Source organism: Scomber japonicus, chromosome 13, assembly GCF_027409825.1.
Source record: "Scomber japonicus isolate fScoJap1 chromosome 13, fScoJap1.pri, whole genome shotgun sequence".
Taxonomy (NCBI): domain Eukaryota; kingdom Metazoa; phylum Chordata; class Actinopteri; order Scombriformes; family Scombridae; genus Scomber; species Scomber japonicus.
Window position 1 is genome coordinate 16,213,975 of NC_070590.1, and position 206,440 is coordinate 16,420,414.

Consider the following 206,440-nt stretch of genomic DNA (forward strand, 5'->3'; position numbering starts at 1 on the left):
CTGCTCCAGTCCCCTTAGATAAGATGCCCACTGCTCCCACATCAACTCCAGCTCCTACCACTCAAGCTGTTGTTTCTACAGCTCCCCCAAAAGCCCCAGCTCCAGGTCAGGTACCAGTCTCTCAAACTAAAGCCCCCCCTGCTCCTCAAATCCCAATGTCTGTTCCTAAAGAACCTCCTGTTCCTGTTCAAATGCAAGTTTCTCAATCTAAAGCTCCTCCTGCCCTTGCGCAAATCCCAGTTTCTGTATCTACTGACCCTCCTGCCCCTGCTCGTACCCCGGTTTCTGTATCTACTGACCCTCCTGCCCCTGCTCGTATCCCAGTTTCTGTATCTACTGACCCTCCTGCCCATGTTCGCATTCCAGTTTCTGTATGTACTGACCCTCCTGCCCCTGCTCGTATCCCGGTTTCTGTATCTACTGTCCCTCCTGCCCCTGCTCGTATCCCAGTTTCTGTATCCCCACACCCTCCTGCTCCTACTTGTATTCCAGTATCTGTATCCAGGGATCCTCCTGCCCCTGCTCCTATCCCAGTTTCTGTATCTACAGATCCTTCTGCCCCTGCTCGTATCCCAGTTTCTGTATCCCAACACCCTCCTGCCCCTACTAGTATTCCAGTATCTGTATCCAGGGATCCTCCTGCCCCTGTAGTTTCTGTATCTACAAACCCTCCTGTACCTGGTCGTACCCCGGTTTCTGTATCTACAGACCCTCCTGCTCCTGCGCGTATCCCAATTTCTGTATCTACAGACCCTAATGCCTCTGGTCGTATCACAGTTTCTGTATCTACAGACCCTCCTGCCCCTGCTCGTATCCCAGTTTCAGTATCTAAAGATTCTCCTGCTCCTGCACAGATCCCAGTTTCTCAATCCAAAGCCCCCCCTGCCCCCTACACTGTCACTGCTCTTCCTTCTACCCCTGCAACTTTGCCAAGTGAAACCCCAGCCTCTGCTAAGATGAGAGGAAGTGGACAGGCATCAGTGGATGGGCAATTGGCTTGTCTGAGTAGCACAGATGCTCCAGGGGCTCAGACAGTGGCCTCCAAAACAGAGGAACTGCAAAATGAGTCACGAACAAGCCTCCAGGGTGCCTCCAGAGAAAGGAGGACACCACAAGTAAAGGCATCAGGAGTTAGTAAAATACCTGTAGTTGGAGGAGGCAGAGCAGGAAAGCTACCTGTCCGGGAAAGCCAACATGTTGATGATGAAGCAAGCAGGGACCCACCTACTCCTGTGCTAGAAGAAGAAAGGCACCACTTCAACTCACATGATGCGATGAGCAGAGATAAAATCAGTCATGTTGAGGCTAATGTGCCCACCTCAAAACACACCCAGGAGGAGAGTCAGCCGCCTCACCAGCCGAAAGCCCTCACCAGTTTACCGCGTGACTCAAAGATTCCTGTGAAGCATGGTGCACAGTCTCACACTGCCTCCCACATCCCCCAAGCTAAAGAACCCCCTCGCACCAAGATACCCGTGTCCAAGGTCCCTGTCCGCAGGGTTGGTAATAAACCTGCAGCTACTGGTAGCAACACCCAGATAAGAAAATAAAGCAATGGACTGGTCCAATCAACAATACAGATTATGGCTTTGACTGCAACTTTTTTCCAACTACATGACTACCGTTTTTTAATTCATACTTCTATACTGTAATTCTTGGCTCGTCTCTCTGCCATCTCTTGGCCTCACAACACTACAAACGACAGTAACAGAGACAAGGAGGCTTACAGCACTCAAGCACAAAACATCTCCACAGGGAGCCAAAGCAACAAGTTTGGCTCTTTGGTGCTGAGCCAACTGGACAATGGACATGCACTCAGGAAGGTTCGGGGTCACACCTGAACATACAGCAGCATCGGTAACTAAGGATAAGCAAGATAAAAGGTCTTCTAGGAACACAGTCACACACACAACATGGGCGAGTGCCTTTTAAGGGTGCTTTTCCTACAAACTCAGAATCTATTCAATGTTTTCTACAGTACTTTTAAATTTTGTTACTCCCACTTTTTGTAGGAACCGTCAAAACTTCTTGTCTTTCTTTCCAGCAAATCTCTTTGATAATAACTAGTCCCTTTACCTTTTGTTTATGTCAGGAAAAGCACGGCAGGAGCTCTATAAATAAATGCAACAACCAAATTTACATTCCACACCTATCTCTGGATGTATGTAGCAGAAAATGTGCCATTAATTTTTGCACAAAATGTTGAACTGTACAGCGCCTGTTTGTCCACCTGCTCATATGTAACATTATCAGATCTCACTGTGAACTACTGTAGGGGAGAGACTATGGTTTTGAAGAAGGAACGGAAATAACTCCTTCCTGTGAAATGGACATTGGACAGCAGCCATTATGAATGGCCCTGCAGACGTTTGAGCAAGACAGAGAGAATGCTGAGATGAGATCTCCAGCTCATACACTGGCACATCCTTATCCCACTTATACTCAGATGAGAAAACTATATCTGTGTATAGTCTCATCTATGTTGTTCTGTTTCCTATTTAATCAATAAAATCATATGAATACTTAGCAAGATGAAATCTGTTTTAGTGGTGGACTGTATCCTGTTTTCCATATTTGTGTTAATGCAGCCAGTTTAAAGCAGTTTAAAGATAAGAAGTGTTGGCACACATAAGAGGATTTACTGGCCCGAAAATAGGTAGAAATATAAAATCTTGTTATGTGACGTAGAAGGAAATTGCATAATACTGTCATAATAAAGGTAAAGAAACTATCAAATACTTTCACTGACAGATCCTCAAGACCCCCACAGTAGCTCAACATCTTACCACAGCATGGGCTCAGAGTGTCCTCATAGGAGCATCATTCCAGCATCATCCACACTAGAAGCTCACTGACCTGAATAGGGAGCACATTAATGTCAGCCAATCGGGTGCAAGGGAAAACGCTTGACATGCATACCTTATTATCAGGAAAACGGGTTTGGGAATGTGTGTCATTGCTATTCTTAGTTTGAAATGTACCCGATGCATCTGCTGAATAATTCCCCCCAGACTGAGTGAATCCTTTGATGTGGACATTTAATTTGTGTTCAGTTTGATATCACTGCAGAGAAGATAGCCATTTGAACAGAAAAGGCATGAGTGAACTATAAAGGCTGCAAAATTAAATGTAGAAAAAATGTTTTACACTGCTGTGCTGAAAAGCATCTCTAATAGCTAGTGGTTAAGGATGGGAAGCTGATCTGAGTCATGGGGTAGGGTAAAGAGAAGGCTGGTGTAAGGAATGAGGAGTAAAGGACAAAGGATAAATCTTTTACAAAAAAAAGCATTGTGGAGGTGACACAAAAAGACCTCTGTTTACTTTAAGAAGCCAGAGGCTGCAAGCTTAGAAGAGAGGACCATGATTTTCCAGAGAAAAACACGAGGATTTCAACACATCAGGTGCTAATACAGACAGCAGGGGATAAAACCATCTCCCTGAGAAAAGGCACTATCCCCTTGAGGCTCTAACACACAACACAAGGTTATTTCTCATTAGCACCTGCAATCTGGGATTAGGACACTGTCTTAAAATTGGTTTAAACAGAGATCAGGCTGGTTATGAAGGCTCACATTAAGTTACAGTAGGATAAATTACATTACACTCTCCATCACAGGAACTGTTATGTATATGACTTTAAAGAGGAAAGTGAAACTTAAAAATATTCAGTGAATGCTGCCTTTTGTCCATGTCCATTCGCATAATTTACCAGGAAGCTGACTTCCATGCTTATATATATATATATATATATATATATATATAAAATGGTAACAGCCTTGAGTGAAGTACTACCATAGAACATGTTGGAATAAACTTCCCAGCCATGTTGCATAAGCTGTATCAGCATATTATACACACAAACAAACTGTTTATACGTTGCATGTTTCCCAGCAAACAGATGCACTGTGTTTATGGCCAGCCCCTTGCCCCAAATATATTACACACATTACAGCACCCATGATGCACTGAGGCCACCCTAGCTTTCTATGGTTTGAGAGACTATGTGTTTGTGTCATGGTTTGTGTCTGCTTCTGCCTCTAGAGAGACTACGTGCCTCTTTAGAACCTAATTTAGCATGCTTCATTCTGTGTTTCCATGACTACCCTTCTAGGTCAGCCAATGAAAGGCTGCATGTGTCAGGGGGAGGAGTTTAAAAACATGAGTGCCTTAATGAGTACACTCATATTAGCATGTATAGGTCTACTGTGAGAGCCAGTTATTACTTTATGCACATTCCAAAAGAAATTATTGGACTACAGTGATTTACTATATCATAATAATTCTTCACTGTAATTTTGAGACATATTTACATGCATTATTAATTTGTTTCAAAAGTCCTCAGCTGAACCAGTCATGTAGAAAACAAACTGCTGACATTTCTCTCTGTGGATACTGACCTCAAAACCCCTACATTAATAAGAGCTCATTTTGCAATAGACACATGAATATAATGTCAAAATGCTCTAAAATGTGAAAAAAGAAAGACTTGAGTTCTTTGATACGTTTCATATGCATTAGGAGCTGATGAATTGACACAAAATGCCATAGTAATCCTGTTATTGGCTAAATGAAAGTCACACTGCTCTAAAGAGACATTGTTGAGCACAAAGCAATAAAGCTGCCCATTCTCATACTGATAGATTGCGTAACAGTGTAAAACAAATGTTTTGGTACTCAATATCAGTGAGAAAACACACCATCTTGTCATGCTGGGATTTGTAAAGCCTCCTTTTAGTCCTCCAACATCAGCAAAGAAAAGCCCACTCATCCTCCACTGTATAACACAATCAGGTTTTTACAGTCTTTTAAATAAATGTTCATTTTCACCAGACAAGTAATTATAACATTTCACAAAAACAGGGTGATTCATAAGCAAAATGATTTATTATTTATATTGAAACATGTCACATATCAATTATAAATTTTTTTAGCATAGTGTTGACTAAAATGACCACAGTTCATACACAAAATATAGAATACTAAATGTATTAATATATATATAAAAATGTAGTAATTTGTTTTGTTTAAAGGCTTGTATCTCACACAGTGGGTGACAATTTGGGGATGAGATATTACCCTGACAGATATGTATGTTTACTGAGAAGCATCCGTAATAACTTATCTGCAACACTGTCATCTCAACACTGAACCAACACAAGACCAACAGCGAACCCTGCAATCTTTGAACCAACAGCTGGTCACTTGATGTTTCAACATCAAACACTGTTATAAACTGACAAAGAATATAAAGATCAAATATATACTAACACATTTCAACCAAAATGATCAGATCATTTTGAGTGCAATATCCTGAAACACAATTTCGGTTTTGCTTCCAATAGGCAAATTATATACTTGTGCTTATAAAAGGTACACATTTGATGGTAAGTATTATAAACATGGATAATGGAGGCTCCATTCTGCTCACTTACAAAGTGAGTACGAACCAACCAGCCAGAACATTACATCATTTCAGTACAATCATTCTTGCACTGAGGGCCTCTGCTGGTGAAAAACCATAATGACAAAATGCAAGTGATGCAAGACATACAGGATCCCTGCTGCACAACATGGCCTCATCATACAGTGCCTGCAGCCTCTACTATAGATTTTGCTGCACTGTGGTAAGCATGAAACACAGTACCATTGCAAATTAGACAAATTCTCTACTTCAATTAGTAGAAAATTTGTCAACCATTACAAATAATTCACAATGATGAAATGTAAAAAAGTGCCTATAATCATCTCTCCGTCATGAAAACAGATTGCATGTTTGACGAAACGTCCAAATTGATGCAAAAAGAGGTGCATGTAGTCTGAAGGAATACAGATGGTGGACATTTAGCCCTGCTTTAAATAAGCAGACAGGACCAGCTTATGCTGGTAGTCTGACAGCAGCAATCAAAATGCTCTAGGATAAAATGGAAAATAATATTCAAACTAATTATATTTGTGACATATATGGAAATCATGAAACTTAGTTAATATAAAAATTTACATTCTTGCAAACACAAATATGGCATGGGTAATCTTATTTGATCAAAGATCAGCAGTACGCTGGGATCAACTGATACAACCTGATGTTTAAAGGAAATAAACTAAGATAAAGCTACATTAAAACATGGAGTCCAATAGAAAGTAAAGAGGAGGGAAGAAGATGGCAAAGAAAAAGGTGGAGATATATAACTTCACTTTTGGTTTAAAATGTGCAATAAGCACATTATATCTGCATATACATCTGTTAGAGAAGCAGTGTGTGCTGCAGTTTGAAAGTGTAGCAGATGTTCAATTACTGATCATTTAAAAGCCCTCCTGATCAAGTTTTGACTGAAGCCAAACATAACAGAAGCAGTATTAGACAAACAAATGTATGTCTGCTGAGATGGAACGAGAATGGAGAATTGTTGCTACATAGATTTAGAGATGTTTTAGCCACATGTGGTACATGAACAAATAAAATACTAACTAAATAGCTTAATTATAAAACTAGTGTATCAATTCTTTGGATCTTCTATACTTGATTACATTATAAAATGTGCTTTTGAGCATCAGTTGTCCTTCTGGACTACATACATTATACTACAAGTGTAAACAGAAGTTAATTTCATGTTGACCTGATGAACATCCATCTCCGCTCAATACAACACATTTGCGGTCACACTGATACAAGCTGGATGCTGTAAATCTTGTCATGTGACACTCAAAACTATTTAGTGGTGTTAACCCCCGATCTGTTGGGATCAGTTACACCATGAAATGCATGTGTCCCTCAGCACCTGTAACAATAACATCCATCCATATACGCATGGCCTCAGGCGACGGAGCCACCATGTAGTACACCCGATCATGGGTCTTCACACTGAAGGTCAGCGAGGGATTGGGGCTCTTTGGTGCAGGAGTGAATTTTTTTTTTTGGGAAAGAGTAGAATAATGGAGTATGGAGGGGAAAGAGATGAGGTGGTGCATATGTGGGAGGGAGAAAGACAAATGGGAGGGAGAAAAGCAGACAAACAAATGTCAACAACATCAAAAAATGGTGAGTGTGTAGACATGCCTAAAATGAGACACACACACACACACACACACACACACACACACACACACACACACACACACACACACAACACATACATGCACATAAACCGACTTACTTTGTGTGCATTCTTTAAATGGTCATAGTACACCTCCTCTATGGCTTGGAAGTAAATGACTCCTTTCATCTTGGTCTCATGTTTGTCTGTAGTGGAGTACATAAACATGACTGTGATCAAAGCTTGCTCCCTGCCTCCAAAGTCTCCCAGCATAGATTAAAAGTGACATCATGGTTACAGTAACTTGATCTCACATTTGAATCTGTATATTTTGAAGAGACTGAGAGGAAGAGTCACTCACCTGCATAGTAGGTAAGCGTCCTGCGATTCTGGTCAAAGACAAACCAACGTTTCTTCCATGTCTTAATCTTGCCGCCCATTTTGACGAGAAAGCCTCGACACGTTTTATCAGTGATGGCCAGATGGAAACAGGCATCTGGGTTATGTCCAGCTGCCTCAATATGGCCGTGAAGATCAAAATCATCTTTCCTTACAGGGAGGTAGCGTGTCAACAGCCGGGACTGTGGAAAAATGATCAAGATGAGATTACAGATGTTTTTGCAAGAAGCTAAAAGTGAAAAACATTATAGATTTCAACCTCTCTGGATACCTGTGATCTTTGTTTCTCCCTGAGTTTCACCTCTCTCTCTACAAGTTTCTGTCGCCTGCTCGTCTCCTCCTGCAGACGTTTCTCCAGGTCCTCCCTTCTTCTGCGCTCCTCCTCCAGAGCATGCCTGCGCATCTCCATCTCACGCTCCTATATGTGCAACATATAGTCAATCAGATCCATCATCTAACTCAAACGTCCATAAATAGTTCATTTTAGTTAGGTTTGACACATTACCCGATGCTCGAGGAGTCTCTGCTTCTCAACCTGGGCCTCTCGGAGTAAACGCTCCATCTCCTCGAGCTTCGCCATATTAGACGTACTGGCACTGATAGAAAACGGAAAACACAAGTATAGGATATATCATAAGCTAGATTTAAAACCAAAAGTAGGTAATTAATTGAAAAAAATATATAAATAAATAAAAATAAATAAAACAGGCTCAAACTACATTTTTCATTAACTAGTGCAACTCAACACCTCAACAACAGTAGTAAGACAATTTGCATAATGTGTACGTGGATACACACGTAGCTATTCTTGTTTCTTCTCTGATGACATAAATACAGAGCATCCCACAATAGCTTTTCATACATTCTGGCTGGCAACCTTTGAAATTGCTAATTCTACACTGCAGTTGTTTCCAGTAAATACATCTGTTCCTCTTCTGACTAAAATCTTACTTCAATCCTTCTCTAACCGATCTCTTTCATCAGTACATCATTGCGGTTTCCAACCTGGAAATGTTGTCTGGCGAACAGGCGGAGAAGCTGGTCTCCAGACTGTCTGAGCTGTCCACGCTGACGGTGTCTGAGGCCTGGCTGTTGTCTGGGTAAGAGAAGGAGTCCAGGAACACGTTGGGCTCGGAGACCATTCTGCTGCAAAAATCGCTTCTTCTCTGTCTGTCTTCATTCATGTGCGCATGGCTGTTGCCTGCTAACAGGAGAGAATAGTACAGAAGTAATGTGGAAATACCCTCAGCATGCATGATGTAATGTTACAGTGCCAAATCACAGCACAGAGTTGCAATCCGCTGACTACAGCTGACCAGGCAGGATAACTTGTGATTGTAATTTCATAAAATCTATCTGCAGCAGTCAGGTCATGTATCACTCATTAAACAGTGATCCATCAAGCTAGAGAAAGATAACAGCTGTTCATTAGAGTCAACCTGTAAAGCTGTACAACCAAAATTCTGAAAGCACACTCTTAGTATCTCAAGAAATCTGTATGAGTTCATCCATGTGAGGCTACTATTCAAACAGTCAAACACCACAGTATTTAACATCCATTTTTTTTTTGGAGTGATAAATTCTGATCTTTAATCTTCTAAAAGGAAATGACTATACAGTAAATATAGAAATTAACAATAATGAGATTTTGCATGGGGTTACTTGTTTTGAGCAAGTTATGCTATCTAGTACATTGTGCAGGGTCACTGTGTGTCCTTGTAAACTAGCACAGATTATTGGACCACTATAACATTTTATGTCCTAGTTTATGTATATAGCCTGAGGTACAATGCCGACCACACTACTATATGTTTGATGCAGATAAGATGCGACAGTGTGGTACTCTGACTCACTCTTAGGCAGGCGGCGAGTGTTCAGGTCCCGGGGGGAAAAGCTGAAGCCTTGTGGGATGACGCTGCCACAGCTGGAGCTTTGGGACAGAGGCAAGTGGCCCTGGGAAGTAAACAACAGCACACATGCTGGTCAAGATCAGATCTACAGCATTTACATAACTCCAAACTTCTCTCATTTGCAAAGAACTTCATGAGCTGGATGGGTGTTGCAAGCTAAACTAAAACTGAGAACTCCAGTTTGGGTGGAGCTCTCCAGAGATATTAAGATCTTTCTGGATAAATATAATGAGGGCAATGAAATCCCCTCTTCTGCAGTCCAGAACTAACACCATTATTATGAAACTGTATTTCAAATCTTTACAAATTTAGACACATTTTATGCAAATATACAAAACCCTGATTTCAAAATCTAGGTTACTGTCTCTCTAAAGCATCTACCATGTGAACACATTTTGATCCTTCTGTATTGGTCCTTTTTTGTCTGCTAAGTATACATTTTAAAACACAAGTAATGACCTTGGGTGGAAGAGTGCGTCCCAGGGATCTGCCATAGGGAGTGAGGAGTTGCTGGCTCCTCTTGTGAGGTAGGCTGTCACTTAGGTGGGAGTTTTCTTTACTACTTCTTCTCCTTTCCTTCAGAGCATGCAAGTGCTGCGATCACAGAAATCAGAGGAATTACAAAGTGGAATAAAATAACAGGACTTCTCATCAGTGTTACTGAAACTTTGGTCTCTCTGTGTACTTTGTTGAAAGACACAGGGAGCGCTTTGAGGGTGGAAATATAAAGTATTACTGTAACTGTAACTGACTCCTACCTCTTTGATGGCTGCAGGGTTGTTTGTGAAGTTCTGCCCCTCAGACAACTCTGCATACTTTCCTTCCAACGACGCCAGTTTCTCTCTCTCCTGCAGGCATCAGGATAGGATTCTCAAGTAAATAAAATGAAATATTTTAAGATCAGCCTACAAAGAGTTTTTTTTTTTTTTTTACCTTCTGAAGCATTACAAGCAAATTGTTTTTCTCTTTCTGGAAATGTTCTCTTTCTTGCTGAGACTGTAAGGTGATCTGTGAGGCCTGTTTCTTCAGCGTCATCAGTCTTTCCTGTGAGAAAGAAAGCAGCACAGTATCACCACTACACAAAATCTGCTAACTTTCACAGAATATGCTTATATAGCAAAATAACACTGTCATCACATTAGCAGATGCTGAATAGGTGTTTTATGTTGAAGCAGCAGCACAGTGAACAAAAACAAATTCATATTTCAGGATGGGAAAATTCCATATTTGTGAGATTTTTGATTTGCTACACGTTGATCTAATTTACTATTTTATCTGTAGAAAATGATTCAAAAGAGTTTCATTTGAGATTTAAGTGTCCTCCTTTAGGTCTTCATTAAATACTATTTCATGCTTACCATTGCTGGTATTGTTATTTCTTGTAATTAGTTCATGCTTTGTGCTGCAAATTTCACAATTTTGCAGCTTTATTTTCATGCACAACCTGTAGTAAGATTAATGACAACAAACTACGATGCAGTAACCTAAAAAAGCCAGAAAAAAGACACACAGTACAATAATATAATAATTATAGTCACCACAAAAACATTGTTTGGTCAACATTGCTGCATTTCTGTTTTATTTCATATGACTAAACAAATTAAGGTCAGATTAAAAGATGAATAAATGCACTTTAACTAGACTTTAAAAGGACAATATTAATATTTCTGAGGGCCCATTGCTAAGGCCTGAGAAAAAAACCCCCAAGATGCAGTGTGTTGGCTAATATTGTTCATTTGTTATATCTTGACTCATCTCGGTGTGATTGCGTGCATTATATCATCCTTTTTCTACTCCTGTTCCTTTAATTTTATTGTATTGTTTTCTGTCTTTACAATCATACAATACGATGGTTTGATATTCAAAACTTATCAAATCATATAACTTGTAACAGACCTTTTCATAGCAATGCTGTGCTCTTTTTGCCTGTCACTGAACATGCATTGAAAACGCCATAGAAATGCTAAATATCTACTCTCGCTAAACTATACAACAGCATCAATCTGTTAACTCACACTGTTATGTTGCATTTTGTTATCATGCTCTCAAAACATTCACTGGACTATTCATACTGTAAATATTTCTTGTTGACAATGAGACATTTAAGAGTGAAGCAGTATCAGCACTGACGGCGGTGTTGCACATGCACTACATACTACATGCACACTCACAAAACCTCACTGGCTGTACCTTGTGTGTGACAGTAAGACGCTGGCATTCAGCGATCTCTCGCAGCAGCTCTTGGCTCTTATTTTCTTTTTCCTCGTCCTGATGAATCTCTCTCTCCAGCTTCTGAAACTCCAAGTCCTCCAAACTTTTCCTCTGCTGCTCAGCTTCCTAAGAAACAAACATAATACTCCAAATTATAAAGTAAAAGTACACAACAGACAAATCTGTTTCAGGGAAATATCATAAAACTTTGTTTTAGATCTTGTAAAACACATTTAAAGCTTCAGCTTTTTGTTAAATTCAAATGATGAGAGGTTTCAGCTGACTTTAGTGTTCCTTGACACAAACTTTTACAGATGGTAACTATTTGGGCCCCTTCTTAAATTTTGGTCTAAGGTATGCCAGTGTTGAAGCAGAAGTTTTTAATGTGAAACAGGAAGCAAAGGAAAAGATCCTGCTTTACAGAGAACAAGGTCAAGAAGGATAGTAGAGGCGTGAAAAGAAAATTGTGAAGAAGAAAAAAAACAGCCAGTGCAGTTAAAAAATGTGAACAGAAGGGTTTGGTTTTGCTGTGCGTGTTGGCGATCACTGCAAACATGAGCTCATTCAGAAGAATACAGAATAAACTGCTCTCTATTGTCAAGGAGAGTTGGTTTATCAGATTTATCAGGTTGATCAGAAGAGTGCTGCTGCAGTCAGTTTGCAGATGTAAATGCAGACATACATTACTTTGGTTATTAATACTTTTATGTTTTAGTTCTTCTTAGAAGCTGATGCAGGTCCGACTTTTGATGAACCGTCTTGGTCTGCTGTACGTTTTCTCTTGGAAACATAATTAGTTTGTTTGGTTTTAAAGAAAATGTAAGTGAACCCATTATAGAGGAAGTTGTGGTGAAGCTACACTGATCTCTGTGTTTTTCAGCTTGAGCTGTGGCTTTAGTGTTTCAGGGCTCTGGTCCATACAGTAAATCGTGACAAAGCATTCCCCTTACTCACGTTTGACCACTGTTTGGTGAATTCATAATGAACTGGCTTTGTTTGCCAAAAAAAACTATGCTAAGAAACATATATTTACATATTTTCACCTGCGACTTCTCAGTGGGGTTCGTCGTCTTGTTACCGTGAAGCTTTTCCTTGAGTTGATCCAGAAGCTCTTTTACCCTTTGCAGCTGGGTCATCTCCGACTCCTGTTCCCCTTCCAGCAGAGCACACTCCACCTCCATCTGTAGGATCATCAACACATAGTGAGAAACTACCTTCACAGTCTGATGTCTTTAAATTAATTGATACATGTTATCAGACAGAATAATACAAGCAAAAGCACAGTAGTGCTATAGCAGAAACATAAAAAATATATGCACATCTCATGAGTAGTAGTTATGATATTTTTTTGTATTTACAAAATGCACGATATCTGCTCACCTTAGCTTTCTGTCATGAGTTTGAGTCATACACTCTTGTGCATGATGCTCTTATTAAAAAGTTATCAATTTATCTGACACTGGATAAGAACAAACATTATCAAACTGTTCAGGTGCCAGTTGTGTTTATATGCAGTCCTGTGCTGTCTACCTCTCGGACAGACTCCTCCATCTGGTTGTCCAGGTCTTTGATCTTCTGCTCCAGCTCCTCGATATTGTTCAGAACTTGAATCCTCTCCTCCTCTATATGCGATACTTCTTGCTTCAGCTGCACACTCTCCAAAGCCTGTAGTGACATCAGGAATGCATATAAATGATTGGCTCTATAGGAGAACAACTAAATACTTATTCATACATTTATGAAAAGCACAGACATGCTGCATAATCAACATAATCATAAAGTTTAATGGCAAGAGCACCTTTGTTAATTGCACATTAAAATTTACAGCATGTTTTTATAAGTTGGGAAACTACTGTTTCCCTGTGTAAAATATGTTGTTAAACCCATTTGCCAGCCAGCAGTTTTCTGAATAAGACAACTGCAGCTGCTGTTTTAACTCCACCAAAGCTGGATCACTGACAACAGGGACGGGATTCTTTTCTACTTGGTGTAATGGAAAGCTCTATCAGTGCACTCCACTGCCAGTCATGCCAAAATACTCCCACATATTTCATTGTCTACCAACACCCTGCAAACATTAATTCACACTCCACTATTTGGGTACATTGAACACATCTTGTATGATGAGGTATTCTTCCTTGAAGGAGCCATGGAGGTATTATTTTTGTGGTCAAAGAATCATGTGGCTAGCAGCTCAACAATTTATAGTTTCCCAGGCGGGCTGTGAGTGCTCTTTCTTCCTGTACACACTGCTCTGAGGAATGCAAGAGATGGAAGAGGGGGCATTTGGAGTCTGTAAACTTCTGTCACAACTAACAAAGTGCAGAAATAATGATCTCAACTTGGAAATCACTATTTAGAAATTGTAGGTGTGTATAAAAGTTGTATTTTTCACAGGTTCATTGCCTGTGTCAGTATGTAAACAACAGTTTCATTTTCACAAGATCTGCTGTCAAATTAGCCTCAGTATAAAGTTCAAAACATCTGGAAAAACGCAAGTCCTTGCCATGCATATACACCAACATTCTTCTGCTCACACACACATGCACACACTAATTCTCCATGGGATAGTCATTTCCTGCCCCCTCCCTCCTTGAAGAGTTTGAATGTGCTGGAGCAAAACTAGGTCTTCTTCATTAAAACCAGACACACCATTAGGTTGTTGGAGTGGAAAAAATCTTCATTTTATATGGACAGTAAGTCGGCGACACGGACTGAGAGAGTAGAGGAGCAGTCTGGCTGGAAGCTGAAATCACAGTATTTGATGTACTTACATTTGTAACCTGTATTTCTCAGAATGTGCATTGAGGTTACCCACTGTAACATCTCCAACACTATGAGGTTTCCCACTGTAACATCTTCAACACTATACTATTTTACTGAGGTGAAACTGTAATAACATCAAAGTTGTCGGGGAGCCTTGTGCAACCTCATTTCTTCATGTATCTGAGCCACCCACACAAACAGAAAATTTACACTGTGCCTCTGACAAAAAGCCAGATGATTTTTAGGAATACCTCAACTCTAAAGATGTTTATATGCTCAGTAAGACTGTGGAAGCCACACACTCACTCCAACCACTAAGCCATGGATATGTTGTCAGTATATGACTCAGAGTCTGTTCAAGAGCTTCTCGCTACAAATGGTTTCACTTCAAAATCCAGTTTGAACCAAATAAATACATGATTATTAACCCCTTCAACCCTGCTGGTTTTCTCTTTAACACACATTTTGTATCTCTGGAAATGTTGTAATCACTACATGACATTGAATTGCAGTTCTGTGGAAATGTGGAAAAAGGAAATCCAAAGTAACCTAGTAAAGGGAAGCAATTAAGATGACAAACAAACACAGATAAACAAGCTATCAGCAGTCCGATAAACTGCATTCCACATGAGGGGTGTGTCCCATTAGACTTCAACACAGCTTGGTCCTCTCTTCACTCACATCAACACTCAATAACAACACTGTAGCAGCAAGTTAATGAACATCAAATAAGAAAAAGTCAATATGAGGATAGAGCTGATGCAGAGGTTTCATTTAAAAAAAAAATCAGACATGTTGCCGAATCTGAAACTTTACACTCTACAGCCAGACACAGAGGACACGCCACAGATTTTACACATGAAGTTCAATTTATTCGTCACAGAGAGCATAACGCTGCCTTTGAAGACGGTTGTGTAATGTCTGTAATCCTGTAATTTTTTTGTGGGGAAGGACAGCTGAGTGTGCAGCTCAGTTTAGTTGACATTAAAATGCAGAATGACTTGTAGGTGTTTTCTTTGTGGTTCTTTGTTCTGTTCTTTAACTGATATTTTTCTAGGAAAAACCTTTCAGTGACAAAAGACTGGAACACTTGAACATGTATTAGTTGAGACAACTGTCTAGGATTTTATTCTTTTCTTTGTTATTTTACTTTTACTCTGTAAACCTGCTGAGTTTGGGGGAACTTACTTTAGCTCTGTGGTGAGTGGAGGGTGAGGGGGCACTGCTGTTCAGGCTGACAGCAGGAGAGTGGGACCTGGCCTCTCTATAGTTGGTATGCTGACGCTGGCTGACCTGCTGCTCCTCGGTGAGTTGCAATTCTCTGGTTTTGGCCCCGAAGCAGCTCTCTGGAGCATTGCTGCTGGGAGAGTCGGAGAACACAGACTCATCATCTGACACCTGCAGCTTCTCCAACTCCTTATTGATCTTCTGCAGGTCAGAAACAGCCGAGCCCGCTGGTTCTCTCTCCACCTGGCCCAGCTCAGTGCACATGTTCAAGATGGTCTCTAGACGCTGGCACTCCTGCAGAGAGAAGATCCACACTTCATTATTTTTTTTTTTTTTTTTATCATTTCACTAAAATATTTTCTTAATCAAACAAGGTGTGGAGAAGCTGTGAAAGTGGCATTTGTTTTATAAATGTGCACAAATCAGGTTCAAAAGGAAACTCACCAATCTCTGCACTTTCTGCTCCCTGAGTCTCTCATCCCTCTGGTGCTGGTGGTAGTCTCTCAGCTCCTCTTTCCCATTTAAAGAGGTGATGCTGCCCACCCTCTGTCCTGGGGTCAGCCCGCCCTTCCCAAAAGATAACCTCCTGTCTCCAAAGCCTAGATCTAAACCGGTCCCATCCATATCCACACCCAGAGAGCTCAGAGAGGCCAAGCTGGCCCTCCTGGGAGTGCTGGGCATGCTGGCTGGTACTGTCACATCTGGTGGCTGCTCAAGGGAGGAGAGACTGCGCCGCTGCCCTGCTGAGCCAACCCCTCTGTGGTGACTCGAGGAGTGGCATGATGGTAGCGACAGAACAGGGGGATCTGCTGCATTGTGAAGCCGTGGCAGAGAACGGCTGTGCATGCCTAGGCTGGAAAGGGAGCCAGTGGAATACTTTCTCTGTCTGGAGTCACCTCCTACTTTGGTCTGAGAGTAGGGTCTGCGGCCCATGCGAGGGCTGGATGGCACACTGGCTGCTCCGCTTTTCACCCTGGGAGAACGAGGTAGAGGCTCGCCATACGAGGAGAGCAGAGAGTTTCCATCTGCTGTGCTAGAGAGGAGAAGGCTGTCTTGTGATTGATGGCGAGAGTGGGAATGACGGAGCAAGCCATTGGTGCTCAGTTGGCGCTCACCCTGGCGAGGTGATGGGGGTACGCTGCTGCTGCTCATGTAAGAGAAGTTTCTAGAGGCAGATGGAGGGCGCTCCATGTTGCTGAGGATTGACAGTGGCCTGGCGGACTGGGGTCCAACAGGTGAAGGCACGCTTAGATACTTGCGACTGCACTCAGCTGCCCTCAGACTGGCCTCGAGAGCACTCTTCCTGCGCTGCAGCGTCTCCATCAGCTCCTGTAGCTCTGCCTTAGAGCGGGATCCCCTGAGCAATGTCCCACCCACTGAGCCACCGCTGCTGTGCTCAATCTTCACACAGTCTGTAAAAAAAAGCAAGTTGACAGAGCATGTAATCCTTTCTCTTTTTGGATTATGTCATGGAGTCAGGTTTAATGTAGCTCCTTTAAAGGCGATGAGTAAGATTTAAGGGACTCTAGTAGCAGAAATATTGGTAGGTACAGAATGAGCCCTTAGATACAGAATGAGTGTGTACTCTTTCACGAAGCCAGCCATGTTGCAAACAAACCAAACACTGGCTCTAAACGTTTTTTTGCGAATTTTGCCACCAGTTTCTCCATAGATATTCAGCTGGTTGCAATTTGCGACCCCACCTGTAGATGCCACTAAATCTTACGGCTCCTTTAATAAGCAGCAGCTCAGCTAAGAGGAGAGCGATCATTTAATCATGTGCTGAGTAAGAGGGGGGAAAACCAGTGAAGAATGTATGCTCATACAGTTCTGAGCCCAATACAAACATTGGCTCAATCAGTGGTTCAGCTTCTTCTAAAAATGGAAGAATGCTGGTGGACCAAGACAAGCCAGAATGCATAACATTCTTGACTGCATGAGAAAACCTGAGGACACCAGTGCCACTACAGGGCAAATATAATAGCACGGAGCAGTGAGGACATTAGCCTGAGTCACTCCTTTGTCACAGAAACTCATTCACAAATGTGGGTTTGATACATTTATTCTGAGCCCCCAAAATCTCAAATTGCAACTTGTATTATTAACTTACAAAACAGTTCTAGCATGAGAATGGGCTTCAGTTTGAACTAATATTAATAATGTTTAGTTAGTTAGTTAGTTTGATCATTATTGATGGGCAAAGGCAAGTTTACGGAGTTATCTGGATAGCTTCCAGGTAAAGAAAAGTTAACCATACAACACAGTAAACCTGCTTCATGGAGCAGTCCAGACTTAGATGGTGTACTGTTAACCAGCTAAAAGGATCTTGTTAGTTGTTATTCAGCTGACTCTGTTCTTTGAGTGCAGGTGGAGGATTGATTATATGTGATTTGTTTTCAATCCTGGAAAATGAAAGCCCTGATTTATGTGGTATATGGATTAATCTAAATATCATATAAAAATCATATAAAAACAAGTAATTGCCTTGATTGTTGTCTTACCTGAGCCGTAGCCCAGCGTGGCCACAGCACTTCTTTGAGGAAACATGCTGTTCATCAGTCCGACCTCTGTTCTCTGATCCAGTCTGCAGATGCGGGATTCAGCTGGGCCCTATGTGCTTTGCTGCCTGAGAAGAAAAGATCATTCATTTAATCCTAAGTAAACATACAGTATGTGTAACTTGCAGTCAGAGCAGGACAGTGTGAAAAAGAAAAGCTTTGATGTTGAATGTCACGTGTGTGAGTGTTTTATTAGTTATTGGGAGTTTTTTCTTCAAGTCTTCCCTGTACTATTCCTGCATATGTCCAATGATCACATATTCTTTCAATTTTGCAACAAAAGAAACATCACAGGAAGTTGAAGACATGCCTTGTGGTCTCTCAACTTAATGTGCAACAGTACCCCAATTCAAGCAGATCTACAGATCATCTACATACTTCAATGGAAAAAAAAAAAAAAAAACGTTCCAAAAAACTAAGTAGGAAAACAGATCCAGAGGAAAGATTTTATTTCTGGCTCAGTGTCCCCAACAAAAACCAAGTCTGAAGAGAAGCAATTTGTGCTTTAGTCGATCTTTTAGCCCCAGACGCATGACCAGTCCTTGAAAGTATAACCTCACAGCCCCAGACTCAGTGAGGGCAGCAGCCAAAGTTAAAGGTTCAGGCTGGGTAAACTGGACTGGGACTGCTTGAGGAACTGAAGAGCACAGACTGAAATAATTAATCTACTAACACAAGATTAAGTGATTGTTACTTCCCTTTCACTGTTTTATATCATGATAAATTACATACCTGAGGCTGTTGGCTGCTTAAGTAAGCAATTCTGATACATTATTTAGGGCTTTAGGTAACTTTAGATTTTTGACATGTAATTGAGTAAACAAATCTATTACTTATCTCATTAATCAGAGATAAGAAATAGAATGACTGATTATGAAAATGGTGTTAACACAGACTTCCCAGCAGCCAAAAGCAGAAAAGAAACTCTTATCCTCTCTAGAGCGAAACAAAAGAACGCTAAAAGAACTACAGCTAAATAAATAAAACTGAAACACGATGTCAGATCGTTGTACTCAGTGTTATAAGATCTGATTCATTTAGGGTATGTTAGTTCCAGTGATACAAAAGAGGGATTTCAAAAGTCAAATGTTACGGTTTCCTGAAAACACAGACACAGACAGCACACACATACACACACACACACACACACACACTGCAGAGAATAAGAGTGAGGTGGCTGATCCAAGATTTTCTGGTACTGCTGTCTGGTGAGAGGGCCTACAGGAAGTAGGGTATCCTTTTACACAGTCACACAATCAATCAGCATGAGTTCATTCTCCAGACCTCCTCCAAAAACCCAGCCCCATGTCAGGAGCGAGAGATTTTACAGCATCACCCAGACTACAGGCCAGCGGGACAGAGCAGATCATAAACACACAGGGCGATGTAAACAGTCCGAGGAATGAGCGCTGATAACAGACAGCTTTTATTGAAGGTGTGGTAATACTGTAGAGATAACCTCCTGTTGTCTTAGAAGACTCTGTCTAGACAAACGCTATATTTATTTCTGTGACGAGAAAAATAATAATGTGGTTTAAATCAGTTGTTTTGCAAAGGAAATTAGTTTTAAAATCAAATAGGACTGTCTGAAACTAATGATTACTTTAATTCTCTATTAATGTGCTGACTATTTCCTCAATTATTTGGTCAATAAACATCTAAAAAAGTGAAAAATGCCTCTCCCAATTTCCCAGAACCGACCAACATACCAAAACCTAATACACTGATATACTCTTTTGCTTGAAAAAATACTTAATTATTCGATTATCCAAAAAGTGTGTGAGGGGAGGTGGGTTTAATTTTCAATTTAATGGATTTAGTGCTGCAACTAATGATTTTATTTTATATAAGCTATTATATATTTTCATTAGCTCGCATGACCGTACAAATCTTGCATGGTTAGAGAGGAGGGTTTAACTGCAGTCTTGCAGAGCTACGAGATACACCCCCTACTACATGACCCATTTCGTGACGGGACATCCCCACAACCCCCTAACCCTAACCCTATCCATGTCCATTTCCCTGCTCATGTCTACACCTAACCAAGTGGGCATATCATGAAGTAAAGTGGGTGTGTCATGTATATACTACAAGTCAGCAGACAGATCTACTTGAGGTAAGATGGTGATAGACAGATGGTCCATCTGAACATCTGCCAAGTATTTTTTGAAAGCAGCTGCCCTTTTCTAAACAGTTTCCCAATTACATTTCTTAGATGGTTATGTATAACAAACAGACCAGCAGTCCACAACCCAATATTCAGGTTTATCACCAGAAAATGGAACAAAATAATTTGGACTTGGATTTGCTCTTTTTTAAAAAAAATAATAATAATAACTCGAAATCAATAATAAATCATCAAAATAGCTGGTGATTCATGTAAAAGTTGGCAACTAATCAATTAATAGACTAAATACTGCAGCTCTAAATGTATAATTTCAGCTCTAAAATCACTGTCATACTTTTGCAACATCCAGATTCATCATTACAGCCCATATTCATGCACACATATTGCACACACAAAAGCTTAGGGATGCAGTCAATAGTTTAAAGACCTACTGATAAACACTGTATGCTGTCATCCACTTTTTTTTTAGAGGTTATGTCATTTCCCATTAACGTGGAACCCATGAAGATAAACACCTTGTGTGGAAAATCACCATTTTTTAAAGCCTGACAACAAAGTAGTGAAGTAGTAGTGAACTTTTGAAAGCTTTCTGGACTTTTTTTTTTTTTTGTTCAACAGTTTGACAAAATGTTATATCTGCCAGAATTACAAAACATAACATTTAAATTCATTACAGATGTTTTTTCTTGCATTTTGATATTTTGATGAATATTCTAATACCGGACCTACGCCTGGCAACATCTGTGCGTTAATTAGGCCTAATTAATCAAGCAAGCATAATAGGTGAGCCACCCGCAGCATCACATTATCAACCGGTTAACCAAAGCAGTCACTGGATCAACTTTTTTTTAAAGAAAAGCGCGACTCATGCCATATAACACTTACCTTCGTTTTCTGTCTCTTTCACATAGTTGAGCCTTGAGTTTGTCGGTAGGCCTGTGTGGCTGCAGATGTTGAAGTCCCCTGTCTGTGTGTGTATGTGAGTCTGAAACAACAGAGTAAACCTAGAGTCAAAGGATCACAAGAGACCCTTCCCACATCAGCTCTCGGCTCGTACTCTCCTCCTCCCCGGGAAAAAGAGAGGAGGGGAGACAAAAGTGTGTGTTTACTTTTCAGCATCAGGCACTGCTGCTGCCCCCTCTGGTTTAGTCGAGAATTGCACTGATAGAGACAAAGAGGAAGGATTGAGGAAGGTTAAGAAGGAAGAATGCATCATCAGCTTTAATTATGGGTGTCTTACAAGGAATCAGGATGCTAATTCTGACCTTTGACCTTAAAGCAATGATCAATAAGCTACAATATCATGTTATCATTTGGCTATGTCATAGTCCAACATGGAGGCACTGGGTTTGAGTGAAATTACTGCAAATGCTATCTGACTCCATCTTTAAAGCTTCATTGACTTAATCATTTGCATTCCACATTTTATTTACAGTGGCAACACTTTTTCTGGCTGTCTGGCCAATTTGTTCATAAAATAACTAAACTCTTTCCAGTTTTCTCACAAATGAGTGTTCACACAATGCCCACTTTCCATAATAAGAAAAAGCCAGAGTATGCATTAGTTCTCAAAGTTGTGAAAAAAAGTAAACTCTTAGATTGTTGTTTCAGCAGTATGTGGAGGCGGGAGGAGGCCCCATCGCTGTGTTTGAAACAGAGCCAACTTCACTCCCCCTCTTGTAATACAGGCAAAGAGTAAAAACCCTAAAATCAGAGACCTTACCCATGGAGCAAATCTAATACTCTGATTAGTCTTTGATCTAACAGATTGTTTATTAAAAAATGAACATACCACATAGAGTGAGGGAGTATAGCAAACAGATAAAGTAAAAACAGAAGTGGCAAGTTTAGAGAGTACAATGAATGAAAAGTTTCTTTGGAAAAATCCCCTGAATCCCAAAACCTGGACCATCATGCAAAAAACTCCAATTACATCATAGGGAGGGGGCTGCGGAGTGCAGACTGGATGAGATGATTACTTCCAGACACAGTACTGGGGTCTTTGTCATAAAAACACACACACACGCCTGCCTGCTTCTTTCTCTCGTTCTTTTACGATTCCAGGGAAATAAAATGACACTTATAAATCTCAGGAGGGTCTCATTTGAAAAGTGGGACACTTTAAAAATGGATTGGACTGTCGTTGAACACCGGAATGTTCCACTTCCGGTCCACAGAACGTAAAAGAAAAAAAAAACTTTTAAAATGCCCACACCAACACAATGGTGAGTGTGTATGCATTAATCTAAAACTATAGACTGAAACCATGTGTGCAGTGGCTCAGTTTCTGGTAGAGGCTTGTGGAAAAGTGGGTGATGAGAGAGGGGAAAAAGATTGGGAAGAAAAGCTGGTGTCAGATTGTGGGAATGGGTGTATGGTCAACTCTGGTAATCATCGGAAGGTCTGAGTCACAGCAAGAGAAATCTGAAGGCAGCGGGCGTTTCACCCAATCAGAGGAGGGTTTTTTTGCTAGATGTGAATCAATTATGTTTGTTTTCTTTTAAAGTGGACTTCTGCCTTCTCAGCATGCAATACTTAGCCCTCATCAGAGCAATTCCATGAATACCTCACCATGTTACTGTCTGTTTCTCACATGGTCCTGCACTTGAATATCCGTCTTGCAGGAGCAGCGGTTCCTGTGACCACTAATGACAAATGAGCCAGTCCAAAAGACAATATGAACAGCAGCCTTGCAATTAAGAAACTTTGTTTGCAGCCCTAATATAACCCACAACCATAGACTGTAAAAAGAAGCCCACAACACAGTTTATCTAGTTGTGCAAATTCTGTTTAATTTGAAAATTGGCTTAAGGTCCACTTGAAACCATGAAACAAGATGTTTGTGTCTTCATTATATTTATATGTCTGTGGGATAATGTTGTTAAGATATCATGGACTGTGTTATGTCTGCACAGGATACATATCAGAGATGTCCATATCATAAGATAGTCCCACATGTTGTGATAACATTAATGCTGCAAATTGCACAACTTTTCCTCATAGTGGACATATTGACTCAACTCATGTGGATTTATTAGCTATTGTGCAGAAAATTCAATATCTCTGTAACTCATGGAGCATAGAAATATGTCATTAATAAGGCTAAAAGGGGACAGTGTATTTTAAATTTTGCTCTAGTCAAAAGTGGCATGAAGTTATGTTAATATACATATGTCTTTTTAAGGATTTTTGAGTTTATTTAATGTGTCAAGATAACTAACCTTGTGTTGCCTTTTAGGTAATTAAAGGTTCCCTGTGGAGTACTACTCTGTTCAGCTCTAAGTTGGTTTAATGAAATGAGAGGAAGACAAATAAACAGCAGCAGACCAGTCAAGGCATTCCTTTATTTAGCTGGGATGCTACACTGAATGTACTGTGCTGCACACTGATGATGATGACATGGTGATGTGCTCTTCATGAAGTTTATAGAATCTGATCTCTTTGATCTGGATGGGTCTCTTGGTTGGAGGTAGTTTTTAAGTTTCTGTACGTTATCCTCCACCGCTTTTCACTCATTTATGACCTAATGCCTGAAGTTTGGAGCAAAGTTCATGGTATATGAAGCATGGGCTCAATGTTTCCAAATCCATCCTTGTCTAGACTGCTGGATTGCAGCCCATCATTTCCCTCTGCAGGTGGTTCTACTGGTTTTTCTTCTTCTATTTTAGTGCCTGCTGGTACATCGACTGTACAGTCTTCTGCTGTTTTTGGCACACTGCCTGACAGTTCATCCTGTGCTTCAAACTGTAGTTGTAGTGTGTTGCACTCAACTCCATGTTGTCTATTAATGTATGAAGCTGTGGTGTTTGGATCTTTGAGAACAAGTCCTGCTCCATTGTATCTATGTGAAGCCTCCATTGCCGTACCTGTAAGAAAAAGTTATGAATTGTTCAACAGGAGGACACTGACATATTTCATGTGAAATCGGGCTGCATCATTTTAATTTTTCAATACTGAATCAAGTTAGCTTGATCCACATTTTCCTGGATCCCTTGGTTCAACATTTATTTGTCCATAAAGCGGTGTCCATTTTCAACAACAAAAATTGTTAGATTTTTTGCTAAATGCTTACACAACTCCATCAAACTCTTGTAAAATCAGCCTTTTTCACATAATATTATGTGCAACCTGTTGTATAAAATTGAAATATTTTGCCAATAGATGCTGCTACAACAACAAATTCAATCCAAATGGTCTTGGGTTTGTCATAAGATTTGGCACAATTCAAGTTTGTTTAATGTGCTAATATCCTCCATAAATCAGCATAATTGTAAGTACTGTATGTGTAGTTTGATGGGTTAGGATTCAAACAGAGATCCATATGTAGACATTTTTCCTTAGAAGCATTAATCACAAATGTTGCTGATTGTGCAGTATTGTAGTTGGGTTTGCGGCTTTCAGAGGGAATGCTGAATTCAAATCATTATTTTATTACTTTGAACCTAATATGTTTAATCACTTTTCAGAGGCCTATCTTACAGATGAAATGTCTCACATACCTCTTTGTCTTACACACTGAGGAAGAGCCACAATGATGGTGAACAAGACGAATGCTGCAGAAGCTGCAGTGCTCCACCATGACCTCTGTACACTTTGCTCATCCACACCTGCAGAGCAAAGATGCCACATCTTTAAAATAATTGTTTCTATTTCCCTTCTTGAATTACCAGAGATTATTTACTAGTACTCACTTATTGATGCAACACTAATATTAACTTTGGTTAGAACAATGTGTCTGGTCTGCAGGCCTGACAAAGTGCAGGTATACGTCCCAGAGTGTTCCTCGCTATCCGGCTTGTGAAGCAGAAGAGATCCATCTCCCAGTAGAAGCAGGTCCTGATCCAGTTCAGCTTGGCCCTCCCACAGGATAAAGGTGTGTCTGGTTCTGCTGTCGTACCGCAGGATGACTGTGGACTCACTGGAAGATGTGAAGGTCCAGCTGAGGGAGAAATTCTGAAGACGTTGTGGGGCGATGCACGGGATAGACAGTGCATGACCTTCCTCCTGTGTTATAGACTCTGAAGGAAACATATTTGTTGCTTTTTATTTGTCATAAATCATCCTGAAAATTGTATCATAAAATAACCAAAACAGACCTTGGTTTTTCCGAGAGACTGTCCACACCTGAGTCTTGTCAGCTGATATGAAAGAGCAGAAAAAAGTATAGTTGGAGAGGTTACTCAGAATGCTCAGCGTGCTCTCCACAGTGAAAAGACCCTTATGATCTGTGATTTTGATGGTGGCATTTTCCAGAGCATCCTGGGCAGAGGGGGGGTCTGTGGCCCATGTCACCTGAGGGACAGGGTAGATGTTTTGTGAGGAGCATGTGACCATTTCATCTCTCATCTCCATGATCACTGACTGGATGAGAGCTAGAATAAAGGAGAAAAGATGACAGTATGAGACTTCTGATGCCAAATTTGTAGCACTGACAACCAGAAATAAACGTTTCCTTCCACATGCTAATGTGACTCTCACATTAGCATGTGGTGTGCACACTGCCAAAAACAGGTCAGGTGGAGTGAGATTTGACAATGATGTGTATCCTCAATCCATCTATAGCCCTGCTGACTCTCTGCAGAAGTGGAATAAATCTCCTGCAGATGGTGCTTTTCTGCTGTACTTCAATGAACTGCCCCTGTGGTTGTACTGTAGGTTAGTAGGGCAGAGAGTTAAAATAAGCTAAGCTAGAACAGACTGCATCCAGAGACCTGGTGTAAGCACAAAATCCAAGAAATAAGCTTTCATATTTGAATCTGAATTGCTGCATTTTTGCCATCAAAGTGTCCTGCTCACCAGCCAAACTCTCTTTTTTACACACCCTTTTCATACAGATGTTTTTTCTGTTCATTCTCTTGTTTAGTGCACCAATGCTCTTGAGATTCTGTTTCTCTTTGCCATGCCAGAATTTAAATTTTAAATTTTAATTGCAATATCATATTAAGAACAGATTGCAAGAAAAGATCTTTGTTGTCATCAGAGAACATGAAAACATTACAATCTTCTGTGTCTCTGACAGATATGGTTACCATTAACAACTCTCCATGTGGCCTGCAATTAAGTCACTAGCAGTCAACAAGGCAGTAGTGGAAAAGTGCAATGTTCCACGTTGTTGTCACGACCCTAAGGGTAATTTATGAATGGAGACACATTAACACTTAAAGCTTCAGCAAGCCTGCATTCAGACACAAATCCTCACTTTTAGTGAAACACAGGCAGACTGAAAAAATGTCTGCACAAAGACAACATACGTTTTAAACAAATAAAGAAAGTCAGAAAACAACAACAGAGAGATAATGAAATCTACAAAACATTTGATATATTTAACAATGCAAAGTTGTACTGACCCTTCACCTCCAGGTTTACAAAGATTTCCTGGTTGCCTTTTCGTGTGCTTGTGTAACATTTGTACCTGCCCTTGTCTTGAACTTTGACCCTCCTGAGGAGGAGGGATGCATTGCCATGAGGGATGTGGGAGTTGAACAAGTACGTTCTTCCACTGAAGTGTTTGTTCTGTAATCCAAACTGATCCTTGTTATAGTAGTAGCTGTGAACAGGGATTTGCTGCTTGTACCAGTGGATCACCACAGTGCCAGTGGGTCTGAAGCTGCAGGGCAGGATGCAGTCATCATGGATGATACAGGTGACATTGGCCTCCGGAAATAAACCTTGATCATGGTTAAGCAATGGTTAGAAGAGCACTGCACTGACATTTGTTTAATGCTTAACATTTTAAGGTTCTATTGATCTACTGCCCCAGTTTAATCCTTTAACCCAATTAAATTGTCTTTTACTGTAAAACTCAATTTTAGATTGAATTCCAAAATTTCTTGTTGTTTTCTATCTTTTCATTTTGTTCATGCTGCAGTTCAGCAATACATTATTTAAAGAATGATTTTACTTAATCTCAAGGACAAATCTGCTGCTGTGACAACACCACAGTGTCTTAATCACTTTTACACCGTTTCACAGAATATGGCTTAAACTCATATTAAATAACAGCATCCAACATCACTGAAAATAGGTGCAACACTGAAAAAATGAACTGTACACTGTGTTTTATTGTCTAATAAAAATATTTAAGCTGTCTGTTAAAAATATCTTAACTCTAGTAAAACTGAGTCACACTTCACCCCTAATAAGTGCACATAGTTTTCCTCAGATGTGTGCAGCTGTCACAGCTGGGTAACCCCCACAGTGTGCAGCTGTGTTTACTGTTCAATGAAGGCAAACTAATGTTAATGTAAAGAATACATCTTTCTGAAGCTCTCTGTCATTGCTCTGCACATTTTGCCCTTCAAAGGCAACACTATTGATACAACATTAATAAATGAGCTGTAAAACTAATTGTGACATATTATGAAGAATGGTTGATGACAGATACAGTAGCCTGCAATGCTTTCACACATGAGCAAAAAACTTGATATTGTTAGTTTGTTTATGGATTTGTACCTTCTACAGCGAAACATACTCTCATAAGTCACTGTATGCACTTTAGCATGTATGCATTAGTTACTGCAAATTTCCTTTTTCAATAAAAGAAAAACGAATCTACTGTCAGAAGGTTGCCAAGATTAATAATGTTTGCCAGAGTTGTGAAGAAAAGTTTTATATTCTCATTATCGCCACACTTTGATCATTTTTCTATTAAATCCGTTTGATTTTGTAAAGTTAAAAATGAGCTATGATATTCAAATAAATCACAACTGTTTGCTCTTTTCTTCCATACTGCTTGTAGATATTACAGAGTTGAAACCCTCTACAGCATCACATCTATTTAATAAATATCTATGAATTGTAGGAACAGAAGAACCTGTGTTACGATACCTTTTGAGTCTGCCATGAACAGTTTTCCCGAGAAAATAAGCAGAATGATGGGGATGCTGTGTGTCTCTGCCATGTCAGAAGGCCTCATGGAGTTGTTGATCCTATAACAGTATTTGGGGAGCATGTGTGTGAATGAACACCAGTATGCAGTGAACTGTGTCTGTGTGATTCCAATTTACATCCTTCCTAACACTAATGAAACACTGACTAATTAACCAGGCAGGTAAAAGTTTAACCAGCCTCATTGTGAATGCTCTGCCGCACAACACCTCCAAAAACACATGTGACACCAAATCTAAACTCAAAAAGCAGAGTCTGTACAAAGTATAAATGATCACTGCACAGAAAAGAAAGCTAAAATGAATGCTACTCCACAAAATGATCTACTATCTGGGAGCATGTGTTTTGTTTGGAAGATTGAAGAGGTAACACTGAAAGAAAGCTGTGTTGGGTAATACAAGGGCTAGTGGTCAGTCCATAATGTGTTTATTTAATGCTAGCAGTAAGAGACTTTAACTCAACATGATCCTGACCTGGCATTACAGGGTCTAGAAAATGAATGGATGTGATGGCATTAACTGATTAAATCCAGCTCACAAACATTTAATAAGACCAGAAAACATAGCTGTTGCTCAGAAGTTACATAAAATTTGGAATACATCTCTTAAGGATGATCCCATAATTCTGATATCCACTATGTATGCAGCATAAAAGAGGTTCTGTTCATGAATCCCTAAAAAAAAAAGCACAATATACAGTATGTTAACATATTTTGGAAGATGGTGACCTCTAGAGGGCACAGATGAGACATCACTCCTACATGTGAAATGGCTGACTGTCATCCAGAAGCTGTGGGATCACATGTACAAGTGAACCAAGGTCCACGTGCGTGATTCTTTAAGATGGCATTGCTCATGTTTGCCTGCAATCAACTTTAATCCTAGATTAAACGGACCATGCCACTAGAGTGGAGTCATGCTGTCCATGTTTTGATTTTATCGTTGATTCTGCACAAGTTTCTCTTCCTCTGCACCAGATTTTCATTCTTTGCTTGATTAAATACAATATCATGTGCTTGATTCTATATATAACCCTCAGCATTTCATGTTTAACTGCCCTCTGAATGATTAGAATGTCACTGACCTCAGTAGTTTATTTTTGTCATCATTCTCATTCATGATTTAGGATAATTTACTGTATGACTACTGCATGTTAACTGCTTGCTGGTGATATACTGTATCATAGTAGAGCATGTAAATGCAGTAGTGTCTAGCAAAAAAGCATGTTTTTGTGTTTGTTGTTTACATGTTCTCAATAGCTAAAAGTGAGTAAAAAAAATGTACATATGTGGTCATATTATTAAAAAATTCACTGATATAAAATAATACATGCTGCAAAAAATATACTGGAAATGACCATGAGGTGAAGAAATGACATATGCAATTTATTTGAGCAGATGTATAACAGCATACTACAGATACAAGGGTTTCACAAAATAATAAGAAATCTGCTTTTAAGAAGCACTTAAGTAAAAAGAATCAGTGTCCATAATTTGGTTCAGAAAGGAGTTGATTCTATGATACTTTTTGGTGTATTTTGTTGCACTGAATTGCATTTTACAATAAAGTCTACTATTTTGTTCACCCTCTATCTTTTTTATAATGCAGTTCATTGTGTTGTCATCACAAAGAGTGTGAAGGTCCATCTTTTGACAAAAAAAACAAACAAAACAAAACAAAAAAAACATCAGAAATGTTTCATGTTAAGCTCATGAATTGAACACTAACCCCAACCCTAACCTAAAACCTAACCTTAACCCAACATTGTGATATTGTTTTGGATTGGACCCTTCTTGTTACTCACACAGTAATGTTGACTGTATTCTGATCCTTTTTTCCGACTATCTGATGTACAAAATGGCTAAAAGCCTCAGGTCAGGAATCACATCGAATCACATGTGCTTCAAATGCTAACCACCCGAGAGCTATATAAGTGCAATGTTTACAGATGTGGAACAAACATATGCTTGCATCTGTCTGCTTGCAATGAGATCATTCATGTCCACCCACCAAAGCAGTGTGCAATTGTAGGGGAAATCCTGTAAAAAATCCTGCAATGTGTAAAAGTAGGCTACAGGCTTTTTATTTTTATCTGGTCAGAATGATGATGAAACTGCTGGTTGTATTATCCTCTGTCCCCGCCCTCTACTGCCTCCAGTTTGTAGGTTACTGAAAGATTTCACCAACCACACATAAGAAGATTAGGGAGGAATTAATGGTATTCCTTTGTCATTATAGGAAAAAATTGATATTTGGTTTTAAATCAGAGGGTGGGGACAGTGGTGAGCGGGACAACATGTTGTGTCAGGGGACGTAAGCAGAGGGATGGCACAGTGACAAACAAACTCAGTCAGGGGAATGCCTGCGTAGTGGAGCTAAGCACTGGATATCTTAACTGATGTTCACCATGTCACAGGAGATGAGAGTGCAGGATAACGCAGAGGTTGCTGGGTGTGTGCGCGGCGGGGCAGAATGAGTGTCGCAGGGGTATGGACGTGCCAGTAGAGGACGAGGACAGCTGTGGCATTCCCGGGGTGAGACGCTGACACAGTGGGAGGAACGTTTGTGTTCCTCTTGTCTTTCCAGCACCAGCTTCACCATGAGAGTGGCCCTCCTGGCCTTAAGACTGATGTGCTTGGCCTGGCTGTGGCCTGTCACCCAGCTCAACAGCAGCAGCTTCCCAAATAAGAGGAGACACAAGGAGCTGTACCTTGGAGAGAACACCAAGCAAAAGCATGCAGGGTAAGCCAAAGTGGGATTTCTAGTGTGACCCCTTGCTTTGTTGTAATTGTGGAGCTGCTTCTGCTGCTCTACTTTTTGTTTCATTGAAGGAGGATTTTTTTTTCTCTCTGTGGTGGTTCACAATGTCCTCACGAATATGGTTGCGTAATTAATCATGATGCTTTCCATTAATGTCATGATGGATCAAGGTAAGAGCAGGTCATTGGTTAGGATCATGTGAGGTGAGAGGTGACATTCAGAGACAAGCTTCAGATGCTACAGTCCGTGTAATTACTGAATTCTTCATTTGTGTTAGACTGAATCTCTCTGCTGTAGGTGCACAAGGAAAATGATATGGAGAATTTGCAGTACTATGAGGATAACAAACATAATGCTTAGTAATCTGTACTGATTGTTGCTTAATGAAAATGGATTATTTCATAACATAAAATAACCCATTGTGTGAGACAATGACAGCTCATTTTTTGTTCACAATAATCACTTCATGAGGATTTTTATGGAGGTGGGCCTCTTTATGAACTGAAACATATACAAGAGAACACCCACAAAATTTGAGGAGTTACAAGTGCATTAGATCAGTGTCAATACACTGTAAGTAAAAAAACAACTCTCATTTCCTGTTCAAACCAAAGCCTTTGCTTTAAATCAGGGTGTTAAAGTCCAGTTAACAATCACTAATTCTCTCGACCAGATGTCAGTTGTGTGTCTGTATTAGAAAGAGAATGATCAAGACAGAAAGAGTTTTTGCGTCAGCTGTTATTTGTCCTCTTTGGTTCTCAGACGAGTGGATCTTAAGTTGAAAAAGCTGGACAGCACCAAGTCCCTGCTAATCAAATCGGAGCAGCTGCTTCGGATTGAGGACCATGACTTTGCAATGCGACCAGGCTTCGGAGGTAAGACACACACCTCATCGATCTATCTATTTATGTATCTGTCTATTTGTCTTCTTTTTTCTTTTTCTTTTTAATAACCATGTGCTTGCCTGGCAGCTTGCTAAAATTAATGTAGGTTACTGTGCTGTCTTTGGTATTACGCCTCCCAAAAAAACCCTGAATGACCTAGATTGTCTGTCTGTGTGAGACAATGACTACAGACACTAGTACAGAGAGAATAATCTGAACTGTGAATCTAAATCTGTGGGGGGAAAAAGATAAAACAAAAAGCCTGACGTTACATGATATTAAAAAAAAACTGTTAAGAGACCTACATGTGTTTTGTGATAATCTGCATCTGTAGAATGTTTAATATAAATGGCAGTATCTGATACAGGAATACATATAGCAAATCTGTGTGTGACAAGTGCTGTATTGTATACATTTGGTTTTAGTTTTTGCTATTATACAAAGTGAGTGGTGTGCAAGAACATTTGGGTAAATAGGCCATTCAGAGGACATCAACTTGCACTCATTTCATCATTTTATATTTATAAATTTTGAACCTGGAAAGCATTGTGTAAGGTTTTAACACTCTTGAGAGGTAAATTGTGAACACAGTGGATGCACAAAATAACATTCTTTTCTGATTGCAAACATCAAAGGAGTCATGACTTCAACCTGTAAGAATCATTATATGACTAGTTTCTCAGAAACACCTCAAACATAAAATTGTACAAAAACTCTACATCAAAACAAAACAATATACAAAAAAATCATATGCACAATAAACCAATTCATTTTTAAAAACACAAAATCCCATCAGTCCAACTATGGAAACTTGTTGGTGCTCCAATAACAAAAAATACCAGAAGAACCTCTACAGAAAGTGAAACATATTGTGTATGAAGAGCATAGGCTGATAAGTCATAGGTCAAAGATACAATTTACTTTTCAAATGTCGTGTTTAGTTTGAAATAATACTGTCAGTGGAGTTGAAGAGTTGACTCCATCAATGTTAGACATTCTGAAGACTCTTAGTCAATGAAACAACAAGAGACATTTCTGATTTCTAAACAAAGTCAATGACATGATTCTGTTCTGCTGTTACTGAATCATGAATGTAACTGTGGCTCAGCAAACAATTGATCAGACTGTCTTGTACTGTTTTACTTCTTGCAAGTTGTAGTTGACCTCTCTCCTGAAGATTGCATGTACATTCTTGTACTTTTGACCTTTTATTTAATGCATCAGATTTTTTTTAATGGCTTCTTTTGGAGAGTTTTATGTCCAACAAGGAGATGAAAGGTGTTCTGATATTATCTGTAAAAAATGAACAGAACTTCACTTTCAGAGCCCTATCTGCCTGATATAATCCCTCCCACTTCACTACTCTATTGTAATCGTAGACTGATGGTTTTGAGTGCTTACATTCATTAGATAATGGTACCGAGAGAACGGGATGTTTATAGTGCGTATCATACGTTTCCAGCATTCTGCTTCTTCACGATGACATAAGGACCATACTATACAGTATGAAATATTTATGTAATAGTACCAAGGTTATTATAGTTTTGAAATTGTCTCTAGTTTTTATTTTTATTTAATTTTCAGTTTGCTTTTTTATTTCAGTTTAGTTTTAGTTAGTTCAACGAGTGATTTAGTAGTTTTAGTTTAGTTTTTATTTTGAGGAATTGACTAGTTCCAGTTTAGTTTTTATTTAGCTTTAGTCTTAGTCTTAGTTTTTCAGGTATTAAGAGAAAGCCTTGACTTGTAGAAGCTGAAAAGGATGACAGAATGAGTGTCACCACATATGGTTTATCATATCATATATAAGTCCTTTTTAATTTCATTCTTTGACCACGGCTGCTGCAGGACAGGAAGTAATCGAGGGAGAAAACGAAACAACAACGAAAATGAAGCTGAATTTATCTGCAATTCAGTTAGTTTTAGTTAGTTTTACATTGTTCATTGTAGTTTTTATTTAGTTTTCGTTTTTTTTTAAATTGTAGTTTTTATTTTACTTTCAGTTAACTAAATTCTTTTTTCATTGCTAATTTTAGTTTTAGTCTTAGTTTTTGTTAACTATAATAAACCTGAATAGTAAAATATGGTATTTTGTAACATAACATTAAGATTATAGCATTTCAATTTCTAAAGTTAACATTTCAGTTTATGCACTTGCATAAACTGTACTTGCAATCCAGGCTGAGCGTCTTTGCTGGTAGTTGTGAAAAAGTCAACTCTGCTATACATAGCATTATGTCACCCGGTTGTTGTTTTTATAGCATGTTCTGGTTTGTATGCAGAATTTACATATTTTTACAGTATGTGTAAGGCTTTACACAAAGTTGAGACTGAAGCCAGAGGAAGATTTGTGAAACTGATGAGATTTGTAACCCTATCCCTAAACTTGATCCTAACCGTAACTGTAACTTTAACCTGACTGCACTCGAAAGAGTCCAGCTGATCCAACCTAGCAGTTCCCGTTACACCAGATCATGTGCACTAAAATTTCCATTTCCAATCATCTTTCATAACTGTCATGTATTGGGTTAAATACGTCACATTTCTAGTTGTTTGGACAATAAAGCAAGTAAAAGCAGATGCTCCTTGTCATGATTCAATTCTGAATGCAGCAATTAAATATTAAGATGTACACACAACAATGGTGATGAGGATGTCAGACATTTGAAAGAAAGAAGGTGTAGCTGATTTAGAACTTTTAAATCATTTTTATCAACGTTTTTGGGTTGTTTTTTATCTTTTAGAGTGTAAAGTCTAAACCACCAAAGTTAGGGGATACATTGCATTTTAACCGCAGTATGAAAAAGTCCATACTATCACAGCCCTAGCACCAGTTCAACATGGTCTTCTGTCACAGAAAGGTATCTGAACCAGTGAATGCTACAGATGTGAGAAGCAAGGATCTTGTCAATTATGGTAGTAGATTCATGTCACAGTTTGCAAAAACGTCAGCGTGGCTATGAAGTCTGACCCAGAAAGACACACCATTTAACCTCAGACCAGAAAAGAAATGAGCTTTCCAAGCTTTTAGGATGAGCTAGCCAGAGCTGTTACCTTAGTCTACTTTGTGTAAGGTAGGAAGTTTGATCTTGTCATAGACCATAAGCCATCGGAAGTTATATACAGATCTAAACCATGTGCACACATAAAGTGATGGGTCCTCAAACTGCGGCCATAAAACTTCAGAACACTTGGGAATAGTGGGAACCAAACAACACCTCAGAACCAAGTATTGATAGCCTGGCATGAATAAAGCATCTGAGGAATATTGTAATGCATGTCATGGATGTCAAATTATAGCCAGACCCAACCCACCAGAACCACTGAGAACCACACCCCGACCGGTTCCCGGGCAGAGTGTTGCCATAGATCTACTAGGACCAGTGCCAACCAATAATTCCATTCTGTAGATTTCAACAGTCGCTATTATTAGTATGATGTTCTGACCTCTACAACTGCAGACAAATTCATCAAAAGTCTTGAGTCCAGCCCTCAGCAAACATGGATTACCTGTCATCTGCAAACCAGACAATGGACCATAGTTCAAATCTGACTTATTCAAATTCATGAGGACAACATCAAAATGGGCTCAGGTACCAGACATCTGTGAATCATACATACAGTACTGGAGGTACGTGATAGAGTTGCAGAGCAAAAAGGAAAGGCAACATTTTTCAACTCAGTACCACACAAAGCTGTGAGTAAAACAGGAAATCAAGTTCAAATCTCCAACTGGAGTACACTATTAGAGGAACACTGCACATGTGAAAAGACATGAGACCGACAGGCCTAAGGAAACAGGAGGAAACACTGGAAGCCAAGGGCAGTGTACTTTGCATGGATGCACACATAAACAGGCCCCTCAAATGTCAGAAATGCCAATAGAGACCTCAGAGAGTTAAGAGGGCACCTGAAAGACTTTGTGATTTTGCATTGAAGTGAAATGTATATATTGTGTGGATGTGAAATAGTTGTCGATTGTTGAAAAGACACAAATTGTAAGGTGGTTGTTAAGCTATGAAAAACAGCTAATATAGAAAGTAAAAATGTAAAAGTTTATTTTCAAGAAAAGAAGAAATGCCATGTATGGGTTTTAGATAGGTCACATGTCTAGTAGACAGGAAGGGGCAGGGGAGAACAGAAAGATTTAGCTAGGAGGCATGTAGTTGAATTGTTGTTTGGATAATAAAGCAAGTAAAAGCATAAGCTCCACATGATGATTGAATTCAAATGCCCTATCTGATTAAGTATTAAGATAGGCACACAACATTAACCTCTATGGTGGACTTCTAACCTCTGTGGTGTTTCCCTGTTCAGTGCATGCTGGGATGTAGGCTGTTGAAAGTGAGCCAGAGTTATTCCCTCTGGCCAGATTTTACAAATACTATAAAATCAGCTTTGGATCTGTTGCCTGTCTGAAACAGTTCAAATTTAAAAGGATTTGTTGTGTTCTAATGTTTCTATTTCCACAAATGTTGGAGATCAAATGGTCTCATCAGGAGATCTGGTTGTAGTTTTCAACAGATATGTCACCCATTATCTTCTTAAAACATACATTTTGTGTTGTTTTCTCTGTCTTGTATTTTTCAGAGTGCTCAGCCAAGTATTTTATAACTCTGTTGAGGATCTCAAAGACATCAAATGGATCTCAAAGTTCAGAGATCCATTGAGATTTTCTAAGTTTGAGATTCCAAAACCCTTCCAAGAATTTAGTTGTCTGTGCTTCTTCAGTGAACAGCAGCCTTCATGAGAATGTCATGACCTGTGATGTTGTAGCTATGGAAAGGCAATACGGGCAAAATGCTGAATTAATGAGTCATGCTTAAGAACCAGCACGATGCCAGGGTCAGTACTTTAATCTAACCTTTTATCTCTGTTGTCTCTAAAATGTGGCTTATGTCTTAATTAATAGCTCAGCAGTGGGATTTACACATAATCTCTGGCAGATGTAGAGACAGATGATTCATAGAGGATGCAATCCAACTGTTGCTTAAAGCTGATTCATTACAACGTTTGTCCTTTTTGCAGGTGCAGCTCTTCCTGTCGGCATTGATGTCCAGGTAGAGAGCATTGACAGCATAAGTGAAGTAAACATGGTACGTACCTCTAGGATTACTATTCATGCCATTATGCACTGTCTCATTTTCTTTATGGGCTTCAACATTGCTGTTTATTTCTGGTATGTGTGTTGTTTTTCAGGACTTCACCATGACTTTGTACTTGAGGCATTACTGGCAGGATGATCGCCTGGCCTTCCCGTCAAGCAGTAACAAGAGTCGCACCTTCGATGCACGTCTAGTGAAGAAAATTTGGGTCCCTGACGTGTTCTTCGTCCACTCTAAGCGCTCCTTTATCCATGACACAACCATGGAAAACATTATGCTAAGGGTTTATCCTGACGGCAATATCCTCTACAGTGTGAGGTAAAAAAAAAGTTTTCATCAAAATAGAAACCATTACATAAAGTGATGTAAAGTGATGTAAAGTCAGTATATTTACTCAATAATGATAGTTAAACATCATCTGGACAAAATTTGCTGACATTTGCTACTGGTCATACCAGATCATGTAAGGCTGACTCTTGAGTGTATTGAAATTAGCAACTGTGTGTTTATTGCATAAAAATTCTTTTATATATTTGTGTTATTTTTTTCTTTCAAGTGTGCATACAAATCTAGTTCAATGAATCATGAAGTAATATTATTATTATTAGAATATATTATTTATATATATATATATTAATCATCAGTCAAGTTATAAAACAATAGGATATTGGACAATAGGACAACAGTAGGATTTAACGAGCAGATCCTGAGATCACTGCAGGAATACAATAAATGAAGGTGGCACATAAGCTTTCAGACTACATTCATCATATCCATTTCAGTCACAGATGTCAACAATATGGCATCATCAGCTAGCAAAGCTTGCTGTAGCCACAGGAGATTCAGATTCTATACAGAAGCATTTAGTGAATGCACAACTTCTGTTCTTGTCACCACCAACATTTTAACTGTGAAAAAGCAGTCCAGTAGTTTTGTTTTATACCCTACTTGACATTTTAATTGCTTGTTGACTGTGGTTAATCTTTACAGCCTTGCTCTGAAAATAAACCATTAAAGCAAATAACATTTACATTGAACATAGTTGCTGGATGATTGCTTGATTTATGTGGGTGTTTCTTTAACTATATGCTGTTTTTTAGGATCACTGTGACAGCACTTTGCTCGATGGACTTCAGTAGTTTCCCTCTGGACACACAGAATTGCTCTCTGGAACTGGAGAGCTGTGAGTACCAAACTACATTTTGGAAATTGTTGCTTGTGGCAGATCATAATTTACATCATGTCCTTGCTAGACATGTTTTCCTGAAAAAACATTAGGCAGTCTTTGATACACTGATTTGTAATTTAAAGGCACAGAAATGCACGCTATACTTCAACGCATTACCATATGAGTAAATAAGTCATAATCCTAAATCAGGTCAATCTCTGTCCATTATACATGTCTGTCTTCCTGATTCAGGATTTACTGGGGATTAGTTGTTCATTATATTCTGCTCTGAACTTGAAGTTGGTCATACTTTATCAAACTGACAGAGTCTGGATTACTTCCTGTGCAGAGTGTGGGGATTGTTTTGTCTTTATGGCCTGCTTCTCTCTCTATCCTCTCTTTATTTATTTCTCATATTATTACATGAATAAAGCATGGATCCTGATCTCAGAGGACAAGCAGGAGTCCCATTTCTGTGCACTCTTTCCTGTCCTCTGAGAAAATCATCTGACTCTTCTAAGAGAGGTGTCACCCTGCTCCCCCTCTTTTTTCCTCTCTTTAAAGATGCTTACAATGAGAATGACCTCATGCTCTACTGGAAGAACGGGAACGATTCATTAAGGACTGATGAGATTGTGCTCTCTCAGTTTTTTATTGAAGACTTTCAGCCTTCCTTTGGGCTCGCCTTCTACAGCAGTACTGGTATGTGAGGATGGAAACTTGGGGCCCTCTGAGCTGTACCCGCTTTGAGAACAACCAGAGAGCTCCTGCTTTTATCTAAACACTTAAAAATAAATAATAATAATAATAACAATAAATAAACTACAGCATTTCTGAAGGGCAAAGTTTGAGATTCTTATACCTATATATAGTATTATGTTTCCCTCACAGTGACACCTGCTAGAAATACTGTGATTGTGCTGATGACTAGTTAAAGGGGATGTATCATGCATATTTCCAGGTCTATATTTATACTCGGGGCCTTTATTATTATATCTTTGTATTATTCACAATTCAAAAGCTTCTTATTTCCAATGGCTCCTTATGCAACCCCTCAGTTTAGCCGGTGTCTGAAACGATGTTGCCACTGGGATTAACGACTAATATTTTGGAGGTTCCAGTTTAGCCAGAAGATATCCAGATCATGGATATACAGACTGAGACTTCCTCTTCCATGCATTGGTTATTGTTTATCATTCAATTAGCAACTTGAGACGCAAGAATTGAGAGTTGGAGTTGAGAAATGTTGTCTACAATCAGATTGTTTTAAAAGTAGCAAGTTTACACTCAGTTAACAACCATCATATTGCTTTTGTAGCTGTTTAGGTCTACACAACATTTCGTCCTGTTTAGCTGCATGTAACCAAAGCATGTTCCTGTAGAAATCACTGGAACAGAAACCAGTAAACTTTCAATCCCAAAATCTTGTCTCTTGTCCTTCTGCATTCATATGCAGATATATGTCAGGGATTCATCTGAAATCGGCCATTTAAGAACATGTCTCTTTATGACCCCCCTCCTGATGAGCCCACTCTCTTGTGATTGGCCAGTTCTCAGATGCTGCCCCTCAGCAGACAGCAGACATCTGGCGGCTCCAGAGGCTATGTAAACAAACAGCAGCAGTAGGAATTCACTTATTTTTTCTCATTCTTCAAAGTGGAAACTTCTCATATATATCAAACAACCCGAATCCTATCCAAAATATGCAAGTGGACAACACCAACAACCCATGGAAGAAACTTAGCAACAAAGGCTATGGATTGCTGTTTGTGTGCCTGAATAAACAATCTGACATCATCATGAGAATGAAGTAGAGGAATAAAGCATTCATGATTTGAAAAAAAAGCATGATATGTCCCTTTTAATGCTATCTCAGATTCATGTGCAACAAAGGACCTGTACATTTCTATAGGTACTGGTGAGTGTTGAGCGAAAAGTTCAACACTTTACCTCAACATGCAGTGGATCAGTATGTATGTGGTGATATCATATAGATGATATAGGTTTAAGAATCCTGAACTTTTCCATTGAATAATTGAAAAAAAGTGAGTTCAAAACAAAGCTGGGACAGACTGTTTGTCACTGTATTCTATATTATAAAATAATAAAGTACATAAAATTCAAATAAATTATATTTCAGTTTATTTACTAGATTTAATTTTTTGTAAATATTATTTTTTTTAAACATTTTTATGAGAAACTAAAATAAGACAATAAGACACTTTCAAAATCCTACTTGTTTGTACTATCATAGACAAAATAGGGGCCAGAGAGATTTGCCAATCAATGAGAAATACTCCTGTGGGCACCTACAGTACCTCTCTGAGGTTGTTATATCACTTCAGCTGTGGACAGATTTTCCCCAGAAAATAGTTACTCAACTAAGTTCTGAGTTCCCCCTACAGTGGAGGTTTACCCTATATTTTCTTCGACTCACAACTGTGACAATCTAAAGTGTTTTTATTTCCCAGTGAGATTGTGTTGTTTTCTGCTATCACTCCCTGTTATTATAACCTGCTTGCTCTGCCTCCACTTTCTGTCTGTTCATCTCTATTCCAGGTTGGTACAATCGACTCTACATAAATTTCATTCTCAGGAGGCATATCTTCTTCTTCATGCTTCAGACGTACTTTCCTACAATGCTGATGGTGATGCTGTCCTGGGTGTCCTTTTGGATAGACAGGAGGGCCGTACCTGCACGTGTCTCTCTGGGTACTGAGATCACATGTCAACATGGCCATTGAAACATACTTTAAATTTGTAATTTGACATAAACTGGTACAATTTATAATTACTGCACCTAGTTTTATGGTTGTATTTAAGCTTTTTGAAATTAGAAGGATTAAGAGTTGTTTCAACTATTATAGTGTTATGTTCTTTGTTAAGCAACATTTTTTAATATTGATGTTGTGTTGTGCTTCTCTTTGACCAGGCATCACCACTGTCCTGACAATGTCCACCATTATCACTGGTGTCTCAGCCTCTATGCCTCAGGTGTCATACGTCAAAGCTGTAGATATCTACTTGTGGGCAAGCTTCCTGTTTGTCTTCCTGTCTGTCATTGAGTACGCTGCAGTTAACTATTTCACCACAGTGGAGGAAATGAAGAGGCTCAAGAATGCAAAGGTCATTTATTTTCAGTGTTTTTTTTGTAGCTTTTAATTTCTTCTTAAATCTCATCTGACACATTTGACCCACAGAAAATGATTTCCTTCCATCTGGTGCTTGCTGCCTAACATCTTCTCGTCTCCTCCCTCTGCCGCTACAGATCCCCACCTTCAATGCCACCCAGGCTATGGCGTTTGATGGCTGTTTCCATGACAATGACATTGACCTGACTTCTTTTCCAGAGGATCCTAGTACACCAAATACAGAGAGGAACACCCAGTCACGAAATTCTACTAACTCTGCACCCACAGAGGGCACCAGGCTACGCCGCAAGCACCCTTTAAAAGAAAACCTTAGCTTCATAATGAGCAACAGTTATATGATCGACTCCTACTCCAGAGTCATATTTCCCCTGGCTTACCTGCTCTTTAACATCATTTACTGGAGTATGTATGCATAGTAAACTCACTATGCAGCAAATGAACACTATCTTTTTGACTATTTTCACCACCATACAGTGTAACACCAACAGGCTGCAATAAACTTCCAACACTCTGTTCTTCTATGGGATATGACCTTAAGTTTGCACGACGTCTACTCAAGACGTGTTCACTTGTCAGAAAAATGTGATATCAGCTGTTGAATTTATTGGCTGTTATTTTAGTGTATGTTTATGAGTGTTTTTGCATGCCTGTTTTATAAGAGAAAGAGTTTTAATCAAAACAAATGCATTTACAGTACCAATCAAATATTTGGACACACTTTCCCATTCAATGAGGAAGTGCGACCAAATGTTTGACTGGTACCGTAAGTTTTTTCAGGATTTTATTTTATTGCTTGATTAGACACATTATATACATGAAATTGTGTAATTATTGTACAGCGTCTTGAAAAATAAATATACCCTCTTAAACAAGTGTGTTGAGTTCTTTCTTAACCAAGCAGGAGAAAGCAGTCTATTAAGTAGTCATTCCAGAGCTTTCTATCATCATCAGCAGATATTTATTAATTTTTTATTTTATTTTATTTACAAAATTAAATTTATACAGGTTTACCAATCCAACAACAGTAAGGCTCAAGGTACCGTACAAATAATATTACATCAATAAAGAACTAAAAGGGTAAAACAAAATAAATGAATAAATTACAGATTGAATTTATTCCATAAATTCTCTAGTTCTCACAGCAGTGCGTGCAGTATATTTCAGTCTAGGTACACTTTTTACCCTGACACATTGTGTAATTTGACCATTAACAGTATCCCTTCATATAGAGTTTATACAATCTTTGTAACCACATATCTATTTTGCATTCATGAATATCTTATCAAGCTTTAATAAATGACCTAAAACAGGTGACAGCATAATGATTTTAAGTCATTTTATTTTAAACATTTTCTGAATAAATTTGGAACAGATTTGATACAGAAAATATCCTTTATGTACACAAATGTATACCTGCTGCACAAAAAAAAGTTTTTTTTAAAACTATTGTTCAGGGTGTTTTAGCATGTCAATCTGTCAAAACTAATTATCTTCCCCTTCTAATTCCTTTTCAAAAAATATCAAGGTAATATGAAAACTTTTGACTAAAGATGCATAATACAGCTTTCACAAAATTGTTTAGGTTTCAATTTTTTTCTAAACACCTGCAACAATAGGCCACTTGGGGGCAGCAGAAACAAGCTGTGAACACAAGAATGTCATATCACCTTTAAGATGATGGGACAAACTTGTGAGCAAACGGTTTACACATCCAGTAGATACAGAGTACCTTTAGCATCTACATTAGAATTACTCTGAAGTCTTGCTTCTGGTTATCTGGTGAGTGCAAATGCAGTGTACAGACGTGTTTTGAAGCTTTTTCACAGAAAACTGCCACTGCTGCATCTTAAAATCGACACACACAAATGCATACAACAAACATAACTGTACAGTAGACAAGACTGAACAGTACCAATAACCATAAAAATATATAGTATTATATACAAAATACATTACATTCAGGATCATTGCTCACGTGTTGGTGTTAAAAAGCTTTTAATCCTACATTTAGGGTGTGATGCACAACATTTTACTTCATTGATATTTAGCATTACTAGTTCTATAAGTCCAGTAGAGCTCTGAGATCTATTGACTCAGGTCAGATAGTGGAGCCCAGAGTTCACACAAATGGAACAAACTACCAGCAGAACTGAAATCAGCCCCAACTGTGAACATGGTTAAAAACATTTCTCTTCTCCTGTGCTTATGATTGAGCTCTTTTAAAGCACTTTACATTTTAATCTTTCATGTGCACTCTATGTCCTTTTAATGATTTTAAAGCAAATCATTATTTTATGCTGCAATCTTATATTTAATGCTCTATTCTAGCATTTTATTTCTCTCTTTCTATTTTTATGTGTATGGGGGGGAGGGGGGGGGGGTTAATTGTATGTTTTAATGTTTCTCAAATTGCATGTTTTTCTGTTTTATGTACAGCACATTGAGTTGCCATTGTGTATGAAATGCGCTATATAAATAAAACTGCCTTGCCTTGCCTTGCCTATAAATATCTCAGCTGGGCTGTGGCGATTATTTTAATATCCCTAATAATGCAAAATAATATGATTAAGAAATATTACAGACAATATACTTAAAACCTTGCCCACCCAATAACATCACATACATCACAAGAAAAAAAACACATTTAAATCAGTTTATGTAATAGGTATGAGGACTGGAGGAGAGGAGGAGAAAATATGCAAGGAAGAGGATTATGTCATATAGTCATTATATGTGACCTGCTCTATTTTTGAGTCACTTTGACCCAGAAACACATTTTGAGTTTTCTACATGTCTGTAAAGACTCAGCTTTGTGGCAATACCAACTGGTTTCATCTGTAGACTGGGTCGTGTTATCAGCTGTGTATTGCACATTAAGACAGCAGATCATGTTGTTTACGAAGATCATGTGATTTTTTATTTTATTGACTGTTTTGTTAATGAGCTGGAGAAAATAATACAATTTCATTCCAGGATTTATCTGATTGCATAACATTTCATGAGATACGTGAAGCCGACAGGATGCTAGATTCATCAGAGGTAATTGATGGATAATGTGATGAATGACTACAATGGAACCAATATTCAAATGAATAAGTAAACATGACAATCTGGTTTAGCTCTGATCCAGGCACAATACACAAAATTGTATGTGCCATAAAATGTTGTTTTAAATGTAACATATTTCAAAGGAAAGACATTTTGGGAAAAAAACATTTGATACATCTCTGATGTCTGTGCCCTTAATATGAATTACAGCCAGGAGACAGTTACCGTAGTTTAGCATAAGGATGGACATCAGAGGGAAGACAACAGTTCATAATTTTAAAAATAAAATGACAATTTGTGGTTTAACTGGTTTTGATGCCAGAACAGATTCTCTCTGTCTGCATTAACTTTGTGTATTCTCTGCTGGTTTCCTTGTAACCTCATTGTGGCAACAAAACTTCATGAAAACACTCCTCTTGGGCAAGAAATCGTCTGGCACAGAACCCCTAGAAAAACTGAAATTGGTGTTTTTAACCTTTGGTATTTGTACAGATTAATCAAACAAAAAATAATGTGTTAATTATTGAGTTTTAGAGAGGCTTGATGGCAGTTTATTTTTATCTTTGGCAAACTATTTTCTTGTGCTTCCAGACTTTATTCTATGCTAATCATCTACTGGCTGTAGCTTCAACTTTAATGTGCAAATATGAGAGTGGCATTGATCTTCTGAAAAGAGAGAGAATCAGTATATTTCACAAAATGTCAAACTACTCCTTTACTGTAAGAAAGGAGTAGAAAGATAGAAATGAACAAGTATTATTCTGCTCGCACAGATGATCAGATCTTTAGGCCTCTGTTACTGAAATTGCACAAAGACAGAAAACTACCTTTTTATATGTTACGTTACTTCCACTATGCAGTTCCAGAGCGCCACTAATATTAATATCACTCTACTTGACTCCCCACTTATCTTGATCAGCCTTTTTATTTTTACCAGATTATATTCATTGAGGTCATCCTGGCACCACTATAACAATGTCTCTGAATTCCTGGACTGTTTTAGATCAGTACAAATAATGGTGTAGGGTGTGACTGCACGTCACTATCTGTTGTGCTGAAGCGACTGTAAATCCTACAATACCTGACAACCAAAACAAAAGTCTCAGCAGCAGACATTAAACAGATAAAGACTGCCACACTTTTTTACCTTTCACACAGAATGGAGATGCTAAATTAAGAATGTTAATGCTGAAATTAACTATTTAGATCTGTTCTACCAACACTTTGTCTCCCAGCCCTCTGCTGGAATGAATGATAAAATATCAATACCTCACCTGTGGTTATCTCTATCCCCCCTGTATAACTCCCCCTGGTCTTCAGTTACAGAACTACACCTTTGATTTGTTTTATACTTTTTACATGTATACTAATTTATTGATGTTAATAAGTAATTTATAAATTATTATATTGTTTATTTGCCGAGGACAATGCATATTAATGGACAATTTGTGCAATGACGTCTTGTAAATATACCGGGTTTAGCTCAAGGCTAATTTCCACCCGTAGTCCTCACATTAAAAGACAGACAGACATACCATAAAAACAAACAACTTAAAATATAAAAAAATATAATATTATTCATTAATATTATTATAATGATGTGAAATAATTGCTACAAAATTATCAACAAATCTTTGGTCAATCAGGTTGTGAAGGATCAAATTTAACCAGCTCAGATTGTTTGACCCCTGACCTCCTGGCAACAGGTCCTAGTGTTTTCCATTAATGATACAAATCTACTTTTTATGTCACCTAAAACAGATTGAACATGTACCTTTTATATTTTCACAATTGATTATTATGTCCTTAATGTCTTTTAAATTCTAAAACACACAAACCCAGATGTGTGTGTGCACCCTTTTGGGAGTAACTGTCATTAATACTCATATGTTTGCTCAGGTTAACACAGTCAAAGAGGCACAGCAATGGAGGAAATTAATGTGTGTGCATTAATGAGCATAGTGGCAGTGATAGATAAGCAGTTCTTAAAAGCCAGTACATAACCCAACAGTCATACTTGTATAATGCAGGTGGTGTGTGACTTATGACGTAAATGGTAAATGTTTCAAAGCCAGGGCTCTTTTAGCTCCTGGAAACAATTGTTTACATACCCTTAGAAACACCTTTCTTGTCAAACAAGTTACATAAAATTTTATGTCTTTTAAGTCATTTTTTTAGGACAGGTGTTGAGTGAGCCTTTCCTGAGGTAAAGTGACTGTTCCACTTGACGTTTCAAGGGCGTGCCATGTAGGTGAACTATTGATCTTACTAAGAAAGTCACAAAGTCACAGTGAACATACACAGCAATGTGCTGACAATAAAGGCTTGCCTCATTTGAGAGATAAAAATGCTAATGTTCATGGTTTAGCTTAGTTTTTCAGTTTGGATTTTGGGCTCCTTTCCCATTTCATTAAACCCTAGTGTCCAACATTACAAGGGTTTCCTGTGTTAAACCACTAAAATCCAGTCTAATGTGTCTGCTGTAGTCATGCTGCACAATGTAATACAGGTTTCAGTTGAATGTTTTGTGTCTAAAAGTTTTGTTGTTCTTTTTGAGAATTGTGATTGTGGGTAGATCAGGTATGCATCATTGGTTGCACTCAGTAGTCAGTTACAAGGCTCTGTCAAATTGAGGGAGGAAGGACAAAACTGTTCTTTACTAAATTCTATTCTGTATATTTTGTTGAACTCTTAGCTCTGTGTGTGTTTGTGTGTTTGTGTAATCAAGGGATATTGCGATTGTCAGCAGTAACAGAAACTCTACATCTACTTTATTTTTATGTTTTGAAAGTGTGATATCAGGCTAGCTCACCCTATAGTAACCATAGTTGGTATGTTCCATTTAGGTGAGGCTGAGAAGGTGAAGACCTGTCACTGGTCTATTGAAGGGAGAACAGAGGAGACTAGGTGGCAGCTCACTATCAGGCAGCAGATGTTATTTGTTTGTTACTATGACTTAAGATATTTTGGTTGAATTTCCCGGCATTCATTTTCTCCTCTGTGTCATTAATATTTTTTGTTGATAAATCAAATTTTTGTTTACATTCTTTGGCCTGCCCACCTGCTTTTTTGCAACTTTACTTTAAGGGTTTCCAGTGCCCAAATACCATTTGCCCTTTATATGGGACGGCAAAACCATAGGAACGTTATGTTTTGTCAAAATGGGGATATTAAAGTCATGACAGCTTCAGGCAGTTGTTCTGGTGGATTTTCCTGTTTGCACATGTTTGGCTCCTCTGTCAGGTAATGTATTGGTGTTTTGTGGTGTCTTTCCTCAACCAGATCTGATTTGTTTAATCTTTTTATTGAGATATATCCACCTTTCTACAATATTTGACCATCAGCCTAGTTCAGTATGTTTTTATATGGTTGGTTAAATCTATGCTTTTTGTCAGTTTGATGTCACTTTTTTGTAGTGTTTGAGTATGTTGTGTTTTAAAAGTTATGTTAATGTTAATATTTCTATGACTATGAAGACATAAGAGGATGCAGCTGATGCACCAGTAACATTGTGGTGGTACTGTGATGTCCTTAAGAGGCTGAAGATGTGTCCATGGTTTTGTGCCAACTTCTGACTTTATTTCTTTATATCTCAAAACTGGGTACATTGTTTCTTCCCTAAATTGCTATTTTGGATATCACACAGAACTTTGGTTATATCTTAATTATAGTTTTAGCTGATGAAGACCTTGCAGGTAGAAATGTTATGATTGAAAACTTTCAAATTTCAGTTTGTGGACAGCTTCACTTTTATTTTGCTGTGGCTTTTTGTCCTACACAGTACCCTATAGAGCAGGATGTGCACCATCCACCCTCATAGCTTTACTCAGATTTCTGAGAGTGTATATGTATGTTATATTTATTATAAGCAGATAATAATATGTGTTAGAGATGTAATCTCCATATCTCCATATGTTCACTGCTTGATAACAGCACAGTTTCATAAAGCTTTGGCCCAAAAGAACATTCACCATTTGTTCATGGAAAGCGTGTGTCTATACAGTACACTGTGTACTACTGTATAAATAAGTATGTGCTGTTTTGCTAAGTGGTGATAAAGGTTCTGTGTTTGTTCTGTTGTATTCTCTCTCAAAGATGTTTCTCAGCATGAATGCATTCAAGTGTTTGATTTAGCTTCATTCATTTCTTCCGGATATTGTGTTTGATTGACTGAACAATCAGAACCAAAGAAAAAATCTTGAATACACAAAATTACAGCCTTTAGCATTCATCAGCATGGGTGTGATTGAAAGAGTTGCGATTAGCCTGGGAAGTTTTCTGTATGACTCACTCTTCTACCCTTTTCTCCAACTGTTGTGCAACAATAGGTTTCAGTGTGCCATGGCATGACAATGACGTTTAAATCAGAAATGTTTATATATTATTCATTTTTTGTGTTTAAATGATTATTTGCTGTATTCCAGGGTGAAGAGGCCAGGCTCACATGTCAGACAGGCACACCGGTTGCAGATACACTTTCTCATCATCCTGTTGGCAGGTGAGATATAACATGAGCAATGATAGGTTTGAGTTAAATAATAAAGTAAATGGAAAAGAGGTGTCTGTCACCTTATCTTGACTGAAATCTCCATACCTCTATTTATAAACTCTGTTTGACATGCCAGACATACCAGCCGCTCAGCTTTTGTCATACACGCAGACACAATGTATTATGGTTCTCCCTAATCTATACCATAACCTGTTATTCTAGTCTGATTACTCTGTTTCCAAATAATGTAAAACATCACAATGTTGTAACCTCTTTGTAGAGGAAGGTGGAAAATATGAACAGAGGTACAAAGTTGTTTGTATAATTCAAGAACTAGGAACTTACCACACACAGTAGCCTACAGTAAACATGAGCTTGATAAACACTTTTGAGGAAGTATGAGTACAGTATCAGTTTGTAGTTTATGTACAAGATAATAGATGGAGAAATTCTGTTTTCCAATTACATGGAACTGTGTCCTATATTTCAGGATCATTTGATACATGTTATGAAACATTTTATATTTCTGATTCCTTTATTTATTTATGTTGTTATCATGGTAATAAACACACTGATACTATTTATTTACATTTTCATTATTAATATGTTAAAATCTTCAAATGAAATTAATTTCAATTTGTAAAACGTTTTGTGACTTATTCCTTTGTGAGGTGCATACACAGTTTTTCCAAGTTGTGTTTGATTAGAGATCAAATGTCCTCTGTCCTCTGACCTGGACAGTTGAGCTATATAGATTAATACAGTTTAATGCAACTCCCTTCTGTCAACTAAATAAGGACCACCCTTTTCATACAAGACACAATGGAAGGATTACTGGATAAAGTGAAAGATTTAACTGTGTTACACTGAGGCAACAGTATCACCATAATTAAGTGCAGACAAAGTGAACAGACTATCTGAAGAAAAACAAGATTTATTATTGTGCATAAATGCAATTTTTGATCTTCAATTTATTAGTCAAATGTTCTACGTTCCACATTGTTGTTCCATGTTGGAGTATGTCTTGTGGTTTCGAGTGCTGTTTATACATGCAATTAGCAATGTCACCAATGTCTTAAACAAAGACAGCACAGACCGGATAATAAGTTGGTTTATTAGTTGATATCAGATCAGTCAACTGAGGTAAGTTAAGTACTATCAGTTTTTAGAAAGCCATTTCGAATTAATTCAAGTCACCCAAAAGAATTAATTCAGAGAACACAGAACACATGATTTCTTCCAGGTCTACACTAGTTGTGCAGTTATGTTTGAATGACCTATTGTCATTCATTGTGTACAGACTGATGATACCTGTTCTGTTTCCCCATCAGGTTACGCTTTTAATCAAACTTCTGCTACTCATTCAACTCATTCACCTGTAACATCTACAACACCTGCAACTGCAACACCTACAACAGCTGCAACACCTACAACTGCAACACCTACAAGACCTGCAACACCTGTAACACCTACAAGACCTGCAACACCTACAACTGCAACACCTACAAGACCTGCAACACCTACAAGACCTGCAACACCTACAACTGCAACACCTACAAGACCTGCAACAACTGCAACACCTACAACACCTACAAGACCTGCAACACCTACAAGACCTACAACAGCTGCAACACCTACAAGACCTACAACAGCTGCAACACCTACAACAGCTGCAACACCTGCAACAGCTGCAACACCTACAACTGCAACAACTGCAACACCTACAACTGCAACAACTGCAACACCTACAAGACCTGCAACACCTGCAACAACTGCAAGAACTACAACACTGATAACGACTACAACACATACAGAAACTGCAACAACCACAAGAACTACAACACCTATAACAACTGCAACACCTACAACAACTGCAAGAACTACAACACTGATAACAACTACAACACATACAGAAACTGCAACACCTACAGAACCTACAACTGCAAACACTACAACACCTTCAACAAATGCAACAAATGCAACACCTGCAATAACTGCACAGACCTCAGGTAAACTTGCAAAAGCTGACAGAGTCATCTCATTAACTGCCACATCAATAGAAACATCTGTAATCAGAAAAGGACACACATTAATTTCAGGCTCTGACAAACTGCAGGTTTTATCATCTGGGTTTTCTCATTCTGAGATGAGATACTACAGTTTTTGATTAACAAACACATACAGAACACAGAAGGTCTGCATTGCTAGTTGGAGTTTTAAAGAAGAGGTGTTTACCAATTTTTTTACCTATCGGTTGCATTATGGGGAATCTAGGAGTTATACCATTACTATGGACTTAAATTCAGGATATTTTGGTTTCTGAGGCATCACTTTTAACTGTGTTCTTTCTTTCCTCTTCTCAGCAGTCCTCTACTTTGTTCATGTCACTGTGAATTTGACTGCACAGATGAAGAATGAATCAGAAATTACATCCTGGGTATGAAGGGAGAGTTACAGTACCAAAATACATGATGTTTATATCCTTTAATTCAAAAAAATGACCAGCATGTTCCTTTTCTCAGCTTCACCAGGTGTTCCAAAACAAACTGGAGGGCTGTGTTTCTTCAACCACTGAAGCAACTACTTCCATGCCTATCTCTCTCCAAACTACTGCAAACACTTTATATGAGACAACACATGTGACAACAACACCAACACCATTAGAAAGTTATACCACGACCACAGCTTCATCATCAACAATGTTAAAGATTAACACCACAACTACAAACACAACAATGTTACAAAGATACTTCCCACACACAGCTACAGAAAATCACATTACTACAGATAATAGAACAGAGAGCAACAGCTGGACAAAGTCTTCATCTTACCACAGCAGGTCCAACAGTGGAGGAAACAACAAAACAAAAAAGTAATTATGCTCTTGTAATAATTCTCTCTTCTCATAATTGAAAAAAGCACAGCAGGAACAGCTACCTTTAATGTGATTTATTACTTGAATGCCTTAAATGAATACTCAAATGAAATTGGCCATATAGAATCAGACCATTAGCGATGCCTATGTCAGTATGTCTAGACTGAGATATCTTAAAAACGTTTGTATTAATTGCCTTAAAAAACTTACATTCACATTTCCCAGAGGATGAATCCTAATGACTTTGTTCATCCATAGATTTTTTTCTCTAGTACCACTATGTTGAGGTTGAGGACATTTTGGTTTTGAGTGATATCTTCACAGCTGTTTTCTGGATTGCTGTAAAATGTTCTGCAGAATATTCAAAGTCTATTGAGGATCATTTTGAATGATTTTATAGATGCTTTAAGTTTTCATCTTGCTTTATCATCAAGTCCAATACTTTGGTGTATGACCAAGTACCTGCAAAACCAATGATATTCCTATCAGCTTCAGCTGTACTTTAACTAAGTGCCGATTAGCAAATGTAGCATTCTAAAACACTGAACCAAGATGGAAATATGACACACATTATACCTGCAAAACATCAGTATGTTAGCCTTGCAACTGTGAGTGAGTAGCCTCACAGATCCACTAGATTGATTGATAGATGATTATAGATTCTTATTAATTAATTAATGGTGTACACTTTCTTTTTCAGTGAGATCAATAACAACAACATGACTGGCCTATTTCAAGTAAGCAGCATTACAATCTGTCTATAAGGTATACAGTATGTGAATAGAATGATCATATTAATCACAATTAATTTATGTTTTAATAGGGAATTGAAGTTTCATGTGTCAAGAAGACTGCAATAAAGTAAGTGAAATAGAGCTGCAACTAAAGTTTATTTTCATTATCAATTAATATTGTTTTCTTGATGAATCAGTTTATTGTTTGAATTGTGAATTGTTAGAAAATAGAGAAAAACACCTTCAAGTTTTGTTTGACCAACACTCCAAACCGTAAAGACATTCAGTTACTTGGAGATTAATAATTGTCATCAATTAATCAACTAAGATCTTTCCTAAAATATAAGAGCGATTGATACTAACAAATAAAAGTAGCCCCCCAAAACAGGCCAAGGAACAAACAAAGGCGGATAAACTTTAATAAATTCAGCCATATTAGCATACTATTTTAAACACTTTGATGTTCTGGATTACTCATCTAAGGTCCTGTTTCGGTCACTGTGGGTGTGGATGTGTTTTGTCTCGGCCTACAGTTTGTATTAATGTACAAGTGCCACAAGATGGCAGTAGCTACATTTGAAGTACCACATGGGACCCCTGCAAGTGACTAAAACGTCCACAGCACAGTAGAGTTTAGAAAACAAGGAGGCTGTGCACTAAATTGTGAGAAATTATACAAATAGATGGAATTAAATATAAAGTCCTCTCTCTAATAAAAGCCTGCTTCCAATAAATGCCTGGTACCCTCTGTAGTTGAGGTAAATAAAGGCCCCGGCCACTTTTAGAGGAAATACAATTTCAGCTATGAAATGATAAAAGTTTTAAAGGATAATTTCACACTTTTTCAAGTCTGTCTTAAAACAACATTCAGGTGCCCAAATGAACACTGAAAGAGGTTTTCCTCACTGTAATTGTTCCTCCTGTTGATATTAGCTATTTAAAGATCTCTTTCAAATGTGCTTTCAATGTAAGTGATGGGTAACAAAATCCACAGTGTGTCCACACAGTCATTTTCTGCAAAATTGTATATCAAGTGGATATCTGACACATTTACAGTCTTTTTAGTATCAAATTCCTCTTTGTGTTGCCTTGGACAGTGTTTCCCTGTTGAGCTGCGTTGGAAGTAGGCTATAGTAACATAAAGAAATACTTTGATATTAAAAACACTTTGATGATAATGTTGTACATTTGGGCACCTGACTTTTTTTTTTGAGACAGACTTAAGAAATTGTGAACCTGTCCTTTAATAACAGTTGTGAAATGAGTGAAAAAAGTAAAGAACTACTTGTTGTTAACACTGACCTTATTCCTCAGAAACACCAGCTGCACTGTGATACTGAAGCTGAGGCAGAGCGTACCATCATGTTGTATCCTTCGTACTCTCTGTGCAGCCAGTCAAAAATCCCCTGACATCTCTGTGGTGGGAAAAAAAGCAAATAGAATTTGTGAGTGTTGCATACTCCAAAATATAAAGTTACAATACATAACATACCTACAGTAATAATGACACCCTTTATGACATTGAACAGATTCTCTAAAAAGTGAATGTGACAGCAGTCCCCCAGAGGAAGACATTTGCAAGTATACTGGAAAACACCATGCATCATGGTAAGCTGTTTGGTATTTACAATGCTTCCCCTTTTTAATCCCTAATGTATGAATTAAGTGATCATTAAAAGCAAGATCACTGACATTTTTCCATAATTTGAAAAGCAGTATTTTCTAAACTGGTATTTATGAATTGATGCATTGCCTTGGTATTTTTGTAATTTTTTTTGGGGGTGTTTTGTGTGGTTATCTTTCAACAGTAAAGACTGTGAGGCTGCATATGTGGCATATAAATACAACACAACCAACTGTGGTGCAGGTGAGCTCTAACATTTACCTTAAATGTCTTCAAACCACAGAGAGTAAAGTTACCACATATTGATGTGTCACAGGCTGATTTTAAAATGGATCAAATGTGGGTGTATGCCACTGATCTACACGCAATAACCCACAATGTCAATGTGTTTAATTTTCATTTCATTTAGTATAATTTACTACATGGATTTATGATACACCAGTTGTGAAGCTGCGGGAGCAATATAAGATTAAAGACATTTTTAATTATATTCATTTGCTTTTTTGGATAGCATTGGATGAGAAGATTCATATGTTACCTCCCTTATATTTGTCTGTTTCATATAAGGCTACCACTAAAGCTCACTAATGAACACATTGTATATTGTTTTTTAAAGTTTATTTCTAGTCCAGGAGCAGTGACTTCTCAGCACTGTGAGGTTGCCAAGCAATCAGCAGAGACTCCTGGAAGTTATTGCTCTCGGGAAGTGATAGTCCTGTTCTGCACTTATACCCCTCTGTAAAACTGCAACTTGTCACTTTTACAGTTTGGTTTTGTCTGGATCAAACAAATTAGATATAACGTCTTAATTTGTAAGCTTTAGATGTGGTGGTGGGCAGATTTCGCGTCAGCTGCAGATTCAGTGTGCCGAAAATAGAAAAAGACACTTTTGAAAAATACTTTTGAAAAATGTGAAAATTATACTGATGAATTCATTTCTCAAAGCTGTCCTAATTTCTCTTATGTCATATTTAAAATTATGGGTCAGTGCAACAAACTGTGTTGAAGTAAGACAGGTTGAAGACCTTGAAATCGTTGTGGTCCACACCGGCAATTAAATACATTAAACCAACATTTTTTGACTGTTTCAGAAATGGAGAAAAAAAACTGCAACTGCTCAGCTTACTGCAATGGGACCGGTTAGTGTGTTGTTAACAAACAGAACCAACACATTATTATCTAATTAGACATCACGTTTTATAAGAAGCATTCATTTTGTTTGTGTTTTTTTTTAGATGCGTACTACACTGTTAGCTTTAAAATACAAAATACCAGGATGAACATTTCTGATCTTACTAATCTCTTTGTCAAGGTAAGTTTATATACAGGTATATGTGCACACACACAACATGCATACTTGTGAAAATATCTTTTAGCATTTATCTTTAATTGTCCACTTTACATAGATTAAATTTTGCAGCATTAAACAATAATTTCTTAATCTTTTGATTTTTTTCAGTTGAATCAGTCACCAAAGTGCTCTTCAGGTGGAAAGTACGTTTTTGCCATTCTCTAAGTGCTTACATATACAATTTTATATTGATAAATACACATTTTTAATCTTTGAAATGTTCCTTTGCAGTGTTTCATGTCCTTTGCCCAGTATTGCACATGTATACAAGGTAATCAGCAGCCAAAGCACATTAATATTTCCTAAGCTTTCACATTTTCTTCTGTGACTCTTGAGCAAAAGTAATTGAAGAATGTTGTTTATAACTAACATAATTCTATAAATGGAAATTTCCACTCAGGATTTCCGTTTGGACTGTGGAGATACATCAGTAAGGTGAGTCTAATGTCATCTCAGCACCTTTGTAAAGAAAGGTACTTTCTACTGTAAGCATTGATACATCCGATACATTGAACATTGACTGAAATCTGCACTCTGCTGCACTTTTTTTTTTAAAATCAGAGTGCAAAGTTGCAAAGTGATTTTAGCCTTTGCTCATGAGGTTCCCATCTGCAACGTGTCTGCAGCCATGATTACTTTGCTACGGTCTGAGGAAAATATTATTTATGATGGACGAGTGACACGAGCAGGTATGTATTATAACAAGTCAATTCAGTGTAATTTCATACCATCAAGAAAACAACCTCTCAATTGTGTTTTATCTCATGTGTCACACAGCAATTTGTGGAAATCCAGTCCGCTATCCACTGAATGGCCAGCTCATATGGACTTGCATTTCCCTTAAACCTTCAGACTTTTGCACAATGATAAAAGATACCCACATTCTCCCCTGGTTTGTATGATCCTATCTTCTGCACAAACTTAACTTAAACTTTACAAACTGAGTGAACATAATTTATCTCAGGGCTGTTTGTAGTGTAGTTGTACCATATGATGTCAGACTTTTACAAATATTTTCAACTAATATTTCCATCTCTTTACAGTAATGGAGGAAATGTGGTCGTGCAGCTGGAAGAGCATTGTGTTCCGAAGCAATTTACTACACCTTTTCCACAAGTGATAACCACGCAACCAAACACTACCACCTCGTCTGTACATGTAACTTCACCCCCGCTGAACATGACAACTGGAGCCCTGAATGCCTCCACTACTGCTTCTAATGTCACAGTGACAGCAACACCCAACACAACCACTGGAAATAAAACTGTGACAGCAACACCCGACACAACCACTGGAAATAAAACTGTGACAGCAACACCCAACACAACCACTGGAAATAAAACTGTGACAGCAACACCTGACACAACCACTGGAAATAAAACTGTGACAGCAACACCTGACACAACCACTGGAAATAAATCTGTTTCTGTCCCTCCTTCAGTGACACCAACAACTAATCAAACAGGTTTGTTCTTCCACTTCTGCACTTCTGTGTATAACTGTCTGACATTTACATAATTATAGCAGCTTTGTATCTTCTTTTGTTGCAGCTGAAAGCAGTGAGAGCCGAGCAAATGGGTTGCTTGAGCAGACCAGTGATGTGTCCAAACTGAACTCCAGTCAGGTGGATCAGTTAGTATCTCAGTTGCAGGATCTTTTGTCTGGCCCCAATGTCAGCCTGGCTCTGGGAAACACCTCTGTGCATATCATCAGCAATCTGCTGGGTGCTTCACCTGAAACGCTGGCTGCCTCCTCAAACAGGTTACAGACATTCTCTAACATGTTGTGTACTGCTAAAAATAGATGCTACAACGTGTTGTTTTTTGTAATTAAATTTTTTAGCTTTTGTTCATTAAGCATGTGCGGTTTGGTTTAAGCATAATTTGTTTCTATGTATCTTCCCAACATACAAATAGAATTAGTGATACAAATTGATAAAATCCCTTGAAATTGAGAGAGACTGTAGTTACTTCACACACACACACACACACACACACACACACACACACACACACACACACACACACACAATTATTGTCATTTTGCACACTATACCAATGAATTTCTTTTTTTTGTCAGGATCATAGGGATTGTTGATACAGTGGGACTAAAGCTGCTCCTTAAAGAATCGACTGAGACTCTCTTGTCGCCAGCTGTGGCTCTTTCTGTGAAACCAGCAGATGGCAGTAATTTTCAGGAAACATTTTTTTCCATCTCAGACCCCACTAACGTACAGGTATGATATAGAACAGTTTTACGAGCAATACATCAAAAAAGTGTTTGGAGAAGTGCTAGCTGTGAGATACTGTCTGTTAACAGCTATTTCACAGCAGATGTAGAGTTTAATGTACATGGTATGCAAGGCTGAGACCTAATGCTTTATACTAAATGCACCTACAGCCATTAAAAAGTAAAATATTCTGGATCAACTAATTTAGATTGAAGTATTTTTTGCAAGCCAAAGGGCAACAAAGAGCTTGGGCAGAAACTTTGACTTGTCATAGCATGAAAAGCACATATGTAATTGATGGTAACATGATGTCAATGTGCTGTTTTCAGTACTTTCCATTGTTACAGTAGTTGTTCAACTAATCCTAAACTGTTAAATTAAATCTGTTATACTAGAAGTCTATTCATCAAATGTTTCAAACTAATTCACTGCATCTCTTGCCAATCCCTAGAAATTGTACTCACAATTTATAAGAAATCATTAAAAACGATGAATTCAGAAATCATCTCAAAACTGAAATAAACCTCAACAAATAATCTGAATGTCACCTACATTCAGTATATTTTACAAATGTGGAGAGGCTGTTGCTGTTGAAGAATGAACTGTCGCAGCTTAACTATTGCAGACAGATTGATGTCAGTTGCCCCAAATAAAAACATTGTTTAAAAAAAAAACAATCCTATATTAGTCTATGATGATAAAATGTTGCTAAGCTTGTGTCTCTCTGTCTATGCCCTTATGCACTTCAGGTCCGTGGGGATCCCAGGCTCAGGAGGAGTGTGGGAAAAGACTCTTCGATCCCGCAGGGCTCCATCAAGCTGCCCCCCTCTCTCACACAGGATCTAACCTCTGGGGAGCAGCAGCTGGCCTCCAGGGTCCAGTTCAGTTTCTACCAGAAAAGCACCGTGTTCCAGGTCTACACATTCAAAAAGCATCCTATCCAAAACTAAATACGCCTTGCAGTATCATTAACTGAGGAGCAATTGAAATATTTCTCTTTTGATTACAATATACACATTTGGTACTCTTCTGTTATTTTAAATTTATATTCATGAATTAGTGTTTTAAAGGAAATTGATGGACTACATTTTAAATTAGATATTGAAACTGTTGCTGTGTCCCAGTATGTAGTGTATATAGTATTATTTAATATACTGAAGTGGGTATACAGTCCAAAATTACTTCAGCTTCTACATTTCCTTTAAGCATTGCATTGTGGGAGATTAGTGTTGATCAGGGTTTTTTTTTATTTTGGAAGCACACTTACTGATTTGAGTGTGTTTTGTAGTACTCAGTATGTAGCATGGATTTGGGACACAATGATTGTTTTTGACAGTTTTTTGGCAAATTTACAACTTGTGTTTCCGGTGTTGTCTCTTCTAAATGGTCGTGCAGGACAGATCTCTGGGAAGTCGCAAACTTAATAGTGGTATCCTGGGAGCGAGTGTGGCCAACCTGTCAATCTCAGGACTGCAGGATGATGTAATAATTCACCTGAGGAACAAAGAGCCTGTTCCAGTGAGTATAAAGAAAATAGTATGTTCTATATAGATTTATTGACTTTTTATTTAAAAGGTAGAATATGTAGAATGAGCAGAACAACGCCATCTAATGTTTCGAGATCGTATTCGCAACTACCAAAAAGTAATTCCAGCAGTCGGGTTGCCATGTCCGGTGCCGGATTTTATTTTAGCTCTAACTCTGTAAATATACCACTTTATCCACATGTCTAACCTTTTTAGGAGAGAAAGTAGCCCTTTAGATGCACAATGTGACGCTAATTTGTCCAAATAACATCTGCTTAAAGTTTTGTTCCTGCGAATTCAGAGCCACTCAAGTTAGCTGTAGCGAGTAACGCACTTCCGGTAATTTTCACAAAATAAAACACCCGTTGCCTTTCATTATTAAGAAAACCATAACGATAGAGTTGGTGCTTTTATTTTGAAAACAGGAAGCGAACATACCCTCGCTGTAACTGACTTGAAACCACCGAGGTACATTACATTGTAACGCTAGTGGGAGTAGCAGTTAAACCTGGGGAGCGTACCTATATTCCCCGGGTCCTATGTTCCCCGATCGCGGCTAACTCGGTTGCTAGCTCGGCGGCTAACTCGGCTGCTAACTCTGCGGCTAACTCATCTGCTAACTCATCTGCTAACTCGGCGAATAACTCAGCTAACTGGTTAACTGTAGACGGGATCATCCCCATGTTCCCCGGTCACATACAAAGCGGGGAACATAGGGATGATCCCCTAATTATGTAGCAATACAGTCATACTGCACATCAAATTAAATAGGAGAAACTCCGCTACAAGCACGTCATTTTTACACACACCAAACACAACTCAAACACCAAGCATATTAATGATCAAATATCAAAATCCGAATAGCGTCAGAAAGTCAACCCACTCTCCACATTTCCAAAAAAGTTGTACTTGAGAGCAAAAAACGCTGGTTTTAGTAAGTCCAACACGGCTCTTCTTGTTTACAACTCCATTTCACCCAATGCCAGCCTACAGTAGCTGCACCGGAACAAAAGACAACCCTGGCAACCCGCAATTCCGGCCGCTAAATGGCTGGCACAATGTACACAGAACGTGTCAGAACGTCATTGTCGAACCTGTCAAAACATTTTAAAATGATTAATTCAGACAATTTTTTTTTTTATGGAAAAGCAATACTTTCATTCTGTACCCCTCAAAACGCCCTGTGGCTGTATTATTTTAAAAAATATATAGCTTTTAATAAATATTCTACATATTCAACCTTTAACTATAAACTAAATAAGAGCTCCACAAAGGGAAACCAACATTTGTGTACAGAAGACTTGAATGTTTTATCAGAAGAACCCCTTTCTTCAAATTAGAGGAGAAAATGGGATAAAGTAAAGAATGCACAACTGAAGTTTTATACATCATAGTAGCTGCAATTCATATACAAATAGTCATTACATTGGTAGAACTGTGAGGCACAGCTTCAAAATAGATGCACTAGCTAATTATTCCGAGTGCTGTCACTCAACACAAGAAAAAGAAAATTATGCTGTTCAATTAGTGATTGGAATGTGATTCAAGCTTGTTTTCTTTTTTTCCAAACTGCAGGCTGATTTTAAAGCTACGTGTGTTTTCTGGGACTTTACATTTAATAGTAAGTTCTCTTAAAATGTCTGTCAAAATTAATTGAATTTAAATGAACAAAGATGAGAACACGGTTGACCTGTATTTTTCGGTAGATGGATCAGGTGGTTGGAATGGAAATGGCTGTTCTGTCCAAAACCACACAGATAATGAGACCATTTGTGGCTGCAACCATCTTACCAGTTTTGCTATCCTGCTGGTAAGAAATGTGCTTTGTCACTGTCTTTTTTGTCATGCATCCTTTGATTTTGGTGGTAATTGAAGAGTTCGCCACTCACTGTTGCCCCTTTATTCAGCGATGATTTTCTTGACAGGGACTTACACCTGGAGCCTCACATTTTTAAGGACTTCTCCACAATTTTTCCTCCTACAGGATCTCTCCGGACAGCCCCCGACCAGTCGTCTCCAGGCCACCATCCTTAGTTTCATCACATACATCGGCTGTGGAATTTCTGCTATCTTCCTGTCTATCACCCTCCTCACTTACTTGGCCTTCGGGTGAGTATTGAGAGCCACAAAATAAAGAACACATATTAACATTTACTGTAATACTTAACATTGAAGTAGCATGCATTTCATTCTGCCATTGTCTTCTGAGCATGTTCATTTAAAGTTACAGTATTATTTTAAACCAATTTAGGTTTAAAGTGCTAAAGATACTTATCTCTTAGTTATTCAAATTCAATGTTTTAAAATGATAATGCTATTAATGCTGATAATTGATAGCCAGATTAATGAAGCTGATTTTATTAGTAACTGTCACATACTCATTCAGAGTGAGGGACAAAAAAGGTAATCACACCTGTCTAAAGTTTAAACAAATTACCTTTTTAACTTAACAGCTATTTAACATAAAACCTTAACCAACCTTGTTGGTGAAGACCTGGGAGGAAGAGGAGAGATACAGGTTAAAATTAAGCCATTTAAATAATAAATATACTGCTAACTTAACAAAATAAGTTGTTTTTTTTTCCATTCAAATGCTGTTGCTGATCATCTTCCAGTTGAGACACATTTTTGCTTGCTTGAATGTCATGTCATGTCATGTCATTTTCAAATGTGAAAGTTGTGAACAAATTTAATAATATGTAAAAAAAAAAATTTTTTACCATTAAAATTCACAAATGGGCTTGTAATGAAGTAATAAGAAAAAACAAGAAAACTGGTAGGGGCAGATATGTTTTCACAGCATTTTTCACAGAGTCTGCTGAGAGGTTTTCATGTTGTCTAAACATGTGAACACCACAGGAAGTTGCGTAAGGACATTCCATCCAAAATCCTGATCCAGTTGTGCCTGGCTCTGCTGATGCTGAACCTGGTCTTCCTGGTAGACGCGTGGCTGGCACTCTATCCTGAAGCTGTGGGCCTCTGCATTTCCACTGCCTGGTTCCTTCACTACTTCCTTCTGGTTTCCTTCACCTGGATGGGACTTGAGGCCGTCCACATGTACCTGGCCCTCGTGAGGGTCTTCAACAGCTATATATCACGCTACATGCTGAAGTTCTCGCTGGTTGGCTGGGGCATCCCAATGATCGTGGTCATTATCGTCATAGCGATCGACAAGAATAACTATGGCCTTGTCTCCTATGGAAAGTTTGAAGATGGCACTTCTGATACTTTGTAAGTCTGTGTCCAATGCCGTATTCGAAAATCATACATGTACATGTCTTTAATTTTCTCCCATCTTCTCCCACAGCTGCTGGCTGAAAAATGAGATTGCCTTCTATGTAGCAGTGGTGGCATATTTCTGTGTCATTTTTCTGTTCAACTTCATCATGTTCATTGTGGTGTTGGTCCAGCTGTGTCGGCTAAAAAGGCAGAACCCTCACAATGTGCAGCACCGCAGCACCCTGCAGGATGCGCGCAGCGTGGCGGGGATAACTATCCTCCTGGGCCTCACCTGGGGTTTCGCCTTTTTTGCCTGGGGGCCCCTTAACCTGCCATTCATGTACCTCTTCTCCATCTTTAACTCCTTGCAAGGTGAGATGATACCTGGGTAGCCTATGGTTATTTTTTTATTAATAGGAGAAACTAAAACTTGGATCTTCTATGAGCAGTTTTGGCCATCATTACAATTGGTTACAATAATAAGTGTATTTACCAAAGAGACAAGCTAACATCTTAGAACATTACAGCATAATTACAATGAAGTCAGACAAGAAACACCATCAGACCGATTGCAAACATGCCAACATTTTAACAAGATTGTCAAAACCTCTTTATTTGGAGATAAATCTGATAGAAAGGGGACCTGACATGTCAGTAATCCCTCATTGCATAAGAAAATGTGTGTGTGCACAACTATGGCAAGACCAGTCGATCAAATTAGACATGTTTTGAGTTCATTTTTACATGACAATGAATTAGTTTTTACACTTGTTTTGTCATTTCAATCCCTGATCTCAGCATTAAACTTGATGAGTAGTGTCATAGTTATGGATAAAATAATAATAGGGATCCAAGTTGTAATAAACTGGAATGAACATTCTCATAAGGTTTCAGTCTTGTAGTGATCAAAAATGTAAAGACATTTACTCTCCTCACCACCACCATCATCATCTATGGGTTCCTCACTCTCCCCACCACCACCACCACCATCATCTCCGTGGTTCTCCTCCCCGCCCACCTCCCCTTCCCCTCCTCTCTTCACACCAACAGTGGATCAGGTGAGAATGCAGCTAAGGAAGATCGAGGCTTGGAAAGCCATGGGTCCTGATGGCATCAGCTCCAGACTCCTCAGGGACTGTGCAGACCAGCTCTGCCAGGTGGTCTGCTACATCTCTAACCTGAGCCTGAGTCTGGAAAGGGATCCCATCAAGTGGAAGACTTCTTGTTTAGTTCCAGTCCCAAAGACCTCGTGCCCCAAGCCCTTACATGGATCCCCTGCAGTTTGCATATCAGCCTGGCATTGGGGTGCATGATGCTGTCATGCTACATGATACTGCAGAGATCCCTGTCTCACCTGGAGGACACCAGAAATACTGTGAGGATCACTTTTTTTGATTTCTCCAGTGCTTTCAATACAATTCAACCTACACTGCTCAGGAGGAAGCTGGGGAGAGTGGGGGTCAGTGACCAGATGGCTGCATGGACCCTTGACTACCTCACAGACAGACCCCAGTATGTGAGGTTGCAGGACTGCGTGTCTGATGTGGTGGTCTGCAGCACAGGGGCCCCTGAGGGTACAGTACTCTCACCTTTCCTCTTCACCCTGTATACAGCAGACTTCTGTTACTCCACGGACAGTTGTCACCTCCAGAAGTTCTCTGATGACACTGCCATTGTGGGATACGTGTCAGAGGGGAACGACTGTGAGTACAGGAAGGTCATCATGGACTTTGTCGACTGGTGTGAGCAGAACCACCTACAAGTCAACACCAGCAAGACCAGGGAGATGGTGGTTGACTTCCACCGAAAACCCTCAAACATTGCACCGGTGAACATCCAGGGCCACTGCTGAGATCCTTCTTTGACTCTGTGGTGGCATCAGTGGTCTCATATGCAGTGGTGTGTTGGGTAGGGGGATGTTCTGAGTGGGACAAGAACAGACTCAAGAAAGACTGATTAAAAGAGCCAGCTCAGTCTGTGGCTGCCCCCTGGACCCTATAGAGGTGGTGGGAGAGAGGAGGGTTTTAGCCAAACTGTCCTCCATCATGGACAACACTTCTCACCCTCTGCATCTGACACTGAGGGCCTTAAGCAGCTCCTTCAGTGACAGACTCATACACCCCAAGTGTAAGAAGGAGCGCTTCCGCAGGTCCTTCATTCCAACTGCAGTCGGACTGTACAATGCTGCACTATAGTTGCATGTCACTATTTTTTGAGGTTCTGATGAATGGGATCAATAAATGTATCCTTATCCTTATGCAACAGGCGCCACAATCAAGCACTCGTAAGGCACCATTCTAAAGTTAGGTGGTAATTACTTGTAATAAAAGAGGTATTGCCTTCAGTCCTCAAATTGTTTTCAGTAAAAAAGGAAATGCCTGACATCCCCTAAAGCAACAATGTCTCCTCCAAATTTGCTAGTTCAGACAACTGTAAAATGATTATGAATGTGTATACAGAGTAATCACTGACAGGAAAAAATATATTATTTTCATACTGTAGGCCTTCAAGAGTTTGTTACTTGTATGATAACATTTGGCTTTAACAAGTATAAATGTTGTTTCTGTTCCGCAGGTTTCTTCATATTCCTGTTACACTGTGCGGTGAAGGAAAATGTGCGGAAGCAGTGGAGGACCTATCTGTGCTGTGGCAGAATGAGACTAGCAGAGAACTCAGGTTCACTTTTCATTTCACAATTCTTTCAACACATTTACACATTTCACACTAATGTTACTCTGTACCTGGATTCCGATGCATTTGAATATAGAGAACAGGCTTGAGAGCATTAGCTGCAAGATGATTGTAATGAATCACACATCAAAGTCTGGACGATTAAGACAGATTTCAGGTTGTCTCATTTCACTGTTATTCTGTAAAATGTATTTTCACAGAGTGGAGTCGCACTGCAACACAAAAGACAACGAAGAAGTTATCAGCGACCAGACTAACATCGCTTCATTCGTCAAAGTCCTCCCAGTCCAACAACTCAACCAGCTCTACTTCCTACCTTGTCAGTGACTCTTCAGAGCAGTCAAATGGTGTTGGTAAGTAAAGACAGTTCACCATTGTGATTGTTTTGTCAAGTCACTATAGGACCCCGAGCTGCCATGGTTACCATAGCGTGCTGCCTAACTCCTTATCAAAGTGTTTTGTCTGAGGTGGGAGTCAAAGCCACTTGACTGTCAGATGTTTTGTTTTTTCATACACTTAATATTGGCTTGTCAACTCATTTAGAAATAGATATTGAGTTCTTGGAATTTTTTTTTTTTACCAATGCAAAATTAAATTTGTGATGTGATGTGTGATATGTTTGCTTTGATGTATGATGAGAGCTCACTGGCCTGAAATTGTACACAAGTCAGTCAGTGTACTACAGAATTATTATACTATTACTGGCTTAAACTGAACACTTTTAGTTGTAATCACATGTACAAACAAAAACATTTTGAAAAGTACTGATTTTAATTGATTTTGTTTGTAACAATGCTTTTGGAGAAAAATAAACTTTTCCCAAACATGTTATCTATTAGAAATAATGAGAGGAATGCTGTGTTACAGGTAGCCCATTTGACGAAAGAGCCATCACTGCTGATGAAAACCATAATAGAGACGTGATCCTCAACGAGATCAACAGGCAGCACAGAAACCAACAAGTGCCCTGATCTAAACAACAGACTATTTTATGGCTGTTACTTTGAATTTCTTGTATATAATGTAAATAAATAGAGTAATTTATGCACTGTTGAATGATGTCAACACATTTTTTGTGCTACTGATTTAGCACAACAAACTTTATTTACAAAAAAAACATAAGGATGAAATAAAAATTGAGTCTGCATGCTGACCATTGCATACATCTTCAGCTGGTTTGTTTGTGTTTTATTTTTCAACTTGCAATTATAGGGGCCTGATTGGCCGACATAATTGACAGTGAAAAAGAAAAAAAAATCATCCCTGTCTCTTCATCTATCTCTCTCTATTTCTCTCTCTCTCCCCCTGCCTTGGCCCACATGCGCCCTCCCTCTGCCAGAGTCCTGCCCCTCCCGCCGTCCACCAAGCTCCACCTCCAATGAATAGAAAAGGGCAGAAGCCCTGAGCTATTCCTCCAGGCTCAAGATAAAGTATAGTATCTGAAGCAACAACAACAAATGGCAGACTAGCTTTTGTACAGCTGTTGCTCCTGGCTCGCATCCAAACACGACAGATACAACGTATTTGTGCTGCTCGACAGGATTGAGATGGTTGTTAGCCGGCAGAGCACAGCTAACTCACAACGCATAAATTTCACCATCGGTCAAATCTTCAAGGGATAATTTACTCCTCATCTATTCACCACGCTGTCATGTTTGTTGTGGTTGGTGTCAATAACCCTGCCCCCTAACGTAACCGGTTGCTTCTTCTAGTCCAGCCACTCTGGAACCAGTTTTTCTGACCCGGAGCCAATTCTTAGTCTGTGTGAACAGGAAAACTGGTTCCAAATTAAGCACTGGAACTGCTTTGGTGTGAATAGGATATGAGTGTGTGCGTAGGGCGTGACCTCCCTGGTTCCTCCTTTGCCTGTTTGTCTCTGCACCTGGCTTCAATCACCTCATCCACTCAACAAGCTGCTTCAAGATTTAAGACTTTCACCCCATTCATCGCCAGATCATCCATTCACCCATGTGGTACACAACTTGGCTGAACCTAAATATACTGTACTTGCCTTAGTATTACTGTTGTTTTGGAAGACCTCTGTTTAACTCCTCTGCCTCTGCTTCAGATCCACCTTACCTGCCCAGTCGCTCCACTGCTACACCCAGCAACCCAATACTCAACCTCCGGAGCACCTGTTCAAGTTTCCTGGTCCCGTTCTCCAACATCCACTCCAGCCACTCTATATATATATATATATATATATATATATATAGATATATAGATATAGATCTTTCCTGCTCATTGTATTTATAGACATTACAAAGATGTCTTTAATTCACCAATTCCATTTCTTTTGGTGAAAAAAAAAAAGTCAAAACATTTCCCCCCAAGAACACTTTAATTGTAGATGGTCACAAAATGATCTCTAGTGGGACACAACAGCATTTGGTGAAATTATATTGAATAAATAAATGTAACTGAGTCCCACAGGGTTGCTCACGTGTAAACGTGCTGTGTACTGTATATGCAAGCAAGCTACATTCACCGTCCTTTACATGCACCTAATATAGTCTTAAAAAACTTAAAATATATCAGGAGAAACCAAAGTTGCTAATAAAACATAAGAACAGCACAAGCACAGAGGTGGCATTAAAGTGGTGGAATTGTTTCCCTTTTAAAACACATTTGGACATTTGGACATATCAGTCTCACTGGGCATGGTCACATGTGCATGGTAGTAACAAAAATAGAGCTTAAAAACAACTCAATGCAGAGCATAGAAATTGGTGTATCACACAATGTGAGTTCTAACTCAGCATTTTAAGAGCAAAGAAAAAAAAACAACTGAAAGAAAAAGAGAACAAACGCCTGTCGCCTGTTGGAAGATGAGTTACACCACATTATCAGTGTATCAAATCAGTGTTTTAACATCTAACAGTTTCTTCAGAGTGCATGCAAATGGACATTCCAAAGTAACACAAACAAAATACAACCCGATAAGTTGCAGCAAATAATAATAAAACACAACAGGGAGAACGAAAGATTTGGGTAGAATGGGGTTGACAGAAGGGATAATAAACTATCATTATGCCCCTTTAGGTGTGTTCAGACTGAACTTAAGAGATATTTCTTGTCTTGAATTATTCACATTAACTGGAGTGTTTTTGCACCATATGCTAATTATTCACAAACACCTAATTACAGTACAGATGTTAGCTGTAGCTAGCCAGCTCACTTATAATAGACATCGACTGCCGTGTGCGTGTGTATGTGTGTGTGGAGTGTGCCTGTGTATGTTTGAACTACTCAGGCATAGAATCAGGCTGATTTTACGTTGTAGGAACGTGTTATTTTTGCAGCAGACCCACTCTTTATTACATTTCTGTACGAAAAAATAACCTGATGCAATTTTAAGGCCAACATAAAAATGCTCTCTGTGTTGCCTCTAATGATCATGTCATGCTCAGTCTGAACACACCTTTAAGGCTACAGCAGTAATGGAAGGACTGTTCACATTCCAGCAGCTGGGGATTCAAGCAGAGAAAACTGGAGGTCTTCACTTCTTCCACACGGTGTAGAAAACCCACCTGATTCAGCTAATTAAGGACTGTAGACATCAAAGTATGACAGCATGCAAACATGCACAATATGGAATGTATAAACAATTGATCTCAAATTAATACAAATTGATTACAACCTGGGTCTCATTTCTGTAGTTGTTTCTTTCAGAGGACAACTGTTTCATCTATCTATGGGCCTGTGGGTCTCTGGGCATTTCAAGACACCCAGAAATATTTCAAAATACCTGCACCTCATTATTTATTTATCAGCTGACACACTCTACACTCTACATGTACTGCCGGGTTTACAACTTACTGCTAACCCTTTCCTCTGCTCTGCTCGCAGTTACTGACACTGCCCTCTTCATGAAAAGGAGCCACACTGCCAACAGTTTCCCAGGCAATGACACAGAGGGAGCTTCACCTTTTGGGACAGTGCTGCATAGAGAGGCCTTCAAACACTATTGATTTCTGAATGAATAGATATTTGTTGTTATTTTTGGAATGGTTTTTTTCTGCCTGGCAGCCTGCCAGGCATTTATAGGAGAAGCACTGGAACATACATCTATACACACATCCAGTTGCAAACCAGATGTTTTTAACAGAGGTCTTATTTCTAGATTTTTCTAGTCTTATTTTGGTTAATGCATTAATTCATTATCTTTAAGATGACCAAATGAACAAATCTACAACAGTAAGATCCAAATTGTAATAAATAATAACAAGACAGTAAAATATTTTCAGGGTTGTTACAAAATAGTAAATAGTTTGGTAACTTATTTTAGTGACTGTGGTTTGTTTTTTTAACCTGCATTACAACACTACCAGATCAAAAAGGTCAAAGGTAATTAAAGGATACAGCTCCATGTAGGAGGGTACACACACCACCTCTTTGGAGAAGTCCACCGGACATGAGAGCTTGCCCAGCTGTTCCTCATACAGACTCAGTGCCTCTGTCAGATTCACGCTGTTACCCTGATGACCAGCCACACAGAGAAGGAGAGAGAAATGTCACGAGACACATATACTGTAGCAAATACTTTTTACAACCATTACTGGGAGGTTATAACTAGAAGTGCTGTGCTCCACTGATTGGCCACAGTAAAATAAATAGTGAAAAAGCTCCCTGTGTTAGCAGATATCCTATGCCATATACTGTACTGTATATGCCTATGTGACATTTAAAAACTTAATTCTACCAAATAGATATATTCAGCAGACAAAGGAGGGACAAGACTCACCTGTGTGAAATATTTCCCAGAGGGGTGCAGGATTTTTATTGACAGATCTAAGATGAGACGCAGGAACTCCCATGTCGAGTCTGCAACAGCAAGTCAGACAGGGTTCACACATATTCTGATTATCAAACATCTCTGTAATATACTTCTTTGCCCATTTGTAATTTATACAAACCTTCTTCTGGTTCTGTGGATATTGGGACTGCAGTGAGGTCATTAATTATGTAATCAAATGTCTTTCCCTCTTGGACGTACTTCTTCAGCACGGGGACGCAGTCTTCAACAAGAATCTGTAAGATGTGAGACATGAATCCATTCAACTTTCCTTTCCAGCTGCTTTCACTCAGGAAATATAGCTAACTACATTTGCTGTGAAAATATGTGCAAGAATATTCAACATGTGCACTTATGTTGTTCTTGTTTCAAAAGTCAGTAAAATCTCAAATTGAAAACTTAAATTTTGCTGTGTATGTGTATTTTCATTCATGTGTGAAAATGTAGTGTGAAACACACAATCACACATGAAAACACACAACTACCACTTCCTTCTGAAGAGTAGAAAAGGCATCTTTTCACAGTGGTCCAAAATGTTCTCTGACATTTGTTCAATCTTAAGGTATAATTTTGTTAATACTCACTTGGTAACAGTCTCCCTTCAGGTTGTCGAGGACATTGCCACAGGTCTTTCTCATGTGTGTTTTGCACCCGTCTATCACCTTCTGGTCAATGTACATATTTTGTTAAGGAATGATCAATCAGGTACAAATTTAAATTAACAATAACATAATCACTGAATACAGCAGAGCAGAACCCATGAAAGGATATCTCCACCATGGTGATCATCTTTGGCTTTTGTTTGACCGCCTCAGCAAGTATGCCTCCATCACCACCTCCTAATATCAGCACCTCCTTCCCTGCATAATCCTCTTTCCCGCTGCCCATGATAGCTTCAGTGTAGGGCAAATCACTCTCTGCCAGGTCTGCAAGTAAAACAATGAAGTCTTATACATAGTAATACAAACTGTAATATAATGTTTTATGTAGAAACGCTACACAATAATCACCAGTTAATTTAAATAGATAGACAATCTTATATATTATATCACAGTTACTCTAAGATTAATATACAAATTATGGAGGCATGTCTGGGTGTATCTTGTGTGTGCTGTGTTGTGTACACTTACTAACATCTCCATTGAGGACTAGCATATTTCCAAATTGCTGTGAGCGCAATATTTTTATGTTTTGGTATGCGGAATCTTCCTCGTACAACACCTGGTCTATGTCATACTCCATTAGTCTGCCGTCAGCTGTTGGCCAGTATCGGTCCACTTTTGCTCCTCGTATGAGGGCTGGGAGTCTTGAAACAAAACAACAAATTGATATCACTGCAACAATATCACCTTCCTACAACATTAGCAAAGCTTTTTTTTTTCTTTTCTCATTTGCACTATACAACAAACAAATACAATTAACAACATCCAGAAGAAGCAGATTGTGCAGGTGAGATCAGAAAACCTGGTGGGGTTTATAGGATGAATCTCACCTCCTTACTTCAATACAACATTAATAAAAAAATAATAATAAAGAAGCTGTGCATCTCCAGATACTTACCTTTTGATCCTTGTAATATTGCCATTTAAGAGAGCTGTAAGCTTCTTCTCCAGTGCATTTAAAAGCTGTGGAGAAACAATTCACTGTGAAACACCACAAAAGTTCAAGTGCACATCAATTTTCATTTACAGCGTTACATGGTCAGCGCTCTAATGCCAAAACACACAGGTGGCAAACAATGCAGCCAAATCATTTCACTGCCCTGTGTCTGTATCTACTTGACGCTCCACAGCAGTTAGGAGACAAGTGTTTTTCTAGTGGACAGCCAAATGTATGGCATATGGGAAATTGCATGTTTGGATACCTGAGGCAAGTACATAACATGTGTAGGCAACAATGTTGGACACTGGTCCTCCACTGAGGTGACAAAAACACAAGCTGAGGACCATTTAACGGGGAAACGTTGTATTGTTGCTTCCTGCCAGTATTTTTTGGCACAGATAGTTATTAAGCTGAATGTTATGAGTGAAAAAACAGCTAAAACATTAACATCACATGACACATGGTACTGTGGTGCCTCCTTTATGTTCTGGCATTCAAAATCACCTACATTGTCTAGTTGTGCAATGTTATCCTCTTCATAGCACTGCAGATCAATGGTGATCAACCCGTGGGAGTGCACACGCAGGATAACAAACCTGAGACGTTAAGGGGTAAAAATAAAAAGATGAGAAAAGTGAGAAGGGCATTTTACCTACCTAAATTGATACTCCTCCCAAAGTCTATATAATCAATAACTCACATCCTGTCACCATGAAATGTGGCTGTATAACAATGTATGCTTTAGCTAGCTTGTCATTATTAACACCAACTTTGTAATGGATACAGCTATGTCCGCTACTTTAACTGTGTGATCAGGGCATGGTAGTTTGTTGCTACAATATGAAAAAAAAAACACTGCAGCCTACCAACAATTTTTGGCAAACCTTAAGGTCTGAGCTTAAACATCTCACTGTCTTATCTGTACTTTTTCTTTTCCTTCACTTGAGCTACTTTCTGTGGTGTTTGAAAGCCAAAAAACAAGAACAACAATTCTGGAAATTCTTATCTGCACAACAGGCTAAACAAGCTCTGCTTAAGTCACTTAAAATGACATGCAAAAAATGGTGTCCATACCGGCCATTCTTGCCTACAAAAGTAGCAAGGTATCCATGTCCTTCTGTGTCATGGACAGTCTCTGTCATTTCCTGCTCATGAAATATGGACAGGAGACCGGAAACTGTCGAAGCAGAGTCAGCTGGGAAAAAACAGAGAATGCAAAAACAGGACGGAAAAAAAGAAATTATTAGCATTTCTTTATATATATATATATATATATATATATATATATGTTCTCTGCATCAATGGCAAAAGATTTATTCAGATTCTTCCACGTAAGAGTTGTAATACACAATGTTAAAATTAAAGAAGTATCATTAACAAAATAATAAAATACTTTAGTAAAACTTATTATGCAGGCAGAGATGCTCCTGTCTGTTACACTGTTATTCTATATTACTGGAAAATTAAGCAGGTCCCTCACGAGCCCAATACAGTGGGTTGTTTAAAAAAAAGAAGAAGCATGAATTAAAACTCACTGGTTGTTTTCTATATGCACATGTATACAGATATACACACAAACATGCATATACAGATACATGCATATATTTCTTAATATTACGATATTGTCAACATTAACTCTTTGTAAATACTGTATTTCGTTCAGGTCAATACCAATACGTGTGTGAATTATTTCTTATCATCTGTGAAAACTAACACTTACAATATTTTGGTAATTTCGACACATTAAAACTACAAAAATGGCAGAAAATGCGCCACTTCCTGTGCGACAGCCTTGGATTAAACATAATAGCCAAAGAGGTGAATAGTGAATAGACAACAAGTTCAATCACTATGTCACGTCTAACAACACTACATCATGCAAATGACATTAAGGTGGAAAACATCTACCTGACGCTGCAATCACTGTCAGTTTTGGGCGTCAGCTTGTCATAGTATATACATGCATACACATTTATAAACCAGGGCTCACACAAATCGATATAATGACACTGTTTTGAAGGGCAGTGACAGACTCGCGGGTTAACATTAGCAAGCTAGCCGGCTAGCTAGCATGCTGCCCAAACTGTAGTGGCAGTAACCTGGATGCGCTGCCTGTCTTCACCGGCTCCTCAGCTCCTCTTACCTGCCGCGGAGAGGCTGAAGTCGAGGGTATAATGTCGCAGTGCCATGTCTGAGTGCAACCGTCATCCATGCCTGGAATAGGCAGGCTGCGAGTATTTATCTGCAGAGACAGAGGGGAGGGCCCTGCTACCACTGCTGAGACCGCTGCTGCCACTCGCTCCTGTCTCACTGCCTCACTGCGCTCCGAGAGGCAACCCGCAGAAGAGAGTGCAGGACGAGGCGAGAGAGAAATCTTCCGCTGCCTCCCCCGTCGTCTGTTACCACCGAGTGTTCAGACCATAACTGCAGACCATAGACTGTATACAAGGAAGTGGTTCAGACACACTGACAGAACACGGGGTTTTGTTTTTGTTGTTGTATTGGTTTTTAAAAAAAATGAGAATACGAGAATAAAGTTACTTGGGAAAAAAAGTCATAATATTACAAGAATAAGTCAAGGGTGCTTTTATACAATCCAGATTGAAATGGATTGAAGAGGGTGAGAAAAATGACAAGTAATTTTATTGTATTGAAAAAAGAAACATAAAAAATCACTATCTAACTTAACCCTCATCCTACTACTAGTAAAACCTATTTCCTCTCACGGGCCCAATACAGAGGTATTTTTGAAATGCATTAATTAAAACAGAAACAGAAAACATGATATGAAGTCATTAGGAACTGTAATGGTATAGGACAGTGGCTCTCAACCGGCGGGCCCGCCCCCCTGGTGGGGCGCGGACACTCTCCCGGGGGGGCGCGGACTCACTGACAGAGCGAGAGATGCAGCAGATTTTCCCCCATGTCGAAATGCAAGCGGTTGGACTAACACACAAACATCTACCAATTAAAACAGGGGGTAGTATTTTGAACCTGTGACGCAACGTCAGTATAAGCGTCCACACACACGTAGTGTTGCCAACTCTTAGCGACTTTGTTTTCTCAAAAGCGACTAGCGGCAGATCTAGCGACTTTTTCTGGTGTTATTGGAGAGTTTTCTGACGTTTTTGGAGACTGACATGAAAGCACGTATCACACTGCAGTTACTGTCCTCAATGAGCAGCGGGTGCTACCATGAGCCCCTCCCCCGTCCCAAAGCCCTCACAGGCGGCCAGGTTCACAGTAGCCTCGCGCAGCAGTCCCAGCTGCAGTCAGAGCAGAGGGGAGACCCACCACTCCGCGTCAAGACTCAAGCACTCAAAACGAAATACCGCAATCGTGCACAAATCGAGGATGATTTGAGGCTATGTTTATCAAACATTGCGCCAAGAATACTGGATCTTTGCAAGCAAAGCAGGCTCGAAATAATACTACTACTAATAATAACAATAACAAAACATACATTAATATCAGAGGTCTGGTGCCAATTCCCAATTATAGCAATAGCCTAGTAATGATAATAGGCCTACTGATAATAATAATATAATAATAATAACAATTACGCATGTAACTTCATATAATTATATCAATAGCCTAGTAATGATAATAGGCCTACCACTACTCATAATAATAATAATAATAATGATTATAATAATAATAATAATAATAATGCCTGCAAGCTCACATTAGAAGTCTGGTGCTACTGCAAATTGTAACAATAGCCTAGTATTGATAATAGGCCTACCTACCACTACTGATGATAATAATAATACAAATAATAATAATAGTGTGGGCCTAACAATGATAGCCTAGCCTAGGGTCCCGGGAGGAGGGGGGGCCCCAACTGCATTGAACCCCTGGTATAGGAGGATAGCTCTGGTTCTGGGGTCCAATGTGTCCAATTCTTTATGCAGACCTACATAAAAATGATACTCAGTTCCAGTATATTCAGTTCTTCAAAATGTACATAACCCCAATTCCAAAACCAAATCACAACCTTTTAAACATTGATAATTGGTGTGGTATTACATTACTGAATAATGATTGTGAATGTCTTTCTTTCTGTTCTGGCTACACAGAAAAGTTGGATGAATGACATTATTTATGAATCTCAAAGCAGATCCATGCCTAGAATACATATTTCTAATATTAGGTTAGTCTCAGACTTGGTTAATTATAATCTCCGGTGACCCTGTAATTCCTTGTTCTAGACTTGCAGACAACTTTTGATACTGTCAGTCATTATTTTTTACCTTTATTTTTGATATTTGTCTTTATTCAACTTTGGGATTTGGGGACTGTACAATATCTAAACGGATGTCCCCTCACTATCAATAGTTCTCTATATTATTATTATCTCTATATACTTTTAATAGAAATCCTCTTATGCATTTTACTACTCCCATATGTAAATACTGGTGATTATATTTAAATAGAAAACAACTGAACACTATTTTTATGTTGCCTCATGAATATATAGGCCCAAATCAAGGAGTTACTGTTCAACATTGTACACAGGTACTGTACTACCCTGTTAAAGCTCAAATCTATTATTTTTTCCCAACTGAAAACAACAGATACACTTTTTGTGATCGTGAGAAAGAAACTATTGAACATGTATTTTTAGATTGTTTTCATGCTGCTTCTTTTGACAAAACATTCTTACAAAGTTCTCTAATAGGAAAATGTAGCTAAAAAGATTGGCTTACAAAACTTTGACTTGAAATTAAGTATTGCTATAAGTTTAAATACTTTTCTCACCTCTGGACAATGTGTATTATATCTTATTCTTTTAAACTCTTTTAAAAGTTTCTATTTTAATACTGAAATCTCTCTGAATCAGTAGCTAGACATGTCACATGACCATTCTGTTAATGCGGTGGAGCGTCCCGCCAACTGATATGACTGTTTTGTTTGACTAAAAATAAACCTCCAGCAATCTTCAGTATATTGTTATGTCTTATGTGTTATCTTAGCTCTTTGCAGTGAACCAGACAAGTTCTTTTAAAAAATGTTTTATTTAGGATAAAACAAAATCATATTTTAACATACATAAATATGATGAACACAGTGATAATTAAAGATCCAACAGGACAAATCAATTTAAAAAATGAACAAAAAAATAATTTTGACATGCATTTTTGGATTTCCAATATTTTAGTGGTAGGATATGATGCTGTTGGACGGACTTATTTATGTTTTCTGTATGAGTTCATGAGCCTAGCACAAGCAAACAGCTAAAATTGTGTGATCTCGGTAAACGATTATTGGTCTTTTAAGCAGACTGGAGCTCAAGATAATGCCCATGTCTCACATTACAAGCCTGCTTCTCCCTTACAGCCACTAACATGGAGTACTGCAGTAATCATGAGCAGAGGGTAAGTGAGGTCATTCCCAACTAAATATTCAGTTACTATTCATTGCATAGTCACTGATAGTGCTGATAAGTTCACCATGCCAAACCGCACATGCACAGGGTGTGTTCAGAGTGTCTGCTCATTGTGTTTGTGTTTCAGTACAGTAAATCTGACTTAATTTTTTTACTGACAGGGCAGATTTGCATGCCAATAATGTGAACACACCTGTGCAGTGATAAAGTATTCAGGTGGATATCAAGACTGAACATGCGTATCATATGTTGTGTCCCAACATGCTGCAAAACAAAACAACAGCTAGTGCCTATAGACCCAGGTTAAAGCAGGCACAAAGTACAAATATGAACCTAATTAAATTGAATTTGTAAATCATTCAGCTTACCTTGCAGTGTTGGTGTTGCAGCTGTTACCTTCTACAAATGATTAACTTTGTGATATACAACGGTTTAACGAGTCATTACGGCCACATTCACAACCTTAACTCACTATGCAGGCCTGCAAAAATCCATCACTTGTGTTTTTAGTGAACAACAAAACATGATGTAAGAAAATAAAGTGATTCATTTCCATGTATCAGTTTTATTAACACAAGTGAAATGTGCTCAATATGTGCTTTTAACCTAGAACATAAAACATAACTGAGTATTTGAATAAGATCTATGCACCATAATGCTGAGGGAAGAGCCCTATAGCAGGTTTATTTACCCACACCCACCCATTTAGAAGTAGGTTAACTCTAACTGATTGACTATGACTAACAGGGATATGAATGCATTTGTGGCTTTAAAACAAACATGTCTCATACTATAGCAGATTATGTATTCAACAAACTATCACATTCACGATCACTGATAGTGCTTATAATCTCATACCAAATATGACGCATACAAGGGGTGTTCAATATGCACACAATACATGTTGCAAGAATTACCACAGTGTCTGCTAAAGACTTCAAAATGACATGGTGAAATATACTGTAGTGTCAAATGTAGCAAAAAGTTAACATTTTCAAAAAAATACAAGTTCTCAAGTAGAATAATACAGTAGTTAATACAGTACAACACAATATTTTAAAGAATCGAAACGTTCAGGGATTCGATTAATAGGTCAGTTATTTACCAATAATTCAAAGTAACATTAAACGTTTTTTATGATCTGTGTTTTTAAAGTATTGACTGCATTTCAGGAAGCAGCTTTTTTCTTCATCTTGAATTGAAAGCTTTGATATTCGGTTTTGATATTTGAACAATCCAGCCTCCTCCTCACCCCATGACCCTATTTAAGGATAAGTGGGCACAGATAATGGATGGATGGGTTGATGATGAAATATCCAATAACACGTTTTCAGCATGATCAATGCCACCATGCAGCACATTACTAGAAAGTAAATCCCCCACAGTCAAAAGCATCAAAGTCGGAGTCTGCCACCTCAAAGTCAAAGCTGTTAAAGTGAGTGGGGTCGATGGCAGAGCCGCCGGTGTGGTACACTCCTGCTCCTGCTGGTCCCATGCCAGAGAAATCCGTGTTGAGTGGCAGGTCAGGAGCTTTGACCTCCAGATTAGTGGTTGAGCATGTGCCCAGGTAACCCATAGCAGAGGAAGCAGCCGCCCCTCCCATCAGCATATAAACTGCCCTCATTGCTTGGGCATTATTGATAGTGCCATGACGCAGACACCCTACTGAATGTGCACCTCCTTGGTAATACTTTGTACGTGGAGAATTCCTACCTGCTGTTTGAAAAGAACACAGAAGTGTTAAATAACAAACAAAAAATGGATGAAAATTGATTAAAACACAATGGTTTGACCAGATAATCAACAAGCACACACCACAAACTCACTTTTCTCCCTTGGTGAACCACAAGTCATAGGCCCCGGTGACGGCGCCTCCACATTGCTGGCTGGTGGAGACGGTGGATCTTTTTCCTGTTCGGGCACCAAATCGTTGAGAGTAATACTTTGTGGTGGCACATGATGTCGCTTACAAGGACTGAGAGGTGATGGCACACTCTGCAGGAAAAATAAACATATTGTTGAGGAACAATGTTAATTATAATTCAGATATAGGTTGATGAAATTATTAACAGATCTATAAATAATGAATATATATATATAGATATTAGGACATGATAGTTATCTCATAACACAATTAATCACTACAGTTTTTAGACATATCAGCCTGTTAGTTGGTCAACCACTTTGACTTCACACTGAAATATCTCAACCACTGGATGAACTGCCATGACATTTAATACAGATATTCATGGTCTCCAGAGGATGAATCTTAATGACTTTGACTGGTGAATCCTTGACTTTCCTCTAATGCGACCATGAGGTTGGCATTTACAGTCTTTTACAACACAATTACCCTAATAAATATTTATTATATACTCACCTTTTTTACTTTTTTCAGCACATTCAGCCACTGACTGAAAAGTAAGAAAATACTGTTATTACCTTCGTTTAAATCCATAAAGCCATACATTTGGGTGCATACTGTCTTTTCTCTAGATGTCAACCATGTCTTACACAGAACACAGGACATGTCATATGCCGTAAATAGATTTGAGAAGTAAGCACAGGAGGAGATGCTGAGTAGACTAACACACACAAGTACAAGTAAAAATAGCTCAACATTTTGGGATTTTTTTTGTTTTCCAATTTTAGCTTTCATGCAGAGTCAGAAAATCGTATTTGTTAGTTAAAGCTACAGCCAGGTTCGCTTTGCTTAGAAAAACAAGCAGGGGGAAACAGCAAGCCCAGCTCTGTCTGAAGTTAAAACAAATCCACAGGCCTTCCTTTAAAGTATGTTAATGCACATGTTATACCTATGTTTCTTTTTCTATATCAAAACTGAAGTGTAAAAAAAACAACTGAGGGTTTTATGATTATGGTTATGGTTGTGTGCCCCTAAAAACTATAGTTGATAGTTGATGTGGACAACTACAGTTGTGGACAGTATATCATTCTCATGGAACAAGGCAAAGTTATCTTTAGAGAAAGCACAGTGACCACCAGACCTGCAGTCTGCAGCGGTGTCAGCCAACAGCAGCAGGAATTTATTCTGGGTCAGGATCAACGCAAAGCAGCAATCCCTAAATCCACCAGAGGGTAACTTTGGCAGATCTAGGATGTCCTTGCCTTCCACAATGGTTTCACAATGGCTCTGCAACAGTACCAGTTTGTCAGGGGGAGATGCTGCATCATGGCACACAAGGAGGCTGCCTTCAGCTGTCAGGAGCAGAAACCTCCTCTTCCACTGTTTGAAAATAAATCCACCTGGATACAAGAAGGTGGATTGGAAATGAAGGGAAAAGAAGAGAAAATAAGAATGAGAACAAAAATAAGAGGAGAAAGGAGGGATTGTCGGAGATATGACACTGCAGTAAACATCCAATGCTTATTGACAGTATTAAGCATTGTAACAGTGATCATGGTAGCAGTGGGTGCAGTATAAAGCTGGATTAAAGCATGAACATTTCTATCATCCCCACAGATTAGAGGCAGTCAGATGGTCGGAGGATCAAGAGGCAGCGGAAGTGGTGCTAAACAGATGATGTTGACCAGTGTGCGCATGATCGAGCATAATCATACCTCACACATCTGGATTTACTCATCCTAAATGTACAGCACATAGAGTAAAAAAACACATGTACACATTATATTAAAGCACATACAGCAACTGAATTAAAACACCAAGAGCTGGTGAGAATCCCACTACAGTCACTGATGTCTAGTCAGGTCTACTAATCTTTTCAGCAACAGTTTGAGATTATGTTCTATCAGTTGTGGCCGTTGAGTGGAAATCACTACATTCATGTTGAAAAAAAAACATATCTAATATTTAAAAGTCCTGATAGTTGCTTTAAAATGTATGATATAAAGGACAAAATCATTTAATTGTTTTCAAACTCATTTTAGGAAGGAAGCTCTAATGCGTTTGGCTAAACACTGAGACTTAAAATAAATTTACCACAATTATTCAGCATCATCACACTTTACCATAATTCAGAAAAAAATCTACATAAATTCATAAATACATAATAAATTGCAAATAAAAATAAAATTCTACATTGTTCTTATACTGACAGGAAATGTTTATCTAAAAATATATAATATGAACAAGATCAGCATCAAGTTTGATAGTGAACAGATATCAAATTCATAAATGACCATCAAATCATCACATCAACACATCACTGCTGAGAAGAGAGGCGAACATTTTTACTCACAAATGTCGCTGCATTGAAGAAGAGCATCAACTCACCATACACCCTGAGCATCCCCTGATGGATTCCAGAGATATTCATGGTAACAGTCGGCGTATCCTGAGAGGCTCTGAGAGAAATGTTTGAGGACAGGACGAATGAAAAGCACGAGGCTTTTAATTCTCAGCCCTAATCCCCATTCAGCCGGGATGTTCCGTAGGGCCACAGGTCAACAGCTTGGTATGAAAATGGGCTGTGATAAGATGTCACACACACACAAACCGCTGCAGTGTTTGCAGCCGTCTGTTGTTCTGCAGTAAAACTATAAATGTCTGTGACTCTGAGTCTGAGGACAGAAACATCAGTTCAGGCCTTTTTATTTTAGCCAGAATCTGTTACTTCACCGCTTTTTCCTGATGCACTTCATTTCACAGGATTACAGCTATTAAGATGATAATGGTGAAAGTAGTTCTGGTAATGAAAATCATTGTTGCTGTTGGTACATAATATATTTATTATTACAGTTTAACTAGACGTTTTTGAAATGTATATTCTTTTATCTTTACCTTTTTAGTATTTGTGGAGTAAAATTAAGATAAGTAGTTACTGATAATGATTGTTGTATTTGCTAAATGATAATCAAATGTGAAGGGATCATGACAAGTGGTATGTTATTCCACACCAGCTGAGCGAATGTGTACTTATAAATTGAATTTACTGTATTGTATACCCTATGGATGTGAAATGTAACCAAACACAAGAATGTAATCATGTAACCAAACAACACTTTTATTATTCTTTTTAAAAAATGCAGTAAGAAGAGAAACTGAACATAATGGGATATACCAAGAAGGCTAGAGTTACTGAAGATAATGGTGTATTCTGAAGAAAAAAGAGATAAGGATATATTGGTGTCAGGAACAGTCTTGATTCCAGAGAAAGAAGGAGGCGGGTAATACTCAGGAAAAATACCTGTGTCAGCAAAATCCATTGGAAGAATAAGAAGGAGTTGGGTATTTTCCACTCCTAGTTTTAGGGTATAAAAGGAGACACCTAATGCTCAATGTTAGATCATTTCTCATAGATTTTGTCTGTGTATGTGGGCTTTGAAGACTCCTGATGCATTTTAATATTTTAACTTTGTTTTAAGTGATTTGTTTGTTGTTTTAATTCTCTGTAAGGTGACCTTGGGTGACTTGAAAGTTTATTATTATTTGCTCTTTTTTTATTTGTTTATCATTTTTGAGCTGTGTTTTGTGTATAAAAGCTATAATAGGTCAAGTTTATGATTATAATTACTATAAAAAAGAAAAACAGCATGATTCAACTATTTTAATATCAACTCGGTTTTACATTTACAGAATAAAAAGATTAAATCAGTTTCACTAAAAAAATGGTAAAGTTATCAATCCATCACCAACTAAGTCAACACTAGCAGGAAAACCACTATGGCCCCAAAAAACTTGAATTAAACTTAAATGTATAGTTCTTATTTATCTTTGACATTTATCTTAGTTATTAAATGGTATGTCTACCCAACATTGTGAACTATTGAATTGAATGAAAACAATTATTATAACTTACCTAACTCGAAGGGAAAATACAAAGATTTTTGAATGTAATTAGATAACCTTCAGTGACTTTGCAAAGGTGTCAGCTGACAATCTAAATGGAAAGACCTGTTAATCACCACTTATATAATTCAACAAAATATATTTATTGAACAATAATTTAATGAATAATGTAAATGTTGCAGATTAGGACCCATACTGTGGCTGTCACTCCTGATCACATCCATACATTATACATTCAGTATGACGCTAATTAGCACAAGATCAAATTGACGTTACATTACAATGAAGAATTTATTTTCCATCAAAGACTTAACGTTGTCTTGAAAAACATGAAATAGAATAATTTAATGTCAAACATTTAAGCTCCACTAGCAGAGAAAGAAAAATCTATTTAGACAAATAAATATAATAGAGCAAAAGTGACATAATCACAAAGAAAATATATGATGAATTTGAGTCAAACTGCAAGCTAACACGTCACTTCCTAGCAGCTACAGCTTCTGTTACTGTACTGTATGTGCTAGTTGATGCAACTTGTATTGCTCCTCAGGCACTTATCAAATTCTCACATAAAAAGAGGTTTATTATCTCAAAAAACACATTTATGGAAGTAATTCATGGAAACCCATAATGTTTCTTATTGACATATATTTTTGAAAAGGCAATACTTCTATGCACTTTGATATGTGATTAGATAAATGACTTCACTTAAATAACTTGTGAATTCCCTTTTCATATAAAAATGATCTTTCTTCACTGGCACCGGCATTTTCCTATAATAAGATAAACATTTCCACATGACAATAAACATTTCTTGCCACATTTCTGAAAATTACTTGGAAGTTCCAGAATTTGTAGTATTTCCAATGTTCACGCTCTTAATCTTTATTTTGCATTTTTCATGACAAAATCCATTTCCATGTTTTTTTGTGTGTTTTTTTTCTAGTTTTGTAGCAATACAAAAAGTTCAATAGTTGTCATTTCCCCTCCGTGAAATACTTGTTGGCTAAGAAAGCTGATCCTCATATTGCTTTCTGAAACAGTCTCCAGCAGGGAAGAAGTCCCAGCAACGCTCCTGGTACATCTTCCAGACGTATGACTCCTAAAACAGAAGATGTAAGCACAACATTTCAGAGGATGCAGCATGAGACAAGAAACTGAAAGGAGCAGACCCTGTCCTGTGCCTTCAGTCAATGGAAACCTTAATAAAAAGAATAAGACTGACCTGTCCAGTGTGCTCTGTCTCGTCTTTGTTGATAAGGTACATTAAGAAGAACCTGAAGAAGAAGACTTGCGTGTTAATGTTTTCTAATGTGCACACATACATGCACACACTGTAACACAGAGGAGGGACACTCACATGTAATTGGCCAGGTTGTGCTCGTCGAAAGTGTGTGTCTCAAAGCCGTGTGGTGTAGTATCAAAGTAGTCACTTCCAATGCCACATATGAAGCATTTTGTCTGCACAAAAAACAGTGATGAGAATTAAGATCACATTGCATATTCAGTAGGTTAAAAAAAGTGTGACAATAGACTCAGTTTATATTATACCTCCATGTCTTCCTTGACCTGCTCCTGTTGGTCTCTGAGTTCTCCAAAGGCATCAATGATCAGACCTGCAGTATATGTGCAGAAACATTATCGTCAAAGGCAGTTATAAAATCTAGTGCGTGTAAAGCATACCTGGAAATCCCTTGGGCTCCCCGTGGGTCTCCAAAAACTTCTCACGTTGTTACTTCACTCATATATATTTTCCAATAAAAATGAAAATTGAAAAGTGTCTTGCAGACCAGCATTGTCTTTACCCTGAATAATGGCCAGCAAGATGACAATGACAAAGAAGAAGAAAGTTATATCAAAGACCACTCGATATAACTCGTATTCATCTCCAGCAGGATCCTCGATCTCGTCTCCAATGCCTCCACCAGCACGCACACCCACGTACATGTGGAACAGGTAACACTGCAAAGTCAAGTGAACACACATAATATGGGAAGGGGAGCAGATACGGATGTGACAAGTGCACTTTTCTTTTTTTTTTTAGATCAACAATAACAATAACTTACAGTCATCATGTCATCACATTTCATATCAGGTTCATCTTCATCCTCACTCTTGTTGTAAAACTTGCGGAAGAAATTGAAGGCAACTACAGTGTACAGGTACACCACTACTGCCAACAAGCCCACTGTCATCATAAGCTGTCATAAAGAAGGGAACAGAGTTAATCTAGTCATACAAAATAAAAATAAATGAATATAAATTCTGTTGAGGTCTTTTTCTACACTTGCCTGTTTCCCATTGTGTGTGACTGAAGACAGAATAGTGCGCAGTGTCTTGACACCCATGGCGATATCCAGCAAGTGACAGGCGAAGAAGAAGTTGTTATAATGTCCGAAGAAAGACATGATCAGGTACCAACACAGATAAAGGAAGGTCTGAAAGAGATAAAAAAGGGAAAAACAGATCAGTGGGATACAAAACCTAAAAGAAGACATACATGAACAGCGATCAATAATGTCAAACAGTGTCGGGTAAAAAAGTGCTCAGTCATAAGTATCATAACTTTTGCAAGCAATCCTGAGCAATTCATTACTCTATTATGTGCTCTTGTTGACGCAGTATAGTCTAGTATACTATAGTATTGTGTCTTTCATAGTACATGTATGTAATATTCAACTTTTTCTTTTGGATTTTCTTTAAAATTCTGTTTTTGCTTACACCATCTGTGAACACAACACCAAATTTCCAGATCTGGTACTTGATGTCAATGGAAGTCGCCCTGAAAAGACACAGCATTAGATTACAGCATTACATTTATAATGTTATTAGTATTTAGATCAAAATGTCTTATGCATGTGTTTGTTGGTTAAACTGGCACTATACCATGCAAACACAGAGTTGTCTGGTTCTTCCTGTTTCTTCTCATGCTGTTGACTCACATCCAGGGAGGCTAAATCGACTCCCAGGAGTTCAGCAATTCTTTCTCTGCCATAAATGTCTCCATATTTATCCAGAACCTGGACACAAACGTTTTATTTCACATAAATGTTCTCTACAAAAGCCATTTCAAACCCACTAAAATGCAAATCAAACTAACCTTTCGTTTGACAAATTTATCCCAATAGTTGTTTGGGAAAGAACTGTGAAAAAGGGGAAATTATTTAGTAATGATATTAAAAAAGAAAACCTTTTGGTATATAACAGTTTTCCTTAATCTTGACTCTACTCAGAAGCATCTGACAGGAGAAAAATGATTATATTTGTCCACATACGGTGTATTCAGGACCAGTCTGTCCCACTGGCCCTTAATATCGTCATCTTCAGGCTGTTCAGTGATGTAGAGACCATCAAATTCCAACTTTCTTGCAAGTTCTTTCTCCCTTTTAAAGATTACCAGAGGAATCTGACAAATTGCAAACAGTGTTTATTAAGTATTCAAGTTTTTGGACATAATTTCTCATGTAGCACTTCAAGAATGATTACGTCTGTATGTTTGAGGCAAAAGGATCTATTATTACATGCAGTACTGTTTTGCCCTGCATCTTACCTTGAGGCAATTGTATCCAATAATACAGATGAATGAGATGACTGTGTGCAGTAAGGCAAGGAAGGACAGTGTGGGCTGCATGTAGCCAGTACTCTCCTCTAAATAGAAATAAATTGGCATGTCTTCCTCATCTTCATCTCCTTCACTCATTCCAGATCCTTCAGCCTCTTCCCCTGAGCCTTCAAACAACCCAGAGCCTTCGAACATCCCGCTTCCTTCTGACAGCCCAGATCCTTCCATCTCGTCACCCTCAGGAGGGGTGTCAGACACCTACACAGAACAGACCAATTTAGAGATAACACAGGTTGGTACAGCAGAACTTCAGACTGTAATGAGTAGTTTATGAGATGTATTCCTCCTACTTTTTAAAATACACTTCAATGTGTTTTATTTTAATTATTTTATAATATTGTTGATGTAATCTACAATGATCTCTTCACCTTGTAAAACAGCAGAATGAAGTTGAGGGCAAATGCGAGGAACAGAGCCAAAAACCGCAGGTTGTAGAAGTTTCTGGAGAGGTAGTTCTACAAAAGAGATGAATATTTTTCAGTGAGTTTGTAAATAAAGAGTGAAATTCAAATAATGTCAGAAAAACCACTTGTGAAATAAACACTATTGACTGTCACCATGAATTTCATTCTTTGGGTTTCCAGCTCAGTCCATATTTGGAAACCTTCTGCCCCTCTTGGCTTCTTTTCTTTTTTCGTTGCTTTTTTCTTTGGTGCTTCTGGCTTTTCTGGTTCTTTGGTCTCAGGTTCTTTCTCTGCTTTTTCTCCAGTTTCTACACTGAAAACCAAACACAACAGGGTTGCTTTTTCATTTCTGTGATCCATCAACATTAAAACATCTATCCTGTATAGTATTACTAAAATTGTACACAATATACTGGTAGTAATGCTGATCGTGAAGTATTTTGGAATTTTGCACAAGAAATTGCTGCATGGAAATAATTTGTGCCAAAGCTGCAACGTCAGAACACAAACATCAAACTATCACAAACTGTCTAAGTGAAATATTCTCTTCTTAATAATCTGAAAATGAATGTAGACACAAGAAAACAACTGGAGACTCGTACTCGGCCTTTTCAGGCTCTGGAACAGGTTCTTCTACAGGGACAGGTTCAGGAGGTTTCTGGCTTGCATCAGGCTCTTCTGGTGGCTGTAATGGAACGAAAACAAGTCAACAGCCAAAAAAAATTTAAACAGCCAGTAGATATACTGTCTAATTTTTTTGGGAGAAAAGTGTAAATTGAAAAGTGAATTGCTCGCCACCCTATAAATGAGTTAATATTTATAAACATAAATTATTCACAAGAAGTGCATAAAACTCACCATTTTTCTCTTTGTTATGGGTGTTCCTTCAGGAGTTGGAGGTTCAACAGTTGCCTCAACCCCCATATCTCCAAGTCCACCTGGAGCATCAACACCTGGTACCCTCCCACCCTCTTTCTCCTGGGTATCCTCCTCCTCCTCCTCTCCACTTCCAGTCTCTCCAGTGTCCATCACTCCTCCAGTGTCTTGTTCCTCCCCTGTCCTCGGCTCCCCTGGCCCATCACCATGTACGTCATCCTGGGTGGGATCTGGCATGCTTGCCAGAATTTCAGTCACAGTGATATTTTTAGCTCCCTCCACTAAGCCACCTCCAAACAGCGTTTGCCAGATTATCATAAAGAAGCCTTTGCACACATTGTAAATGAAGTGTAGTATACTCATAAGGATGGTCCAGAAAAAAGTGGACAAAGCCACCACAATCTCCTTTAAGGTCATCTTTCTCACCCTGCGATATTGTCTGCGAAGATTACGGAAGGTGAAGATGCTGAAGAAGCTTAACACGCTGTTTATGAAGTCTGCAAAAGCAGAACTTGATTCAGGTTGCACTTCCTCTCCATTAGTGTCCTCATCACCTCCTCCACTTGCTGCCCCTACTGGACTTCCCTCACCTCCACCTTCATCTACTTCATCATCTTCTTCCCCCTTTTCCTCTTCTTCCTGCTCTGATATTTGTGAAGCTATATTCATCTCAAAGATGGTGTCCTCGCAGAAGTTGACAAACATCTCCATCTTCTCTGATTCACCGCCCTCATTGACAACATCAAAGATAAACTGACGTTTGGACTCTCTGACCTGGGGCATCTCCCACTGTCTGCGGTTGACTTCACTGATTTCAAAGTAGATACGCTCAATCTTTCTGCTGGCACCCATAATTTCGATTCGGCCCAGGAAGGGACGGAAGTAGTTCAGCACACTTTCTGCTTGTCCTAGGAAGTTTTGGAGCCTTGTGTCATGGGGGACATGTTCAGACAAGTTGGTGAGCAGTACTGCAATGTTGAAGCCGATGTCCTTGGCTGGTTCTTGGAAGCGATTGGCAAACTCCTCATAATTGATCATGTCATTTTCATCTGCTTCGGAGCAAGACAAGAGAAACTGGATCTCGGAAGGGGAGTACTGTTTCTGACTGTCCATGGCCTTCTGGAAGTCCTTCTTGGAGATGAGACCTCGAGGGTCTGTGACGTAATCACGGAAAGCATCTGAAGCCACAATGTCTTTCAATTTGAGAAACATGTCAAAGAACTTGAGGATCATCTCTACATTGCTGGAGGACTCCACCAACATGTCCACCATCTGGCGGGCAATTGTACCATTCACCACATTTCCTGAATAATACAAAGTCACACTTAAACAGAAGTTTAAAAAGGACAAGAGATAAAAATGGTTGAAAACTAAGAGGAAAAAACTCTTTTACCCTCTAACAGTGAGAGCAACATAACAACCATGTCTTTCTGTAGGTCAAGCAGCTCCTTCAGCAGACCAATCTGGCTGGAGTCCTATGACCATAAAAAGATGCACAAAACCTTACAGTGATGACAACAGATTAATATCATTTTTAAATATTAGGGGTTCACATATATTTATAGAGATGCTGTGATCATTGGTGAAGTGGAAAACACAGGTGAAAAGTGTCAACAGTCCACAGTTATCACACAGAATTATTTTAACATTTCGTAATACAAGTACTGGTTATATGAGGTGTATGTTGAAGATATTGTGTGTTCAATACACTCACATTCAAAACAAAAAAGGGGCTGCAAAAAAAAGTTAAGTAACCAACCCCTCATGCTCAGAGAGTTTGTCAAAAAGTGAGATTAAAACAATGGTCCAGGAAAAATGTAAATTTGACCAATATCCTCCAGCTGTAAATTCTGGTTTCAACATGTCTGTTGTGAAATGCAAACATAAGTTTAATGTCAGCTGTTCGTGTGAATACTGATTAAAACAATGTCAGTGAGCATTAGATTTAATAGTTGAATTTTGTGACACAGCATCATGTGTTAACAATCTGTCAATGAATGTTCAATTTAGACCACTGATTTCTACACCTGTACAATGAATAACTCTACAGCTTTTCATTGTTAATAAACACTACACCACATATTATTTCAGTATTCACTTTCATTTCATCCAGAGAAACAAAAAATAATTTGTAAAATCAGATTTATTATGTGGATGGGATTAGAATTACTGTCTGCAAAACCATAGGTGTCTATTAGTAGTGACTGTACCTATTCATGTTGAATGAAGAATAAATTAAGTCTGGCCACAAATATATTTATTCCCACTTGTTAAAGTTTGGCCTCAAATGCTTGCCACTGCTGATATGTAAATGCATTTGTGGATTGTTCTGTGAAGCTGCTGTTTCATAATTTATGTGACATTAGATCCATTGTTGCAGATTTAAAAAGAAAAATAAATATTATAAAATACATTGAAAACTTTGTATCTCCAGCAACATTTTTTGTTGAATACTTTTAATCAAATGTCCACAATGAAAAGATCAAAAATCGAGGCTGGACTGACCTTATTTTCCCAGTGCAGTTTGTGTTTGGACATATCACATAATGAATTGAAATCATGAATTGCAGTCACGATAATATAATTTATAATAAGGTAATTCTATGAAATAAAATTCAAAATATCATATATGCTAAAGGTTATGTTGATATTCAAATAGTGTTATAGCCAAAGCAACACAGGAGACACAAAGACACACCACAAATGAAAAGCATTTTCCTTTCAGGTTAATTATTAGTGAATGAAAATGGCAAAAGAACTGTAACCCCAGTTAACCCCAGCACACAGAGTGGATGTCACATTAAAATGTATATTCCAACACAAAATAATTTCATATTAAAGTGTATACTCCCAACAGTGGGGGTTAAATGTCAATCCCTTTTTTCAGGAAGTTTTAAAGTCACCTGCGTCTTTATTATAAATTCATTCATTCAGAAAAGTCTGTATAAAAATATGTTTTGTTCTTAACTGTGATAATCTTGATGTTATGTTTTAACAAAAAGTGAAACTGATCTGATACTGATCTATTTTTGCCACAGTGTGATCATACCTTCATCCAAACAGTCACTTAGGATCTGTCTTGTGTGTGTTTTTGAGTAACAATATCTCATTATTATGAACTGACTAAGTGCACTTAAAATATACACTTATTAGGTGTGCCTTGTAGTTTAATGTATAACCATAGCTACAAAGGAACATTATTTTCCTATTTTTGTGTTAATTTCTGAAACACAAATGAATGTTTATCTGCTTAAAAAAAACTAGTTTGAGGAGGAAAAAAATTGTATTTGATCAAAATACTTGGAAAAGCTTTGTGTTTGTTGAAAAAGACATAAGGTATAAGACAAGTGTTGTAGCTTCACGATAAGTCAAGGTGCTGAAGTATATTAAGTATCGACCATTGAAAGGTATACTATGCAGGATTTGTCGGTTGGTGTTTGTAAAATTGTCTCTCCCTTCCTGGCTCAACGAGCGAGTGAGAGTGAGAGTGTGTGAGAGAGAGAGAGAGAGAGAGAGAGAGAGAGAGAGAGAGAGAGAGAGAGAGAGAGAGAGAGAGAGAGAGCGAGAGAGAGAGAGATGAGAAAGGAAGGTGCTGTGTTGCTGGATTTTGCCTGAATGCAGAGCTTCATCCTGTTCTATGGGTCTTCTCTGCTCTGCGTGTGTGTAACTCAGCTCTACTCTCAGTCAGGCAGAGACACACAGACCTGCAGCTCTTCATTTATCCATGACACAAAGACAGAGAGCAGAGCTGAGCAGAGGAGGGAAACATAGACTCGTAACTACACCGTCTGGGGGCTACACACCCACTGCCCAAATGTTGATGCCCAGAAGCATCCCAAACAAACAGACAAAAGATTTCTAGTGCATCATAACTAATGATTGAGAGGGATTACTTTTGTGTGAATTCATGCATTGTTTTTAGGAAAATCCTGCATAGTATACTTTTAAAGCAAAACTCACATTCTACCCTGTGCTAATTTTTGTTTGCAAAGACATTAGTCTCAGCATAAACAAGTAACAAGCACTCACTGAGTATTGCAAACATTTCCCCAAGTCAAGCGATTTCAAATCAAGTACTGATACTTCCTTTTAAAAAGCAGGTGAGAATAAAACAACCTTTATAAGGGAAATCAACCATTGAATAAATTCCAAACTAGTAAACACAATATCACATCAATAGATAAATAAAATGAATACATACTTTACCCTGCATTGACCATGTGGAAGACAGTTTAGATAGTCAATAAATTATTCAGTTTTGAACAGTTGAAAACATTTTCAAAAACTCTTGTGCATGACAAATACTTTCTTTCCTTTGACAGTAAAACATTAATGTTTGGGCAAATATATTCTTTCACTATAACAATAATTTGATTTCCACACCAGTTCATAACATACTATGATTACAGTTTTCACTTTGGAATTACACATTTAAAACATCTGTTTACTGGTGTACTATAATATCTCAAATATTATGATTGTGAAACTGATAACTGTGGGAATATCAGGCTAAGAAGCACAGAGTAAAATACTGTTAGGTGCATCTTATGTGTTAATCATATATGTTTTGAGGTTATGACTTAGCTGGGGACTTATGACTTAAGATATATGGCTCATCTCTAAACTATGATGAATGTATGATTGAAGTATGATTAAAAGGTTATGCATGCAAAATACAAGTATGTGCTAATAATGAAGGTGTGCGATTAGCTTCTGTCATCTACAGAGTATGACTGCACTGAATAGACTGAAAAAGTCACAAGATTTCCTTCAAAGTATTTTGACCTTTCATTTGTAGCACTAAATCAATTACTGTGATTCCTCACTTTTATGGATATTTTACACTTTCATATTAAATCACATTTTCATAAAATTCAGTAAACAATCTAGAATTATATGGAAAGATGTATATGGTATTACATTAAATGAAATGCATGTTATTGGAATTTTTGACAGTAGACATTTTGACTATTCATAGCAGGAAAAGCCAAGGTAGGTTAACAATGGCTCTCCATATTGAAGCGCAAGCATGCACAATAACCAGGACCCTGAAACTGAAGCCGATACATAACCTTTTTTCATGTGTGCTTTTCCTACTGTGACATGTCAAACTGTCTTGTCTAAACGGCCTTTATTCAGAATGAATGTGAATGTGTGGAATCACTTTAAAACCAGTCATACTGGACATACAAATAAATGGTAGAAATACTTTTAGAATCAAGAGATCCATAGTGACTTTAGTCACTTTGGATTATTTTTTTTTATTTTCAGGCAGTAAGGTAATGTATGCAGTGTATACTGGCCACATATTAAACAAAGGTCTGCAAGCACGTCTATTAGGCTTGTGAAAACATAGATTTCTTCCATGCGTATGTTAAGAGCTGTTGTGTGATCTATACTGATGGTTGTTAAATGTTGATTTTGTGACCTTCCACTAACAGAATGCATGATGAGTGTGATGTTGACCTTAATTCTTGATGACAGTTACTGAAAGCCAAAATGGAAAATGCTGTTTCAAAACATTCCACATTAGGGGTAAAACTTGGCTCTAAAGACCATCATCATTTCTATAACTCCCTGAAAATAATATATGTCTTGAGATGAAAGTTTGAATGATTTACTCTGTCCAAACTGATCATTAGGTCAGGGAGCTCAACTCAAGAATACATGCAGTATGTGCGTACCTGTGCCAGCTTCATCATCATGTGGGCAAAGACATGAAGGAACCCAACAATAGCGTCCCACAGCCTGCTGTGGGCCAGAGACTGCTGGTTGCCGGTGCAGGGTCCCTGAAGAGAGAGGCTGTCAGTAACACACATTGACAAAACATCTGATCATGGCCTGATTTTCTTCATTTGTTTGTTTACCTGGATGTATTCAGTTAGACTGTTGAAAATCTGTTTTGCCACTGTCATGGCTTTGGAAAAATTCTTTTTGCCTGGTTCATCGATGATGTCCTTGCCGGAGTAATACCAGTAGAAATCACTGATAGACTCCTTGAGAGAAAAAAATTAAACATAAGTAAGTATAAGTATTTTATAACAAAAAATATGTCTATATGTAAAAAACGTTTTTTGTTTTTTTTATCAGGGCAAAGGGAAGTTTTCCAGCATACAAATTCCTTCTTATTCATTTTAATTCAAGATGCTACAGACAAAGTACTTACTGTGTCCTCATCATATGACTTTCTTGATTATCTGAGCTACAAAATGACTAAAATCCATGATTGAAGGCAAGGTTGTTGAGCAAACCAACCAGACACATGTTCAATAGCACTCATATAGTTTTGTGGCAATATTACTCACATTATGGACTTTCAAACTTTAGTCTCTTTACCTGCAGTCGGAGTAGGTAATCTACCGTACAGATGATGATGTTGATGGTAGTTGTGCTTCCTGTCTGCGTCCGCAAGTAGTTTTGAAAGTCTGCAGTCAAGTTTTAGTAACATTTTAGTAACATTTGCAATATACAATATACTTTAATGGAAGTGTACAATTTGGTTTGAATTAAAATAGACTCTCATCGGAACTATGACTCATTCTCACCGTTATTGTGACCCTCGCAAAGCAGCTGCAAGAAACGGAAGAGGTCACAGGTAAACTCGTCGTCTGACATGACTTTTTCATCTAAAAAAAAAAAATAGAACAAATGAAATGTTTAAATTACATCCTAAACTCAGGCTGACATCATACACACAACAGTAAAAAGCCATTGGTTTAACAGTAAAATAAAGATTCATTTCTTAACTTACCATCTTCCTCAATGGTTTTTATTATCAGACACTGCAATGACCACCTCTGACCAAGTGTTTTGATTTTGTTTTTTTTAAATAAAAACTAAAAAGTGGGTCACACTAAAGAGTATAAATAAAACTTGATAAATGAAATAGTAATGACTGTGTAATGGTCTGACATACAATCAAATGTCAAACAACATACAGGAGGAATCACATGCTTTCAGTAAACATAAAAACAAGTTGCAGTGAAAAATGAACACAGTAACATATAAGACATACATTCATATGAACAACATGTAAATAAATAGATGATTACGATGCATTGTTATAGAGACAGTATTAAAGTTAAAACATTGCAGTACTCAGGGGTGAACTGGTCATCTAGAGTTTAACTGGCCTGCTGATTTGACATTTTCTACTTATTTACAAATTATGTACAAAAAATGTGTCAATAAAAGGAAAAGCCGGATTATCAAGCACATTTCATATCATATAAAGAGTAAACTCACAGAAGCATTTTAAATATTCTATAAAAAACAGGCTACTGTATATGTCCAATATTACTTCATTTTTTTGTTGCAGTTTTAAATCCCAGTCCACCACTGAAGACACAAACACACACACACACAGACACAGAATCATGCAGTGCACATCAACTTTGCTCTAATACAGCAGAGTTAAATGTCAGAGAGATTGGGGCATTGTCCATCCAATTTCTGAAGGGAATCCAGTGCATGATATAATACGCTCGAGAGATGGATTGCACATTCTTTAGTCATACATTAAAATGACAGTTTGAGTAGAATTCAGTTAATGACTTCCAACAGAATTGCACTTGGATGTGCCATGAGACTATTTCATTATTGAAATTTAAGACATGAAGTAAAACAATGCAGGCGGGTCTCCATGACACTGTCTCAGATGAAGTGTGGATTGGTACATTAATGGAAGTGTATCAGTTTTGTGACAAAGCACTTTCTATGTGAATAAGCCATGGCCTCTCTCTCGCTCCAGTTCGCCAGCCCTCCCCCAATATTCAGCAGGTGCTAGAGATGGGAGACCTCACACAGACAGCTGCTCTGATGACTTCTCCCAGTCCTGTGCACAAGCATGAACACCCCCTGCTGCTGATTGGCTAGAGTAGTGTTGTGTGGCTTGCTCCGAGCCACTGTGTTTACACGCCCGCTTACAGAGCCAGTGCTGTGTATGAATGCCAGATTCTTTTTCTAGTACACACAGAACAGACAGCTAGCGGACTGTGAGAAGATATTCACTGAATTTGACTAAAAGAGTATGGGATAAGAATTGCTGACTCTATCTTTAAGATCATCTACCTTTAAGCACAATCTTTGTAACCATATTTTTAAACAAGAACAGCCTCACTACAAATGATATGACTGAAAATGTGCAAGAAGTTATTAAAGTTGTCAAATGATAAAGTCCATCACTATTCATGACAATTTTTATTAAGGTTTCACCCACAGTTTTAGTAAGCAGAGGAGACCAGATTCCATCAGTTGCCTTTTGAAATGAATAGGAAATATGAGGAGGGGTGTGAGCTATGAACATGAAAGATGGACAGAGGCATCCAATCCTCTCTTGGTGGAATTTTAGTGTTAGGAATAGAAGAGATGGAGCGAAAGGGGCAGGGGGAGAGAGCGAGGAATCAGAGAGCAGAGAGGCAGATGGACAGAAACATGATTTACCCCGATCTAGGTTCAAGTCTGAGGACCATGAAAGGAGGGACAAGGGAGAGGTGGCAGTGATCGTGGGGAAGGGAGAGAGGATCAGTGTGTTGACAACAGTAGAGGACTAAGAGATGAGGAGGGGGAGATTAACAACATTCCATGGCAAATTCATTCAGCTAGAATTTCCAATGAACTACCAGAATTAGATGAAAGAAGTTGGCAAAACAGTAGGTGAAGACCGACAACAAGTCAAACTACCAGACATACTGAGAAAAAAATACTTTAACACTTAAATTTAATCCTTTAGCAGTTATCCTAGTGTTAATAATATTTCAGGTTAGGAAACTAATCATTCAATTAAATTCAATTTTGTACAGTAAATGCCACAGATGGAAAACATTTAGAGGAAGATGAATTAATAGATGCTCAGAATGTCTATGTGGACTGATTCACTGAATCTCTACTGTATGTTAATAATGATGAGACAAATATATGGAATGTAATACATGATGTTGCTCAGTACAGTATATACTGTATATACTGTTGTTTCAGGTAAATTGTTCTAAATCTACTACCAAAAGAATGTACTTATGGTATTAGGGGTATTTGGACACATACAATACTGAAGTCAAATGAAGACACACAGATTTATTGAACTTATTTTTCAAAAAGCATTATTTTGATGTGCTTATGCTGGCAATCTTAAGTTAAATATTGTACTGCTAAGTGAAATTAATCATAACTGCTTAAAATTGTTTTTACAGGTCATTATTACAGATGCAAAACGGGTTGCACAAGTCTACTTAGGCTTAGCAGTGTTGTGTCCTGGAGTGGCCATTATATGCTGTCGATAAACAATGAAGGACTATAAATTGGAGTAATTGATTTTCTTTCTGCAAATTATTTCTAAAGACGTTTAAGATGTGTTGCAAATATGACATACAGTACTAGGAACAGTAAAAACAGTGTTTGATTCCTCACTCAGACAAAATGTGTAGTATCTGCGCAGTAACTGTAATGAGATGGGTGTAGTAAACTCACCGTTGTAATCTGCATCTTCTAACAATGCAGATAATCTATTACAGAACTATAACAAAAAAAACTGTGGAGTAGTGGTTTGTCTTAAAGTCCCTATTCACACTGAAAAGTGATGCTGAAGAAAAGAATATGAAGACTTACTGGTGCCCTCCTCTGAAACCATGCCCAGACCCTCTGCCTTGTTCTGCCTCTCAAAAGCATTCAGATCCAGGACACTGTGGAGAACATGAACCAGAATTTGGATCTTATCGACACATTTTTCAAATGAGTTTAAGTGACTTTGTAAAAAAACAAAGTGTTAATTGTTTGAAAACTGACCAGCATGTTTGCATCAATGATTGGACACTCAAAAAGAAACCAACATCCTTTTTATCCCTCAGGTACTCCAACATTTTCTGAAAAAAAGAGAAAGTAGTCACACAAAAAGTGATCCCTTTGACATAAATTACATAATCTAAATGGTTTGTTTTCAGAGGACATACCTGCTGAACCTCACAGTTTCCTCCATTAAGAATAGAGATACCCAACTTGAGGGTTGTAGACACCATTGGGCCAGTCTCACCTACAGGGAAATAGTACATTCAAAAAGTTATCAAGGTGAAAACTCACAGTGCAGACAGGTTTGCATGTTAAAAATGTTGACAGAAGATAAGGAGCAAAAACTACCTTTGCAAGCACTGATCATTTGCAGGACCATCTCTGCAGTACCACGATTATGAAGTCTGGCCTGCTGGTACAGAAGTCTCTGTTTCTCCATTTCTTTTTCCTGTGGCAGATATCAATATTATGAGCATCTGCCACTGTCATGTTTCAAACTGAGAATTTAAATAGATAGAATGAATATTTTCAGGTCAGATATCTGATAAAACATTCAGTTTTCAATTAACAAATAAAAAGTCCATTCTATCCATTTATATTCTTGATTATAATTCACAATCACTCTCCTTTCACTCAAATCCCTACACTTTTCACCTTAATGCTGTCTAATCCACTTACCAGTTTGTATCAAATGGTCCATAACTGTAACAGTATGTATCATTAATTAATATATATTAATGGGATCAATATCAGATATTTTTGATATATATCAAAATGTCACATCACATTCAGTTTATGTTAAAGGAGACCTATTAAGCTCATCTCCAGCTCTGTATTTATTATTCAGGGACTGCACTAGAGTAGCTTTGCATGATTCACCATGCAAAAGAATCTTTATCTTATACTGGTTCTTTATGCAGCACCACAGTTCAGCCTCTGTCTGAGAAAGGCCATTTTAGCTCCTGTCTCTTTAAGGTCCACCTCCTGAGGTGCCCACTCCGTTGTAATTGGCCAGCTTCAGGAAGCTGCGTCACAGCAGGCTCCAGCAGGTTCACTCTCTCAATATAAGAGTGAACAGCACAAACACACGCAGAAACAAATATTATTTGGTGAGATTGTTATGCTCATTACCTGTTTATCGTGTGACATAATGGTGTAAGTTAAGTGTGGGAAATTGGTATCAGCCACCAGTAGATGGTAAAATATGAAAGTGGCTGATAGGAACAGAAAATAATGAAAAGCATAATAGGTCCCCTTTAATTTCTTTTCAGTAATACCTATTTTAAAAGAATATGCATTATAAATTATTATTGTTACTGTTCATTTAAAGTGCCTGTCTGACTCTTGCACACATTCTTTCACTCACTTTATTAGTCATGGAGTTGTTACACTACTTCTTCACGTTTGCTGGCTGGAGCAAGCGTTAGACTACAGGAAACAGCCTAAATGGCTTAACATTTCAGCCATACAGCTTACAGCTCTTGTCCAAACTGTCTTGCAGAGCTGCTACAATAAAGACAGTCTTGACAAAAGCTGTAGTCCCTCTGTATCGGAGATATTTCTTTGCCATTTCATAATCGTGTGCCTTTATGGAAGAAATGTTTTGAGATATTCAAGCAAAATAGAGTAAATGAAAACATCGCTCTGGCTTTACATGGACTTCAATCTTTACTTGTGCTGATGCACTATTTTGTATTTATTGTACACAGCCAACTGGGAAGGAAATGCCATTTGTAGAAAGAAAATGGCAATTCAATGAATATCTCTGAATTCAGAGTACAAATTGACATTCCTCTGTTCAGCCACATCACAAATCAACTTGTAACATCCCCCATCCTCACCCATAATACCACCCACCCTCCCACGCCTCCCTCCCTGCCACCCAAAACCACCCTCCCACCCACGTGTGCCTGGCCATGCTTTACCCACTATGTGTTGTGCAGTTGGACCTCAAACTTACACTGCAGTCTCTGACTCTCTGATGAAACTTGATTATGAACTATGCACTATACTGTGTATGTGACTGAATTATTAAAACTGTGACTATGCGTATGAATTTATTGCTTTTAACGCTGTATTTTCTACACTGGCTTTCACTGTAGTCTGTCAGTAAGCTATGTGAGTGGGGGAAAGGGACATTGATCAGTAGCATTCAGTTAGTATAAGGCTAGTGTTATGAGGGTGAGCAGGATTACATGGAGTGATGGAGAAAGATAGAGAGAGAAAAGACAAATGGGACAGCTATATAAACTGGGAGGAATGACATCACTGAGATGTGTTAAATCACATTCATAATCATTTTCTGTAGAGATTTCACTTGCTCCTGCAAGCCTTGTAGTATGTCCAACTCCCCAGTTTGATATAAGCAAAAGGCATTTGAAGGCATTTTTGAATTTATAAATACTTTTTAGTCGTTTAAAGCAACAATACAGTGTGACAAAGCACAGAAAAGTGTTTCTGGTCTAACAAATAAAGTTCTGAGTGGGGTTTTTAATAGTTCATCTCCAGTTACTCTTAACAGTGAAGACACCCTGTAAGTATATCAATGAGTAGAGTGTCTGAGACTAATAAACTTGAGACAAGGAATGTGGTAAAGGCCTACACAGTGGCAGCTGGTGTTGCCTTTCAAAGTATGCCATATAGTACAAAAAAAGCCTCACCCACTCCCTTTCCATGAGCTGTACAGAGTCAAACTAGGAAGCTAGTTTGGAATGGAAGCACCTCCTATAATGAAGAGTGTAATAGGCTGTACGCTTATACAATGATTTTCAAAAATTCACCCAATATGTCCATCAAACTGAGCTGATAATTGATATATGTATGTATATATATACACATACACTTTACATACATCATTAGTATGATTATTATTATTGTTGTTGTTAATGTACATTAATTGTATTTAATTTAATAAGACCCAGTCCAGATTTAAGGAATAACAGAGTGTAATCAGGACTAATGTGGAACTCCTTGCCACACACAGAGAACAACATGTTTTAGTCCTTGTTGTAGTGGAATTTGAAAATTGTGAAACTCACAAAATATGGTTAAAAACATCTGGATTGGGGCTTTGTCATATTTCCAAATAGAGCAACTCACAATGAATAAAGCATTACATACAAACACAAGACACAGGAGACAAACAGAACAGATAGAGGTCATTAGACACAATGAAGACAGAGAGAGAAATATGGTTGTGATGTAATGCTCCAATGATGAGGTCACTCAATGCGTTGAGAGCTACCGCTCCACTGTGTTCCTGGTCCCCAGCCCCCTTGGCCGCCCATTACCAGTTCTGACTGTCGCACCTCAAAGGACATCTCATCCTCAGCATTTTCCACCATTTCATCTCCCCCTTCTTCTTCCTCACCAATATGGCAACTCTAAAGAATGCAGGGGAAAAGTAGAAAAATTAGTGTTTCATATTATATTTAGCATCAATTCAAACCTTATATCTCAAACTGTCTGCAAACACTTACCTTTGCCATAATATCTGCATATGCCATATAAAGATGATCTGTATCAAGTTTACTGTAATGGGAACAAAAGAAGACAACTGATGAATAACATGGTCCCCTGTGTTTGTGCCAGATTTCTGCTTTTCACTGTTACTGTAACAGTGAAGATCTATCAAACCTCTTTTCTGTTAGAGCAGTGCGACTGAAATGCAGAATAAGTTGGTGGAGGGGATCTGGCTTTGTTTCTTTCTCCTCCTCTTCATCTCCTTCCTCTTGCTCCATGGCTTTCTGCAATACATAAAGAGAGCCTGAGTAACAGTACAAAGTAATTCCCTGATGAAAATAAGATGTGTGATGACACTCACAGACAAGTCATCAATCATCCTGTCCTCAAATGAGTAACCCTCAGTGTGAAGCCAGTTGCGTTTGTATCCCTCAAGGAACATGTTTGAAGCTCTGTGCCTACAATGTAAAAAACAAAACAAAAAACAACCTGTATTAGGATTTTTGTTTACCTGGTATAGTTATTTTGTGAACAGTCTTGACACAGATATAGCTTTCTCACCGTGGAATGTTATATAGTGGTGTCATCCTAAAGCAAGCGACCACAGCCCTGCGTCTCTGCTTAGACAAAAGTTTGTGCCACACCATCTTCTTGGATTTAAACGGATGCTCTGTCTATATAACAGGAAGTGGACAGTTCCAATCGTAATTCTTTATGTACAAAAGGAAAGCCCTAAAACAATTTCAAGCAATTGTTGTTCATATTTAAACATTTGCAACAAATTAGTATTTTGAACTCTTGGGTCTTGATTTAAAGTCCAAGTGAGTATAGCTGCTCACCACTTCAAGGTGGTAGAGGACAGCAGACACCTCCTGCACCCTCTTAACAACTTTTATTGGTGCGTCAGCATCTTCGGCCTTCCCTGCCATTTCCTTGTACAAGGCCATCTGCCAGCGCATGGATGGATTGTCCACCTTTCCACAGCACAGGGACACAGAATGTTATGAAATATATCTCGACTGATTATCCATCATCAGAAATCCATTGGATTCCAATCCAATTCAAATAACATAAATACTTCATAGAATGATACCTTTCCCTGAAGATGAAGGTTGTTCTGAAGGAACTCTCTTACTTCTTCATCAGTGTCTCTCTGTAAGGTAAAAATAACTTTTATCAGTCTTCGGCAGAATAATTTCGGTTGCTCATTTTTGGTGAGTTGTTTGTTTGTTGTAATCTATTTCATGAGCCTGAAAAATAACTACCAAAGAATATCGGATCTTGGCCAAGTTGATAAGCTCCTGATCGGCGGGAGAGCACATATTGAGGCCTATGGGAAGCATCTTTTTCAAGGCAGCCACTATGAGTGAAGTCTGCACAGAGTAACGATCTCCACGTCTCTTCTTCTTGGTACGTTCAGTATCTGAGCTGCCACCCTAAGAAAAGGTACAAAGAACCAAAAAGCATTCACAGTATCTCATAAAATGCCAGAGTTAACACTGCTTTATATCAAACACATTGCAACCCTGATTTTATGCATGACTAGTTACTTTCATGAATAGAAGCCCTTATAAATAATTATCCATCTATTCCAAAATGCCAGGAATACCTGCAACACCACTGTAGAAAAAATGAATGTATGTATCACAAAGAAAATATTAAATAAGTTTGTCAACACGTTCAGCGTTCATTACAATTCATGACAAACCTGATGTAGGTGATTGCCCGTGTTGTTCCAACTGATCACATATTTTCCTGTTGTACACCATCCTACCTTTTAGTGATGATCAATCAATAATATATAATATACAATATTATATATAACAACAGCTCTCTCCATGTAGAAATACCCAGCTACATTCACTAAAGGACTCTTATTAAACATATTACTGTCACAACGTGTAAATAAAAATGATTCCTGTGATTCCACAAATACAAAAATATAATTATTTCTCTGAGCTCAGATTGGTAAGTAGAGGGTATTGTGAAAATGTGGGGATATAACTGGTTTTGGGAAAGGGAAGCTTAATAAGATCAAAAATCAGTGAAATTGCTTTGACAAAACATGCAACAGAAAACATTTTCCATCCAAGTGACAATCAATCCAGCATTCCATGAACAAGATGAATCATTTAATCCATTTCATATGTTTTTCTCTACTTGTTGGTTACATTTTGTAACAAATACAGCCCCTGGTGAAAGATTAAGATATTAGATGATGTTACACAACAAAACTCTTTACATTAACTTGTTTAATTTGAGTTAGACGTATTAGTTGCAGGCTGTTAAAAGCACACAAACAAACTGTGTAAAGGTCCCTGTGCTCGCCTCCTGCACTCCTGTCCTGTTTCTAGGAGAATTTAATTCCTTGTGTTATCTGCTACTTTCTGGAGCCTCCCTAGATGTGCAAATGTATGTGAGAGCTTACAATATATGAATTCTTACAAATAATTAGAAGCACCTTAAATGGTACTGAACTTCACAACATGGAGAAGTCTGTTTTACAGTCTTGTAGACCCTTATATTGACTTGTGAAATAATATATGTTACAGTTAAGTCTATTCATTAATTGCCTGGAACCAGATAGTCACATTACATTCACACATACATTAATGTTGAAATGGAAAAACAGAGAAAATAAGCCAATTACTGGCTGTCACTCTAGTCTTGTTGGGGTGTTACAGACATGTAGAATTAACTTAGTCCCAGATGCCCTACACCCCCACTATCAGTGCGAGAGGTACTAACTCAGCACATCAGTCACTTCCTTAATTCATTGCCAGATGCAAGTGTGTTATGGAAGACTAGTTTAGAGGAAACAGGGTGCAAAGCATTTTGGGGAATACTTTAGATAATAAGTGTGAATTAATGTATTGGTTAAATCCATGGTCATTTTGAGCACATTCTAAAGTGGGAAACCCAACAAATTTCTCCATAAACCCGCTTCAGTGATGTTAAGCATCAAGTCATGTGTTAGTGGGTTTGGATACTAGGGGGTGTAAAGGAAACTAAACCATGATGTACCATGGCATTTCCAGTGAGGAGAGAAGAAAGAGCACAGAGAAGACTAATATCATCCCCTAGTGGCACAAAAGCTGTATTACAAAAGCTACAGGTCAACCAACCTTCAAGGAAAAGAAACAAAAGACATACTAGAAGACTCCAACTCATCTATGATCAAAAAGAGCAAACTCAGTGACAGGATGATGGCACTGTGCTCTCACTGCCACCTTGGGCTTGGTGTAAAGTCCAGTGCCATGAGCCCAACTCTACAGCTGAGTACTTTCATCAAGCGCCTCCAGACTCCCCCCCTCACACACTGGCAGGACTAGGGGTGGCCCACAGATGGGGCCTGCCCTATTGTCCAGTGATCCTTTATGAGAACAGTATAAGTATCTTTCCATGTTGCATATTCATTACAGTTTGTCCATGTGTCTATTTTTCCTTATGTGCAATGTTGCTCTAGTTTAAGGTACATGAATCAGTTCTTTTTTTTTGTTTAAGACATGGTGTGCTCCAATCTAAGACTGTATGTCAGTTCACAAGCGCAGAAGCGTGTACATCAGAATATAGCAACATTAATGACGGTGTAAGTGGATCCGCACTCCATCTGTTGCTTCTTAGAAGAAACGTCTGGCTAGGATTTTCATATTCTATTAATATAAATAACTATATATTTATAGCAATGACAAATTCTCAACTGAGTTTTGTTCCATTCATAACAGACTGCAAAGTATTCATGGCTCAATAGATACAGCTGCATGTACAGAAAAAGTATTTGTCACCAGCACTGAATTAGCTGCATCAGATCATGTCTCTCTGGGTGGAATGTGCACGTCTTAGTATGTGTGTGTACAAGTGTGTAACGTGTGTATGTGTTGGAGTGTATATGGATCAAATGTGCCAGTGTGCTGGAGAGGTTGATGAAAAGCTCCCCCAAAGTGAGGTGCCATGCGGTCAGCACAGCGGTCGTGCAGGAACAAAGTCTAACCTCTGACTCCCCGCCCTGGAAACCCAGCCGCAACCCAAAAGAAGAGGACAAGGGACAGCCAAAGAGAGAATATCGTTAACAAAACTGCTATCGCTCTCAAATTACGAATTAAAATCAAACCGATAAACGATGAACCCAAACAAGGAGATTAAAAAGCAGGACACATACAAAAAAGTCATAAACTACCAAAAAACCTAAGCTTGGAAAAAAAAATTGATAGACATCATTTAACATTCTGTACCTGTTAATGATGGTGCATAAGTCTAACTTGGATTCCTTTGTTTTATTATAATCCACATCCAACATATTTTAATTTTAATAAAGCTATATTAAGCGTATATAATATTCTTAAATTACCATTTACTGTATAAGTGGCTGAAATCGTTGGTAAAGTAAATAACACTATTTTGAAATTAAGACATTTACTGAACATACTCAATATGCCAGAAAAAAGAGCCTTAATATTATGGATCTTCTGTCATATTTGAGATCTGACACTATACCAGCTGCACTGCTGTACTGCCTCTGCCTTTCATCAGCTCACCTTGCTCATTTTGCTCTTGCTGTCAGCAGTGAGAAATGACATGTTATTGATCTCATTCATCACCACAAAGTTCTGTTCCTCTCGCTTGAAGTTCTGCAATAGAGAGAAATAGAGTAAATGACACAGTAAATGATAAGTTGCTACAAATGGCTGCATTCAAAGGCCACATAAACACTCACATGAGATTTGGACCAAAATATGAAGACTTCTCCAACCATTCGGAAGAGCTCTTCAGCATCTGGGTCTGGGCATGTCAGCCACCTCGCCCTAAAGCACAACAAATTACTCTAAGGCTCCCCAAAGACACAACAGGTTTGGCTACCGAACAATGTACAAACATGAAAAGATAACTGCATTACGTTGCAATTCTGTCAGTACCAGAAAAGGTCCACAGTTCAAAATTCAAGATTCATCTGTGTTTATAACTTTATTGTACCTGTTGTTGTCCACATAGCGGATGAGGAGAGGGTAGAGGGCATACAAGTCTCTGCAGAGGACAGCAAACTCGTCACGTATAGTGCCATCTTCCTCATCACCTTCCGATTTCCCCTCCATCCGCAGATGGTCCTCTTCAGCCACCACCTTTGAAGTGCGTTTCTTCAGCTTCTCCATTGTTGGGATAAAGTGGGATTTGAGCATTTCTGGTTTTGCCCTGCTCACAATAGGCTGTGAGAACACTAAGAGAGAAAACAATGGTGTCATTTCACTTATACAAAAACACTTTTTGGGTGTACACTGTGACGTGTTAATAGAACTAAAAACACTGCTCACCAGCCAACCTCTTCATCCAGGAGGCCTCATCTATACCCAAGTTGTTGACAACAATTTTCATGATGCTGCCCAGCAGCTGATTAAGATGTTCTGAGGTGACTTCAGTGCAGACTCGGCCCTCCATCTCAGGGGAGTTCTCAGCTCCTCTCTCCCACCAGCGTGGCAGATAGTTACATAGCATGGGCAAAGTGATTTCAATCACATGAGGCATCTCAGTATAACGAGCCCCTGACTCTGCCAAGTCCCCAATATCCTTTAGCAAAGCATCCAGCTCTGGAATATCTGGACATAATTCCTGGACCTCATTGGGAAGACCCAAGACTTTGGCATTCATGAGAGAGGGAGTGAAAGAAAGAACATTCAGGACAATTACTTTATTAGACAGAAAAGAAATCTAAGGAGAGGGTAACACACTCACTGGCTCTCTCCCTGGGTGTCTTTGTGGTGTAGACAGAGAAAGCATTGAACTCATTTAGATTGGGCTCTAAATAAGCCACTGGCATAGCTGCTGCAAGGTGAGCCAAACACTCTCCAAGAGCTGGTCTCTGTCTGTAAATGTAAATGACATGTCATAAAAATCCTACAAAGAGCCAAATTAGGAATTGCTTTAGAGATTCTAAAGAATGCAGATCTAAAGTTACCTCTCAACGTGTGGATTCTTGACAGTCCCCAGTGAGTAGATACTACACATAATGCGATAGCACGACATCTGTAGATCATCCACTGTGTGCAAGCAATGAAACAAGTACCATGTTAGGATAAATCAGTAAACAAACACCATGTAAAATCAAAAGTAGTAGTGATGTGAAAGCACTCACACATGACATCATCTCCAAACTGGTGCTGAGCAACGTGATCAAACAGGGAGGTAAGCACTGGCAGCAGGGCAATGGTTGTGTAGTTAATGTTCTGGGACACACCTTTCACTTGCTTTAAAAGGAAAGAAACTGTGTTTAGCAGATTCATTTGCAACAATCAAGCCAAGTCAAATATTGTGTACTTCAATTACCTGATTGCCTTTAGATACTTTGCCCAGTTTCAGGTTCTCTACCATCTTCTCTATATCATCAGCAGCACTCTCAAAGAATGACCGCAGCCCTGCTTTCACAATCTCAGGCCCTGACTTCATGACTGTCCTGATAAAGCAAGTAAGAAAGATTATAATGAAAAACTAAAACAAAGTCAACAAAAAAAATCTCCTACAGAAACATGGAGAACTGTATTCATCTTAATGGCATTATGTATCTTATGAGATAAATTAAAAAATACTAAACCTTGCATCCAGTGATCGTGCCAGAATGTGAAGACAGTTAACAATTCCTGAAGCATCCGTTCCTACACATAAAAAGACAGTTCTGCATCACCACATATTTTATGCTCGTGTCTAGCAGCTGTACAACAAGAACAACTTCACTTGCTCGGTGACTGAGAAATACATACAACGTAGAAAAGAGTGAAAACCTTCAGAAAGATGAGGAGAAAGTGACAGCTTACCAAAGAGAGAAACTCTGTGTCTCACCAGAGCAGACATTTTACAGAAGATACTACGATGAGAAGTAGGGAAAAGGAAGGAAAGGAAAATTCAAGAAAAAAATGATAAAAAAGTGAGGGGGGGGTGATTTATGAAAACAATATGTGGCATAACATCTCTGTGTGTTACATATATATATATATATATATATAGAGAGAGAGAGAGGTCACCTTGCAATCATCTCCTTCTCCTTATTGGAAGAATGGCCACCACTACCCAGAACTTTTGCAGGTGTCGACAAGAAGTAGAGGCAGTGGTTTTTGAAATACTGGTTGATTAGGGGCATCAGGATCTAGAAAGAGTTCTTACACTTAGTACAGTGATGAAGACAAGATGGGCCTTCAAAATGTTGACCACTTTAGCTTCAAACAAGAGTCTCACCTTGGCAAAGAATTTGATTTCCTGCTCATGAGGAGACTTTTCCACACGACCACTGCTGACCACAGCCTCTGCAAAACACATCCAAAAGCATTATATCATCACAATAACCTTGTCCAAAAAAAAGACATGATACCACGGATACTACTATATCACATGTTACAGAATGTATTCTCTATCTTTGCCCCATAGTACCAAGATGAGCAATAAACTCTTGGGCAATTTCCATCCATTTCAGCAGCTTCTGCAGGAAACCATACGCAAATCTCTTCTCGATGGAGGAAATGTCCGACTCCATATCTTTCAGGCCCCTGAAGTGAAACAGAGTTTAACTCACTGTTATGAGAATTGTATAACTATATGCACTAGCTCATTTTGATTCAATTTGATCAATGAAAAAGTAAAACAATGAAAATATTAAATAGAAGTTACCAAAATAAATTAAGACAAATTTGTATTAAAACAGCAAACATCATACATTACCTTGTGACAGCATATCCATTAAGCTGCAGGAATTTGAGCAACTCGTAAGCCTTCTCTCTATCTCGTGCCTTTTCTTTGGCTGTCAGGGTATCGTAGGGCACCAGAAGAGGATGTGATCCACCTCCTACACAAAACAAAGGCAAAATCAAAACTCTTGAGGAAAACTGGCAAAAGACAAATTTCTCATTTTCCGAATGTCCAGGTTCCCTCATCAAAAAAAAAAATTTCACCTTTAGACTGCAGCTCCAACTTTTTCTTTCGTCCCCAAGTGTTATGGTAATTTTCTGCCAGTTGCTCTGCCATAGACTGTAAACAGAAAAAAAAAACGTATTATATAATACTATATATATATTTGATATTATATACACACACACACACACACACACACACACACACACACACACATATATATATATATACATATTTATATAATAGCATTAATATATCAAATGCTAAGGTTACAGAAGAAAAGAAGGTTCAAAGATAAACTGCCATACCTGCAGGTCTCTTGAAAGAGCCATATGTGAGACGTCAATAGGCTGTGGACTGTAACCGTGGCTAGGGTCATAGGTTGCCTAGAACAGGAAGAGTTATCATGATGTGCAATAAGTCATTTTACTCTGATGACATTGTTATGTATTAGTGCATAATCTAACTGCTCTATACCTGAGCAGTCTGTGAGATTTTTCGTGACACTGCCTTCTTCTTCTCTGACTCTTCTTCTTCTCTAGCTTTATCCAAGGTCCACTCCCATGCAAGCATGGCTTTGACTGACTCTTTGATCGGCCAGCGGTAGATTTCTTTGTCCTGCAAGAAGCAAAGTCAGTATGTTGAGAGGCAGAGCGAGTAAGTAAAAGTACAGGGACACTGAACACACTTACCTTCTCTGAGAAGGTTTTGTATGGTCTGAGCATGGGATGAGTTTTTGCATTTTCATCCAGCACCTCACCATATGACCAGTTATTCTGAATCTGAAACATACATGCAAATACACCACATGTATTACAGTTGTCATTTAGGTATACAGATATAAAGGCTGGTATTCGATTATTCAGAGTGATTACAGTAAGTGAAAGCAAATGCTCTACCTTTTCAAAAGCCCATCTATCATGTGTATATTCAGCATATCTATTGATAAAGGGATCCAGTCTCTCAGGGATGATAGTGCTGTGGTTGGAGACAGAGTCAGTACATTTAGCTTCATGTTGTAGACATACTGTATTATGATATAAAACGAAAAAGAAATCCTCTTACTTTGTGGTCTCCACCGGTTTAGGATCAAAGTTTCCCTCTGCATCTACTGATGCCTTTTTCTCTGTTTTGGAGGAATAGCTGGCATCAACATAGTCTGGAGGAATGGCTCCAGCAATAGCACAGATGCATGGCATTGAAATTTTGAAAATCTCAGCATCAAATTTCTGAAATGACAATAAAACAGATATTACAATATGTCCATACACTATCTATGTTATTCAAATGAATTATCTTGTATTTCAGCAGCTCCACCTTGTGTGCAAGGGATTCAAAGATCCCCCAAAACAGTTTGCGGGTCAGATGCAGCTCCTCTTCTGATGCAATTCCAAAGTTGGCCCAGCCATTTGGGAGGCAATAATATTTCCAACAACGTTCATAGTGATTGGTCAAAAGCTGTAGATCACAAAGACTTTATGTCAAGTGCAAGTGAAAAAATAATACTAGAGGAACATCCAGTTCTGAACAGTTTCAACACTATTAAAATATCCTCATACCTTCAGAGGCATTTTGGCATACTCATTAAGAATGGGCACATCAAACACCAGTCGTCGTAGCAGGTGCTGAAGCATGGATGGGCGTAAATGCCTGAAAGAAAGAAAAACAAATATAACTGCCATGTTAATAATTGATATTAATATGGCAGTAAATGACATAAAAAGGTTGTCATGAAGTTAAACTCACTTGCACAAGGCCATGAGGCACTCTTCAATGATGTCTCTTTGGGCCTTTGTGAAGGCTCGTCCTCGAGACAGACGATAGATTGTGTGCAACATGGAGTCAATCATTATGGCTCGGTGGTCACTGCCAGCAAAAAGTGGGGCACACTTTGTTATGAGTGGCAACACAGCAGAACACAGGTAACGGTTCAAAGCGAGAGCCATCTCTGTGGTGCTGAAAGCAGTCTGATGGACAGAAATTTCAACAGTGAGTTAAGTGTAGTAACATGATTGTTTGTCTCTCCTAAGACTACAGAGTATCTTGGTAAACTGCTTGAGTCTCACCGTGTCAAGAGAGGCAGCGGCCCTCATGTCAGGCAGGAAGCCCACCTCCAACACATGGAGCAGAAAATCTTGGTTGTCAATACCATACACTCTGTCCAGGAACAGCACCATGGGAGCCTTGTGATCAGGCACAAAACTAGCTGACATCTTTGGTTCAATGATGCTATTGTCTACATATGACATATGGAAAAATATTGAAAAAAAAAGCAGAATTAAAGACATACAGGATTCATTAGAGTAACTTTCTTTTTTTAAATAGCCAGTGAATCAACACACATCAACACATTCTATAAAATGCAGTTATGTAGAGTCATTTATTTTATTCATGAGAACTGATGGCAGAAAATGCATTAGTTTCCTCAGTGGTTACCTTTTCCAAAACAAGGAATCTGAACAGGAAGGCTGATGACTCCCACCAGATCCTCAAGAGGGACCAGAGACCTCAGGATAGCCCTGATCCTCAAAGCCTCACCCTTTCCAGCTTGAATTAACTGAAGGAGACAAACGCTTGGTTTCTTTATGAAGACATTTTCAACTAGATTTTCTATTCCTTTTTCTTTATTCTAAACAAGATATATAAGTCTGGTATTTTCACTCCTAAACAGCTTACATGCATCTCTGGAGCACAGCGTCCCAACAGGTCAATGAGGGCAGAGTAGAAGGACATGATGGCATTTCCCAGGTGCACCTTGTTCTCTTCATGCTGCTCCTCTCCTCCAAACCTACCACAAAGAAAGACAGCAGCTTAAGACTAGTAGATTATGCACTGTCTGGTGCCTCATTTAATACAGTCAGGGTCCTCCATTCAAAGCTGAGAGCTCTTACATGGGAAAACGTCTGTCTTTCTTAACACTAGGGCCATCTCTTGCAGGGTCTTCTGATATTTTAATAGCCTCCTCAATAGCAGCTAGCAGACCATTACCACCCTCCCCTCTCAGAGCTGGACCAAAGCATTCAGGTCTGCGAATGAGAAGGCGTACCACCACATTGGCATTTTCTTCTACGCTCTCTCCTACAGGAAGAGAAGGCAAACACATAGTTAGTCTTAATAAGATAATAATAATATCAATAATATAAACAGACACAATATGACCATTTGAATTACATATTGCAATTTGTAACAAATTTAAAATTATACCATTGACGAATACAGCAAAACGAAGAAAGTCAAGGTATTTCTCTCCACCACAAGGGTTCCAGCCAATGTCAGGGTAGCCTTTAGCTAAGAGCATTGGACAGCTCTGAAGACCACATCCAGCCAAATACTTCACCACCTAGAAAGACATCAGTGTACTCAAGTACTGCCTAATTTTGATAAAAGTTGTTGTACTCTATATTGACTGTACTTTACCATTTCTAAGTCTTGCTCTTGCAGAGCTAATGCCAGCTCATTGTTGTCAATGCAAGAGGCTGCAGCCACATCCAAGGGGGTAGAGCCGCGCATTCCTACAGAGCAGCACATAATATCCAGCTTTATCTCAGTTCATATGCACATACTGTTTTTAAAACAAACCAACCAGAACTCAACAAAGACAATCACCAAGGCCGATGCCGCTGTTCTGCAACAGGTAGCTGAGGTGGTCGAACATAGAACGCTGGTTTTGACGACTGATACGACAGAAATAACAGAGGAAACGGCAGCAGTTTGTCACCACTCGGGGGAATCTGATCTCCTGTGGGCCAAAAAAACATATCACAAAGTTACTATTAAGGGTAGCATTCACTACATTTGTGTATTAGCTGGTGGTAATTTAAAGCCAGGTTTATCTGCAAACCGAGCATTGTTATAATCCAGTTGAGTGGAATAAAACATTTACCTTTGAGTCCCCACCACCTAGTACATTAACCATGACCTCCATGACAGTTTCATGCATGCCCAGAGCTCGCATCAAGTTGGGGTGTTGATAGAAAACTTTGTTACTCATGATGTTCCTACAGATGACAAAAATAAAGTTGTTGTATAGTTTTAGTCACATGCTATTATTCAGCAATTAATTTCAAGGCAAAAATCAATTTTGTACGAACCCAATGCTTTGAATCATAAGTCTCTCCTCTTCTGGACCCATCTGGACAATAAGCAGGGAGCGGATCTGGCCTAAGCACTCCAGCAGGTCCATAGTGTCCTGAATTGAGACTGCGTTGATGGTGTAGGCTTTGGGAAGGGCACGTATAAGCTCACCTAGCCCATCATACTGTCTGTGAAGGAGGCTGAACATCATACGCACTAGCTCAGGGTTCTGAATAAATGACTCCTGCGCCCAGTGGATCATAGTATGGGAAATCAACTCCTGCAAGGTGCCTGGTGAACAGAGTACAAAGAGTTAATTAATAACACAAAATAAACTTTGTTGATATCAAAGTGACGGCAGAAGAGATTTCAGATATAGTGTGGCTAAAACTCAATTAGCTACTCTGAAAGTACTGATAAGAAGTAGCTACTAAGTTGGCTACTAATGTTTTAAGATTGTAATCTGATAATCTTTGTCTGTAATCACTTAAATTGAATTGGTACCTCCTCCTCCAGATAAATGTAACATATTGAAGTTACCTATTTCAGTTTCATGTAACATGCAAAAGACTGGAAGCTCACTTGGTTTTTTATCCTCCTGTGGCTCAGGTTCCACCTCTACTTTCTTCTCACGGAAAGTTTTCACCTTTTCCAGCATACGGCGCAATCGTCCACGGAGAGAATTATCCACTTCTTCCTCTTGCTCCTCTTCCTCGATATGAACACCTGATGTTGAGTTTTTAAATAAGATAAGAACTTATATTTAAACCTGCCATTCACAGTGTTCATTTTAAATACTGCTGTCAGTAGATGCGATAGATAAAAACTGACCACAGTGTGCCAGCAGAGCATTGTGAAAAGCCAGGAGAGATTCGCGGACCTCGTCTGGAATGGGGCACTCCTCATCCTCTGCACAGTTCTTGAAGTTCATGAGCATGTTGACCTACACAACCCCATGCAAAGTTACAAACCAGTATGGATATAATCAGTTTTGGAAAAAAATCTATAGCAATATTATATCATCTACATTTGGCAAGTTTTCTACTGGGACAAAAAACCATCAATAAACAGGGCACAGATATTCAAGGTAAAGTCCTACTATGAGTTTTTCTTACTCAAATGTACTCTTTAAAATGTATTTGTCTGTGTGTACCTGCTCCTGAGGTGGGGAGCGGAATTCACGGGTCTTGCGGGCAGTCTCGGCAGCACTCATGGTGAAAGCCAGCATAAGTTCATTGTAGCGATGTCTCTGGTTGGACTGTATTTGGCTGACAAATTGGTCTGAAAAGGCAGTTATGGCCTCCACTCTGTGACGTAGCTCACAGTCACAGAAATACTGCAGTAGAGTACACATCTGAAGAACAAAAGCCAAGTGAATTACTAACTATTGTATTGATAATATCATTGAAAAGCTATCATTTTACAGTAGTCGCTTAGGAAACCATCCATACCTGCAGTTTGACAGACTCTGGTAGCTTCATCTGGAAAAGTCCTTGCTCTAGAGGTTCTTCTTTGGTCTCACCACTCGCCTCTTCAGGTTTTGTCTCTTTCTCTGTTTCCTCAGCTCCTTTTTCGCCATTTACTTGCTCTGTCTCATCCACAATTTCTTCATGTGCCGTGTCAGATTCTATCTCTTCTAATTCTTCCTCTTCCTCCAGTTCTTCCTCCTCCTCCTCTTCACCCAGGCCATCATCCTCTAATTCCCCCTCTTCCTCCTCCACAGCTTCCTTCTCTTCTTCCTTCACTGAAATTACTTTAGTGGGTGCTTTTTGTTCCTTCTCTTCCTTCAACTTGAGGTTCTCCTCGGCAGGCTCCTCTGCTATCTTACCACTGAAGACTGTGGGCTCAATCATCTCCAGGATGTGTGTGACATCATCATCATCAAACACACCCATGATGAGGAGGGTGCTAATGAGTTTCAGGATTGGAACAAAATGAAACTCAACGCTGCCCCCAACAGGATCTCTCATGGCTTGACTTCCATCTTGGACAGCCTCTATTAACATGTTTAGGGCTTTGGTCTTCAGCACCTTGAAATACAAGCAAATTTTATTTTTATTATTAGTGACACAAGACAAGAGTTCCCAAAAATGTCAAAGCATGTTCCAGCTCACCTGTAAAGGGACGACTGGACTCAGGGTGTAGATGTCTGGATCCGTTCCCACAAACCCAACAGAGGAAAAATGGAGTTTGGGACGAAGACATGTTGTGAGGCCAACCCCAGGTAAAGCATGTGATTTGTCAGAGTACAAGGTGATACTGCGTGTTTGGTCTGTCATTGGAACTATGAATTCCTTATTGGTTCCCAGGCGGTTCCTCTTAGCTGACTCCAGGTGCATGCTGATGAGCAGGTCATAGAAGCCGCTCCTCATTGGCCCGGGTAGGTAGGTGTTCTCTATGGCATAGAAGAGCTGCGATTCATCCACATGGCTGCACAGGGCATGAGCCACGCGGTTGTTTCCTAGAGCGCACACTGAGCCGTACAACTTCAGAGTATGATAGTGAAACTTCAGCAAGTCCATTCGTTCAGACAACTCCAGGATGTCAATGCACCTATAAGATGCAAAGAGGTTAATTTTGCCAAAAAAAACCAGCAACACATGTTTGTAACTTCTGACAATACAACAGATAAATGTAGCTCTGACTTGTTCTCCTCTGGGATGTGAAGGGCCATCATGGTGAGTGGCTCCTGGCACAGCACCATCCAACCCAGTCTTTCACTAACACGTCCTGTGTCTGGGACCAGGAAGTCGTTTGGCATCCGGCTCCAGATGACTGGTGTTAACATTTGGACATCCAGTCTGGGAGGGCACTGGGGGACAGGGTTCTTGCGTTCACTTCGGAACATAGCAGCTGAGATCGGCATAATGTTCTGGCAAGACAAGCGAAGGAAGACATATTATGGATAAGAAAATATAGTTACATAAAAGTGGTTGGCAGTGTGTAATTGTGGTCTCGTTTTGGGGGTTCAGCACATACTGAATGGAGTGGTTCTTGTTACTGACCTTAAGCTTGCCGAGATCAAACTGAATCATATTCTGACTTGAAGGCAGGACAAAGACAGCTGGGAACAGTTTTGTGGAGGGCTCCACCTGAAAGAAGGGAATATAAAATGGTTGCATTAAATAACCGAGACTTGATAACAAACTGTATGAATACCAGTTAAAGCTTATTTGACCTGGTAAAATGTGTTTATCTCTTTTCCATTAGCAGTGAAAGTCATGAGTCCCGTGTCCAAATCAAGGAGACAGCCGATCACAAAATCTTCCTGACTGACTCGGGTCTGCTGAGAGCTGCTGAACTCTCCTCCCCATACCATGTAGCAGTTACTACGTTTTATGCTGAGGAAGACATGAAAAAAACCAGAAACCATTATTTAGTGCTTGTTTGTCATTTTTAATAAAGACACATATTTTGGGGTTCTATGTCTACAAGAGTAACATACCTGTCATGTATATTGCCTTTATCATCACCTACAGTGACTGTTACATTTCTCACTTTGCTGAGGTCAAAATGTGGGTCGTATTGGTGATAGTCAGGTGTGATCCAGCCTACCCACACGCCACCAGGCTCCTGGCCCGCAAACACTCGCACAGAATAATAGTACTGGTAAAGGAGGGATGTAGGAGGAAAAGAAACATTTGTACGGTTTCAGGTGAAGATAAAATTCCAAACAAGTATTAAAGTAATTCAAATACTGATAATAATAACAATAATAATAATGATAATAGTGAGGTGGTGTATATAGTAAGGTTAACCAAAAACTGGCAAACTGTGCATGGATGTTATACATTTCTGAATATAATTATCAACAGAGACAATCATACTGTAGTAGTGTTGAGGATGATGTCAACGTCATCCCTGTCATCTGGCACCACATCCTCCATTAAGCGAGGCATTGTGGGAACAACAGGAGGTGGAGATATTAATGCCGCCTTTTTGGCCTTGAACAGGAATCTGTTAAAAACAGGAGCAATCACTTCATGCATATGAAAACTTAAGTACAGTATCCCAAAATAGCCTTCCCAAACCCCATAAAGTCCTTCTCAAATCACTGTGCCACTGTGCATGAATCCATACGAACCCCTTCTTCTTGCTTTTCTCAGTTGAGGCATCCTTCTCATTCTCTCCATTTTTGATGGCAGGGCTCTCCTTAGGCACAGACGATTCTTTCTTCTCCTCTTCCTGCTCTTTGCGACTCGCTGACTTCTTGAGTATTTCAAAGTCAGAGTCTGGGTCAACCTCTACCACTTCATCCTCAGGGATGGTCAGGGGACGAGTGAGGAGGGTGGTCCCTGCTGGGACTTTGAAAGTCTCATGAAACTCAACTGGCATGCTGAGCCTGAAGAACAGCAGATCTGTGTTGGCGTTCTGAGATCCAAATGTCTTGTGGGTCACTTTTATACAAGGAGCAGTTTCTACTGTCCCATCCACGCGGGACACCTGGAGTATAAATAAAAGAGGGTAATCTAGGTAATCTAGAAAATGTTTAATTATTTTGTAATGTGGAAAATGAAATATTTCACTAAAACACTTCATCAGGTAATGCAGATTACCTCAATGTGAGGATGTTCAGTGGGCACAGCGATAAACTGAGGGAGGCTCTTGCTGAACCACATGGTAATGTCTCTTTTCATATTGATAGCGAAAGGTTCAAATCCCTCCTGCAGACCACAGATGGTGAAGTAACGGAGACTGCTGACGTTCTGACCTAAGTTGATCCTGCCGACCTGGGATAAGCCCAGACTGCACACAGGTATAAAGCCTGCGGAGGTTCAATACATGCATGAATGTGCATCATAAACACAAACCAATATGTGCTAATATCATGTATCAATTACTGTGTTGATAATGTACTTACCCTCTCCTATCTCAATATCCTTAAAGGCCATCTCCGAGCCTGAGTCACTGATCAACATTTCCCCATTGAGTGTGAACATGATGTTCATCTCTGTGAGGTCAATCATACAACCCACCACATCACCAGATAGCCACTGACGACCAAATGGCTCATTTCCCACATGCCAACGTTGGGCCTGAAAACAAAAATGATTAATTTTAGAGTTTAGCATCACATCGACTGTGGTAACCTTTATAAGCAAGCAATCCAGGCATCACTCCTACCTTGAAGCCATTGAAGACATATGCCAATTCATCTGCACCAAGTTCAGTGTCGGCACGAACACTGGGCCTGGCCCAGCCCACTCTCATCTCCCCGACTGTCACAGCCTCAAACTCGAAGTACCACTTCCCCTGTGTGACACCGTAACACTTCTCTGCTCTGAACACTCTGATTTTGTCTCCACGGCCGCTGCCTGGACCATGTCCGCCTGCATTAACAGTTAACGGTTATTAACTTTAATTTTGCCTGGAAAGACCATGGAGGAGGAATCCTCATTTACTATGGTGTCCAGAAACATTTACAGCACACAACAAAACACAAAAACAATATCAAGTAAAGAAAACAAAATAAATTAATAAAAGAAAATATTAGGAATAATAAAACAATGAGTAAGTACAGTTAAACAGTCAAGATACGGTGTAGTTTAAAACAGTTACAATCAAATAAAACAAGGTCTGAGATAAGGCTTTTGAACAGCTGTATTAATGGTAAAACATTTACATTTTAAGACCTTTTGCAGATTTGTCCATGTGTAAGGTGCATTATAAAAGAAATATATTTTTCCCATTTCGGTTCTGTCTAATGGAATATAGAGCAACAACCAATCCTGTGCCAATATTTGTGATTTCATTAATAACATATAACAAAACAATGCTGATCTCTCCTCACTGCCAGGGCAGGCCAGCCACATTTTTGGTAGAGAGTTCAGTGGTAGGTACTGTAAGGATCATTGGTTATGAACCTTAAGGCTGAGTGGTACACAGCATCCAATGAAGTCAGTGTAGAAACAACAGTGATAATCTCTTAAGGGCATACTATGCAGGATTTGTCAGTTGTTGTTTATTAACACAGCACTCAAAGTTGGGCTCTCCTCCCTGATTTAATCACAACAGAGTGAGCTGAGAGAAGAGTGAGAGAGACAGAGAGTAGTGGGGGTTGAGTGGCATTAGCAGGAACAAAGCAGTGAATCAGATAAATAAAATATTATTTTCTGATTCTCTCAAAACAGTTATCTTCTAAAGCATGAATAAACCCACTCAAACCCCAGCACAACCCTGCGGGAGGGTGCAGCATTGCCGGATTTGGTGTAACATAGCCAAAGTGCACGAGTCAGAGGAGAGAGACAGTGATGTAACCTGGTCACTCACACCCTGAGGTTTGTTATTGGCTGGGGGCTAAGCACCCAATGACCAAAGGTTGACGTCCAGAAACATCTCAAACCCAGCAAAATAATAAGAAAATACAAGCAGAGGTCAGGGTCTCTGTAGATACATAAACAACTACAGAGTTTTAGAGGGTCATAAATGACCATTGAGAGGGATTACCTCAGTATGAGTGTATACATTGTTAGGATTAGATTCATGAAAATCTTGCATAGTATTAAGTTTTCAACAGAAAAGATAGTACATTCAATAACATGCCTGTATCTTAATAAATAATAATAAATCTTGTAAAACAAAATATAATAATATTCCTTCAATCCAGCTTGAACATAGCAGTGTAAACTTACTGCTCTCCTGGTCAGGTGGTTCTATGTTGTAACCATAGCCGATGAGAGTGCGAACAGCTGCACAAACTGTGTCTCTGTTGGTCTTTTTGGTCTTTTCATCAAGGAGGTTGTAAGGTACCAGACGGGGATTACGCTTGTTCATAATATCCTATAAAAAAAAATAACATTATAGGTGTAACTGTAATGGATTTTTTTTTTAATCATGCAGAATGCAAAATATCTGCATATATTAATTATCATTATTTTCAAAGGGACATCCTCTTTGCAGGAGTGGTGTGATGGAAGATACCTGCACAATACTATATGTCCAGCCCTGGCGAACACGGTCTCTTGCCCATACATTGTGTCCATTTTCTGCCAGTCTCTCCACTAGAGTGTTCTGATTAGGAGTCAGCTTGACATGGTTGAGGTCCAGAGGGGCTGGCTTATAACCATTACTCTGCATGAAACTAAGGAACAATGGTTTGTGATCAGAATAGGTCCCTTACAAGGCCATCAACATACTGTAATACATAATAAAAGAAGAAGCAATGTCAGAAAATCAGTTACAATAAATGAATGCCTTGCAACTCACGTTTTGGGAAGCTTGGTCCTTTTCAGATTCTCCTCAGCTTTCTCATCTCCCATTCCTACATGACAGCCCAGTGCCAGCAGAGTCCTTGAAAATGAATGACAAAAGCAATTAGTGATACAAAGAGATGAACGCACAGTGCTGTTAATTAAATGAAGGCACTGACTTACTTGAGTGTCTCTCCTGACATTGCTAAATTGTAGTTTTTCTCTGGTTCAGGCAGACTCTGGAAATCTACCAGGCAGGGGTGAAGCTTCTTGTTGTCATCACGAAACTTGATATAGAAGAAAGTGCCAATTGTTTTAAGGAAATTGTTACTGTACACAACAACATTTGTTATGAAAAAAATGACTGAAACTAAAAGCACTCACTGGTCCATAGGTCCACCCTTGTTCAATGCGGGTAACAGCCCATAACTCATGGCTATTTTCTGCTAGCTTCTCTCGAATGCGCTCCAAATGAGGAGGAAGTACAATCTGAAAGGATGATAAATTGAGTTCAGTAATGAGGAGGATGAAGATGAAAAAGAGTTTAAACAGGGTTTTACCTGTATAGTGTCCACAGGGCAAGGAGTGAAAGCCGTATGTGAGAGGGACTGTGTTGGACCCAACAGGTTGCGGACACCATTGAAATCGTGCTTATACTCCTTGATGGGCTCAATTCGCAAACGATCCCTGGGCAGCACTGCCTCGTAACATGGAGCATAGCCTGGGGGTGGTAGGAACTTGAAATCTCCATGTCGACCTCCAAGAAGAAATCTCAACCTAGTAGTCAAGAGTGGAAAATTGGCATTAATCTTATATGTCAATCAAAATAAACCTCTGTCACTTATAACAGAAAAGTTAATAATATATCACTTTAGAATTTAAAATGTCCTACTTGACGCCTGCAGAGAAGCTGACAACAGGGAAGAAGAGGCCGTCCAGGTTGAAGTTCTCAAACATGCCCTGAACAGGATGCCCATTGATACGGAAGGAAATACTGGGCACACTCAGATCCAAACAGCAGCTGACCACATCCTCTCCTGCTAGGATGTGGTGATTGGGTGTGGCAACATGACGCGGAACACGTCCTGCCGAAACATACAGTAAGTCAACTTATATATTGTACTTCTGTAATCTTGGTGAGTTTATCTGTATAATTTATAGACATCATGTCAGAAAATGATTGGTACAGAGTACAAGATCAAATTCATGAGAAAGACTCAGATATTAGATTTTAAAATTAAAATGTAACAGGTAAACAGGGAGATGTCCAAATACTGCTGGTGCTGGTCAGATGTAAGCAAAAGACTACTTCTAAATCAAACCATGTTTACCTGACCAGAGGTGAAGCCCATCAAAACCGTAGGAGTAGAGGTCATCCCCAACACCATTGCCTCCCCAGCCCTCCCCTCCACCAGGGTAAGGACTGTAGCCCTCTGTCAGAGCCCAACCCACACGCAAGTGATATGGCTGAGCTGTCCGGAATGGCTCCACATGGTCCACCATCACTTCAAAATACCACTTTTTATACTGAGTGGATCCTTCACATGTTCCAAGGAAAATGTTGGGTCTCATGCTAAAGGAGGATGACAAAACAAATAACTCCCTCAGTACAAATAAAAGAGCAAAGCATTTTCAAACTGAACTGAAGTGCGCTCATATAAAATTCACCTACCTGGTTACATAATTGATAATGTTTGTTTGAAGTAGGAGGTCACGACCTGGAAGCAGATTCTCTGTGATGAGATTCTGGTTTGATCTCACAGCCACCCCGTTACATACACAGAGAGAACAGAGCACATCCAAGACCTGGAGAAGACAGGGAGGCAGAAATCCATGACTGCTCGGCTCGACATTTGATATATAAGACTATATTTTATACATAAACTCAGCAGTTCCAATTTTTCCAACATGCTTATAGTGTTACATGTTCCTGACCTTATGATTGCGCCCATGTTTATCCAGCAGGGAGATGATTGATTTGATGTGATTCTCCTGGATGATATTCAGCACCTCTGGGCTCTCAATCAGAACACAATACAACACCTCAAGGATTCCTGAGATAACAATGTCACAATATATGAACATACAAACTTTGGCAATGCATGTGTATTTGGTATGGTTGAAAAACACAATACAATAAAATACACATCTGAAAGGAACACACTTAAAATATCATGCAATTAAATGCAACATAACAATCTAATAACAGATAATAAACCATAAGCAATATAAATGAGCATTTTGTGAATCTCAAATACCTGAAGATGCCTCCAAACGATCCAATTTACTGACCAGCCAGTCCAGGTTATCGCAGAACAGAGCACAGTTAGCACGATTACCTCTGATCAAAGAAGCTTCAGAAAAGAAAAGAGGCCGAAAAGGTTGTAAATGCATCACATTCACAAATAAAAAAGGTGGTCAGATTGATATTACATAAATTATAAAACATAAATAACTTATCTAAAATCACCATTAATCAATAGGACAAATCACTAGGTGGACATACCTAGCAATTCATACAGTAGATTTACTATCTCCTTCCATGACTCTGCAGCTTCCTCCCCAGCATACTCTGAGAAGTGGGCTGCTGTGTTGTAGACATTGAGCCGATCAACACAGTCCAGAACAAGAGTAATCATTCCCTGTTAAGAACAATAAAGATTTATAAAGGCAGGAATAAGAAAAATAATGAATTGACATAAATCTCCCAAACTAATTTTACATCTGAACATGCAGCTGTTAGATGTTTTCATGAATAGTTATTCCTCATGAAGGCAGACCAACCTCCTCTTGAAAGAGGTTCTGTCTGTTCTTGAGGGAACGAAGCTTGAATTGTTTGTCCTCGTGCTCAAGCTCCTCCTCAGGGGGTCGGAAGTAGAAAATTAGGTCCTGCAGGGAAAGCACCACTGTGTCCACAGGCAGAGATGGGGGATTGGCAGACTTGTTTTTTCCACTCAGAGCATCTAGACCTCTGGAGACATGCAAAGAACATACTGAGAATACCACTTCGAACTATACATAAGAACGGAAACATGTCTATTAGAAGGGATTTGAATAAGACTGAAGTGGTGCTACTTGATGAACTGGTTGAAGAGGCCTGTTGTGCTGTGAATCATTCTGGCCGCTTGTGACTCTTCAGTCTGGGATCGAGCCACTGTGAGAGCATCATCCATGTGACCTTCTTTATGAAGTATGGCCTAAGAATTGAACAAAGGGGTCCTTAAAACACAAGTATATACTCAACACTAATACATACACTACCAGTCAAAAGTTAGGGCACACCGTCCCACACTTGAGAAAGTGTGTTGAAACCTTTGATTGGTACTACTGTATACATTCTGACCTAAATATGTGTAGAAGGTGTAAATATTACTTCAGCACCCATTTGCGATTGCTGATTTACTGATTTACTCTACATCTTGCTGGATAATTTGGCTTTACCTTTCTCTTCAGAGGACCCAGACGAGCAGATTTAGCATCAACGGCAGCATACGTTAGCCAGAGACCAGTTGAAACATGTTGTACAAAGCACATGGACTCTCCATACTTAATCTCAGGTATGCCCATGCCTTCCACATCTCGCTTCTGGGTGACTTCAATCTTTTCCTGTAGATTAAATAAAAAGTATGTTATTCATGAAGGCTGTTAAGAATCTCAGAGCCACAGAGACATGGCAGTTTTTCTTCAGTGTTTTCTGGCGCAGTTGACTTTACATGATAATTACCTTTGAAATTCTGAAGCAGAAGGCTGACATTTTGGAATTTGCCTTCTCCGGGTCCACCAACAGCAGTCCTTTCTCTTCGTCAAGGCAAAGGTATCTGCCTGTTGTTATGTGACGTATCCTGAAGGACTGGCCCCATTTAATGTGACTACCGCTCCATCTACAGTACCGACACACACACACATATGAATGAACATCAATGCACTTTAAACCACTAAAAGAGTTTGTAACACATGCTGTCATATACAAGGAATTTAAAAACTCACCCAATGCGTAATGGCTCAAGTCTCCATAAGGATCGAGCATGACTGCAAACAGCCCCTCCCTCATAATGAGCAACTCTGAAAAAAACAATGTCAGTCATTGATGTATGGCATTTATCAGGAAATGTAAGGTCAACAAGTTCTTAAGCACACCACAATATTTAGCTTGATTTCCAGCCTACCAGGAGGCTAATGGTCTCAGCTCAGGCAGATAGATACTTGTAACTTTCTCACGATAGGTAATACATTGCAATAAGCATTTATCAGTTATTTTATCACTATGCAGTAATACAAACAGGTACCACTTTGACAACTAAAGGAAATAATTGAAAGAATTAGCAACTGAAAGACATTCACAGACAATGTTCCCAAGAAAGCCTAACCAATGAGGAAAAATAATGGGCAAACACTACATGATAAGGATAAGCAGCAGTCTAGTGTATTAAAATGTTTGCTGTTTGGTGGCCAACCACGGGTCTCAGGTGTGGAAGCATTTTCAACACAGTCTCTGCATCATCATATGTTACAAGACACACAACATCAGACGTGTGTTTATGTAGGAAACATACCCAAAAATCGATGGTAGGCATTGGAAAATGGCTGAGAAATATATATGTTTGACAGACACAACCCAATTCAAGTGTTTTAATATTTGAAGGCATGTACAGCAATGATAAGTGTTGATCACCTGCGCTCGTCTCCTTGGTCAGCGCCTGGGATTGCCAAACACTCATCCATGTGACCATGAAACAGCCTGAGCACATAACCTCCAGTCAGAAAACCTAGAGAACAAGAGACACATTTCTAAGAGAGAGCGGGCATGTTTATGGACAAAAGCAACAACAACAACAACAACAAAAAAACATACCTTCAGCTAGCTCACACCCAGACATCACTGGGGTCATTGTCCACAGTGTCTGCATGAAGGAAGCGTCTACCATCAAGTCACCACTGGCATAGGAGAGATGCTGAAAAGAATGGAGGCGATTATAACTGTAAGACAAGTGGACTGCAAATGATCAGTTATAATGCAAATAAATAAAATCATGTTTACCAGGTATCGCTCTGAAGAAACACTGACAAGAATGAGGTCATCTCCCACCCTGACCTTCTCACCTTCAGACCTTTGCTTGGAGGCTGGATGGATGGTCCACCAGCAGGCCTCACCTGTGAAATATAACCAGATTTAGAATATAGAAACCTGCATCATTGTGTGTGGGGCACATAATAGGTAGTACAGTTCATTCATAGCCACCTGTGGAGTCCTCTTGTAAGCCCACATCAAAAGCCAATTTGTCAGTCAGTGAGCGCGAAGTAGTCAAGCAGCACAAGTACTGCAGTATAAAGAGAGGAATAACAAGTTACAATTAAAGCTGCAAGCAGCGATGATCGGGCCCAAGCCCCCCCACGCACCGCCCCGTACGCGCATGTCGGTGCGTGCTGCAGTTACACGGCAGACACAGCGGGCACGTAGACGTCTTGGCACCCGGGCTCGTATTGAACGTTGTGTGATGGGGCTAAGTGATATCGCATGTGTCCACTAGGTGGCGCTAGAGATCACCCACTAATTACATGTCATGTTGCAGTGTGTGATGTGGAGAACACATCCTGTAAATTTCATGTAAATCGGATAACGTTTGTCATATGAGGCTGACTTCCTGTGTCCAGTAGGTGGCGCTGTGTATATGAAGCAGTATTGATGCATAGATGTGTTCAGGGCGCGACCCTCTACATGTGTGATCAATTTGGTGTAGGTGGGACAATGTCTGTAGGAGTTATAACGACTTCCTGCTTCATGGCGAAGCATCGAAATTGTTTGCACAGCCACGCCCAACAGGAAGAAGTCATCAAAAAGATTTTGATGACTGGCGTTAGGTCTCAGCTGAGTCAATTTCAGGTGTAAATACTTAAGATTATGGGAGTAATTAGTGAAAGAATGAAGCAAGTGACTTCCTGTTGCCAGTAGGTGGCGCTATGACTGTCACTAAATATGAGACTGTACATGTGTTCAGACCAGGACGCTGAACAAGCATATTAAATTTGGAAAAGCTCAGACCATGTGGAGTCAAGTTATGAGGGTTTGAAATTTCATGGCGAGACATCGAAAATCGCCACGTCACCACGGCAACCAGGAATGACGGACAAAAAAGCTTTTGATAGCTTTTCATCTCCAATGTCTCAAGATGACTCTGTGTGAATTTGAAGTGTATGGGATGAAATCTGTAGGACTAGTTCGTTCAAATATGATGCCACAATCGGCAGTAAAATCAATACTTTGATTCAAAATGGCCGACTTCCTGTTGGAGTGACGTCATGGGCACCGCGACTTTTTTGTGCGTCTTGACATGATGAACATGTGTACCAAGTTTCGTTTCTCTATGTCAATCTGTGGCGAGGGGATCGATGTTTTTCATTTCTCAAGGGGGCGCTACAGAGCCATTTTCCCACGGCCATTTACAAAAACCATAAAATATCAAATTTTTCGGCAAGTCTGGCTTGCTTTGGTGGATTTGGAAAAGCTCAGACCATGTGGAGTCAAGTTATGAGGGTTTTAAATTTCATGGCGAGGCATCGAAATTCGCCGCGTCACCACGGCAACCAGGAATGACGGGCGAAAAAGCTTTTGATAACTTTTCATCTCCAATGTCTCAAGATGACGCTGTGTGAATTTGAAGTGGATGGGATGAAAACTCTAGGAGTAGTTAGTTCAAATATGATGCCTGGAAATGACCAAAACATGCACCAAAATTGAGCATTTTTCCCAAGATGGACGACTTCCTGTTGGACTTAGGGTATGGGTCCAAATGGCGTTTTTGTGCGTCTGGAGATGATACATAAACCTACCGAATTTCATTCTTCTATGTCAATCGGGAAGGCTGAGGTTCAATTTTGAAATATTCAAGGGGGCGCTATTGAGCCGTTTAGCCACGCCCATCCCATTGAAGTATATAGGATGTTAAATCAACCCACTCCAGACGTGTGTGTTGAGTTTTGTTACCGTGGAGGCATCCTTTGCCCCTGAAAACTGTAATCGTATTTTCATGGCGTTGAATGTGTTGTCATGGCAACGGTATTTGATGATGGGTCATGAGTTGCAGAATGTAGCATCACCAAGGTCTTATGTCTCAGCTGAGTTAATTTCAGGTATAAATACTTTAGATTATGGGAGTAATCAGTGAAAGACTGAAGCAAGTGACTTCCTGTTGACAGTAGGTGGCGCTATGACTGTCACTAAATATGAGACTGTACATGTGTTCAGACCGGGACACTGTACAAGCATATTAAATTTGGAAAAGCTCAGACCATGTGGAGTGAAGTTATGAGGGTTTGAAATTTCATGGCGAAGGATCGAATGGTGAAGGAAATTGTCGGCGCCGCCACGGCCAAACCGGATCCCTAATCAGAAAGTTTTTGATAACTTTTCATCTCCAATGTCTCAAGATGTTTCTGAGTGAATTTGAAGTCGGTCGGATTAAATCCCTAGGACGAGTTCGCTCAAATGCGATGCGTGGAAATCGCCGAAATCGCGGCAAAAACGCAGATTTGATACAAAATGGCCGATTTCCTGTAGGAGTGAGGGTATGGGTCCAAGAGACTTTTTTGTGCGTCTTGACACGGTACATATGTGTACCGAATTTCGTTTGTCTAGGACAATCTCAGGGGTGGGGCTCGCTTTTTTAAATTTTCTAGGGGGCGCTACAGAGCCATTTTGCCACGCCCATTTATGCAAACTAGAAAATATGAAATTTTTCGCCGGGCCGAACATGATTGCACATTTTGGTGACTTTTCGAGCACGTTCAGGGGGGTAAAAACGCGTTCGTTGTGGGAGATGAATAATAATAATAATTTTGACGATTACAATAGGGCCTTCGCACTGTTGAGTGCTTGGGCCCTAATTACAAGTAACAATGTAAGATGGGATACAGCAGCAGTAGGCATAACTTGAATGTAAATGTGCTCACCATGCTGGAATGGGTGTGTTTCAGGAGGATGGCATGTCCATACAGTAGTGTTCTGTGACCCCCACCCTGTGAAGACTGGCAGACGGAGGTAGTAGCAGAGTCAATTGAATGTAAAAAAGGTAAAATGATTTAGCTATAGTCAAGAAACACCTCTAGACCCCTACAGGCTACAAACATGAATTTGTGAAGTTGTAAATTAAGTTGTGAAAGTGAGGACAGAGATTGACAGGTTAAACATGAACAAACATACCCATTTGTCCAAATCGACGGCCTTTGATTGGCAGGTGGGAGAGTGAAGGAGCATGGGGAATGAAGTCAAAGAGGAAAAAGAGTGAGATTCAATTGCTGTATGAACAATACACATCGCATCACATGAGGCACCCTTTAACCAAACAGCACTAATTTCCCTCTGATTGTGTCTTACCTCATCCACAGAAGTATTGGACAACATTTCCTGCAATGCCCGCACCGACAAGGACTGCTCCAATATGAAGCAGCAGATAGCCAGGTCTGGAGGGACATTCTGAAATACATGACTTCCAATCAGTAAACATTTTAAATAAATAAATTAGGTAAAAGGCATGAATCACTATTTCCTTCCAGTACCTGAGCGTTTGATGTGGTTTCAAGGAAACAGAGACGATTCCCAAATCCTTCACAAGACAGACACAATTTGATCTGTTCTTTAAGAATAGAGGCAGTACACTGCAGCACCACTTGATCATCCTACAAAGACAAAAGAAGTTCACAATAAGGGAGAGAGGTTACTTGGGTGTGCCTATGTTCGATAGCCTGCAGGAAACATGCACAAAGAGCATGGATTTTAAATTATTCTCAAGGAAAATAAGCATGTAAGTAAAACAATACATCAAATTAAACTTCTTATACTAGTTCTAGTACTAAGTCTGACTGTGGGTATTGCAATGTTCAAAAGCAAAAGTACACATTCTAACGGGTCCCGACTTTAATGAAAATGCATTTTGCAAAGTTTCAATTACATGACGTCTTTTACATTTTACAAGTTTGCATATTAAACCTACTATTCATGACTCGGATAGGTCAAATTCACATGACCTAGACTATATTTACAAGGGGTGGTGTTACAAGCACAACTAATTTAGAGGTGTCTAAGTACCATGGGAGCAATTAACAAAGGAAGACAGATAGATAGAACGTCTGACTGAATCTCAGCATATATGAGAGCTTTTTCATTTGTGACAACACTGAGGCAACACTGAGGCAACACTGAGGCAACACTGAGGCCAACATAACAGGAATGACACACATTCCTTTAAAAACAGCTGTTCCTTTACATTTAACTACTCTCCTTCCTAACCTTCACTTCCCTCTTTTAGTGTTTTTAGCTGTGCATGTCCCTGTCCCAATTCTGATCTCTCCACCTCTCTGGCTCCATGACACCAGCTACTCCCCCACAAGCTCTCTATTTCAGGCCGCTGCACCTGCTGTTCACACAACCCCGTTTTGGAAAGCACCAGATATTTTGCATTTGACGGCCAGGAAAGATTGGCCCACATTGCACTCAATAATACAATTAGTCAGTTTGCTGAGGAGTGGGGTATTCAAAATATCACTTTGAATCCTCTCATCATTGGCTGGTTGTGTTTTTATCTGCAAAATATTACAAACCATTCCTATTGGCACATACTGTACCATTAAGAAACACATGTAACTGTAGTGAAAAAAGTTCAACATAGTTCTTAATAGTGGGTCAATTCATACAGTATGCGCTATGACTCAACTGCATAGTACAGTCACTCAGGATCTACACTGGCATAAACAGGTTGCTAAAATGTTTAAATTCACATCTATTGAAAATTCAGACTGACCAACATTGAACAGAAACACACGCAAAGATGATGAAAGTATGCAGACTGCAGTCACAAAGACCAGGGTTGTGGATTTTTTGCTATTCATCATTCTCAACATAACACACCTTAGGTAACGTGTGTGGACACAGTGGCTTTTGTTTTCAAGTTGAAGGCAAAGTGCAAGTGCAAATCTGTCATTATGACAAGTTTTTCTGGCTTGACTACAGAACTTAAGCATGTTTTTTTGCCTGTGTTTCACATTGTCATTCACTGTTTCCTCTTCATCAATCTCATGTCTTGAACACATCAACGACTCTATCTTATCTAATAATAACAATGATACTCCTACCCTATGCAGCAGACTTAACAAGTCAGTAGTCTACTAATAATATCAGCCATCAAAAAAGTTACATCTGTCAACAGTTCATGCACCTTAAAGGCAATTCAGCACAATCCACTGGACTCATTAACAGTCCTCCCACAGCATTTCACAGAAGTATCAAATTTCTCTCACTGTGTGCAAAAGAATGTGTCTGCAGGCTAACAGACTGACAGACAGCCAGACAGACGCTATGATAACGCTAGCCTATTCTCACAAATTTCAGAATTAGCCATGCTATAACTACAATATGACAAAATGTTTTGAAAGCAGCATCTGATAGTGACGATCGCTGGCACTACTTTAGCGGCTAAGTTCCTACATGGACTGAAGTAAACAGGTGTTGAAATGGACCAAGCTTTGAACTTGCTAATCCTCACACAGTAAATATAGAACTGAGCTGAGTTCAGGGTGAACAGCTACAGACTGACAGTAACTTTATGACGCATTGTTACATACTTTACTCAAGCACTGTTTCAAGCCATGAAAAAATGAAACTGAAAATGTGTTTATTTATGTAGTTGCAAGACTAAGTACATTCAAGCACTTAAAATACACACTGTTCTTCATCAAAATATCAAGTAAATATTTCTTTAAGTCAAAGGACTGGATACAGGATACAAAACTTCTAATCAACAGGCTATAAGGAACTGAGTTTTAAGGTGTACCCATAACATGAAAATCGGCTTATAGATAGCCAGTGTGCAGGTTACACTAATATCAGGGTTTGATTGACTGAGGTCTAGAGAAAATCAAGTGACTTTCTAGTATTATCTGTCTATCTAGTATTACCACTGAATATCCAAACAGAGTGTTACACTAGACAACTTGCAAGGCCACTGTGCCCTTCTGCCGGCTTTAGAGATCCAAAAAGGAAATAGGATACCTCAGTGGTGAGTAATGCAACAAAAATAAACTAATTTAAGCTAAACATTTTTTATAACATATAGTGTGTAATCGATGAAGTGAACATTTCTAACCTTTAAAGTAAAACTCCAGAATACATTTGGTATCTTATAACTGTATTGTTATGTTTATTTCTTTGTATATTATTATATATGTTGGTCCCTCTGTGGGGCTTTATTGTATCTGAGTCCTCCCAAAGCAAGATTTAGATTTTTAAAATATGCTTGTTATTAAAATCATATATTGGGGAGCAGCAGAACATAAACCTCAAAACTACATTGGATTCACCCCATGCATCCATGTTACATTTGGGTGACACAGTCACTGATACTGTATGGCTGACAAATGGTGACACACAGAGCTGTATTGTAAACAGCTGACTGAGACTGAGCACTTCTCAAGAAGTGACCTCCACCTCCCTAACAGCCACTTATTTCAAAGTGACAGCAAAAGTACATATTACATGATATCTGGGCAAATAAGTGCTTCAGTCATCACTCACCGATGTGCCAGGCAAGTACATTTATCTAATGCTATGAAAATCACAATTTAACTGTAGGTCCCTCTACTCTGCCATGTGTCACAGAGGAAAAAGGTGGATGGAAATGGCTCATATTACTTGAGAGATTAGGTCACCGGATCACTATTGTATGGGATAATTGGTATGTACCAACATGTATTTTTTATACAAAAAACAATGACAACACACTACATAATGCTTCAGTTGCTCTTATTTTCATTCCCTCCAAAAGCAAGAATGATAAAAGGACAAACTCTAACATTTTGACCACATCAGCTTTATTCTGTTGCAGATTTTTGAACCACAAACCAAGAAAAAAGCATCCATGTGCTCATAAAACCACCAGGCATGGTACAATTGAGTGTAGTAACACACTACTATTAATCGACTGTTAGTTGCAGCATTTGTCATCAAGATCAGTCCGACTGCATCCAGTCTTGCTTTAGGATGGATCTGTTTGAATTCACAAATCTAGACACTGAATCTCACACAATTACATCTAAAAATCAAAACTGAATTTTGTCTTTGACTGTATTTTGCACAACTTTGGGTTTTTTTCTGTGAAGCCATTGTGATCTTGATACCTGACTTTGACAGCGGTGCAATATTCTGCTTAAAGCACTAAAGTGACCTACTTACAAACTACAGGAAATGTAGATGATTTTGTCCTATTGTCCTATTGTCCTATTTGGCACCAAAATAAAAACTGTGGACGACTCAGCATCAAAATGATACTTCTGTGTGAGTGTATCTAATTACTTTTCACAAACTACATATGTCTATGTGTTAACTGTTGCCTGGCACCAGACGTTTTCTTCTCAGTGACAAAGCAGTAACGCATCAAGTATCCACTGGGATATAAATAGATGACAATGGCAACTGTCCTTGTCAATCTGTGCTCCAACCATGCAAAGAAAGTTACCCAAAGTAAATCTTTGTCTATAATGTGTTAAGAAGTGATAATGACCTATAGAAAAAGGCTTATTAATGTACATCATTGACTGAATACATTCACTAACTAGTTATAAACTATTTGAGAAGAGGCAGATAGCATCACTTACAGTACGCAGGAACTGAATCTCTTCTTCATCTGCACCCTCTGCCATTCTCCTTAGGCATTAAAAGAAAACCCAAGAGAAATGGTATAGTCTCTCAGTTCTGGAACTCCTAGGGTCTGTGTGCCCACCACATAGGCAGGGCAATGTTGGTAAAGATTTCTGGAGGGCAATGGGAGTCCTGTGCCTCTCTCTGGCTGTGAGGGATCGACTGTTCACTCTTGTTCACTACAACATCACAAAGAGGAGGAGCATGCTGACAAAGTTAGACCAGCAATTCAAATGTGCCTAAATGATGGTATCTGGACCAGCTGTTTTAAACTATGTTGCATATCATAAATAACTGCACTAAAAATATTAAATCTGAAAAGTTGTGTTAAAAAGAAGTAGATTTTAAAGTCAGAGTGACACCCGCCCCCCTTTCATTAGATATGAAGAAAACTCAGTGTAGCCTATGTGTTGAGGAGATATCAAGGGATGACTCCAGTGGGTTTAATCAGGATTGTTCAAAGGCATCTTGATTATGAGCAAATATGTTATAGACCATGCCCACTTGTACAGATCAATATTGCTTCAGATTCTGGTTAAAATTTCCCTCCAGAGCTAACACACACATTTTGATCAATTCTGTCCACTGCTTCTTCAGATGCGACTGTCCGTCTTCTTTGTGACGTTATTTGGCCGCAGTTGACAGGTAATTACTTCAACATTGGTCTTCTTTATGTGTTTTGTCCCTGTGACGCAGCAGATGGATTTAAAACTAAATTTCATATATAGGCTACATATATATTTAGTCTATTACAATTTTAAAGACTTTTAAAGACTTTATACAGTATGTCAAAAGTTAGCAATTAAAATGGACCAACATAAAGTTAATTCACTAAGTCTTGGAAAGTTTCTAATTTTTTTAAATGTCATGTAATGTTTTTAATCAATGCATTAAAAAAAGAACAATTTATTAAACAACCTGACTTCCTTTCAGAGGTCAAGATGTCTGCCATCTTGATCCTTCTCCACTTTACGGCAGTGGGTTAGCTCACCTTGCTTTACTAGCCTCTATGCTCTCTGTTAACAATATATAAATGTGAAAAACCACGCCTAATTCACAAAAATGTTAAGAAGTAGTCATAAAACAAGCAGAATAAAGAAAATAAATAAAAACCATTGTAACTAATAACTCTACCTCTTACAGCTGCATTATTTTGTGTTATAATGTTAATAATGTATGTGTTAACTAAGAATTGCTCTAGCTCACTCTATCTTATCAGATAACTTAAGTGGGTTGGAAAAACGATAGACAGGGTTGTTAGCATAGATAGACTGTATGGTTGTTAGAAGCTAACAATCAGGACGCTGTAGGAGTAAATTGACTCCAGAAGAGGGCAGTAATGCAACAATTTGAGCGCGCAGCAGCATCCAGTGTCAGTAGAAGAAGGGGACGGTACGTCGGTAAAAGTCTTCCCTCGTTCATTTCCAAAACACAAAACAGTGTAAGGTAAGTATTATCAACAGACTTTAACCAGAAACATCAACGTGAGCATACGCACATATGCCATACATTATTAGTGTGTTTGCGTTGAAAACCGAAACAGTAATGTAAACTACAACTGGCCCTCATGCTAACTTAGCTGGTAGCATAGCTCGCTAACAGCAGTGCGTTAGTGGCTAGTGTTTTGACATTGGTGAATGCTTTCTAATGATACTCTGTCGTTGTTAGCACTTCACTGTCAAGCTCTTCCTATGACATACACCAAACAACATGTGCTAGTCGAAGGACGAGAAATAAAGGCATCAGTCTGCAGATTTAAACGAAGTTATACGCGCCTTTGTAATCGTTTGTGCTTTCGGTGTGAAAACATTAAGGTTGGGACAGAGGAGAAGGATGGATGCGCTCACCCATATGCTTACAGACCCTCTTGATCCGAAAGAAGAAAACGATGGACAAATCACTGAGGAGTGCATGCTGGGGAATTGTAGAGTGAGCCTCCCAGAGGACCTACTTGAAGATGTGAGTTGCTCTCTCTTGCTTTGTTGGGTTGTTCACAGAAAACTGCAGATGATGCATCAATTTTCACTGTTTATCTTTTATGTCAACAGCCTGAAATTTTCTTCTCTGTGATGAGTGAAAGCACATGGACTGAAGTACTGTCAGATTCCCAGAGGCAGCGCCTCCGTCAGTTCTTGCCACAGTTTCCCGACAACAAGGTTGCAGAGCAGGACAGCACCATCAGCGACCTATTTAACAACAGAAATTTTAATTTTGGAAATCCCCTTCATCTTGCACAAAAGCTATTCAGAGGTAATCACAGCATTAATTTACCAATCAACACAAAACTATATTATACTGACTGCATTTTTGAAGCATTATCTCATCATGACCCTTATTATTTCTAACCAGATGGTTACTTCAATCCTGAGGTGGTCAAATACAGACAACTGTGTGCCAAGTCCCAGAGGAAGCGACAGTTGTACTCCTTTCAGCAGTATTACCACAGACTGTTGAAACAGATCCTTGTCTCAAGAAAGGTATTTTTTGTAAAAGAATTGAAGCACATAGCATCCCCCCCCCCCTCTCTCTCTCTCTGCAGCTGCTCTTAATGTGTCTCCTTGTTGTAGGAGTTGCTGGAGTATGCAGTTCATAATGGTCTGGACTCTCCACCAAAAAGAAAGCTACCGAACAAGACTCATGCTGAAATGCGGGAGCCAAGGGTCAGAAGAAGACTGAGTCGCATATTAAAGGAGGTCAAAACAGAGTGTGGGGACAGCAATGCTTCATCCGATGATGACGGTCAGTCTGTTCTTCATTAGTATCACAGCTTACAATATTAGTTTTTTTCATTTTTTAAGTACTTTTCTATTGGAAGAGTTCACAAGCTAATTTAGGTTGTAGCAAAACAACCAATAGTAGGTGGTACACATTTTGTTAAGAGAGGGAAATGTAAAATGAAGATGGGTTTGAAAATTATTAGAATGAAATTCAAGTGAAGAAAAGCAAATGTATAAAGCTGACATAAATAGTGCTTTTGCGTGTCTCATTGTGTAACCTTGTAGATATATCATTATGGACACCAGCACCACAATCACCTTCCTCTCCCACACCCACTGTCTCGCTGAGAGTTTTGCCCAGCCTTTCTACCCAAGACATGAAGACCACTGGTTAGTGATTCTTTCAATACCCAGCTGACACTGTCTTTATATTTTAGCACAGTGGATACAATGTCTTAAAATATTTTAATTTCTTACAGAGAAAATGGAACTAGGAGAGCGAGATTTAAAAAACATGCTGCAAAACCATCGAGAGAAGAGAAAGCGACAGCCAGTAAGTGATTGCTGGAGGGGAAAAACAGATATGGTTTAATCTTAGGTTGTACAATATATCACTGCTTTATTTCCTTAGGACCATCCAGACTTGATGACTTCTGATATCCACCTCGGAGACATTCTCTCAAGAGCTAATATTGGTCGGAAGGGGACTATGCGTGAGTAAACCAATTAAAAAATGAAAATAACCCTAAACAAATGTCTTGCCTCCCTCAAATTTTATGACAAAAAGTTGACATGTTTCTGTCTTTTTATCTTGCAGCACTCTTTGATCTGTCTCTGCCCAAAAAAAAGATGAGAGATGAGAGAAGGAAGAAGAAAATGAGGACAATAAAAGTGGAATCTGAGGATCCCTGTGAAACTATCACCCCTTTAGACACCCCCTCAGCTCCACCAGCAAACATCATCAACTCCCTGCCAGATACACCATCTACTCCACTGACCAACATCAAAGAAGAGTGAGTCTAGTATCACACTGTTGTCACTGTGTCCAGATAGTATTATCCAGATACGAAGTGGGTCTTCTGTAATCTAAGACTAATGTAAATAACCTTTGATATTACAGAATGGTGGAAGAGTCTCAGAGCAGCCCAGTTATGGTTGAGGAAATAGCTGTCAGTTTCTTCAGCTTGTTGGAGACTATCGTGAGGGCAGAACAACTCACCAGTACTTTAATGGTATTTATTCATCACAGAGTCTCACATGCATTATATACTGTAAGTTGAAGCACAGGCCTGACCAATCATTTTAACAATTACACTTTGATCTGTTCCCAGATAGAGGAGAAAGTTCAAATGTGGCAATCCTCTCCAGCCAGTTCCCTCAATGTGTGGTTTTCCTCTGCCTCATGTTGGTCCGACTTGGTTGTTCAAGCTCTGCAGTTTCTTGCAGGAGAGACTAAAGGTAAGTAGTTACAGTCATGTACACTACAATGGTCCGGCTTTCTTTTTTTTTCCCACTGCAAGATATTCATATATTTTTCTCCAACCCTGTGACAATCAGATGGCATGATGGCACTGCCCAGTGGCTTTTCCCCATTTGTGGAATTTACAGAAGAATCTCAGCAGTGGAGATGGATTGGTAAGAAGGGTAGACTATTGAAATTCCTGATAAGTAGATTGCTTGGTGTTCATGCTCATTCTATTCTGTGAGGTTAAAGTCCATCACTTATTTTAGGTCCCACTCAGGATACAGAGAAAGATCTCAGTGCTCTCTGTCAGCTGTGGCTGGACTCAAAAGATTTAATTGTCAAGGTATCACAAATCTAAAATATTATACATTTACACAGCTTTAGTATTAACACTACAGAATTCAAATTATTGTGCTATTGTTACATTATACTGTATTTATTTATTTATTTATTAATATATATATGTTATCCCCAGACTGAAAATGAAGAACTCATGGAGATGACTTCGCCCACACCGAGAGTGTAAGATTCGGTTATTAATCAATAATTTCAAATATCACATCATGCTGAGAAATTATGCAAGAAGTCAGTTGTTTGACAGAAAAGTAATTGATTTTGTTTTTGGATTGTTTTTATGGGGAGTTTCTGGTCAGACTAAGCATGCCTTTTTCATATATGAATTGTATGTGATTTTCAAATACCAAATAGCATACCATGATAGTATACCAAGATAAGATATTTTATATATATAATATATATTTATATGTTGCAGTATTAAGACTGTTGAAGTAAACAGTGTAATATCTCTAACCAAACAGTTCGACTGATTACGTGGTGCGGCCCAGCACTGGAAATGAGAGACAGGTGTTTCAAATCCAGGTTTGTTTAGGTTCCTGTGATTCTCATTTTGATGTGATCTGTTTTCAGTTCCTTTGACAATTTCTGTGCTGAATAGCAGTCATTTTTTTATCCTTACAAATCCTTACAAATCCTGTGTGTTTATTAGGAGCAGCAAAGATACAACCAACCACATAAAGCCTTCACCTTCAGGATGCACGGTTTTGAATCTGTGGTGGGGCCTGTTAAAGGGGTGTTTGATAAGGAGATGTCTCTCAACAAGGCCAGGGAGCACACACTGCTCCGCTCAGACCGGCCACCATATGTCACCATTCTCTCTCTGGGTTAGACGTTCTGTTTTACTCAAGACTTTGTCAGGGTGTGGGGGACCCAGTGCTTTAAGTATGTGCAAAGGAAACCAGTCATATTAATTTTGCCTTCTGTTCTCTTTCTTCCTTAGTGCGGGATGCAGCAGCCAGGTTACCCAACGGAGAGGGAACCAGGGCAGAGATCTGTGAACTGCTGAAAGACTCACAGTTTCTTGCTCCAGATGTCACTAGTGCACAGGTGTGATACATTTACCTTTTTCCTTTTAATCCTTCAAATCCTTCATATTACTCTGGCAGAATAACTTGTTGTATGACTAAGCTGTCAGCTTTCTAGATTGTTTAGTTTTGGTCTGGGTAAGAACCAAAGGCAGCTGCTGCCTGTAAGCTGTTGTCTTACGGTGACATTCCCTGTGAGTAAGAGGCTTTCTTTGCCTTTTAGGTGAACACGGTTGTCAGTGGAGCCCTGGATAGACTTCACTATGAGAAAGACCCATGTGTGAAGTATGACATTGGCCGCAAACTGTGGATTTACCTACACCGCAATAGGAGTCAAGAAGAGTTTGGTAAGAAAGAATGTGGTGATAGTAGGGTTTTCTTTTTCTAATTACAAAATGTTACATTAAAAACAACTTACTGAGACATTTAATGCTCAGCCTTAACATTTGTTCAAAGGGCAAATCTAATCTCTAATCCTGTAGTTTCCAAATGCAGCCATGTAGTTTCATTATCCACCACTGTCTTAAGACAAGACTTATTTCTTTAACCCCTTGTAGCTCTGCTTGACACATACAGTAGGAGTCAAAAGTTTTGACACACGTTCTCATTTATGTGAAATGTCAAATCTTTGACTAGAATTGTATTTTAATACTTATTTTATGTTTTTTTATAACCACAGTGTGTAGAATTAGAAAATGTCCAACTTTGATTTTATCATCCTGCTTGCCCCTTCATTTTATTTTATTTTTTGAAACCACACTACAAGTGTACATACATGTAGAACATAAACAAAGTGTCTCACAACATATTATTTTGCTCTTGAAGACCACTAAGGGAAATCTCTTCATTTTTATGCTTGATCTTCCCATCCAGAGAGGATTCACCAGGCTCAAGCTGCTGCCGCAAAAGCAAGAAAAGCTCTACAGCAGAAACCTAAGCCTGCTTCAAAGCCTGTGAGTGCTCTGTCTCTATTTTACTGCAGAAAAATATAACACCTAGCTCCATTTGTTCTTCACTGTATGGAATACAATACTGAAGTTGTGCTACTATTATTGTAAGTATTGCTTTCCCGCATGGAGTTTTAGGTTATTTATCAGTGTTACAGAACCAAATTTTGTTGTGATCTTTAAGTCTGGTTTATTTTTTAGAAGTCCGGAAGTAAAGACGGAGTCAGTAAAACCCCTGGATGTCTGGAGGCAGGACAGGATATAGGCTCCAATCCAATGTCACCAACCCCTTCAACACCCACCCCAAACACACCTGGAACCCCTAAGTCACCCTTACCCTGCACAGCCACCACACCAACAAAGACTGTAGTCGCAGATACAATAAAAACCAGCCCAGGGTGAGTGTGAAGCAAAACCTTTTGTTCTTATCCGTGTTTTAAAAATACATACAATTCCAGTCAAAAGTTGGACATACTTTCCCTTTCACTTGAATTAGAAAGTGTGTCCAAACTTTTAACTGGTACTGCATGAATGTTATATTTGTTCACTTTGTAATTGACTCTGCTTTCGTCCACTGCTTCTTCTCTCCCAGTGTTCTCCTTGTGTCCCCTCCCTCTTTACCCCAGCTGGGAACCATCTTACCCACCACTCAGACTGGTCCACCAGTATCACAGCCAGTCACGTCCCAACATGCAGCTCGGATTGTGAGCCACCTAGCGGCAGGCTCCCTCCCTCAAGTACGGGTTGTTTCTGCTCAATCAGGTCTTGGTGCTGCAGCAGGAAGTCAGCAGGCCACGCTTGTACACCAGACACCTCACCAGATCAGGATGCCAGTCTCAGTGGCAGCAAAGGGCATTTCACAGGTAACCAGAAAAACTGACACCTAAAAAAGAAAGCGATGAGCCGTGTTAAAAGTTTACATTGCACATTACATATGTATAACGGCTTCTTTCTGTGTTTGTGTGTATGTATAAATAGGCCATGGTTTCAGTGCCTCTGAGGAGTCAGTCTTCTAGTAGTCCAGTTCAGGTGCCACCCACCCTGTCTGTCTCCACTGTAACTGTGACCAAACCTCAAATAGGATCACCTAGTAGCCCAGCTAATAACCCTACCTCACCTGCTGTGCTGCAAGGAGTTGCCAGCCCTAACATCAAACAGGTGAACTCATTTATTTTAACTGAGATATTTGAGCAGCTAGTTCATCTAAAATGTCTCCACTTGGCTTATTAGTTTGGTTAGTTAGAAAGTCAGTGTAGGAGCTTTGCCCTCAAACTTAATACTTATTTAACTCCACCTACAGTTGTAGGAAAATTAGGCCTTTCTCCGATTTCAGCAGAAAAAGGTCTTCAGTTTATGAAGCTGACCATAATAGAAGACATTTAATTTCTTTAAAAAATAAAAATTAGCATCAAGAATTTTCACAAGAACAGCAAAAATGTGTTTTAAAACAGGTAGCTAGATGAAAATAGATGAAAATGTAATCAAAATATTAAAAATTCTAACAATAATTGCATCAGCTTTGATAAGGAAGTGCAGGAAATCTGAATTTGCCATATTAATGATTATAGGATTTATATATGGGTGTATTACTTTTTCTTTTTTTTTTTTTTAAAGGTCTCTATCACAGGCCAATTAGGAATGAAGACTTCAGGAGGAGCAGGAATTCCAATAACTGCAACAAACCTACGAATCCAGGGTAAAGATGTCCTACGTCTTCCACCATCCTCCATCACCACAGATGCTAAAGGTCAGACGGTGCTTCGGATCACCCCGGACATGATGGCAACTCTTGCCAAATCCCCAGTTGCAACAGTCAAACTCACCCCCGACTTCCTGGGCACTGGTGCCACAGGCAGCAAGAGCATATCAGCCACTCTCCATGTGACACCACCCCACCCATCGCCTTCCTCTGTCTCCAGTGCTACATCCTGTACAGGGGATGCACAGACTACTAAAGCAGGCCCCGTTACCTCCACCTTGTTGAAGGCAGCAGGAGAGACAGCCATACGTCTGATGCCAACATTGGCTGTCACTGTGGCTGACCAAAAATCAAGGACCTTCTCCACCGTCTCCTCCCCTGACAAGAGTGGCGCCACAATTCGTATAATGCCTGGCCTCGGTGTCATTCCACAGAAACAGGGTCAGACCATCACAATGACGACCACGACTGGCAGTAAACCACTCACAGTGTCCACATGTGCTAATGTAGTGACCATGGCTGCCAGTGTAGTGGCTGGTGCGAAGGGAATCACAGTGGCCCCCGGAGTCTCAGGCTCACCTCTGACACTAGGAACAGCTACAGCTACTGTGCGGCAGGTTCCTGCTACAGTGGTCACCACACAAACAGTAAGAGAGATGCTCTCTTCCTTTGCATATTTTAAATGTAACTTTTTTCCATCATTCCCTTTGGTTTGGTTGGAAATCTTCAGCATTTACATTCGACAGACATTGTCATCAACAATCTTTTTATTTATTGAAATGATAATTATTATATCATTATAAGCTATCTAATTGCAGTCTATTTCAGCTGGCTATAGACACAATCTGAATCTAGATATCGGAATATAAGATATACTGAGATAATAAGATAAGTGAAGACTTTGACTTCTGACTAAACTTTTCTACTCAAATGCTTCACTGGACAGTTGATTTAATGGTTTGCATATTTCTCCCTCAGAGAGAATATGAATTATTCAATGATGAACTCATCAGATTATTTCTAAACACAACTCTACTCCCTAAATTAACTGTAAATTATAAGCATTTTCACAATTATTGGAATTTAGACCTTGCTATTACTTAACAGCAAGGTCTTAGCCTCTATACACGCAGCAGAGATATCTGCATTGTTTATTTAAGAAACACTCCTCAACCATGTCTCAGTACTTACCACACCTTTTGATACTCAGGTGACTCTGGAATAATCCTCTCTTTCGACCACATTATAGGGGAAGTTACCTGCACGGATCACAGTGCCCCTCTCTGTCCTCAACCAACCACTTAAAAGTAAAAGTGTAGTGACCACACCTATTGTGAAAGGAAGCCTTAATCCAAAGTAAGTCTCATCATCTGCACTGTTTTCTTTCCCTTTGTCTTTTTATTGAAAATATTTCTCTTAAGATATTTTCTGACTCTAAAGAATAAATGAAACTCAAACTGTTGGAAACTGATTTCTACTATATATTTTAATGTGTTGTCACATTCATTGCGCTGATATGTATCCCCCTGTTGGTTCTCACTCGTCATTATTATTATTATTATCTTGCAACTATTTATTTCTGTGGGTTTTTTTGTAGATTTTGTTGGTTATTTTGGAGCTTCTTAAATATATTTATATTTATAGATATCATCCATTATTCTTTACAGGGTCCACCTCCACAGCTATGAGTTTGGCTTGTAGACTGACATGTTTTGTCCTATTCCTCTGTTTTCCTCTGTTGAGCAGTATCAGCAGTCTGGGAAGGAACATCATCCTGACCACCATGCCTGCTGGCACAAAGCTGATCGCAGGGAACAAACCAGTCAGCTTTGTCACTGCACAACAGTTCCAGCAGCTTCAGCAACAAGGACAAGCCACACAGGTTAGTTTACATGTCACAAATAAGAAAGTATTTCCAAGAAAAGGAAAAATGCTTTTCATAACATCCATTCAACTTACTAATTCCAAATGGATTTTTAATATGTGGTTTACAGTACAGTATAAACCACTGTGAAGCATGAAAAGATAACCGTAATTGTCATTAGTCACCAAAATCTGAATGAAAAAATGTGTCATGGTGTTTGAGAGCATGGATAATCTTTCTTATACTGTCTCTTATGACTGCACTGATACTGAGCTATATGATCACCTTAAATAAGTCTCTTCACTGATAATTGTCTGTCTATCTTTATTAAGGTTCGCATCCAGACGGTTCCAGCGCAGCAGCTCCAGCAGCACATGGCAACTGGCTCCCCGAAATCTGTCTCCACAGTTGTAGTAACAACAGCACCTTCACCAAAATGTGCACCTGATCCCCCTCCTGCACCTCAACAATGATCTTATCCCATCAGCCAGGAACAAATCATAGGTCTAGTGCACATTATTACTGCCTGTATTAATTAATTTGAGTATCTTTGTTTCTCAAGGTTTTCCAAAGCCTTTTGACTCGTTTCCTGTAAGTTGAAGATTTTTTGTAACATTGCTATTACAGTGTGTAATACACCTTTTATTTCTTTTCAATTTGGATAATCCCCATAAATGCCAGACACAGATCTTCTGCATAAATGCTATTGGCTTGTTGTTGTTACACTTTATCTATTGGATGATATATGCAAAGTAGTATCAGCACATGTTGAAAATGATTATTCAACTAAATTTAATTTTTTTGAATTGAATTCTACATGATGTGTAATGCAAATGTAATGAAAAGTAAGTTATGATTACTACTCACTAGGCTGACAACTACAGCCACATTCACTCAGCCTGCATCTTTTTCATAGAAATTCTGCACAAAACTTTAATTTTCCTTCAGTGGTTGACAGACTTTGAAAAGTCTGCTCTGCTGTTATTTCACCTAAACATAACCTGAAGTCAATTCATATTAAATTAGTTCAGTTTTTTATACAACTGTTTGATGTGATACAGTGATGGGAAATGTCATACTAGTGGGACATAAGTTGGTTTGATGTAAATATTGTTCCTTGTTGATTTGTCTTAATATATTATTAGTATAGTTTTCTTTTCGGGTGTTTATTTCATTTGTTAACAGATCATACATTTCAGGTTACAATTCATGGTACATATGTGAAAATACTATAATAGATCATTTTGAAACAACTTTGAAATTGAGTTGTGTTGTTTGTTTTTTTAATACAAAAGATTATGAAAGTGCATTGTACAAAACAGCTGACACAGAAAAACAGATTTGAAATCATTGTTAAATTTGCAAAGAAAACACAACAAAGGATTCACTCTTCATCCGACTCTTCGAGCAAAGCTTTCTGGTAGTTTGAACTGGAGGATGTTTGTCGCATTCCAATCTCTATGTCGTGTCCCTTTCCTGAGAGTCGCTTCACTGCGCTGTTTGAAAAAGAGAAACGTGGATAACAAGGATTAGACAGCCACAATTAGCTTTCCATCTCAGTCTATTCACAGTTAACCAAATATCTAAAATGTCCAAAATAGATTGTAATGCAGTCCTAAATTTTGACCTCTGTTAGTGCTCACGTTCTACCAGTATGCGCACATGGATGTATAAGCAAGTATAAGGGTAATGTTTTACACATTTCTGGTGACTGCTGAGCACTCTGAAAGTAGCAATGAACCAAATAAAGAAGATAAAAAGATAGCAAGTAGATGTAAATAATGCAAGTTTAAAAGAAAGGGCTCATGCTTACTAAATGTTTTAACAGTCAACATGTTCAACAGGCTTTAAAGACATAATGAATTATGGGCATGAATGTTGAGTGTAAACAAAAACATGCTGACTATAAAAACTTCTAAGGGTACCTGTAAATACAGGTCATCAAGCAAGTGCGTAGTTCAGAAAAATCAGACATAGTAAGCTTTAAGTTGTTATAACCCAGCCACTATTACGAGTATATGTTGTGATCAATATTAGTTTCCCCTGTATAATAACATAAAAATACAGGGTAAAATAATCATATAGCCCTTTGTGACCTTTTACAATAAATATTAAGTGTCTGCTTTTGAAATCAATTCAGTTTCAATTGAATTTAATGCTAATGTACATATCAGGTAAGTGAACAGGTGGACAACATGGTGATGTATCATTTTGATTTAATTTCATTTTTTTGTATGATGGATTGACCATGTTCTGTGTTACACATTGATACTTACAGCAAAACCACAGCAAAGGTGCAGGCGACTAAAAGCAGGGCCACAGCTATATGCCAGCAGAAGCACATAGTGACGAACATGATGTTGTTATGCTTTGTCAAATCCCACTCTGGTCCACTTAATGGGTAAAGTACAAATCCAATCTGAAATGACAAAGTATCATAAAGGAGCGGAGTGTCAAACAGTATTTGTTTGATGAAGAGGAGGGTTTGAGGTCTGGGTTTCAAAGCAGTTTTTAAGTCTCTATGAATACTCATGAATTAAATCAATTTGATACTAGAACTGCTTACAGAAATTAATGACATCCATTGGTTGTATAGAATAAAGGAAATAAATGCATACACAGTTTATAGTTAATGGCCCAATGCATTTCGCTAATTACCTGGTAGAACCATGAGCCCTGCAAGATGAACAGGCATGCCCTGAGTAGCTCTAAAACAATGTGATCTCTCATGAACACCTCCAACATGGTGCTGGCTGATCCACCAAACACTGCCACTAGCAGCAGGGTGTGAATGTGAGCATCAAGCGCGGGCCGATTGTGCACATGGAAATAGAATAGAAACCCTTCAAGATACCGGAGAGACAAAAACAAAACATAGGTCAAATAAACATCAGCAATACATATATGACGTCACGTATGAAGAAGAAAATATATCACTGAAACCTCACTTCCTACACAGCTTACCTTCAACAAAAAGAGCCAAGGAGAGAGCGAGGCGGTCAACACCAACTGGCACCATTTTGGAAGCAGTACTGGCAACCAGTGCTATTCCGGAGATCCCAAAGAACAGATACATTGTGCCGTGCTGCCAGTTCATCAGCTTGACCCATGACTTATTTTCTGTGTCATATAGGTGGGCATGTGGCCCATCTACCACAAACTGTTCAACCATAATACCTGTGATAGGATAACATCAGACAAATGAGACAAGACAAGAACAAGTTTAGAGTGTTCCAATAATGGAGATGACTGAAGTAACACTTACCAACAAATGCAGCAAAGATTTTGAGTCCTCCCTCTATATACTCCATTCTTTTAAAGGAAGGAGGCAAAATCTGTCTTCCTTTAGGCTGATTTGTCCTCCAGTAGTGTTGCAGAGTGTGTTTCACCGCCAGCCAAAAGCCATAGAACAGGAAAAAAGTGCCAGGGATGGCATGTCCTCCAAAGTTGGCCATCGTTGGGCCTAAAACACAAGAAATAAACCATTATAATCAATATTCATACATTTTAAGATGGGTATTTCTTTAGTTAACTGTCATATCCTTTAAATGTTAACTGACTCAGCTTTAAGATTAAAGTGCAGGCAGGTAGCTTTATTTTATGATATGTCATGTGATAATTACAAGCAAAAGGTATCACGCCTACAGTCAGGGAATGTCTGTGCCTCACATAAAAGTTATTATAGGTTAACATCATCATGTAAGTAGGCCTACTTTATTCTCTCTCTCTTTTTTCAAACTTTATTTTTTATAGTGTTTTATCATTTCAGCTCAAAGAAATATAAGTAATATAAATAAGATGATACAGGACATACACCTAACCCATCTACCAGCACTGCACAGCAACAACAATTGAAAGAAAGAAGTCCCCAATTAACTGGTCCAAAGTTTGTAATCTGTCCCCAAAAGTAGCCTATGAACACACACACACAAGTAAGTGTAACCTCTTTTCAAAGTATTTAAAAATGTTGGTGAGAAAAAACTGTTACTGTTAAAAAAAAAATAACTTCCATGACACTGAAATATATGTGTTTGCTGACGTTTTGTTACTGGTCTTACATTACATGCAGTAAAGTACAGTATAGGCGGGTTCTTGTTTGAGAGAACAGATAATGAAAGAATAGTGACTTAATGATTAATTAAGAATTATGATTAAGAATTATGTGAAGAATTTATCTTCACTGAACTGAATATTCAGTCTGTAACCATTTATAAATGAGCATCATGACATGACCTGCACTGGAGCAGCTACACTCAGCTCCCACCCTGAAGGAGCCTTCATTGTAGCAGGAGACTTTAATTAAACTAATCTCAGGTCAGTCCTACCCAGTTTCTATCAAAATGTTAAATGCCCAACCAGGGGAGATGACATGTTAGATCATGTCTACACAAACATGATCAATGCATACAAGGCTGTGTCATGACTTCACTTTGGACAGTCCGATCACCTCTCTCAGCTTACAAACCACTCATCAACAGAGCTAAGCCAACTAGCAGAGAAGTTAGAGTGTGGCCTGATGATGCAACAACACAACTACAAGACACTATAGCCTAGCAGGGAGAAATCTTAAACATGGCATTAAGGTAGCAAAAAACAGCTACTGGATTACTAAGGATTGAGGAACATTTCACCAATAATGATTCCAGACGTATGTGGCAGGGCGTACGGGTCATGATGGACTACAAGAAGAATGACAATCATACTGAAAGCAGCAACCCCTCATTAGCAGAGGACCTTAACAGGTTCTTTGCCTGCTTTGATGCAGATAACAACACCAGGGTAATGGACAGGCTGCCACCAGATCATCAGACAATCATTCTGGACTCAAATGAGGTCAGGAGGGCTCTGGGCAACATCAACACGAGGAAGGCAGCTGGACCAGATGGTGTTCCAGGGCAGATAGATCAGTTGGCAGAGGTCTTCACTAACATCTTCAACCTTTCCCTGAACCACACTGTTGTTCCAACTTGTCTCAAAGCAACAACCATTGTGCCTATTCCCAAGCAAAAAAGCAAAACCTGACAGTCAGGTGTTCCACTAATAATCTCATACTGAATAATAAGAAGACAAAGGAGGACAAATCACAAGCCAGTGTTCATTAATGGTGAAGCAGTGGAGAGTGTCTCCACTTTTACATTTCTGGGGGTAACCATCACTGAGGACCTCTCCTGGGCTGCACATACATCCACCATCATTGGGAAGGCACAACAGCGTCTCTAATTCCTGCGGAAACTGAGGAGAGCTGGTCTGTCATCACAGCGTGGTTTACCAGCTGCACCAAGAAGGACCAGAGGGTTCTGCAAAGACTCATGAAGACGGCACAATACGTCACTGGGACCCAACTTCCTGCAATTGGAGACATTTACCAAGCCCGCTGTCAGGGCAGGACCTTAAATGTCATTCGTGACCCAACACATCCAGGCCACCACCACTTCCAACTACTTCCCTCTGGCAGGCGATACAGGACAATTCAATCACACACTACAAGACTGAAAAACAGCTTCTTCCCCCAAGCTGTTAAACTAATGAACATGGCCTGATCCCCCTCATCCCGCTCACACTCAATGATCGTGTCCTACTGTACTTACCTACAATGAGAATTGCTATCGTTTGCACCTTTTTATATTGCATATTGCACTTTGTTGCTCTTATAGATTGTTAATGTTGTTTTTATGTCTTACGTTGTTTTTAATTCTCTTAAATGTTGTTAAGGCTCAGGGAGTGAGTGCTATCTAAATGTCATTATATTGTTGTCTGACCCTCAATATACAGTAATGACAATAAAGCTACTAAAATTAAAACTAAACTAACTTAGCTGGACACAAATCAGGTAAGTAATGGTGAACTTGTGTGAAGTAATGATGAACACTTCATGCGCCTTTTACACTCAGTTGTCAGTTTATTATATTACTATATTTATTATATAGTAACCCTAGCCCTCAAATGAAAGTCTCACATGTACAAAGAGATAGTTCATTTTAAGCCAAAACATTAGAGTTGTCTTATACTTGTAACGTCTGCAAACAACACAATGGCACTATATCCTCTCTCTATCTAATCAGGCCAGGATGTAGAAGGCGGCCTTTGATCTGCTCATTTGTCTTGCAAAATGAAATTCAAATCATTAGGGCTGTTTGTAAATTACCATGTTTGCCATGTAAGTCTGGTTCCCCTCACTTAAGCGTTGGTGATTACAAAATCCAATGCTGCACAATAAAACAATATATATCAACATATCAAAATGTCAATTAAATATTTTATATTATACTATTTATGTAAATTTGCTTTTTTCTTGATCATGACTTTTAAAGTTTCTGTCACTAATTGTCTTCCCTGTCAGTTGATATATGAAGTACAGGTGTGTTCAAGGTCCGCATGTCGGACAAGTTTTTCTTGCTCATCCCTGTTTGACTTGAAGTGACTAAACATACATTAAGACTCAAGTTGCATTGTTGAAATTTCACATGTTGAAGAGAGGTCCAAATGTCATTCCTTCACAAATGCTAAAATTGGAAAATTTGCTTTTCCTATTACAGTTATGTTAGGTGGCCAATAGAAAGGTACATACCTTATTTTCTGCTGCTAATTCCCCAAAATTCGAGAGATCTGTGTTTCTTGGCAGCTATCAGAGTGTGAGAGCTCTCTGGTCTGTGTAAACTGTGCACACCTGTTGTCTCTCCAACCTCTAACCTGTATTGACATCATCACAAAAGCCCCGCCCAACATTTGCATTGGTTTCTGTGACCAAGGTACATCCTCCTGAAAAACAGCTTTGACATCCAGGCATATAAACAATACTTGATAATCAAGTTGTTTGTACAGGATTAATTGAAACAAAAAGATTTACTTCAACACGTGTCTTTGTCATTTTAAATGTTGAGCTTATGTTTCATGCAGTGTAAACATGATGGTGAGCAAATATGTGTTTACCTGGTTTGACTGCACACAAACTGAACAATATAATTAGCCTTTTAAGACCTTAACATGACTAAATGATTACATCAGTGCCATAATATGAGCACACGTGACAACTTCAGTTAATATATAAACTCAGATACAGACTGTGTGCACAAGGAGAGGCATTATCATTGACCTGGTTCAATGAACTTTGCACCCATTTTCAAAAAATCTTTATTGCCATCATTATCATGTTCATGTGGGAGAACAGTTCTTCAGGTAACATTAGTCACCTGAAAAAAAAAAGGTTTTCTGATTGAGTAGGCTATGTCATTAAAGCTGGCATTGAAGTGATGTATTGATGTACATGTGGGGGTTACAGTATTACACAGAATAATTTCTTCTCTCTAAACGGGTTATCTGAGGATGGTAGTGGGGTCACCAGGGGGTCCTCTTTAGCATGAGCTTCACAGTAGGCCATCAATTCAGCTGCTGCTTTGGATATCTGTGCAAAAAGAGTGGTGTTAGTGTGTGTCAAACAGGGCAAGGCAAGGCGAGGCAGTTTTATTTATATAGTGCATTTCATGCACAATGGCAACTCAATGTGCTTTACATAAAACAGAAAAACATGCAATTTGAGAAACATTAAAACATACAATTAACCCCCCCCCCCCACACACACACACACACACACACTAATAATAAAAACAAAGTAGAGAAAAATAGAAAGAGAGAAATAAAATGCTAGAATAGAGCATTAAATATAAGATTGCAGCATAAAATAATGATTTGCTTTAAAGGGGGAGGTGAAGAAGAACTTAAAATAACACATAATCTTAATTTGATGTATCTTCTCTTAAAACAGGAGATTAGAGTGAGAGGTCAGTCAACATCGTAAATATTATCACTTATGTAAATTAAGTTTATTTAGAGTGGTCGATAGTTTAAAATTGTGATTGTATTAGCTGGAATTTTTACTCATGTTTGCTGTTAAATGTCAAAAATAAACTGCATGAGAAAGGCTTTTTAAATGTTATTTTTACGTTAATGCTCTATATGAAAATATAAGACATGTTCATATTCTTAACAATCTATAGCAATGTGTTTTCCATAGTTGACTTTGTTGTTCCACATTGTGCTGACTCACCATCATCCTCTCTATGTTGACCTCCAGTTTCAGTTGTTCTACTGTCTTTCGAGCATCTGCAATCTTAGCCATGTTGTTAGACATACTGCTCCTTCTCCCTCAAGGCAGCCAGCCTGCATCAAACCATCAAATGTTTAGTTATTAGACAAGAAATAACAATATGCATCGCAGATAAAGAAATCAAGCGGAAGGAGGAAAAAAACATTATTACACCTCTAAAGTGCACACTACGAACATACACAGGGTTACAAATTATTGAAGGTATCTCTGTCATGGGTAGAGTCTGTTTCAATTTGCTTGTTAATTTTCCTCCCTGGGTCTCAGCTGCATGTGGCACAGGGAGGGTCTCAAAGGAGGAGGGCTGGGGAGGTAGAGCAGCTTCCCCAGGGGGAGGCATCCGTTAGCTGAGAATGTACATACACCTAACATGTTGCACAATATGTCTGTGATAAACTGCAGAAGCAAAGAGTTGCTCTCAGTGCTATTGCCACACTGCTCCTTCTACACAGCTACTATTATGCTGGTCAATTGATGCAAAAGATTCATATTTTGCATCTTAATCTAACCCTGTTGAAGTCAGTACATCATCAGTCAACAACAGAATTTTCTATTTATTTACTTTCGCTGTGTCTGTGAATGTGAAATTCAGTAGAAAACATGAGAAGTACTAATAATGTCTACACATTTTCAGTATAATTCACACTTGTGAAATATGCTGCCAGCACACACACATAGATATGCAGAGATATGAGACCTGATCAAGTTTTTTCTTGCAAAATTAGATTAAAGAAGTAACTGAATTATCCTAATTTATAATAATTCACAAAATCACTCACCACAAGACCGACAGCAACCGTTGGGCTCCTGGATTGAATGTCCCCTTGTCTTTAACAAAGTCCTCCGCACCAGTTTACAGCATCAAATGAAGGGAAATAATGGTGAAGATGAGGAAGAAGGCTTCAATAGGTTCCCTCCTTCAAATAATTAGCTGTGGTTCTGCCCCCAGGATGGGCTCAGTGCAAATGTTAAAGGCAACATGTGGTGCGACCTTCATCTCTTGAGTCTCTACTTGCCTACCTGAGATAATACAGGATCTAATGTGCTGAGGTGGAAATATAAAACACTTTTTTGAAAGCCTAAATCAGAATTAGGTGTAAATAGTTAATAGAGTATTTACTTTACTGACATTTAAAAATACTTGTTTTCTCCTAACGCCAGAAAACAACATTGAAATCATTAGACTGTAATAAGGAAGCTCTCAGGGGGGTAGGCAAGGTTGTTTTTCATGACTTTAATTAATTTTCCTATTTGGAATTCAATAATAGCTCAATTATTTGATATACATTTATTATATTATATAGTCATTGGGCTTGTATAATAATATTCTCAAGATAACTAAATACTTTTAAATGAATAAGCTTTTACAGTGTGTCACACTATTCTGCCATTTATTATTTATTTATTTACTTATTTATTTATGTATCTGGCAGTGCTTCTTTTCCAACATGTTATTCTTTTTGTATAATATGTTTAATGAAATGTAACTTTTGGATGTACATTGTACAGATTTACACTATAACAATGGTGAGCAATGACTCTAAATGCACAATAACTCATATAGTTTCAGCTGGGTGTCAAATATAAAACATTGAGCTCCAAACTAATTCTTAGCCCACTTCTTTCCAACACCAAATACAAGAACACAGGAAAACATGCAGTTTAACCAGAAGTATACCCTTCAAGGCAAATGAGTTGAATTGTTGTCATGGTGTGAGAGAACTGTGTCTGATGCAGTTGTTATCTTCTCTACGAGGCTGCCAGTCTTTCCTGTAAAGCTGACGGTTATTCCACACAGCAGCAGGGTGCAAAGTGGCAGTGTTGTGGAGTTAAATGTCAAGTGCCTCATTAACATTTGTTTCCCTGTAGTAATTGGTCTCTCTCTCTGGAAAACGTGGAACCATATGAGAAGAAATAACTGCTGTTTCACCTAACCAGCCTGTGTCACACTGAGGGCCAAAACTATAATTTGCCCAGTGCTCTGTTGCATAATCCGAGATGAGAATGTTCAGATTATGTGGTCCTGCTAGTAAAAACTGAATACTGTTGCCTTTGCTTGACAACTAACCATCTAATACGAATAACCATCCATCCAGTCAGCCAACCACATATTCTCTCTTATTGTTCATTTATGACAGAAGATATAATCAGAGGGAAAATTGTCCTTATATCCCAACAATAGTCTAGCTTTGTCTGTAGCCACGCTTTATTTTCTCTCTTTACCACAGTTGTTAAACACAATTAATAAACATAATACTATAACCTATATCAGTATACTGTAACAATATCACTTCATATCAGTTTATTAAATACAAGGAGCCTGCAAAAACTTACAGTAACAGTACTCAGTTTGATCTAGAAACTGCAATTTACTTAGTCTTTAATGTCCTCCTCCACTCAAAATTTCGTTTTTTTTATTGCTATGTTACTTGAATGTTTGAGCTTCACAGTGCAGACGGATAATTGTGCCAAAATTTGTCACTAGAAAGCTGTTTGCATATTGATCTATTGAAAGTGGAACATTTCTCTGTGATCACCAAGTCCAGTTTAAGGTGTATATCTATGAGGATGATTTTCAACTAGTTTGGAGTCAATCATGAAAGTTACTACACAAATATGATGTGGAAACTTGAAGGTTCTGGCAATGGACTTTTCAGTTATGTAGGAGACATCTTATGCCCATCTGTTAAACATCATTGCAGTTTACTGATTCAGATTTATGAAGTCATGTGACAATTTTGAGTATCAGAGAGAAAACTATTTATAATTTTTGTTTTGTATTCAATTGGTACAGTAAATGCATACATAAAAAGCAATGCATGTAAAGATGTTTATTGTTTTTCACTCAATTTCTTTGTTTAAATCAAATACATTTCTTTGTTTAAATCTTCTATACAGTTGGCATCTGGTGCCAGCACAGACCCTAGCATATTTTAAAACAGGCCTTTTCATATTAACACTTGTTATTCTCTTTATGTTAATGTTTTATTTATTTTCAACACTGTAGCTCTTTGAGATTCACTGTAAATTAAAAGTGTAATACAAATGAATCATATTTCACTGGCACTTAATTATTATTAATTACAGTATTTAATTATATATAAATATACAGTATAGACACACACACACACACACACACACACACACACAGGTATACACATTTGTTTTATTAGTAGCCTACAGCTTTTGGGTATTTTAAGTAATAAGTTGTTTTTCCCCCATAGTGATGTGTTTCTATGTGATGTTAAGTGTGGATGTAGCTGCTATAAAGTATCTACTATATTATTATTCACTGTTAATGCAATGTTTAAATCACTGCAGGTTTTCCACTTCAGTGTGTTTTGTTTAACCACAGAAGTGGCATCATGTTTCCTCCATATATTTTTGCCTCAAAGGGGGGCGAATATTTTTTACATGTATTCTCATTATAAAAATAGTACTACAACCACAAGAAACTGGGCGTTTTGCATGAAAAACAATTTACTGAGTACCAACCCAACTAGTGTAAGGTTAGTTAAACTGAGTTAGAGGGCCGGGGCTGGTTGAACCATCATTGCTGTGGTGGGCGTGTACCAACTGCACAGGACCCTGCTAGCTCGCTTAAAATCATAATGGCATCAGTAAGCTAAATTTTCCTCCTCTGGCTATTAGTTGGTAGCAACTAATTCAGGTAAACGCAAAACTAAGCTGTTGTTGCGACACTTTGCAGAGAAAAGAAATACAGCTTTGGAGCTAGCTGGTTAATCCTTAAATTACCAATAACGCTAGCTAAGACACACAAGACTGTGGTGTGTTTGACGGACAATCGTGCAAGCTAACGTTAGAGAGATAAATCTGTGAAAAGCCTTAACATCCATGTTAGTCCATCATTTTATTCCAGACATCGGTTTCGGATCTCTCCAGCGTTATTATTTGCTGGGTTTCTGTCTACGAGGATGAGTGGGATGTCGGGATGACAGGAAGATGGCAAACGGGGTTGGAAGTGAGTAAACGTCGGTGCATAGCAGATGTCATGGCATGCTATCTGTCCGTAGCGGTGAGTGAGTGCGTCGTACTGTTAATGTGTCAGTCACCGATAACTTCCCTGCATGGCAGTTCCGTGCAAGGATTAATGGCTGGTCATCACGGGTTGACAGCTCCGTTTACACTAGTGGTGGTTTCCTATTGACCAACAACAGTACAAACGACACGCTTTTGTTCTGGGCTCATCCCATGTGTTCAGAGTGAGCTGCTGGAGTGATGTGCAGCTTTAGGTGGCATACAAATGAAATCAAGATCAAGCGATTAACAACGTGGTTACTAGGCCTGAGGCCGGCATTTGAACATGCAGAACATGCAGGCTTTGTTCAACTACTTATGTATGCCCCTTTCCCTCTCTCTAACATCTGCAGAACACAAGCTGCTTGTCATTGGACCAACAGAGCCATGGTCACTGAGGGAGAAGCTGTGTTTGGCCACATCTGTCATGAAGAGTGGGGACCAGAACTGGTACTGTACCAGCACAACTTCCATTTTGCCAATAATTGTGTATACAATGTCAAATGTCAGGTGTCGTAGCACTATAATAATCATAAGGAGTTGTATAGTAGTGCAATCCTGCATGGAAATGTTCTCAGAGGTCACATGCTGTATGGCAGTCAAGGTTTTGACTGCCATCTATCATGTTGTTTAAGAGCTGACATTTCTCAAGAACTCATTGTCAATAAGGGTGGCTCTGTTGATTGCACTGATGCACATCTGTGTACTAGCAAGTGTGTTTGTTGTAGTCGGTTGTGACAGTCCATGGACATGCAGGTAAGATGAATTAACCTTAAGTGTTCATGTACAGTAGTTGCTCTGTAATCTGTATTTACCCTGTGATGGACTGGCATGTTGTGTATGGTGTTGCTCAGTGTATGTTGGGGTGGCTTTCAGTCCACCATGATGATGGATGTGGGTAAAGAATATGAATGAGGTAACTGTCAAATTGTGATGACTTTAAATGTATGAGAACATTCTGTTTAATTTTGCATACGTTTTCAATTGAAAAAGACTACAAGACTTCCCAAAAAGTAATAAACACATTGAGGAAATAGATTTTGAAAAATTTAGACTGGAATGAAAAATAATAGTTTTAAGATGAACCAGGGCAGGAATATCCAGCTGTTCTGGGCTCAAAGTCTTTAATGTGTATTTCATCTCAGATTACTAAATCTCCTTAACTCAACAGGGTATCTGTCAGTCGAGCCATCAAACCATTTTCAGAACCTGGGCGCCCACCTGACTGGTTCTCTCAAAAGGTATGACAAAGAGCTCCAACTACTGCAGAATACAAAGACCAAATCTATGATTTCTGCAGCTTTGCCTTATTACATGTTCCTTTCACAAAGTTGTTCTCTCTCATCCTTTGGTTCCAAACAGCACTGTGCCTCCAAGTACTCTGAGCTCCTGGAAACAACAGAAGCCCCAAAGTGAGCACATACTTGACTTACCCCGAGCATGCTTTTGTACTTGCAGGTTAAAATAGAGCACATACATAGTATGACATCTAAACTGACAAGTGTCATTGTGCATTTGTTCTCTTCAGGAGGAAGCGTGGTGAAAAGGGTGAAGTGGTGGAGACAGTGGAGGACGTGATAGTACGCAGACTTACTGCTGAGAGGATTGATGAGCTAAAAAAGTTGATCAAAGAAACACAAGAGAAGCACAAGTAAACAAGCATAGCTTTCAACAGCTTTGACTCATCACTGTAGTTGTTTGTACAACATTGTAGTAAATAAACTTCATCATGAGAAGGATTGACATTTCGCTGATTTCATACTTTAGGAAACTGAAGAGAGAGTCCGAACTGATTCAAGCAGGCCATCTGGATTCCAAACTAGAAGAGTTATGGGAGGAAATCCTGCAGTAAGAAGCAACAAACTGTCTGTCTGACTTGTTGACACAATTATACTCTTCTTTCTTTGTCTTTTAGACATTAGACACTCGAATGAGAAGCAAAATTAAATAATCCTCTGTGTGTCTTACAGGAAGAAGAGACTGGAAGAGGAGGAATCAGAATTGAAAAGAAAGACTACAGATGCTGCTTATCAGGGTATCTCCTTCACTTTTAAAAGGGATCTTTTGGGGGAAAAACACCAACAAAGGATATGTTAAGTTACTTTGTTTTATATGATAAATGCTGGAAATCAACTAAAATTAAGTAGAAATGTTCAATTTAAAAATCCTCAGCTGTTCCACCCACAATCTATTGACCAACTTGCTGTAGACATTAATAGAAGTAGTAGTTTTAAATGTATTGTCTCATGACCTGAAGTGTTAGGCAAGTGGAAGAATTGAGCAATTGGTGGCACAAGATGAAAAGTCAGAAGTCATTAGGATTCACCCTCTGGGGACTGTGAAATGTGGTAGCCATCAGTTCAGTAGTTGTAGAGATATTTCACTCAAGTTTTGGACTAAGCGATTGTGGAGCCACACTGCAGGCGCATCATGGCACCAATTTTCTTGTAAAGAATGAGAGGGTTGAACATCAGCTTTTGTGTGACTGATAAGAAAATCCTCTTTATGCCGTCCCTCCATCTTCCAGCCAGACAGGTGGCAAAGAACACACCTAAGCGAGTGCCCGGCATCACCATGCATTCACCCTCAGACTGCAGTTCTCCAGGCCAGGAATTCTCACCAGGTGACCCACTCGAGTGCTTGACACTGGATCATGTATCCGCAAAGAATGTAAGTCACCAAGCTTTCAAAGATCTGTCCTACTTTTTAATAATCTCACCACTTCTTGGAATATTTAGAAATTTATGTTGGTATTTTTAGAAGGTTTTTAAAGTGTTTCTGTGAAGAGAACTGCAGACCAGTCAGTTGTCTTCTCTGAGCTGAATCTTGTGCGCCACATGTTCAGATTTGCTTTAGTACCTTCCTATTTTCTTTTCACTGTAAAAACACCAACAACTTTGTGCTGTGGCCACAATGCACTTTCTGACATAGACTCTTTCACTACAGGCCATTAAAACTGAGATAAAGGGACATTATCTCTAGGAAATTCAGACTATTCAAAGAGAGATAGAATGATATTAGTGACACTGAAGAGACATTGGTTAATAAAAACATTTCTGGATTTGTCTGGCAGTGACATGAAAGAGTTGCTTTCACATTTCTCCCTCTCTGTGTCACCAGGCTTCAGGATCAGCCAGGTTAATGTCATTCGCTGAGTCGCCTGGATCTGGTAGTGACGACATCAGCCATGGGTCACTTCTGGATGACCCCACCCAAAAGAAGCTCCTGGGCCAGAAAGGCACACCACCACCGTCTCCACTTTTATCAGAGTTACTGAAGAAAGGCAGTATCTTGGCAACAAATTCTAGACTGGTATGTTGTTGAGGGAATTATACCAACAGTGTAAAGTCTGCAGTCATTATCATCATCTTAATATGTTTCCTTTATCTGGAAACAGGAGTTATTTTTCTGTCCATAAAGGTCTAAACAATAGGTTCAGTCAGGAAGAAGTGTTGCCTCATTTCATACCTTTTTGTGTTATAGCTGATATTTTACTGAAAATTGTACCTGTTAGTTTCTCAGGCTTCTTACAAACAGCAGGTGGCTGGCATTTGCTTCCTGGATGCTATCATGTACCTTTCATCTCCAAACCCTTTGTCATAGGCTATCAGTGGTTCCTGTATGATATCCCACTGCAGAACAAGAAGCTGCTAAGGCTGCTATTCAGTCAGTAACTGACCAAGGTTTCTTCTTTAATGTTTACAGGACAGTCACCTGAAGGATACCAATCAAATCTATCATAAAGACATTCAGCTTTAGATTTGAACATTTATCAAAATTTCGTGTTAATACATACATGATTTCTGTATGTGAATCATCAGCAACATTTCTGATATAACAGTTGTTGTTTGTTTGTTTGTTTTTTAAATACAGGTTCTTTGTGATCAGAAAAAAACAGCAAATGTGCATATGTGTGTTTGTATCCCAGATTGGGGAAAGTGATGGCTCCACTGGCAGTATGACAGGAGCACATGACCTGCAGCTGGCTCCACCTTGTCTGCCTCTCTCTCAGGCAACAGGTACAGACACTGTGTTTGATTTGTATTCATGACTGACAGTGAACTTACAATGTATTCACCCCATCAGTGTTTCGTGTTTTAAGCTTTTCATAACACTTTGTTTTTTACTTCATTTGACAGAGATCAACAGAAATTCAATGTCAATGTAAAAACACACGTCTCACCAGATAACTGATTGCATAAGAAGTAATTTCATTCAAGACAGTATTAATGTTGAGTCTTGATGGAGATAGTTCTGTATCAGCTTTTCACATCTGCACACTGAAGTTTTTTCCCCATTCGTTCATACAAAACTACTCAAGCTCTGCCATGGTATGGACTCGGACATGGCCACTTCAGGAATCAAAATTGTTGTTGTCGCTTTTTTATGTTCCTTACTATCAGAAAAGCCTAATTACATCCACCCTGAATTAGTGTTGCAAAACAATTAAACATGAAAAAGTCAGTCAATGTTAGTTTTTACCCTTGAAACCCTAAATGTATCTTTACTTTCTGAATATGTTGACTATTGTCTAGTATGTTTGCTCTTACGTTATTTAGCTAAAAGCATCCACTGCCTTGTCTGCACTGTGTGTGTTAACGTGTGTGGGGATGCTTGCATGGCAGGTGCACCGATGTTGTCTCGTCTCCTGGAGGCAGGTCCCACCCAATTTTCAGCCCAGTTAGGTTTCATGGTCAGTCCAGATTCTGCCTCCAGTGCTCCTCTCTCTGCTGCCACTCCTGTTCCTGCGGACTCTACTGCCTCAGCATGCACAGGTCTGTCCATTTGAACCCAGAGCCACTTGGCATTCAATCCACAGGCTAAACATCCTCCAAATCCTTAATTTTACCTGCTTTGTAGTTTTATACTTTAATTTCATTCACTCTGTGTGTTGGCCATTTTTTCTAGTGCAAGCAAAGATGTAATGTCATGTTATAACTTGCTCTGTTAAATGTATTCATCAAATTGTATCAATTGAATGCATTGTGCAACTTTTTGAGAGGGCTCGATTTTAACCATTGTTTGCACAGAAATTTGAGCAAATTCTGAAAGATTAGTGGTGTCACTTGTTGTCTGTGTGCAGAGGTGGATGTGATGGTGCCGTCTGTTCCCACTGGATGCCAGCCTGCCTCTGCAGGGGATAAAACATCAGAGCTCAGTGAAGAGGATGTAACTGTGTCCTACATGGGAGATGAGTTGGATCTAAAAACAGTGGGGGACATAATCGCCATCATTGAGGACAAGGTGCAAAAAGAAGAAAAATATAACAATTATATGAGTTGTGGATTGTGAATATAATTTTTAAGACGTTATTAAGTGTGAAGAAAGTAATTTCACAATACCTGTTTTATAATGGGTGTTTTTATTATGTTTTTAAACGCACAGTTTAGTCACAAATGTTACAGATGAGATTTGGGGAAATGGTGGTGTCACTAGACATGGTGAACAATAAAAATAAGACCAATGTTATTCAAAAATTTATGCTTTAAGGATTTTAGAGTCAGATCTCTCCTTCTACAGGCAGATGAGACTGCAGAGGCTTTGGATGCAGCTGCAGTTGAGGCTGCTCTGTCCCTGTGTGAAGAGAATGGCCACGCTCTGTCTGGCGCCTGGGAAGCTGGGCCTTTCCAGCCCCATGACTCTCACTCCGCAGTGCCCACAGGGGTCCCACAGTCCTCATCTCTTCACAATAGCCTGGCAGGGAAGACAGAAGTATTAGAGGTTCAGGGCGGGACTTCAGCTCCACTCTCCTCTCTGTGCAGTAGTCAAGATAACTGTCTTGCAGCACTCCCCATGGGACTGAGGGGCCTTCCTCCTACCTCCTTATCCTCATACAACTCAAGGAGTTTGGTGCACTGCCACACTGGAGCACCTCCACAGCCTGAGGCAATGAGAGAGACTGGAGAGTTGATGCACCAGAAAAGCCAAATTTCATTGGACGTTACCATAAAATGTGAGAATGACAAGTGGGCACAGCAAAGACCTGATAAACCCCATGGAGGTATGCACACCCATGCATAAATAGTAGTATTCACTTGCTTCATAACATGCAGTTTGCATGCAACTATGCATTTTGCATAACCATTTCCTTCTTATTATTCATCTTTACTATCTTGGCAGACTCAGTATTAGAAGATAGCCCACTGACAGAAAGGCGTTCCAAGGTATAGCACCCAACGAGGACAGAGTGCACATGATGCTTGTAATTGCTGTACTGAAATGCAGTGTGCAAAGCTCCACAGTATTCCTGCACTCTAAGATCTGTTTAAATATCTCTGCATCTTTCTGCATCTTTGCAGGAGATGAGGGCAGAGGATGGAGTAAGAGTTCGGGGAGGAGAGAACGCCTCAGGGACTAAAGTGGACAATGAGGTCAACGGGCCAGAAGTGTGTGGAGAAGAAGATGGAGATGGGGTGGAGGGATTCTTGTCAGAGGCCGACGGGGAGACAGAGCTAGAGCCTGCAGCCAGCGAGAGCGAGGATGGATACAGCCTCCATACCGCCTCCTCGTCTCTGCAGCTGCACACAACTGCAGATTCCATCGCCAGCAGCCCTGCCTCGTCGCAGTTGTGAGTGAAACACACTCACGCACACACAGCAAGGAAAAAAAATTCTGATGTGAGAGATGGTGGTGTTGAAGTTGATCCCTAGATGGTGCTAATGATGTTGTTTAAGCAGATTTTCTTTTCATTTCTGTGATCTGACAACATGAACCAAACACTGTGTCACGCTGCAGAACAGGTTCTGCTTGATAATCCTGTCCTTGTGACTTTGAATTTCATTGTGCAGTTCTGTATGCAGTGAGGACCTGGAAGCTCTACAGGCTCACAAGATCTGGAAGAAAGCCATTATGCTGGTGTGGCGTGCAGCGGCCAATCACAGGTCAGAATATGACTCTGTAACAGTAACACTAGCCACTGATGCTCAGCCAGAGACATCAATACTGAAACACATGTTTTTTATGTGAACCTGTTGCAGGTATGCAAATGTATTCCTGCAGCCAGTAACTGATGAAATTGCACCTGGATATCACAGTATTGTACAGAGGTAAGCAAATGAGATTATTGGATGCTCATTTTAATCTCATTAATAGTTTGTATAGAGGTTACTTGTGGTATTGTTTGTGTGTAGTGAAAATCTTCTATCACAAAAATATCAAGTTAACAGGAACCTTTGGGAACCCTCATCAGCTCATTGACTCTTCTCTCGTCTACAGGCCCATGGACCTGGCCACCATAAAAAAGAACATCGAGACTGGATTGATACGGACCACCGCTGAGTTCCAGCGGGACATCATGCTGATGTTTCAGAATGCGGTCATGTACAACAGCCTGGATCATGACGTGTACCACATGGCTCTAGAGATGCAGCGCGATGTCCTGGAGCAGATCCAGCAGTTTCTAGCAACCCAGCTCATCATGGAGACATCAGAGTCTGGTATCAGCGCCAAGAGCCTGAGGGGCCGTGAGAGCACGCGCAAACAGGACTCTACTGACAAGGTGCTTCACTAGAATTTTGACAAAAGCAGAGAGTACAGAAGAAGAGACAAGGGTGAGACAACAGGCTGACTCTAAGGTAGAAGCAAGTGATGCTGAACTAGATCTGCAGGCCATTTTCCAAAGCATAACGAGATTTTTGATATTTTTTCTTTCAGGGAACCATTGGTTTCAGTACTTCAAAACTTTCCTGTGGTAGCTAATCCGTCACAGTAAAAACCTTTTTGTCAAATTAACTTAATTTTTATTGCAACAATCACATTGCCAAATTTACATTGTCCTTTTCACAATGTCCTTATTTGTTAATTTTTCTATTCAGACATCAGTGGACGCAATACTGTCTTGCTGCTAACTCTAATCTTGGTTGTCAGATTATCTTTGAATCCATCACGATAGGCAGATTAAAAAAGACGATAGTGTTCACTGTGGTGATTATGCATCTCAAACAAGTTTAAAACCAGTGATTGGCTGGAAGGCAAGACCTTTTTTTTTTTTTTTTTTTAAACATGTCTGCTTTGGAAAATGGTAGGCAATAATGTAATAATAATGCAGTAATGTAGACAACATTAAACTTTTTCCCAAAGCATACTTCAAGTTGTGGCATTGATATTTAAACTTTGAGAGAGTTTTCCATTAATTTCATGACAGTATGAAAATCAACCACAATAAATATTTAGTCACTTTTTTGTCAAAGATTCATTAAGTTTGAAAAATTCTTCAGGTCAGTCATTGTCTAAGAGCATGTCTACAAGTTCTGACTTGGAAGATTATATTATGTGGTGTCTATAAATAAAACCTATAAAAAACAAAACTAATGAAATGATCAAAAATTGGATGCTATGAAAATGACAGATGTCTGATGATGCAGATTTCTACCAGAACCTGAATATAGAAACATATTATAAATATATTTAATACAGCTTCATTACTGTACCACAAAATATAAATGTGCCAAAACTAAATAAGGCTGACTAAATATTTGTTGATAGATGATAAGTTGCAAGTGTTGCATGCTGATAAGCAAACTGATGTTAAGCATAGTGGTTGACTGGCAGGCAGGAGGCCATTAAAGTGTCATTTTATGCTTTGAAAAATGGTTGCAAGAATGCAAAGTGTGTTGTATGTAGTTAATGAGCTAAAACAGCCTAAACCATGTGGCATGGTCTTTCAAAAGTAGTTGGTCTGGATAACTAGTGTAATAGCAGTGCAGCAAGGCCGTAAACAGTAAATATTTGAAGTAGCCTGCAATATAGCGATTTATGGATATTAAGCTATAAAGTACATATCAACCCTTGATGGCATTATTTTCCTTTTCTTAAGTCTTTCAAAGCACTTTTGAGTCCCAGCTCTGATGTGCAACATTTTCCTCTCACAGGACACTGTCTCCATGTCCTCTCCTGCCTTTCTTCTTTCTCTTTTTGTAAGTACCCATCCTACAGACTTTAAAGCTGTCTCTTTCTTGTCTTTTTTCCCCTAAAGCAAGCCTAAAATAAAAATGACAGTTGTTGCATATATATGCATGAAAACAAAACATACAGTCCTGTATGTTGCAAGACCTGTAAACAAGAACAGAACAAATATAACAATTATAATAATTGTCAAAATTGTTAAGTGAAACACTGATGTTGCCAGTTAAGAGTGACAACTAAATGAAGTCTAATAGGTGGTTTCTTCCTTTCTCTGCCTGTAGGACGGAGGCACCAGAGGGCGCCGTTGTGCCATAGAAGCTGACCTCAAGATGAAGAAGTGAATGAACCGTATGAAAATGTTGTCTGACAGTGTCCCTGAGTTCAAGTGAAAGGTGTAATACTACAAGACTGAATTTATCCTCTGTCAGTTGCACAGAGTCTCACTCTGCATAATTTGCAATGTAATCCTTTACGTGCACTCTATTTTAAATGGGTAGACTGTAATGTGGAGAAGATCATATCTTCTGAGACAGCAATACAGACATGGATTACATGTAATCCCAGATTACAAGGGGGCATTCAGGAGGACTAGGTCAAACCTTTCATAGACGTAGTTGCAGATCATCCAGAGTTAGCCTGCACTGAATCACATCAGCTCATAAAAGTGAAGATGGGAGTCACTCCTAGCCTAAAAATGGACTGAAATTAAGCCTACAGGGAGCCTGGTTGAACTCCAGATTAGTGTGGTTGGTTTTGAGAATTACACTATGTCTGTGATATGTAAAACCAGAGGCCAAAGAGTCTGATTAACCTATAAAAGTCTGAGCCCAAAAACTGAGGGGAACATACTTATTTCAAACAAAAACATTTTAATTGCTCGTATAAAATCATTTGATTTTTATGTTTTCTAATTTAACTACTCAGATCATTTTTAAATATGACTGTATTATTTGTGATGAATTGATTCTATCTAGGCTACTCCTCCAGTGAAACTGTACTAAAATGCATATTCTGACTTATTTTCAGTGTTTTTGAGAAAATGTCACATTATCTGTTTTGTGGACTTAAAAACAATAAAACTTTATAAAAGAGCCCTCAACCTACTATGTTTGTCCTGAACTTTTTTTTTCACACAATATCAACACAAAATGCAACAGAGCAGAAACAACTGGAAATATTTGCTGTTGAGGTGCTCTTTCTCTCTTTCACATCCAACCGTGTCTTATCAAAAACTTTGATGGAGGGATTATGTGGATAATAGAGAAATGGCTTGATCCTCCCATGGGATATTTAAACAGTGTAAATGCTGTGTGCTGTTATACTTGATCTGTGAAGTAAGCCAAACACCATCACAATTTTAGAGCAACTCTGATCTTCAAGGACACAATTGGATGGATCAGATAAAGGCCACACGACAAATGTACAGAATCATTTACTGTAAGTGTAATGTGCATGTTTGGTCAAAGCTGTGTAATATATAACAGGATTTAGAAATTCTGATTGCACGTTCCCAATGTAGTCATCTTCTAATAAAGAGACTAATGATTGACTGATAGCCCAGCTATACATTGCGAGAAGCCTAAATCAACATTATACCTCATGGACTTTCACATGCAGGTGTCATCTGCCACTTTCCTGGAAGAAGAAAAATGTCACCCAAAAATGAAGCATTCAGTCAAGAGTCAAAGCACCATGAAATCATAAATGAATGAATGAGACAGGCCAAAACATAATCCTCATTACATCTTTAATTTTCTGGTATTTTTGGCTGAAAGTTGAAACTCCAGTGTTATATTGCTCACGTGTACTACCACACTAAACCGATGCCAAACCTGAATTGTGTTTATCACAGTAAAGGTTTTCCATATTTTGTGAGTTACTGTGTGTGTGTACCTGAATTTTCAAATTAATTAACATTTAGTGGGTCAGTAGTTGTGAAGATGTGTTTGCCAAAAAATAAATATGTAACTAATAAAACACATGGGCCTCTCACTAGGGTGCATGCAACAATGAAGAACACAGGGTTAAATAATAACTTAAAAGTGCTTGAGATGAACCTGAACATTTCACAAGTTTGAGACCAGCTAAGGCAGTTTGGCAGTCTTAGTGCACAGCGACAACAATTGTAATGATTTAGGGTTGGTAAAATATAAAGAATTTAAGATAACTGCACAAGTTCCTCCTCACGACAAAAAGTAAAAGTCACAACTCCAGTTCCTAACTGTGGGAGAATGTTGATCACATCCAGACATTTAATAAAGCTGCATACTCAGTTTAAGTTTAGAAAACAAAATCTGTCTTCTTTACAAAACATCTGTATAAATTAAAGGTGCAGGGTTTATAAAACATTTATAAAATTTGGGCCGAAAAGCTCACAAATGAGCTTTGCATATTCTCCAGGGACACCAGGAACACTGAGCAGGACTGAGAGGTGGATTTGGTTGAACTTGACTCTGTGCTTATTACAAATCAAAGCTACTTCTTCAAAACGTGCACAACACACAAACTCTGGTACCTGAAGGGCTGAAGCTTTATGATTGGAGGAATAAACACCTATGCAGGCAGGTGAGTGACAGGCAGGGAGTAGGAAGATCTACTGTAAAGACTGCTGATGTTTGGCAAGTACAACCTTGTAAAATAAGCAACTTAATCAAAAAACAGTGGTCATGTTTTGTAAGTGTCTATAGCTGCTACAGCTGTAGTGCCATAGGTAAAACTGCCTGATAAACCTCAGTACACAGTAGATGTTATAGTCCTTCTTCATGTCTGATTTGTCTGTTTCGATTATAAATAGAAGGTCCTCTGTCATTTCACAGTACAGATGCTCTCAGATTTGTTTAGAGACTACAGTATTATTTAAGTCACTGTAATTAAATACCTCCTACAGATAAAAGATGAGCCAAGATGCTCAAGTAACATTCACTCTATTAACTATTAAATAAATACACCAAAAGTTTCAGCGAAGACACAAAACAAAAAAATAAATACAGGTCAACTACAAAACCTAAACAAATAAAATGTGTATGTGAACATACAACTGCCTTCATAACCCCAAAGGGAGACCCCGTATGTCATGCCATTTCTATAAGAAAGTTTAAAGGCGCAGAGACATCATATAACACTGCCACGGTGAGTTTGCACTTTACGCTGCTGCTACCACCAATAGCCAGGTTTGGCAGCTAACATGCAGAACTCTATTTTCTACCATCCAAAAGGAGAGAAGGCACATTGTTTCCAGTGGCAACATCTCCCACTGTGCTGTACCCAAAGAGATTTTCCTACAAAGTGGCCAGATTGGATAAATTACACACTTCAATAAAACGTATTATTTGTATAGTTCAAGATGAGTCTGTAAAGAGACATTAACTCCTCATTTGCCCCTCTGACGCCCGACCAATCGATTCAATTTCTCACAGTTGTCCAGCCTCATCGATTCTGCCTTCTGCTTTAAACGTTCATCTCGGTACAGCTGTCCGAGATTTGCCAAGTCGGATTCTGAAAAAGAGAAGAAGAGGAAGATGCATCACAGATATTTATAATAGCTTTCTACACAATGTGTAACCTGCCAATGTTACAGGAAACAAGATAAAATATCAAATATTTTTATATAAAACAAGGATTTGAGCTTCATGAGTGATACCTGCACTGTAACCAAAACAGATTATCCCTGTTTAAGCCATGTGCGCTGCTTGCTTACTTTGCTGTTTCTCCTTCCAGCAGCTGTTCTGCAGGTGTTCAATATAATCAGTCTCTATGGTTTTCTCTAGTTCCTCCAGCGCAGCTCCACGATATTCCTTCTCAAAACTTTTATCCACGTAGTATGGCACACCCATGTGCTGTGTTTCCCTGGACACCACTAACCCCATGGACCTGAAACCCAAACATAACTCAGATTTACCCAGGGAAAGGACCATGAGATTTACTATAATGTCAGTAAAGTAGTTTGGTTGATGATGTGACAGACTCACGGCTTATAGAAGAGACTGTAGGGTGGGTTAGTGGCCATCATCTGCGTAAACACTGATATGAGGATTAACACCAGTACAGGGAGAAGCTGCAGGAGAGCTGTGAAGGTGTTCTGTGGGAAGATAAAATCAGCGCAGATTAGAAAGAATACTGTACTATATGTAGGCTGCAATGATACACTGCATAGTCATGCCAGCACAGTACTTCTGTGTTTTTGAAGTAAACCACGCTCTTTCAAAGCAATAACTGCACTTCACTTATGGCAAAAGTAAATGAGCGACATAAAGTAAATCTTTAAAAGAAACAGTCACTAGAGGACTGCAACCATGTTAAAATGCACTCATAAGACTACCCAAAGTACTTTGTTGCTATGACTATCCAGTGTCTGGTAATGATTAGAATAATGCCCTATTTTCACAAAGAAGATTTCATATGTGTGGATGTTTAACAGGGATTTGTCTTTATGGTTTGTGAGTCACTGACTTGACTCTGGTTGTCCTCCACCACCTCCTCGCGCCTCTCATAAGCACGTCGACGACGAGGCTGATAGAACTGAGAGTAGGAGGCTCCCTGGTTAGTATACACGTGAATATTTCCTGCAGAGAGACAGACACAGTTCTGTAGCACCTACACTTCCACAATGAAACAGATACTTACAGTAGATTATATTCCTAAACATATCCATGAAGCATTTTAAAATCAGTAAATCTTCAGTCTCATTATTCAAAAGGGCTGTTATTGGTCAGTCAAAGTATTTACTGAGAAAACATGCCAGATGTTTCAGGAATATGTCAGATTTCTCTTAAATTACCAACAAAATTAGGCTATGAATTTATTTAATGCTGCATTGCCACTTTTAAAAAAGTAGTTTCAAACTTCTGGAGTCTGACGAATTGCATCATCATCTCAACTAGTCCTTGTAGTTCACGACTGCTCACCTGTGGGAAACCTTCCTCCAAAGAAAATGTTGAAGAGCTCCTCGGGCGAAATGTCAGCCTCAAAGTCTCGGTGGAAGCTTCGGTAGTGCGCATGGCGACTTTGGCTGGACTGCTGGGGTGTATTTGCAGCTGTTGACTGATCTCCATATTGATCATACTGCTGCCTTTTCTCTGGATTGCTCAGCACTGCGTATGCATTGCCTATTGCTGTTAGGAGAGGGGAGAGACATTGGACATTGATCATGTTGGCAGCCATCCCTTAAACTCAGCAAGTACAGGTGTTAGCTAAAACACAAAGGAATTAAAAACAGGGTTTCTGGACTGAATTGAAACTGGTTAAACTGGGTGACCCAGCTTCAAGTCTCTGCTGATTATTGTATAAACAGGCACTACCAGCTCATAGGCTCTGTTCTTTAACTGACCGTGACCTCAGACTTTGCTGAGAGCTGTATGGGATCAGTATTATCAATATGTGAGAGAAGCCCCCAGCTTTGGTGCACAGTTTTTTTCTTTTACAGATACAATGCTTTGAAACAGATTCTGTCATCAAATTTCTTTTTTTTTTTTTTTTTTTTTTTACAAAAATCCACTTTTCCCTTCTCTTCTACTCAAAAACTAAATACCTTTGAATGCATCTGTGGCCCCTGGGGCAAAATTCTTGTCAGGGTGGAACTTGAGGGCCAACTTCCTGTATGCCTTCTTCAAATCATCATCACTAGCATTTTTGGGAACACCAAGAATCTCATAAAAGTCCTTGCAATTCTTTATCCTGCAGAAACAAAGGACAATGGATGTCAGAATACAATGCAGAACTTCAAAAAGGAAAAGGATGAATCTGTCCGGAGCCAATTTAATGTTATTAGTCAAGCAGGTGTATTCTTTTCAAACAGATTTGAATGTAATAAACATATAATCAATTCATATAAATATAATGAATTAGGATGAACAGGTTAAGATCCAATTGGTTAACATGACTGCTTCATTCTAGCTATAAACACTTGGTGCATTTGCAGTTGTCTTGAGATTAAGATGTCAAAGCAAAATTAGTTTAAACAGACTTCTTCCGTTCTGATATGTGGTGTGGGATGGTGGTGAGTGATCCATGCACACATCTGTTTGACTGTTTATCAAATACAGTGAATAAGCACTGGATATTGCTGCTGCAGCAAAGAGACTGAGGTAACAATTGTTCTCAATGATGCTACATAGAAATAAACCTTTGGTTACACACCAAATTATTGTATTGTCCTAATTGTATTGATGGGTTCCAGTGTCCCAAATTCTATTCTATTATATTCTGAACTGGACCAGTTATCATGTTGGACAAGACAAAAAACACTTGAAACTCCAATGACAGACAAGTGTTTTGTTTTGTTACTGCACTGCCTTCACTTTTGAATAAACACAAACACACTTATATTTCAAATATTAAATGCTGGTGAGCAGTGCTTACAATTACTATGAGCTACTATGATTTTGGACGGTTGGTCATTCAAAATAACATTTAAAAGATGTTATCTTAACTCTCTGAAATTACAACAAGCATTGTTCTAATTATTCTTTTATTGGCAGATTAATCAATAATGAAAGTAAAGGTTAGTGACGGCCCTAAACTAGTGTATTATCAATAGTCAGGTCACTCAGAGCATTGGACATAGCCACAGTTACATACTGGAGAACAATGTCAGAGTGTCACTCTGTAACAGTGTGAAAAAAAACATATATATATGAAAAGAGTCAGTGTGCACCTGAGAACACCCTGGCGTTGATCCTCTGTGTAGCTTTTCTTTTCATCACTACTCGCATGACTTGTTTGGTTGTTTCCGATGTCCTCGTCTCTCCAGCCTGACGGTGGGGGCATGTGGTTTCCTTCTGGAGCAGCAGTGCCTCCGTTCCTGGTTATGGCATCTATCAGCACTACAAGAACACAGTGTCTGAGGTCAACAGAGAATTCAGGTGGGACTACTACAGGAAAAAGATGAAGAAAGCCTGCACTGTAAAGGTAATGACAACAGTCAAAATGACACTGGAAATTAAAGATACTAGCCAACACAAATCAGCCTTCTACATCCCTGACCGGGCCTGAACATGAACAAAACAGAAGGAGAAAATTGACAAAATATCCAAAGTCTCCCATAGGTACTTGTAAATGTACTGTGATCTGGTGAATGTGAAACCCAGAGTATAGGAATCACATCATTTTCAAACTCCTCTAATAATTCAGTGATTAATTGTGGCCTGTGTGAATTTATTAAGGTTTTTTTCACCTGTCACTCATCTGTGCATGAGTTAAGTGACACTGACAGTTTAAGTCCTTCAAAAAGTTGTTTCAGTGCCAGGCCCTTGCACAGTGTGTGAAATATAATACAAACAGCTGCAGACCACATAGCACTTATCTGCATTATGCACTTTGTGTTCAAAAAGCTAAAAAGTAATCTATGACAACTTCATTATCCTGCCACTACTACAAAAGCAATTAGACTGGGTAAATCAGATTTTAGCACAGTTTTAGCTGCTGTCAGAACTGTGCGGGGGGGAGGGAGTCCTACATTTCAGCATGCAGCCTCAGCAGACATTAAGTATTAAAGCAAAATAGCTCATTTCTGCCCCTGTCTGCAAAAAAAACAATACAAGCTCTATCTTTGCATTCATCCTATAATCTAAAAACACATCTTCTAAACTGCATAGGCTAAGATGAAGTAGCTAGTTACATTAACATTAGCTCGTCGGGCTGCCATTGCATAAATGTGCGTCAGCTACAGTAATTATACCTCTGGCCCGGGTGCTGGGGTAAATATTCTGGGCTTCATACAGCAAATGCAACGCCCGGTCTTTATGTCCTGCTCGTAAACACTGCTTCGCCCTCTCTATCATCCGGTCCGCTTCGTCTTTGTCCATGTCAGCGTTGTAGGGTTATTTCGCCGATCCTATGGCTGTCTGTAGAAGTGTGTCCCTGTGCAATGTCTATCTATATCATATGGCAAAGCTACAGCTAGTTAGCCCCGTTGACAGACAGCCGCTACGTAAGGTTAGATAGTCACTCAACTCCTTCGCACTACCCGGTCAGCGGACGATGGCGGCTGTTGTCAGGCTGCAAACAGGCCTGCAGCTGGGCCATTTTTAAGCTTGAAAGCCTAAAAAATGAACAGTCTTTCGCTGTCTGGGTTTTAGCAGTATTTAAAGGGCCAGCCTATAATAGACATCAGGCCGGCAATACGTCACACATCCGGGATTTCAGTTTGTAAAACGTCCCTGCCCCTTTTTGGAGGATTCTGATTATAGACGTTAATTCAAAGTAACAGCACACAACAAATCCAGTAGAATTAAGTTAGTTTATAAATGACCCAAAGACACATTAGGTAAATGTATGTCCACATGAGCAAGATACATCATAAAGATTAATTTGATTCATCCCTGTTTTTATAGTCTGTGGTAGAAACCAAAATATGCTTTAAGACTTTTTGCAGAAATCTATATTGTCAGCTCCCTCGCTGCGATCTATTGAAAGTCAGCCCTTTATCCAAGCTTACATCTTTGCACAAGGAGTTACACATACAAAAATAAGAGAAACTAATTCAATAGAATAATAATACATCTTCAACAATAATACATCATTAACAGAGCACTTTGGTAGTTGAGTGGTTGAGTGCTGCACATCATTCCCCCCTCTCTCTCTCCTTGTTTACTATTGGACTCCATGCCATGTATCAACTGAACCTGTTTGATGGAGTGGAGGTCCAGAGAAAGTCGTGAAGTTTTTGGGCTATAGTCTACCTATGGGTGGAACAATGTCTATGGGTGGATATAAGGTGGTACAGGCCTTGTTTTCAGTTCATGAAAGTTAATTGTAAATTTTTTTGGTCACCTAAAAAGTCATGCTCAGTGTCTGGATGTACTAAATGACCCTCCCCAGATAGCATGCGGATGTGGGCCATTTGAGGCAACGATCCGGCACTGTAGGCATTCTTCTGGCCCGGACAAAACAGATGTGAACCTAAACTGGCCCATAATGCTACATTTGGGCCAAATATCACAAAACTAATATGGCCCATCTTTGGCCGAAATATGGCAAGTTAGCAACGACTAATCCGGATGTGAGCCTAAAGTGACCCACATATAAGGAAACACACTTGGCCCACCTTTGTTGAAACATATTTGGGCCAGTTTTGGCCGATATATGGCAAGTTAGCATCGACTAATCCGGATGTGAGCCTAAAGTGACCCACATATAAGGAAACACACTTGGCCCACCTTTGTTGAAACATATTTGGGCCAGTTTTGGCCGATATATGGCAAGTTAGCAACGACTAATCCGGATGTGAGCTTAAAGTGGCCCACATATAAGGAAACACAGTTTTAGCTAAGCAAATGTCTATCATGAACAACACCCCTCATCCCCATGGCGAGCCGTCTGTTGCACCCATGATACAAAGAGAAACACCACTGTTCATACATCTGAGAGAAAAAAAGATATTACAACACAACAAGCGGATGGTGAATTCTGAGAGTTGTTACAGATCAGTCTGACAAGTCTGACACTCTTAAATACCAGCAGGAATTAGGCCTGGTCAAGTTTAACTTTTATTTCTCTTAATGCAATATATTTAAATATTATATCTCGTATAGTATGTGTCTACCGTGATGAATTTGTTGTTTGTTGATATGGGATCAATAAAATCTTTTCTTGTCTGAGATGTCAACAAAGGTTAAATAAATTAACTAATTATATATATATATATATTTATATATATATATAAACTTACAATTATTGACCAACAATGTCTTTCAGTGTTTTCTCTTTCTTCTTTCAACGTTAATTAAGTCTGTAAGTCGTATCTTTATTCAAACTGTATTTGCCGTTATGAGTTTTTTTTTTTCGCTTCAAAGTTGGAGTTTTTCAAATTACCGAGTCTTTTGAACGCATCATTATAACCGACGAAAGCAGAAAGCGCGCGACTCTGTCAGTCGGAGAAATCAAGTCACGGAGGTAGAGGTAAGGACTTGACGGAGGTGAGTTCCTGAACTAAAAATGAATAAATTAATTCATTAATCTATTTGTGGGAAACATTAAGCTGTCATTGTTGGAACTTGTCTTGTTTTGTCAAGTTGCCTGTGTTGCAAAAAATGTTAGCTAGTTAACATTCAGTTTTATACAAGGTTGTGACCAGCGCTGTGAATGCTGTGTTTTAAAAAAAAAAAAAAGAAAATATTGCATGATTCTGTAGAGAAATTGGTTTAAACACGTTTAAACATGCGTAAGGGCAGAGTTTTCCTCCTACAATTTTAGTAATGAAGACAAACTGACATAAACATTATGTTTTATTACTGTAACTTTAGGTTAAATGTGAAGTTTGTCTGAGTGTTTGATGAAGCTGCTTTACTCCAGCTCACATTGCTTGTTATCAACCACATCTTTCATTGTTGTCTGAACAGAATGAGGTTGAGCAAGCAGATGTTGGGTCAGTGATCAGGCATAATATCAACTATATCTTATTATGTTTTATTGTTTGTATTACTAATATTATATGCAAACTTTGAGTGCCACTGGACTGCTGCCTGGATGAGTAGGCTACATGATTTATTTCCAGTGTTCAAAAGTCACCCTGATCATATTCTGGTTTTGATAATTGCACTAACACTAACTAAATAACCTCTTCAGATTAATTGTAATTAAAAACAAACTAGATTTTGAAGTTGAAGTTCGAAGTTTTGAAAGACATCAACACAGTATTATAATATATAACTTTATATCATTTTACAGGGCCTTTTTTGTTTGGTCTCCTGATGAGGTTTTGTGTTTTGCACTTCACTGCCACCATATACAGTAACCACGGTACTGCTTTACTGAGTCAACTAAATTTGTTCTTTTATGCTTTTCTTAAAGGGCCACAAGACGAGCCATAATGCTGGGGCCAGGCAGGATTTTTATTTTTATTTTTGTAGGTCAACAACTGTTCCTTTGGCCTGAATTTTGTTTTGTTTTGCCTTTTGTTCAAAAAAGTAAAACAAACTTCATTCAATCAGTCAGGCTAATGAATGAATGAATGAGGTTGTCCTTTAATGTTGCTCATAGCAATATGCTCCGTCTGCTGAATCCCTCAGGTATTACACTCGCATGCAGCCACGCAGACCACTAATCGTGTGGCCAACCTTCTTTTTTTTCAAATGTCTCAAGAGGGGCTCCGTACTAATTTCATATATTTGACTCAGGACCAAGGGGGAGTTGTGGGTTCTCCGAGTGAAGACCACTTCCGCGTTCAAAAAGCTGCAGTCCCCCCCGCGGCCTCTGGGGGCTGGTGCCAGAAGGGAGCAATTTCCCGTTGAGCCCCATGTTAAAATAGCCGACTTTACAGCTTAAAAAAACATATTTAAAGCCTGGTGCCTTTTATTTTTTTGGTCTTTACCGATAGTTTCCACCTCAGTGAACACTGTGGGCTTAAAATTCTGGCATAAATTAGGGGGTGGTTACGTTGAGTAACGTGAGTTACCGGCAGTTAGCTCTATGCTAATGCATCGGCTGGGTTAGGCTAGGCTACACCCAGAGGTCCGCGGCTACATCCAGCAGTTGACAGGCGCTGCAGTGTCCGTGTTTTTTTGCCTATTTTCGGGTAGTTTTTTTCTGGCAATATGGCGCGTTGTGCTGTTGATTGTACTAACCGACCGACAAAGGAGTCTGTTTGCAGTTTTTTCGGTGAGTAAACCATAGTACTTTTTTACCCATAGACTGTATAAAATATATTTTACCTGGATTTTGGCACTTATTGACATGTATCGGCGTATTTTGCCGCTAGCTTATAATGACTTTATTGCCGACTCATGGTCTCTGCTGATACAGACAGATGACCAGAGCAGCTAATGTTAGCTGCTGTTGCGGTGTGTTTTGTGCTCTCAGTCCGTTTAATGCGGGGTATAATATAGAATATACATAATGTTCTGTATTATCTTTCATTTAATAATATTATTATTATTATTATCTTTCATTTAATAATACTTATATACAGTGTCAAAAGTAACTTAAATGAATAAATTAATAGGCTTATTAATGCCACACTGCAAAAAGCAAGCTTCTAATTCAGAGAATGTGTGATCTGTATTGTATTGGCGATACTGATTTCAGAAATCATTAATCATGTTCAAAAACAACATCAGAGCACCCATAAATAAATACAATATATATTTCTTATTATATTCATTGTTGGTATTATTATTAAAGGTGAACTGTGTAACTTTGTTATTAAGGAACTTTTTATCAAGCAAAGCCCTTTTTATTACTCCATATCCTCAAATAGCTGTTAGTATCAAAAAGGTTTGTGACCTCTGATCTATAGGTTCCTACTATATGTGTCATTTTAAAGTTTCCCTCTAGGTAATTCGGACAGGCTGGACAAGTGGGTCGTCAGCATGAGGAGACAGAACTGGACCCTGCTCTCCAGCCCCAATCCTCCCCTGAGCAAACTATAAGCAAACAAATCAATGTTGGCCCCGTTCAAAGTTGGCCCCGTTCAAGTTGGCCCCCGTTATTGCAGTTTTTCAACATTTTTTATGACGGATATTAGCGGTCCCTCACTAAAACAGGCCATGAAAGGATTAAATTATAAAAAATATTGTTAAAATTACACATCATTCAGTAGAAGACACCTAACCCTAAGCAACAAAATATATATATTGTAATATCTATAATACATGGTGTGTGTTTGAAAACAAGTTACAAAAAATCCCTAACAGGAGGACGTTAGTCATTTTTAACAGGATCTGAGGGTTAAGATGAGTTTTGGTCCTCAGCGGACTTATTTAACTTTATTTCTTATGTAGTATAATCTCAATAAAACATTAATCATTATTTCAAGATTTTTTTTTATAAGGAACTTAACGTTACCTGCTGTCGAGTCGGTCGCTGTCAGGTCGCTGTGCTGGAGGCTGGACTGCTGTGTAGCTGCTGCCAGTAGCTGCTTGTTAGCCTAGCCTAGCTGATTAGCCTTGGGCAAGCTCAGTTCGCCGCGGTTAATTCGAGTTCAGTGGGCGGGATCTTGGCCGGCTGACCCTGGCTGACCCGTAGAGTTATCGCCTCTCCTCCAAATATGGAAATTACATGCCCACTAAAATCCAAGATGGCGCAGTCCTAATGCCCATTAGTAGAGGCACAAAACAGACTCCCCCAAACCAATGGGTGACGTCACGGGTGCTACGTCCATTCTTTTTACAGTCTATGCTCAGAACACATACTTATTCTTACTTTACACGGACTTAGTAACATCAAAAGGTGGATGGAGCATGATGCTGCCTTCGGAGCCTGGCTGTGTTGCATTCAAGTGCTTCTGTTTGACAATAATATATCAAACTATTTTAGTGGGTGTTTTTTTTTATACCCTCCAAACAAGTGGCACCTTGCTGCCTTTGATTTGTATGTGTCATTTGAAAATATTGGCTAAAGCCTTGTGAAAACAAACCAACAAATCTATATATTTAGTCATTTGGATTATAATTTACCAATTTATAAAATGGCTAACATCACTGTAACAACTGATCATTGACATGAATAGATACATTTTGATAAAACTTTAAGGCAGCTTTAGTTGGATGTAGGATGTTGTAGTTGAATGCAGGAATCAATGTTGGCTATCTTGTACAATAGTAAGGACAACTTATTTATGTATTTGAGAAACTACACAACCCAAATTTATTCATGCATATTTTATTCAAGAGTAAAAAAATGTGATTTGTCCCATAGGGCATGCTTACAATGTGTGTATCATTTAGGAAGTCAAATGCCAAAACATATTCCAGAGATAATAAAAAATGCTGCAAGATAAAACCCATTATATTTGCTTGTTGAAATATGCATGTAGACCATACAAGAACCAGAAACAGAGTAAGGAAAATAACCATAAGCTAAATTGTAACAGTAATAATATCAGCCGTAAATATAACCAGAGTACAATGTTGCCTGTTAAACATAAGTGTGACACATGATTTTCTTTGTGTCCGATTCAGTTACATCTGAAAACCATGCTATCATGCTTTGGCAGCCTGAAAAGTTGCTTTTCACTGAGATTATATTCATTCACACTATTTAACATTTTCTGTACATCAGTACAACAGAAAAATAAACACAAGGCTTCACACCTTAGAAGGGCATCTCTGCATACAAGAAATCAATATAAAATTTAAAAGTGGTAATAAATAACAAAATGAAAAAAATGGACAAAACCAATCAAAGGAAGCCTATTTATAAAATGTATAAAACAAGACAAATGAAACTACAAATAGAATTCAAAAATAAAATAATTCATGTTTACTATTTGAAACACAACTACAGTATCACAATTATAATCTCACATAACAATTAGGAACTTAATTGCATGCATGGATGCGTTCCATACCATAGATGCTGTGTTAAAAATCACTGTTTCTGTCCATCCTTAATTCACATAACTTCATCGTTAAATAGAAAGATGGAATATAAAGTAGAAAAAATATTCATGTATGAAAGGAGATCCTAGAAATTTATGTTATGCGTGGCTTCAGTGGGATTTTCCAAATTATATAATCAAGAACCAGAGTGTTTCTCATTTTAATATTTTGTGTTTTCTGTCAGTCAGAAAGACCCCTGCAGAGCAACATTGCATTTTAGGATACAAAGGGCATTATTATGCACTATTTCCTCTATGTATTTTGACATGATATTTGGACATGAACATTTGTGTTTTATGTGGATCATAGTGTGTTTGCACTTGTCAGTGAAATATTTCTCTGTTTGTTTCTCCACTGAATTCCACAACAACTAACTGAATAATACTGAAGCAGGGTGATTAACACATGTAGATAAAATTGGATTCAAAACCACAAATCTGGTTCATAATGTGCTCAGTTTGCATTAAGGAATTGCTTCTGACAACTTTAAATTAAGATAATCCACATTTTATGTTCATTATTCAAATCCCCTAAATTAATTTCAGGATGGATATACGCCTGTTTATTCCAAATGACACAAATGTGCGTGGTAAAATGGGGATATATTTAAGTTGTATGCATTCACAAATTTGTAGAATTTCCTTCTTACTCTGATATAGTACTTTTTGTAGACCTTAGGCATGAAACCTCATTGATTTGGCAGCACAGCAAAATGTGCAAAAAAACTCAAAGGGTGCTAACATATACTTGAGTGACTGTCTTTTGCTTTAGCAACAAAGCCGGTGAGAAATAATCAGGTAGTGTGTGACAGCGGGGCAGGTCCAAAAGTTCAAAATCCCTCTTTCCTTCTGTAGTCCAGCAATGGGTGTTAGTGCCACTTTGTTGGCAGTCTTAACAATGCTGAAGTGATGCAGAAACCGTGATGATCACTTTCCGGAAAGTGAATTGCATGCTATCTGAACATGTGTGAGGTATAGCTTGATTAAATGCCATGCTGCTCTGATATGAGCTGCTTTATCAATTAATAGACAGGAAGAAAATAACTTTGAGGATGGTCTGGATAAAAATATAACCCTCTGAGGTTCACTTAACATAGACGTTGATAAGAAGTTGCATCTTCATATGGGACAGTAAGTTCCTTTTAGGGACATTTTCAGATGTTAATGATGGTGTTTTATCTGGGATGCTGAGATACCTACAGTGAGCTCTTTTCATCCCCTCCCTATCTTCCCTCAACCCCTCCAAGTTACTTCTTGCTAGGAGATGACTGGTAATGAGGGAGGTGAGGAAAGGAGCAGTAGTGGAGAGTAGTGAGAGTAAGGTAAAGTTTGATGGAGGTTGGTGTAGAGCACACGTGAGCATCCTGTCCTCTTTTCCTTGCAGGATGATGCCATCTTACTACAAGGTAAATCAATAAATTAAAGTCCACTGGTAAGATTGCACTGCAAGTTTTACAAGATACACGTTTTAATTTTTGCTTCCTTTCTTTTTGCGTTCACACAGAGTGTTGTGGCTTGTTAATACTTGCAAAACATGATGGTAAACAAGATTGTTTTCCTCGTGAAGTGAATTTGTGAGTGATTCATAATAAACACTTTAAAAAACAGTCAAATAATTTGTGTGGCATGGATACTGCAATTATGTCGTCTGTCAGGCCCTGTAATGAAGGAGCAGACATCTGTCAGCACGCAGAACAACACAACCCCGTCAATGCAGTCTGTAATTGAACTGAGAAAGGGAACAACAGGCAGACACAACTTTAAACCACACGCTTTCAGTCAAGCTGCAGCCCTCTGGCCTCTCCTTATCCCTGCCCTCTGCTGTTAACCCCCCCTCCCCCATCTGTGCGGTGACATACTGTCATGAAATAAATGGCCTTTTTCGCCCATTTTAGATTTGCTGCAGATTTTATGTTCTGTCTGTGGGCCTGTTTTATTTCTATGTTCTGAGGCCTGAATCTCCGATTTGGCAATGTCTTGCTGCACAGCGCAATAGCAGCATGGCTCTGAGGCTCAGGCAGCACATCACTGGATGTTGCTGTTGTCATCCGTGCCGTTTGCCTCTGACATATTCATCTTTCCCATGGACTGACCCACGTGGTTCACCCCATCTTTGCGAGGTGGCATGCGTTCATTGATGCGGTCAAGGCCTTTCGCCTCCTCAAAGCTGGTGATCTTGTGCTGGGGGGAGAACCCGCGGATAGCTGGAGAGATGAGGAAGAAAACACATAAAGGGATCAGACTCACCTTGTAATGGTATAAACTCAGAATATTCCTTAAATGATTTCCCCCAATTATTTCAAATGCAGTTGGGATTCGTTGTGTGTTTTATCCAAAAAACACATTGTGTGTCAGTCTTGTTTAGGAACAAAGGAGCTTATTTCAATAATAGATAAGTGCACTAAACAAAGTTTATGACTGTCACGCTTAAAGGACTTTTCATACTTTCCGCATTCGGTGTCCACAGGTTAGGGTTGGGGTGCTGTGTTTTCCTTTAAAAGCAATAATGTTACTCCAACTGAACTTGCTAGATTGTATTTCATTGTCTCACTTTCACTTTAAACAATTATTTTACTCAGGGCTGTTTTCAGGAGTTCCTGTATGTTGATGAACAACAAGAAAAAGTCTACAAAAGAAATCAACATCTTAATAAGAACATGAATATAGTAGATACAACCAGGTTCACACAAGTAACCTAAAGTTTGCTTTTGTAGCACATGCACAAAGTCCGCAGGATCAAATTTTGGGCTCTACGCAAACTTCCACAGAGGGGCTGCATGATCCCTCGCGGACATGGGCAGAAGACGACAATTACGTCACGCAACCAACACAGACCCTCGTAGCTACACGTAAAGTATGGACTGGCCTTTAAAATATGGTATTTTTTGGTCTGAGGGTTACATACTAACATTATATGCTTTTCAGTTTTCTTTGTGCAGCTGGAAAAAAACCCCAACAAAAGGCAAAATACATTTCTAAATAATCAGTGTGAATGTTAACCATCTGGTTACTTGAAATACTTTTTAACATTTTTGAATATTTGTGTTAGTGCTGTAAGTTTATGTCTTATAGCTTCTTGGTTAGTTAGCAACGGTTACCTTAGACATATCACGAGGAACTGAGGCTTCAAGATGCATATTTCATGTTAATGCTCTGGTCTCTTTGTTGTTGGTGTGCATGCAATGCTTTTTAGAACCAGATGAGGCCATTTACAAGCCAAACCCAATACAATGTGGTTTTTTAGTCATGCATCTCTGGCAACACTTGACTTTGTAGTTGTTAAATTTATCATGAACATGTCCCGATGCCTTAGAAATATATGACCCTTTTCCTCCTTTTAACCCAGTTCCCAGTGTGTGCCACAGTCATTGTTGATGCTAAGTCTCTTTACATTGAATTGGGCAGTGAGTGGGGATGGGGCTAGGGGTAGACTGATACACATGAAGAACCTGCCACTAAAAAATACAAAAGATACCCGTTGTCTCCACAGATCTCAGGTGCCTCAGATCCCCCACCCAGCAAATACTACTAATATTATTAGATTGACCATCTCTGAATGATGCTGAAAGATGTTTCTTCTCCTCAATTCCTGAACAAAAAGGAAATAATGACTAAATAAATAGGTTTAACTCATGGTCATCTGAATGGATTCCATCTCTAACATTAAAAATGCATTAAAAATAAAAAATTGGTACTGCAAAGTCAAGTGCCTGCCTTACTAGCGTCAGACCTCTCCGTGAGATGTTGCTTGATGGAGTTTTCATTGTGTGAGCTGTTGTGTGCATGGACATGTCAATGGCAAGAAACCATGACAGTATGTCAGGAGGGGTTATGGGGGGGGGAGCACAGGTTTACCTTCTCCGTCCTCATCATGTGTCTCGACGGCTTCAATGGCTTCAATGGTGGCTGAGGGGGGAGGAGGGGAGCAGGTTACTGATAAAGCCATGCAAATGTAAAATGCAGCCCCAGCGAAAAGGCAGTTCTCGTTACGCCAGATGAAATATACATGTTCAGTGGCAATGGAGCCGAACTCAGAGCAGCGCCATGCGTTAATACTGAGAGAATAATGTGTCAGTCAGTGGTTAGAAAATTCACATGAAAAACAACAGATAGATGCAAATAGAGAGAGAGAGAGAGAAATATATTGAGAAGGAAAAAATATTAGGTTGAGATTGTAAAAGATTTGAAGTGGAGTGAATAGAAATCGTTTGCACTGGTCTTGCACTAGATATTTTAAAATGTTTTCACAGTTTTAATTTTCTCTGTAGCGATGATTGTGATGCAGATGTGACACCATATTCTGTGGTTTCTGAAATGTATTACTGCAGACAGATAGCAGTAACTTTAGGTACCTCTTCCATAGCCTGAATGTGATAAGAGCACCACTAAAAGGCTCCAAAAAAAGCTTGCTGGCCGCCCTATGTTAAAGATACAGAAGAGGATTGAGAGACAACCAAGAGAAAAGGAAGGATAGATATTGGCGATGAAAAAAAGAGAGAGTAAAGGACAGAGAAGAGGCTTATACTCACCACTCTGCAGTGTCTGTTTACCCCCAGAGAGAACCCCGCTTGGCAGCATGCCAGTGGGCGTCAGACCCTTAAGCGTCAACACATTTTCACTCTCCTCTCTGCAGGAATCACAGACACCGGTAAACAGGTCAGAAAAATTCACTTCACCCTGATCAAACTGGAAAAAACTTCCCCCACTATGACAGCAGTTTATACACATTCATACCTGACACACACCCACTCACACACACCGTCTCTAACCACAGGCACACCTAATACACTCTCACTATTAGACAATATGGACTCATTGATATGTTAACACACACAAACATGTACTGTAGTCTACCTGAGAACTGAGAACATTTTGGCCATTTTTCCAATAGCACGGATCTTGTTTTTGATCACCTCCTTGCGCGCTGCTGCTGCATTGGCTGCAAAGGAGGAGAAAAAAAAGTCATCATGGTACAATAGATACTGTTATTATCAGCCTGTGTGCGGCATAAGAAATGGTCTGGTTCTGTAATTATATGCCTACATGACTGTTTACTGTAGTGTACAATCTGTCATCGCAGTCCTATGTAATGAATAGGAAACTGTGTTTATCTGCCTTTCTGATGCAATAGACAGTGTCTAAGGTGGGCTTCACCTATTAACTTATCAAGATCATGCATTGTAACAGCAATGAATTGAAGCCATAATTTAATGGTGATGCCTCAGTAGAAACACATGAAAAGCCAAAGGAGTCCCAAACTCATTATTCTGAATAGTTCAGATATGAAAATGAGCAGCTCAAGCGTGCCGATCCCTGATCAGACTGAACTGAACCCACGATAAACTAATCCTAAATAGAAATGATTAATTATTAAGTAGTTACTAAAAAGACTTCTTACCATCAAAGATCTCCTCTTCATCATTCATGAGCTCATCATCAGAGCAGATACTCAGCACATTGACCAGCATCTCAGTAACTGGGGAAGAAACAGAGCATAGGAAAGAGTTAAGCATAGAGAACAGATAATTATATTAGGATGTGATGTTGTATTAATAATACCTGACTGGTATCAAAAGACTTTGTTGTAGAAATACCTTTTTCTCCAACAAATGGCAGAGACCAGGTGAAAACATCCATGAAGTTGGGCAGCCAGTAGGGGTGAGGTGAGCAGTTGAACTGCCGGATGTTCATGACATTATTTTCATATTTCAGTACAGCAGCTGTTAGGGAAGCAGAAGAGAGACAGTGGAGTCACATTTTCCATTCAAACCTTTAAAATTTGATATCCTGTTGGTGTAGTTACAGTACCCTTATACGTTTATACTAGAGTGTTTACATACAAAAAGTGAGTCTGGATTTCTGTAGCCAGTGTCTCATAGCTGTATCTGATAAACACAACGATTTTAAGGTCTAGAGAGCCAAAGTGAGTCTGTCTTGTTATTGCTCATCTCATGAAAGCATCACAAAGTACACAGTGTGGATTTCATTTTCAGATGATTATATACTAAATAAATAAATACTTATGAATATTATATTCAATTTCTGCTGATAGATCCTCTAAATCTTACACACGTGTCCTTTAAATATGTCTCTGGTGCAGCTCCTGTACATTCAAACAATTTGAATGACCCAAGCAGTTTTAGTTAATAACCTATTCAAGAATTATGTTATAAAAGCAATATCTAATACAATTCAATTTAGTTTTTATCAACATTCACCAGGGAAAAAGAAAGGCTGTAATGTGGTTAGACCTATCTCTCTATCCGAACCTATACTTACGTGCTAGAAAACACTCAGAGCAGCGGCAGACTGCACAGCACACAAACTGACTGTCATTTTATTTTATGGTGTACACTGTGCAGGATCTTTGCAGGGCATTTTTATAGCCATATGCGTAATTATATTCCAACTATGGTCTCTTCAAATATATTCAAGTTCAGTGGTGATGCTCAGTTTTATGTTGTTCCACACAGCTCCCTCTGTACATGCAGTATACGAGGACAGAAACAGAGCAGAAAATTAGACAAGTCAACCACTAGATGGCCTAGCTGAGGCCAGAGATTGCTGACACTGTTACATCAAGAGGGATAAAGCCACATGGAGATAGTCAGCGATGCCGACAGTCCCTCCCACGCTCCCCATCTCCCATAGCCCATGGCAACCAAGACACAGATCTGAGCATACAAACAAACAGGGCCTCCCTAAAGCATTCTTATGCCTGTTCACAAGTTAAATGCAGCTACATTGCCACAGTGTATGCTGTTTAAACCATTTTATTAAGTAAGTCAGCCCCATAGTAGTCATTTTGTCAGATGTTAGAGCTGCCTTTTGTCGGATCTAAATTGCAAATGACCTATTTGTTTTTAATGAAATATAACCTATGCAGTTGAAAGGCCAGAGGTACATCAAGTTGACAGTTCTAGCATTAAATGTTACCGTAAATTAATCTCTCAAGACCTGCCTGCTTTACAAAGCAATAGACATAATATGATATATGAGAATAACTGATTTTTGTGTGTAGGATTTTGCATTGAATAATGATGACAAAAACCAAAAAAACAGATAAAAAATATAATATATTCCTCACTCTCAAGTACACAGTTACTCATTTTAATCCAATATATTCATTTCACATAGCTCAATATTATTCAGGCAAAATTAATTGAGAATAAATTGAGATTCAGAAAAGAGATTCTCTGACCTTTGTTGTTGTAAACATCCAGGTAGTTTGGTGCTGAGAAGATGGTAATAAGGGATGGGAATCCAGTGGTCTGACTTTTGCGGTACATCCGGTAGCTTCAGACAAAGACAGAAATGGGCAGAGCTTGTTTCTATACATGTAAATATGTATCTAGTATATTTTCGTTTGTGTGTGTCCTTCTATGTGAATGCATGTTGTAGGGATGACATACCCGGCATCTTGTGCTTCATGCGCCCGGATAATTGATAATAGGTTATTGCTCTGTAGGAACTCACATACAGCTGGATAACTGTAAAAGATAAAATAAAAATTGGGTTAAAAAAATGTCATGCTTTAAATACAGTAAACTGTAAAGTGCAGAGCGAGCATCAGCTTAACAATCAACTCAATTAAGCATACAATCTTATCATAAATTGACAAAATTTGTTTTTCCAGCCCACACAACAGAATGTCATCATTAATTTCATATAGCACATGAAACAACAAAGATTTATCACTCATGAATGCATTTATAAATACAACTTTGCTGAAGATGATGCAAGTACATGAAAAACCAACCCAACTGCTACCTGTTGCAGTACAAAACCAACTAGCTCAGTAAGTAGCAGCTGACAGGAAACGTGCCTGAGAGGGAGCAAAAAAGAGCTAGCCAGACAATCACAATGTAAGCTGCAACATACTGTACATCCATGCTCCATCCATTATTTTGATCAAATATCCAGCAAACATGCTGCTTTTTATAAGCAAGCACTCCTAATAGTCTGCCTATGTTGTCTCAGGACAACTTTTGGGAGGAATATTGCACCTTCGTTCCTTTCTGCTGCTGACTGAAATGTCACAGCCCCATTCATTGGTCATTTGGTACTACAAAGGTGCACATCAAGCCAGAGGTGTATTTTCGATGTGTAGTATAAACATAATGCTAGCATGCTTTTTATGGATATAATAGTGAAATATCAGTTCTACTAATATGGGCTTTGAGTGTTAGCATCTATTTCACCCTGTGTTGCTGCAATTGTTTTGGTTCGTTACAAACTAGGTCTCTGTGTGGTCTCTTGTTTAATCTGTTTTATCTACTCTATCTAACCTTTTAAAAATCCTATTTATGCGTCTTTATATTGTCAAATAAACTTGCCTGGTATGTGCAAATTAAAATTAAAATGCATCTCTTTTATTACATGATTTACCTATAGTTTTCCACAGTTTCTTGGGGTACAAATAGGTAAACTGGGAATAAATGAATTTCAATTCAATCCATGACTTCTTTACACCTAAAAAATCAACAACATGCCATATCAACCTACCTTACACAGATACCGAACACTGCATGCTTATAAGCTCAATTCTGACCCTTTAGCTTCAGCCTGATTGTTACCATTCACTTTCAAAAGATATCAATAAAGGCATATCAATATCAGTTTGAACTAACCTCCATCAGTATGTCGAAATGAACGTGTCATCCCATCTGACTGTCTGCTACTGAAGTTATTGATATTACTTGTTTCAAACACAGACTAATGGATTATTGTAATACAAGATCTCTCTAGTGCTGCTAATTATCTCCACTAGTTGCATGCTGAAGTTGTCCTCCATATTTTTCTGGCCAGATTGACAGTGAGCTGTCCCACGGGGAAATAATATAAAAACTGCATGACTCCCAACATGACAGCTAGGGTTAGTTCAGACTGCACTTGCATGGCCATACAGTAGATCTTTTTCCAGTGGGATAAATGAGAAGCTCAGACTGCACACTGCACAAAGAACATCAGACCTGTGTCACAAGGAGGGACCAATAATCAGAACTGGGACACTTCCAGCTGCAGTGTGAATGTAGCCTACCATTTAGCAGCTCTCACCACTGTTGTTATGTAATACCTAGAAGGTTATGTTATATCATTCAGAGACTGCATCTTACCCTTAAACTGTGTCTCCTGGGTTAGAAAAAAGATGATAGATTTCAATTTGATTAGCTTTCCTACCAGCCATGAATCCTGAAAAATCCTTTGTGATTCCTTTATTTTTACCAACTGCTAAATTCATTAACTCCATCAGTCGTGGGCACTGACCTGTTTACACATTTTGTTTTGATAGTTGGATTAAACTCTTCAGGAAATTTGGAAAAGGTTTACTTGTGATCTGATTTGTTCCATGTTGACCATCTTTGTAACTCATTTCTTCTGTAATGATTTTTTATAATTCTTGACATAAAAATTGCTGAACTGCCAGAAGTCAAGTGAATGCGTCATATGAGTGGCTGTGCATCCTATAAAGTTCTGGGTAAAGCATTAGCCAAAATGCCAAATGTAAGGTGTAAATTAGGTGTTGACATCATTGACTTCACTGTGTTGGGTCCAAATGTTGTGATTTAGATGTAAAAGCTGTATTAGTGTCAATCAGCTAATCAAAGTTATTCCACATTGTGAAATGCAGTTGATTGACAGCTGTTACAGCAGCTCTCAAACCTCCATCAAGCTGGGGGGCGTGTCCCACAGGGTGTCATCCGACCGCCCGACTCTACCAAGCAGACTGACTTCAAACGTCACACAAGCAAGTGGTATTTTGACAAAATCATGATCTGTCTTACTCTTACCCTGATATTTAATCCTAACCAACCCAAACAACAAAGGCAACCAATACTAGCCAATCAGAGGCAGAGTAGAGTCATGGTCAGGAGATATTTTGGCTTTACTTTAACATAGTGGTAGGAAGGAGTGGAGTCCATATTTATATACAGTCAATGATTGACAGTGGAAACCAGACATACACAGTAAATCAGGCACAGATTGCAAGACTGTGTAAACCTATATGACCAATTATTACCAGGATCTGCTGTGTTTGATGAAATCCAATTAAAATGTCACTCCCAAGGCTGCAACAAACAATGATTTTTGTTATCAAATAATCTGCCAATTATTAGTTTGAATGATATATTATGCTTTAAGTGAATAAAGAATGTCAGAAAATAGTGAAAATGTCATTCACAATTTCCAATAGCCCAAGGTGATAAACAGTGATAAACTACAGAAAAGCTGCAAATGTGATAAACTGACTGAAATGACTAATCACTTGTCAGTACCACTGATTAATTTTCTCTCAGTTGACTGAATAATCGATTAATTTTGTTCAGCACAAGCCACTTCTTCTTCTTTCCATACCTACAGTACAACAACAACCAGTACATCCTCCCCAGCAACAATAATCTCTTCCTGCACTTTCCTTACAGTCACTGGCATCCACAGACCCATCAAACTTTTAGAAGTGTTTAAAATATTTACATGTTCAAAGGTTTGTGCCAGAAGAAAAACAAGGAGACTGCAATGCCCTGAGCACCTGGCGAAACTGTGCCATCCTCATATATCTAGGTCACATGGCTAATACTCCCTTGGTGGCCAATATATAAATTACACGAATAGTTCTGTTACACACTAACATGAATGTGCTGTAACTCTTTTCACTATGGCTGACAGTGCACCATGATACAACTGCAAAGTGCCAGTCTTATATAACAGTTTCTATTAAAAACACAATTCATTTCTAACTTAGAAATAAGGGCAATTTTTGCATCACACTTTTCTTAAAAATGATGTTAATCATGGCTACAAAGAAGTATTTTAGCTTTACAATCTTACACCTGGTACACAAATGTCATGTAACGACATACAAAAACATTTCCCAATATAAACTACGTGTCTGTTTATTTTTTGTTCACTCCAACGGTATCTATTGATTACTCTGAGAAAACAGTGTACACACACACACACACACACACACACACACACACACACACACACACACACACACACTGCTTGCCTGCAGCTCGCATTCCTTCGCTCCCCTTCGCGAAAACACACAATTATGTGTCGGTGAGCCTGCGACTGAGGGAGAGCGTGAAATCTGACAACTAAGTATGAGCGAGAAGAGTCCGAGAGAGATGGAAGTGGTGTGTTGCAAGTATGAAAGTGAGAGGGTCCCCCCCCCCCCCCCACCCTTTAAGAAAATCCATCTGTTGTAGGACATATAACTATAAGACATGGCAGTGTGCAGCCAAGCAAAATTAAAATGTTATAGACCCACTCACAAAGAGTTATTTTGTTAAAAACAAAATATGACTTAACATATAGTGTAGCCAATGTTACAATAGACTTAACATAAACCCTTAACAAAGAATATGTTAACCACTTAACACACGCCCCTGTTTTTTATGCTGTTAGCCTAAACGACATGCCCAAGTTGTGAGCAGCACAGATCCCACATAGTTTGAGACTCAGAGATGTGTCTGGTATCATTGGAAAGGAAACACTCTCAGGATTCTTGTAAAAGTGTCTGTGTGATTCTGTGACTTACTGACAAAGAGTGGCAGAGGTTACAATGATGGGGTTGTTTACTCGCCCATAGGTTTGCCTTTACAATGACATGTGTACAGACATTCAGGGACCTCTCAGCAGGATATAGACACAATGAGGCCACAGCCACATGTCTTGGCTTCATGTAGTCCAAATTTGGAGTCAAAAGACCAAAAGATGAATTTTTCAGAGTTATTTTTCAACAGGTATGTCCATGCGTTTTCCTCAGGTCCTTTTTGGAGACTCCAAATGGACACTTGGTTACCAAAGCTGTATAACCACAATCAAACACCTATAACTTCACATCCCCTTTGCCTACAATCAAAATCTTGGTCTCTAATGAAAGCTGACGCCATATTATTATTATTATTATTAATATTATTATTATTATTATTATTACATATAACCACATTTTTTTGTTTGGCCATATCTATCTATCTATCTGTTTATTTTGGTATAAGTCATATGTTAAGTCGAAGAAGAACCAACCGTGTACCAAAATGCCGAGTGCGTAATGATATATGGTTCAACTCTTGGAGTTTGTTTATGGACAGCCAAACTTAATAGCTTAGTGTCATACACCGTTGGAAACCTCGGACTATTGGCTAAAAGGTTATCAACTTCATTTCACCGAATATTTCCATAGGCTAGAACAGCAGTCAATCAAAGCCATGTCGTCATTGTTGTCGGTCACATGTCTAGTCACGTGTACTCTGAGATGGACGCGCAGGTCAGGAAATGACGTAAACGGACCGTATATGGTTTGTTATTTGTGTTATTACGTTACGTGTTGGACTAAATACATGGACATATTGAGGAAAATATTTCGGTTTTATGGAAACGGATTTCATATTTCACAAGAATGGATATTTGGCGAGCTGTACAGAAAGTGCTGTGTCATAATATGAACGTTGTGGATAAAGGGAAGACTTTGAAGGTATGTAGAGATTATAGCTTTTCTTACTTAGCTCAGGGGCTAGCCGAGCTAATCGCTAATACTATTACGGCTGTGAGCAACCATATAAGTCGTAAGTGGTCTTGAATGAATCAGGACAATCTAAGCTTTCCAACGATGTACGGCATGAATATATATGTTTAAGGGTTGGTGTTTAAAACATCCAGAAGAACTTGTGGCTACCTCCTAACATCCGTCCCTTTCCGTAGACGGAACAGCGTGCGTTAAGTGGTTAAAGCATTACAATGTGATGGTTAATAGGCAAAAGCAAAAAGGCCTCTTTAAAATACTCATTGTGTTTGCTAAACAATGTTGCCCCCCCCCAAGAAATTTAATGTCATAGTAATACTAAAATCAGGCATGCTTGACATTTACAAACCTCCTCTGTAAGTATTATATTTTTGTTTCTACAACTATTTAAATCTGAGAAACATGCAATTGTGAAACATGTATAGTATTGATTTTAATGGATGCATGTTTAGCAGTTGACAGTTCATGTATAACAACACTGACAGTATGCAGCTTGAAATGAAATAACTACAATGCACTGTATTTGATTTTCTCAAAGTGTTATATCTACTTCTATTTCAGATTTTCTTGCATCTCCCAGCAACCCCAGGAGAGCGTGGTTCTCTGCGCTGTGTACATACTGTTGGCAAGACTCGTAATGATGGAGAGGTACGTTTGAGAGTGAAGACAGAGAAAAGCCATGGGGAGATAAATGACTATTATAGCAGCATCCTCCACACATCTACCAAATAATCCTCAGTAAGCTCCTCTCTCACCCCCCCCCCCCTCCTCTCTCTCTCTGTGAATAGATGGCTTCATATCAGAGACCATTTAACAGCAGGTGAGAGAGGAGGTTAAGACCCATCAACCTGCTGCTGTTTGCTCTATCAGATACTCTCCATTGGTACTGGTAAACTCATCCAACGCAGCATGAATCTCGTCATCACTGTCGATCATGTGTCGTGTGTAGTTATGCAGTTAGTTTCATTGTTTAAATAACATTTCCCTATACTGTAAGTTTTTAGGTTGATACATTTCCACAACCACTGGTTCCAGTTTATCTCAGGGTGGTAATAAAATCAACTTCTGGTTTCTTGAAACTTGCTTGATAAAGACAATCCATCAAAATTAGCATTTTTTGTTTTTTTTGTTGCAAAGTAGTTTCAGTGGCCTTGAGCTCTCCAACAAGAAACAGTTTTCAGGTAGACCTTGCTTGAAGTAGGGTTAGGATTAGGGTTGGTGTTAGTGTTAGGGATCTCAAGGGATCGGGATCTCTTCACCTCTCTAAAAGTGGACTCTTACTGAAGCTGATGTGCGCTTATATATTCAAAAATCTGAAAACCTGCCATGCTTTGGTAAAAAGTTAGCAGTGATGCAGTTGAAGTTAATAGAGTTTGGTCTCAAAGTAACAGGGTGAGCTTGCCCATGTGGAAATATAGTTTGCAACTGAAACTTTTGCACTTTGGTGGGACTTTTTCATTTTAAGCAAATGGAACCCCTGACACTTGTGAATCTGAACTACAATAATTCTGCATGCACTGTACAGGATGTCATTTCCTCTTCTGCAGAGGAATACATCATCCTGACTTTACTTTATAGGCTCCCACATGGGGGGTCTGTATTAGGGTAACTGTCACCTAATCTCTTTTCCTCACCATCTACTTCCACAGCTCTGTTCCTTCTCACAACAATATTAGGAGAGTGCTCACTCCGTCCCCTTTTACAAGCTCTGCCACAGAGATTTAATAATTGCATCACAATGTGATTCCCAATTTGCATCGCCATTATGTTTTACATTTCATTCTCCTTCCTCTTTCTATTTTTATTTGACTCCAGTTTCACCCAGATAATACTATGTCTGTAAAAATCTGTTCTTAAAGTAAACAAAAATACCACTTAAGAGAAACAGTTCTTAACCACAAGACCTTTTCATTCTTTAGTTTTTTTCCTTTAGCAAATCACTCAATATCCTTAATTACAGTCTTCCTCCGATGTTACTACTGTCATAGGGCTTATGTTGTTTGTTCTGGTCTTTTTGAGTTTTGCTCAAGTAGCAATAACTGTAGGACATCTAATAATGTTTACTAATCTCAACATCTATTTTTGCTATTACAAGTTCTGTTGCTAGGTTTCAGAACACTTGAAATATTACATGAAGTAATTTGTGCTGTTGACCCTTGATGCATCCTCTGCTGTCGTACGTACTGCAATCAACCAACTTCACTTGAATGTTTTTAAAGCCCTCTTGGTTAATTCTAAAATCTATAATATTTTGTTTTTGGTCTCAACTGAGATTACAAGGTGTGCCTTTAGGTTTGTGATATGTGCATAAGATTTCCACTAAACTGCATTTCAGTGTATTTGCATCAGAGTGTTGTTATTCGTCACTCCAGTAGGAAGTGTTGAGGATTTACATTTGCATGTTATAAAATATATCGAATTGAACTTCACTTCAGTGGTCAAATTAACATTAGCAAGACTAAACTGGGAACTTTTATGAGGAAAGTACTGAACTTAATATCTTTGTTAGACCACAAGGATACACACAATGCATTTGGAGTGAGAGGCATTGCATTTAAAACTCCACACTGCACCTGTAACTGTAATTGAAGACCTACAACAATGCAATATGGGTCAAACTAATGAAATCAGATATGTACTTGTTATAGGAGATTGCTCACAATGCAAAATGCATAAACACAATGTTTCTGTATTGCATATTTTACTTAATCTGGATTTTAATAATCTGAGTATGAGTGAGACAGCAGTATTCAAATTATTATAATCCAGAATAATTCAGGGAAAAGAGACAGATCACCTGTAGAAGTAGGAGCAGCCTCGCACTGTGTTGTGGCTGAAATATTCCTGGGTTTTCTCATTGCCAAAGTCCTCTAAAGGATCAGACCACAGCAGGTCACACATGGGCCCAAAAGCTGGCGGCTCCTTGAATCGATCCAACTGCAAATGAAGACGCAGAAATGTAACTTGTTGGTTGTTACTATGTACAAAAACAATCAATGTGAAATCTGTTACTGCAGAGGGTTGTTACCTTTTTAATGTCGTCTAAGGTGTGTATTTCAGGTGAGAGTCCACCGTGGACACACAGAAACTGTTGGTTCATGAGCGCAGCCAGGGGAAGGCAGTCAAATGCATCCATACATGAGTCATACACCTGCTCTGAGTACTTGATTTTACCTGACAGAAGACAGAAATATAATCAGTCACATCAGTATTGTTGGTCCTAGCATGATATGTATATGAAAAAATATTGAAAAAATTGTTATGTGTTAAGTAAGCATGCATGTACAATTTAATATATATCTGAAATAAAGTAATATATTAAATAAAACAAATAGTTTATTTTGCACACACATATGAAGTCATATTTATAACAAAAGCTTTTATATCATTCTTATATGTTATATTGACATTATGATACAAAAATACATTTGTGTGCATTTGTATGAATACCATACATGCATGTACTTTACTATCAGTTCATTATATTTCAGTTGTTTACAGACAACTGCAACCCCCATATTTGTGCTGTCCTTCAGAATTGATTTGACAGTCTTGACGGACAGGTGCATTACTTATAATCTCCAGCAAAGGCGCTCCAGGCAACACATGACATTAGCAAGACAGAGAGGAAAAAAACAGCAAAAACAATATGGTTAACACTGAAAGATACTCACATTCCTGTTTGAAGGTGAAATATTCTGTCAAATGTCTACATTCATGATTTCCACGAAGTAAAAATAGTGTCTTTGGATAGAGGATTTTCAGCGACCACAGGTATAAAACACACTGTTGAGACAAGTATGTAAAGAAAGTGTTATTCCAACCAAAAAGTTACAAGCATCAATGTATATGAACGTGATATTATGATGGGTTTACCTCAATACTGAAGTAGCCACGGTCAACGTAGTCCCCGAGGAACAGGTACCGCGTTGTGGCTGGTGATCCTCCAACTTCAAACAGCTTCATAAGATCAAAGAATTGCCCATGGATGTCCCCACACACTGGAAAACAACCAAAGGACAGAAAACCTTACAGAATCAAAGAAACTCTTTGAATATGTGCCTCTGCATCTTTGTGTTTTGTGTGTACGTGTGCACATCCATGTTGTTTTGCATGTGTGATAGAGAACAAATGCACAGACTTCATGTTCATAGCACAGGTCTACATTATCATTTGGCCATATTTCTTGAATTTAGTTCAGGGAAGCAACTGTTGACGTTGTAGGTTTCTGAAACCTGCTGAAAAATAATTGGATACAGTTGTAAATGTATTGTCATGATGCTAAAAATCAAGAATGTTTTTCCTCCAAAAAAAAAAAAAAAAATCTCGGACAACTGCTCACACAAGCTGCAGTGCTGGTGTCTGAGTTCATGTAGATGTGGAAACACCTTCATTTGTATAGAGAACAGGAAATCCACTTCTCTCTTTTATTGGTTCTCGAGGTTCGAAGACAGAAAACAAGAGAGATAGTAGAGAAGATTCTGGCAGGATCTCATGCAGTACAGAGACACCAGAGTATACCTTCTTTTTCTTCTTCTTCGCTCACAGGTTAGCTTTATAAATAGACAAACAGGAGGGCAAACAGGCATGAAACTGTGGAGATGCTACAGTTTGTCTTAATTTATGGACCTCAACAGACTCAATCATTTGTATTTGATAAAGGTGATGAATTATGTTTGTTGTAATTGTTGCTGTTACTGTTAAGATATTAAAGCAGTAAACTTAGAATTGGCTCTTCTTTATTAAAGCATAATATACAGTAAAATGACTGTAGATGTTATGTAACTGTAAACATAGTCATAAGTAATAATAGGTAGGAATATGAAAAACAGAGAAAACAGATCATATTGGAAAATTAAACAAATGACACTTTGCTGTCATTTGCCTTTATACTTTTCTTCATTATCACTCTGGTTTATTGTATGCAAAAGGCTAACCCTCTCCCAACAAAGAAAACATGTTCTTCATTATATATATGTTCTTCAATATCTTTGGCCGCTGTAGACCTTCTCAAATGTCTACAAGACACATAAAGTATAAACCAGTGGTTTGGGGAGATGGACTGACTTATATTGTCAGCTGAGTGGAAGAAGAGGCTGTAAGTGATGAAAATAATTTGTATTTTTCCAAAGGAAGAATACATGTTTTATCTACAGTTAAAGCCATACTGCAAATATTAAAGAAACTAAATAATATTGAAAGTATTTTGAGAACTTTAACGAGTGATTCGAGAATATAATAGTATAATAGTGTGATGGTTCCTCCTGTCCTCAAGTCGTGATCATACTGAGATATTTCTGTGGTCTTTGGCTGAAAGGCCTCTTTCCTACACAGAGAAATGAGACACTCACCTCAAAGAGCTTGAAAAAGCGCAAACCCCTGGGGAGATGCATACTTTTTCGTATTGAACAGTATGGCACTGGAGTGCAAACCTACATCTCATTTCCTCACTGCCTTCAATTTTTCATTATCATCTCTCTCTGTCTCCTCTCCTACTCACCCTCCATCTCTTCTCCCTTTTCTGTCTCCCCTATATCAGCTCCACAGTGGCCTTCGCCCACTCAAAGCTTAGAGCAATGTGAGTGGGAGACTGCTTGTGTGACTAAAGCAATCTAACACACGCGCGCACATAACATGCGCACGCACACACCAACAACCATGTAACACATCCATGCAAGTTAAGATTTGCGAGTGCATAAATGCCTCATAATATATGAATGCATACACAAACACACAGCTGCAGAGACATTAAAACACAGCTCAAGCTCACGAAGATACAAAACAGACCTCCATGCTCACGAATGCCCGTACACAATACTCAGCTCATCATCCATATTTCATGCTTGATACATAAAGCCTCCATTTTCCTTACACAAGTCAAGACAAGAAGCCTGGGACTTCTCCTGAAGTCAATGTGCCTTTTATCCATTTGCCACCTTTGTTTCTGTTAAACACTGCGCTTGCTTTTGAGGAAGAAAATTGGGTGAAGGTGAAGCTGAATGACATGCTAAAGTAAACAGGTCACATGGGTAGCCTTATGAATCATCCATAAAAATCAAATGGGGCAGAAGATTTGTAGGATTTCACAAATATGTGAAAAGCAAAACAAAATTGTCACTTTGATTTGAACAGATGCTTCTTTTTAAGGACTCAAACTGAACTGCTCCACACATAGCCCACTCTTTTGTTCGGTATAGATGCCATTTCGTCTAATACCTATCTTTTGATACCTGATTTCAATACCAATAGCAAATTGACAACATTTTCAATACCATAGTTTTGAGAAATATGAATTTGGTTTTCAAAAACAACCTTATTCATTTAACAAAAGAAGCAAAGGTTTTCACTTTGGCCTAGATGTTGTTGACACAAAAGCAGCCATAACAGTACTTGATAAAATAGTTTTAAATTGGCAAAATCTTGATTCAAATCTGAAAATATCTGATAAAAGAATTAGTCTGACCAGGCATTTGATACCAACTTTCAGTGTTTGACAGTTTTTAATAGAGAAGTATTTTACTCATTACCAAAAATTGTGATTATTGTTTTTTCTTCTTTATTTTATATATGTTGCATTAATCCATTTTCTCAATTAGTCAATTTACTGTTTACTCTATGAAATACTGAAAGTACTGAAAAAATTGCACTCAGAATGTCTCAGAGGCCACAGTGATGTCTTCAATTTACTTGTCTTTCTTTCTTTGAATGTGGCTCAGGAGGTAGAGCGGTCGTCCTACAATTGGAAGATTGGTGGTTCGATTCCCGGCTCCAGTTGGCAACCCCAAAACCCCAAACAGTTCCCATGCCAACGGTGTATGAATGTCAATGAATGGTTAAATTCCCCCTGATGAGCAGGTTGACACCCTGCCATCAGTGTATGAATGTGTGTGAATGACATGTAATGTAAAGGTCACAAAGACTATACTATAAGTACAGATATTCAATGAACTGCCAAAAATGAAAAGCTTGAAAAAGTGACATTTATAATCAAAATAGATGCCAATTAATTTTCTGATGATCAACTATAAATGACCAATAGTTGCAGCTGTAGTTGAGCCCTACCATCACCTTTTAGTTTATTTTCATCTGAATTCATACGTTTATGTATTAAACAGTAATTTACTAAATATATTCTATTCAGTTCAATAAAGTGAGCCTGAGGGAGAAAAAAAGTCTCTTGATTATTAATCTTGGTGGGAAACTATGTTTGAATACACAGGACAGGATAAAAATACTTTAGTGTCTGGTTCAGGCATGTTCAGTTTAGAACATAACTAGGACACACTGCAGGTTGATCAGAGGGAAAGACTGACGGGTAAAAACAATGTTATCTGCTGACATGCAGATACCACAAGATTTTAGCATTTCAGATTTTTTTCCTTTTTCTCTTGATGCCCTTTACTTATATTTACGTTGCTGGTTTAAATAAAAATGTTACACCCTTTCTGTAACTTAAAAAAACATTTTAAAATTATATTGAGCCAGAAAGTAGTTGATTTTGTGCAAGGAGTGAAGAATAAACCAAATCAAAGTAAAATCAATGCAGTACTCTACAGTATACTACTCAAAAAGCCCTAACAGTGATTTGGTCTTTGGTGAAGACATAAAAAGATAGATACAGTGTTCCTGAAGTATTGCACAACAATTTTACTCAAAATAATGAGGATTATTCCAGAAAGTGACAGTTTTCTGCTCTAAGAATTCAGATTCCTGTAGATGCCTTGGTTACCTGTGTTTCATCTCAGTTTGTGCTTCGGTCAGGTGTTTATTTTAACAGTACATCAGTCCACATCTGCTCACTAACTCTTAATTCTCATGTGTCTGTTCCTACTATTATCATCTTCTCATCTAGACTATTTCTAAACAAAAAAATTTTAATATGTTATATATGCTATATATGCTAATATGTTACTCAAGCAGGGTTCAACTATCCTGCTTAGTTACATGGAAACACAGTCAATTTTGTAACAATAGGAGCATAAACATGCATATTTAAATGTTACATTAGTCTTACATTATCAGCTGATCAAGAAACACAATGTGCATTACCATAATTATGCTGATGATGTGCAACTATATATTTCCCTGTCCCACATGTGCCCTGTTGACATGCTATCAGAATGAAACTTATAAAAGTGACAAGACAGAACTCCTGGTTATCAGATCAGAAGCTAACAGATGGAAAATCTCTTATAGATTGTCACAACTGTCTCTGGAAAGTGTTACACAGGTCAGAAATAATTTAATCCAAATATCACAAAGGTAAGTGATTTTTATCAAAGGTGGACACAAAGAAACTCATGATTTTATTTCCAGTCTGCTAGACTACTGTAATACTCTGATGACAGGTATACCTAAAAAGCATTTCAATCGACTGCAGCTACTTCAGAAAAAAGAGATACAACCAGAGGTGCTTAGGTTGTTACACTTTATATTCATGTCCAAAGAACTCCCGCAGTCTTCCTCACCTCCAATAAAAAAAGAGTAATTGGGAACTGCGTTTCAGACCATCAGGTTTATTTTATAATTTAAATACCCTGTTCACAGAAACAATGTTTTTTAAATTCCAAGTGATGTAGTCGGCCCGTGGTCTTTGGGTTGGAGTCTGACTCACCTGTTGATGTACATGTGTGAAATGTGCCATATAAAAGTTTTGCTTGCTTGCAGTATGAGGCTACTCGCAGGCTAAACAATTCAATTGTGATTCTAAGCTAAATTTTTAGTTGCACTTAGGGTTAGAAAAAATCAAGCTGAAAAACCCACATTCTGACATATTATTGCTTATATTCACTCTTGTTTTAGCTGTGTTTGGTTTTCACCCACTTCTGAGAAAAATATTGGGTCATTAGCTTACTTTAGCAAATACTTGCTAATGTTATCTGTCTCCCATTTGGTGCAATTCCTTCAAGTTTTGATAATGCTGACACTGAAAATTGAGCTTTAAAAAAATAGAGAAGTTTAGTAAAGACATGATTTTCCTTGACAATACATTGGGATAATTATGTGCTAATACGTACTGCAAACGACTGGTCTGACTTCAGCTACAGAAACATACTTTTTCTGTATCTGTTCAACAATAAAATGTGCAGTCTGACTCTGTCTTAACTGAATAAGATGCAAGCAAGCCTCAATGACAAAAACAGTTTGATTGCTTTTTCTGTTGGAATGTCCTAACTGGTAACGCAGCACTCTGTTTTCAGCTGAACTTTTATCAGACACCCTAGAGGAGCAAGTACTCTCCCATCTTTTACTTTAGTGGTTACGTCTCCGGATTCAGTGTAACATGATAGTCGGGCGCTCATGTGCTGTTAGGTCATGGTGTGAAACTCTCTCAGCACAACAACCTGAACTGACTTTATTTAAGATATGTGAAAAACTACTCTGTATCAAATATATCATCAAAGGCGTCCTAGTGGCCAAGTGGTTCGGACGCATATCTGTAACTACACTGTACAAACAAGCAATCCAGTTAAAACAAACAAACAAAAGTAAGACAATATCCAAATCCATAGATGAGACACTTCAGCTTTCTGTGGGAGAGAAAATATTAGAAACACCTTTCAGTATAATTCAATATCATACCAAGGTGTATCGTACTCCAGGTGTGGCATACCTGTGACTGGCGCCTCGATGTCCAGTATGGTTTTCTCCTGACGTAGGATAGCTGCTCCCTCACTGACGATTCGAAGTGCTACAGCTTCCTCTACGCGGCCCTCCTTGGTTAGGTGGGCCTTCAGGAGATCCACACGAGGTTTCCCTTCACAGTCAAACACTTCCTTCATTGTAAGGCGGTGGCTCAAGGGGAAGGGGACAGCTGAGGACAGAGCAAAGAGACATGGTGATTTAAGCAGAGGGGGCCTCAAAGTAACTACTGTGAATACCTCTATTGTGAGAGAATAGTGGCAAGAATGATACAGCGAGAAGACCATCAAGGAATTCATGTAGAAATCCTATTTGAGAAAACCTCATCTATGTTTCGCCTGAAAGCATTATTGTTATACTGCTGCATCCATCTTTGTTGACTTACATGATATGTGCATCTTTGGCATGAAAACCATTGATACAAACATAGCTTTGGCCTTAATATGCAGGGGGACAATAAAGTGGTAGAAGGCACCCACTGATTCAAATTAAACAGTACACAGAATTATATTAAACCATTTAGAAGCATGTCAGACACCGTTATGCTTCACAGATGTTTATATTTACAAATCTTTTGAGGTTTTTTTTTTTCAAAGGCTGGGTCAGAGATGCAGATCAGTTTCAGTGTGTATTATTAGATCTAAATTATACCGAATGTAGCATTAATTTGTAGCAAAGAATAGGGCAGAAAAAAGCATCTTCCTGCTAATATGACATTATAAGCTATAGTTTATGTGTAAATGTCAGCAGGCAAAGATCAGCTGGAATAGATTAACACAAAAAACCTGTCAGTTAATAACAGTCATTGCAGTACAGATGTGTGGTTACTTGGTAAGTATTTTTCTGAGTGCTGGATAAAACACAGCTAATATCTAAGTGCTCTAGCCATCCAGCACTCTCTCTGGATTGCTGGAGCTTGTGGTCATTAAAATGTACCAGTCACCTACCCGACAGACTGCCTGTGAAACTGTGAAATCCAACCACAGATCATTACTACAGTGGCAGCTAAGGTTATTTATTAGATCTGGCGCTGATCTCTGTGTGCTCCATGTGATCTCTGTGTGCTTTCAGGATCCATGTATTGATGTTAATCTATAGATCATCTGGCTTAATACAGAAAACTCCTTCTATGTGTCATGAGCTGTAAATAATTCAGATGAAAGGAAAAAGAAGTCAGATAAACATGAACTCAAAACAAAAATTCTTAGAAAACATGGTTGACACAGTTACAAAAATATACGCAACACACAAACCGTAGTATTTTCAGGAGTGAAGGTATGTTTGCCAGATTTGTGCAGTGTATAATAAACAGGGGCACTTGAAGCAGGGCCAAACGAGGAGGATACAAAGGAAAGAGTATCAAAGCTCAGGCTTAAACTGAACATGATCAACATACTTTTTAATAATAAATGCTTGACTGGAGAAATCTCAAAGTTGCTGCTCCTGGGACAATGAGGCGAGCCCCAGCAAGTGTTCTTAGTAGAGGAGTCAACATTTTTCACAGTGCGCAGTGTGTATCTGTGATGGTGATGTGTGCTTTAACACATTAGCAGCTAGCACAAACTCTGCACAGTCACCGCTCAAGTTTTCTCAAGTTTCAGTTTAGTTATTGTCATTGAGCACTGATAAATTTGCAATGTGATTTCTCGGATTCTTTTAACACAAACAGTGCAGTGACAGCCTAATTACATGATGATGCAACTAAATGAGTCCTAGAACAACACAAACTGAAAAGTATCCTAAAACTGTCAGAAGTTTTTGCCACTTACTAAAAGGTAAATGTGATACAGAAACCCAAATAACACTGTAACTGGTCTTGAGCACACAATACAGATTGATTGCACCTTTTAGTGGAAGAATGAACTGAAATGGAGCCATAAGCAGATGTTTTGAAAAGGACATTACACTTAGCTTTTTTTTTTTTTAACCCAGAATGAAGCAACAAAGGATTAAACTCACTAATAACAAAGAACTGTTTAAAAAGTAACCCAAATACTTCACAAATTATCTTTAACAATCCATTTCACCTTTTCACTGACACAAACGCACAGACAAGCACAGTTATATATACATGTATGGTGGGGAGATGAAAAGCTGACTTCTGCACAGCACCCAAGCAGAGTTGAACTATGAAATACTGTATGTTGCCGAGCAACAGCAGTTGGAGTACAGCCAGTGCCACCACGGAAAACCTGCAATTTGCATTGGAGGTTCACATAGATGCTGTTGGAAATGTTCATATGGTAGACATGTCAAATTTTCTATACTGAATAGAGGAGTCTCAGGATGATGTCCAGACATAATTTACGGTTTCTCCAATCTGCAAGCTTGAAAAAATATTGTGTACTAATGAGCAACCCTGGGTTCAGTCAGGAAACGCTGATGGCTTCATCTGGACCAAGTGGGAACCTACTGGCTAAAAAATGAAGCCATCACGGAGGTGCCAAGAACTGAAGTTCCTTGAATGGCCACTTGAGGTTGGTTCATAAAGCAAATCAATCCCCATAGATCCCCATATTAAAATGCATAACTTACATCAAAAATAACCATGTTTACACCAAAAACAGTTTTGGTCTCTGTCATTTGCCATTCATGACAACTGTATGGGGGGATGATTTTTTTATATAACTCACCTATCTAAATTTCATTAAGCATAATTATTTGAGTGCTTGAGTGACAGGTAGTTGCCGTCACAGGCAAGTCCCAACCATGACAACAACATTGTTTAGGTGACATAACCATTGTGAAACCCCAGATTCAGCAGAAGCATAGCCATAACCTTAGATATTCTAGTGTGTTTTCAGTTAATGAAAGTTTATTATAATATTTTGGTTGCCTGAAAAAGTCTTGTTCAGCATTTGTTTGCCAATTAGCATTAACATTATCACAGTTTTATCACTGTGCTAACCAAGCTAGCAGCTAGCAATAGGGTCAGCTCCACCCTCTCATCCAAATGTGGTTACTTCTGGCTCTTAAAATTCAAGATTGGCGGCAGTCACAATTAAAGAGTTCACAGTTTAAGGGGTGATGTCAAGGTGGCTATGTCCATTATTATCTATGGTCTACGAACTGGATTAACTAACCGTGTGAGTTTAAGTGTTAAGATTTTAACATAATGCATGAGAGGCTTCATCTACACCCTCCACAGCACCCCTGCTACAATCTGCTTTATGTGATGTTTGAGGGATTATAGACTTCCTAACTATTGTTGAATGGGTAGATGAAAGCAGAGCTATTCTGCCAAAGCCCAACTATTGCTGTGTCATAACCATTAATAAATAATTAATGTCAATAAGTGTTGCTGGAACCAAGTTGCATGTTTGCGAGTGAAAGCTGGAGTGAATGTTTGAGCTTGTTATAAGTCAAGACATATTATATCTCAGTACAATGCCTCTCATATTGTTGCATATGTATTTATTCAAATATACTGTTTTTATAACTTCAAACAATACATAAAACTATTACAGATTTACATAATGCATCTTTTTTCAGAATAACAGGAGTCTGAAAATCCCTGACAGACTCTGACTGTGAAATGAGGGCAAATATTCTTAATGTCAAAGACAATATTTTAAGTAGTAGTTTCAAAAATATGAAGCAATGTTTATCCTAAGGTGCTATGCATTGTAATAAGGTACGGTAGAGCACAGGTGTAACAAAGGCCTCATCCCTGAAATAACTGACCTGAATCTGCCTCTTGATGCCCACAGCACAGTAGTGACAGTGCTGTGGAAAACAAACTGCAGGGACCAGCAGTTATTGTATTTCTTTAGGTATGTTCTGTCAGGTTAAAATGTCTAAGAGAAAAGAGACCAGGTGAGAAATTTGCTGCAGTTTCAGTTAGAAATGTAGGGATAAAAATAACTTAGAGTAGCTTGTAGTATCAGCAGTTTGCTACATGCACCAAATACTGTACAAGAACTATGAGAAAAGTCAGTCTCAAGTCATCAAAATCACCAGCGCCTTGATAGCTGCCTTTGATCACCTGAAGGATGCATGACTCAGTTTCTGTCATCTCTTTTTTTCTTTTTCCTTTACATGTTCAAGCCTTTTGGGAATTGGGGATGAAACTTGCCTTGTACTACTTCTTCAAAGTGAAATACAGGAATAGAAGAACAGATAAAAGTGACAAAAGGAATATATGTTTGAACATACATGTCAATCTGTGGCATGACAGCAGTTACAGACAAATGAGGGTTTGGTGAAACGATGATGAATGTGTACAACATTGCTGAGTGGTAATTGAAAAGTAATATTGAGTTACCTTGTTCAAGTTTCAAATATTTAACTACCTTCGAATTGCATATTTTTAGGCAAAAAAAAAAATCAAGACAACTAAGTAAAAGATGAATATATTTAGCAAGGTTTCTGAGTTACATAACCTGAGGCCAGTAAATGCCTGAACTGAAACAAATATTTATATATAACTTTTCTCAAACAGGAACAAAGGGTTCAAGAAACTATTGCAAAACTGTAGCCAAATCTGAATGTTACATGATCATGTTACAAAAGCAAAAACCTGAGTCAGAATTCTTGGATGTGCTGCAAGTGTTGATACAACCTTTTTTCAGCATATGTTTCAATGTCTGGCTGTCGGCAAAGCTTTGCCAGAGAAACAATTTTTAAAATCTGGATGGTGAATTCTTGCTTAAATATACAACAACAAATAACGGGTTTGTTTTAGACTGACTTACAACTGTACATTCTCAGATTTTGGTTGGTTATTATCCCATTGTGGAACAAACAGCTCAGCTCAATGAGATGCAATACAGAATGAAATGAAGCATGTTTTAATAAAATAATCAACTGAAGTGTTCTTGTAGTTGCTGAGAGGGCAAATATAATGAAATGTGTCAGCAGCAGTATAATGCGTAAGCTTGTTTTATGTGAAACTTCAATATGAGTTCATGATCTGAAACTTACTCAGTGATGGTACCCTTTTTCCAATATATCACTCTGATGATCAACTTGTTACCATTAAAATGAGATTAAAAACATAAACAGGGCGCTACTGAAAGGACTTGGCTGATTTTCTGAGGATATTGTTCTTTTTTAAAGTGTCCAGACCAGTGAGTATAACCATTAAATAAAGCTCATTACACTCTAACAGCCCATATTCTACATATAGTGTTGTGCCTGCATTCATTGTGATAGAAGTGTGTGTCAGTGTGCAGTTTAACAACTCTGCAGCTTAAAGGACAAAGTTGTTGATGCTGACTGAGCTTTTCAGCCATTGCAATAAAACACTGAATATATTTCAGGCACAGTGCTGACTGTGAGTTGATCCATGTTCAAAATGAGCAAGGCTAAATGAGTTATGGCACAACTGTGAGCACTTCATCATCCTCCATTGATCCAAGTTGTATCCTCAGTAATTCTCTGACAGAGCAGACTAGTGAATCTACTGAATATATGGCTTTTGGGATTCCTTATAGACCGCTTCTTATCAAGTTAAAACATGACTCACTGCTGGTTCAAAAAATAAAAAGAAAGGGAAAAAAACACATTAAATGTCAATTTCATGCCCTCTTCCTCTTCCCCTGGCCCTGTCAAAGCCTGTGAAATCCTGCTGCATCACTGCCCCAGCTTCTACCACAAGCCCAGCAATTCAGCTATTTTCCCCCTCTCTGCTCTCATGCCTTCTCGGGCCAAAGCCAAGAAACAGTCCAATCTTGACAGCAAAGACTGAAACATAAACAAATTAGTGCAGTTTAAAAAAACATCCCATATCTCCTTGTACAGTTGCTGCTGCTAAACGCGTTATGCCCATCTACGTGTGAGCTGTGCAGCAAAGAAACCCGGATTGTTTGTCAACATCAAAGCTCCCCACGATCACCATGAACACAACTTGATGGCTGCATCTTCACCATGAATGCACGACAGGAAAACAAAGGCCAAACCAGAGGGAGCAAAACACTTGACATGTTATATAATATCCACAGCAAAAATGTAGGCTAACTTACATTTCACCATCCTGTCGGTGGCGTTTAAGACGATGTCAGCGTTAGACATCTTCATGGGCAGTTGCTGTCTTCGAGGCTGAAGCGTTTTCTCTCCCTCCTTCAGGATGGACTCTCAGTGTTTGTTGTCAAAATGCGGCTGATGCTGTGGCATCACTTAGATGATGCGCCCCCTCCGTGCGTCGGTGCTGCGCCGGGTAGGACTGCTGCTCCTGAGGCAGGGATGGATGCTGGATGCTGCAGGAGGGAGCTGCTGCTGCTGCTGTGCTAAGCCCGTTGTGGGGGAGGATGCACAGTGAGAGAGAGAGAGAGAGAGAGAGAGAGAGAGAGAGAGAGAGAGAGAGAGAGAGAGATGTGCACTATCCCGACATGGCGG

The 206,440-nt window shown here is 38.8% G+C and overlaps 11 protein-coding genes across 17 annotated transcripts; 4 read left to right on the plus strand and 7 right to left on the minus strand.

Annotated features, from left to right (window-relative positions):
* Positions 1 to 6,707: 6,707 nt before the first annotated feature.
* On the minus strand, positions 6,708 to 21,221 carry phldb2a (pleckstrin homology-like domain, family B, member 2a). Its single transcript, XM_053331407.1, has 17 exons — positions 21,112 to 21,221; positions 18,046 to 18,166; positions 15,989 to 16,956; positions 15,506 to 15,838; positions 13,082 to 13,216; positions 12,595 to 12,732; positions 11,531 to 11,677; positions 10,274 to 10,384; positions 10,099 to 10,188; positions 9,800 to 9,934; positions 9,284 to 9,383; positions 8,436 to 8,634; positions 7,936 to 8,026; positions 7,702 to 7,848; positions 7,393 to 7,612; positions 7,152 to 7,237; positions 6,708 to 6,885 (listed from the first exon to the last, which is right to left on the minus strand). Exons 2-17 carry the CDS (start codon positions 18,098 to 18,100, stop codon positions 6,745 to 6,747), a joined length of 3,096 nt encoding a protein of 1,031 aa, XP_053187382.1. The 5' UTR covers positions 18,101 to 18,166; positions 21,112 to 21,221; the 3' UTR covers positions 6,708 to 6,744.
* A 9,494-nt stretch (positions 21,222 to 30,715) lies between these two features.
* On the plus strand, positions 30,716 to 41,645 carry LOC128371166 (gamma-aminobutyric acid receptor subunit rho-3-like). Its single transcript, XM_053331404.1, has 9 exons — positions 30,716 to 30,858; positions 31,639 to 31,751; positions 36,786 to 36,853; positions 36,957 to 37,180; positions 37,963 to 38,045; positions 38,595 to 38,732; positions 40,590 to 40,742; positions 40,963 to 41,156; positions 41,299 to 41,645. Exons 1-9 carry the CDS (start codon positions 30,716 to 30,718, stop codon positions 41,596 to 41,598), a joined length of 1,416 nt encoding a protein of 471 aa, XP_053187379.1. The 3' UTR covers positions 41,599 to 41,645.
* Positions 41,646 to 56,482: 14,837 nt separating this feature from the next.
* LOC128370903 (adhesion G-protein coupled receptor G2) lies at positions 56,483 to 65,940 on the plus strand. The gene is made up of 13 exons (XM_053331086.1): positions 56,483 to 56,768; positions 56,854 to 57,064; positions 57,383 to 57,539; positions 58,283 to 58,447; positions 58,929 to 59,051; positions 60,635 to 60,680; positions 60,766 to 60,869; positions 61,044 to 61,168; positions 61,919 to 62,290; positions 62,367 to 62,650; positions 64,853 to 64,954; positions 65,170 to 65,326; positions 65,841 to 65,940. The coding sequence occupies exons 1-13, from the start codon at positions 56,483 to 56,485 to the stop codon at positions 65,938 to 65,940; spliced, it is 2,232 nt and encodes a 743-aa protein (XP_053187061.1).
* Positions 65,941 to 67,289: 1,349 nt separating this feature from the next.
* On the minus strand, positions 67,290 to 73,649 carry sms (spermine synthase). Its single transcript, XM_053331405.1, has 11 exons — positions 73,510 to 73,649; positions 72,441 to 72,561; positions 71,875 to 71,962; positions 71,325 to 71,389; positions 70,895 to 71,070; positions 70,534 to 70,690; positions 70,349 to 70,436; positions 69,886 to 70,000; positions 69,714 to 69,793; positions 69,332 to 69,447; positions 67,290 to 68,499 (listed from the first exon to the last, which is right to left on the minus strand). Exons 1-11 carry the CDS (start codon positions 73,553 to 73,555, stop codon positions 68,469 to 68,471), a joined length of 1,083 nt encoding a protein of 360 aa, XP_053187380.1. The 5' UTR covers positions 73,556 to 73,649; the 3' UTR covers positions 67,290 to 68,468.
* A 9,869-nt stretch (positions 73,650 to 83,518) lies between these two features.
* Positions 83,519 to 132,504, minus strand: LOC128371656 (ryanodine receptor 1-like). The gene is made up of 107 exons (XM_053332026.1): positions 132,460 to 132,504; positions 128,371 to 128,490; positions 128,189 to 128,287; positions 127,765 to 127,839; positions 125,057 to 125,135; positions 124,856 to 124,968; positions 124,670 to 124,769; positions 124,490 to 124,583; positions 123,805 to 123,879; positions 123,542 to 123,698; positions 123,259 to 123,423; positions 122,893 to 123,014; positions 122,602 to 122,788; positions 122,324 to 122,459; positions 122,076 to 122,171; positions 121,753 to 121,871; positions 121,490 to 121,623; positions 121,149 to 121,390; positions 120,710 to 120,902; positions 120,378 to 120,594; positions 120,202 to 120,306; positions 120,001 to 120,104; positions 119,834 to 119,917; positions 119,549 to 119,708; positions 119,263 to 119,407; positions 117,752 to 117,957; positions 117,489 to 117,663; positions 117,184 to 117,392; positions 116,712 to 117,070; positions 116,455 to 116,584; positions 116,073 to 116,233; positions 115,806 to 115,968; positions 115,633 to 115,719; positions 115,273 to 115,499; positions 114,742 to 115,180; positions 114,456 to 114,657; positions 114,079 to 114,302; positions 113,781 to 113,981; positions 113,459 to 113,570; positions 113,210 to 113,353; positions 112,645 to 112,918; positions 112,437 to 112,551; positions 112,160 to 112,292; positions 111,971 to 112,065; positions 111,758 to 111,893; positions 111,445 to 111,631; positions 111,230 to 111,341; positions 110,990 to 111,110; positions 110,620 to 110,789; positions 110,300 to 110,520; positions 110,113 to 110,203; positions 109,871 to 110,011; positions 109,619 to 109,782; positions 109,453 to 109,531; positions 109,246 to 109,335; positions 109,031 to 109,171; positions 108,862 to 108,939; positions 108,595 to 108,670; positions 108,365 to 108,488; positions 108,077 to 108,192; positions 107,885 to 107,952; positions 107,674 to 107,795; positions 107,467 to 107,516; positions 107,247 to 107,307; positions 106,982 to 107,108; positions 106,791 to 106,902; positions 106,614 to 106,695; positions 106,391 to 106,521; positions 105,973 to 106,293; positions 105,638 to 105,878; positions 105,381 to 105,468; positions 105,202 to 105,294; positions 101,932 to 102,102; positions 101,760 to 101,819; positions 101,506 to 101,640; positions 101,228 to 101,340; positions 101,028 to 101,124; positions 100,841 to 100,950; positions 100,684 to 100,735; positions 100,495 to 100,587; positions 97,553 to 97,652; positions 97,369 to 97,448; positions 97,205 to 97,281; positions 97,028 to 97,101; positions 95,867 to 95,884; positions 93,970 to 94,050; positions 93,761 to 93,849; positions 93,292 to 93,420; positions 93,109 to 93,213; positions 91,626 to 91,631; positions 88,818 to 88,899; positions 87,407 to 88,728; positions 87,151 to 87,233; positions 86,702 to 86,861; positions 86,513 to 86,599; positions 86,073 to 86,342; positions 85,798 to 85,928; positions 85,623 to 85,665; positions 85,409 to 85,542; positions 85,244 to 85,304; positions 84,814 to 84,960; positions 84,589 to 84,723; positions 84,328 to 84,484; positions 84,074 to 84,138; positions 83,883 to 83,983; positions 83,748 to 83,799; positions 83,519 to 83,624 (listed from the first exon to the last, which is right to left on the minus strand). Exons 1-107 carry the CDS (start codon positions 132,502 to 132,504, stop codon positions 83,529 to 83,531), a joined length of 15,081 nt encoding a protein of 5,026 aa, XP_053188001.1. The 3' UTR covers positions 83,519 to 83,528.
* Positions 132,505 to 133,939: 1,435 nt separating this feature from the next.
* On the plus strand, positions 133,940 to 143,564 carry nfrkb (nuclear factor related to kappaB binding protein). 2 transcript variants are annotated; one of them, XM_053331877.1, is made up of 26 exons: positions 133,940 to 133,948; positions 134,317 to 134,461; positions 134,551 to 134,752; positions 134,852 to 134,979; positions 135,070 to 135,241; positions 135,505 to 135,609; positions 135,699 to 135,772; positions 135,851 to 135,932; positions 136,007 to 136,232; positions 136,340 to 136,451; positions 136,551 to 136,677; positions 136,777 to 136,854; positions 136,951 to 137,027; positions 137,160 to 137,206; positions 137,503 to 137,563; positions 137,691 to 137,865; positions 137,982 to 138,088; positions 138,290 to 138,413; positions 138,940 to 139,019; positions 139,215 to 139,411; positions 139,606 to 139,876; positions 139,992 to 140,171; positions 140,628 to 141,359; positions 141,962 to 142,068; positions 142,459 to 142,594; positions 142,909 to 143,564. In XM_053331877.1, the coding sequence occupies exons 2-26, from the start codon at positions 134,336 to 134,338 to the stop codon at positions 143,047 to 143,049; spliced, it is 3,867 nt and encodes a 1,288-aa protein (XP_053187852.1). In that variant the 5' UTR covers positions 133,940 to 133,948; positions 134,317 to 134,335; the 3' UTR covers positions 143,050 to 143,564. The 2 variants fall into 2 exon arrangements, with proteins under 2 accessions (XP_053187852.1, XP_053187853.1); XM_053331878.1 differs by having other exon boundaries at positions 136,037 to 136,232.
* tmem45b (transmembrane protein 45B) lies at positions 143,565 to 149,255 on the minus strand. Its single transcript, XM_053331879.1, has 6 exons — positions 149,145 to 149,255; positions 145,842 to 146,039; positions 145,541 to 145,753; positions 145,235 to 145,419; positions 144,853 to 144,995; positions 143,565 to 144,072 (listed from the first exon to the last, which is right to left on the minus strand). The coding sequence occupies exons 2-6, from the start codon at positions 146,029 to 146,031 to the stop codon at positions 143,961 to 143,963; spliced, it is 843 nt and encodes a 280-aa protein (XP_053187854.1). The 5' UTR covers positions 146,032 to 146,039; positions 149,145 to 149,255; the 3' UTR covers positions 143,565 to 143,960.
* Positions 149,256 to 149,849: 594 nt separating this feature from the next.
* Positions 149,850 to 150,704, minus strand: gng8 (guanine nucleotide binding protein (G protein), gamma 8). Its single transcript, XM_053331729.1, has 2 exons — positions 150,621 to 150,704; positions 149,850 to 149,978 (listed from the first exon to the last, which is right to left on the minus strand). The coding sequence occupies exons 1-2, from the start codon at positions 150,702 to 150,704 to the stop codon at positions 149,850 to 149,852; spliced, it is 213 nt and encodes a 70-aa protein (XP_053187704.1).
* Positions 150,705 to 154,640: 3,936 nt separating this feature from the next.
* On the plus strand, positions 154,641 to 164,334 carry brd8a (bromodomain containing 8a). The gene is made up of 20 exons (XM_053331088.1): positions 154,641 to 154,659; positions 155,069 to 155,165; positions 155,887 to 155,956; positions 156,078 to 156,127; positions 156,244 to 156,366; positions 156,483 to 156,563; positions 156,686 to 156,750; positions 157,243 to 157,385; positions 157,836 to 158,027; positions 158,644 to 158,734; positions 159,341 to 159,490; positions 159,799 to 159,959; positions 160,236 to 160,716; positions 160,836 to 160,879; positions 161,015 to 161,283; positions 161,504 to 161,596; positions 161,693 to 161,761; positions 161,931 to 162,213; positions 163,586 to 163,630; positions 163,901 to 164,334. The coding sequence occupies exons 1-20, from the start codon at positions 154,641 to 154,643 to the stop codon at positions 163,958 to 163,960; spliced, it is 2,586 nt and encodes an 861-aa protein (XP_053187063.1). The 3' UTR covers positions 163,961 to 164,334.
* Positions 164,335 to 165,358: 1,024 nt separating this feature from the next.
* Positions 165,359 to 171,659, minus strand: dnajc18 (DnaJ (Hsp40) homolog, subfamily C, member 18). The gene is made up of 8 exons (XM_053331444.1): positions 171,295 to 171,659; positions 170,272 to 170,440; positions 169,147 to 169,292; positions 168,524 to 168,730; positions 168,069 to 168,181; positions 167,588 to 167,697; positions 167,317 to 167,489; positions 165,359 to 167,114 (listed from the first exon to the last, which is right to left on the minus strand). The coding sequence occupies exons 1-8, from the start codon at positions 171,419 to 171,421 to the stop codon at positions 166,990 to 166,992; spliced, it is 1,170 nt and encodes a 389-aa protein (XP_053187419.1). The 5' UTR covers positions 171,422 to 171,659; the 3' UTR covers positions 165,359 to 166,989.
* Positions 171,660 to 179,946: 8,287 nt separating this feature from the next.
* ppp3ca (protein phosphatase 3, catalytic subunit, alpha isozyme) lies at positions 179,947 to 206,122 on the minus strand. Of its 6 annotated transcripts, none has more exons than XM_053331415.1 (15): positions 206,068 to 206,122; positions 200,076 to 200,276; positions 194,339 to 194,463; positions 194,137 to 194,248; positions 193,491 to 193,636; positions 193,260 to 193,399; positions 185,346 to 185,423; positions 185,135 to 185,229; positions 183,528 to 183,653; positions 183,332 to 183,409; positions 182,788 to 182,863; positions 182,463 to 182,560; positions 181,817 to 181,839; positions 180,353 to 180,359; positions 179,947 to 180,137 (listed from the first exon to the last, which is right to left on the minus strand). In XM_053331415.1, the coding sequence occupies exons 1-15, from the start codon at positions 206,120 to 206,122 to the stop codon at positions 179,959 to 179,961; spliced, it is 1,539 nt and encodes a 512-aa protein (XP_053187390.1). In that variant the 3' UTR covers positions 179,947 to 179,958. The 6 variants fall into 6 exon arrangements, with proteins under 6 accessions (XP_053187390.1, XP_053187388.1, XP_053187387.1 ...); XM_053331413.1 differs by lacking the exon at positions 180,353 to 180,359 and adding an exon at positions 180,905 to 180,908 and having other exon boundaries at positions 182,788 to 182,872; XM_053331412.1 differs by lacking the exon at positions 180,353 to 180,359 and having other exon boundaries at positions 181,789 to 181,839; positions 182,788 to 182,872.
* Between the last annotated feature and the right edge of the window lie 318 nt (positions 206,123 to 206,440).

Bases quoted from the DNA above. Each gene is read 5' to 3' on its own strand.
- phldb2a (XM_053331407.1), bottom strand. From the start codon at position 18,100: ATGAACAGCATGTTTCCTCAAAGAAGTGCTGTGGCCACGCTGGGCTAC. The intron at 13,217-15,505 runs GTAAGTTCCCCC...ATGTCACTACAG, and splicing joins CCACTCACCACAGAGCTAAA to GCTTTGGAGAGTGTGCAGCT. The intron at 12,733-13,081 runs GTAGACAGCACA...ATGATCCTACAG, and splicing joins TGGAGGAGTCTGTCCGAGAG to ATGGAGGTGGAGTGTGCTCT.
- LOC128371166 (XM_053331404.1), top strand. From the start codon at position 30,716: ATGAGAGTGGCCCTCCTGGCCTTAAGACTGATGTGCTTGGCCTGGCTG. The intron at 31,752-36,785 runs GTAAGACACACA...TCCTTTTTGCAG, and splicing joins AATGCGACCAGGCTTCGGAG to GTGCAGCTCTTCCTGTCGGC. The intron at 38,046-38,594 runs GTGAGTACCAAA...CTCTCTTTAAAG, and splicing joins CTCTCTGGAACTGGAGAGCT to ATGCTTACAATGAGAATGAC.
- LOC128370903 (XM_053331086.1), top strand. From the start codon at position 56,483: ATGACAACTGGAGCCCTGAATGCCTCCACTACTGCTTCTAATGTCACA. The intron at 56,769-56,853 runs GTTTGTTCTTCC...CTTTTGTTGCAG, and splicing joins ACCAACAACTAATCAAACAG to CTGAAAGCAGTGAGAGCCGA. The intron at 62,291-62,366 runs GTAAGTCTGTGT...CTTCTCCCACAG, and splicing joins GATGGCACTTCTGATACTTT to CTGCTGGCTGAAAAATGAGA.
- sms (XM_053331405.1), bottom strand. From the start codon at position 73,555: ATGGCACTGCGACATTATACCCTCGACTTCAGCCTCTCCGCGGCAG. The intron at 71,071-71,324 runs GTAAGTATCTGG...TTTTGTTTCAAG, and splicing joins AATATTACAAGGATCAAAAG to ACTCCCAGCCCTCATACGAG. The intron at 70,001-70,348 runs GTGAGTATTAAC...CACATCTTACAG, and splicing joins TGAAGGGAGACTGTTACCAA to ATTCTTGTTGAAGACTGCGT.
- LOC128371656 (XM_053332026.1), bottom strand. From the start codon at position 132,504: ATGGCAGAGGGTGCAGATGAAGAAGAGATTCAGTTCCTGCGTACT. The intron at 111,894-111,970 runs GTAAAGTACAGT...ATGTCTTTCTAG, and splicing joins AAGAGCAAGACTTAGAAATG to GTGGTGAAGTATTTGGCTGG. The intron at 106,294-106,390 runs GTGAGTGTGTTA...TGAATGCCAAAG, and splicing joins GACACCCAGGGAGAGAGCCA to TCTTGGGTCTTCCCAATGAG.
- nfrkb (XM_053331877.1), top strand. From the start codon at position 134,336: ATGGATGCGCTCACCCATATGCTTACAGACCCTCTTGATCCGAAAGAA. The intron at 135,933-136,006 runs GTGAGTAAACCA...TATGACAAAAAG, and splicing joins TGGTCGGAAGGGGACTATGC to TTGACATGTTTCTGTCTTTT. The intron at 138,414-138,939 runs GTAAGAAAGAAT...CTTCCCATCCAG, and splicing joins TAGGAGTCAAGAAGAGTTTG to AGAGGATTCACCAGGCTCAA.
- tmem45b (XM_053331879.1), bottom strand. From the start codon at position 146,031: ATGGCCAACTTTGGAGGACATGCCATCCCTGGCACTTTTTTCCTGTTC. The intron at 145,420-145,540 runs GTAAGCTGTGTA...GGTATCTTGAAG, and splicing joins CTTGGCTCTTTTTGTTGAAG to GGTTTCTATTCTATTTCCAT. The intron at 144,996-145,234 runs GTAATTAGCGAA...TTGTCATTTCAG, and splicing joins AGGGCTCATGGTTCTACCAG to ATTGGATTTGTACTTTACCC.
- gng8 (XM_053331729.1), bottom strand. From the start codon at position 150,704: ATGTCTAACAACATGGCTAAGATTGCAGATGCTCGAAAGACAGTAGAA. The intron at 149,979-150,620 runs GTGAGTCAGCAC...CTTTTTGCACAG, and splicing joins TCAACATAGAGAGGATGATG to ATATCCAAAGCAGCAGCTGA.
- brd8a (XM_053331088.1), top strand. The intron at 156,128-156,243 runs GTGAGCACATAC...TGTTCTCTTCAG, and splicing joins GAAACAACAGAAGCCCCAAA to GAGGAAGCGTGGTGAAAAGG. The intron at 161,597-161,692 runs GTCAGAATATGA...AACCTGTTGCAG, and splicing joins CGTGCAGCGGCCAATCACAG to GTATGCAAATGTATTCCTGC.
- dnajc18 (XM_053331444.1), bottom strand. From the start codon at position 171,421: ATGGACAAAGACGAAGCGGACCGGATGATAGAGAGGGCGAAGCAGTGT. The intron at 169,293-170,271 runs GTGCACACTGAC...TTGTTTCTGCAG, and splicing joins CAACGCCAGGGTGTTCTCAG to GATAAAGAATTGCAAGGACT. The intron at 168,731-169,146 runs GTATTTAGTTTT...CTCTCCTAACAG, and splicing joins GGCCACAGATGCATTCAAAG to CAATAGGCAATGCATACGCA.
- ppp3ca (XM_053331412.1), bottom strand. From the start codon at position 206,122: ATGAAGATGTCTAACGCTGACATCGTCTTAAACGCCACCGACAGGATG. The intron at 194,249-194,338 runs GTAAACCCATCA...TTGTCTCAACAG, and splicing joins GTGGCTACTTCAGTATTGAG to TGTGTTTTATACCTGTGGTC. The intron at 183,410-183,527 runs GTATTTCTACAA...TTTCTTCCCCAG, and splicing joins GCCATTTGTTGGAGAAAAAG to TTACTGAGATGCTGGTCAAT.